At 35.7% G+C, this 233340-nt stretch overlaps 1 protein-coding gene across 10 annotated transcripts; it reads left to right on the forward strand.

The window, feature by feature from the left end:
- The first annotated feature begins 53120 nt into the window (after positions 1–53120).
- Positions 53121–197111, forward strand: PPP1R12A (protein phosphatase 1 regulatory subunit 12A). Of its 10 annotated transcripts, none has more exons than XM_032854695.1 (27): positions 53121–53602; positions 97271–97401; positions 117217–117335; positions 126413–126572; positions 130447–130591; positions 136996–137070; positions 137745–137833; positions 137994–138151; positions 143394–143509; positions 151119–151334; positions 153598–153692; positions 154121–154225; positions 155141–155308; positions 155704–155880; positions 162931–163021; positions 164162–164362; positions 164603–164771; positions 167626–167747; positions 174101–174148; positions 177067–177132; positions 181968–181984; positions 183142–183277; positions 185165–185269; positions 189612–189659; positions 192342–192392; positions 193271–193440; positions 194910–195017. In XM_032854695.1, the coding sequence occupies exons 1-26, from the start codon at positions 53366–53368 to the stop codon at positions 193403–193405; spliced, it is 3180 nt and encodes a 1059-aa protein (XP_032710586.1). In that variant the 5' UTR covers positions 53121–53365; the 3' UTR covers positions 193406–193440; positions 194910–195017. The 10 variants fall into 10 exon arrangements, with proteins under 10 accessions (XP_032710586.1, XP_032710592.1, XP_032710595.1 ...); XM_032854699.1 differs by lacking the exon at positions 193271–193440 and adding an exon at positions 191555–191585 and having other exon boundaries at positions 53366–53602; XM_032854700.1 differs by lacking the exon at positions 194910–195017 and adding an exon at positions 191555–191585 and having other exon boundaries at positions 53366–53602; positions 193271–193374.
- The last annotated feature ends 36229 nt before the right edge of the window (positions 197112–233340 follow it).

Here is a 233340-nt window from a genome sequence, read left to right on the forward strand (position 1 = left end):
TTCGGGCATCAATTTGAAAACTCTACTATAATAGTCTAACCTGATCTAATAATCAATCTAAAACTCCAAGTAGACACAGGGACTAAAAAAAAATTCTTAGCATGAACAGACAATGAAATTTCTTCTGAATTTATCAATTAATAGACTGAACTATATGTAATCATTTTGGCTCACCAACTTAAATGATGCTTTGATTATGTAAGACAGTGAAATTTTTAATCATGTTTCTAGGTTACCACATGTGTTTATCTTTGTTTTGATTGTGATATGTGACCTGCTTTAACTATTCAGACAAGAAATTACATAATATGTTTATAGGTATATGCTTTATAGTAAAATTGCTTAGATGAAATCTATGATTAGCTTTGATTCTAGTAATAAGAATTTTTGTAAATGCCTTCTTCTTTTCCCTGTAAGAAAGATTATTTGGAAATTTAAAAGTTTTATTATCTTTTTAAAGATTTTATGTATTTATTTATTTATTTGAGAGAGAAAGAGAGCATTAGCAGGGGGAAGGACAGAGGCAGAGGGAGAAGCAGGGTTCCCACTGAGCAGGGAGCCTGATGCAGGACTCAATCCCAGGACCCTGGATCATGACCTGAGATGAAGGCAGATGGTTAACCAACTGAGCTGCACAGATGTCCCAAAATTTTATCCTTTTTAAGGATTAAGGGTACTTATTGATATTTATACATAATATATTATAAATATATTTATACATATTTATACATGGTATCATTCTTAGATGCCATGACCAAGTTTCCTTCTTTTATAAAAGTGTCATATTAGAAAACATTTATCTTATAACTCCAAAGAATAACCTAGAAGTAATAGTAATTAATTTGCTCAAGACACAGCCTCAGTGCTGTTTGATGAAAAGGCTATTGGTGACAAATGCTTGCAGAAACAAGTGATCAAAAGTTTAACCGGAGTCAAAGGCAACAAAAAAATAAAAAGGCATAAATTAGAGATACTGTTATTTTCAAATGTAACTAAATATGCAAAATGCATTGTCAAGTCATTCCAAAAGATTTAAAGCTTGGGTCTTTGAAAATAAGACACAGCCTTGTGTTTATTTATTAAACACCCATTGGGTTATTTAATGATTTATTATTTAAAATAAGTAAAATGCTTACTTTAAAAACGTACAACCTATAACATATTTAATAAGCACCAGAGATGATAATTCTAAACTATACATACTCGATAATGAGAAAACTCACTATTCTTCATCTTCACCTCAACATGCATCTTTTTAATTTATAAAAAGAGCTCACTCATTCATGCCAAGGACTGCCTGCTTCTGTTAATGGTCTATACTGTGCTAGCATGTTAGAAATTAAATGAAAATAAGAATTGTTGAGGCAAGATCACTTCCAAATGTCCTTTAATAATTTCTGGAAGTTCTTATCATTTAATAATTACACATGGGTTATATTAGATGTATTAGGGTTTTATTTGTAGACATATGGACCCTGACCTTTCAGATTTATAATTACATGGTGACATCTACCAATGCATATTCTGTTTCACAGTGCCTGTGTGTGTGTGTGTGTCTGTGTGTGTGTGTGTGTGATGAGAGAGAACAAGAGGCCAGCTTTCTTTTCTTCAGTGAGTCAGTGGTTTTAGGTCAGTAAAATTAACATTCCTAACTCACCCATTAAGTGGAAACAAGTTCACATATCAGTGGGTATGTGTGTTGATTTTGGTGAAGCCTTTGCCCAAAATATATATACTAGTTTTCCTAATAAGTATCCAAAAAATAAACAATTGTGAGTTTTTCCTTATTTTTTTATAATATGTTTTTATGTGCATCTGGCCATTCAATGTATCTCATGGCAGAGAAAGACAAAAATACCTCAGTTTGGGGTTAAAATGAAGGGTCATGGGGCACCTGGGTGGCTCAGTGGGTTAAAACTTCTGCCTTTGGCTCAGTCATGAACTCAGGATCCTGGGATGCAGCCCCGCATCAGGCTCTCTGCTCAGCAGGGAGCCTACTTCCCCCTCTCTGTCTGCCTGCCTCTCTGCCTACTCATGATCTCTCTCTATCTCTATCAAATAAATAAATAAAATATTTAAGAGAAATGAAGGGTCATAAATTGCTAGATCACAAGACAAATTTACCCAGCAGGTATATTTTATTTGACAAACACAATGTTTCTAAAAATTATTTAACTCTCAGCATTAAGTGATTGGGAAACTTTGTAAAAATCTACACTGGAGTTTCTCTTGAAAATCAAAAGACCTAGAAATTTTGGGATTCTTATTAGTATGTGAACTGAATGGAGTACTGCTACTTCGTTTAGACTGGGTGTGAATCTTCAGCTTAAGAATTTTCTCCATGCTATACAGTCTATTTCATCATCCATATTATCTACCTGGCTCCTGCAAACATTTGAGGTTGCAATTCCTGGTCTCCATAGAGAGGATTATTTTTATTATCTAGTAAATAGGTTAATTAAAAATTTATTTTCCCTGATTCCTTCCCACCCTATAGTGAAGGATACGGACACCTTAACTAAAGCATTCTGTTTATTAGCTTCAAAATGATTCTTTGTAAGTGCTTTATGATCCTTTAAACAAAATGAAAGAAAACAAAATCCTTGTCATTGGTTGTTCCAAAATCAGAAAGTCAAGTCTTTCTACTCAATAGATTGTTTATATAAAAATGTATTTTTGTAAGTTCATATTTCTGTACAATTATTTACCCCTTTATAAGAAAATCAGTCTTAATGGTAGTTGGCAAGCAACATTATCTTCTTATACAAAGCATGACATATGTCCATGGAGGTAGCCCAAGATCAAGACACCTAGCTGTCAGCTTGTGGATTTATTTACTGATTTATATTTCTTTAAAAATGTTATTTTTAAGACTGACAATTCACAGACCTGTAATCCTGGGGCAAATAATACATTATATGTTAATAAAAATAATAAATTTTTTTAAATATTATTTTAGGGGCAACTGGGTGGCTCAGGGGGTTAAGGCCTCTCTGCCTTCAGCTCAGGTCATGATCCCAGGGTCCTGGGATCGAGCCCCACATAGGTCTCTCTGCTCAGCAGTGAGCCTGCCTCCCCCCATCTCTCACCTGTCTCTCTGTCTATTGTGAACTCCCTGTCAAATAAATAAATAAAATATTTTAAAAATAAAAATAATAAAAATAAAAATTGTTATTTTTAGAAAAAGGTTTTTTCTTAAAGCATGTAGTTTCTTGGTATTAAATGATGATGGGAATTTATTTTAAAAAATTATTTTTTCCCAGTGACATTCATCATTATTATGATTATGTTCACTATAAATTTTTCCTATTTGTACAAATATGAAACACAGGGAAAAACTGAGCATATGAATATTCCAATACATTGCCCATACTGATAGTAATTTTAAACTCAGAAACTTTATGAAAAGTTCTGCTGAAAGATACATTTTTCAAGTTTTACCTTGAGGCATTTTCCTAGGGCTGAATTAGGAACAGAGTTTTGCATGGAATGAAACATTGAGGCATCTTCGCTGATGTTGGTGGATGCAGCCAGTTATATTTAAAAGTGAGGCATTTAACTTTTGTCTCCTTATATGGATGCAAGAGATTAACCTCTAAATTTTTTAATATCTTCAAGACCTATTTAAGGTACACAAAAAGAGAGCTACATGTTTATGTGCTGATATAAATATTTAAATGAGCTAATTTTACCAAAGGAAGCATTTTATTTTATTTTTTTAAAGATTTTATTTATTTATTTGACAAAAAGAGAGATCACAAGTAGGCAGAGAGGCAGGCAGAGAGAGAGGGGGAAGCAGGCTCCTTGCTGAGCAAAGAGCCCGATGTGGGCCTCGATCCCAGGACACTGAGATCATGACCTGAGCCAAAGACAGAGGCTTAACCCACTGAGCCACCCAGGCGCCCAAAGGAAGCATTTCAGAAGTTATACAACATAAAAATTATAAGAGCATTAAGTTAAACTTTACTAATTTTCCTTGAGAAAAAAAAATTTTTTTTAGCTTTTAAAAGCCTTTAATTATAGAAATCTCCCAACCATAGACAAAAGTAGAGAACATAGCACTAGGCTGAGTCATACGAAACTGGCAACATTCTACCATTTTTCACCAACAAAATGGGCAATTTTTCTCATGCCTCAGCTTGAAACCCCATGTATTCATCACTTAGTTTCAATTCTTATCAATTCAGAGTCTTGTTTCATAGGTACTCTACCTACTTTGACCTTTTTAAAAAATTTCTTTTCAGTGTTCCAGAATTTATTGTTTATGCACCACACCCAGTGCTCCATGCAATACGTGCCCTCCATAATACCCACCACCAGGTTCACCCAATCCTCTACCTCCTCCCCTCCAAAACCCTCAGTTTGTTTCTCAGAGCCCACAGTCTCTCATGGTTCATCTCCCCCTCTGACTTCCCCCAACTCACTTCTCCTCTCCATCTCCCCATGTCCTCCGTGCTATTCCTTATGCCCCACAAGTAAGTGAAACCATATGATAATTGACTCTCTCTGCTTGACTTACTTCACTCAGCATAATCTCCTCCTTCATCCTTTCTGAGGGAGGCATAATATTCCATGGTATATATGAACCATATCTTCTTTATCCATTTGTCTGTTGAAGGGCATCTTGGTTCTTTCCACAGTTTGGCTACTGTGACCATTGCTGCTATGAACATTGGGGTACAGATGGCCCTTCTTTTCACTACATCTGTATCTTTGGGGTAAATACCCAATAGTGCATTTGAAGGGTCATAGGAAAGCTCTATTTTTAATTTCTTAAGGAATCTCCTCACTGCTTTCCAAAGTGGCTGTAGCAACTTGCATTCCCACCAACAGTGTAAGAGGGTTCTCCTTTCTCCACATCCTCTCCAACACACGTTGTTTCCTGTATTTTTCTTCATAAAGGTAAATTTGCCTGAAGAAAACCCTCACAAAACAACAGCTCTCTGTACTAATTAAAGCTTTGGGGAAATTTTTGAGAAATTTATCATCTATTGTCTACCACCTCCTACAAAGATGGTACTACCACTCACTTTCATTGGCCTTCAGTTATTCACCCAGAAATAGAGATGAATGTGTAATGATCTACCATCCTTCCCCAGTGCCCCATTCCACCTTGATGTTTTGTATTGTAAGTGGGATGTAGACTATGGCCAAGAAAAAGAATAATTTATCCCATCTCAATAGAGAATTGAATCTGTGACAGAACTCCAAACAGCGAAGTCAACAGGGTAAGGACAGATAATGCTGTTTGCACACACGGTGCATAATTTAAATTTTCCCCTCAAACTGGATCATCCGAGTTCTCCTACCATCTCTCCCACCATTTCTCAATGTTCTTTAGTAGATTTTACTTTCTCATTATAAAATAGAATGAGGTCTTCTTTTAATATTCTCAGAGTCCTTAATACACTATCTATCTATTTATTTATTTATTTATTTATTTTAAGATTTCATTTATTTATTTGACGGACAGAGATCACAAGTAGGCAGAGAAGCAGGCAGAGATAGAGGAGGAAGCAGGCTCCCCGCTGAGCAGAGAGCCTGATGCGGGGCTGAATCCCAGGACCCTGAGACCATGACCTGAGCCGAAGGCAGAGGCTTTAACCCACTGAGCCACCCAGACGCCCATTTAATACACTATTTATTTTATTTAGTTTTAGTGTTTTCAAGTTTTGGGTTTTTTTTTTTATTCCAGTTAGGTAACATATAGTGTTATATTAGTTTCAGGTGTACAATATATAGTGATTTAACAATTACATACATCATCTGCTGCTCATCATCACAAGTGCCCTCCTTAATCCCCACCACCTATTTCACACATTCCCCCACAAATCTTGTCTCTGGTAACCACCAGCTTATTCTCTATAATGAAGAGACTGTTTCTTGATTTCTTTCTCTCTCTCTTTTTTCACCCTTTGCTCATGTGTTTCATTTCTTAAATTCCACATATAAATGACATTATATGGTATTTGTCTTTCACTGCCTTATTTTGCTTAACACTATACCCTCTAGGTCCATCAGTGTAATTGCAAATGGCAAGATTTCACTTTTTATGGCTGAATAGTATTCCACTGTATGTGTGTATACATATATATGTGTATATATATGTACCACTTCTTTACACATTCATCAATCAATGGACACTTGGGCTGCTTCCATAATTTGGCTATTGTAAATAATGCTGCTCTAAACATAGGGGTACATATATTCCTTTGAATTCGTGTTTTTGTATTCTTTGAGAAATACCCAGTAGCATGATTGCTGGATCATAGAGTAGTTCTATTTTTAACTTTTTGAAGAACCTCCACAGTACATGATTGTTGCTTTTTCTCCAATTCCTCACCAACACTTCTTGTTTTTTTTTGTTCTTGATTTAGCCATTCTGATGAATGTGAGGTAAGACCTCATTGTAGTTTTGATTTGCATTTCCCCAATAATGAGTGATGATGAGCACCTTTTCATGTGTCTGTTGGCCATCTGTATAACTTCTTTGGAGAAATGTCTATTCATGTCTTCTGGCCATTTTTAATTGCATTATTTGTTTGTTGGGTGCCAAGTTTTATAAGTCTTTTGTAGTTTTTTAAATATTTTGTTTTATAAATTCTTTATATATTTTGGATACTAAGACTTTATCAAATATGTCATTTGCAAATATTATCTTCCATCCCATAGGTTGTCTTTTAGTTTTGTTGCTTGCTTCCATTGCTTTTCAGAAGCTTTTTATTTTGATGTAGCCCCAACAGTTATTAATTGCTTTTGTTTCCCTTGTCTCAGGAGGCATATCCAGAAAGAAGCTGCTATGCCTGATGTCAAAGAAGTTACTCCCTGTGTTATCTTCTAGGATTTTTATGGTTTCAGGCCTCACATTTACGTCTTTAATCCATTTTGCACTTATGTTTGTGTATGATATAAGAAACTGGTCTGGTTTCATCCTTTAGCATGTGGCTGCCCAGTTTTTCCAACACCATTTTTTGAAGACACTGTCTTTTTCCCATTGAGTATCCTTTCATACTTTTCAAAGATTACTTGACTGTATAATTGTGGGTTTATTTCTAGGTTTTCTATTCCGTTCCATTGATCTATGTATCTGTTTTTGTGCTTGTACCACTATACTGTTTTGATTACTACAGTTCTGTAACATAACTTGAAGTCTGGAATTGTGACGCCTCTGGCTTTCCTTGTCTTTTTCAAAATTGCTTTGGCTATTTGTGGTCTTTTGTGGTTCCACATGAATTTAAGAATTGTTTGTTCTAGTTCTATGAAAAATGCTGGTAGTTATTTTGATGGGATTGCATTAAATCTGTAGATTGCTTTGTGTAGAATAGACATTTTAACAATATTTATTTTTTCAATCCATGAGCAGAGAATGTCTTTCCAGTTCTTAGATGTCTTCTTTATTTCATCAGTGTTTTATATTTTTCAGGCTTTTCACCTCTTTGGTTAGGTTTATTATTAGGTATCTTTTTATTTTATTTTATTTATTCATTTGTCAGAGACACAGTGAGAGAGGGAACACAAGCAGAGAGAGAGGGAGAAGCAGGCTTCCCACTAAGCAGAGAGCCTGATGCAGGGTTCAATCCCAGGACCCTGGGATCATGACCTGAACTGAAGGCAGACGCTTAATGACTAAGGAGCCCAGGCACCCCATATTTTTAGGTATCTTATTATTTTTGGTACAACTGTGAATGAGATTGTTTTCTTAATTTCTCTTTCTGCTTCATTATTAGTGTATAGCAATGCAACAGATTTCTGTGACTTTACTGAATTTGTTTATCAGTTCCAGCAGGGTTTTTTAGTGGAGTCTTTTGGGTTTTCTATATATAGTATCATGTCATCTGCAAACAGTGAAAATTTTACTTCTTTCTTACTGATTTGGATACATTTTATGTCTTTTTATTGTCTGACTGCTGGGGGTAAGACTTCCAGTACCATATTGAATACAAGTGCTGAGAGTGGACATCCTTGTATTGTTCCTGAACTTAGAGGAAAAGCTCTCAGTTTTTTACCAATAAGGATAATGTTAGCTGTGGGATTTTCATATATGACCTTGACTATGTTGAGGTTTGCTCCCTCTAAAACCACTTTGTTGAGGATTTTATCATGATTGATGTTGTACTTTCTCAAATCCTTTGTCTGTGTCTATCACAATGATCATATCCTTTCTCTTATTGATGTGCTATATCACATTGATTGATTGATTGATTGATTTATAAATATTGAACCACCTTGCACCCAGGAATAAATCCTACTTGATCATGGTGTATGATTTTTTAATGTATTATTGAATTGGATTTGCTCGTATTTTGTTGAGAACTTTTGCACCTGTGCTCATCAGGGATATTGGTCTATAATTTTCTTTTCTAGTGTTGTCTTTATCTGGTTTTTGTATCAGAGTAATGCTGGCCTCCTAAAATGAATTTGGAAGTTTTCCTTTTTTTTCTAGTTTAAGGAATAGTTTGAGAAGAACAGGTACAATTTTTTTTTTAAATATTTGGTAGAATTCACCTATAAAGCCATCCAGTCCTGGACTTTTGTTTGTTGGGAGGATTTTTTTTATTATTAACTTTGAAAAGATGCATGGGATAACTTCTATCTTCTAGAATTTGCTGAGGTTTGTTTTGTGGATTAATATGTGATCTATTCTGGAAAATGTTCCATGTGCCATTGAAAAGAATGATATTCTGCTGTTTTAGGATGGAATGTTCTGAATATATCTGTTAAATCAATCTGTTCCAGTGTGTCATTCAAAGGCATTGTTTCCTTGTTGAATTTTCTGCGTAGATGATCAGTCCATTGCTGTAAGTGGGGTGTTAAAGTCCCCAATAATATTACTATTATTGTATTATGATCAATTATTTCCTTTATGTTAGTTATTAACTGATTTAGGTATTTGTGTGCTCTTGTATTGGGTGCATAAGTATTTGCAATTGTTATATCTTCTCATTGAGTTGTCCCTTTTATGATTATATATTGTCCTTCTTTGTCTCTTATTATAGCCTTTGTTTTAAAGTCTACTTTTTCTGGGACACCTGGGTGGCTCAGTTGGTTAAGCAGCTGCCTGCCTTCAGCTCAGGACACGATCCCAGCATCCTGGGATAGAGTCCCACATCGGATTCCTTGCTCGGCGGGGAGCCTGCTTCTCCCTCTGCCTGTGCTTGATCTCTCTCTCTCTCTATCTCTGACAAATAAATAAAATCTTTAAAAAAATAAAATTAAAAAAAAGTCTACTTTTTCTGATATTGTACTCCAGTTTTCTTTTGACATCCATGTGTATGATAGATGTTTCTCCATCCCCTTACTTTCAGTCTGCAGGTCTAAACTGAATTTCTTTTAGGAAGCATATAGATGGGTTACCCAATGTCTTTTGATTGGAGTGTTTAGTCCATTTAAATTCAAAGTAATCATTGTTATATACATATCTATTGTCATTTTATTATTTGTTTTTTCAGTTGTCTCTGAAGATTTTCTCTGATCCTTTCTTGTCTTTCTCTCTTTCATGGTTTATTGATTTTTTTTTTTAGTGACACATTTGGATTTCTTTCTTAATTCTTTGCATATTCATTAGTGGTTTTTAATATATAGTTACCATTAGGTCATTCATTAGTGGTTTTTAATTCATAGTTACCATTAGGTTTGTACATAACATCACCAGCATATAGTGGTCTATATTAAGTTGATGGTTGTTTAAATTCAAACACATTCTTTACTACTTTCCTCCTTATATTTTAGGTATATATTGATATATTTACATCCTTTTATTTTATGAATTTCTTTGATTGTTTTGTTTATTATTAGGTATCTTTTAGAAATATCCATTTTTATAACTTTTGTGTTTCCTACCTTTATATTGTCCCTTTTTTTTCTCTCCAAAGTCCCTTTTAATATTTCTTGCAGGGCTAATTCAGTGGTCATAACTACTTTAGTTTTTGTTTGTTTGTTTGGGAAACTCTCCTTCTATTCTCTCCTTCTATTCTAAATGATAGCCTTGCTGGATAGAGTATTCTTAGCTGAAGATTGTCCCTGTTTAGTGCTTTGAATATATCATACCACTCTTTTCTGGCTTGGAAAGTTTCTGCTGAAAAATCCCCTGATATCCTTATGGGTTTTCCCTTGTAAGTTACTACCTTCTTTTGTTTTGTTGCTTTAAAAAATTTTTTCTTTATCTCTATATTTTGCCAATTTAATTACAATATGTCTTGGTGTGTCTCTGCTTTTGTTGATTTCGATGAAGTTCTCTGTGCATCCTGGATCTGGATATCTGTTTCCTTCCCTAGATTAGAGAAGTTTTCATCTATTTTCTCTTGTTCTGCTCCCTTTACCCTCTCTTCTTCTGGGACTCCTATAATACGAATATTATTACATTTGAAGGAGTCACCAAGTTCCCTAAGTCTAGTCTCATTTTGCATAATTATTTTTTCTCTCTTTTGTTCAGTCTGATTACTTTCCATTATTTTGTCTTCTAGGTCATTAATTCATTCTTCTGCTTCTTCCAGCCTACAGTTCATTCCATCAGATGTGTTTTGCATTTGGTTTATTGAGCCCTTTTTATTTCTGTTGTTATTCATTATGTTTGTGTTAAGGGTCTCACTCTTGTTTTCCACTCTTTTCTCTATTCTGGTGAGTATCCTTATGATCATTACTTTCAATTCTCTATCAGGCCTGTTACTTATATCTGTTTTCCTTCGATCTCTGGCTGTGGCCTTGTCCTATTTGCTCATTTGGGATAAATTTCTCTGTCTTCTCAGTTTCTCCAAGTCTTTGCCTATTTCTGTGTGTTAGGAAAGTCGACTACATTTCTATTCTTGAGGATAATGGCTTTATAACAAAGAGGTCCTCTAGTGCCCTGCTGTGTAGTGTCTCCTATTCCCCAGGGCCTGGCCTGTCCAGGAATGGCTCCAATGTTTGCCATGTAAGCTGTGCTATTTTATCCTGGTTGATTTATCCTTTAGGCCACTTGTCTGCAGAGGCTCTCTTTGCCTGTTGTGGTCAGTGTTTGGTCCCTGGCCTAAACGTGGTGCGTTTTAATTAGGTGTGCTCTGGTCTGCTTGTGAAATAAGACCTATTGCCACTGCCATCAGAACCAAGTCTCCACAAAACTCCTGCACCAGGAGACATGGTGTGAGCAGAGGGTTGAGCTGATCTTCTTGTGGGGACAGGAGGGACTTACCACTTTGGGATTGAGGTAAATATGACTGGGAAGGATGGTTCCACTAGAGCACTGGGGATGAGGCTTTATATAAGCAAGTTAGGTAGTAAGTGTCACTGCTATACTGGTTCCCATAGGTTACTCTGTGCTTATGCTGGGAAGCAGGGGAGAGAAATGGCTAATGCCAGTTCCTTTGTTTCTGGAGGGGTTTCTCTGTGAACACTATCTCTCTGGGACACACTTAAAAATGAGCTAATAACCTCCCTACTGTGTACCTCAGGTGCTCTTCGGATTGTTTTTTCTGTGTTGTATGTCTGCAGGTTGTTTGCCTTCTTTCTCTCCAAGAGCAGTGCAATTCCCCCAGGGCCATATCCCAGCCAAGCCCACTGACCTTTAACACTTCAGTCTTTAAGTCTTACTCTTGGTAATCACATCAGGAGCTATTCTTTTCTATAAATACATATGTCAGTTTAGCCTCTTTGCCATTGGCTAACATGGTTCACCCACTTATACCTATAGACTCTAGCCTGGGAACACCCAGTAGTTGGAAAGACAGATTATAATAAGTGCCTGTTATAGCTTTATGTGTAAACTTTATACTTCTTATGTACCATATTACCACCCTCAGGACAGAATTATGATATTACTTTTTTATGGACAATAGTACACAAAAGATGCTTAAACATGTTGACTGACCAATAAAGGAACATAAGGAAACTCATGGCTTAGACTGGTTCCCAACTTTTAGTATGCATAAGAAATCATCTAAATGCTTTATTAAAACATAGATTTCTGTGCTTTACCCTGAGTTTCTGATTCAATAAGTCTGTGTCTGGACCCCAATTTTTGCAATTTTAACCAGTTTCCAGGTGCTGTTGATGCTGCAAGTCTAGACATTACACATTAAGAACTATTAGCTTAGACTGTAAGCTATTGTAAGACTATAAACTGATCTATCCACAAATGCAATAAAGAAACCATTTTTCTACCATTAGCCTAGTTCTTGTACTCATATATACAAGATAGAAGAGCTACCTAAAGTTTAACACTAATGTAGCAAGACTATAAAATAACTTGATGTCTCTAAACTATACAAGAATATGGATTTGATTATTATTTAACAGTAATGATGTGTGCTAACCAGTAGGAGAATAAAATAGCATAGTTCAAAGAGGGGAAACTAAAGGGTGTTTCTAGGAGCAGCATGGGTGAGGTGCCCGTGGCAAAAATAGGGTAGTTCTGCTCAGAAGCTATGCTGTCTGGCATTTCCAAAAGGGTGAGCCTGAACTTTCTCCTCTCTCAAAACCAGGATGTAATCCTCTAATATCTCTGAATTTTCTCTCCTCCGAATCAAGAAGAGCCCATAGTCTAAGCTCTTTACATTCTGTAGGGAAGGAAATGAATCATGTGCTTCTCTGGTATTTCACCTAAGCTTAAGTATAACCTGAGAAAGGTGATTTTCAATGCCATTCACTAAGTCCAAAATGTCATAGCGGTGTAACGGCATCAACAAGAAATGATCCAGTTAAAAGTCTAAAGAACATTTTAAAAATCAATGTTAGAGATTAATCTGCTTTCATTGCAAAGAAGACAAGTGCACATTGAATGAGAACTTAATGTAGCAAGCGGCAAAAAGGATCAGTGGAACCGAGCAATCAAAATGCCCTTATTTAGACAAGAACTGTTTCTTCTTTAATTTAGAAAAAAGTCTCTGATTCTCAAAAAAGCTTAATGTTTCTTAAATTTGCATTGCTTCTTCATGTTGAAATTAGAGTTATTCTGCTATATAGCATAAAATTATTCCTTTATATTTGAATAAAATGCTCAGACCAACAGCAGCAACATGTTATCCTTATGAACAAATAGGCTTTCAATGAAAGCTGCAGAAGCAACCTCTGCTTATCTACCTTCAAAACCAAAAGGTTTTTCAGACTTCTCTGACCAAATCACACTGCCTTTTAGTGATTTGACCAGTCTTCTGGTGTCGCTAAACTTGTTCTTTTTTCTTTCTTTTTTTCTTTCTCTTTCCCTTTCTCTTTCCTATAAACTGGGATTAGATTAGGTTTAGTTTAAACTTGATTAGATTTAGTCTAAACATTTGTGCGTACTGACACTATAATTCTGTGACCACACCCAGAATGACATACTTCAGCTTGTCTGTTGTAATCCTAGGTTTGATAGCTATGCTAATTGATCAGGTAACTCCATTGTAAAAGTAAGGGGTTTTTTCCCCTTTACAAATAAGACCTAATTTGTGGACACACACCACAAATATATTTTTTCTCTGACTCTCCCTCTGCCTCTGCCCCTCCCCCAACTTTCCTCTCCCTTTCTTTCTCTCTCTCTCTCAAAAAATAAAAACATAATTTAAAAAAGAAAAAAGGAAAAGTGGGAGGTTTTTACACATTAACTGGTTTCAACACTTCTTTCAAAAAAGACATTATAATTTCTTAACCTATCTCCAGAGTAAGTTGTTGATATGTCAAATCTACTAGTAGCACATGAGCCTTTCTCTCTCTCATAGCATATTATTAATATCTGCTGCTACCTATTGTTAAAGTGAAGTTTCTACTTGCTTATCATCCATTATATATGTTTTTTCTACCCAGCTATTTCCTCACAGTCACATTTGCTCAATGGTCATATCCTGCTTTCTCTTCACACATTATTTCTGGACCACCTGTACCAGAGGCCTGAAACCATCTTCACTTGAGCTCTGAGAATATTAAGAAATCAATTTATTGAACTCTACATAGCCAGCACCTACAATTCCATCAGGGTTAGGAGACACTAAACAAATGTTTAAATTGAATTGAATTCATTTAAAAGAAATGTGGCCTCATCAGCTGGAAATGTGGTAACAAATTCCTTCCAGCCTCAACTTCCAAAAACCACAGAACTTCTGATAATCTTTGTGTCCCTATAAGAAATTAAGTCATTATGTTATGTTAGCTGAGTTGACAGATTTAGCAAGTAAAAATACAGGACACCCAGTTAAATTAGAATTTCAGAAAAATAAAAATGTTTACTATAAGTATTTCCTGTGAAATACAAGGCACGTACTTATCCTAAAAATTATTTATTTTTATCGAAATTCAAATTCAATGGGGTATCTTATGTTTTACCTGGTCACCCTACATGATAGGCACTTTATCTTTGCTTACACTTAATGTTTACTGATTTATGTCACATGTTCACTACTGCTTCAAGTATCTATCACAGTAAGTGTTTTTTTTATAGTGATAATCACCAGGCTTACCTCTTTGACTTACATACTATCTAAGCAAAGCTAACTGTGCTTACAAAAGGGTGATAAACACTATTGGTGTCTTTTTCTGTGTTTATGGAGATTTATGTGCAAATTTAGTAATTATTTTTATCTTCGCATTTCTGGTAAAGATTGTTGGTTGGCTATGAAGTTTATTCTTCTCAAAAAAATTCCCTGTACTTCACTCAAAAACAGAAAAACAAGAGGGAGGCAAGATGCAGGAGGAGTAGCAGATTGAAACAACATCAGATCCCAGAAGTTCAGCTAGATATGTATCAAACCATTCCAGACATCTACAAACTCAACAAGAGATAGAAGAGAAGAAGAGCAGCAATTCTAGGAACAGAAAATTGACTACTTTCTGAAAGGTAGGACGAATGCAGATAGGTAGGATGAATCCAAAGTGATGGGAAGATAGACTGCGGGAGGAGGGGCTGACTCCTGCGAAATGGTAGGGCAGTGAAGCACAAAATCAAAACTTTTCAAAGTTTGCTCTACTGAGGGATATCACTCCAGCGCTCAGCGGGGATGGACCCCTCATGGGAACAGTGTGGTCTCAGGTCAGTGGGGTCACAGAAAGATCAGGGGTGTCTGAATGTGGCAGAGTTGTCACATATCAGATCAGGGAAGCCAGCTGCAGAGACAGAGCCAAAGAGTGAGCTTTCATATCGGAGTTACCTTAAACCATGATCCAAGGCACAGTCGGGCCACTGTTCTTCAAGGAGGGACCCCACAAGTGGCAGAAATGGGGAGACTTCAGCACAGCAGGAATCTGCTGGGTTTGGAGATTCCAAATGGGGCCATGTGCCAGAGATAGAAACACTCAGTCACAGGCTGGGTAAGCACTGAGTGTGGCCGGAGGCCAGGGAAACAGGAGTGATTGACTGCTTTTCTCTGAAGGCGCCCTGAGGAGTGGGGCCCCAAGTTCTCCGTTCCTCTGGGCCAGATATTGGGAGGCCACCATTTTCATTCCCATCCTCCAAAGTTCTATGGACAGCGTTCAGGGTACAAAAGCTCTAAAAGCTCTGAGAGCAAACCCAAGCAGATTACTTAGCCTGGTCCCTGGCAAGGGCAGTGCAATTCCACCTTGGGAAAAGACATTTGAGAATCACTACAACAGGCCCCTCCCCAAGAAGATCAGGAAGAACATGCAACCAAGACCAAGCTCACAGATCAATAAGAAAGCAGAACTCCAGAAATACATAGAAATCATGGCATCTTCCCCATGATCCTTTAAACTTCCAAAGTTAAATTTTTTTTAATTTTTTTCCTTATTCTATTTTTTAAACTTTTCTTTTCTCTTTAAGCATTTTTAACTAGTTTATCTTAACAATACTTTTCTTAAAAAAATAACTTTTTAAGCATTCATTTTAATGGACATAATTTATCCCTTCATTGTATACATGTAGGTTTTCTTTTTTCTAAAAAATTTAAGGTACAATCTCTTCTAATAGATTGAAATATACCCTAGTCTAGTACATGGTTTTTTTCTAGTCTCCAGGCTAAGCACATTTTCTCCTTTTTTTTTTCTTTTTCAAACCAACTTATCAATTCCCTTTTTAGAATTTTTTAAAATTTTCTTCTTTACAGTCATATTCCACCCCTTCATTGTGTTTACCCTTATTTTTGTATATATAAGTTTTTCTTTCTTTAAAATTTGGGAGGTAATTTCTTCTAAGAGACCAAAACACACCCAAAATCAATCAAGTAGGTGGCTCTGTTCTATTCGTGAATCTAACATATATATATATATATATATATATATATATATATCATCTTTTTTTTTTATCTTTTTATTTTTCTCCCCTTTCTTCTCCATCCCCCCCCCGCCCCCAAGTCTTGGATCTCTTCTGAATTGGTTACTGTACATTTTTCTGGGGTCTTAGCCACACTTTTAGTATTTTATTCTCTTGTTCATATATTCTTATCTGGATAAAAATGACAAGGAAGAAAAACTCACCACAAAAAAAAAGAACAAGACACAGTACTAATGGCTAGGGACCTAATCAATACGGACATTGGTAATATGTCAGAACAAGAGTTCAAAATGATGATTCTCAAGGTGCTAGCTAGGCTCGAAAAAGGCATGGAAGATGTTAGAGAAACCTTTTCAGGAGAAGTAAAATCCCTTTCTGGAGAAATAAAAGAACTAAAATCTAACAAAGTTGAAATCAAAAAAGGTACTAATGAGGTGTAATAAAAATGGAGGCTCTTACTGCTAAGATAAATGAACAGAAGAGAGAATTAGTGATATAGAAGGCCAAATGACAGAGAAAAAAGAAGCTGAGCAAAGGAGAGACAAACAACTACTGGACCACAAGTGGAGAATTTGAGAGATAACTGATACCATAAGATAAAACAATATTAGAATAATTGGGATGCCAGAAGAAGAAGAAAGAGAGAGAGGGGCAGAAGGTATATTGGAACGAATTATAGTAGAGAATTTCCCTAATATGGCAAAGGGAATAAGCCTCAAAATCCAGGAGGCACAGAGAATCCCCCCTCAAAATCAATAAAATAGGTCCATACCCCATCATCTAATAGTAAAATCTACAAGTCTTAGTGACAAAGAGAAAATCCTGAAAGCAGCCACAGACAAGAAGTCTGTAACATACAATGGTAAAAATATGAGATTGGCAGCAGACTTATCCACAGAGAACTGGCAGGCCAGAAAGAACGGGCATGATACATTCAGAGCACTAAATGAGAAAAACATGCAGCCAAGAATCCTATATCCAGCTAGGCTATCACTGAGAATAAAAGGAGGGATAAAACACTTCCAGAACAAACAAAAATTAAAAGAATTTGCAAACACCAAACGAGCCCTACAGGAAATATTGAAAGGGCTCCTCTAAGCAAAGAGAGAGCCTAAAAGTAGTAGAACAGAAGGGAACAGAGAAAATATACAGTAACAGTCACCTTACAGGTAATATAATGGCACTAAATTCATATCTTTCAATAGTTATCCTGAATGTAATACAGCTAAATTCACCCCAAAAAGACAGAGGGTATCATAATGGATAAAAAAAAAAAAAACTCATCAATATGCTGTCTACAAGAAACACATTTTAGACACTAACATACCTCCAGATTTAAAGTGAGGGGGTGGAAAACAATTTACCATGCTAATGGACATCCAAGGAAAGCTGAATGGCAATCCTTATATCAGATAAATTAGATTTTAAGTCAAAGAGATTATAATAAGAGATGAGGAAGGACACTATATCATAGTCAAAGGCTCTGTCCAACAAGAAGATCTAACAATTTTAAATATCTATGCCCCTAACATGGGAGCAGCCAACTATATAAACCAATTCATAACAAAATCAAAGAAATACGTCAGCAATAATGCAATGATAGTAGGGGACTTTAACAAGGAAATAAAGGCCTTAAATGACACACTGGACCAGGTAGACATCACAGATATATTCAGAACATTCCATCCCAAAGCAACATTCTTCCCTACTGCACATGGACCATTCTCCAGAATAGATCCCATCCAGGGTAACAAATCAACTCTCAGCCAGTACCAAAAGATTCGGATCATTCCCTGCATATTTTCAGACCACAATACTTGAAGCTAGAACTCAATCACAAGAAGAAAGTTGGAGAGAGCTCAAATACATGGAAGCTAAAGAACACCCTACTTAAGAATGAATGGGTCAACCAGGAAATTACAGAAGAATTGAAAAAATTCATAGAAACAAATGAAAATGAAAACACAACTGTTCAAAATCTGTGCGACACAGCAAAGGCAGTCCTCAGAGGAAAGTATATAGCAATACAAGCCTTTTTCAAGAAACAAGAAAGGTCTGAAGAACACAACGTAACCCTACACCTAAGGGAGCTAGAGAAAGAACAGCAAAGAAAGCCTAAACCCAGCAGGAGAAGAGAAATCATAAAATTCAGAGCAGAAATCAATGAAATAGAAAACAAAAAAGCAGTAGAACAAATCAATGAAACTAGGAGCTGGTTCTTTGAAAGAATTAAAAAGATTGATAAAACCCTGCCCAGACTTATCAAAAAGAAAAGAGAAAGGATCCAAATAAATAAAATCATGGGTGAAAGAGGAGAGATCACAATCTGCACTGAAGAAATACAAGCAATTAAAAGAACATATTTTGAGCAAGTATGCACAGGCAAATTTGACAATCTGGAAGAAATGGATGCATTCCTAGAGTTGTATAAACTACCAAAACTGAACCAGGAAGAAATAGAAAACCTGAGCAGACCCATAACCCAGTAAGGAGATTGAAGCAGTCATCAAAAGTCTCCCAAAAAAGAAGAGCCCAGGGCCAGACAGCTTCTTAGGGGAATTCTACCCAACATTTAAAGAAGAATTAACACCTATTCTCCTGAGACTATTCCAAAAATAGAAATGGAAGGTAAACCTCCAAACTCATTTTATGAGGCCATCATTACCTTGATCCCAAAACCAGACAAAGACCCAATCAAAAAGGAGAATTACAGACCAATATCCTTGATGAACACAGATGCTAAATTTCTCACAAAAATACTAGCCAGTAGGATCCAACAGTACATTAAAAGGATTATTCACCATGACCAAGTATTTATTCCAGGGCTTCAAGGTTGGTTCAACATCCACAAATCAAAAATGTGATACAATACATTAATAAAAGAAAGAACAAGAACCATATGTTACTCTTAGTAGATGCTAAAAAAGCATTTAACAAAGTACAGCATCCTTTCTTGATCAAAACTCTTCAAAATGTAGGGATAGAGGGTACATACCTCAATATCATCAAAGCCATCTATGAAAAACCCACAGCAAATGTCATTCTCAATGGGCAAAAACTGAGAGCTTTTACCTTAAAGTCAGGAACATGGCAGAGATGTCCACTATCACCAATGCTATTCAACATAGTACTAGAAGTCCTAGCCTCAGCAATTAGAAATTAAAGACATCTGAATCAGCAAAGAAGAAGCCAAACTCTCACTCTTTACAGATGATATGATACTTTATGTGGAAACCCAAAGACTCTACTCCAAATCTGCTAGAACTTGTACAGGAATTCAGTAAAGTATCAGGCTATAAAATCAATGCACAGAAATCAGTTTCATTTCTATACACCAACAACAAGACAGAAGAAAGAGAAATTAAGGAGTTGATCCCATTTATAATTGCACCCAAAACCATAAGATACCTATGAGTAAACCTAACCAAAGAGGCAAAGAATCTGTATTCAGAATACTATAAACGTACTCATGAAAGAAATTAGGAAGACACAAAGAAATGGGAAAATGTTCCATGTTCATGGACTGGAAGAACAAATATTATGAAATTGTCTATGGTACCTACAGCAATCTACATATTTAATACAAGCCCTATAAAAATACCATCCATTTTTTTCAAAGAAATGGAACAAATAATCCTAAAATTTATATGGAACCAGAAAAGACTCAAATAGCCAGAGGAATGTTGAAAAAGAAAGCAAAAGTTGGTGGCATCACAATTCCAGACTTCAAGCTCTATTACAAAGCTGTCATCATCAAGATAGTATGCTACTGGCTCAAAAACAGACACATAGATCAATGGGACAGAAGAGAGAGCCCAGAAATAGACCCTCAACTTTATGGTCAACTAATCTTCGACAAAGAAGGAAAGAATTTTCAATGGACAAAACACGATCTTTCAACAAATGGTGCTGGGAAAATTGCACAGCCACATGCAGAAAAATGAAACTGGACATCCTTACATCACACATGAAAATAGACTCAAAATGAATGAAAGACCTCAATGAGAGACAGGAATCCATCAAAATCCTTGAAGAGAACACAGGCAGCAAACTCTTCGACCTCAGCCACAGCAATTTCTTCCTAAAAACATCTCCAAAGTCAAGGGAAGAAAGGGCAAAAATGAACTATTGGGACTTCATCAAGATCAAAAGCTTTTGCACAGCAAAGGAAACAGTCAACAAAACGAAAAGACAACTGACAGAACAGGAGAAGATATTCACAGATGACATACCAGGTAAAGGGCTAGTATCTAAAAATCTATAAAGAAGTTATCAAACTCAATACCCAAAGAACAAATAATCCAATCAAGAAGTGGCCAGAGGACTTGAACAGATATTTCTGCAAAGAAGGCATCCAGATGGCCAACAGACACATGAAAAAGTGCTCCACATCACTTGGCATCAGGGAAATACTAATCAAGACCACAGTAAGACACCATCTCACACCACTCAGAATGGCTAAAATTAACAAGTCAGGAAACCAGTCAGATGTTGGAGAGGATACGGAAAAGGGGGAACCCTCCTACACTGTTGGTGGGAATGCAAGCTGGTATAGCCACTCTGGAAAAGAGCATGGAGGTTCCTCAAAAAGTTGAAAATAGAGCTACCCTACAACCCAGCTATCGTACTAGTGGGTATTTACCCTAAAGATACAAATGTAGTGATCCGAAGGGGTATGTGCCCCCGAATGTTTATAGCAGGAATGTCCACAATAGCCAAACTACGGAAAGAACTTAGATGTCCATCAACAGATAATGGATAAAGAAGATGTTGTGTAAACACACACACACACACACACACACACACACACTATGGAATTCTATGCAGCAATCAAAAAATGAAATCTTGCTATTTGCAACAACATGAATGGAACTAAAAGGTATTATGCTGAGCGAAATAATTCTATCAGAGAAAGATAACTATCACATGATCTCCCTGATATGAGGAATTTTTGAGAGGCAGAGTGGGGGTTTTGGTGGTAGGTAAGGCAAAAATGAAACAAAATGGGATTGGGAGGGAGACAAACCATAAAAGACTCTTAATCTTACAAAACAGACAGGGTTGCTAGGGGGAGCTGGGGTGTGCAGAGGGTGGTTGTGTTATAAATATTGGGGAGGGTATGTGATATGGTGAGTGCTGTGAAGTATGTAAGCCTGATGATTCACAGACCTGTATCCCTGGGGTAAATAATACATTATATATTAATAAAAATAATTAAACAAACAAAAGAAAACATGTATCATTTGAAATAGCAGGGGTGGCAGAAATGGAGAAGTGCAGATACTGAGGGAATTCATGCAAGAGAAACTATCTGCTCTGTGAATAAGACAAACTGGTGGTTTGCCAGAAGGAAGAGGGCAAGAAGCAAAGGAAGATGAAACATAAAAAAAGGGTTGAGTCACATAAGGGGTTGTGAAAGTCAGAATAGTTAGAAAGGAAATAGAAGAAGCAGGTGGATGTGAGGGTAAACCGAATGTCAAGGAGCCCTGGAAGGGAGCTGGCACTGGTTCCATATTGTAGTGGCAACAATCCCAGTGATTGCTTTTCTACAGCACTGATCTCCCTTTCACCCAAGGAGTATGTCTCCATGTTCTTCCTTCCTTTAGCAGTGTTCCCACTACTCCTATAGCATTTGTCAACATTTTATTATAGTTGGCTAATCTATCTACACTCACATACTGTGAGTATATTTTGTAGTCATTTTTGTATTTCCAGCACCTGGTAAAAGTTCTGCCACATAGTATGCTTGTAGTCAGTGCGTGTTCAACTAAATTGAAGACCTAAATTGAATAAGTAGGGTTGCCTGGGTGGCTCAGTGGGTTAAAACCTCTGCCTTCAGCTCAGGTCGTGATCCCAGGGTCCTGGGATCAAGCACCATATTGGGCTCTCTGCTCAGCGGGGAGCCTGCTTCCCTTCCTCTCTCTCTGCCTGCCTCTCTTGTCTACTTGTAATCTCTGTCAAATAAATAAATAAAATCTTTTAAAAAATAAATTGAATAAGTAACTCTCCTGCAGGTTGTAATCTGAAAAATAAAAAACTAATTAAATGCTTGTTTTAATGGGAGTATAAAAATGTGTTTTGAGGGGAAGCATTGATGTCTGACACGGAAAAGTTTATGAGTCCAGCATCATTCAAAAGTGACAAATGTGAAAAAGCAAACACCTAGTATTACAGAGCTCTTAGATCAAGCTTATGAAAAGACAGAATTAAAGGCAGAGCTTTCTGGACCAAAGTTGCCAGGTTGTCACTTTTTGTTGTCCACAGCTGCACTTCCTCATGAGATAATCATCAGCTTCTGTCAAGAGTGTCTGTTTCTTGTGTAATGCCAAGATTTCAAAAATAAAAATGGGCTCACAGAATTACAGAGCTGTAATCATTCAAAATGTTTGTCACTTCTCGTGACCTATCTAAAAATATTTTAAACTCTACATGCTTGAGTAGCTCCTCTGTTGAAACTCGCAACTCTTCCCTTGACTTAGGAGAGCAAACTAAGACTGAACATCTTAGTTATCCATGTGGTCATAAATGTAATGGGTGATGTGGTGCAATGAAAAGGATTGATCCAAATCTACCAACATTAAATAAAAGATCTTATAAATAAAATTTAAGTGGAGTTTTTAAGGAAGTTATCAGCCAGAATAAAAGGGAAAGAACACTGTAGGAAGGAAATAATGCTTTATGCAAAGATACCAAACTGCCCAGGAAGAGAGGAAAGGGTCATCAGCTTGAAAGTCATTGATTAGGCCATATTTGATAGTAGGTGGGACGCTAAGAGTGAAATATCGGGTGTAGGGGTTCTGTCTGATTTGCTTTCTTCCAGGTATCAGAGCATAAAGACTGGGGCTGGTCCAGAATGTCAGAGGCCTAATCAGCTAGCTTACCTTCAATCTCACACTTACTTTTGTTCCATGTGACCAGAATATGATCTAAAATGTGAGTTTGAGGGATATCTGGGTGGCTCAGTTGGTTAAATATCTGCCTTTGGGTTAGATTATGATCTCTGGATCCTGCGATCGAGTCCCACATTGGACTCCTTGCTCAGCAGGGAGCCTGCTTCTCCCTCTGCCTGCTGCTCCTCATTTGTGATCTCTCTCTCCCTCTCTCTCTTTCTCTCTGACAAATAAATAAATAAAATCTTTAAAATGTGGAGTTTGAGTGTTAAAGGTACTTTGGACTAAGATAATTTAAATCCAATTAGATTAGAAAATGGTCACTTCCCTCAAACTATTATTCAGTTTATCATGTCCTCTGCAACGAGTTTTGAGTTTCAGAGCCAAGGTTTTAAGTTTGCTTCCCTTTGTCATAGTTTCTTTTGCATATTCCTGCCACAGAAACTTCATAGAGGGTTAATTGAAGTAGGAGTTAGGTATTTGTGTCTGGTGAAAACACCCTAAAAGTATAACAAAATTTTAACAACTAATGATTTTTTAAAAATTGAAATGCATTTTCATGGGCACTGGTTTAGGCTGTGCAATGTTACTGAAATTAATCTGTTTCCTCCATTAGACTGTTAGTTTCTTCTGAACAAAGCTGTTGAGTCTACTTTACATTCCTAGAGGATAACACAGAGCCAGGCACATGGGAAGCATTTAAATTTGTCGAGAGGGACCATTTGTCCCGTGCCAGTTGTATAACTAGAATTTCTTTCTTTCTTACAGAGTTAGGAACAAAACAGCAGTGGCCTGCTGCTATTTTGAGATGCTGACTATCATGGAAATTTTCCCAACCTGCTTTGTTGGGAGAGCCCAGCCACAAGAGCTCTCCTCAATGTAAAAACTGTACCAAGGATATTTGTAAAACCTTGGAGCAGTTAGTGTGAGGCTATGCAAGGAATACTAAATTGGAAGTGTTCTCCTCTTGGCTCAGTTACTTCATCTACTAACTATGGGAAAGCCACTTCATCTCTCAGGGGCCTTAATTTCCTCTTCTGTCCATTAAGAGGATTCTGTTAAATTACCTCTGAATTCCCTCCCAGCATTAACATCTGTCTAAAATTCATCTTTGTATTCCTAACACAATGCTGAACCCATAATATGAGCTTAATATTCATTAGTCGAATTAGGTTGAAGTGTTAGGGTCTCTAATACTTTATAATGTTTTAGTTTAAAGCTAACATTGCTTTCAATGTACGTTTAGCATTAACATTGAAATGGTCTCAAAGAAGGGGTCATCTTCCTCTGATTTTTCCTTTATCTAGCTTATATAAAAAACACCCAGTGAAAAAGTCAGTTAAGTCAACCTGCAGTTTTTAAAATCCTAAGTAGACAAATGTTGCCTTTCTGAGCACAACAGCCTCCAAGAGAATGGAGATTTTAAGGGGAAAATGTTTTAAATTACTTGTGCAGATTGTGCATTTACCTCAAGAAGTTTTATTAGCACACAATAACTTACTAGTAATCAGTTAAGTGAAAAAGTTCTAGTTTTACTTCAGTAACATAATGTATTCCCTTAAATAACTTATTGAAAACCTTTAGTTTACTTGTGGTAATTAAATGAATTTCAAAGTAATATAGCTATCTTTACTTTTTAAAAAAATCTGTAATTCACATCTTTTACTAATTTAGGCTTTTTTTCTAACATCAATAAAATTAGCGTGATTGTACATATTTATACACCACAAATTATTTTGAACTCTATACAAATGTAGAATTAATTTTAATGGTCATTGTTAATTGGTTGAGGTTAAATGCTCATCTCTCAACAGTAGTAGTAATAGTTACCTCCTAGAGGTAGAGTATCATTATGATTAAAAGGAGGAAGGATTGAAAGCTTTTTGACTGCTTACCATATAACAGGCACTTTGCCTTATCTCATTTGGCTTTCTAAATAATTTTAAAATTATTATCACTTTCATTTTTAAAATGAGAAAACTAATGCTTAAAGAAGTTTTACTTGCTCCAGAGAAAACAGTAGTATTCCACCATAAATTATCAAATATCAAAATCTATGCATATGCTCCTGAACACAGTGCTGTGCTAACTTTGTTCTGTTAACTGCCTCACATAATTCTTTCAAGAATTCATGAATTTGTCTGACTAAAATTTCATCAGAAACTTTCTTTAAAACTCAACTCACTAGTCACTTGAGTGTAAAAGGTCAATATCTCCCCAAGATCCTTGAGTTAACAAAAAAAAATTTAATTTCTGGTATGAATTTACCACTTCCTCTGATACATGGTAACTACAGTTATAAAGAATCTCCCTATTGTTAGCAGGTAACATTATTAATGTTTAACCTCACTGTGAATATCAACCACAAAAACAATTGTGATTTAGTATTTCCCTGTGGGAGATAGTGGCATCAAGACTTTGGTAGTTAAGTGTGTATTGAGTTTACCCAAAACTTTAGACCAAAAAAGTTCTCGAAAATTTCCTTACTAAAAAGACATTTCAAAGTACTTCTCAGTGGAGTTATTTATTTATTTAGAATTACCTCAAAAATATACTTTTATAAAACACCATCCTCTGCCTAACCATTCCAAATTAGCTAAACAATAGTTGGGTCCCTATAATCAGTCATGTAGTCTGGTGATCCATCAGTAAGTATTTACTAATCTCATGCTTGGAGCTCAAACTTCTGTTATGCAACTACATATTAAGGAATTTTTCCTTAAGAAGGATGAGTCAAAGCTATGTAGTTATGCATTTTTTTATAATAGGAAATTGTAAAGTACCTGAAAAGTCATCAAAAGAAGATTGATTAAATAAAATACAATGCATTTATATATAGTAGGCCTGTACACATTGACATGGGAAGATGTTCACGATGTATAGTTAAATGAGAAAGTTGATTATTAAATTCTGTATAAAGTGACCTCATGGTTTGTTTGTTTGTTTGTTTTAATAAACCTGCTCTAAACCAGAATGAGGTATCGTCTCATACCTGTTAGGATGGCTATATCAGAAAATCAAGCAATAACATGAGTTAGTGAGGATGTGGAGAAAAGGCAACATTTGTGCACTGTTGGTGGGACTATAAACTGGTGTGGCCACTGTGGAAAACAGTATGGAGGTGACTCACAAAGCTAAAAATAGAACTACCACATGAACCAGCAATTCCACTTCTGACTATTCATCCAAAGAAAACAAAACCACTAACTCAAAAAGATATATGCACCACCATGTTTATTGCAGAATTGTTCACAAGAGCCAAGATACAGAAACAACCTAGTGTCCATGATGGATGAATGGAAAAAGAAGATGTGGCATACACATGCACACACACATACACACACACACACACACACACACACACACACATATTCCATTTTAATATGTAATATAATAGTTCCATTTTATATATAGATAGTATATATAAAATGGAATTTAATTCAGCCACAATAAAGAAGGAAATCTCGCCATTTGTGGTAGCATGAATGGATCTTGAGGGTTTCATGCTTAGTAAAATAAGTCAGACAAGAAAAGACAAATACCATGCAATTTCACTAATACATGGAATTAAAAAAAAAAAACAGCTCATAGATACAGAGAACAGTTGGTGGTTGCCAGACAAAAATGGGGGTTGGGGCTGAGAAATATGAATGAAAGGGTCAAAAGGTACAAATTTCAGGGGCACCTCGGTGGCACAGTTAAGCATCTAACTCTAGGCTGTGGCTGAGGTCATGATCTCCTGGGTCATGAGATCAAGACTCAAGTCAGAGTCCGTGTTCAGTGGGGATTCTACTTGAAGATTCTCTCCCTCTCCCTCTCTCCTGCACTATTTCTCTTCCTTTCTCCCTCTCTCAAATAAATAAATAAAATCCTTTTTTTAAAAGGTACAAATTTCCAGTTATAAAATAAAGAAGAGGGGCACCTGGGTGGCTCAGTCAGTTAAGCATCTGCCTTCAGTTCAAGTCATGATCTCAGGGTCCTGGAATCCAGCCCTGCCACGTGCTCTCTGCTCAGCAGGGAGCCTGCTTCTCCTCCTCTCTCTCTGCCTGCCTCTCTGCCTACTTGTGATCTGTGTCAAATAAATAAATAAAATCTTTAAAAAAAAATTCTGGAAGATATTCTATGCACCAAATGTTAGCAGATTTCTGAGTAATGGAATTACAAATGACATTATTTTCTTCTTTACATGTTTTATTGTTTCCTGATAATTTTGCAATGAGAATAAATAAGCTTTATAAGCAGAAAACAAAAACTACACAAAATAAGTCTGATGAACACTTAGGGGGAAGTTTAATCTATGGTCTCTGAGAAATTATTACAATGTCCATGTATGCAGCACATTTGAAAAGAAACTATTATGTTTGCCAACAGCCCCTGTTGCAAACTCGAGTATCGCTCAATTAATCAATCATAAGCATTTGTCAAGCATGCATAACATAAGGGACATGATACTTCACAGTGTAAGAAAACAGAAGAAACTGAAGGTGCCTTAAAAGATCTTAGAACTAGCTGGAGAATGAAAACATATCTACAGGATTCATTTTTACTATTAACTAGTAAGGGTGTAAAAACCTGCTAACTTGTATTCATGGGGTGAAGGAAGTTTATCTTTTAACCACCTGTTGAACCAGTTTAATGCTTGCACTTAAGCTGAGGTTGATGGAGACCTGTAATACTTTTTATATCATTTTAAATTTCTAATTTTAAGGGCATTAGTGTCTTAAGGTCTGTTGGATTCTACTGTACCAAAGGCTGAATTTATGAATTTTTCTCCTACAACAATGAAAAAAAAAACCCTAAAAAAAAAACCCTAAAAAAAAACCCCTAAGAGTTGGGTTTTATTTAAAATGATTAACTTTTTATTAAAATCATCTGGAAATGTGATAATCCTCATATCTAAATTTTCTTCATGTCCAGAGCTTACATTTTAAGGGTCACACTTTTTAATGTTTTACCCAACAAAGTACATTCTTGCCATCTTAAATAGCTAAATAAAATGTGATACTTTCTCTTTAATGTATTATAATGAAATCCTCTACTGGATAAATTTGTTCCAGACTACTGAAGAGTATAAGACTGTTTGCATGGTTATTGATTGGGTCCACGCTGTTATGTTTTCTGTTTTCTCAGGTCTTGAGTCTGCTTCTTGTTGTTATGGTCGTTAAACAATATAATCTTTCACTCTTCAACTGTCCCCTGTCACTTGATGCCAAGAATTTGACTTTAGCAGTGTTCCTCCTTTTTTTTTCCCCCTTCTAATTTATTGCAGGCTAAGAATAAGACCTGAAGAGGTAAAGGTAGGTGCTCCCATATGTAAAGTAACTGGGTTCATGGACTTTGAGACATTTACATTAGCTGCTCTGAGGCCTTTCTTGTCTTCCTGTTTCTAAATACTGCCATTGATTGCTAAGGATCTTGTAACCCAGATTTCTGAGATGTTTTGTATTTCAGAAAACTTTGATGGGATCTTTTAAATTGGCTTTAGTCATTAAACTGATCTTAGAATCTTCATAATATTTTAAGTTTGAAGGCAGACATCCTTCAGAAGAAAAGGACAAAAAAGATAGAGTAAGTAATGAGAGATGATGCAAAATAAAAAAGAGAGAGAGAGGGATACATAAGGAAGAGGAAGGGAGAAAAAGGGAAGGAAGAGGGGAAGGCGAGGAGGATGGAAGGAGAGATGAGGGTATGATGGACAAAGACAGAGAGAGAGGGAAGGAATAATGGAGAGATTTAGAAGGGGGGAGAAGGGATGCCGAGAAAGGGACAAGAAAAGAGGAGAAAAAATTAAATCAGCAGTGGGGAAAGGAGAAACTGGGGAGTAGAAAGAGAGAGACAGAGAGATATGGGGATAAGGGGATGGAGAAATAGAGGCATAGAGGCAGAGCATCAGAGAGATAAAAAGAGAGATAAGAAGGAGAGCACCTGGGCGCCTGGGTGGCTCAGTGGGTTAGGCCGCTGCCTTCGGCTCAGGTCATGATCTCAGGTTCCTGGGATCGAGTCCCGCATCGGGCTCTCTGCTCAGCAGGGAGCCTGCTTCCCTCTCTCTCTCTCTCTCTGCCTGCCTCTCCATCTACTTGTGATCTCTCTCTGTCAAATAAATAAATAAAATCTTAAAAAAAAAAAATAAAAAAGAAGGAGAGCACCTGACACCACCAGAAAGTGAGACTCACTGGGGGCCATCTTGGAGGCAGACTCCTTACTACACTTATTTAACCAGTTTGATATTATTAATTGAAGTTCAAATTTAAACTTCTGAAAAACAAATGACATAGAATGTAAGATGGCTTTTGAGAACTGAACTATTTTCTTCCAAAGTTTTAAAGAGAGTAATAACTAAGCTATACTGAAGATTGTGTTCATAATATTTACTATCATAACAGGAAAATTATCATTGTGTTATAAATGTGACTTTATGAACATAGCATATTTTTTTCTGGTTGCAACATTGACAGTCTTAGAAATTAGATGGTTTCTCTCTCTTTTTTAAATGAGGTATAATTTGGCTATAGTAAGTTTCATTCTTTTTCATGTACAGTTCTGTGACCTTTGTCAAATGTATACCATTATGTAACCATAACCATAATCAAGATAGAGAACAGCTCTATCACTTCAAAATATTAGTACTCTCATTTTCTATATTCTTCCTTTTCTTCCCTTACTCAGGCCAGAGGAAACATTTGTGTCCAGAATTAAGTCCATAACATACTTATAATATCTTATAATAGCGAAAACAATGCTATGCCAAATTTCATCTCTAGAAATGAGGTAAACAGGGTTGAAGTGTGATAGAAGTAATGGATATGAAGGAAGCCCAAGAGGGTGCCAGTGTAAGTACACAAGAATACTACAAAAGTACCAGACCAAGGTTTTAGGGACAGGCTTTCAAGCTTTCATTCCATGCTGAACCAATCTGATGCCACACCAATATTTCCTGTACCTGAAGAAGTAGAACATTGAAATGGTCTTTATGAAAACGTGCAGAGGAATTGACTTCTCATCTATTCTAAGGTTTGCTTTTAACCTATGCTAAAAGAAAAGTGAAAATTAGTGCCTTCCCAGGTAAAAATATTTTAGCTTATTGCCTACTTAGCTGTAAATTCATTAAGAATGGAGCACTGGGTGTAGTGCATAAACAATGAATTCTGGAACACTGAAAAGAAATTTTAAAAATAAATAAAATTTTTTTAAAAAATAAACAATAAAGACATTCTCAGAGCACCTGTGTGGCTCAGTCAACTAAGATCTGACTCTTGGTTTTGGCTCAGGTCATGATCTCCTGGGTCATGGGACTGAGCCCCCAAGTCAGGCTCCCTGCTCAGCAGAGAGACTGCTTAAGATTCTCTCCCTCTGCCCCTCCTCCCCACTCACACACACTCTTTCAAATGAATAAATGAATCTTAATAAAAAAGAATAAAGACATTCTCATGATGAGCAACAGGTGATGGAGAATTGTTGAATCATCATATTGTACACCTGAAACTAATATAATACTGTATGTTAACTACCTGGAATTTAAATAACAACTTAAAAAAATAGAAGTAAATGAAAGTAAGTATAAAGACATTTTCATTCATAATTTCAATATGTTTGTGTTTTACATACCTATACATATATCGCTAATATAATTTTATCCCTCTCAACACACCTTTCATATTTTCTTTTACAATCCTAAATGTGAAGGGAGCATATACAATCTTTTTTATGCCTAGCTACTCAGATAACTATGTTACAGGTGCTAAGAAGGTATAAAAGAATGTCAGTGATAGAATTTTATCTATAAAAATAAAAAATAAGATACGAAAAAGATAAAACTCACAAAGATGTATCTGAAATAGGAGTAAAGTGAAATGAATTCAGATAACTTGAGAAATAAATATCAAAGGAGTGGCACCTCCGTGGTTCAGTCAGTTAAGTGTCTGACTCTTGGTTTTGTCTCAAGTAGTGATCTCATGCGTTGTGGGATCAAGCCCAAAGTCAGGCTCCACATTCAGCAGGGAGATGGCTTGAAGGATTCTCTTCCTCTGCCCCTCCCCCGCAAAATAAATAAATCTTTTAAAAAATTCAAAGGATTTATGTATAATTTACATATAATATGTTAATTGGCATGTGTGTATATCAACAGTGAGAAGGATGATGAGTCAGAGGTAAAGACAGGTACAATAGGTGTACTGATATTGGAGACTTAAAATTCATATAGTCTAGGGGAACTAGAAGCATCTAAAGCCCAATAGATATATATAATAAGATATATCCACTCTTGGTGAATGAAAGGAAAATGGAGGGGTTAAAAAGTGGAAAAAGAGATTAGGTTATGTAGAGGATACTTAAGAAAAATGGAAAGCTGATAGAGTTGGAGAAATTTTTCAGACTAAGAAATCGAGTGTCTGTCATGTAGTTGTGAAGTCAAACCTCTTAGAGAAACTATAAATTGCAGCTACCCTCTCAGATTCTACATCATTCTGACTTAGCCTCATGTTTTTAACAAAATAAACAAATAAGCAGGCAAATAATAAATCAGTGAGATTAGATTAACATGGCATATTTTCCAAGAACCTTTAGTTGTGCCTGGCAATCACCAATCTTTTCTCAACGTTTTTCTTAAATTGAGGTATAATTGACATATAACATTATATTAGCTTCAGGAGTACAATATGAGGATTTCATACTTGTGCATACTGAAAGTGATCACAATAAGTCTAGTTGCCATCTGTCACCATTCAAAATTACAATTTTTTTCTTGCGATGAGAACTTTTATGATTTATGCTCTTAGTAACTTTCAAATGTGCAATGCATTGCATTCCTTTTATGTTTAATTGTCTTTCCTAAAGTTTTACCCATGAACAATGTATGATTTATTGATGTATAGTTACTAGGGTGATGTGAAAATATATCCAGTGTACTGATCACTGTGAAAAGCCAATCTATTCAATTAATGCAAAAGAACTTACCTATTAGTTGGCAGTGTGATCAATGAGGATTTTTAGCAATATTAGACCCTGTCATTCATCATCCTTTCAGAAACTATCCTGAATTCCTTCCATTTTTGACACCCCATATACAACCAATCATTAAGCTTTATTGATTTCCAGCCCCTCCTTTCCATCCGTACTATCACTGCCCTTGCTGAGGCTTTTTCCAACTGTCTTTCTGGTTCTGCAAAGGTCTTGCCTCCTCTGAGATATCCAGTGGTTTAGGATGATAAATGGTGTGCAGGGACGGGGGGGGGGAGGGGGGGAGCAAAGTGATGAGTTTACTCTCCTTCCTGATCCACATCCCACTGTTGCTCTAGAATTTACAGATTCATTTCTTATGGCACCCTCTTCTATTCCCCAGAATCCAACCTCTTTTTTTCCCAGAATTCAAGTCTTTCTAACCCAAATAACTGATGATACTACTCTCCTGCTAACAGTTCTTCAGTGACCCCCATCATCTGAAACAAAAGTAGTAATTACCAATGGGCATAAGGGCTATGCAGGTGGTATGAGTGACAGTTGAATAAAGCAGATCAGTTAGGAACTATTGCAGAGTGGTGACAGCAGTCTGCCAAATTTGCAAAAATGTGACCAGAATTTCCAATTCTTCAAGAGAGGCTAGAAGTACAGATTTGCACATGAAATTTCCAAATTTTTAAATGTAACAATTCAATACTTTTTAAACACTACATGAGTCAAACAAACCACTTCTCTAGTCTGTGGGCAATCTATTTGTCACCTCTGATTAGATAAAATCCAAACTTCTAGCATGGCATATAGGGCTCTTCATGATCTATTTCTACCTCCTTGAAAATCTCCATCTTCTGTGACACCATTTTCTTCTGACTTTCCTCCTAATTCTTAAACTACTACTTTTTTTTTTGAAGATTTTTATCTTTCCAATGCTATCTCTTGGCCAGTTCTTTCTATTAAAAAAAAAAAGCACAAGTGCTTCATCAATTGCAAGTTACCATCATTTCCAAGAGAAGTGCAATTTTCTTGCCTTTGTGTTTCTTCCTCTGTTGCTCTGATAGAGCCTTCTCCCCAACTCAAACATCTCCCTCCCAAACACCTCATCCAATTCTTCTTTGATTAATTATCCTGCTTAAGTGTCATCTCCTCCCAGAAGCCATCTCTCTCCCTACTCCTCCCCTCCCTTGGCCATCTAGGATAGGTATCTTTACAGTGGGTTCAAAAAGCATTGAGTAAATTCCAGTCGTTATCTACAATACTCTAAGGGAAGAAACAAGTATATGTAGGAAGCTAAGATCCATTTCGTGTTTATAAGGCTTGGATATTTCATGTCACTATGCAAGGGTATAGATAGGTAGGGAACTTAGATGCAATGTCTGGCCTTGAGATGGAGATCTAAGAAAAACTTTATAAAGGGAAAATAAAAGAGAATTATTGATGAAGTCCTGTGAAATTAGGCGTGGGACAGAGAAAAAAATGTATATGAGAGGAGTCTTAAAAGTAGTAGCTTGAGGAGTGCCTGGGTGGCTCAGTGAGTTAAGCTTTTGCCTTCAGCTCAGGTCATGATCCCAGGGTACTGGGATCGAGCCCCTCATCAGGCTCTCTGCTCAGTGGGGAGCCTGTTTCCCCCTCTCTTTCTGCCTGCCTCTCTGCCTACTTGTGATATCTCTCTGTCAAATAAATAAAATCTTTAAAAAAAAAAGTAGTAGTTTGAGAGGTGCCTAGTTGACTCAGTCAGTAGAGCATGCAATTCTTGAGCTTAGCGTTGTAAGTTGGAGCCCCCCATTAGATGTAGAGATTACTTAAAAATAAAAATCTTAAAAAAAAATAGTAGTAGTTTGAGAATTAGGAGGAAAACCAGAAGGTGGTGTCACAAAAGATGGAGATTTTCAAGGAGGAGAGACTATATAAATCATGGTTAAATATTGAACAGTGTCTATTGGATTTAGCAATAACATGGATAGTCATCTCAATAAGAACAGTTTTTAAGGAATGGTGGTTATAGGGACACCTGTGTGGCTTAGTTGGTTAAGCAGCTATCTTCGTCTCAGGTCATGATCCCAGGTCCTGGAATTGAGCCCCACGTGAGGCTTCTTGCTGAGTGGGGAGCCTGTTTCTCCCCTGCCTGTTATTCCCCCTGCTTATGCTTGGTCTCTCCCTCTCTCTCTGTCAAATAAATAAATAAAAATCTTAAAAAAAAAAAAAAAAGGAACGATGGTTATAAAAGCAAACTAGAGTGAATTAAGGAATGAATAAAAAAATGACAAAGTAGAAACCATGAATAAAGATTATCTATCAGGATTATTTTTTGTGGATTAAAGAAGAAACATTAAAATTGTATACTGGAAGAGGAGAAATTTTTTTGGAAGAGTTGTTTATTTGTTTATTTTAGTATTTCTCAGCAGGCAAGGTCTTGCATTTGAGAAGGGTAATTAGATATTATGGGACTTCCCTCAAAATGTAAGTTACTTAGGATTGCTGCTGCCTCTCTCCCCATTACATCACACTAGTGCTCACCAGTTATTTTGATAACCAAAATATCTCCATCCACATTTCCAAATGCCTCTGGGGCAATGGTACTGGTCCTATTAGAGAGCACAGCATAGCTTCCCCCCAATCGGTGTTTTTTTCTCTCTCAACATTTTATTATGGCAAATTTCAAACAGGAAAGCTGAAAGAATAGTACAATAAACATTTGAATACCCACTAGCTAGATTCAGATTTTATTTTTTTGTTTTTTTCTATACACAACTTTTTAAATTAAGTTCAATTAACCAATATATAGTACATCATTAGTTTTTGATGTAGTGTCCAATGATTCATTAGTTGTGTTATAACACTCAGTGCTCATCAGATCACGTGCCCTCCTTAATGCCCATCACCTATCATTTGCATTGACATGGATGGAACTGGAAGGTATTACACCAAGCGAAATAAGTCAAGGAAAGAAAGGCAATTATCATATAGTTTCACTAATGTGTGGAATATAAGGGGTAACACAGAGGACCATAGGGGAAGGGAGAGAAAACTAAATGAGAAGAAGTCAGAGAGGGAGACAAATCACGAGAGACTTTGGACTCTGGGAAACAATTGAGGGTTGCAGAAGGGAGTGGGTAGGAGAATGGGTAAGTGGGTGATAGATTCAGATTTTATTGACATCTTGTCATATTTGTTTTATCTTCTTATGTATGTGTGTTTGTATTTATTTTTTTATTTTGCTGAACCATTTGAAATGAAGTTGTCAACATATGACACTTTATATAAACATGCATCTCCTTAAATTAAGGACTAGTTCTAAAATCACAACGTTATTACCACATCTTAGAACACAAAAAACAAAAAAATTCTTTAACATCAATCTAAAACCCAATTTACATTCAAATTTTTTCAATAATCTGTTATAACTTTTTTTCCCATCCAGAACCTAATTAAAATTTACATGTTTAGTTGGTTGTTATGCTTTTCAGTTTCTTTCAATCTAAAACATCCTCTGTTTTATATTTTTTACAACATTAACATTTTCAAGAGACCAGGTCAATTATCCTGTAAACTACCCTACATTTGGGTTTTCTTATTAAATCCTTGTATCTAATATGTTCTTTAGTCCCTTCATAACATTTGATCTAAAAGACTTGAGTTTGACTCAAGCTATTAATTTTTGGCAAAAATATAGCACAGATAATGCTAGGGCCCATAATGGAGGCTCTTCTACTGTTCATGGTACTATGTTTGATCATAGAATTGCATTATTGCCCACTATAAGCTGTTAATTTTAGGGAATATGTGTGTACATTGTTATAACTTTAGCACTACATGGAATTTGATACATGGCAATTGCTCATAAATATTTGCTGAATGAACCAAATAAATGAATGATATAAACTGAGTTTAAGGAATAGCTAGCAAAATAGAGGGAGTAGGGCTCTGACACACAAGTTCTAGAATAGATGCTATTATAAATCTAACTATAGAAAGAAATTATTGAGCATTTACTCTGTATAGTTTAAACCTTATGTTTTATAACATGTAATTTTCTGTTCATGTTTATTATTATGCAAGTGTTCAGAAACACATCCTGATGTTATTCGCTGGTGAAAAGTGCAGTAGTTATGAGATATTGCCTCTGGGGAAAAGTTCTCACTTTGTGTAATAAATTGTCTTGGAGAAATAAAATATTATTAACAAACTTGAAATTTTTTTCTGATGATCTTTGTCACTTACTATCAATAATATCGTTTCCAGGTAGGGGTCTTTGTTGCCAGCACAGAAATTGACTCTAGCTTTAAAAAAAATTAATTGATTAATTAATTGAGAGGATATGGGTAGTTCCCAAAATTGAAAGAAAAAAAAAGCTAAAAAACCAAGGAAAGCATGAATACCCAACTTTTGTATCAACATGGACGGGACTGGGAGAGATTATGCTGAGTGAAATAAATCAAGCAGAAAGAGTCAGTTATCATCTTCATTTACTTGTGGAGCATAAGGAATAATACGGAAGACATTGGGAGATGCAAAGAAGAAGTGAGTTGGGGGGGAATTAAAGGGGGAGACAAACCATGAGAGACTGTGGACTCTGAGAAACAAACTTGAGGGTTTTGGAGGGGAGATGGCTAAGGGGTTGGGTGAGCCTGATGCTGGGCATTATGGAGGGCACATATTGCATGGAGCACTGGGAGTGGTGCATAAACAATGAATTTTGGAACACTGAAAAAAATTAAATTTAATTTAAAAAAAAGAAAACAATGTAAGTGATGACAAGAATACTAGATAGTCTTTAGGGTACCATCATCTGGACATATAAATTTTGTCTGCTAAATGATAAGGAGACCTAATCTGATTGGTTTATACTGAGCTATGTCATTTTTCTGTTTGTTATTTGTTAGCTGGCATCTGAACACTTTTTTTTTTTTTTTTTTTGCATCTGAACACTTTTTAACTGGGGACAATTCCTGAATCTTGTTGGGAGAAAAGACCATGCCACCCACTACAGAAGTTACATGAGGCTAGACATTCTCTTTTCTGATCCTTTGGCAGTTAAGTTTTGACCACTGAGACTAGGCTTAACCAATGGGGCATTCATCCAAAGGGCTTTTAATGTAAAGAAAATTTTGGAAAGCTGAAGGAAAAGTTCATGATATTTCTCAGCAGTGGTGGGGGAAGGGCAAGGAAACATTATCTGTGAAGGGCAAGATGATTAGTTTAGAAATTACATGAACATATGATCTCTTTCCCATATTCATCTTTATTTGCTTAAAATCCTCTAAAGATGTAAAAAACCATGCTTAGCTTGCTGGCAAGAATGCTGTAGTTATTTATCTGAAGGCCTGAATGGGGTTGGAAGATCTGCTTTCAAGATGGTTCATTCATCTGGTTGGAGGCTTCAGCTCCTCACTATGTGGGCCTCTTCATAAAGTTGCCTGTGTCTTCACACATGGCAACCTGAGTCTCATGGGTAAATGATCCTAAAGAGTGAGAGAGCAACCAGACCTGAAGCCACAGTGTCTTCTATCACATAATCTTGGAAGTGACAGGTCATCACTTCCGCTGTATGATATTGGTCACACAGAACAACACAGGGACAATGTGGAAGCATTACACAGAGCATGGATACCATGAGGTGGAGATCACTGGGGTCCCTCTTGGAGGCTGATTATTACAATTGTTATAATACTTAATGTCTGGTGGTGGGGTTACCAACAATACCATTCTATTAGAGTTTTCTTATAGTACAATCTTAAACTATATTTGTTACAGCCTGCCTTAAATTTGTCCTTGCTCATTTTTGGGTTTCATTCTCCAGGCTTCCCACTAATTCTGGAAGCATTCAATATCTTTTCCATAAATATATTTTCTGCTTATGGAAGTATGGTGGGGAGACTTCTAAGATGGCACCCAGGATTCTTGTCTTTAGTGTACACACCACGTGTAACCCATTCACCTTGAGTGTCAGGAGAAACTGAATATGATGGATTTCTCTCTTATGATTAGGTTATATTATGTAATGAAAGTGAAGGATGTAAATAATATCCCAAACCAGCTGATTTTGAGTTAATCAAAAGATTTTCTTGCTGGTGGAAATGTAGAATTGTACAGATGCTATGGAAAGCAGTATGATTGTTCCTCAAAAAATTAAATATAGAATTACCATATGACCCAGCAATTCCACTTCTGAGTTAATATTCAAAGAATTTAAAGCATAGGCATGAAAATATATTTGTACACTTATATTTATAGCAGTATTATTCACAGCAGTTAAAAGGTCAAAATATCCCAAGTGTCCACTGAAAGGTGAATAAATAAAATATGACATACAGGTATCACACACACACACACACACACACACACACAGGAATATTATTCAGACTTAAAAAAGAAAAATTAGACACATGCTACAACATAGATTAACTTTAAGAACATCATGCTAAGTGAAATAAACCAGTCACAGAAGGACGAATACTGTATGATTCTTCTCATATGAAGTACGTAAAGTAGTCAAATTCATAGAGAGTGTGAGCAGAATGATGATTTCCCAAGGCTGAAGGGTGGAAAAATGAAGTTATTCTTTAGTGGGTACAGAGTTTCAGTTTTTCAAGATGAAAAAATTTCTAGAGGTTGGACGGTTATGATCATTGCATGTGATGTGAATGTATTTAATGCCACTTTACACTTAAAATAGTAAAAGCTAGTTTATGTATAACTTAACACAATTCACAACTTTTAACTTTAAGTTTAGAGTGTAAAAAAAATTTAAAGATTATCTTGAGTGGGCCTAAATTAATAGAGAAAGCTCTTAACAGAGGGACTGAGCCTTTCCTGGAGAGAGAGTCTCCTACTGGCTTGAACACCATGTTGTAAGCTGCCTATGGAAGAGGCCACATGGCAAGGACCAGAGAGAAGCCTCTAGAAGCTGACAGCAGTCTCTGGCTAATAGTCAGAAAAAAATGTGAGAGGCAGAGTGGGGGGTTTGGGAGGTAGGGAAGGAAAAAAATGAAACAAGATGGGATCAGGAGGGAGAAAAACCATAAGAGACTCTTAATCTCACAAAACAGAGGGTTGCTGGGGGGAGGGGCTTGGAGAGGGTGGTTGGGTTATGGACATTGGGGAGGGTATGTGATATGGTAAGTGCTATGAAGTATGTAAGCCTGATGATTCACAGACCTATACCGCTGGGACAAATAACATATTATATGTTAATAAAAATAATTAATAAAAAAAAAAAAAAGAAAATGGGGACCTCAGATCTACAACTACAAGGAATCGAATGCTGTCAACTACCATAGACCCTGGAAAAGGATCCTTAGTGGAGGATGTAGCTGACCATAAATTTATTATAGCCTTTTGAAAAACCCTGAGCAGATGACCCAGCTAAAATGTGTCAGACTCCTGACCAACAGAAATTATGACTTAAAAATTTGTGTTTTTGGTAAATATTCAGGGGTGAGAGGTAACACAGCAGAGGAGTAGCAGACTGAAATGACATCAGATCCCAGGAGTTCAGCTAGAGAGGTATCAAACCATTCTGAACACCTACAAACTCAGGAGGAGATAGATAAGAAGAAGAGCAGCAATTCTAGGAACAGAAAATCGACCACTTTCTGAAAGGTAGGATTTGCGGAGAAGTGAATCCGAAGCAACGGGATGATAGACTGCGGGGGAGGAACTGGCTCCTGGCAAGCAGCGGAGCAACGGAGCACAAAATCGGAACATTTAGAATTCGGCTCCACTGAAGAACATCGCTCCAGAGGCTAAGCAGGGGTGGAGCCCTTAAAGGGACAGTGTGGTCTCAGGACCAGCGGGTCACTGAAAGATCAGGGGTGTCTAAGTGTAGCAGAGCTGCCAGGTATCCGAGTAGGGATGCTGGCTGCAGAGACGCAGCCAAAGAATGAGCTCTCAGCTCAGGGTTCCTTAAACAATGATCCAAGGCGCAGTCAGGCCTCTGCAGGGACCCCACAAGTGGCAGATCCGGGAAGACTTACCTTGCTGCTCTGGGAGAAGCAGTGCAGCAGGAACCTGCTGGGATTGGAGACTCCAAACAGGGCTGTGCCCAGAGATTAAAATGCTCGGTCACAGTCCGGGTGAGCACAGAAGGCAGGCCGGAGACAAGGGAGACAGGAGAGATGATGGCTTTGCTCTGAAGGCGCACTGAGAATGGGGCCTCCAGCTCTCGGTGCCTCTGGGCCGGATATTGAGTGGCCGCCATTTTCATTCCCATCCTCCAAAGCTCTACGGAAAGCTTTCAGGGAACAAAAACTCCGGAAGCGAATGCCAGCAGATTACTCGGCCTGGTCCCTGGCAGGGTAGGCAATTCCACCAAAGGCATTACCTTGATCCCAAACCCAAACAAAGACCCCACCAAAAAGGAGAATACCCTTGATGAACACAGATGTGAAAATTCTCACCAAAATACTAGCCAATAGGATCCAACAGTACATTAAAAGGATTATTCACCATGACCAAATGGGATTTATTCCTGGGCTTCAAGGTTGGTTCAACATCCACAAATCAATCAATGTGATACAATACATTAATAAAAGAAAGGACAAGAACCATATGATACTCTCAATAGATGCTGAAAAAAGCATTTAACAAAGTACAGCATCCTTTCTTGATCAAAACTCTTCCAAGTGTAGGGATAGAGGGCACATACCTCAATATCATCAACGCCATCTATAAAAACCTCACAGTGAACGTCATTCTCAATGGATAAAAACTGAAGGCTTTTACCTTAATGTCAGGAACATAGCAGGGATGTCCACTATCACCACTGCTATTCAACATAGTACTAGAAGTCCCAGCCTCAACGATCAGACAACAAAAAGAAATAACAGGCATCTGAATCAGCAAAGAAGAAGTCAAACGCTCCCTATGATACTTTATCTGGAAAACCCAAAAGACTCCACTCCAAAACTGCTGGAACTCATACAGGAATTCAGTAAAGTGTCAGGATATAAAATCAGTGCACAGAAATCAGTTGCATTTCTATACACCAACAATCAAGACAGAAGAAAGAGAAATTAAGGAGTCGATCCCATTTACAATTGCACCCAAAAACATAAGATACCTAGGAAAAAAACTAGCCAAAGGGGCAAAGAATCAGTATTCAGAAAACTACAAAGTACTCATTAAAGAGATTGAGGAAGACACAAGGAAATAAAAAAATGTCCCATGCTCATGGATTGGAAGAACAAATATTGTTAAAATGTCTATGCTACCTGAAGCAATCTACATATTTAATACAATCCCTACCAAAATACCACCAGGTTTTTTTTTTTCAGTGAAATGGAACAAATAATCCTAAAATTTATATGGAACAAGAAAAGACCCTGAATATCCAGGAAAATGTTGAAAAAAAAAAAAAAAAACAAAGTTGGTGGCATCACAATTCCAAACTTCAAGCTCTATTACAAAGCTGTCATCATCAAGACAGTATGGTACTGGCACAAAAACAGACACATAGATCAATGGAACAGAATAGAGAGCCCAGAAATAGATTCTCAACTCTATGGTCAATTAATCTTTGACAAAGAAGGAAAGAATGTCCAATGGAAAAAACACAGTCTCTTCAATAAATGGTGTTGGAAAATTGGACAGCCACATGCAGAAAAATGAAACTGGACCATTTCCTTACACCACAGACAAAAATAGACTCAAAATGGATGAAAGACCTCAATGAGAGAAAGGAATCCATCAAAATCCTTGAGGAGAATGCAGACAGCAACCTCTTTGACCTCAGCCACAGCAACTTCTTCCTAGACACATTGCCCTATGCAAGGGAAGCAAGGGCAAAAATGAACTATTGGGACTTCATCAAGATCAAAAGCTTTTGCACAGCAAAGGAAACAGTCAACAAAACGAAAAGACAACTGACAGAATGGGAGAAGGTATTTGCAAATGACATATCAGATAAAGGGATAGTACCCAAAATCTATAAGGAACTTATCAAACTCAACACCCAAAGAACAAAGAATCCAATCAGGAAATGGGCAGAGGACATGAACAGACATTTCTGCAAAGAAGGCATCCAGATGGCCAACAGACACATGAAAAAGTGTTCCACATCACTCAGCATCAGGGAAATACAAATCGAAACCACAATGAGATGTCACCTCACAGCACTCTGAATGGCTAAAATTAACAAGTCAGGAAACAAGTCAGATGTTGGAGAGGATGCGGAGAAAGGGGAACCCTCCTATACTGTTGGTGGGAATGCAAACTGGTGCAGCCACTCTGGAAAAGAGCATGGAGGTTCCTCAAAAAGTTGAAAATAGAGCTACCCTATGACCCAGCATTCGCAGTACTGGGTATTTACCCTAAAGATACGAATGTAGTGATCTGAAGAGGCACGTGCACCAGAATGTTTATAGCAGGAATGTCCACAATAGCCAAACTATGGAAAGAACCTAGATGTTCATCAATAGATGAATGGATAAAGAAGATGTGGTATATATACATATAATGGAATACTATCTAGCCATCAAAAGAAATGACATCTTACCATTTGCAATGATGTGGATGGGACTATAGGGTATTATGTTGAGCAAAATAAGTCAATAAGAGAAAGACAATTATCATATGATCTCCCTGATATGAGGATTTTGTGAGGCAGAGTGGGGTATTTGAAGGGTAGGGAAGGAAAAAATGAAAGAAGATACCATTGGGAGGGAGACAAATCTAAGAGAGTCTTAATCTCACAAAACAAACTGAGGGTTGCTGTGGGGAGGGGGGATATGGAGAGGGTGGTTGGGTTATGGACACTGGGGAGGGTATGTGCTATGGTGAGTGCTGTGAATGTGTAAGTCTGACAATTCACAGACCTGTACCCCTGGTGCAAAAATACATTACATGTTAATAAAAATAATTAATGCAAATAAATAAAAATTTGGGTTTTTTTACATCATTAATTTGTTGGATTTTTTTATTTGTTTGTTTATTTGGTAACATGGTGCATAACAATAGAAAACGAATAGAAATAGGCAGTATCAGCCTGTTACTTACAATCAAGAGTGCTGTTTCATGTATCCACTCTTGGCCAGGGGACCTTGATGGATAATTCCAGGACTCTGTGCCATGAAATAAGCAATACTTCTTTCTTTCCAGGAAAAGCTATGCATTACTATTAACAAAAGGGGGAAGGCAGGCCAGAATGGTGAAATTTTAAAAATTAAAAAAAAAAAAGATGTTCACCACACCATGTATGTGTGTATGTATATTTGTATATATACTTAATTTAGAAGAAGTCAACTGATTTTCTACATATTATTTTATATCTAATTGTCCTCCAGTTTTTTAGTATTAATTTTTAACTATAAGACTCCACTGTCTTAAGAGCAGTGTTCCAAGTCTTCATTGATTTATCTTAAGTTATGATGGTGGGGTAGAAATAGATTTTTTTCTGTAAGTTCCAAGGTCATTTAGTCTAGCCAGACCACTCAACTAAAGCATAATTGGGGACAAGCCAGTATGACATGCCTAATGTTCAAAGATGCAATCAGAATGGACAAAGGGACAAAGGAAGAAAGTAGCAAGACACACAGTTCTCACCATTCCATTAACTTCCCTCTACAACTCCATTCAAATTCACCTCCCCAATAGAAAAAAAAAGGCATTGTCCATTCTGATCTAAATATATGAGTGTTTGGGTGTCTTATCATTGCACTGATGATTTTTCATTCTTTGAGAATTTTCTTTTAAAATGAGACAGGTCATATTTTAAGCCTTAATTAGCCAAGATCTTAATTCTCAGCTTGTGCCAAGTATTGATTAAATCTGCTAATAGCAAGAATGAGTCACAGGATAAATACTTGAGGAGGAGAGAAATGTTTCACAGATAAATTAAGCCTTCTTCACATTTTATCTAGGGCTATCTGAGCTACTCTGAATAATTCTGTGTGACCCTTTTACAAATCCTTCCATCATTCCCACCATTTTTATGGTAAATATGTCCTCTTTTCATATATAAGACCTTCTGTGATAAGGCTACTATTTTCCCAGCTTTGTATCTTGTTATGACTTTCTTGATGTTTCGTGTTCTGGTACCATTAATCTGTCCCTCTTTCTGCCTTTATGCATGTAAAATTCCCAATCCTTACCCCACATCCCCCACCTCCTTCTCACACACATACATCATGTTTGTGCCTAGCCAATTTCTATTCTTCTTTGAGGATGAATTACCTTCTCAAAGATTTCCCTGATAGGCTATGCCTATCTGCCCCACCCCTCAGCCCACTAAAGTACACACTTCAATGCTTCCAGAGTACATACTGCTTTATCTCTATCCCTTCCCTTACTCTATAGGATGATATATACACATAGTGCTTATAACAGGACAATAGAAACTTAGTAAATTCTGTGTAAATATTAGCTCTCATCATCATATTAAAATTACCTATTTCAATATTAGTTTCTTCCACTAATGTGTAAACCCCTTAATCTAAAAAAGACAATATCTTATTCATTTCCTTTAAATTAGTTCTTAGATTATTGGAAGTGATCAAGGAATGCTCACTGAAATGTAATATGGTAAGGAACTATTATTTATTGAGCCCTATGTCAAGTAAGATTTCTAAAATAGTACCAAAGAGATGACCCTGCTTTAATTCCTTGGAACCTATAAATATGATGGGATATCATCCCTGTGATTAGGCTTTGTTATACGGTCAGTTTACCTTAAAATAAGGAAATTGGCTCATTTCAGCAGCTTTTAAAAGCAGACACCTCTCTCAGGTTGGTGGCAGAAGGGGAAGTCAGAGACAGAGGAAGCAAAGCATGAGAGCCAGCACTGTGGCTGGTTTTGAAGATGGAAGGGACCAGGCCTAAGAAACAGAAAAGCCTCTAGGAGCTGAGAATGATTCCCTAACTACTGCCAGCAGAGAAATGGGACCTCAGTCCTGCAACTGCAACTTGTATGGGCTCCCAACAGCCTCCAGATAAAAGCCCAGCTCAGCTGACACCTTGTTTTCAGCCTTGTAATACCCTGAGCATAGAACCCAGCTGAATCCACTTGGACTTCTGATGTGCAGAACTACGAGATAATAAATGGGTATTGTTATAAGTTGTTACATGTGTCATAATTTCTTACAGCACCAATAGAAAATGAGGTCCATGTGAACTATATGCAGAACTCCTTACACAAGTATTGGGACTGATTCTCACTTAAAGATTCCTCCTTTTTTCTAATTTTCTATAAAGAACTTAATTTCAACCTTAATACCTGGGAACTCTATATTGGTCTTTCTTGGTGGTCTTTCACCTCTATGAGGCTGTCAGATTTCTGAGATGACAGTATACAGTGCTACTGTGGTCATCAGTCATGTTTGCACACTACTTAATACTGGCCCGCACAATCTCTTCAGGGAGCTTCCTGACATTCAGGTCCCAGCTAGCGGTAGGTTTACTGTCAAACTTCAGGACCTCTCACTTGAATGCGTCCCTTCTAAGGCCCTATACTTAATTATTTGAAATTGTCCATTTTTTTTCTTAAAAAGGAATCACCAAATTGTATAATGTGAAGCACCACAAAACCGGGATAGTCCCTCAGCTTGGAACTTTCCTGATTAACTAATTAAAGTAATCCCTTCTTCCCTACCCCACAAATTCCCCCCAACTGCCAATAACTTCAGACATTGTCTTTGAGTTTCTCTCTCATCTGCATTTTTTTCCTTTACTACACTCAACAATGTGTGAATTTATTTATTTATGTAAAATGTGTTCATTTTCTGTCCCTACCCAGTAGAAAGTAAACTTATTGAAGACAGGCATCTGATTTATTTATTCCTGTATCCCCAGAACCTAGAATAATGATTGACTGATCAACTTCAGGTCTACCAAACTGCTACTGCCTTAGTCTATTCGGGTTGCTATAACAATATACCATAAACTGGGCTGCTGAGAATCAATGAACATTTATTTCTCACAGTTCTGGAGGCTGTACCTTAAGATTGTATCTTAAGGTTGAAGTCCAAGAGGATTCAGTGTCTGGTGAGAGCTCCCCTCCTGGTTCATATATGGTCATCTTTTCACTGTGCCCTCACTTGGAGGAAGGGATAAGGGAGCTTTCTGGGACCTCAGAGAGCACAAATGGGCACAAGTGACCTAACCAGTTCCCGAAGGCCTTACCTCCTAATACCAGGACCTTGGAGGGTAAGATTTCAACAGATAATGGGTGGGGGGAGGACAGATATTCAGACCATAACACTTGCCACGTTTGGGCATAGCTATGTTTGGCTAGGGAGATTCCCAGGCATAGGTTCTGGCCTCTCTGGTGTAGCCATTCAGCCTGGTGCAGCCATCTCAGATCCTGTCACACTCCAGGGACATTTCCAGGGATCAGGTAGCAGATCCTCACTGCTCTAGAGACCCACCAACATCTTTCTCATCCTATTAGCCTAGGCATCACTTTTTAATTCTCAGTGAGGTCCTTTTTTCCCATGACAGTACCCATGTGTAGATTGGGAAGACTGCTCTGCTTGGTTCCCCTTTCTCCACCCCAAATGAAACTAATAATTCATGATACTATGAATTAACAGTGTTCTAGTGAAGATAAAATTCAGAAAAAAATGTTTCTGTTCATATTGATCTACAATACTATGTAAATGTGGCTTCCATAAATCTCATAGCTACCTGGCACACTACTTCCAACCAGATTACTAGTCTTAAAGTCTTTTAAATAGTAATCTGGGGGTGGCCGTTTCAAGCTAGGAAGGAAAGTGTTTTGAAAGCAACTTCTGCTTTTTTCCCTGACACAAACAACCCCTGAGGCAAGGAAGAAGAGTGCTATCAGCTTAAATGAGGGAAGGAAAAGAGGCAAATACAAGAAAAGAAACAAAATATCAATTTTTTCTTGCAAACATTATTCATTTAATCTGAAAACCACCACATCAAGTTGATATATTATTCCCACCCACCCCCCAAATGAGCATAGTCATTATCAGTGATGCTGTGTCTGTTGTCACTGCATGTCCATTCTCACTAGTATTCTGCTATGAATGTTTTTTTTTAAGATTTTATTTATTTATTTGACAGAGAGAGATCACAAGTAGGCAGAGAGGCAGGCAGAGAGAGAGGGGGAAGCAGGCTCCCCGCTGAGCAGAGAGCCCGATGCGGGGCTCGATCCCAGGACCCTGAGATCATGACCTGAGCAAAGGCAGAGGCTTAACCCACTGAGCCATCCAGGCACCCCTGAATGTTTTTTTTGAACTCTGGTTTCTGGAGGAATTTAGAAGCTTTTGCTATGATGTGAGTTGAAGCACATTTGAATAAATCCCTCAGATAAAAGCCAGTGCTCCAAGATGGAGCTCATGAACATAAACTCTCCTTTCAGATGTTGGAGCAGAATTTAGTGGCTCTTGTAATTTCATTGCTACGGAGGTGACCCTTAGCTGTGAAGTTCCTGTCATGTTTTCTCCTGGAGCTCACAGATACTCTCATATAAATTAGCCTTCCAATGGCCTGCCTTGACACCTGGAGGTGGGTGTGTCATGAAGGCCCTTCTTGTAATCCTCACAAAATTAATTATAATTATTATTATACATGGTAATTAAAGTCAGCCACTGTTCCCCAAAGTGTGAGACATGTAGACTGGTAGTACACGAAGTAATTTTAGATAGATGGGATGTTCAAATGCCAGTGAAGCACTTAGCAAAAAGGCTATTCTCTTTTCAATACACTTTAATCTTTACAATTATATTATGTAGAAATATAACAGGTTGATGCTAATATGCCCAACACTTACCAATCTTCCTGTTTTAACAAATTGAGAGGAGGCCATGGGCTGGGAACCTAGGCAGGTAACCTAACTAGTATAACATTTTGTTTTTATTGCATTTGCTTTTAAGGTCTTCTTTTATTTATGTCAGTTGGAAATGTTTTTCACTTATAAAAGTGACACAATGTTTCCTTTAAAGTAAATCTATTTCCAAAAATAAAACTGTTTTTTAATTTATTTTATTTATTTTATTTTTTTAGATTTTTAAAAATTTATTTATTTGACAGAGAGGGATCACAAGTAGCCAGAGAGGCAGGCAGAGAGAGAGAGAGAGAGAGAGGGGAGGAAGCAGGCTCCCCGCTGAGCAGAAAGCCCAATGCGGGGCTCGATCCCAGGACCCCAGGATCATGACCTGAGCCAAAGGCAGAGGCTTAAACCCACTGAGCCACCCAGGCTCCCCAAAACTAAGTTTCTTTAAAAGGTTAAAGGAAACATTTTAATAGTATTTGTGGTTTCTGGATCAGGCAAAAATCATGACAAAGTTTGGGGAACACTAAATTGAGAAATTCATATGAATGGCCATGTGATGTTCTGACACTGACCATGATACAGGTTGTAAGTCATGTGCATTAGAGGCAAGTCATCATTTTTTAAGCTCTATTTCTGTACTTAAATTTGTTGCCAGACATTCATCTGATTGCCTATTTATGGGCACCAGAGCAGCTTCATGAGAATATCAGCCACAAGTAAATGTCTGAGGTTATGTCCTTGGGATGAAGCCAGATGTGACAGAGCATTTACCCTGAAGAGTTAAAAGCAAGATGACTTTCAGAGTAGTGAGCCATAGGGTCTGGGGAGTGAGGCTAACTTTTTAACCCAGAGTCAAGGCAAGGGATTAGATGCTATGACCTAGAAATCATGGTTGATCTAAAAGTAGAGTCTGAAGCAACTTAGGGTGATTCGGGGTTGGTCCCAGTCAACAATCTGGGTGGGACTGAATATCTTACGATGCTAGCAGATTGTAAACTTTCCTTTAGGTTCCTAAAAACAACATTTGGAAGGATTGTTACATAGTAGAAGAGAGTCTCGACCATGTGTAGAGTATAGGCGATGAGACCACACTGCCTTGTTGACTATTCTATTCTCAACTGTATAAAAGTAAATTAGATTTTCAGATTTGAATTAGGGATGAGAACTTAAATGTATGACTTTACTTATCAATATCTTAAATACACTTTGTACCAAAATATATTTCCAGTTGTATAATAAAAGTTAATATGGAAAAAGATTCACTGAACAGAAAGTTGGTTTATAGAAAATTTTAGCATCCTAGATTATATTAGTAATAAATACCTTCAGTATTATGAAGATTGTGAAGGCTCACAAAGCAATGAGCTATAAGCAAAGAAACAATGTGGATCTCAAGAGTTATTAACTATTTTCTTTTTTTTTTAAAAATTTATTTATCTATTTTGAGAGAGAGAGAGAAAGAGAGAGAGAGAGCGTGCAGCAGGAGCTGAAGGAGAATCTTCAAGCAGACTTCCTGCTGAGTGCAAAGCCCTAAGTGGGGCTTCATCTCAGGACCCATAAGATCATGACCTTAGCTGAAACCAAGAGTCAGATGCTTAACTGAGCCACCCTTAATTATTTTCTTTAATAATTAGAGATTAACTTCTTTTGACATGTAAAAAAGCTTTTTACTATCTGGCAATTCACCAATCTTTTACTGAACAAAAGGCTAATTCTGAAATTTTTATTTTTTGCTTGCGTTGACTTTAAAATTTTCCTTTTCTTGTTCTATGTTCACATATTACAATATAATTGAATAATTTTCAAGTTTAGATTCATTCATAAGTAAAAAAATAAATCTCCACATTGTATAGGTTGGTACTAAGTTAAGGCCATACACACACAAGCTTTTTGCCTTTGTTACTATATTCTCTAGTTGTTTTTCTTTTTATTTGTCAAAGTGAGGGGTGGGGGAGAATGAGAGCACAAATTAGGGAGAGCAGCAGGCAGAGGGAAAAGCAGACTCCTGACTGAGCAAGGAGCCCAACACAGAACTCAATCCCAGGACCCTGGGGTCATGACCTGAGCAGAAGGCAGATGCCCAAACGACAGAGCAACCCAAGCGTCCCTCTCTAGTTGTTTTTCTAATAATAAACTTGACTATAAGTGTAGTATCATATTATTGCTGGACTCTTTAGGTAATGGTACATCAGAGAGAGAGAACAGAAAAATATCTAAGCTTCATGTGAGTAAGCATTTAAAATAAATTAATCAGGGGTGCCTGGGTGGCTCAGTGGGTTAAGCCGCTGCCTTCGGCTCAGGTCATGATCTCAGGGTCCTGGGATCGAGTCCCACATCGGGCTCTCTGCTCAGCAGGGAGCCTGCTTCCCTCTCTCTCTCTCTCTGCCTGCCTCTCCATCTACTTGTGATCTCTCTCTGTCAAATAAATAAATAAAATCTTTAAAAAAAAGATTAAAAAAATAATAATAAAATAAAATAAATTAATCATTTAATTAAAAATTCTTCAAGTTGATCATAATTAACAAATAAGTAAATAGTTAGTAGGTATATCTGTGGTGTAATTAGGCTTTTAAAAACATACAGGGGTCCCTGGGGGGCTCAGTCATTAAGTAACTGCCTTCAGCCCAGGTCATGATCCCAGGGTCCTGGGATAGAGCCCCACATCCGGCTCCCTGCTCAGCGGGAAGCCTGCTTCTTCCTCTCCCACTCCCCCTGCTTGTATTCCCTCTCTCGCTGTCTCCCTGTCAAATAAATAAATAAAATCTTAAAAAAAAAAATCAACCATATTCTTGGGGGCACCTACCTAGCTCAGAGGGCTGAACATGTGACTCTTGGTCTTGGTGTTGTTGAGTTCAAGCCCATGCTGGGTATAGAGATTACTTAAAAATAAAAACAAAATCTTAAAAAAATATATTCCCTCTTGACAACTTCCTGCATGTAATTAAGACCCCAACATGACTAATGATTTGTTGTAGCAAAGGAAACCAGTAACAAATTAATATAGTTTAATATTTATTTTGTATTTTCCTTTCTTCTGCTTAAAGTTTGAAGTTCACTCAGCTACTAAGGTATTGTGAAATGATTAGCTTTCTGTTGTTTTTTAAATAAGTTTTGCCTCTTCTGGAATTAGCCACAGGTCTTCAGTATTAATTGAATAATACCTTTAAAAAAAAAATCCTCCTTATAGGCAAAGCAGGGGGCAGTTTAAGACTGCTTCCAATGAGATTAACACGGAACTTGCTGTCCATTAGAGTTGGGGAAGGAAAGCTAAACTCAAAGAAATTTGCATACAGTAGCCCAGGTGGGGTTTTTTTTTTTTTTTTTGACTGGTAGACTTTGGTAACTGATACTTAGCTATTTATGGTTTATTAATAAACTATATTTTATTAATTCTACATTTTGAAATACTTGAATCAGAAATAGCATACTTCCCATCAAACTCTTGTCCACATGAAAACTTGAGATACCAATCTGTATTTCAGAGCACTTTTAAGGGCTACCAAATAGACCATAACATTCTTGGGAAATAGTAAGGATAAGTTTGTCAGTTTTTCTAGGTAGACAGAAGGGCTGGCAAGGCAGTTCTCAGATTCCACTCCTTTATTATAAGAACTGATTCTGGAGCTCTTAAAGTGAATAGATATTTTATATTTTAGCCCTAACAGTTCTTCAGCTCCTATTCAAAGGTCTGATACTAATAATAAAATATAAAATAATAAAGTATTTTATATTTTAGCCCTAACAGTTCTTCAGACCTATTCAAAGGTCTGATATTACCATTGGTGCATTTTATGCATATTACACTCATTTCCTATTTCTACAATATTTCCAGAGAAAATATTTTTATCCTAATTTGGGTTCTATTATTATCCTAGTTTTTGTATTTCAGAAAATTCAGTCTTACAGGCAGGTGGGTTCCTACTTGCATTTTACTCAAATATTCTATTTCTCAGTATGATAAGCTGCAGTGTAGTCTACTAGAGGATAAGAAAAGCTTAGTTATTTACTGCTGCATCCCCAACATCTAGAACAAGGCCTGCCTGACCCAGTACAGGTGCATAACATTTGCTGAAGGAATCCTAATTCTGCTGCTGAGTAAAATTAGCTAACTAGATCTTTGGGGAATCAGTCTAGATGATTCTAAAGTCCATTTAATAGTAAAGAGTAATGACCTGTCTTACTTTGGCTCCAAATATTCTAAAAACATGTAGTGGATTAAAACAATGGAGTGTTTAAAAAATATATCAGTTGGTGGAGACTGCCAATAGATGGCTTGAAAGACTTCAGCTATTGTTACAAGTCGTGTGTGTGGTGTCAAGACAAAAAAGATTTTTTAAAACCCTTTTAAAATGATTATAATGATTTACAAAGTCTTGTGGGGTTTTTTGTTTTGTTTTGTTTTGGTTTTTTTGCTTTTTTTTTTTTTTTTTAGTCACGTAACTTCAAAAGGTGATTTAAATATCTCATTACGGCCAATGGATCGCCAGTGCCTAGAACAACGACCGGCTCATAGTAAATATTCAATAAATATCAACTGAATTAATTGCGTAATATTAACATTTCTTTGAACCCTAGAAGCAGCTGGGTCTTTACCCATCCTTAGAAAGCGATGGGGCAGGAACCAGAAATCCCTTAAAAGGTTACGACCAGTAACGAGGCTGAGCTAAGCTCACTGGTAATACAAGGCAGGCTTAGAGCACTGAAGAAAGGGTGAGAGGACCCGAAATACAGAGAAACAACAACAAAACAAAGTAACAAAAAACAAGCGTAAGAGGAAAGATGTTTCTACAGTGAAGGTTGGCAGGAAGCCGCCGCAATCAACCGCAGGTCAACCCTTGTTATGAGGCGGTCACCTATGACTGAGATCTGGGTAAACGCCACCAGAACCCTCGGCTACAGAGGCCCCACTTTTGAGAGCTTCTTATCAATACTGACAAGCCCAAGTTTATCCGAGTTCCTCAGAAAATCGCAAGTGCCTAATTTCACGTCCTATCCTCCATTCCATTCCATCCATATAACGCAGCCAATAGGAAAATCCTCCGCCCTGAGCGAACTACTCTGCAGAGCTCAGACAGCCCTGGAGGCGGGTCGGCCCGGTAGAGTCGCGGTGCCGCCCGACTGTTGGCCTCCGGAACCCCAGGAGCCCTCAGCCAAGCGGCGCAACCTCCCTTCCCTGTCTCCGCCCTTCCAGGTAGGTCCCAACCCCCAGCAGCCCGGGCGGCCTGGACCACACCCGCTTCCCTCCGGTGGCCCGACCGCCCCCGCCGCAGTTCGCGGGAGCGCTCTTCCTGGGGCGGGCACAGGACTAGGACGCATGCGCACTGGCCGAAGGGCGCCTCCCTGTCCGGATCTCGCGAAGTTACGTTAGATTGGCCGCCGGTGACGGGTGGCTGGGCCGGGGGCGGGAGGGCTTCTGGGGTAGGAAGGGAGGTCCGCTTGGCCGGGCGCGCCGCCCCAGTGCTCTGTGGGATACTGGAAGTCTCGAGCGTCTCCTCTCGGTTCCCAGCCCTCCTCTGGCCCGCACTCATAGAAACAGTCACACACCCCCTGCCTCCCCTCTCTTCCCTCTCCGCCTCCCCCTTCCCCCCCTCGCGATAAGAAGACCCGGCGGCAGGAGAGGGGATGAAGATGGCGGACGCGAAGCAGAAGCGGAACGAGCAGCTGAAGCGCTGGATCGGCTCCGAGACGGACCTCGAGCCTCCCGTGGTGAAGCGCCAGAAGACCAAGGTGAAGTTCGACGATGGCGCCGTCTTCCTGGCTGCTTGCTCCAGCGGCGACACAGACGAGGTCCTCAAGCTGCTGCACCGCGGCGCCGACATCAATTACGCCAATGTGGACGGACTCACTGCCCTGCACCAGGTCTGTGCACCCTACCGCCGGGTCTCCTGACCCTGCGGGTTCTCGTCGGCCTCCCGCTGGGGCCTTCTCTCCACCCTCGGCCTCTGGAGGCTGGGGGCGGCGGGAGACTCCCTGCTGCGGGGTGAGGGGGCGGCTTCCCGCGAGGGAGGGGGAAGAGAACTGGTGGAGGGAGGGCTTCTGGCTTGAGGCCCCCTTCAGACTAGTTGATGTTGGTGTTAGGAACCGGGTGATTTCCGGGGCACAGGAAAAGGGGACTGTGATCGGCTTGGGGCCCCAGAGCCATTTGTGGACGTGTGTCTGGGATTCGGGGTCGAGACGGAGTGGGGTGTATTGGGGTGGTACCTGGGCCCGATGTCAATGATATACTTGGACGACGAGGGATGCTAAAGAAAACGACCAACAAGGGGCATTAGGGACACTTGAGCTGATGGACGTCTTTGGCTTGTAGGTGGGCATTGAATTTACTGTAGTTTTTAGGGCTTGATTACAAATGATGATGATAATAATAGTAATCAAGAGCCCTAAGCCGAGTGTCTGAGCGGATGATTTCCTGTTTTCTCCTTTATTACTCTTGGTCATTGGGGAGGGGGAAATGGGGTGTAATTAGCTGATCTGCTCCGGATGAAAGGGAGGGGATGGAGGTGGGTAAGGTAAGGAAGTGTTCAAAAGGGCTTAGCCACCGCCGGACCCGAATGTGCTGAAGTGTCTTTGGGAGAAGAGTTTGCGGCAGTGTCAGAGATCCTCGAGCCCCACGTCTTGGGGTGTGCACTGGGGTTAGAAAGAGAAGAATAAACACTGGGCACGGTTTTCAGAGCCGATTACCAAGCTCTGATTTTCCTTTTGGGGGTGATAAAAAAGAAAGCTGTTCACAAACTTTTCTCAAAATGGATGCTTTGTGCATGTTAAAGTTTTATAGTAGCCTGATTGGGATCTCTCACTGTTAGCCAAATAAGGAGAAACTATTGGCAATCCAGAGATAATGTTGCTTTGCCTTTAACAGGCCAAAAGCAACACAACCACGTAGAGTTCTGCATAAAAAGCAATCTTTGAGTGATGGTAATAGGTGACAAGACATAGACTCTTTTCCATTTTTTTACTGGGCAATTTGGAATTACTTAGAATCTCACTTCATAGCAATAGCTTCCCCTTACAATGAAAAGATTTGTAAACTATCTCAACGTTACCTTGGTTGTATGTGGAAGATCATAGCTGTATTTTATTTAAGACTGTAACAAAAACTTGTTGGAGAGGTTGAAACTTGAGGCTCTGTATTTTATGAATATTGCCTTGCTGCCTTTTTAAAAGGTGTGAGGTGGCATTTTCCTTTTACTGCTTCCTGTTTGGTGAATGATGACCGTTTTAAGTTTTATTTAATTGAATTCTCATATCAAACTTGGCTTATAGCCTTTGTTTACAAAGTTGACTGGATGGATTGAAATGACTGACAAATTGCTTGACAGATCTGGAATTCAGAATGTGGCACCCAGTAAAGATATAGCGCGGTCTGTAGTTCTTTTTCTGTTCCATGAATTTGGAGTCTTTAATATATAGCATACTTTTTATTTGGCTGAGGTTTATTTTAAAGCAGGGCAAAATCTAGATTCTAAAAACATGGTATGGAGAATGAAAGAAACTTTTGGCACTAAAAATGGTAATGTAGTTATGTAAGATGAAGGATCTTTCAAGTGCAATTTGCACGATTTAGTATGGAATTAATTTTGAAAGACACAGTTATTGTATGCTAAGGTCAAGGTACAATTGGATAATGGTTTACATCAATATGTTTTATTAAAATTGTCAGATAGAAATTTAAAGTTATCACACTTGTGGAGGAACCCAATTGTATTGGCTTGGGGAAAGAAGAAATTTTCTAATGCTTATATTAATATAATACTGGCCTTGGTGGGAAGAGAAAATACATATAACAGACTTTTAAAGGTTTTTTTTTTTTACCCCCTCTCAGTTTGGACATGCTGCAAGAATTAGTTTACTTATCAATGTTTTCCTGATTAACTGAATTCAGTAGTTTGACAACATACAGGTATAGCCTTTACTGGGTATTTTGTTTTACCTGACAAGCTTTTAAGCAAAAGTTTAAAAGTTTATGCATAATCATTTGCATAATATTTTTTTGTAATTTATCTGCACATTCCTTAAGTCCCTGAAGCTACAGTCTTTAAAATACCAAGTACTAAAATTTTTATCATGTTTTCTCCACTCTCATTTCTTTTTTATCAACTCGTACTTTCCCCCCCGTTGGGACTTTGCGAACAAGGAGTTCGTTTTGGGCAAATTCAGGATGACAGATAGTGAAAGGTGGTAAATAAAACTTTTTAAAAAAGAATCTCAAGAAAATTTTAACCTTTTAAGAAATCTCTTGAATGCTGCTTGTTTTAAGTACTGAAATTATAAAACCTAAAATTGACCCACTGATTTAATAGCCTTGAATAGTGTTTTTTTAGTTTAACTTCTCAAAAAGGCATATAATACCTAAAATGTTTTTGCTAGATTATTGACTAGTCTTTGGGAATATTCACTTATCTTTTTGGTTTTAATCAAGTGTCTTAAATTTCACTGTCAGGAGAAAAGTTTTAGAAACTTTACAAGCCATAAATACACTTAATCTCATATTGTACTTCCATTTTTAATGTAAGCAGCTTATATTTAAAAGTTTATTGGTTGATTGTGCCCTCTCATTAGAAATTACAAAAGCTACTTAATTTTTAGCTGTTCTTTTTGTATAGAAATATGTCATCCATATTGGAGAAAAAGCAGCGTTCTTGTCAAATTTCCTGTCTTGGTCTATGGAGTAGCCTCCCTCTCCTCCTGACTCCCATAGCTAGAAAACAATGCTGAACAGTATTGAAGCTGAAATAAACTTCATTTTCTGGAACTGAGGTCTAGAGTAGAGTTTCACTTTAATTGGTGGGCATTAATCACTTCGGATTTTATAAGTACCTGGTTGAGTTTTCTGCCTTGTGATCTATATCTGTATTTCAGTATACATTATAAAGATTTTAGAAGAGTAATAGAGGTTTCTGTAGAATGCTTTGTTGCTGATTACTGCTGATACTGGTGTGCATAATGCAGGACTGAGATTTCTTCCAACAATGTTGAGTTTAACCTTCGATTTTACCTTAAAATCTTACCTCCTTACTCTGTGCCATTAACTATCAAGTTGACTTCCAGTTCTCACATTTCTGCAGAGCTCCAGTCCCTCATTTCCATTTTTCTAGTGATGATGTATTGATGTAGAATGAAATATTATTCACTGTGTTGTGATTTTATATTTAAAAATGTGTATTTAAGTAGTAATATAGTAAATAGAGGTTCACCGCCTCTGCCATAGAGTAGCAATTACTGCATTTACATTTAGCTTTGTGATTTCTTCAAAGGATTCTTACTCAAAAATGGATTTTCATAGTTAGCATTCAGTTTTATACTCTTTTATCAGGTAACATTAGTTTAGATACATATGTATATATATTTTTATTTCCTTAGACTTCACTTGTATCCTTTTTTCAGTCTGAGTATTTTAAGTTGTTAGTTTTACATCAATGTCAGGAATTTCTTTGAATTCAACCTGAAATAAAACTTAAATCTTTCTTCACCAAGCCTACTCTTCTCATTGATAGCTCTGAATCTTTTAATGATGTCATTAATCTCTGGATCAAGTTTTAAACATCTCAGTTATTGTTTAGTCCTCCCCTTGTCTACATATAGCCAGTCAATCTTCACAATTGCCTTTTCATCAGTTCTTTTCCTGGCTACTCTCATTATCAACCTAGTTTATACCTTTATTACTTTATCCCTGGAGTACAGTAATATGTTAACTGCTTTCTCTGCCTCTGTTCTGTTTCTGGTCCAATCCAGCATTCATATTGCTATAAAAATAATTTTTTTAACAATATCACTTTCATTGTGTCACTCCTTTCCTTAAATTTAAAGTGTTTCATCATTTAGCTTATAACTTATATCTCCATTGCGTTCTGTTTTTTACTCTTTACCTTTCTATTTTCATGCCATTGGTTATGCTTTTTCTGCCACTAGACTATCCTGCCTCCTTTCTTTGCCAGTCAAATCTTAGTTATTCTTCAGAGTTCAGTGGAATTGCCAGCCAGTAGGGATCTTTCTGTTCTTTGAATTCGAATAAGAATATGGCACTGGAGAAGGACTCTCTTCTCTGGGGTGCTCACTGTATCTTATATTTTGCCTCTCTGCTGCTATTGAAATGCTTCTATTGAATACTGTTTGTTTTTAAGTTTGTCTTTCCTGATAGAGTATAAGGACCCAATTTCCCACATCTCTGTATTTCCAAAGCCGGGCACGTATTAGGTGCTCACTAAAGATTTATTGACGTGTATCTTTTACCTATTATTACAAGTACAAAGCTTTATACTTATTTGTATATTGTGAGATAAATTTTAAAGCCTTCATATCCAGTAGTTATTGTTCTTACACATAGTAGAACTTAGGTGTTCATAAAACAAATGAAAATCTTTGTTGTGGATCTTCTGTGTAGATTTGTTTAAATATCTTGAGCTTTTAAAAAGTTCTTAATCTCCTTCCTTTTAAAAAACCCTAAACCAGTTTAAATCCTGGTAATGTGTTTAAAAAATATTTATTTGAGACATTAATTAATTTGTCACCTTCTTTATAAGAGTCTGAACTAGGTCCTATACAGGAATACCAAGGTAGAATTAGATCCATGTTCTATGCTATCATAATTGTAAAATAAAGTTTCCTTTTACTTTTCAATAGAGACAGACTTTCAGATAAGTTTAGTATTCAATCCTTTTGCTCTTAAAATACAACTTTTATCAACTTTAAGGGTGCCATTTGAAGCTTCTTTGTAAAAATATGTGGCTCCCTTCTTGACAGTAAAAGGAATACTTTTGTGCAGTCTTTTCTGAAGGGCTTAATCTTCTCAGCCAAGCTGTTTTCACTGAATCGTAATCTGAAATGTAACTCTCTTTTAAAAGTATTCTAATAAGGCTACTTAAAGTGTTTTCCAACCAAAAGGAAGAGAGATTGGAGCGGTTGATATTGAGTCTCTTGTTAGAAAACAATGTAATTGCTATATATGAGAAATCTGTTTAAAAGTGAATATAGAGTTTATTATTTATTTTTTAGGGGGTGAGGGATGTTAAGATCTTAGAAGAATCTATTGAATCACTTATAAATAATAACAGCAATAGCTGTTTAAAAGAGCGTGTGGTATAAATTACTCTCTATACGTGATTTTTTTAATTAGAAAGACTATAACACATTTATGCTGATGGCTCTTAAAACTCTTTATTGAAACCATCCTAAATCTATTAAAAGGAAAACAAAAATCCACCTAAACAAACAAAACTTCTAACCCCTCTAAACTGGCCCCTCACTTCCTGCAAATAAATGGACAACCCTATCCATATATGGGGTGTGCTGGTTTAGGGCACCAGTGCCCACAGTGCTGCTGTTACAATGTCTTCTCTGCAGTTGCTGCCTTTGTGCTTCCTGGCAACAGTTTTGTGGTCTGACTTTGAAGTGTCATAACCAAGACCATCTTTCATTGCAAGCTGTGACTGAGCATATTCTAGTATAATCAGGTAGAAGCACTAGATGGAATAGAAGAAATTTGTTACCACATTTTACAAGTACTGTTCACATAAGAAAATAACTTCTGCTTTTAAAAAAAAAAAAAGAAAGAAAGAAAGAAAGAAAAAAAACGTCTAGGAGTGCCTGGCTAGCTCAGTTGGTGGACCATGCAATTTGATCTCAGGATTGTAAATTCAAGCCCTTGTTGGGTGTAGAGATTACTTAAAAATAAAATATATTTTTTTAAAAAAAGTCTTGTTAGGTGATTTTTTTTTTAAAGATGACTAGAGGGGCGCCTGGGTGGCTCAGTGGGTTAGAGCCTCTGCCTTCGGCTCAGGTCATGTCTCTGCTCAGCAGGGAGCCTGCTTTCTCCTCTCTCTCCCTCTGCCTGCCTCTCTGCCTGCTTGTGGTCTCTGTCTGTCGAATAAATAAATAAAAAATCTTTAAAAAAAAAAAGATGACTAGAAAGATTACTTTTATGGGGGATGGAAAGTATAGAAAATGATTTTGTTACTGCTTTAACATTACTTCTTGAGGGTTCCTGATTCCCTTTCTGCCTGAAAAATATTTCCATTTTCACCCCCACTTTTCTTATGAAAGTTTATGGGGTTCCATAGTCAAGTTGGAAAGATGGAGTACTGGCATTTTGGTATACATCTTTGAAAGATGGAAGACCTCCAAAAGTTCTTTTGAGTCTATTCTGAGTTGGAGTTGGGTATTAGCCATGACTTATCAGTGTTTTATTGAGAAGTGGAATTGGCTGATGAACATTTGCTGGGGACTTGGTATATGTGGAACACTGTGGTACATGCTTTTACAACCAGTATCTCATTTAATTCTCACAACATCCCTTCTTTCTTGCTCAAGATTGCCAAGTTAATAAACAACAGAGCTGGGTTCTAACATGCAGGTTTTTCTGATTCCAAAGCCCAAACTTAAAACCATGCTAGATTTCTTCTTTTAAGTCTGAAGAAGTATTCTTAAATCTTCTAGTCATTATGATTGATTATTAGTAGTTAGAGATTTCTCAGTTAATCAGCTGAATTAAATGAATCAAATGAATTAACTGGAATCAAATGAGTCACACACTACACACACACATACAAACACACACAATATCACACAATTTTTTCTTCATCTACTTTTGTTTTAGCTAGCTAACCCCCTTATGAACTTTCTTTGTTCATATTAGTAGTACTATATCTAAATTAACCTTAGAATCTATCCTAAAGTTTAGGAACTGCCAAGATTGTTTTTGACTGGTCATTTTGTGCAGAATATTTGATCAAGTGCTTTGGGAAGTTGCAAGGAAGTTAAAAAAGCAACAAAAACTCCTTTTTTGGGGACATAGAGTTTAGTCTTTAAATGTCTCTATTTTCCTTTATCCTAAAAATAATTTATATTTTTGCTTTAGGCATTTTTATATATGCATTTACTGTACATGCTTTGTTTAATGAAAAGTCACTTTTAATGAAAAGAGATAAGTTATAGGAAAACTCATATCTGGACAAAATAAAAGAACAACCTTGAGTTTGTCACTATCATTTAATCTGCACTTTACTTCCTGAATGGTGATTATTGGTGTTTATAATTTGGACTTGAGATAATACATGAAAAGCTAATATAATTAACTGAATTAATTTATGAATTAGTAAACCATACTTATTAATGTTAATCATATTTGATTTTAATTGGAAGCCTTTTGTTAGTAGGAATATCCAAGTTAAAAAAATAATTTTAAATCATTTTGCAAAATTATGTTTTAGATCTTAACTTGGAAATGGCAACAGAATTTTTTTTTCCTTAGTGGTGGTAAGTGAGAGCAACATTTGGAGTGTAATTTACATGTTGTCCATTTAAATCACTGATTCCCATAATTTTACATTTCATAGACCTGTAAAATGTTTGCTTAAATTTGACTAAAAGAGGATAGCCTAATTTTTATTTGCCAGTGCAACCACTTTATGCTATCATCACCATTTTCATAAAGAAAAAGAATATTTTAATAACAAAAGGCTATTGTATCCAAATAAATAAAAGAAAGTGGGGAGTCATGTCAGTTTATAAAATTATTGCTGTATTAACCAGAAATTTTCTTGATAATCTTTCATGCAAATAGAGTGAGTAATTGGGGATGAACAGATTTCATGACTCGATTACCTGTGTCCTCCTTTTGGCAGGATATGATGGCACTCAGATGGTGGCAGGCCAGATCATTAGGGTACAAGTGCCTGGCCCCTGATTACCCAAGATGGAGCAAAAAGGAACTTAACTAGAGATTCACAAAACCAGTGAAAGTTATCCACCAGTTCATATTTTAGGAACCACCAGTTTCATATTTATATTTCCATAAGCCTTTGCACATGTAGTCTTCCTCTGGAATGTATTTCCTAGCTTATTTCTATTAAAGCATAGCTCAAATCACAAAGTGGAGACTTGCATGACCTGGGCACAGTCACTAAAAATTGTAATACGAGTGTTTATACCAGTAACTTATTTTTATAATGCTTAAAATGCAAAGGTAGCCATTGTTACAGTCAAAATTTAGCAGGATCTCAGATTTATTTTTGAAGTGGAATATATTCCTGATTACCAATATAAGCAGAATTTTGCTTCATTTATGCAACATAATTTAAAAATGAATTTTTTCAAACAAATTGTTGGTTGTTGGTTTAGAAAAGGAGTCCTTAGGATACTGGCATTAGAAGCTAATTGATATTTTCAAATGATTTTAATCACAGTTTTGTATATTTTTTTCTAAATAACACTTTCACTGCGGATCGCTGTATGCCAGGATTTTCTGACCTTATTAGTATTTTGGTTGTTTATCTTTTCATTGTTATGCTGGCTAACCATAAAAAGACAAACTTGAGCTCTGTGTTACTGCCCTAAGTGTGCTTGCTCGACTAGAATGCTCTTTCATGGGTGGAGACATTCCACGTTGTCATGTGTTGTATAGGCATTTCTGAAATGACATTCGGTAGAAACCATGGAAAGAAATGAAGGCATTCCTCAGCTGTCACCTTTTTAGTAATCTGTTTAAATGCCTTATGTGCGTTGAGTGAGATACTCTGCAGGGAGAGCTTCACTTAAAAAGTTATTTTAGTTTGATTATTAAGTCATATTTGAGCTGAAGTTACATTTTTTTTGTAGTTTAACATGTTCTATAACAAAAAGATAAGGTTATAGAAAGTTTGTGCCAGTTTCTTAAATACTTGCATAGTGCCAAAGAGAAATTTTGTGAGAATGTGAATCGATACCCTCTTAAGAAGTTAACCATGTGGAAGAGTCTATTTTCCTGGATTAACTTTCAAAAAACACACATACCAATTACCTTTATAGGAAACATATTAAAGTATGTACATTTTATTTAATCTTATTTTAGTTGATTATAAACGTGTTCCAGTATTCATACTTTTGTTTGGAACATTTCTGGAACTCTTCAGCTCCACAGTGATCTTTTGAATATTTTCAGTGTTAAAGTGATTTTTGTTGTTTCTTTTTCCTTTCTCTCAGGAGAGTTTAATTTTGAAACTGATAGTCATTTGGTGACCAAGAGCATATGTCTGGTGAACATGGGTAATCATAGTTAATACTGTCAGTGATTAGATGATATTTTAAAAAATGCTTATTTTTAATTGGAATATAATCATAAGGAGGCCATATTGGATTTTATTTAACTCTTTTGATATTGGACTTATGTATGCTTCAGAATTTCTTCATGTTAACCGGGCGTACTCTTTGTGTTCTAGACTTCACATGAAATAAGTCAGTGTTTTAACTTATGATTTGAACATGGTGTTTCTTTGTAGATGTTTGTTTTCCAGAAAAGATTTTGATGCTGCTGTTGCCAGCTCATGACACTGCATTTCATTAAGAGTTACTGTATTTCTCAAAAGTATGTTAATTTGTACAGTTTTTCTTGAAGGATTAGGACAGATGACATGTTCAGCAGTCTATCCTTTCTGAGTACATGGAACAAGCTGCATAAAAACTGTCTCATAGGGCGCCTGGGTGGCTCAGTGGGTTAAAGCCTCTGCCTTCGGCTCCTGGGATCGAGCCCCATATCGGGCTCTCTGCTCAGCTGCGAGCCTGCTTCCTCCTCTCTCTCTGCCTGCCTCTTTGTCTACTTATGATCTCTATCTGTCAAATAAATAAATAAAATCTTTAAAAAAAAAAAACTGTCTCATATTCAAGTTTTTTTCATTACAAAATGTCTGTTGCTGCTTAACTCTTTCAACCATCTTTTTTTTTTTAACAATAAAATGTCTAAATTTCTGATCATCCCAACATTTTTACTTATCCCATGATATACATGAAAAAGCCTGAAGTAATTTTTAAGTCTTCAGTGACTTCTGCTCTTGCTTTTTCGTCTTCCCCATCTCCTTTCTGCTTTGGAACATGGCTTACTTTCAGGTTTGTTTATTGCTCTTTATGTATTTTATCCCAGATAAACACTTAAGAATAATTATTTAAGTAGTTAAGGTATCATAGAAGAACATAAAAAAAAAAAGAAAGAAAGAAAGAAAGAAAGAAAGAAAGAATGGGATGCCTGGCTGGTTCAGTGAGTACAGCATGTGACTTTTGATCTCAGGGTCGTGAGTTCAAGCTCCATGTTGGATATGGAGCCTATTTAAAAAAAAAAAAAAAAAAAAGACTATTCAGATTTTCAGGCCTGAGGTAGGCCCATGTGGAACCTTAGTAAACTTTCCTTTGTCCATCTTTGTTCAGTATATAATTTTCTATAAATGGTGTTGTATTTAATTTTCTGGTTTGTAAACTTCTTTTTAAATTAAACTTTTTTTTAGAAAGAGAGAGAGCATGCACATGCACACACATGAGTGGGGTAGAGGGAGGTGGAGCGGAGAGGAGAGGGAGAATCTCAAGAGGTTCCGTGCTCAGCATGGAGCCCTATGCAGGGCTGGATCTCATGACCATAAGGTCATGACCTGAGCTCAAACAAAGAGTTGGCCACCTAACCAGTTGAGCCACCCAGGTGCCCCTAAATTAAACATTTTAAAAAAAAAACTTCTAGGTTAATGAATATTGATTCTCATTTTCCTTTTTAATGGTTACATAGTATTCGTGTGTGTGTGTGAGTGTGTACATCCCAAAATTTATTTTCCCACTTGTCTGTGATGAATATTATATTTCCAACTTTTCATGATATAGTGGGTATTGTATCCTTGCTCACTCATGGCATTGTTTTGTTAGGATTGCTTTTTAGAACTTTCACCTATAATTTTACATGTTTTGCTCAAAATAACATGCTTTTTTAATGTTTCTTTATACAAAGGACATTTTCAGTAAAGTCTCTAGTGTATCTAAGATAGAAGACTAACCTTGAAAATACTCCTGCTGACATACATCTGTTTTATTACTCCATGTGTGTTAATAAATTTTGTGTATAAGTTATTTAAAATGTTAAACAGTATTTGTATTTTACAAATATATGATGTTACTCATTTAAATTAGTGATTAATTCACATAACAAATATATAAATCATTATCTACTATATGCCTGGCTTTTGTACAAATCTCTAAAAACAATGTTCCCTGCCTGAATGTAGCATATTATCTAGTGGGGTGGTAGTGTGAACAAATGATGAAAATTTTAGTAAGAGTTAGAATTGGAAATACAGGGTGAGATGAAAGTTTTTATTAGGAGGACTTAACCTAGAATATCAGGAAGAACATCCCTGTGAAAGTTATGTTTAAGTTATAGGTAACGAGTGTCTACAGCCTTTTATGATCCTGTTCCCTTCTTGCTTGTTTTCTGAATGCCCCTGTTCAGAATATATCACTTTGGCTGCAATGTGGAAAATGCACTAAAAAGAGAAGACTGAAGGCCAGGGTGACTAGGTTAGGAAATTGAGTAGTCTGAGAAGTGAACTAACTTAATGCCCCTTTCTCTTTCTTTCTTCCTTTCTTCCTTTCTCTCTTTCTTTCTCTTCTGAAGATTTTATTTATTTGAGAGAAAGAACAGGAGAGAGCCTGAGCTAGGGGAGAGGGAGAAGCAGACTCCCTTCTGAGCAGGGAGCCCAAAGTAGGGCTTGATCCCAGGACCCAGGAATAATGACCTTAGCCAGAAGCAGGCGCTTCACTGACTAAGCCACCCAGGCACCCCTAATTTCTTTCTTTCTTAAAGAAGAATGTTCCAAGGTTCTCCTATGTCTGTTTTTTCTTTCCCATATCATTCGTTCCTATAGTTTCAATTTTTCTCTTTATATGATTTGTTCTCCTTTTTAATGTAATCCACATCTTATTTTTGATATCATCAGTTTTCCATTTATTAAACTAAAATCTCAGCACCATCTTCTGTTTTTTTCACTTCTTACATGTAGTTAATAGCTCCCATTACATGCTGACCTGAAAGAGAAATCAGAGGCCTCTTCTGTATCACAGCTATTGAATGCTGGGGGAATTTTATTTATATATTTATTTTTAAAGATTTTATTTATTTATTTGACACAGAGAGAGAGAGAGAGAGATCGCAAGTAGGCAGAGAGGCAGGCAGAGTGCAAGGGGGAAGCAGACTCCCTGCTGAGCAGAGAGCCCGATGTGGGGCTCGATCCCAGGACCCTGAGACCATGGCCCGAGCGGAAGGCAGAGGCTTAACCCACTGAGCCACCCAGGCGCCCCTGGGGGAATTTTATTTTTAAGCAAAACAGATAACAATACTACCCTTATAGAGTTTACAGAATGAAATTACTTAGCCATCAGGGAAATGCAAATCAAAACCATACTTTATACCCACTAGAATGGCTCTAATAAAAATAACAGATCATTAACAAGTATTAACTAGGGTTTGGAGAAATTAGAACCCTCTACACTGCTGGTGGTAAATATGAAATGATGTAGCCACTTCCAAAACAGTCTGGCAGTTCCTTAAAAGGTTAGACATAGAGTTACCTTATAAACAAACAGTTATACTCCTTAGTATATATCCAAGAGAATTGAAAACAGATATCCCCACAAAATTTGTATATTAATGTTTATAGCAGCATTATTCATAAAAGCCAAAAAGAGGGAGCAACACAAATATCTGTCAGTTGAGTGGATAAGTAAAATGTCCTCTATTATGTTATTGGAATTGGTGGAGTATTATTTGACAATAAAAAGAAACAAAGTACTGTATTTGAAACAGTATAGATGAATCTTGACGCATTATGCTTAAGTAAAGGTAGCAGTCACAAAAGACCATATATTGGATGATTCCATTTATATGAAATGTTCAGAATAGGCAATATATAGAGATAGAAGAGAGATTAATGGTTGCTAAAGTCTAGAGGTATTGAGGTGAAATGGGGAGTAACTGCTAATGGGTATACTATTTCTTTTTAGTATGATAAAAAATGTTCTAAAAATTATTGTGGTGATGGTTACACAACTCTGAATATACTCAAACTCTTTTAATTCTATACTTGAAATGGGTTATTGCATGATGTGTGAATTGTATCTCAATAAGCTATTAATAGCTTTTTAAAAATAAAATGCTCTGTGTTCACCACTAAGAATTGAGGCACTGGCAGAGGTTATAATTATCTTCTAGTCCCCCCAACTCCAGCCTAAGCTTAGTGTTCATCACTGTAATTGTTATGGCAAGAGGATGGCCAGACATTGTCCCTACCCTAACACAGCTTGCAGTGTACTGAGTTATGTAGATAGTATATACAGGTAATTATACATTTACGTCAGTTTTGTGTAACAATATGTAATGGTGGTAGTACAGAGTGGTGTGGAAGTTTGTGAGGGCACATCTCACCTAAATTTGGGGAGGAGGAGACAGGTGATGTTTGAGCTGCTGAGTGATGAGTAAAAGCCAGGGTTGTGAGGGACAGAAGAATGTAGAAAATTATTTCAGAGAGAGGGAATAGTGTGTTCAAAGAGCTGGAGGTCAACAGAAGTGTTGAAGGATTTTAATCAGGTTAAATGAGATAACCAAATTTTCTCCTTAAGAAAATCACTTTGGGGGCGCCTGCATGGCTCAGTGGGTTAAGCCTCTGCCTTCAGCTCAGGTCGTGATCTCAGGTTCCTGGGATGGAGCCCTGCATCAGGCTCTCTGCTTGGCAGGGAGCCTGCTTCTCTCTCTCTCTCTCTCTCTCTCTCTCTGCCTGCCTCTCTGCCTCTCTGTCAAAAAAATAAATAAAATCCTTGAACAATGAAAAAAAAAATCACTTTGGCTGCAATGTGGAAAATGCACTAAAAAGAGAAGACTGAAGGCCAGGGTGACTAGGTTAGGAAATTGAGTAGTCTGAGAAGTGAACTAACTTAATGCCAGTGGAGTTGGGAAGTAGTAGATGGACTCAAGACACATTTAGGAAATAGAATTAGTATGAATTGGAAGTAGATTAACTTCAGGGAATAGGAGTCAAAGATGTGCACGCACTTAGCTTCTGGTTTGGAGTAGAGTGAAGGTGCTTTTCACAGCATATATTCATTCAGTAAACTTACTGTGTGTTTACTGTTTAGGTCAGAAGCAGAGTATATTTGAATGATGTTAGGGGAGACTGGCAATAAACAAGAAATTATAACAAAGTGCAAAATGTATGCTGAAGGATATACCAGTTTTTGAGCCAGCCTGGAGGAAGAAGGGTGGCCTAACTATAATAAATCAAAATCTTGTTTATAGTTTTTTCTTTCTTTTTCTGTTTAAGTCTTGGACTTAGCCTTTTTTCTTAGATCTCCGTGGTTTTCTGGAAGTGTGAATACCAAATGGAAAATGATTTATGAGGCTATAGAAAAACCAGAGGATAAGGATTCATGGTTAGACTTTTTTTTTTTTTTTAAGATTTTGGTGAACCATCTAAAAATACATGTAAAATTTTGTGTTTGTTTTTCTGTGCCTTTCAAGTTCAGAAGAGTTCATTAAGAACTTAGAAATAAAGCCAGATTTACTTTTACAATATTGTGGGGGGAGAACAGAGTGTGTGTTTTTAGAGGCTTCAGGGGGTAGAGCATAAAGTTGTTAGGAATAAAGTTTGGTAGTAGTAACAATCTAAAAGTCTTTTATTGCCTAAAATAATGCACTGTGAATATAAGGTCATAGATTAAAATGAGAGAGGAGAGTATATTTTTTCAAAGCATGTTGGATTTTTGCTCAAAGTGGTACAGTTAAAGCATTTAGTCAACAATCTGTAATATTTTCTCAGTTTCTAAATTTACTGTCATGTTTTTAGGAAAAGTAAAGAAAATATTTGTTATAAATAAAAAACTTATGACCTGATACATTTTTTGTCTAATACATTTTTTATTCAATTATAATTAACATACAGTGATAAATTAGTTTCAGGTATACAATATAATGATTCAGCAATTGTGTACATTTCTCAGTGCTCATCAAGATAAATACACTCTTAATTCCTTTTATCTATTTCACGATTCTCCCCACCCACATCCCCTCTGGCAACCACCAATTTAGTCTCCCTTTAAAAGTCTGATTTTTTTAATCTTTTCTTTTGTTCATTTGTTTCTTAAATTCCATGTGTGAGGAAATCATGTGGTATTTGTCTTTGTCTGACTGACCTATTTCACTTAGCATTATACCCTTTAGGTCCACCCATGTTGCTACAAATGTCAAGATACTCTTTTTAATGGATGGTAATATTCCAGTGTGTGTGTGCGTATATACCACATCTTCCTAATCCATTCACCTATCAGTGGGCACTTGGGTTGCATCCATTATCTTATTTATAATAAATAATGCTGCAGTATACATAGGGGTGCATATATCTTACTAAATTTGTATTTTTGTTTTCTTGGTAAATACCCAGTAGTGGAATTTACTGGATCATGTGGTAATTCTATTTTTAATTTTTTGAGGGACCTCCATACTGTTTGCAGTCCACAGTGGCTGCACCAATATGTGTTCCCACCAATAGTGCATGAGGGGTCCTTTTTCTCCATATCCTTGCCAACATTTGTTATTTCTTGTCTTTTTGATTTTAGCCATTCTGGTAAGTGTAAGGTTATATCTCATTGTGGTTTTAATTTGCATCTCCCTGATGATTCCCTGATTCTTTCACCTAATACAGTTTAAAGAGTTGTTTTTGTTTTTGTTTTTTTCAAAGTTTTATTAGAGTTGCTTTGAGTATTTGTGACCTTTTTGCATTTTAATATTTTTTTAAGTTGCACATTTAATGAGAAAAATAGCAGTTGTACAAAAATGTGTGGGTTATTTTGACCTTGAGGAAGTATCTTTGGACTTGTCTCAGCTTAGACAAAATGGGAAATGGTTATTATATTTTAAACTTTAATACAAAATTAACATGCTATCTTTTCCCTTTTCAACCCACCCATGACATTTAAAACTAATCTGGGATAGGGGATGGTGGGGCAAGATACGTGTTATGTGCAAAATGGAATGATAGTACATAAATTGTTCTCTTTCAAAAAGTATTTAAGTATCAAAAAGTTAGTTTCTAGACTATATGGTATGATTCCATTTTGGGGGAAAAAGTTGTTTGCATAGTAACAAATCTGGGGAAATTACTCTACAGCGGTTATCTCTTAGAGGGAAATAGAACAGATTTCTAATTAAAAACAATGAAGATGAATCTGACTTGGAGAAGAATGCTAAAATGTCTAGTTCCAGTATTGTATTAAGGATTAAGTATAGAGATACTGATATAATTTATGGGTATTTGTTTGCTACTCTTTGGCCACTCAGGGAAGCTGGTGTTGATAGTTAAGTATTTATTTCTGCACTAATGCCTGCCTTTTTTCTTATTAACCTTTTTATTTAAAAAGGAAAGACTCATTGGCAATGTGATGGATACCTTGGGAGAGTTGTAAAAACAAGTAAGAAAATTAATCAAGGGGTTAATTGAATATGTTTTGAAGCTTTTGTCAGGTGGACTACGAAAATTCAGAGAAAAGATAAGCATAATTCCCAGAAAGGCAGCTAGTCTTTGAGGAATAAAGGGATTTTAAAAGATAAAATTTGGATTTCAGAATTTTAAGTAATTATAATAGGAGAAATATGAGAAAAGATCTAGAAAAGCAGTTTGTATACAGGAAACTCCTCTGTCTTGTTCTATATGAAGAGTAAGCATTTAATGATAAATATGTTTTAAAAATGAATTGGAAAATGGCCCCAAATCTCTAAGAGTAGAATCAAGAATGTTGAATTACAGAGTTACATGAATTTTGTGAAAATATTTTTCAAGACAGTGAAAAGAGGCCTTAAAATTTTTTTGTTGTTACTGAAGTGTAGTTGACATAATGTTATATTGGTTTCAGCTGTACAGCATAGTGATTTGACAGTTGTAATGTATACATTGCAATTGTAATGTATACATAATTGTATACAATGCAGTTATCATGTCATTATACATTATTATATCACTGACTACATTCCCTTCTGCTGTACAGAAAAAGGGCTTTTAAGAGGTGTAAACTGGAACAAAAATAGGAGAAAGTAACTGATAGCATGGTGTTTAAGTTACATGTTTTTACATGTTTAAAATCATCTTCTACTGTGGCAAGATTCTGATATCCATTATTAAACATTGTTTTATAAGAAATTGTGTTGATCACTAGATGCCAGATTGAGTTTTCTGAAAACTAAGTTATGTTGATCTATCTTTAACTTCCTTTTCTGACAAGGTAGGTAAATTTAAGTGAGGGAGATGTTGCAAACCAAGTATAGCTTGATTTTTTAGTAAACCACTTGGACAGGCTCTTGGTAGATCTTTGTGGTTAATGTGACAAAAATGTGGCATGAGTATTAGCAGGATTAGACAGATTAACCGCTGGATGAACCATCATATTCATGTCAGCCTAGTGATTGAATCAGTCACTCAGTGGCAACCAAGAGGGAAGACTAAAATAGTGGTCCTTGTGTTCTTAATTTTGACCCTATCCTGTTTAACATTTTAGGATGTTTAGGATCCTATTTAACATGTAGGAGCTGAGAACTTTAAAAAAAAAAAAAAGGCATAAAATAGTTGGTTTTAAACAATAAGATGAAAAGGTGCTGGTTATTAATGTAAAATACCTGTATTAATATAGTGATGCATATAGATTGGTAAAGATCATCTTTGACAAATGTGGAAGAAAAGCTACTAAAAGCTTAACAGCAAGCCTTGTATCTGACAAGTATAATAATTTAAAACATACTAAATCATTGTAAAGCTAAATTAGTGTTTAGCTTAGATTTATTTTTTAATTTTTTAAAAAGATTTTATTTATTTATTTGACACAGAGAGACAGCAAGAGAGGGAATACAAACAAGAAGAGTGTGAGAGGGAGAAACAGGCTTCCCACTGAGCTAGGAGCCTGACACGTGACTTGATCCCAGGGTGCTTAAAGGCTGAGGCACCCAGGCTCCCCTAGCCTAGATTTAAAAAAAAAAAAAAAAATTAGAAAATTAAAAACAACAACAACAAAAAACTCTTCCTCTGTACTGTGAGATCACTTCTGTAGAATGGTATCTGGTTCTACAGTTTGAGGTTTGTCTGCTGTTCAGCCTGTATTACCAGCTACAGCCTTCTTTTGATTACCCACCCCCAGGAGCGTGGCTTTGTATAACAAAATTCTGCAGAGAAAAACAAACTTATATTCCAATCCATTTTCTAGAATTGTTAGCAAATTTGTACATAATTACACACGCATACTTGCAGTTCTTCATATGCCCTAACACATCTGCCCCCTAAACCATCAGCTCAGCTGTTTTCTTTTGAATCCCTTGACAAAAGAAGGGAGCTAAGTAGGAAAGTGGTAGAAGGACCTTTTACACATACTAGTTAGGATTCTTTAAGTAAGAAAACTCATCAGAACTAGCCTAAATAAAGTATAGTAATTCACTGTAAGATTATGGAGATACCTTATAGAATCTCAGCTTCTGGAATGAATTCGAACCAGCAACTCTATGCAACCCAGGAAGTATCTTAACAAAATTTTTCATCATTGTTTCTGACAAATCCACTTTATTCTTTTGCAAGCAAACTAGATTTCTTATTTTCCTTGTTCAAAAGGCAAAATATAAGGAAACCAATAATTTCAGAGTTTATATTCTGGTCTAGAGATCTAGAGAGGGAACTTTATCTAGATCTTGATGTCTTGATCTTCTGAGTTCTAATTCCAAATTCCTCGGAAAGGGACAAATTGATCTACCTTAGATTTATTCATGTGTCATCTTAGGTTATCAGCAGTGGCTTGGTGGGTCTGGGTCCCCCTGAACAAGTATACCTGCTCTTAATTATAATTCTAATTATAATATATTTTGAGGAGATAGAGACCTTAAACAAGAATTAATAATAAATGCATTAATTCTAATTTTTTTAGAAGTGAAATTCTTTGTAGAATAATTTTTTTTTAAGATTTTATTTATTTATGTGACAGAGATCACAAGTAGGCAGAGAGGGAGGCAGAGAGAGAGAGAGGGGGAAGCAGGCTCCCCGCTGAGCAGAGAGACTGATGTGGGGCTTGATCCCAGGACCCTGAGATCATGACCCGAGCCTAAGGCAGAGGCTTTAACCCACTGAGCCACCCAGGAGCCCCTTAAGGTTTCATTTTAATTAGATGTCATAGTTACACCATCCCATTCTGTTCAGGTTGGGCCTTTTAGACTAACTTACAAAAACCCTTTTCTTCCCAATAAACTCTTCTCTTCTTTACTCACCCCCCAGATGATTAATACTTGTTGGCAGTTACAAAGTAGTTCTCCCCGCCCTTTTTTTTTAAAGATTTTATGTATTTATTTGACAGAGAAATCATAAGTAGACAGAAAGGCAGGCAGAGAGAGAGAGAGGGGGAAGCAGGCTCCCCGCAGAGCAGAGAGCCTGATGTGGGGCTTTATCCCAGGACCCTGAGATGTTGACCTGAGCCGAAGGCAGAGGCTTAACCTGCTGAGCCACCCAGGTGCCCCACTTCTTCCCCCTTTTTATTGTGAAAACAATGTGACATAAAGAGATGCATTAGTTAGGACAGATTTTTATAACAGATTCTTATAACAGGTATGAAATTTAATACCTCCGCATCATCAGAAGGACCTGTTTCATTGGAATAATAAACAGTAAATTAACACTTACATAATAGTGTTTAACTATATAACAGACACTGTTTTAGGCACTTGTATTTTCCTTTTTTTTTTTTTTTAAGATTTTATTTATTTATTTATTTGACAGAGAGAGAGAGAGAGAGAGAGAGAGAGAGATACAAGCAGGCACAGAGGCAGGCAGAGAGAGAGAGGGGGAAGCAGGCTCCCTGCTGAGAAAGCCCGATGCGGGGCTCAATCCCAGGATCCCGAGGTCATGGCCCGAGCCGAAGGCAGAGGCTTAACCCAATGAGCCACCCAGGCTCCCCGGCACTTGTATTTTCTCAAAAGAATCATAAGAGGTAAATATTTTTAGTCTTAATATTCCATTATACCAGGGAAGAAAACAAGGTAACAGTTTGGGGGATAGGTGTGGAGGTATGTCTGTGTCTGTCTGTGTGTGTGTGTTTTGGGGTTTTTTGTTTGTTTTGTTTTGTTTTGTTTTGTTTTACAAGGTAACAGTTTTAACTGCAATGTCCCAACATAAATTTCAGAGCTGGGAGTTGAACCTGGGCAGTTTGACTCAACACTATTAAATACTGTGTTACATTGCCTCTGTACTACTTGAATCTACAGATTCCATCTATATGATATTCTCAAGAATCCCTGAACTAAGCGTAGAGCAATAGATAGGCCAGAACAGATCCAGTAGTTCAGTTAATTCCTGAAGCTGTATCATGGTGTGTTCCAAGAAACTTTCTAGAGACAGCCAGAGAAATCAGGGTTTGACTTTTGCCAGCTAACATGATCTATCATCCCAAGGCTCATTGTTTATGATTGTAAGTGATATTGGAAAAGGAATTTAGGATCCAAAATTTGGGGTATGATTAATTTCTGTATTATCAGCCCTTGTCTAAATACCGTTATTTGAAAAATGTTAACATATAATGCCTAACATACAATACAGAATTAGCAGGTTACAGGTCTTATGTTCGTATTTTATGTTTTCATTAAGTTCTTTGAAATGTTCTTTTTGTTGGAAGATACTGTGAAAAAGCTAATTACGTGCTTGTTTCATTTTTAATTTACATATATGGGATCATATACCTGCTTTTCTGCTAGCTTCTACTCTTGTATTAAGTCATTTTTTCCATTACTAAAAGCTTGTTTGTTTTTATTGGCTAATCTGATTCCAAGTTTAGAATTTCTGTGCTTTACAGGACTGTGGATGATGGATAAAAAACAAAAAGGCTACGAGAAAAGCAGTTCCTAGTTTCCGCAAAAAAATCAAAGGCGTCTTCTTTTTTTGTTGTTTTTTTCTATTGATTGCTCTCTTCCTATTTTGGAATAAAAGTAAAACTGGAGCCTAGTTTGGATATGGTAATTATCAGTATCCTCTCTGAAGATTTGAATAATTAAATATAATACTTTGGATCATCACCTTGTTTCAAAAAGAAGTGACTTTTCAGGAAAGATTCCACTCTTTAATTATTCTGTAAGGTACTATAAAATTTAACATTGATTAAAGAAAACTTCATATAGAAGAAATGAATGATGAGTTAGTATCCTAACTAAACATTTCCAGTCCCAGAGATCCATTTATATGAAGAAATTTTCTGTTCTTTCAGAAATTTACTGTGGCAAGCAATCTGATTGCCCCTTAGGCTAATAAGAGTGGAGATCACTCCATTTAAAATATTATGTTTGTTGTTTGCTTATACTCCATAAGTATAACAGTCTTCCGGTTTTTTTAAAAGATTATTTATTTATTTATTTATTTATTTATTTATTTTAGAGAGTGTGCGCAGGCGCACAAGCCGGGGAAAGGGCAGAGAGAAAGGAGAGAATCTCAAGCAGACTGTGCAGAGCTAGAGCCTATTGTGGGGCTCCACCTCACGACTCTGAGATCAAGACCTGTTTGAAATCAGGAGTCAGATGCTTAACCAACTGAGCCAACGAGGTGCCCCAGCAGTCTTCCAATTTTTAAAAAAAATGTATTTTTATATATTTAGTTAAAGCCCAGCATTGAGTGAAAATAGGCAGGAGTAGAACGAACTTTCATCTTCCTTTGAAGGCACTTGATCTGCTTATCAGCTTCTTGTTTTCACCTTCTACATACCTTCTACATACTTCTAAATACTCTACACTTTACATTTTTTGCTTTATTTTTTTTCAACTTTTTTTTTTCTTTTTACCTTGATGCTGGGAAATCAAGGAAGATTTAGAATACACAAGTACTGTATGCCTCTCCTTCAGAAAAAAAAAATAATAAAGAGAAAGAAAAAAGATGCTACGATAAAATATTTGAGAAACTTTTATGTAGCTCTGGTTCTCAATTATCAATGTTGTGTTGCTAAGCTCTAGTGGTGCTGTCTTTAAATTAGTGGGCTTTTCAATTTTATTTTGTTAGAATGTTTATCCAGAATTTTGCTTAACAGCCTATAAAAAGTTGTTGGAAGACTTTTTACGTATACTAAGCAGGAAAATAATAGCTATGGTAAAACATGAATAGAATTAGTAAAGAGAGATTATTTTAGGAGCATGGCAGCTGGAAGAAAGATTAGCCAAGCTGTCTGTGAATTGAATTACAGTATAACGTGTTAAAGTGGATTTTCAAACATGAGTTTGGCTATTTTAGGTTTTTAGAAATATTTTTGTATTTGTATTTGAATTTTTGTGTGATCTTGGTATTCACTTCAGGCAAAGTGAAGATGCTTCAAAGTGTCTTGAAGAATCAAACAATAGTTCTCTCACCTTGCTTTTTGCTTTACTTCTATACCACATAACTTTTGCTTGGCCCTCTAAGTATCGAAAGCTGTTGCCTTTCAAAAAGTTGAATATAGAGCAGGTGATACCTTCAGATTTTCAAGTTTATTAAACAGCCAGTTGCTTAATAAAATGTTATAGGGTGTAGGTGTTTAAGAAATAGTAAAATGTAGAGGGAAGAACTTCTATCCCTGGAATGAGCTAATCTGTCTAAGGCCTCTCCCCTTCAGAGTCTGTTAAGGAAGGGTAGTATTCTGCAGCAGGGTTTCTGAATTGGTATATGTGAAAGTACCTACCCCAGCCTTTCTAACCAAAAGGAAAAGAGAGCTAATTATTCGGAACTACTCAGTTTCAGACCTTGTGTTGTGGAGCACAAATGAGGTGTATCTGCCTTTGAGTTTTTATTCTATTTGGGGGTACAGGGTGAATGTATCTGAATGACCTTAGTCATTCAGGAGCATTCTTTCTATTTAATCACTACATAGAATGGTATTTTATTGTTGTCCAGGAGAAATGGGAAGAAACAGGAAGAACTTTTACGTAAAAGTAATTACTTTCTTGTTTGTAGACAAGCAGATTTTTAGAAGAAAAAATCTAATGTTGCATGGGAGGAGAGGCAGAGTTATTGAGTAGAGGGGGAAAATGACTTAGTAATAATTGTAGTTTGGTTTTACATTCACTCTTTTGAAGAGCTGTGAATTGATTATTATATTTATATTTACCTTAATTTTCTCAAAAAATTAATTATAATGAGCAAAACAGATAAAAGATAGTATATATACATGATATTTGGGCTTAATTTATCATGATCCAGATAGTGGCATTTAGAATAATACAAAAATTTAAGGTCTACATGATTGGTATTTTTGGTAGAATCAGTTTTAAATGATTTTATAAGTTAAACAGCATAGAAACAAGACTCTCAAAAACAGTTACTTTTAAAATTCAACATTTTTTTATGTCTTTGTAAACACATCTTTCGAGTGTCTGGTAAATAAATGCTTGCTGAATTGAATTTTGTAATTTTGAAATAAGAATTATGCTTATTTTTTTCAGTTTGAGAATCAGAGATTTCAAAAATCTAGTATTTGCTTTACAAAGTGGACCAATTTATTGTATTAAAGGAAATACCAAATGTATAAAAATGATATATAAAATGCAAATAATAAAAGAGCTTAAGATGAAATTGCCCTAAGAGGAAATGTCAGATTTTCACCTTAAATGTTGGTGCTGAAATTATCAGTAACAGTTGAAGTCAGAGGAAATGATGTTCTTTGTTAGAGAACACTTAACAGATTTGAGATTGATCTGCTTTGAATTTCTGTATCTCTCTTAATTTTCAGGAATTGTCAGATATATAAAGTAGTTGATCCAAGCTGAACAAACTTGGTAGGGAAAATCCCAAGATCTCTCAAGATCTGTTGACTTTTGTAGTCTCTTCTCCTTGTATATCTGTATTCTAGCTACACTTCCTTCAGACCCTCAAATACACACACTAAACTTTCATGCCTCCATCCCATTAATGTTTTCCCTTCATCTATAACAGTCTTTCCACTTCTTGGCTAACTCCTATTAAGCTTTGTAACTTCCTGATGGAAACTTTGCTGACTTTCTTATTCTCCTCAAACCTATCTTTCCCTATTAGCTCCTTGTTCTTTCATACTTCTTCTCTTAAGGTGTGATTAGGCATTTTTGTTCTTTCATACATCTTCTCTTAGAGTGTGATTGTGCATTTGTTTGTTTGTCTGCCATTGAAGCCCAAACATTTATCATCACGTATCACAGGGCCTGGTTCATAGTGAATTCTCAGTAAATAATTGTTGAATGATTCAATTTAAAAATTGAGTATCTTCTCTTTAGATCTTAATCTAATTTTTATCTTGCTCCTTTTCCTTGATCCCTTTTTTTGGCAGATTCAGATAGTAGATAGCTCTTATTATCGCTACATGGTGATAGTTACCTTTAAGAAAGCTATGTAGTTGATTGCAAGCAGTGAGGAGCAAATTAAAGTAAGCTTACATTTTTGTTTCTTCAAGAGAAGTGAAAACATATGGTTTCATGAAAACCTGTATACAGATTTTTATAGAGGCTTTATTTACAATCACCAAGAACTGAAAACAAATGAAATGCCTTTCAACTGTTTTATCAAGAACCTGGATGTCCTTCAGTTGTCCCTCAGTAACTATAGGAACCTGCCTGAAGAGGATCAGTTGCCCTAGGGGAAACTGGCTCTTGAGCAGGACTACTACTCAGTTTTTCTTTCAGGGATGACCCCTATTTTTCTAGCTCATGAGATTAAGTATTTCAAGCAGTCACTTCTGCCAAGAAGCTTATCCTGACTTTTTCCTGATACAGAGCAATCTTGAGTATTGTCCTTGAAATCTTGCTTTTTTCTGTAGTGGTTCTGTAACTGTTCATTTACTTCACTGTCTCTTCCACTAAAATATAAGACCCTTAATTTTGTCTTTGTAACCCTAGCACCTAGCACACACTATGGGATACTGATTGCTTGAAATGTAGGAAATGTTTAATGGTCTGAAGAATTCTTTTCACAATGACCCATTTCAGAGACCTCATCTTAAGTGTTGAATAGAAGTGAACATTTGGAAATCTCTCTCCCTAATTTATTTGGTGTATAGATACACAGGTGAGTGGTTATATTAAGATTTTTAATAGGTGGGCAATCCTTCTATATTGTGGTACAGGACATCTCAGTTGCCAGCTTGATTTGGTACATCTGTAGTGACTCTTGAGGAGCCACCTTCTTCTCTTAAAATTCAATGTGTATGCTTCCTGGAGTCATATACTTAAGTTAAAGAAAATAACCACTTCAGATTATATGAAGATAAACTTTGGAAAATATTTTAAAATGCCAGATAGAAACCTAAATCTATATCTGGATGGATATGTTCACGGGTATTATGGTTAAAGCTTTTAAAGCTATAGCTGTAAGTAGTTCTGTTCATTATGTAAGTTCACTGCTATTAATTTAAAAGGCACATTTATGGAAATGTGTATGTTGTGTATGTTCAACATAAATATTTTCTTTAAATATTTGTGTTCCTGTTATGCAGTAGTCATAGGCACTATTCTAGGCACTAGGACACATCAATGAGCAAAGCAGACAAAAATCTTCACTTGTGGAGTTCATATAGAGTTTGCATTCTATTTGTGCATGTTTCTATATGTTTGTGCCTAGATGTGACACTCTTGTAGGATAAACAGCATAATAAATGGTTTTAAGATTGCTTCATAGTTTAACAGAGGACTAGGATAAAATTGGAGGGTACCAACCCTTGATTTTCTGTAGCCTCATTTCACAGATATGCCTTTGGGGTTTTGTTTTTGGTTTTGGTTTTGGTTTTTTGTATTTTGTTTTTTCCCATGGCTTATCCAGAACAGGAAGGACAAAGAAATTTTATTAAGCAGTTCAATTAAACTGATACTTGTTCCAGCATGTGCAGAGCACTCTGCTATAAACATTGTAGGGGAGAAAGGTGGCTAACACAATTTGTAACTCCAGGAAGTTTATAGTCTAATAGAGGCAAGGGAAATACATACTTAAGTAATATTATATAGAATAAGATGCCAATGATATTAAACAAGGTGTTACACCCATGAGTGGCTAAATGAATAAAAACTCACATCATCAAATGTTGGTGAGGTTGTGGAGCAATTGGAATTCTTGTTGTTGGTGAAGATGTACATTGGTATAACTACTTTGGGAAAATGTTTATCAAATTCTTACACAGTAAACACACATCTGCCCAGAAATTCCGTTCCTAATGTTTACCCAAGAGGGTTAAAAACATATGTTCTTAAAAAACTTGTATATAATGTTCAGCTTTATTCCTAATAGTTGAAAACTGGAAACAGTCCAGGTAGTCATCAGTAAAGGAATGGATCACCTATGATATAGCCATACAAGGGAATACTTACTTGGCAGTAAAAAGGGCAAACTACTAATACCCACAGCTACATGAATGAATTTCATAAACATTTTGCTTAAAGAAACCTTTCACAAAATAAGGATCTACTCTAGGACTCCACTTACAGGACATTTTAGGAGGGCAATAGCTTGTTTATGTTGGGAGAAAAGCCAGAATAATGGTTTCCTCGGGGTTGAAGGAGCAGTTTGACTAGAAAAGGACATAAAAGAAGTTTCTGTAGTGATGTGTTCTAAATCTTGATAGGAGTTTGGATTTCACAGGTTTATGCATTGGTTAAAACACAGTAAGTGTGCATTTAAGATCCCTGCATTTCACAGTATGTAAATTTTATATCAAAAGAAAACTAAACAAATACTGAATTCTACTTAATGATATACATGCTAAACTATTTAGGAGGTAATTTAGTAATTATACTAATTTCTACAGGTTTACTTTTTTGCTACATTTCAAAGTAGCTGGATTAATAGATGGGTTCAGGAATTACTAGGTAAATAGTTACGTGCCAATAGCAGTTAGTAGTGTATTAATAGTAGAATTTAGATGGTGAGTGCATAGGTATTCACTGTAAAGTTCTTTCAACTTTGCTGTATGTTTGAACATTTTCATATAAAATGTAGAAGAAAAGAGGAAGAATGTTTTAGGTGGAAGGTAGTATCCAGAAATATTTTTAGGCTTTATGTAGCTTTTAGAATGTAGAGGAATAGAAAGATTGGGGGAGGCGTCTAGGCAGAGATGTAGGGAAAGCATTATAGGAGAAAGATGCAGCATTAGAAGAAATAACCAGCATAAGAATTGGACTAGTAAGTAGTTAACTTCAGTTGAAACATAAAGTAAAATATTGAAAAAAAACATGAACATAGAAATGTGAGGAGTGTAAGAAGTCATTGGGAATTTTGTTTAGGAATAGTAAGACATTTCTTCCTCCAAACCAAAGTAAAGAAAGAAGGGTGTGAAGACGCAGGAACTTCTAATGTGAAAAGAGTACTATCCTTAGAAAATTGCCATTGACCATTTCAGTTTCCCCAATAATATAAGTGCGTCATGGAGCAGTAATATTTAATATCAGTGGGATATTAAGGAGACTGGAGATTTAGAGTGGTAAATATAGCGTGACAGGAATTCAGGCAAATGACTGATCTGTTAGTGGAACATTACAATGAGGTTAGGGTGACGTTATAGTGGACTATATTGCATTGCTGTGCAGTTAGATCAGTGTGTCTGCATTACAGCACAGAAAGCAAGTGGGTGGTATTGTTCAGCCCTCTTGGGTGGTGAATGGATAGTTGAAATAAAAAAGAAGCAAGTAAAGCCTGTAAAGGTGGACTGGAAAGAAATAGAATGGTCAAGAATCAGGAATTCACAATGAGGACCAAAAAAAAAAAAAAAGAAAAAGAAAAAGAGAGAGATTCAGTCAAAAGAGGGAGAAAGTGACAGTGTGCTCTTCTCTGGGAATTTCATCATTCTGAGATCTTAGAGGTGACATTTGGAAGTGGCAGCATCATTCTCCACCTCATCCTATCAGCCAGAAATTTAGAAAGCATTCTTAAAACTCTTTATCTCAATCTCTATCTCAACAAGAATGTTTTAATTCTTGCGTTTTCATTGTGAAGACAGTCTATACTGCATGAGCATGAGTAGCGAGGTAGATGGGTAAACAACTGTCTTGCAGCTGGATACTGCTTCTTCATTTTAGTTGCATACATTTGCATTTTGTTGGATTTTGTGCCAAATACAACAGATTTAACAATCATAGACAAATGAGGAAAGACCTGGATGTATTTAATGAAAATGTCACGTTTGTAACAGTAACGGTAAATTCCCGACCAAATGACATCACAGCCTTCTTCATAAACTGAAGAAAAAAGTGGTGAGGAAATTTATAAATTTGTTTTGGCTTATGTATGTACTACAGCATGTGTAAAGGCCTAGGTTTATGTTTATAGCTATTTAAATAGCATAATAAAGATAATGTCAGTTTTAGGGAAGTCTGTAGGAATTTTTTTTTCCTTTTAGTGGGATCCCCTTATGTTACTCATTCTTGACAATTACTGTTGTGCAGAGTAAATTTAGTCTTCTTAGCCTGGTGTGTGAGGCTAGCTATAGTCTCCCCCTCTCATTTCTACTTAGTCCTCCCAAATCACCTACCATCCTTTCTTGTACTTTGTGCTCCTTCAACAGTACCAAATGCTCTTCATCCAATAGGCTGCTTCCCCCTTTTAGGAAAATTTTCAACCTTCCCCATTTCTTTATCCTTAAAGACATAGATGAGGTTTCTCCTAGAAGCCCTGACTCCTCTCTAGGCTCTTCCTATTTTCTGATATCCTAGAAAATATCACACTTGTCATATTAAATAAAGATCATCTTATTTCCTGTTTGGATCCCTTAAAGTCTTCTATTTCATAACCATCTATATTAAATGATCTCCCTTTGTATGCCAGGCATATTGTACCTAATGACGTTCAGTAGTTTTGGAAAAGACCTGAATAGCGTAGCAGTGCTGGTGATGGGTATTAAAGTCTGCAAACTAGTTTTGGTCTCCTGAAAGATGTTTTCTGGGAGAGGAAGTTTATTGTGGTGACAAAATGATGTCTTATTAATATAGTCTGTTCTCTTATTAATATGAAATAACTGTATCAGAAAATACTTACATTTGTATCAGACATGAGTGTTCCACTGAGGTTTACATATTGCTATTTCTGTAAAATGAACTACGTCTGCTTTTCCTTTTTTGTTGTTGTTCTTGAATTCTTGAAAATTAAATCTCAGAGTAAGTCATTGTACATTTTACTATTTTAAAGACATGAGCATGCAAAGTTGTAAATAAAACATAAGTAATAGAAAAGTAAACTTTTATCTCAGGGTCTTTGCTCATTTTCTTGGGGTCACTATTTTTTTTTCCCAGGAGCTCTGAAATGATCAGCACTTGTGTCACCTGATTATTCTTTTTAATCACATCCGTGCAGAGAAAACATTGCCAATAACATTTATCAGTTTTAGTTTTTATCAGCAGTTGTCAGTTTTGGTGTCACTTGGTCAGCCTTCTGCATTTTATAGGTAGGTCATAGTCTCTTCAGTACATTTTTTTCATATTGGGAACTTTATGACATAAAGACACTGGAAAATAAACATTACTCATAAAACTGAAACACATTGCAGAGTCCACACACTTAAGCACGAATATTTTTATTTTACTAAGCAGAAGTCCTCACACAGTTTCTGTGTGCTCTTATTTAGCTCTATTTTTTTTTTCCCAGTGTTTGGCAAATTAAGAGCTACAAATTAAAATGAAGATAGGAAATTATCAAGATAGTTTTAGAAGGTGATAGGTAAAAGCAAGATAGAAGGCAGAAAACCTATTAAAAGCAAAAATGATTGCCATAAAGCATTTTAGGTATCATTATAGCTGCATAAACTATTAGCTAGAAGGACATTGGTGTGTAACATCAGATTTTAAGAGTTGATATCATGTTGGGTTTATAGAGAAAAGTAAAATTACATTTTTTGGTACTTGTTTAAAATGATAAAGGAATATGAAACAGCCTTTATGGGGCGAGATCCATAAAAAGTATTTTTTAAGGAAATTTCAATAATTTATATATACTTCTTAGATATTTTAACTTTGTGAATTTGATCATAATGTTTTGCAGGAACACTTTCAGGATTATCTACAAGAATGTAAGTCAAACTAGAAAAAAGTAAGAACCTCTCGTGGTAGCTTAGTACCTATGTTTCATGTATTTTAGGGTTATTTGATTTGACTGTTGCTTAGGCATTTCTATCCATGGGAATCCCACAGCCTTATATGGTCAAGACTTAGCTTTTAGACTTTCAGAGAAATGCAAGGCACCACTCCAAAAAAGAAAGGAAAAAAAAAAAAAAAACTAGCTGGCTTTCACTTTGTCTTCAGTACTGTCTTCTTGGCTGCTTTTATTACCACAGTAGCTAAATTACTAAGAACCTTATGTGCATTGGGAGTCTGTCTTACTGGTGGAAGGAATTCCTTTTGTGGCAGTAGTTTTATGCTAGAATGCTAACGTTATTTTAACAAAACATTGTATGCTATTGGTTATATAATTTTTGCTTTTTTTCTTTGCTTTTGTGGGGGTTTTTTGTGTTTTGGTTTTTTTTTTTTTTAGGGAAACTTAAAAGTGGTTTTGATTTATTTTATCTCACTACATGGGAGGGGAGGGGATCATATCTGCATGGGGTGCACTTGGAAAGTGGACCATTAATGGCAGGTATTAGGGAAGTGAAAATGAAGTTATTTGCTTGGAGTCTTCTTGTAATTCGTGCTATCTGATTAGGGGACACAGTTGAAAAAGGTGTGAACCTTCAAGAGCAGCAGTGATAGGTATCGAAAGGGCTGCTAAAACAGTACCTTATTTCTACCCCCGTATGATCTTACTTAGCTCTAGTTGTCTTTTTTGCTTTGAAGAATGTGATGTTTCTGAGTGATCATGACTATCACTTATACATACATTTAACTCCAAGATAGTTTAATACTTTATAGATATTAGAATGGTTGGTATACACACCTTTCATGTATAAGAAGGGAAGTTATTATTTCCCTAACAAAAAGATTTCAAAATGTTTTGCAACCCCTCTGTCTTCATGTAGTAAGTCAGATATGACATGGAAAAATTAATTTCTCTGATACAGTGAACTACGGGTAACAAAAACTCTGCAACCTATTTTTGAGTCCTACCAGTGAAGCTAAATTGTACTTGTAGGCTCCTCCAATTGACATTTGATTACTGTCTGATGTATTCTGAATACATCAGAATGATGTATTATGTTATGAGTACTTAATGGGATCCTTGACTTTGAGACCTAATAGTATAGTGAAGACATGAGAGGAAAGTGAATGTAGAGATAGTACGTATGGGAAAATAATTATAACAGTATTTTAAGTATGTTAGGACAAATAGTTTATATGTTATAGAAAATGGAAGGAGAGAGTGATTTAACTCTAGTTACATTACCATAAGGTGGGGAAAGCTTAAGAAATAAAAACTTAAGATGGTTAAAAGAAGACTAAATTGAAGAGCAATCTGTAGGATCCAGCAGTTCCTCAGCCATTGCTCCAGGGGTACCCTTTATCTTCCAGAGAAGTTACGAAGTCCCAAGCTGCTTTAGTTAAGTCTTATGATCAAAAAGAAATGAAATTTCATCATCAGGTTACTTTTTCTTCGCACCTGGACTCAACCCCCTCCTCCTATCAACCAGCTTTTTTTGTGGTGGAACCTAAGGATATGCTTCTTCGTTAGTACTGGGTTTTATCTAAAAGACTCTTTATTGTCATGTTTGCCTCAGCAAAATTTTGTAGCCTTTCTCTTTCTGTCAAAAATACCCATGTGTCACAGTCTTCTAGATAACTGGAGAATCATCCCCAAAGGTGAAAATCTCATTTGTAATGTATTGAGTGAGCCATGTTAATCATTGGTCTAGTATAGGTAAATAATAAAAGATATTTCAGAAGTTTCTTGGCTCCATGTAGTTATTGGTGCATAAAATCTGCATACAGAGTTTTCCTCCTAAAGATGCAAAATAGTATAAAATTATGAAAGTATTAATTCACTATTGATTAATTATATCTGGGAGAGACTTGGAGTTTACAGTGCAGTGAAATTTACACTCATTTATTGTATTTCACATGGATTGTGTGGGACCATAGCCCTAGACTGAGTGCCTCAGCTTGGACATAAAAATAGATTTTGGTGATAAAAATGGATTTTATTGGGAAAAGGGACTTGTTGACAAGTTCTAGTAAAGAAATGTTTAATCCAGTATTTCCTAAATTTTTAGAAGTTTTTAAGAATTTTTGTCAGAAACCACTTATTAACATTTTTAGTTTAGTAGTTTCATGGAAACAATTTGGGAAATACAACGGTAAATTTTTGTGATAAATTGCTTTCAGAAGGGCTCCATACTGACAGTTGTTTCAGGAGGCAATTTGAAAAATTGGGTGTTCTTATTTCTGCCTTATTATTTTCTCTTGATTAGAGATCTGCATTTGGAGGAATATAAAAACTTTCTTTTATGTAAATGTAAAAGTACTACCATCTTTTTATAACATTTTGGGGGGAGATATTAAATGAATATATTATACAATAGAAAATCATACATTTCCCGTTCCCTCAATGTAAAGGAATATATAAAAGCTTACTTTTTATCTTCTTGCTATTCATATGCCCTCCCTCCTCAAAAGTAAATATTGAAGGAATAATAGTTTTTTTTAAATTTATTTATTAGGATAGCTCTGTTTAGAAGGTTATTCTTTTGTTCCTTTTCCCTCATCAAACATGTACGCACTGGCACATTACCAGGTGATTGTTATTTACTTACTCTGAAGTTGTAATTTCAGATTGTTCTGTCATAGTCAAGAAATGGAGGTGGTCCACTGTGATTAGAGTTTTGAATTTATGGAAATGGAGAGATAGGTCTAGATAATTTAGATAACTCTTTGTGTAAAGGACCACTTGATAGCATTTAAAAGGAGTTGATATATAGGACAAATGACAAATTAGAGATTAAGTAGAGAAGGGAGCGTGATGTTTGGGTGCCAAATCTAGCAAAGTAGCCACTATTTATTGCTACATAACAAATTACCTCTACACTGAAAATAATAAACATTTATTATTTCATATTTTCTATGGTTCAGGAATTTGAATGGGGCTTATCTAGATGCTTCTGCCTTAATATCTCATATGAGGTTGCCCTCAAGCCATTGGCTGGGATTGCAGTCTTATCTGAAGGTTTAACTGGGCTGGGGGGTGAGTAAATAGGGATCCACTTCAAAGCTAACTCATGTGATTATTGACAGACTTTGCCTGCTTTCCACATGGGGTTCTTAACAGGGCTGCCTCTTGACGTGGCACGTGAGTGCTCCCACGTTGTGAGTGATCCAGGAGAGGGCAAGAGAGAGTACATATGACATCGCATCACTTCTGCCCTGCTCAGTTTGTTGGAAGCAAGTCAAGCCTAGACTCTAGGGGAGGAATTTACACAAGGGTATTGACTACCTGAGGCAGAGATCTTGCCATCTTAGAGCCTACTTACCATAGCAGTAAACTAAAATAAGTAACTTTTGTGGCATTTTATATCCCTCAGTTTATTATTAGTAAATACCAATTGCATCCTCTTGGTACTATGCTTACTAGTAACTGTTTCTCTCTTACTTTTCAACAAAGTATTTGAAAATCAATTTCATCTTTGCTCATTTGTTTTTGTTAGGGTTAGAGGGATAAACCCTTTGCTCTCCATTTGAATATTTAGTGACCCTCTTATTTTGTGACTTGGAAATATTAACTCCTGCTCCTGTAACTTCTCCATCAGTGGTCCCAGAAATACAGAATAACTTGGTAGTCTAAAATGGAAAATATTATTTGATTAAAATAGCCAAATAGATTTTTTAAAATTTTTCTCTCCTGGGACTCAGAATTATATATTGTTAACTTCATCTTTGATATTTTTTGCCATAGCATATCCAAGTATAGCAGAAAAGTACCAGGTTCTCAGCATGTCAGATATATTTTTGCTCTTTGCTTTCTGAAAAGGATGCAGGGATATAGTTTCAAGACCTAGCCTATTCCCTGCAATCTGCCCCCTCCCCCAATCTATGTCATGGACATGACCAAAAAATCTGTTTCTCTTCCCAAATGTCTCTCCTTTTCTTCAATTTGAATTTATTTATATACATATACATAGTTTTTAAAATTTAACATTTTTGTTAAAACATTTCATAAAAGGTATACTAAAGTAATCCGTGCATATTAAAATACAGAGGAGAATTTGAGATTAAAAAAGTTATATCATTTTGTGATTTTATCTGTTTTTTTTTGTTTATTTCTGATTAGACTGTGAGTTGCTGGCAGGATTTGGCTCTTTCATTTTGAGCTAGGCACTGTGCTATATGCTTAAAAAAAAAAAGTAGTAATAATGGCCCAGTGGATGTTAATTATCCATAACTAACCATCATTTAGGGAATATTATTTTAGGATCTCTCTGTGCAGACCTTTTGACATGCTTTTATTAAAAAGGACACATATTATAAATACTATTTTAATTAAAAAGTGTTAAATTTGGGGCTCCTGGGTGGCTCAGTTGGTTAAACGTCTGCCATTGGCTCAGGTCATAATCCTGGGGTCCTGGGACCAAGCCCCACATCAGGTTCCCTGCTCAGTGGGGAGTCTGCTTCTCCTGCTCCCACCCCCTCTGCTTGTGTTCCCGCTCTTCCTGTCTCTCTCTCTGTCAAATAAATAAATAAAATCTTTTTTTTAAAAAGTGTTAAATTTAGTTTTGCTTTTGTTTGCCAAAGAAAACTACTGAAGACTGAAGTAATGGTTAAATTTTAGAATAAATTTTCTTTACAACTAGAGGGAGTATCTCCTTAAATGTTCCTTGAAGATCAAGAAAATAGTCTATGAATGCAGTGACATAGGACTTTTTTTAAGACCACATTCCAATTTTAGAAAGATTTTACTATCTTATAAGATTAGCATATCAGCACTCATCCATTTTTGTCTTCTATCCCCTCATTTCATTTTTTGTTAGCTGTATTAATATTTCTACTTTCTTAGAATTTATAATATTTGGATTCTTTTTTATTTACTTATGAGTCCTTTGATCATCCTGTCTTGATTCCTGAATATATTTTGTTTAATTGGATAGATTTTATTGTTAAATAGTGCTAATCATCTTACCTTTGATCTCGTGTTTTATTTAGTATGTTATTAAGGAGCACCAAAATGTGGGGCATTTGGCTTGCCTAGTTGTGTTTTCTTCCATACTGCCTTCTCCTTCTGGATTTTTGCCTTCTAACATTTGTTTTTCTTCCCTTATATTTTGTCTCCCCTTTCTTAAATACTGATGGTCCTCTCGTTTTGACGTAGGTTTTTCCGATCCCATTGTACAAATGCTTCTTGTGCATTGTTTTATTTCTCTAGCTTCAGTTACCATGGATATCAGAGTTTTTCAATCTAGTCTGTTTTACAGATTATATGGGGAATTTCTTTAAAGTGGAAATTCCTGGGTACCACCCTCAGAAGTTCTGATTTCTCCTCTTTCTCCCAAATTCAGGTTAAGTACTCTAGTTATGTGTATACTGTTCATTATACTCTTTCTGTCTTGCCTGCTGGTCTCTAACCTCTTTGAATACAGAAATCTGGTCTATATTCTTCGCCAATATATTTCTAGCAACTAGCATAGTGGCTGAAGTGGACACTCAGTAAATACTTTCTGAGTTAATAAAGAATCTCCTACTCTTTATTGGCCACATATTTCGCTGGACACTGAAGAAACTCATCGGGAAACATAACGAGTATGTGAACTTTTTGTTTTGTTTTGGAAAGCCATAAGAATTTTATGTCCTCACTATAGAGACATTTTTGGAAAATAATGACTTTGACTTCTGTTAATTAACATTTTGGCACATATTCTTCTGGACTCTTAATTAAGTATATCAGTGGCAAGAATGGTACCATGTTATACATATTTTTGTAAACTTTTAAAAAATTTAATAGAAATATTAAGTAGAAGCTTTTATTTCCTCTCCTGAAACTAAATTATTTTCTTCTTAGTATATACACTGATTAAACCCCTCCAGGTCAGTTTGTGACCACTTCTAATAAAAGACTACAACAAGGAACAGCAAACTGTAACTGCAACTGCTTTCCTATGTAGAGCTCCTCAGACATTAATGAAACATGGCCAAAGATTTATTTTCTCCAAAAAGTTTAACTCATCTCTACTCTCATACTGACTTTTTCTTGATTAATGCTGTATTTCTTTTAAATTGCTTATTATTTTTCTGTTTTATCTGCTTATCTTATTTTCCTAATTATAGATTATGTATTCTGTTTTTAGCTCATTAACAAAAATTTACTGGGTGGCTCTGTTAGGTATTATGGGGTATAGAAGGCACTTTCAATTCTTAAGGAACTGTCTTCTAGTTGGGAGAAAAAACTGGAACACATGAAACAATAAAAGCAGCAAGTCTCACACAGTACTTAGCACAGTTTTGTGTACACATACACACACTAAGTAATAAATGCCTACTTGTTAAGAAGTTAACATTTTGTTTTGATTCATTTTATATGTGTTTATTACATAGTTCCTATATGCCAGACAGTGTGCCTAAAGGAAACAGAGACTATATTCTTTAGTGTTCTTCCTTGTATTCACCAGAATGCATTTTATATATAGTAGACAGTCAATAAAAATGACTAGCAAGAGAATGATCCTTGAAGTTCAATTCTCTTTAGATCCCAAAGGATTTTAAACTCTAGAAGAAAAGTTTTTCCCTTTCTAAGTTCCCAAATGGAAGTGTTGGCCTCTAATGATCTAGGTTTAACTTACTACTTTATAGATCTCTATCAGTAAAGGAAATAACAGAGCTCCGTCATGAGAGGATAAGGATATATTTAAATCTTTGAATATTTATGGTTTCCAGTTTTTAGTATGGTCTTTCAAATATGTAGTACTTGTTGGGTGAGGCATGCAAGCAATACTTAGATTATTTTTCTCCTAAAGCTTTTTTTTTTTTGGTTTCAAAAAAGTTTTTCAGATGTTTTATAGTCTTTGCCATGTCTAGTTTATTCAATCCACAAATATATATTGGATCTTCTCTTTGTCAGGAATGTGTCTCCTTTATTCTCTCTAGGATACCAGATGTACATAACCATGAACTTTTTTTAATCCAAATGAAGAATTTCCCATGTTCCAGCATTGTATATAATCTGTGTTGTAAATTTATTGTCCCAATCATTTTGTCATTTGAATATATGATTTATTATGAGGACAAGTTTTTTTATTTTTACCTGTAGATTTCCTACCTGCTTATATGATAAGAGTAGAAAGGCAAAAATATAAATAAAATATAAAAAAATAAAATTAATTCAGTGCTGGAGGGCCTACGTGGCTCAGTCAGTTGAGTGTCTGCTTTTGGCTCAGGTCATCGTCCCTGGGTTCTGGGATTGAGCCCTATTAGGGGACTCCTTACTCGACAGGGATTCTGCTTTTCCCCCTCCCTCTGCCTACAACTCACCCTGCTTGTGCTTTCCTTCTCTCTCTCTGTTAAATAAATAAATAAGATCTTTAAACAAAAAATAAAGTTATTGCGGTGCTGAACTTTTTACTTGTTTTCATAACTAATATAGTAGATGACTGTTAAGATTGTACATGTTCATTATTTGCCCATCTTAATGCAAGACCAAGGTATTTATTTTTTTATTATTCAGTATGAGAGTACTGCTTAGGGTTCTTCATTGTTTCTGTTGTGTAAACCACATCCATAATTCCTCCTTTGATAGTCCAAATTCAGTTTTCTTTAAAATAGAAAAATACTTGCTTGGATATCTTCAGTTCAGTTCCTCTTTAAGCCTGCTCACTGACGTGTGTCAATCTGAATGTTTAGCGCATGGACTATTTTCTAGTATATCTACAAATTTCTCTTCCTAGCTGTTGAGCAGAACCAAGTTTTCCTTAGTAAGAGTCGTAAAGACTTGTTTCAAGGAAGTAGAAATTGATTTAGATTACTTCCATATTCAAATTAATTTGTTAATTAACTGTATTACTAACATTTAGGCACAGGATGTAAACATTTCAATTAACTGGCTACAATTTTATTTAAATTTAGGTTCTCTAATGACATTTATACAACTAAATCTTTTTCTCTTTTCTCTTCTGAGTTGTATATAATTTGTATGAATGAGTTTATATAAAACTTTTAAATATTAATATTTGTTTGAAAGAAGTTTGAAATCCCGAAGATTTCCTTAGTACATCTTTCAAAATTTAATCCTCCTTTTAGAAATAATTGCGGGTGGGACTTTAACCAAAATGGTACTGTATAAGTCTTCAGCATGTAACCTTGTTTTATAATTTGTAGAGGGATGAAAAAGTAAGTTTTAGTTAAGAATATAAAAAAGAAAATTTTAATGAGGTGAGTTAGCATGTTGATTATGTATTAACACAAACAAAAGCATTTAATATTTGACAGGTACTACTTAAGTGCTTTCTATATTAATTCATATACTTCTCATAGTAAACTTTTGAGGTGGGTACTGTTATTACCCCCATTTTCCAACAAAACCTGGCTAGTAAGTGGCAGAACTGGATTAATCCCAGACAGTGTGGCTCTAGCGTATGTACTTTACACAAAACCACTTTAATGAAAAGGAATATTACAGTGTTAAAATTTATTTCAGATGCTACTAATTTTGTTATTGTGATTTTACTCAGTTGAATTATGTAGTCGCTTAATGCATTTGTTTTTATCTCTCTAGGAATGGAATTTAAAACTATACATCCCCCACCCAGAAGTTATTGGGCCTTCGATTTTGTCTGCTTTCAGCCAATGTTGAATATAGTCCCTTTATTCAGCTCTGTTGTTAGGTTGCAGTTTTTTTCTTTAAAAGTGTGGGAAACGAAGCTTGTCCTTGAGCTAACTTGCTGAGAAAAATAACTAGGTCTCCTTTTTGATAAAAACAGATGTTTTATTTACTTGAACTAGTTTTTTGAATTAGTTTACAGCTTAAGTTGACAAAGCTGCCTGTACCTGGAATTAAGTGACAAATGGGTCTTCACACAGCCCTTTATTATTGGCAATTGCTCTGAATATGTATTCATGAAACACTTAAGATATATCTCCAAAATTTTATCTAACATAGTTTGAGTCATTCTGTTTCTTTCCATATATGGCTTAATAAACTGACCATATTTAGTCAAATATTGAAAGTTAGCAAGTCATGGGTCTCTTAATGTGCTGCATATGTTAGCCTTTGATTCTCTTAGCAACAATATTTTTATGGACATGCCTTGCTAGTTTCTTGTGTATGCTTTATACATGTTCAGGAGGATACTTTGAACAACTTGCCCCACAGACTTGAGATTCATATGTAATACATATTTTGTGACAACGTATTTAGCATTGATTTTAAAACATTGATTTTAATTGATTTTAAAACATTTCAAAAATTTACTACATCTATAATCAAAGGAACGAGCAGATTTAGTATTAACTGCTTTAGGTATTTTTATTGGTGTTTCTTACATTGTGCTGACTTAAAAACAAATATTTTAAATCAGAATCAGCAACATTTCATTTATTGGGAATTAGCAATACCCAGAGGTTAAGTTTTTTCAAAGAGCCGGGAGGATTGCCTTCCTAAACTTTAAAAGTTAACCATTCGTCTTGAAAATCTTTTTTCATCAATGTCAAAGATATACCCATAAGATGGCAAATAAACTCTATTCTAGAATCTGCATACATTTATCCTCACTATATGTGACTTTGCATATTCATACACCAGGAAATGTTTGTCACTTGTACATATGTTAAGCTCTGGTGTAGAGCCTTCTCCAGGAAATAGTCCCAGACTATCACCCACCATTCTTCCTTAGTTTTCCTTTTCTGAGCTCCCACAATAAGTAGTGTACAGCCGTATAACTATATCATATTCCTTTTAATACAATCATCTGTTTCTGTGTTTATCTTCTATACTAGGTGGTAAACTTCTTGGGAACTTACTGGATGGTAAGCTTCTTGAGAACTTTCTCTTTGACTAAATACCACAAATAAAATACCACAAATGTCTTTGTTTTCCAAATAGAATATACAGATCATAATTTAATCTTAACACTTCTCTTACTGTTTTCAGAATCACTTCTGTACACCCTCTCCCCAAGTGATTTCAAGCCCCACTATATTATTACCTTAATGCAGATAATTCCCAAATCGATGTTTTCATTTCACATTTATTTTCAAAGCTCTAGGTCTGCATATCCAGTTGACCACTGGATATACATGGTTAGATAGTTGTACAGACACCTATAAATTCAGCATATCCAAAGCTATGAAATAAATAATCTTTCTTTCCCCAACCTCTTCTTGAACCTGTAGCACTTATTTTCATGAATGGCTTTTCCCTGTCCCTCACCTTAAGTTTTCCAGTATATATCAGTCTGAAAAACTGCTAAGGCTCAGTTCAGGCTCTTCTCTTTTCATATCGCCTCCAGTAATCTTTCTGAAATACTGATCTGATCATCTCACCCCTCTGCTTAAAAACCCTGAAGAGCTCTTTTTAAACATTATCTTCTTAAAATTACAAAATGTTTTCTCTTACTTCTCTCTACTGCTAAATTCAGCCAGTATTACTGATGGGAGTATTGTAGTCAGTTCCTATTATACTTTTGTAGATACTGTCAGATGGTTTTCTGAAGGGGTTCAGAAACAGTTTCACTAAAATTTGGTTGTTTCTCCATATTAAAATAGGTTTAATATTTCTCCTTTAAGAATCAAATCTTGGGGGGCACCATTCTGGCTCAGTTGGTAAAGCAGACAACTCTTGATCTCTGGGTTGTGAGTTTGAGCCCCATGGATGTAGAAATCACTTTAAAAATAATATCTTTAGGGTGCCTGGGTAGCTCAGTTGGTTAAGCAACTGCCTTCAGCTCAGGTCATGATCCTGGAGTCCCAGGATGGAGTCCCACATTGGGCTCCCTGCTCAACAGGGAGTCTGCTTCTCCCTCTGGCATTTCCGTTTTTATGCGCTCTCTCTCCCTCATTTAAAAAAATAATAATAATACCTTTAAAAAAAAGAATCAAGTCTTAAATTTTCTTATATAAACTGCCTATTTATTGTAAACATTTTGGAAATAAAAATTTAAAAAGAAGAAAATAAAAATTTGTATTGGTCTCACAACCACTGATAATGACTATTAAACTTCAATATGTATTCTAGTCTTTTTGTGTACATATTTTTTTGGTAAAATTGGAATCATATTAGGAAAACTGTTCTTATATCCTTTTTTAAAAATTTAATAAATTGTGAGCATTTCCCATATCCTTTTATAAAAGAATCATTTATTTGGTTGACATTATCTTTCATTTTTAAAAACAATCAGATTCATATTAGATTTATCAAATAGAATTTTATATTTTTATATCAGTGACAAAAGTCAGAATACTGTTACAGAACCTGTACAAATTAAAGCAGATTGAGTGAAAAGGGTAATAGAATTAAATCAGTCTTAAAAAAAAAAACTTTTCTCAAGGAAAATTAATGATTAAGCCTATAAGTAGGTCTAATATTAATTGATACCTTTGTGGGTCATTAGCAATCTCAAATAACATTTTATAGACTATTTGCTACTATAACAGTATTTTGACATTTCTTCCTTTTTTGTTATTAGATAGCTAATGGTTCTTAGATTTCTCCAACCCTTTCTTTAACCACTGCTTTTTGAAAATGATTCTTTTTCCAAACAGTATATACTTAAAGTCCATATGAAAGTTACTTATGTATATTCATTTACCATCTGCCACATGTAAGGTATTGTTCTGGGCACTATGGGACCTTGTCATCAGGTTGCTTATAACTTGTTCCAAGGAAAAGAATCATAGACACATAAGAATCTTAAACACGTTAGGGAATTTGAGAGATATATAACCCACCAGCTTCTTTCCTCCACTTGAAAAATAAAGACATTAAGCCTCAAAAGATTGAATTCCTGTCCATTACTACAAAATTTGTGGCAGAGCCAAAACTAGAGCCTAGAATTAAAAGCTCTGATTTCCTGTATTTTTCCATTTTGTACTTTAACCATAATGCTTTTTTTTGATCCCCTTTTTTTCTCCTCTAAGAAAATGCTACTGAAAGTATTTTCTTTTGCTTCTGTGATAGGTAAAGAAAAATTGGTTTCATTCTTACAACACTTTGTAAGTACCTAACACTTATGATATCCTGTTGCAGAGACTACAAATACGTGAGAAATACATTGATAAACTAGGAATATCTGTGGAAAGCAGTGTTATGTGTGGAAAAGAGCTTATACTTTTGGAATCTAAACATGTTAGTGCCAGCTCTATCATCTCTCACCTGTCTGACTTATTCAAGCTACTTAATTTCTTTGAATCTTAGCTTTCTCATTCTTTCATCCACTTATTAAGCCCCTACCACATGCCAAGAACTGTGTAAGATGCTGCAGATACAGCAGAATTTCTGCTCTCATGAAGGTTTATGGGAGGGTAGTGTATATAAATCAGTAAAGTACCAGTCATACTACCTGCACAAAGTAGACATTTATCAAAGTCCCTTCTTCTAGTTACTATAGGCTGCAGTTCTCAAATTTTTTTTGTCTCAGGACTGCTTTATACTCTTAAAAATTATTGAAAGACCCCAAAGAACTTTTGTCTCAGTGGTGTGTATATATTAATATTTGATGATAATAGAGGTTAAAATTGAGGGTTTTAAGTATTTATTAATTCATTTTAAAACAGCTGTATTGTACCCATGTTACATAAATAGCACTTTAAAATAATTCATTCAGGGCTCCTGGGTGGCTCAGTGGGTTAAAGCCTCTGCCTCGGCTCAGGTCATGATCCCAGGATCCTGGGATCGAGCCCCACATCGGGCTCTCTGCTCAGGAGGGAGCCTGCTTTCCCTTCTCTCTGCCTGCCTCTCTGCCTACTTGTGATCTGTCAAATAAATAAATAAATAAAATCTTTAAAATCATTCATTCATTTGCTCTTAAAGTGTGAATGCATCATCAACAGCAAATAATGAGGTTTTTTTTTTTTAAATTAGTCTGTTCATTTTTAAGAAAATCTATGCCAAAAACCCAAGTTAGACTAAGTATAGTTTCTCATTTAAGTAAACATTGTATTCCATGGGAAAAGTGGCTAGTTCAGCTTGCATCTTAGTTGCACAAGTGCTTTTCCTTAGAGCAGTCATTGTACTTGGAAGAAGTTTTTTATCCATACTTCTGTCTCATTCCAGAGAATATTAAAAACATGATGTGTATTCAGGGGTCCAAACTTAATAAGATTTATAGGTTTTACTACTTTGCCAAGGACATTCATAAATAAAAATAGCTTTTAAAAAAAACTATGAGTGCATAGTGGGAGATAGAGTGACTGTTAGTAGAATTTTTTTGGCCACTGCCTTGATTTGTGCTAACGCACAAGCAGATTTTGCTGGTGGTGCTTTCTGTACTCTTAAGTACACCTGTCAACACAGTGAAAAGGGGAACTACCATCTTAGTATTATTTTGAGAATAGTTTTGACCTTGTAAATTCCTTGAAGGGATCCCTCCCCCCTCAACAGACCACATTTTGGGAACCATTGCTATAGAGGATATTATTGGTACTTATATAATGTTTTGATTGTTATTATAGTATCTACTATTTTTATCATGAGATTGGCATATTCTAGTCACATATGTGCCTCAAAGCAGGGACTCTTACACTTTAGTTGGTACCATTAGCCTGTTTGATGGAAGTACAGTTGAGATAGCAGCAGACTAAAAGAGAATATTTATGTTATAAAAGCTGCAGAGTTTATTCGGAGCATTGATTCACATTTTTCCTAATTGTGCTTTCTGTTTTGTTTTTAGGCTTGCATTGATGACAATGTTGATATGGTGAAGTTTCTGGTTGAAAATGGAGCAAATATTAATCAACCTGATAATGAAGGCTGGATACCACTACATGCAGCTGCTTCCTGTGGCTATCTTGACATTGCAGAGTAAGTCAGTTCTATGTTTACTTTTATCCAAATATCCAAACACTATTTTAGATACCTGAGATTTTATAGAAATTGTTACAGATAAATGAACTTATATTACCTTAATTCATGAAAACTATTCTTCCCAGGAAAAAGAATAAGCAGTTCTTGGGAATCCATATATCCAGTCTCTCTTTGGGAGGTCATCTTCCGTCTCCCCACCTTTTTGGGCTTTTGGTACTTTGTATTAGTATGAGTAATTGTACACTTCTCCATTCCCATCTCCTTTTCTTTTGAGTGCATGGAGAGCATTGTCAAATGATTCAAGATTAATACTTAGCAGTCTAGTCTATCCTTACATAATTGTGCGTTGTTAGGGGAAACTAATATTCAAAGTAACTCAGGTTACTTTGCTATAGGGAGAATTTGATACATAGTTCTCTAATTAGTCAAAACATTTATGCTTGTTACTAAAATTGTTTTCTAAAAATATGGTTTTTAGAAAATTCAATGAGAAATGATCATTCTTACCTACCTTTAATGGTACTTTCCAAGAAAATCTGATTCTTCAAACATTTAACAAAAAAGTATAGTTATCCTGACAAAATAATTTTTTCACTAACTTATTTCACTTTTTTGTTACTATGTGTCCAATACCCTAAACAGGTTTTATTGTCTCTCTGCTTACATCGGAGCTTATCCACTGGTAAATACTGAATATAGGAGTTCTGCTCTGTGAATCTCTCTTATAAGCCTTAAGTATTGTTATTTCTTTGTGTATTTCATTTCTCCCCCCCACCATGTGTATTGGAACTATGATACATCATTTTTTTTTGAAGATTTCATTTATTTGAGAGAAGAGCGAGAGATTGTGTGCACGAGCAGGGGCTGGGGCAGAGGGAGTGGGAGAAGCAGACTCCCCATGGAGCAGGGAGTCCAACCTGGGGCTCAATCCCAGGACTCTGAGATCATGACCTGAGCCAAAGGCAGATGCTTAATCTACTGAGGCACCCAGGTGCCCCAATACACCATTTTAAATGGGAGGCAGTGTTTGGTAAAAAGAAAAGTACTCTGGCCTAGGAATAGAATGTCTGAGTCACTTGAGTTTTATTACTACCTGTAATACTAATTACATTTCATCTTTTCCTTTCTGGGCCTTGATTTCTTATTCTTTTTCTTTTTTTTTTTAAGATTTATTTATTTGAGAGAGAGTGTGATCATGAGCATGAGGGCAGAGGAGGGGCAGCGGAAGAGGGAGAGAGAGAGAATCCTCAAGCAGACTCCCCACTGAGCATGGAGCCCAATGCAGGGCTTGATCCCAGAATCCTAAGATCATGACCTGAGCCAAAATCAGGAGTTGGACACTTAACTGAGACACCTAGGCACCCCGGAGCCTTGATTTCTTTATGTATAAAATGAGGTAGTCTTTTGTCATGCAAAACAGTAGTGGTGGTTCATTACAATCATGGTTCTCAACTTCCTTACTCCTTTATAATATTTATAAACCAGGAACAACCTAGGAAAATTGGGTTACTCTACTAAGTGAAGTATTTGGAGTTAAATTTGTTATAAATCCTGCTTCTGCCATTCACTAATTTTATGCCCTTGGCCAAGCTACTTCACCTCAGTGATCAGTGTTATTATATAGTAGGAATGATCTGGCTTCTTCCTGCCTCTTATTTCTCTTAGAGCTTTCCATATTTTTCACTCTCTCAATGCTGGACTACTTTTGATTCCCCAGATTTTCACTGCTGGCTCATATTAATGAGTCTTTGCTTACATTGGTTCATTTGCCTTGTTTCTTTACTTGACCAGTTCCTACCAAACTCTCAAATGTAGTTACATAAAGGTCACTTCTTCCAGAAACATTTCTGATGTCTCTGGCTAATTCATCATCATCACCATCATCATCTCTACAACATATCAGATGTTTACATGCTTTGATAGGAACCGCATTATACACAAAATAGTTCTTGTTCATCCCTATTGAAATGAGAGATGAAATAAACAATGAACCACACAGTTTACTCTAAAGTTTCGGGAATTATTTGGATACAGTGACTTCTAAATTTTTGACCCCTAAGCGCACCTGGCTGGCTCAGTCAGTAGAACAAGCAACTCTTGACCTCAGGGTTGTGAGTTTGAGGCCCAAGGAGATTACCTTAAAAAGAAAGTCTTACCAAAAAATAAATGAATAAAATTTGATCTGTTGGACATAGAACAGAGAGCATGAGATTACAGTTTAGTTTCTAGACATTTAACAGTTTCACATCTGGTTTGCAGCCTGGCAGAAGCTAAGTGAAAAATGGATGATGGCTCTTCATATTCTGACTCAATTATCTCACCTTTTCACCAAATAATTATTCTCAACTTCCCTGCTTTGAATAAGGTAGAAGTCTTAGGAAGAACTAAAAATAAAGATTGTTTAATAATTCCCCTTCTTCAGAGTGGATTAGAGGAACAATAAAGGAAGCTTAAATTTGGGGACTGTGATGTTAATTCAGCATATGCATTGTTTTACTAAATACTGATGGGTCAGGTATTGATGTGTATACACTAATGTCATTCTCTTCCTTCAGTATGCTGAATTGTGTCTGTACATAATTCATATGTTGAAGCTCTGACCCCCCCAAAACCTTGGATTGTGACTGTATAGATGCAGCCATTAAAGAGATAATTAAGTTAAAAAAGAGGCTCTTAGGATAGGTCCTAATTCAGTCTTACTGGTTTCTTTGTAAGAAAAGGAAATTTGGTTGCAAAAAGAGACACCTAGTTCATCCACACAGAAAAGACCACTGGAAATTACACTGTGAAAAAGGTAGCCATCTCTGAGCCAAGGAGAGAACCCTCAGAAGAAACCCTTTTAAACCTGCCAACACCTTGATCTTAGACTTCAGACCTCTAAAACTATAAGTAAACAAACTTATGTTGTTTAAGACACTTAGTCTGTGGTATTTTTTTTTTAAGACTTTATTTATTTACTAGAGAGAGAGAGATCACAAGTAGGCAGAGAGGCAGGCAGAGGAGGAAGGGGAAGCAGGCTCCCCACTGAGCAGAGAGCCTGATGCGGGACTCCGTCCCGGGACCCTGAGCCGAAGGCAGAGGCTTAACCCACCGAGCCACCCAGGCTCCCCAGTGTGGTATTTTTTTTTTTTAATGCTCTTTTGTTACGGTTGCGCTGGTACACTAATATAGGCAGTATTAAAGTCTTACTGTCGCTTCAAGGTATTCGTCCCTAAAAATTATACTGTTGTCGTTGGGTTGTGCTTTAAAGGTAAAATTGAATAGAATGGCTTTGGACATATTAGAAAAGGCAAACAATTACAGAACCCAAAAAGTATTTAATTTAACTCTCCAATACGTAAGTTTAGTTAGTCTTAACTCTCTAACCATAAGGTATAAATTATATATTCAAATTATTATGTACAGGGGTGCCTGGGTGGCTCAGTCGCTTAAGCAGCCAATCTTGATTTCGGCCCAGGTCATGATCTCGGGGTCATGAGATTGAGGCCCATGTCAGGCTCCACACTCAGCGTGGAGTCCTCTTGAGATTCTCTCTCCCTGTCTGCCCCTCCCCATGCTTGCACGCTCTCTGTAAAATAAATAAATAGGGGCGCCTGAGTGGCTCAGTGGGTTAAAGCGTCTGCCTTCAGCTCCGGTCATGATCTCAGGTCCTGGGATCGAGCCCCGAATAGGGCTCTCTGCTCAGCAGGGGGCCTGCTTCCCCCTCTCTCTCTGCCTGCCTCTCTGCCTACTTGTGATCTCTGTCAAATAAATAAATAAAATCTTTAAAAAAAACTGAATTATCATGCACAAAGCAATGAAAGCCAAGTCCTCTAACTAAAGAAATAATTAAATGAAAACAATAGGAGCTATACAGTGGCAGCATTTTAATTTTGTCGTTCTTTTTCATTTAACTGGAATGTTTTTGTAAAAGAAACTTACTCGTGTTTATATAGTCAACCCAATACAAGTTTTGTAGGAAAGAGAGGCCGTAGTCTTTATTCTTTTCCTCTATATACAGATTCTTAAAATAATAAGTTGGTTCACTAGTTACCTTCAAAAAGGACTAATTGGTTTTTTGAGGGATCAGCAATTTCAGGAGCTCTTGCATTTAAATATACTTAATGTGCTTTATATGTTACTGTTACTATCTTTATTGATTAGTAAATTATACATCTTTGGTTATCAAGAATCTCTTCATGTTAGCTTCTGAGACCTTGGGATATGAACAAATGAAATGATCTTTAAACCTTCCTTGCTAGCTAGCATTACAAGATGTCCCTCTTTTTTTTTTTTCCTCCCCTGCCCCGGGTTTGGAATTGCTGTTTCTCTCTTGAGCCCTGTTTCTAGTAATGGATGTTAGAAGTATTCATTGCTACTGAGTTGGTCATTGCTTCAAATTCATACTTGGCACCAAGATGTTTTCCTTTACCTTTTTTATCTTGTATTAATATGTCCTTTCTCCCTTTATTTCATTGCCAGGAATTGTAGTATTAAAATAACACATGATTACTAATTTGCTTCATTATATATTACACATATGTTAGGCTCTTTATAATAATACCACTATACAATACCACTAACAACAACTGAAAGCAGTTTGAAGTTTTGTGTGGGGGCATTTCTTTTGGTCCTTAAGGTATCCCACTTCACATATACCATCATAAAGTATTGAAAGCACTTGAAATAGCTCTTTTCTGTGTGGTTATGCCACCAATTAGATATACTATTAGGTTCATTGTTCAATTTTATTTATTTTTTAGAGTTTGCTTTTTTTAATTTAATTTTGTTTTATAATTTACATAAAATAATGAGTTCTAATGGCAATTCTATCTATCCTGTTTCCTTCCACACTATTTTGCAAATTTTGTATTTTACCCCAGTTTGTTTGTTTGTTTAATATTTTATTTATTTATTTATCAGAAAGAGAGAGCGCACGTGCGAGTGCACAAGCAGGCAGAATAGCAGGCAGAGGTGGAGAGAGAAGCACGCTCTCTGCCGAGCAAGGGAGCCCATTGTGGGACTTGATTCCAGGACCCTGGAATCATGACCCAAGCCAAAGGCAGCAGCTGAACCTACTTAGCCACCCAGGCATCTCCCTAGTTTGTTTTTTAATACAAGTATCGTTGAAAATATTATTTCCCCTTGTAGGTAAATGATAGAATACCATATACATATTTCTTCTTTGCTTTTTTCACTTAACAGTCTATTCTGGAGATCACTATATGGTGGGGTGTATAGACCTATTTCTCATTATTCTCACTGTTTAGGTTTTATTACTCCATGTATGTATGTCATTGTAGTTTATACAGCCTGTTCTTCTTAGTTGGCCAAAGAATGCTATTTATTTGAATGACTTTAGTAAACAGTTTCTTTTATTAATGTTTTGGTTATTGATATGATTATTCTGATATCTTTTTATATTTGAATTTCATCACTTTTCTTTTTTTAGGCTTCTACCACAGATGTTTAGGAGTGCTTGCTTTTTTCTTTTTCTTTCTTTTTTTTTTTTTTTTAAATTTAATTCATTCATTTGAGAGAAAGAAAGAGAAGCTTCATGCAAGAGCAGGGGAAAGGGCACAGAGGGGAGGGAGAAGAAGAAGGAAAGAGTCCCAAGCAGACTCATTACTGAGCAGGGTCCAATGCAGGTCTTGATCCTATGACCCTAAGGTTATGACCTGAGCCAAAATTAAGAGTTGGAAGATCAATCAGCTGAGCCACCGAGGCACCCCTAGGAGGGCTTTTATCTTGAGTAGCTTTGGTGTTTGCCATAAAAATTTTCAATAGTAGAGAAAACTAGACCTGTATAAAGCTTGCATTATTTAGTGTATATAGAATGGAATAGTGCATAATTAGTATGTTTAATACAGTTTTCTTTGTGTTCGGAGTAGTTTCAAAGCCACTACTACTGAAGATTTTATATCATTATAAAATGCTAGTAGGGGGTGCCTGGGTGGCTCAGTCAGTTAAGCATCTGCCTTCAGCTTAAGGTCCTGGGATTGAGCCCCACAATAGGGCTGAGAGTCTGCTTCTCCCTCTCCCTTGGCCCCTATCTCCCTCCTGGTTTGTATTTGCTCTCTCTCGCGTGCGCTCGCTCTCTCTCTCTTTATCTCTCAAATAAATGAAATCTTTAAAAAAAAAAAAAAAGCTAGTAGGATTACATTCAGTGACATTTTCATGGTCCTATTTACAGCATGGAAAAAGTTTCATGAGCTTTGTCACTTGATCATTAAAGTATCAGCTATTTAAGGGTATGATAACTTTTAAATATTTGTGATGGCTTATTTATGGCTTGGCTTTTCTTCATTATAGCTTTATTCCATAAACATCCAATATAATCCTCAAGATTTCTCTTAGGCTTACCCTTCAAAATATATCCAGTATGTGACTATTTTCATCAGCTCTTTAATTTCTTCCTGATCCTGGACACTGTTGTTTTTCACTGGAATTATGACAGTTGCGACAATTTTAATTTTAACCATCCTCTTGCCACGCCCCCCATCTGTTTTCCACACGGCAACCAGGATGATCCATTTAAAATACTACAAGTGGGATAACATCACATTTTTATTCAAATTCTTCCAGTGGATTCATAATGCATTCAGAGTAGAAGCCAGAATTGCTCTTAACTTCAGGCAGATTCGCAGCTTTTCTGAGCCTCTGTTTCCTTATCTATAAAATAAAAATACTTACCCTATTCTATAAGACTATTGTAAAGATTAGATAATGTGTATAAGACACTTGGTACAATATACAGCATATTTAGTATTCAGTAAATGTTAGCTAAATTGATATTATTCAAAATACTGTATTTAGTCATGGCTTTTAGTGAAAAATAGCTGAGCTCTTGGTTCTCCTGATTATAAAAAAACTGTCATGTCATCTGGTATGGAAGTAAATGTAACTAGATGAGAAGAACAAGAGGATAGTAAAGTAGTAGTCATGTCACACTTACTTTGATATGTGGATATTTGAGCTTCAAGAAGAGTTGTCAAATCCATGAATTTTGGCTTTATTTACATATTTCTTGTCAAGAATGATACTTTGTCTAAAGCAGACGTGTATTTTGATTAGGAGTCTCAGAAGGTGAAACTAAGTCTAGGATCCTACAAAAATATTAAAATTTTATATAAGAGATACTTATATCTTACTGTAATATAATGAGGTGTGTTTGCTTAAAACTGTAAAAATCATTTTCTCATATACATTCTTACTTTTTTAAAGAACAGTATGGGACTGTTCACTGTTACTTCTGTTTTACAATCAGAACTGAAACTTCATTCTCAGGACTCAAATTCTGATGTTCTGATGTTCTTTTCATTGTATTACAACCATCTCGTAGGTTAGGCATGGTGAGAGATAAAAATGGCTACAACTCCATTCCTAATCTCAAACCTTACAGATACATGTGAAGTTAATTAACTAATACTACATAGAATAAAGTGACCAGCAAATGTACAAGGAACACTGAAGAAGTGATTTTTTTTTAAGTTACAATGATTTATACAGGTTATGCTCCCTCCACTTTACACATGTTACAGTTCAGCCAGCTCCCATTTTAAAAAGCAAAACACATCCTTTAATGACCATTCTCACCTCCCAGTTCATCCCCCTTACATAACTGAAATAATCCCAGTCTTTTTTTTTTTTTTTAAGATTTTATTTATTTATTTGACAGAGATCGCAAGTAGGCAGAGAGGCAAGCAGAGAGAGAAAGGAGGAAGCAGGCTCCCTGCTGAGCAGAGAGCCCGATGCGGGGCTCGATCCCAGCACCCAGGGATCATGACCCAAGCTGAAAGCAGAGGCTTTAACCCGCTGAGCCACCCACGTGCCCCTAATCCCAGTCTTTTAAGCAGCACGGAATTAAAGCTGCAAGCACAAGCTTTGCTCCTACTGTGAAGGAAACACATCCAATCATTCTTCTTGTGGGCAGCTCATATCCCATGCTATTTTTTTTTCATTCCATATCACTTTATTTTTATCATGTTCAGTTAGCCACTGTATAGTACATAATTAGTCCTTGATGCAGTGTTCAGTGACTTATTAGTTAAATATAACACCTAGTGCTCATCACAGCACGTGCCTTCCACAATACCCATCATCCTGTTACCCACCACCCCCTTCCCTCCTCGCCTCTGAAACCCCCAGATTGTGTCTCGGGGTCAGAAGTTTCTCATGGTTTATCACCCTCTCTGATTTCTCCCCCTTTGGATTCTCTCCCTTCCCCTCTGGTCCTCCATGCTATTGCTTATGTCCCACATGTGAGTGAAACCCTATGATAGTTGTCTTTCTATGTTTGACTTACTTCACTTGACATAATCCCCTCCAGTTCTATCCATGTGGATCCAAATGGTGGGTATTCATCATTTCTGATGGCTGAATAATATTCCATTGTGTATATGGACCACATTTCCTTTACCTATTTATCTGTTGAAGGGCATCTCGGCTCTTTCCACAGTTTGGCTGTTGTGGACATTGATGCTGTGAACATTGGGGTGCATGTGCCCCTTCATTTCACTATGTCTGTATCTTTGGGATAAATACCCAGTAGTGCAATTGCTGGGTCATAGGGTAGCTCTATTATTAACATCTTGAGGAACCTCCACCCTGTTTTCCAGAGTGGCTGTACCAACTTGCATTCCCAGCAGCAGTGTAAGAGGGGTCCCCTTTCTCCACATCCTTGCCAACATCTGTTGTTTCTGAAAGAAGTGATTGATTTTGATTAGGGCAGAGAATGATTCTAGAGGAGATGACGTTAATTGTTTGTTTAACAGTGAGCAGGGTTTTATGCCTCTGAGAGTTGGGAGCTCTCTGAACAAAGTCATGTTATTCATGAATGAGAAATAATATATGGGTAAAGTTCTTTTAACTGGCCTCCACTGTATTAACTAACATTTGCCACTTCTTTGTTAAAACATAATGACTGCATCCTGTAATGCTGTTAAAACTGAACATTGCAACAAATAGGCTACTTCTACTAAACTTGCTCACTCTGTTTCACCGATTGGATTACAAGCCTACCAAAAGTTAATTGGGTATGTTCTGAACTTGTTATTGATTTTTTTTAAAGATTTTATTTATTTATTAGACACAGAGAGAGATCACAAGTAGGCAGAGAGGTAGGCAGAGAGAGAGGGGGAAGCAGGCCCCCTGCTGAGCAGAGAGCCCGATTCGGGGCTCGATCCCAGGACCGGAGATCATGACCTGAGCTGAAGGCAGAGGCCCAACCCACTGAGCCACCCAGGTGCTTCTGAACTTGTTACTGATTATTTAATTAGATAGCCCAAAACTGATGAAATATGTACAAAAAAGAAAATTACTATTGTAACCAAGTTAAATACTTTGAAAGACTTGATAAAGGCAAAGCCTTAAAAATATAATTGCTGTTGGGTGCCTGGGTGGCTCAGCAGTTGTGTCCGACTCTTCATTTAGTTTCAGGTCCCATCTCGATGGGAGTCTCAACTCCATCGAGCCCTGCATGGGGCTCTGCTCTCAGCAGGGAGTCTGCTTGATAGTCTCTCTTCTCTCTCCCTCTGCATCTTCCCCTGCTTGCACTCACTCACTCTCTAAAATAAATAAATAAATATTTTATATATATAATTGCTATTTAAGTAGATGTGGTTGTGCTGAATGAAGGGTTGAAAGTAAAAGATCCTGAGGGAGTGTGTACTTTGCTCTCCTTGACTTCAAGTTTTTGCTTCATTTTAAAGACCCTTGGAGGTCTTAGAAAATGTATTATGAGTATTTGAGGTTTAGGCAAGAAAGGTAGCATAGGTTTAAGTCATTGGAGACATTCTCCAGTATCTTCTGTGTTGAAATAAATATCTTACTTACATTTAGTTATTTAATTAATTATTTTCACATATATATATTTCATATATATATTATATTTTATGATTCCCTGTTTTTTAATTGGCTTTTCTGGTTAACCAAGCAAATACTCGTTTTGATTCCATTGGATAAGAAGAGTTTTTTGGAGCCATAGTTTTTCAGGAAGAAGAGCATTAGTGGTATATAGAGAGTAGGAGATCCATTTGGCAAGATGAACTGAGTCTATAGCATAGAGGAATTTGTATGCCTTGCTAAGGTTGACCTTTAGTGCTGATGTATTTTTAGGGAATGATCCTCACTCTGTATTTTAGGAAAACTATTCTTCAGTATTCAGATTAGTATTATTGGCAGAAATTGGAAGTGGGGCAGATCTGAGAGAAATTGGGAAACAGAATTTATAAGGCTTGGTTATGATTCACTGGATATGTGTAGTGAGATAGGAGGAAAAATCAAAAGGTGGTGATAATGCCTGATAATAGCTAATGTTCATTGAGTGTTTGATATGTGCTAGTCACTGCTCTAAGTCCTTTAAGTATATAATTTCAGTTACCCTAAAAATCACATGAAAATATGTTGTTTCCACCACCCCACAGATCTATATGCACAATTACAAACCCCAAAAAGTTGGAAAAATGACAAACTAATTGTAAATTTGGGTATAGGCTCATTTGGCAGGAAACCATGACCTAAACTGATATAAGGCTATTTATAGTCTTTGTTTATCCCACTATTATATGTTTATTTTTTGTAAAAATATTAATGTGTTTGGTTATAAAGTGCTGCCTCAGATTCAGTGGGGCTTTTACATAATCTGCAATATTATCTTTCTAAAATATGAGAAGTTTTGAAGTTTGGGTTTGGATGAGTGATGGTTGACCTGTATGATAATTCTTCTTTTATAGATGACAAAACTTGAGTCAGAGTGATCACACAGAGTAAGTGGCAGAACTAGGATGTGAACCTAATCAGTCTAACTTTTCAAGTCTGTCCTTTAAGCCAGTACGCTATTTTGCCTCCTTGTTTATCCTTTGTAATTAGCAAATGATGCCTTTAAACTTACTAAGAGACCTAAAGAGCAAGACTGGGGGAAGCATAGAAGAGACTGTAGTGGAATGTGGTTTTAAATATGCCTCTTTGAGGGTGCCTGGGTGGCTCAGTTGGTTAAGTGTCTACTTTTGACTCAGGCCAAGAAACACCAGGGTCCTGGGATCGAGCCCTGCATTGGGCTTCCTGCTCAGGGGAAGCCTGCTTCCCCCTCTCCCTCTGCCACCTGCTTATGCTCTCTCTCATGCTCTCTCTCTATCTCAAATAAATAAATAAATAAATAAATAAATAAATAAAATTTTTTTAAAAAATGGGCCCTGTTTGAGATGCTAATGGAAATGGTGCTGTAGGAAGCCAGGAATATATTGGATGTGTTTATAATGCATGTACTGGATTTCATGAAGCCTATGATGCCATTGTTGTAACACAGTGTGATTATTTTATATATCAACTAAAAAAAGGTTACAAATGAAACTGTGATACTGTGTATGTTTTTCTGTGTGTGTTTAATCACCTAGATTTTGTTCACAATAGTATTATTTTCTATGGAATTTAGAGTGTAAATGATGCAGTGTTACTAAAGAATGTTCACTTACTGCCTTTGGGATTTTATTTTAAGCCATTGGTATGCATTCTTCAAGTTTCTGATTTCAGTGCTTTCTTGATTTTACCGGAAAGTATCAACAAAAAGTTTCAGATGACATCCAAGAAGACATTTTAAGTTCAACAAATAGGGTACCCGTTATGCACATAAGTATGAATAGCTGTGACCCAGGTTACATGGGGATAGATAATCACAACCATGTTGTTTCTGCCACCTGGTCAATAGCCATTGTAAGACATCATGGATTGTAAAATTGATTGTTCATAGAAGATTTCCATGATTTTAAAATGTGAAGGAAATGTACACTTCAGAATTGTTGCATAGTGAGTAGGATTTTTGCCTTTGGGGATTGAAAGTTGCAATAATAAAGTAAGACAGTAGTGCATATAATTGATTTTAATAAACAAATACGCCTTTTCAGGAGTCAGTGCATCATCAGAGAGGTGTAGAGTAATTGAGACAAACAGGAAATGAGAACCTTGAGGATTTCCTATATTTAAAGGTGGTTTTACAAAGAGAATAGAGGAATTTAAATACTTTGCCACATTCTGATTTTTTTTTTTTTTTAAACAAATGATAATCCAGGTTCCTAGACAACTGGAAAATAGACCCCAGTTTCACAAATAGGTTCATTTCTCTCACAGATATTATTAGCCTGGTCTTTGCTACTGGCATAATTAATTATGTCTATGACATAATATGTCGTGGAACCCTGATGTCAGGAATTAAGCAAAGTATTTGGCAAGGTATCAGGACTAACATTTGGCCTAACAAAATGATTTATATATGAAGATAATACTTTGCCTTTAGGGTTTTGACAAATTAAAAAAAATTAAGGTTAAAATTGCCAATGTTCTAAACATTAAAATATGACATTAAAAATGAGGAAGAATTTCTGCTTCTGGGAAGATAGAATAGACATGGTTTTCCCTATTCTTCCTGCTAAGAACTAATAAAAACCCTGAATATTGCATATAAAACATGATTCTGAGGGGTAGAAAAGGCATGATGGCTTGGCATCACAGGACCCACAGGAGAGCATTTCCTAGCTTTTCTTTTTCCTCATGTATCTTTGAACTGAAAACATGGATAATCCAGAAGCACAAATGGGCACACCAAAAAAGAAAAAGTCCCAACGAAAACCTAATCTCTTTAGCCAAGTACTGGGAGAGGGGTGCCCTCCCTAGTCTTTAAGCAAGGCAGAAAACTTAAAAATAATAATAACCACTCTATTTAATCAGGCAAAGTCCACAAGGAAAAAGAAGCTTAGTCTCACCTGTGCCTTCACCAGCGAAGACTATGTAGGGACTGTAGACCTCCACCCTTACCACGCTATATTGAGGTGTGCCAATAGACTTACTACACTGATGTCAGATTAGGCCAGAGCTAGCCAAGACTTTAATCCTGGTCAAATGGTTAATTAGCCCTACCCCTACCTATAGTAGATACCAACCAGCTACTACTACTCTTTCTTTGGGTGGAGAGTGAATACTTTCACCACCACCTACCAGTAAAGATGCCTACCTCCCTTCCCTTATTCTCAGTGGAGGCCACATGGGGAGTAATAATGAAGCACTCATACCCTTCTTATCCAGGGAGATACCAGTGAAGGCTCGTGATAAGCTAGAAGTAACAAGGAGCCACCACCCTGTCTCTGCTGTCAGTGGAGCTGAGTGGGAAACCTAGACTTCTACCCCCACCTTGTGGTAATGAAATGGCACCTCCACAGCTTCCTCTGCTATAGCACAGCCAAACAAAGCCAGATACCATAGAAGATTTAAGCAAGATCTAGAGTCATTTAACATAAAACTCAGAGTGTCTAGATTTCAATTGAAAATCAGTTGTCAAACCAAGGAAATTCCCAAATTGAATGAAAAAAGACAATCGGTAGAGACCAACATGAGACCAACATGGAACTGACAGAGATACTACTCTTAAAATTATCTGACAGATTATAGAGCAGCTATCATAAACACGTTTCAAAAGCAATTATAAGCATGCTTGAAACCAATGAAAAAATTGAAAGTCACAGCAAAAAGAAAGTGTGCAAGTAGCAAATACTAAGATGAATCAAATGGGAATGACCTGAAAAGTCTAATAACCAAAATAAGAATGGGTAGGCTCAAGAGTAGAATGGTGGGGATAGAAGAAAGAATTAGTGAACTGAAAAACAGATCAACGGAAATTACCATATCTTAGCAACAGAGAGGAAATAAACCAAAATAAAATGAATAGACCCTCGGAGACTTATGGGACTATAACAAGGAGCTGACATTTGTACCATTAGAGTCCCAGAAAAGAAGGAAGGCATGACTGGAAAAATATTTAATGAAATGATAAGTGATGGTTAAGAGACCAACCTACAGATTCAAAAAGCCTAGCAAATTCCAAACAGGAATAAAACAAAGCCCTCTACACCAAGACATCAGACAAACCTCTGAAAACTAAAGACAAAAGTCTTGAAGTAGGAAGAAAAACTATTTTAAGAAGGGAAATTCAAATGACACCAGATTTCTCATTAGAAACCACGGAGACCTGAAGAAAGTGGTATAACATTTATCAAGTGCTGAATGAAGAACTGCTGTTTTTAATAAAGCCGTTCAGAGGTTCCATGTCAGAGCTGTTTGGATTCTGACAGCTGTTTTTAGCTGTTTTTCATTGTGGTATAGAACTTCAGGAATGAAATAGCCAAGTGCATTCCCACTGAAGACGCATAAGGTTGTTTACACTTATTTTAAGATTTTTGTTGCTCAGAGACTACCAAAGGAAAATAGTATATATTTCTTAAGTTAATAGTGTAATGTTCTACTTACTCATCTTTGAAAAGTTCAGGTAGTTCATAGTTCTGTGTCATTAGATGGCTTTGAGGAACTCATTTTGATTTTCAAGAAATAGCTATTCCAGTGGTATTCTTCTGACTTTATAATTTAAAAAAAAACTATTGTAAAATGACATGATATTAAATTTACCATTTTAACGATTTTTAAGTATATAGTTCAGTGTCAAATATATTCACATTGTTGTGCAGCAGATCTCTAGAATTTTTTTATCTTGTAATACTGAAACCGTATGTGCTAAACACGAATTTCCCTTCTGTACCCTCAGCCATTGGTAACCAGCTTTCTATTTTATGTTTCTATGATTTTGATAACTGTAGATACTTCATGGAGTGGAATCATACAGTATTTGTCCTTTTGTAACAGTCCTGTATTGCTTAGCACATAATGACCTTGAGGTTCATCTGTGTGACATAATTTCCTTCCTTTTTAAGGCTATACTGACTTCCTGGTCTTTCAAGATTCATTTTTGAATACATGAAAAATTCATATATTGTTATAATGACTTCTTGTTACTAGCTTTCCTACAAAATACGTTAAATTTGGACACCACATATATGCAGCTCTTGCTGATGGAGTTTCTTCTTCCTTGTCTCTTTGATCACTGTGTGCTTGTTAGCTTCTACTTTAAAGACAATTTTTAAAAAGATCAAATTTTTTAAAAACTATTTCCCTTTCTCATAATCTCTTCTATGGATTGGTTTTTGACAAAACTCATAAAACAAGACAATTGTTAGAGACTGTCAAGATTTATCTTCCAAATTCAATTAATGTTGAATAATTCTAACCCAGATAGATTCCTGCAAATTTATGTAACATACCATATCCAAGTTGCAACTAACTTGGTTAAGAATTTTATACCTTTTGTCAGATTTTTAAATTAGGACATGTGCAAATAATTTTCTAAAGGTCCATTTGGATCATGTCTTGATTTTGAGGTCTGTTCAATTAATTTGTCCAAAATTATTTATTGACTCAAGGTGCTAGATTATTATAAATCTCAGTGAACCTGGCAGTTTAACATTTTTCATTTCTACAGTTTATGAAGAATTTCATCATTTATAGGTATCTTCTATGTTGGCCTCATTTGTACCACTTGAGGAAATCATTAACCATTGTTAAGGCAATAAAACCTGCTTTAAAAAAAAAAAAACACTCTAAAGCATAAAAAACAAACAAACAAACAAAACTACTCATCTGAGAAACAGCCCAATCTTCTGACTCTCAATTTGGGATATTCTATGTGAAATTTTTGCTTTTTTCTTTCCAAGTAATCTTAAATATGTTTCCTAATTAGCAGTCACATGAGCTGCTTATAATACCCTCATGCTTTTTTTGTTCTGAAGGAAATATAGCCATCTGTTTTCAATATCTGGAGGGCCCCTCAAAGTCAAATTCTGGTATTCCAGAAAATCTGTACTATTTTATTTCACCTTATCTTAAACATTGCTTTCTAACTGTGATGATTTTGCATGATGGGCTAAAAGATAAAATTTTATTTATAGACATTAACTTATTTAAACTTCACACAGTCCTGTAATTTGCCTATAGACTAGGCTTCCAATGTTCTAATGAATGTCACACAGCTGTCAAGAGGGTGAGTTGGGAGCCTGACTCAAAGTCTACAGAACCCAAATGTTTGTGCTGTTTTTCACACAGCCAGTCTCTTAATGGTTTTTTGAGGTTATTCATTGTAGCTAAGAATTAATGCCATGGGATTTTATTTCTTTATTTTTATATATCATTTGTTTATTTTTTTTTTAAGATTTTATGTATTTATTTGACACAGAGAGAGAGAGATCACAAGTAGGCAGAGAGGCAGGCCGGGGGGGTGGGGGTGAGCAGGCTTCTCCCTGAGCAGAGAGCCCGATGCGGGGCTTGATTCCAGAACCCTGAAATCATGACCTGAGCCGAAGGCAGAGGCTTAACCCACTGAGCCACCCAGGCTCCCCTTTATACAGCTTTTTTAAAAAAATTATATTTGCAAATGATAGTCCTGGAGTGCAGGTGATTTTGTGAATTATATGAGTACATATATATATACCTTAACTTTTGGCTCAGGAATTACTCCAGGCTCTGTTTCCTGCCAGTAGTTTTGGGACTTTATTCTTGTTAGTTTCTCTTAACATCTTTCCTGTTTATATAAATTTTGGATTGTCTGTATTTGGCTTCGACCTTGTATTTCCTTGAGACTCTGCTTCCCATGTAGCTCCCCCTGCTGCAAGCACTGAAGCTACTCTGAGGTACTCCTTTTATTCTCAGTCTTTATATCATATGAATGATTTCTACCTAAGCAAAATAGAAAAGTTTTTTTATAAGTGCAGTTACAATATGGTAGAAATATTTGTAGCATAGCTATTAGTCAGATGTAGGAAATAACTTCATTTTCTCTATGTCATTAATTAGTGCCACCATTCATCTATCACATCATACAAGTCAAGAACTTCGATTTATCCTAGATACCTTCCTCACCCTCACTTCTCATATCCAGCTGATTTCCCTGTATCTCCTTGGGTATCTCTGGAATTCATCCATTTCTTCCATAAAATTCAAGCTTCCAACATAATTTTTTTTTTACTACTGCAGTAGCTCCTTAACTGATCTGTCTTTCTTTGTACATTCTAATTTATTTTCCATACTGCACAAAGTGATCTTTTTGAAACATTCCTGATCATATGACATCTCAGAAAAGTAGGCACTGACTGTGTGTGGGGGGGGCGGGGTAAGAGAGACAGATATGCATAGAGATTTATCAGTTCTTTCAGGAAAATGAACCAGGCCCCTGTGGGCCATACATACTTTACTATCACCGGGTATACAGTACCTTTTGTTCTCTCTTACCTGGAACACACTTTCCTTCCATTGTCTTTGTTAGTACCTACATAGTCTTCAGAGAATCCTTTTCCTGATCTAACTGAATTAGATTATCCTATTATTTACTTGTAGAGACCCCAAAATTCTCTATCGTAAGACTTACAGAGTTTTACAATAATCTTAACTCTTTGAATAATCTCTTTTACTAGACTATAAACTCTCCGAGGGAAAGTTCTTTGTTTATTTTGCTTACAATTGTATTATTCCTGGCATGTAATATATTACTAGGTACATACTAGATACCTGTCTTAGCTTTGGCTGGGATAACAAAATGCCATAAACTGGGTGGCTTAAACAGTAGACATTTGTTTCTCATAGCTCTGGAGACTCAGGAATGAAAGGGCCGAGGTGCTGGCCAATTCCATATCTGGCAAGGGCCCTTTTCCTGGCTTGTAGATAGCTGCCATCTTGCTGTGTCTCCTATGGCAGAAAGACTGAGCTCTAGTGTCTTCCTCTTCTGTAAGAGCAGTAATCCCATCATGGGTGCATCACCCATGGGTGATGAGCACCATGGGTGTTCATGATTTCATCTAAGCCTAATTACTGACCAAAAGTCCCACCGCCTAATACCATCACATTGGAAGTTAGGATGTCAACATGAAATTTGGGGATACAAACATTCGGTCCATAAAAACATCCCATAAATATTTGTTAAATTAATGAACACATTTGAAGTACTAGCAAAAGATGTAAATAAATTCACAAGAGGTGAAAATACAAATGCCGGTACACATATCCAAATATTTTCAACCTCTTGTGTGATCAGGAAATAAAGTTTTATCCCCATCATGTTGGGAAAATATTTAAAGATTGATAATGTCAATTGTCCATTTAAGAATATGTCTACTAGGAGATGGTATGAAAGTATGATTCAGCCATACTATGGAATATTTTTCAACTATTATAATGCATTGCATTCCTGTACATTGAAAATAATTTCATTAATTTTTGTTTCAAAAAAGAACATCAAAAGTGACTGTACATATGTTTATATACATACATACAAATTCATAGCAAAGTTAAAAGAAAATATTGTTGGTATTTTTATCTCTGGTGAGGTAACATACTAGTACAAGGATAGATATAAAGGTATTCTTGTTTTTTTCTTTTTTTAAACTCTGGGCATTTTTACTATTTTTATAATAAGATATTTTTATGAAGTCTATAAAAATATATATATGAATAAGAGTTAAGTTGGTTAGGGACATAGAGGGTAAAAAGTCCATTCTTTACATATACAAAAGTAAAATCAGGGATGCCAAAGGAGCATGGGTTAGTCTGGCACTGTAAGCATAGTTCTCTATTGTTGGAGGCTAAAGTGTGGTACAAGACAGAAGAAAAATGAGGCTGAAAAAGAAGACAAAACCAGCTTATTGAGGGCCAGGTATGTTTTCTCTTAGTATAGTACAACCATGCAAAGATTTTTAAGTGGGAAATTAACTCCAGTCATTTTATTTATTTATTTATTGACTCCAGTCATTTTAAATAGGAGATTCTGGGAGATGTATAATTGATGCAGTGAAAAGAGATTCCCACCTTTTTGTATCTGGATCCCTTTGTCAAGTTTGGTGAAGCCTTTGGATACTTTTCTCAGGATTGTTATTTTGGATGTAGAAAATAAAATACAAAGTATTTAAAAAAAAAAAGTTCTATTGGGTTTAATTTTTCAAAATATTAGGAAAACACATTTATGGTATAGTTATATACATGCTTCTTTAGTAACACATTAAATAAAGAAACCTAATAGTTGATCGAACAGTTACTTTAATTTCAAAGTAGTGATGATCGTAAACAGTATTTTAAGATATCTGCATCATTTGAATGGCCTTCTGACTTTAGTCCATCAACCCCCGGTTAAGAACAGTTGCATATGGGGCACCTGGTGGCTCAGTTGTTTGAGCGTCTGACTTTTGACTTTGGCTCAGGTCATGATTTTGGGGTCCTGGGATTGAGCCCAAGCTCCCAAGCTCAGCGGCATGTTTGCTTGAGGATTCTCTCTCTCCCTCCTCCCTCTGTAGCCCCACTGCTCGGGTGCACATTCTCGCCTTCTCTCTCTCTCTCTCTCTCAAATAAATAAATAAATCTTTAAAAAAAAAAAAACTATTGCAGATGACATGAGACTGGGAGCATGGAGATCAGTTAGAAAACCAGTCAATATGAAGATAATGAAAAATATTGGTGGAGGCGATCTGAAATGATCCTATGAAAGACTTTCTAATTATCATTACATAACATTTTTGTATTAGTAAGGCAATGTTTGTACATTATAGAAAAATTAGGAAATACAAGAAAACATGCTCTACGTTTTAATTTTTATTTTTTTTTTTTTAAGATTTTATTTATTTGACAGAGATCACAAGTAGGCAGAGAGGCAGGCAGAGAGAGAGAGAGAAGGAAGCAGGCTCCCTGCAGAGCAGAGAGTGCGATGTGGGGCTCGATCCCAGGACCCTGGGATCATGACCTGAGCCGAAGGCAGAGGCTTTAACCCACTGAGCCACCCAGGCGCCCCTCTACTTTTTTAAAACTTAATGCATCTATCCTTGGTTTTTAGTGTTGCTCTTGCATAGGACTTTTTTTTATTTGCTATGCTTTTAGTCTTAATGATACTGTCATTGCTTAACTGTCCTCCTTTTCCTTTTACAGATTTTTAATTGGTCAGGGAGCACATGTAGGAGCTGTCAACAGTGAAGGAGACACACCATTAGATATTGCTGAGGAGGAAGCAATGGAAGAGCTACTTCAAAATGAAGTTAATCGGCAAGGTAATGTAAAAGCAACCTAAATGGAAGAAATGTTTAAAACTGTTTTAGAAAGAATATGATCCTTGACTTTTTCAATAAAATAATCATTGGTATTGAAGGGGAAAATCATAATTTGAGTGGAAAAAAAGCACCTTCCATAACAGTATGTGTGTATATGTCTGTTTGAAAAAAATACATGATTCTCAATTCTGCATCTTTTTAGTATTTTTAAAATAGAAAGAAGTATCATAAATTGTAGGATCAGACATAAAATTATGTGGTAATAAAAGCTTTGGAGAGAAAATAAGCAAAGAGGATAGGGAAGTGGACAGGATAAATGAAACACGTTGCAAATTTAAATAGAGCGGTAGTGAGTATTTAAGCTAAGATCTGAATGAGGTGAGAGGATTAATCATTCATCTGGGGAAAGAACATACCAGACAGGGAGCTACAAGTGCAAAGAGAGGAGCTTGCAGGGTTATTCGGAAAAGCAGCAAGTAGACTAGTGTTACTAAAGTATGTGGAACAAAGAAGAGGCTGGGGGAAGATGATGTCACAGAGGTAACAGTGAACCATACCAAATCAAGGCCTTGTTGGAATAACTTTGGTTTTCAGGCAGAGAGAAGTAGGGAGCCAGTGGAGTAATTGAGGTAGAGGAATAACACGATCTAACTTACTTTAGAAAGAATCTCTGTGGCTGTTGTGTTGAGAGTGGGTTGTAGGAAAGTAAGGGCAGAAGTAGGTGGTAGTGGACAAACTGATGAGAAAAGGTTGGATTTTAGATATATTTTGAAGGTTTGGTCAAGAGGATTATTGAGTGATTAAGTGTAGAGTATGTAGGAAAGAAGATGTAAATGAGCTATGAATATTTTGGGAAAAGTAGGCTTTGTGGGGAAAGTTCGGGGATTTATTTTAAGATATGTCAAGTTTGTTTTGCTGATTAGATATTTAAGCAGTTGAATCTGTGAGCCAAGAAAGGTATAGGCTGGAGATACAAATTTGAGAGATATCAGTGATTGTTTATGGGTAGAATTTTGTTTAGGAGCATTGAGTGTTCTAAACTGATTATGGTAATATTAGTTTCACAACTCTGCAAATAAATTAAAAACCACTGAACTGTATATTGTAAATGTATATGAATTATATCCTGAGACATATATAATACATAATATGTTTGTATTATATGTATATATATAATATATATAATAAAATCTAGCAGTTCTTTTTTGGGGGCACATACTCAAAAGGATTTAAAAAAAAATTTGTATACCCCTGTTTATAAGAGATTTATTCACATAAGCAAAAGATTGAGGTAAACCAAGTATCCGTCAGTGGATGAGTGAATAAACATATGTGGTATTTACATACAGTAGACAATATATTATTCAGCATTAAAATGGAAATTCTGACACATACTGTAGCATGGATGAACCTTGGGGACATTATGGTAAATAAAATAAGACAGTCACAAAAAGACAAATACTGTATGATTTAATTTACATGAAATACTTCAAGAATCAGATTAATAGAGAAAGTAAGTGGAATGATGGTTGTTCAGGAGGTGGGAATTGGGGTTTGTTTAATGGGTGTAGCATTTCAGTTTGCAAGATGAAAAGAGTTGTAGAGATGAGTTGCACAATAATGTAAATGTACTTAGCACTACTGAACTGCATACTTTAAAATGTTAAGATGGTAAATTTTATGTTATGTGTATTTTCCTACAATTAAAAATGAATAAAAATCAATATGTATAATAAAATTAATATGCATAAATAAAATTAGTCTGTGTGATTTCCACTATATTTCATTATGTTTAGACAGTGATTAAATGAGTATTATCAAAAGAGAACTGTTTGACTAAGGTGTTAAAAGACAAAGGAAAGGTATGAGAGATTGTTTTAGAAGGTAGGGACTTACTGAAGTATGGTTGATCATGAAATAGAAGCAAAAGAGTAGAAGCTAAGTTAGTCCCTTGAAAAGAGACTTTTATTCTGGGGTTAGGAAAATTCTTAATGACTAAGTGCTGAAAAAAAAAAAAAATCTAATAAGGAGTGCCTGGGTGGCTCATTTGGTTAAGTGTCTGACCCTTGATTTCGGCTCAGGTCGTGATCTCAGGGTTGTGAGATTGAGCCCCATTTTGGGGTTCCATGCTAAGCTTGGAGCCTGCTTAGGATTCTCTCTCTCCCCCTCCCCCTACCCATCCCCTCCCCAATATGTGCATGCTTGGTGTCTTTCTCTCACTCTCAAAGATATTAAAAAAATAAAATAATAATGATAATCTTAAGACACTGAAACTGAGAAGATATTTAAGTGTCTAAATTGAGTTGAGACATTGTTAACAGATAGTTGAAGGTCCCTGAAGCCCAGGAGAAACGGCATATGTTAGAAAAGTAGTTAAAAACTGGAGCTTGGATAAGTACACAGAAGAGCTTTTAACAGGAGTGTTCTGAGCAGGCATTTTGAAATAATGGGATATCAAGACCCGAGGAAGCTGGAAGAATAGATACAAAGCATCATAACCTAGAAAGAAGACTGCTTTATCTGCCTATATTTTGCTCTGATGAATGCCTAGATAGATACCTAACCATTTCCTGTTAAACACTAGTTAAATCTTCCTGTAGTCTAATATTAGCAATTATTATGTGCTAGGAAGGGCATGGAAATGTACTGAAAATTCTTGCCTTTGTTTTCCTTGTATATAAAGGAAGCTTTTTGCAAGACTGATCTTAACTGTATGATTGGTTTGGTATTAGTTAGTATCCCAGCAAATGCTCTGAGTACTGACTATTGAAAAGACAGAAAGGAAGAAAGAAGACAATCTTTATTCTTAAGGATTTCACAGTATAACAGAGGTAACAGATATATATAAATAAAGCTTCACAATGCAGTGTGCTATGTGCTAAAATATAGATAGGGACAGAATGCTGTGGGAGAACAGAAAAGGCTATGACTGCTTCCAATAGTAAAAGTTTCAGAACAATGACATTTGAGAATGAGTTTGCTTAGCAGAGAAAGGAGGTGGTGGACAAAAAAGGTGTGTCAGGCAGGGGTATCAGCATGTGCAAAGAAAAGGAATTGGAGACACAGCATATGTGGAGAAGTCCTTAGAACTGGAATCAAAATGCAAAGTCAGTATGGAATTAATAGGAAGGTGAGACCTGAAAAAATGAGGCTAGAGCCAGATGGTGAAGGACATCCATTTTGTAGGCATTAGATGTAGCAAAGATCTCCAAGCAGGAAATGAACTTGTTTGAATTTAGTTTTTAGTAATATAGCTCATGGCATTTTGGAGGTTGATTTAGAATGGGGAATACACAGTGGCATATCTTCCTTGAAGGAAGGCTCTTAAATTAGTCCAGCTGAAAGATAAGGACAAAACAATTACATTTAAGGTAGAAAAGAGCAGGGCTGTCATGAGGAAATATTAAGGTAAAATTAAACACTTTGATGAATAATTGATTGTGGAGATGAAGGAAGAATTGAGGCTGTTTGCCTCCTGAAGCTTCCAGTTTAAGAATTAATGATGGCTGGAGTGCCTGGGTGGCTCCATTGGTTAAGCATCCAACTTTGGCTTAGGTCATGATCTTAGGGTCCTGGGATGGAGCCCCGCATCCAGCCCTGCACCCCATATCGGGCTCCACATTCAGCAGGGAGCCTGCTTGTCCCTCTCCCACTGCCTTCCCCCCTTCCCACTCATGCTGTCTATCTCTCAAATAAATAAAATCTTAAAAATAAAAATAATTAATGATGGCTAAATTCATATGGGAAGATGTGGGATGAAGTAGGAACAGATTTAGGGAGTACATGAGTTTGGGGTATATTGAGTTTACAGCAGCTAAAGGAAATTCACATAATAATAATTTGGTGTGTTGTTGGAACTTAGGAGATGTCACAATGGAAAATGCACATCTGTGAAGAATAATAGATGAGGGGGAGTTCTGGGAAATAGATGAGATGACCCTGGAACTGAAAAGTGAAAAACTAATACCAATGACAGTAGCTAACTTTTATTAAATGCTGATATTGTATGCCAGGCATTGAGCCAGTGGGCTTTAAGTCCTCATTTCATTTTATCCTCACAAGTAATGCTAAGAGATTACTACTACTATTACCTCATTTTACAGATGGCAAATTGAGAATCAGTGATTTACCCAGGATCATACAGGTAGGATATAGTACTGTAGTTCAGTCCCAAATAGTGTGACAGATCTCTTGAGTCCACACACTTCATCACGGTACCATTTTTATTTTATTTTATTAAGACTGTATCCTACAAAATACTTCATGGTGTTCATTTTATTCATGTAATAGGAATACATGAACTTATAGAGCATAACTTTGTTCCAGAGAAACAAATTATAGGGCTGTTTCTAATAGATTTTAATAACTATAAAAAGAGTACCTTAAATATACCTCTTGTAGTGATAAGATTTCTAAAATTACTTATCCTGATATGAATGTTTTTATTTAATATTTTAAAATTCTTCAATTCTTTCAGCTCTAGTTTCTTATTTAATATATTTGGTCTATAACTATTTATGCTGAAATAAATAGCCTTTGAAACTAGTAATGATTTGTGGCACCCCATTGGCTCAGTTGATAGAGCATGCAACTTTTGATCTCAGGGTTGTGAGCTCAAGCCCCACATTGGGTGTAGAGTTCACTTAAAAATAAAATGTAGTAGTAATAATTGAGCAGTAGCTTCAAGTATTTCTGGCTTGTATTTTAATGCAGTTGCTTTTATTTAGCTTGGGACACAAGTCAATCTTTGTATCTCTTATCTGTGACCAAACTCCAGTTTATTCTTATTTTTTCTAACCAAGAGATGTGGCTACATTTCAATCTTATATTTACTGTTTTTCAATAGTAGTAACGGTTGTTAAATAATCTAATCCCTTTATTACACCCAATTTAATTTTGATATCTATTGTTTTCATTATTTAAAAATCTTACAATTATAGTAGGTGGGCTAAGGACCAGATAAATGCATTATAGAATTTTCTGTCTGTTAGACCATAAAAAAGAAAGGAGAAGCAGAATCATAGGCATTTAGAGCTGATAGTAATAGTTAATACCTTGGGGCTTACTCCTGATCTAAGTATTTCACATATCTCAATTAATTTAATCCTCACAACAACCTTAGGGCATAGGTGCTTTCAGTACCCTTTTTTTTTTTTTTGGCAAATAAATATTTTACAAATAAACTGAGTATTGGCAGAAATTAAGTGTCTTGCCCAAAATAATACAGCTAGTAAGTGGCAGATGAGGGATTCAAACCCAGCAGTCTAGGTTCAATTTCAGTGTTCTTAATCCATTATACTAATATTCAAAGACATTATGGCTTTCTCAAGGTCGCTAGCTGGTTAAAACAGTGGAACTAAAAGGAAAAAGGTATTGTCATATGTAGTACAATAAGGGTTTTTTCCCCCTTAGATTTTAATGACCTAAAACATGGTCTATTAACTAATCGGTAGTATTTTAATTTTTTTTTTTTAAATATGAGAGTAGAGTCTTTTTTCCTAACTGGATTTTCTTAAGCATAAGAAATTTCCCTTCACATACTTTAATTTTAAATATGAGCTCTTTGTTTTTTATATATAATTTATATGAGCATGATTTGGAGGCAAAAGAGGATAATTGCTTTGTAATTAGATAAAGCTAGAATGAAATTAGACAAGTCCAGAAGTGAGAACTATATATTTTTTAATTTCAGTCCAGAGGAAATTTAGAATAGTAAAAGATAATAAAAGTAAGAATATTCAAGATGGTAAAGACAAAAGGCATAATGATAATAAAGAGGTGGTCTGTATTTTAAAAGGCTGAGTAAAAGTATAAAGCGTAAGAAAATCAGTCTGAGAAAAATCATTTAGTAAAAAGATTATATTTAATGTATTATAACTTTATAATTTCTTTTAATGAATAACATTAAAAATATCTTAAATGATATGAGATGATTATCTTTTGGTAGGAAATTTTTGGTACATAAAATTGATCATTATGAAATGGTATTACTTTTTAAATAATGTTCATAATAGGTTTTCTTCGTTAATGTATATAGCATTTATAATGGGGTTTTACAAAGCCTTTTGAGAATCTTTTTTTAATTCATTTATTCACTTGAGAGAGAGAGCATGAGTGGGATGGGCAGAAGGAGAGAGAATCGCAAGTGGACTGTGAGCCAGATGTGAACCCCACTTGGGACTGAATCCCACGACCCTGAGATCAAGACCTCAGCTGAAACCAAGAGTTGGACCTCAACCAACTGCACCACCCAGGCGCCCTCTTTTATAGGAAGTCTTATTGCAAGTTCCTTTTTAAATGTGATATGATATAACAGTCCCTACTTTGAAGATGACTTTCCCTGTACTTAATGTAATGTGGGGATTTTTTAAATGTTTTCATTTTCATTGAGCTTCAGTTGAATGGTTTAGTTGTGCCTTGAATAATTGGTAATTTGCTTAGGCAAGGGAAGGATACAGTCCATGTAGAAAATAATAGCTTGCACAACAGCACACAAGCATGATGTACTTGGGGACCTTGGTGGAGATCTAGATTGTAAGAACACTGGGTAATGCTAAAAGAGAAAAAGTAGAAGTTAAAAGTGTATTGAGACCAACTCATAAGAAAGGCTATGTCTACTTCACAAAAGAGCTTGAGTTTTGTCTTATAGGAGGTAAGGAGCCATTGACGAATTTATGTAGAAAAATGAATGATTATATTTTGATATGGAAAAACTGGGCTGACAGTGGTGTGGGAAATGAATCAGAAGGTACTGAGATTGCGTGAGTTAAGGGTCAGTAGTAGGAGTTAAAGTGTGGGGTAAAGGACATGAACTAAAATGGTGATGAACTATGATACCATCAAGACAACAGTCTAGGAGATGGCAATTCGAAGTCTGTGAACTAATTGGATGAGGGCTGGGAATAAGGTAAAGGGAAGGAGTAAGGTTGCCTTCCAGGTTCCTGGGTAAGTGGTAGTACCTACTCTAACAAATACAAGACAGGCAGCAAGCTGACTGGCTAGGAAAATTGAATTAAGATTTTAGCATTAAGTTTCAGATGCCTGTGGCATATGATTTTATTATTTACCTAGTCTTGACTCTTTTCTGTTCTCCAAGCTCAGATATCCAGCTGACTACCTGATATCCAGTTAGGTAGATGTCTGTCAAGGCATCTCAAACTTCACATTTCTCTTACTGAAAATTTAATTTTTCCAATTGCTCTGGCTGAAAAGCTTTGATTCATATATGACCTCTTTTTCTCTTACATCCAAACTAACAACAGATTCTGTGGGTGTACCTTGAAGAATCCAGAATCTAATCTCTCTCTTTTTTTTTTTTTTTAAGATTTTATTTGTTTATTTGACAGACAGAGATTACAAGTAGGCAGAGAGGCAGGCAGATAGAGAGAGGGAGGGAAGCAGGCTCCCCGCTGAGCAGAGAGCCTGATGTGGGGCTCCATCCCAGGACCCTGGGAACATGACTTGAGCCGAAAGCAGAGGCTTTAACCATTGAGCCACCCAGGTGCCCAGAATCTAATCTCTTTACCACCTTAACTACTACCCTAGTTTAAGCTACTATCATCTCTTGTCTGAATTATTATAGTAGCCTCCAATTTGATACCTCAGTTTCTTCTCTTAACTTTAGTGATCCTCTTAAATTAAGTCAGATTGTGTCACTGTGTTCATTGTTCTCACTACTTTATAGATACCCTGACCTTCTAAACAGAACATTCCAAGCAGTCTTTTACCTCAGAGCCTGCTAGGACTTCCCTATGCCTGGAATGTCTCCCAGATTAGAATATGACTGTCACTCTCTCTTTTTTTTTTTTTTCCCCTCTAATGTCAGCTTACAAAGAGACTTGGCTTTACCAAACCATGTAAAACAACAGTTTTTATATTATCATTACTTCTGTCCCTTTACCTTGCTTTATTTTTCTTCACATATGTATTATTTTCTGCCATCTAATAAGTTCACTTCTACATCCATTACACCTTTATAAGAAGTACCTGACATCTTGTAGGCACTCAGTACATATTGAATGGGTGGGTGAATGGCTAAATGGGTGAATGAAAGAAAAAAATCCTGACCAGACAGTTGGGATACGTGGATATGAATTATAGGTGAGATCTTAGCTGAGAAGGGGTATGTGTGTGTATGTGTGTGTGTGTGTGTGTGTGTGTGTGTGTGTGTAATTGTTTTTACTTATTCATTCATCATGTAGTTAGTATATATTTACTGATCCCTTTTACTGTGTATTAAGTACTCATCTAGACAGCGAGGATACAGGATAAAAAAGCATTATCTTTACGTTTAATTAGTTCATGGGCTCTTGGAGTAAGACAGACTATACAGTTGCACTCTGGTTTATGCTGTTCATTAAATAACCAGCAGTTTGAGCCATGAGACCACATGAGACCATTCAGGAATTTCAAGGTTATCTTTTCTACTTTAATTTTTTTCCTCAAGATTTTGAGCTCTTTGAAGGTAAGAAAGAAGTTAAGTGTAGTGTTCCTTTTTAAATTCTTTCCGCTCTTACCATCTCAACCTCAGTGCTTAATAAATGCTTTTAAATGAATGAACATCTATATAATTTATTAAAATTATAATGCTGATACTTATAGTGAAGAATGTACTACGTTGGAAAAGGAAAGAGTTTGGTAGAGCATCTGTATGAAAATTGCTAAATTTTCTGAGTCGAAGTCTTCAATAAACATTTCTACCTAGTAGGCTAGAGTTCAGAGAATTGGTCAAAGCAGTTAGAAATTTAAGACTTAATTATATTTTGCTTTGTCTTGTTTTTAAACTAAAGGATGATATACCTAAGGAAATAATCAAATTTTTAAGAACAAAGGATGTATCAGAAAAGGTAAAAAGAAAGCCAAAATAATATTGTGGGGCAAAAACTAAATAATGAGTACAGAAGGCTAATAAAATAGCTATAGTATTCCTTATTGAACCAGCTTGTTGTTAGCCCATTTTTCAAAAATACAATTTCATTTTTAGTTTTTATTTAAACTTGACTTGTTTTGAATAATTTTATTTCCCGACGCAGAAAAAACATTTTCTATAAAGAAAAAAAAAATTTTCATTTTATCAGGGGTTGATATAGAAGCAGCTCGAAAAGAAGAAGAACGGATAATGCTTAGAGACGCAAGACAGTGGCTAAATAGTGGTCACATAAATGATGTCCGACATGCAAAATCTGGAGGGACAGCACTTCACGTTGCAGCCGCTAAAGGCTATACAGAAGTTTTAAAGTAAGTATTGTTTTTCACAGTCATTTTTCTAATTTTGTTTACTTCTTTATTTCATTGTTCCTTTTCTTTAGATAACTGCAGACATCGTTTTGAAAGGGTTTATAAAAGTGATTTGATGTCTATTTATAGGAAAAAGAGAAAACTACATTGAGTGTTATTGTTTTATATCTCAAGCCCTTTTTTTTTTTTTTGCTCTTGAGTTTTGATTATTCTGTTCTATTCTTTGGTTGTAGTTTTCCACTAAGTTAAAGTGTCAGACAATCATTAAATGTTACCTTCTGGGGTGGTAAATTACCACAAAGACATTTTGAGGTTCCCAGATTGACCAACTCTGGTTACTGAGATTAAAAACAGTATTCCATATAAACATAATCATCATAGTCAAAGAACTTGATTCTTAGTGGATCTTTATTTACATGTAATTTATCTAAAATGCAGTTTTCTTTTTACTACATAATTTTGGGACTCAGTGCTTTTAGCATAATATCAGGTTATAAGCAACTGAGACTTTTTAGGTCTATATATTGATCAGCAGATTTCCTTGAAACAAAGCTCTGTTACATCACAATAATTTTTTTTCTTTTACTTATGCAGTGCAAAGCTGTTGGCAGCCATATGAAAAAAATAATTCAGTGCATACCTTTTGTTATATGTATGTGAAAGGAAATAAGACTAGCACGCAGGAAAATCTTCTCCACCCTTTATATTGTTATGTTCCACCGGAGCTTCTAATATAAAACTGTTCTCCTTATTCCCTCTGCTCAGTAAAAACAGTGAGGTTTAAGTGGGTCACCTATTCCCAAGTTTTCTCCTTTTTTCAATCTTGGCTCACTTCGGTAACTGAGGCCTTCTAGAATAGTGAAGTTAACTTTTGATTACCTTTTCTTATCCTGTGTGTTTTTCTCTAATCCAAAACTTAGCAAACTTGTAGACCCCATTAGCAGGTCACAGATGAACTTAGTGACTTGACAACAGCATTTTTTAAAGAAAAAAATTGGAATATTAGAGTTGCATATGGTAAAGGCAGTGTATTTTGAGTACTGTAAAATAGTTTTCTAGACAGCTTCCAAGTGGTCTTTAATTAGGTTATCTAAGCTCTTAAAATTCTTTATTAAGATTTTCAATGGGGATTGGGATATATTTTAAACTCCTCAAATTAGTACTTAACACCGTAAGTCATCCTCTTAAGCTAAGCTGCTACCATTGCTCCTCAGGCATGCATTATTCCAACTATATATATCTACTTGAAGTTCTGTCATGATGTCTTAATGCCTGCTTTGTTTCTGTCTAGATACCTTCATTCACCATCTCTTCAACTTGGAGGCAAATTCCTTTCGATCCTTTGACTCAGTTCAAGGCTCTTAAGCCTATGAAATAACATGCTCAACCTTATTCATAATAAGTGCAGATAAAGCTACAATGAATTACCATTTTTCATCTGTCATATTGGCAAAGATTAAAATGTTTGGCACACTGTGTTGGCGAGGTTGGGAAAAGGCACTCTTTTATGTTACTGATGAAAGTATGACAATTGAACAGATTCTATCAAAGTAACAGTTATCCTTTGGCTTAGCAATTAGTTCTACCTCTAGGAATTTTTTTTAACAGATATTCTCACAGGAAATAAGGTATGTGCTAATAACAACAGCATTATTTGTAATAGGAGTAAGAGAAGGTTGAATAATTTTTGATACCCTCTTTCACTGAATACTCTGGTAGCGATTAAAACACTATATATAGATACAGAAAGAACACTAGGATATATTAACTGTAAAAAAAAATAAGGACAGAAGTATTCATCATTTGTGTTTATATTTGAAAATTTTAGCGGCATCCAACTGGCTCAGTTGGTAGAGCATGCAACTCTTGCCCTTGGGGTTGTGGTTTTGGGGCCCATGTTGGGTGTATAGATTACTTAAAGATAAAGTCTTTTAAAAAAATATATTCTTTTAATTTTTTTTTTCTGGTATATACATAAAATCTCTCTTAAGGATCCAATCAAAACTTGTAGTATGGTTATCTGAGGGAGGGGAAACTGTTTGGCTAAAGGTCAGCAGTGGGAGTGTGACTTCCCTATATAACCATTTATTCTTTTTTATTTTTGAACTTTGTAAGTATGTTACTTAAATAAAAATATGTATGAAATGAAAAACAGAAGATACCAGTTTCATATGTAACCTTCTTTCCACTTATTACCCCCGTCCCTTTCTCCACAAATACACAACCCCTTTCTATTGAATTTGATGCTTTTCAACTCTGTACTGCCATTGCATTACAGAAACTGTCTTTGAGGGTTGATTGTTTTACTTGACTTTTGTCCTCCATTTGAAGCTCCTTGAATATAATAAGCACTATCTTATTTTTTTGAGTATTGTGTGGCCTGTCATATAAAGAGAGCCTTATGATTATGGGGAAAAAATATATATATATATGTATATATATATATCTACCTTTCTTGTCTTGCCTCTCCAGATAGAATCCCAAGTACTTAAAATTTTTGTCACTCAGAATATTTAGTATGATTCCAGTTCATATTTTCTAATGGGGGATATATTTTTATATCTTCAGTATTATTCTGTCTGTTAATAAAAAGTTTCTGATAATACATGTTAATGGACTTATTTTTTGAACTTTAAGTTCTAGACTTATATCTGTTAGCCTGTTGTTTAGATTGGAGACTCTTAAATGTTGGTCTTCAGGCAGGTAACAGGGGACTACTAAAAATATAAATTGGCAAGGTGCATCTCCCAATATGCTGTTTATTTCCATAGGACTGTAGTGGAGCTGGGGAATTTTTTGTTGTTGTTTGTTAAATAAGCCTTAAAATGGCTTTGTTTTGGATCCAGAATAGGAAATGGCTGCTTTATATATTCTTAGGAAATAGGGGATCAATTCGTGAAATATAAATAAATGAAGGGTTATGTATTAGCTATCACTACCACCTCCTGTAGGTAAAAAGAAGCCCTTCTCGAGCTCAACTTCTTGGAAAGTAAGGTAAAAGTCAACCAGATTTCATGAGTTGTAAAGTATTTACTACTCGCCTGTGTGTGTGAGGCTGTGTGCTATGTGCAATTTATAGACCAATTCTTTGCTCTCTGAGCTTAATTTTCTAAATAAAGGTTAATGTCAATATAAAGTTAGGAAGGCATACTAACATAATTTATACAGTTCTTTGCACTGTATTAAAATGTATTCCTCTTTTCTAGCTTTGTTGATAATTAGTATATCTGCTTTCTACTGCTGCAGAAAAGTAGACTCGACCACTTGAATATTTGTTTTGCTTTGTTTTGTTCTTAACAGATTGTCATTTTCCTATGAAAATTACCCATGATAAATCATCAAGCTTTATGAAAGCTTTCACAAACTAGTTCCTCAACTGCAAGGCAACAGAAAAACTACAAAATAAATTTGTTTGATCCTAGTTTATTTTTAGAACACATTTAGCTTGAGATGATATATTAAATGGGTACCTGAAGACATTCCCTCAATAAATCAGTTTAACGTACAAATTGATCCAGGAGTTTTTGAGTTCACATTGAAAAATTTCTGACTTTCCTATGAAAATTTCAACTATAATTCATATTAACAAGAATAAATTAGTATTGCACCAAACCATAAGACCTGTTAGTCATTAGGAATTAATTAAAGCTGAATGCATTATTATGACAGTAATTCAAGATCCTCATTGCCAGTGTTTTCTGAGAATTATTTTCTTTTGTCCTAGTTAACTCATTGAAGGGAAGGGAGAAGATACGAACTAGGGAAAGAAATACATCACAAATTTTTGTTAACTTGCATGGTATAAAGCTAATGATAAAAGTTTGCTCATTTTTAGATTTCTTAATGATTATCTAATTCACTGTAATTTCTTTAGACTTTTAATACAGGCAGGCTATGATGTTAATATTAAAGATTATGATGGCTGGACACCTCTTCATGCTGCTGCTCACTGGGGTAAAGAAGAAGCATGTCGAATTTTAGTGGATAATCTGTGTGATATGGAGATGGTCAACAAAGTGGTAGGCCTTTTAAATGTATTTTAAATATTTAAATTTTTAGAAATATCCAATAGGTATTCTAAATATTTAACTTTTAGAAATAAATGTTTTAAAGTCTGAAAAATGTTGTAATATAAATTCTGTAATTGTATTAAGTTTTATGAACTGTACAAAAGAACATTTATCAACCACTTACTGATTTTCATTATCAATTATTTAAGTTTTTCTCAGTCTGTGAGGTGGTTTTGGCCTTGTTCCTCAGAGAAAGAAGTATTACTCTTTGAGTAATCATATTACCATACATAATCGATTTGGGTACTTGGGAACTCATAAATAAAGAAAATTTTGCATTTCTCTGTGAATGTTTTCTCCCATCATTTTGAGTTGGAACATATGCAGAAGTATATTTCTGTTTCTCTTTAGCTGATAGTCTTAATAGCTTGTTTATAGTAGCTTTTTAAGTGACATGGATAATGGGGTCTTACAGCATGTGAGACTAGTAAAAAGCACAAAGTTTTAGCCCAAATAAAATAATTGAGATACAACGTCTAGTCCTAGTTTTGCAGATGAGAAAACCATTTATGAGGTAAAAGATTTACTTAATATCTAATATCACCCAACTAGATAGAGGGAAAGGAGTGAATGTCATATATATATATTTTTTCTACAAAATCATGAACAGATTCAGGTTATCAGATTCCTTATTAGAGGAGATATTTTTTCCTTGACTCCCTTCTAAGCACCATCATTCAGTTACCAGTGTCACCAGTATTCCTGTTAGTTCCTCCTGTTCTGTGTTCATGATTCTTACTATCTACCAACAGTTGCAGAGCTTAAAACACATCTCCCCTAGGTGAGCTTGATTACCCTTAACTTCCATAGAATATCCCTTATGTATTCCCTTTTATAAGATAATGTAGTAGATTATTTAGCAGAGATTCCTAAAATTATCTCATCTTTATTCAACTGGCACCATCTGATCCTACCGTGTCCATTAATATAAGTACTGGTGCTGATTATGCTCTAATTAACTGCAGTTTCCAATTGGAGATCTGCAAAGGGAAGAGAACAAATATGATATACCATATGCCCAAGATTTTCCTGTGGGTGTTTGGAGGTTGTGCACATTGATGTCCTAGTTGCTGACATGAAGCAATAAAGAAGCCCTGTGAGCTCCTTTGCTCTTTCTGGAGCATTTCACGTATGTGTTTATGAATGTGTTTTAAGTAAGAAGTGTGCAGGCAAGTTAAAGTCTAAAAAGTAATGAAAATCTTCAGGAAAATCAAGATTAAAAAAATGCTTGAGGTTGATCCAAATGTTTGAGAGTATAAGTATAGGTTTGCTTTTATATAAGTATAAAAGTCTTTGATTTTGTAGTCACGACTTTTAGTAATTTGCTTTCTCTATTGTTTTTATTATAACAGTATTCTGTTTTGTAATCAGCATTAGAAGACAAATGTTGATACTGTTAGATTTTAAGTTAAAAAGCCAGGTAATTTTAGTTTGACAATTCATACTTCCTCTCCTTGGTGTAGAAATTCCCCCAGGTGCTGGGATTTTTTCTGAAGAAATTAGTAAATACCTCTTACGTTCTAATCTCTGTTTGCATGCCTCTCTCTCTCCCAAACAGCGTCCCCTGATGGCCACTTGTTCATTGACATGGACAGTACTGATAATTCGTTCATTCTTTGGTAGTGGCCTCCAGATAAGGACCAGAGAGAGCAGCTTATTAATGGAAATGCTTTTCCAAAAAGATTGTATCATTTTCCAGTTTAAACATGTTATGTTTTGGTAGTGATTCATAGACAATGCATAGTATGTATGAAAAATTATTTTATCTTATACCTGTTCTATAATTGTCCAATTCCTTTGCCATACAGTTCATCATAATTATTCTCTAGGAGAAAGACTGCATATAAATAGTTTTGCTTTATCTCCTTTTGTTTCTATCTTACTATAGTAGCAGTTTCTTGTGTCATCCTAAATTTTAATATCTTATCCCCTCATTTCATCATTTCAGTATTTCTTTATATGGTCTTAGAAGAATTTGCCTCATAGTTCCTTAGAATTTTATAGTTTTCAACTTGTTTTCACATATATTATCTAATGCTGTCCTTTTAACAATTCCTACAGAATTGTTATCTGAGTTACACAGATTTGAGAACACGATCAGAGAAGACAAGTGATTTTCTTAAAGCCCTAATAATTAAGTGTAATTAATTAAGAATAATTTATTCTGGGGGGTCCGGGGGCCCAGTTGGTTAAGTGTCCAGCTCTTGGTCCTGTCTCAGGTCATGATCTCATGGGTTGTGAGATTGAGCCCTGCATTGGGCTCTGTGCTTAGCTGGGAGTCTGCTTGAGAGTCTCTCCCTCTGCCCTTCCTCCCACTTGTGCACATGTGCTCTCGCTTGCTCTTTCTGAAATAAATAAATCTCTTTTTAAAAAAGAATAATTTATTCTGCTAAGTTCCTCTGCAGCTTTTTTGTAATTTTTGATTTCTCATGTTTTATTTTTCCAGATACTAACTCATATGTTCTAAAAATATGATTTTAAAATTTTTATCAGAATTGGATTTTTCTTTTAAAATACCAAGATTTTAAAGACATAGTTTAATGGCAAGAGGCAAATAATGTATATAGCATTTTAAAGGCCTTTATGTCAAAATTATACCAAAATGCAAGCATTTTTGTTGTTGTTGGGAGACTGTATTCTATAGTAATGGAAGATATTTTTACAAGACTTTGTATTTTTAAAATTTTAATTTTATAATTTTGCCTGTGCAAGTTAATCTCTGTTACCATTGCCTGCATTTTACAAAAATATGTCATACTATTCGATCAGAATTAGTCTTTATTGTATAAGTATGCTTAAATAAATTTATCTTGTCATTTGATACCTTTAGTAATTGTAGATTTAAATTTTTAATAAAGTTATTTTTAAAGTGGTATCAAAAAGTACTTACAGAACTTACAGGATTTAGATGAATTCTTTATTAATAGAAAGTATAATTTTGGTAAATGTATAATACAGAAAATGCAACAAATCATGTAGAAAATTTGAAAGTCTACATAAAAGTGGGAGAAGTGTTCTTAAAATAAGAGATTTTGGTCTTATTTCTTTAACATTGTAAGACATTTGCTGTCATTTTAACTCATTATAAATTATGTGATACAGACTTTAAATCCCAAGATTTTTATTTTGTTTGCTTAATTTATTAAAATAATTATCTTACTAGAATATAACCGAATATTGTTCCTTTTTAAATACGAAGATGTTTTTCTAATTGGAGTTTTCTTTGAATACAACAGTGATCGGTAGACAACTTTTTAGTTTGGTAACTATTATTACAAAGATTTAAGTGAATAAAAAAACTGCTGGGGCACCTGAGTTGCTCTGTCATTAAGCGTCTGCCTATGGCTCAGGTCATGATTCAAGGATCTCGTGATGGAGCCCCACATCAGGCTTCAGGCTCTCTGCTTGGTGGGAAGACTGCTTCTCCCTCTCCCATTCCCCCTGCTTGTGTTACATCTCTCGCTATCTCTTGCTCTCTGTCAAATAAATAAATAAAATCTTTAAAAAACAAAGAAACAAAACTGCTTCTCCTTAATGGGCACATGGGTTTTTCCCCCTGCTTTTATCTGAGCTTATTCTTATTTTCTATAAAGACAGTGGAGCGGTGGAGACCTAGCTTCTATTCTCACTTTCCCTTCATTGCCTGCATGACCTTAAGCAAATGCCATACATTCAGCCTAGGTTTCCTCATGTGTGCAGTGGGAACCATAATGCTTGTCCTGACTACTTCACTGGTTGTTCTTGAAACTGAAGAGAGATCACACCTGTAAAAGCAATTCGGTTAGAGTAAGTTAGGAAAGAATGAAGAGTCTATGAAGTTAGATTTAAACAGTAGCTCTAGTATGATTCTGGTAATTAACACATGTATTGTAAACTGATTTTTTAAGCAGTAATTTTTTTTAAGATTGTTTTCTTTATTGATAAGAGTTCTTATTTTCTTATTTCTTAGCATTGCACTCTCCTTGGTTATTTCTTGGTTACATTGAGTGATTCTGGTTATATGCCCTATTGTGTTAGCATCCCATTAAAGAAGCATAGTAGCCTTACAGTAATTAAGAACCAGGTGATGTTTATAAGACTTTGTAATTGGCTGCCTTCATGACTGTCCTATATATTGTTTAATGAGCATGGTTAAGTTGAGGGGTGTGCTTTTCTGAAATTAGAAACTTTACTCTCTTTATAGCCTGCATTTTACTCTAGTTTTTATTCTCTATCAGCTGCTGTTTGCAAAGTAGACTCATTTTTCAAGGGAGAAAGTGAAAAGAAAGGTTAGTAAGGTGATCCATTTCTTACTCTTCTAAAGGAAAATTCCTTGGTTACTAAAATAACCCCATTTACATTTAACTGCTGCTAAAATTTAATTACAATTTAAAAAATTTTTAAGGTGCAGTATTTCATTCATGAGAAGGGTTGATAAATGCTTAAAATAATACTTAAAACGAAGCCAGTTTATTTTCGCTTAACAAGATCTTGAAAACAATTTGCATAACATAGTATGTGTAACATTATAGAAATAATTATACAAACAGACTATGATATAGCAAAATGGATTACCATGTATTTATAATCTAAAGGGCACCTTCAAAATTTGAGCCAGTTACTTTGTTTCAGAGCTACATATTCTTAAGGAATTTAATTCTTAGTGTTTAATACTCCAGGTTGAAATGTGGGAAAAGGTTTATTAAAGCTAAAACATTTTCTCCTGGACTGAGTGGGAAAGGATAGGTTGGTTCTTAAATTCCTGCTGGGAAGATTTTCCAACAAGAAAATGTGGATACATCAGTGTTTTTGAATACATAAATTTTAAATACATACATTTGCCTATCTTGATAAAGTAAAATTTTGTGTACTTTTAGGATACATCTCATAGATCATATTTTTTATTTTATAAATAGACAATGGAAAAATCAGCTCAGATATTGGGTAGCTTATATTTCATTTTATAGCACTGGAAAATGTAACTCCTATCCAAGTAGATGGCAGCATCCTAATGATGGTGTAGAATTGAGGGTTTTAGATTTGTTTTTTAATGGAAGAGCTTATATAATTTTAGAAGGCATTATTATCTACTCATCTGGCTTTTTTGTAGCTGTGAGACTCCTTTTGTGAAAGAAATTTGAATTGCCTTTAAGATTGATACATTTTCTAGTTGGAAAAAAGTAGAATTTTTTTTCTGAGAATGGATTGTATACCAGCCAACATACTAAGTAGAATGTATTCTAATAATCAACTTTTTTGACATTCTGGAATCCTGTACCAATAGGGTTATTGCAGGCAATAGAAGAAAACCTTTCTATGTTTGGTCAGCGGCTCTTTGAAATTTTCTTTTCCACAGTGAATAAAAATAGATTGACAGATGTTCATCTGAACTAATTTTTGAAACTAAGGCATACCTGTGTCTGGCTGAACTTTGAGCAGTTTAGAAATATATATTTTTACTTTGTTACTCTGTTAAGACTTTCATGATTTTTAGGGAGGTATCAAAAAGAAAAAAGGCCTCCCCTGAAACAAATAATACATTATATGTTAATTTAAAAAAAAAAAAGGCCTCAAAAAGTTAAACATGGAGTTACCACATGACCTGGTAATTTTACCTAGAGCTGTATCCCTAAGAGAATGAAAACAGATGTTCACTCACAAACTTGTATATAGATGTTCGTAGCAGTATTATTTATTATATATAGACAAAAAGCAGAAAGCAAAAGCAAATATCCATCAACTGATGAATAGATTAACACATGTGGTATGTCAGGCAATGGAATATTATTCAACAATAAAAAGGATTTAAGTTAGTGCTTCCATGTGGCAACATGGATGAAGCTTGAAAACATTATACAAAGTGAAAGAAGCCAGTCATGAAGGACCACATATTTTATGATTCCATTTATATGAAATGTTCAGAACAGGCAAATCCAAATATGTAGTAATAGAATGTAGATTAGTGGTTGCCTTGGGCTGGAGGGTTGGGAAGGGAAATGAGAAAAGTGGGGGGGGTCATTTCTTTTTGGGGTAATGAAAATGTCCTATATTGATTATGGTGAAGGTTGTAATTCTCTATGAATATACTAAAAACAATTGAATTGTACACTTTAAATGGCTTTTTGTATGGTGAGTTTTATGTCAATAAGGCTGTTATCAAAGAAAGTAAGGAGAGGTGTATCCGCTGCTTCTCTCACATGAATTTCTGATACATCTCCTTTAAATCATACTGTTGTATTACTACATGCATAACAAACTACATACATAACAAAATGTTATCTAACTTCTTTCTGTATAATTATACACAATCACCAAAGGTGTTTTATAGTTTATTGACTTTTTACCATCACCAACGCCCTTTGTTTCCTACCCAGGGTCAGACAGCATTTGATGTAGCAGATGAAGATATTTTAGGATATTTAGAAGAGTTGCAAAAGAAACAAAATCTGGTATGTTTGATGACTGTCTAAAATTGTCTATATTAGTGAATTTTCCTAATGGCTTTAACTTTCAGACAGTTGAAAAAATATTTTTGTGATGTTTTATACTTTTTGGTTTTAAGTTATTCCTGACAGTCAAACCAAGTGACAGTGAAAGAGAATAAAGAATAGGGGTAGTGTTCAACCTTTTGTATTAGTTATCCGCATTTCTCTTAGGTCCTCTTCACAAAATGAATACTTCTATAATGTACCTACTCAAGAATAACATGTTTTTGTAATTTCATAATAAAGTTTGCTTAGAAGGTGGAGACTATAAAAATCTCAGATTTCTAAAATAGCGGGACCTAGTTAAGGAAAACGTTATGTAGGTAAGAAAGATTTTTAAGTATGAAATATCATCAGACATCCTAAGTGGCTAGTGGATCCTGATTTTTCAGTGATCTAAAGTTGGAGGGATGTAAAAAAATCCAACTTTGTCTTTCACCCAGCTTTAAACTATTTAGTCCTCTTTATTCTTTATCCAAGTGTGCCCCCCCCTTTTTTTCAGATAGAACTTAAGTCTTTCCTTTGTGTTGGTTTTGTTTCATGTTTGGAAAACTACTGTTATTATTACTTCAAATTCTGTATTTACTCATTAGTACTATTTTAATAGTCTTATTTTCCTTTGTATAACTTTTATAAAGCTGCATACTGAAAAACGGGAGAAGAAATCTCCACTAATTGAATCAACAGCCAATATGGACAATAATCAGTCACAGAAGACTTTTAAAAAGTAAGTAAAATATTAAAGTAAAATATTGTTTTGTTATTGTTATGAATGAATTGGCATGAGGGCCATACACATGATGATCAGATTTGGTGGATCTGAGAAAAATTAAAGTTTTTTGATCTTTTGTGTTTTTAATCGTTCGAAAACTGTTTTCCTTTCACAGCAAAGAGACACTGATTATTGAGCCGGAGAAAAATGCGTCCCGTATTGAATCTCTGGAACAAGAAAAAGTTGATGATGAAGAAGAAGGAAAGAAAGATGAATCTAGCTGCTCTAGTGAAGAAGATGAAGAAGATGACTCAGAATCAGAAGCTGAAACAGGTAAAATTTGAAGCATGATGGGATTTTCAGTGAATTGTGATGCAGTGTTAAGTAAGATAAGATTAGGCTTTAATTTTGAAACTTTCCTGATTTCCTGATTGTCCAGATACTTCCCAAGCTGGTAAATTATCTTTCACAGAGTATTGGAAACTTGAGTATAGTTGTGAGTTTATTGTTCTGTAATGACCTGGAGGGTCTTAGCTCTGCATTTCGCTGAATTGTACTTGTAGGTTTGAAGGAGGAGAAGATTCCTTTATGAAGATGGTACAGATAGGGTATAATTGGGGTCCCAGCAATTCAAGAATGCTTCTGATACTTTCTGAGGCCCGACAGTCCAGCAAGTTGATCCTAGTATCATCCCAAATATTCTCAAAGCATGAGTAAATTTTTAGAAAGTTGAGGTGAATCAAGATACTTTCCTGTGGGATGTGGAGAAATTTGCTTTGTTTCAAGAAATTTTGAAGATAGGGGAAAGTATAATACACCTTCGTATTCCAGCTACCAAGAATGAACAGCTGCTGATATTGAGCTGTATTTTCTTCAAACATTTATTTATTTTTATTTTTTTACTAACATATAATGTATTTGTTTCAGAGGTACAGGTCTATGATTCATCAGTCTTACACAATTCGCAGCACTCATCATAGCACATACTCTGATTTTTCTTTTAATAACATTTAAAAATTACAGTTGCCTTCTTTGACCATGAGCCCTAGTCTCCTTCCCTTTCCTTCCTTCCCAAGGTCAGTCACTGTCCTGAGTTTTTTCTTATATTTTCCAGTCCATTTTAATGCTACCTTATACATTCAGAAGTAATATATAGTAATTACAGGACAGTTTTGTGTTTTCATTTTTATACCTAGGAGTTGTTATTCAACTTGCTTTTTTTTTTTTTGCACTTAAAAGTTGTAATTTTTAGATTTGTTTACATCTGCCTATATCTTTACCTATATAACTTACCCCTCTAGTTGTTGTATAGTATTCATTAAGTACATCTGTTTCCCTTCTGATAAAAATTTATCTTACTCCCATTTTTCCATTGTTGGCAAATAATGCCATAGTGATCATTGGTGCAGTTGTCTCCTCATGTGTATAAGTAAGAGATACTGTACTAGGTATACTTAAAAATTGAGTTACTGTGTCATTTCACTTTTCATGGATGTTGCCAAATTTCTTTACAAAGTCACTATCACGGTTTACATTCTTGTCCTTTTTATTATCAAAGGTATGGTTTCTGTATTGCTTCAATGAATTATAATTTTCTATTAGAAAATTTATATTTATTGGTTATTTCTCCAATGTAAAATTCCAGTGTTACCATCTTTGAGTTGTATAAACTGATGTTTTAACATGTGAATTTATCAGAAAAAAATAGCCCATTTCCAAATTAAGATTTTTGATAAAAAAAAAAAATTATCAGGACCAATATGGTGGTCATCAGTAAATATAGATGAAGCCCTAGAATTTCTTGGTCTCCCTAAATTTCCTCTAGACACAACAACAGTTATGGATCATTTTATTTTTACTCACTCAGCAAAATATTTCCCCTAAGAAAATTCAGGAAACTAAAGTTTACTAAATAAACACACATGGAAGAAGATAGTGATTATCTGTTTCCCATTAAAAGTGAAATGTTAAACAGATAAAGGCTAGCTTTGTTGCCAGGTACTGTGTCTTAAATTTCTTTGTTTTTTTGAAGCTTACTAACCCTACAAGTAAATTATTTTTTGGTAAAACACAAAGAGTTTTTGAGATATGTAAATGACCATCTTCTAGTCACCAGCGATAAAATTTCTAATTTATTGCTGTCATACTGCTGGTCAGATGAGTCAGCACATCTTTCATCTTGGTGAGAGTATGGATAAAATTGGAAACTAAAGCAACCAGGTAGTCACTGAATATTATAGTTCGTTTTTATGACTTGCTAATTAAATATTTCTAATAATAAAAGTATGTTATATGAGAATGAGCATGCATACTGTTTAAGAACACAGACTGATTCACGAGTGTAATTGTATTTGTGGTTAATTTGTTTAATCTCATATTTCTCTAATCTCAGATTTCTCAGAAATTTCCTGCTTTAAATGGATACTATATGTAGCAATGCTTTGTAGTAAGTGCTAACGTAGAGTTGAATTTTATAAAATTCATATGCATGTAAAATATGTAAAATACACACATGTAAAATACACCACTACTACAAATCAGAGTATACTACATGTGCACAAGAAAGCCAGAACTAGCACCCAGATCTTTTAACTAATGTGTCAGGTCTTTTACTACTTACATAGCAGAATTCAAGAATCCAAGCATCTCACAGAAATTTCTGAGATGTTATCGAGTATTTTCTTAATTGGGCCCTTCTATAGAATTCACTGTTCCATGTCAGGCACTGGGGAACTATTTGAAATAAACAAGCCTTCAGATTAAGCCAGTCTTGCCATTAACAAACTAGTCTCCTAACTCTTTTGGTTGAAATTTCCTTAACTTGTAAAAATAACAATTGGACTAAACGATGTAAATAGTTCTTTAAACTATCTGGATAGTTCTTTAAACGTACTGTTCTTTTTTTTTTTTTTTTCCTTTTTCTTTCTTTCTTTCTTTTCTTTTTTTTTTTTTCTTGATAAACTGTACTGCTTTGTAACTACGAGTAGAACTAATTGCCATTAAATTACGTTGTATTCCTCCTCTGGAGTTTAGCCATACCAATCACTCTCTGCTGTTTCTTACTAACTTTAAATGTTTCTCTAAAGCATTGTACTATGATAATTTTGTTCTTCCTGTTGCTAGTGGTTGCTTGTGCCAGGAAAATTTGACTCTATCTCAAGAATTAGTCCATGTAAATGTGTCTAGTTCCCTCTGTCTCACTCTTCTAATATCATCTCACTCTTCTAATATCACCCAAGGTTTTATCATACTTTATTTGGCAAACTTGAGAAAGCAGTTGTTTCCCCGTAGAGCTACAGCTTGGTTTGACAATATCTAAATTATTTCTTTACCTACTTTTTTGGAAGATTATTTCTTTGGGACGTTATTTGATGTAAAATAATGATTTTGCTGAATTTTCTTTAATTATATATCAAACTGGTTTCTTATAAATGAGCTAAAAATAAGAACTCAAGCAAAAGTTTAATTTCCTCCCGAGTGATTTATAAATTTGAGAGGTAGTTGAATGAATGAGAAGGGAAGTGTATTTTTGTTTTGGGGGTTTTTTTAACTCTAGGACTTGAAATTTTCATTCTTCATTGAAATCAAATTAGTAGAAGGGCTTTAACAGTATTAATAATGCTAAGCTGGATGGTGGACACTTGACGTTTGTTTCATTATTATTCATAAAACAAGCCTGAATGTTTATACATTCATGCGTATACATTCTTTGATATGTGGATTTCACTAATATAAAACAAATATTTAAACCAAGAGAAAAAGGAGAATATAAAAGGGGGAAAAAATCTGTTGAATTTTATCTTTTTGTTAGTTATTTTTCCTACTACACTGTAAGCTCTGTGCAGTTAAAAGATGTTTTGTTTTTTCATCAACTGGTATATTATACCCCAGTACCTACCCAGGACAATGGACTCAGTACCTAGTACTTGAAATATGGAGGCATTTAATAAACATTTATTGACTTATCTCCATTTAGGTAGACTGTTTTCCAAGATGATGGTCTAATAGATGATGCATGATTTGTACTTAACTGTACTGAATAGGCTTAAGGTCTATTGAATTAAAAGAGGTATTGTGTAACAATGAGAATAAAGCTCATTAGACTGTGGTTAGCTCATTCAGTTTATTCAAAAAGCTAAGAGCATAGTGATTTTTAAGTGTGGCACTTTGGCTTTGTCCTTTGGTATAGTTTGGGATCCTATGCTTTTCACCCTATTAACATCTTGTGGATATTTTCTTAGTCGTAAATATAATCGAATGAGTCAATACAAATTCAGAACTATTTGGTATTTATACATGTATACAACTACATACTTGCCCTAAAGATAATTATGTTTTAATATTTTCTACTTATAAAGTATAATGGCATACAGTAATGATAAGGTGGAAAGTTATTTTGAAAAATTGACTAAAGGGAAGGAGAGGGGTATAATGAATATGAGTATCATGAAAGAATATCTCATAGAATTTTAAAGTACTGTACTTCTTCCCCAAAGTATAGAAGAATACCTGTCCTCCCTCATTTGAAACCAAAGGACTACTTTAAAACTAGGTAAATGTTTACTTTAAAACTAGGTAAACTAGGTAAAACTAGGTAAATGTAAAACTAGGTAAATGATCCTTGACCGTTTGAGAAGTAAGCCTTTCTGGCCCATTTATAAATTACAGCTAATTTATAGATTTAAATTTATAGGTAACTGTTTTTGCTAAAAGCCTGATTTGTATGATCAAATATAGGGGCACCTGGGTCGCGGATTTGGTTAAGCAGCTGACTCTTGTTTCAGCTCAGGTGGTCATACCAGGATCTTGAGATCAAGCCCCATGTCAGAGTGCGCTCAGCACAGAGTCTGAATCTCTCTCTCTCTCTACCTCTCCCACTCACGTGTGCATGTGCGCACACTCTCTCTCGAATAAGTAAATCTTAAAAATGTGTACATATGTTCAAATACAGTCTGAATGTTTTTGGCATCGATATTTTCAAAAACGTTTTTCTCAGTGCTTCATTGTTAGTTGGAAATTGTCTTAATACATTGTGAAAAGAGATTAATTCAGCTTAATTCAGCTGATATTCTCATTTAAGTTTAGATTTTTTAGGGGTGAGAAAGTATGCTCTTTGTTTCACAGGAATATAAACTGATTATTAACAAAAAGCACTTTTTAGATTTCCTGGAATAAAAAGGAGCTATGAGTTTTAAATAAACAATGTAAATTGTAGATCTATTAGAAAAAATTGTGTAGCTCTTGTAGTCTTTTTGGTTACACTGTATTCAGGCATTCAACTTCTAAATATCAATTGTTTTATATTTCTATAGTGTTAAAAGTATGGAAATCAGATTCTGTTTTTTGTTTTTTATTCTTAGACGCTTTGTTATGTCATCATGTTCTATTATTTCAGCATACATACTGAGACATTTCTGGAAACTTCTTGAAAAATTCCCTTGTTAAAAAAGAAAAAAAGAAAAGACTTGAACAACAAAACCTTTCAAAAAAATGAATATAAAATACTGTTTTTCTAGACATTGAAACAATCCATACTGAATCTTGACTCTTAACGTTTTTCATGTTTGTGTAATAGATAAGACAAAGCCCATGGCTTCTGTAACTAATGCCAGTACTTCTAGTACACAAGCAGCTCCTGTTACAACACCTGTGTCATCTGGTCAGGCAACACCTACATCACCTATGAAAAAGGTAAGCCAAAATTGTGTTTGCTAAAGATACTTACATTCTGTTTAAGTACTAAAGCATTAAGACAGTTCCTTAAATTTTTACGGTTTATTCCAAAAAAATATTTAAGGTTTAGAATAAGAATATATTTTTCTTTTTTAATTTGACTGAGATTTCCTTTGAACCATATTCATTTAAAAAAAAATACTTTTTAAAGTACTAGTTTGCATATGAAAACTAATGGTAATGGTCATGGTAGTTTTTAATTTCTGTTGAACTTCTGAGAAACATGGGTTTTGTATCCTTTATCCCTGGTAAGTAAAGGCGCATCTTGATAAAAATTTCACGGTTAAGCACAAAAAGTACTATCACAAGTTAGAGAGCTAGAACCTAGATTGTCTAACTCTATACAAAGCACGAGGCATGCAAGGGTGATATGCCAGTAAGAGCATGATCTCTGATTTTGGACAAACCAGAGATCACTCCTGACCCCACCTCTTATTAATTGTAAGGACGTTTGAGCAAGCTGCTGTCTCCCTTATCTGTCAGGGAAAAGGCAAAACAAAAATAATAACCTAAAAGAGAAAGTAAATTAGCATTATAAACCTTGGTTGAGAGAGAGAGAGAGAGAGCTTAAGCTAGTGACTAAGTGCTCTCAAAATACCAGTTTCTTTTTGTTTTCCCCTTATTTTGTTCCCCATTTGTTCTCTGTCGTTTTGCTTCCTTTTCTCCACCAAACAGTGCTTCCCAAGTAGTGTATTGATCTTTTTAAAGATACTTCTTTTCCCTACTACTCTAGAACCTGTACTTCTTTTACCCCAAATTAAACATTACATGTTTTTTGTTTTGTTTTGTATACCACTGTTTTTTTTTTTTTAAGGCTTCTCCCCACCACCCTTACTTATCTTTAATGAGCGTACTCATTTCCCTCTCTGTGAACACACACACGTACTTTTTTTGTGGAAACATTTAAGAATTGGGTGCTATCAGTATAACATTTTACCCCTAAATACTTGAGTATATATCTTCTAAATACGAAAGCATTATCCTTCATTCCCATAATAAAATGATCCTATTTAGAATATTTAGATTTGGTATAATACTTTTATCTATGCTCATTACATACAAACCATAGTCAAGGTTTTTTCAGTTGTCTTACTAATGTTTTTCTGTTTGTTTTTTCAAATCAAGGGTCCACTGAGGGATTGCACATTGTGCTTAACTGTCATGTCTCTGCCTTTGGACTTCTTATTTTGTTGCTTATCTGACATTATTTGGTTTGCATGGGTTTGAGGACTGATTTTAAATCCCTGCAGTGTTTCTGTGATGTTGTCAGTATTGTTCATCTTTGGATTTGGCTCCAGAGTGGTCAAAATGTGGATCTTTCAGAATAATAAACTAGAGAAGTTTTTCACAATCCATACTGCTAGTAATAATCTTCCTCTAAAACTATTGCTAAGGAAAGTGATAATATGGGTTCTTAGTGGTAGAAATGTATGGATTTCACTGGTTACAGTTTGAATATCAGGGAAATGTATGAATGATTTATCTTGCTTTCTGTATTCCAGAATTGAGGGCTTCCTGAATTCAGCTAGAACCTATGTTCATATGATAGTAATTTATATTATATATGCTTAAAAATGAAACTCTCCAGGGGTAATCTGTCTGCAGAATGTTAACGATGATTATCATGCTATAACTGGAGTCATCATAGGCTGTTTTAAACTTTAATTCTAGAGTCCTTGTATACTTCTTCAATGAGTACCAAACTTTAGCTCTTTTGATTTACTATCTGTTAAAATTAATGGGATTATCAGAAGTTCCCCAAAAGCTCCATCCCCCTGAAATATCTGGCCACAAATAACTGGCTGTCATTTTTGAGTATTTAGCTAAGCAGTCTCTTTACTGCTATTGTCAAGTAATTGCAGTTACTTTGATCCTTTTGATCAATTACATTTTTCTCAAACATAGCCCCAATTTAATAACTTAATTGCTCTTAATAACTCTTAATAATTGTTAATGTAATAATAACTTACAGTTATGGTAATCATAACATAATAACTGTTAGAGTTAGGCCGGTAACCTCTTTGCTATAAAAATCCTTACTCAGAGCTACTTGTGATTCTGTTATTAAATTGATCCAATAATAGCTATCTTCCTCTATGCTTTGCATGTTTAGAAACTCCATTTTATTCTCAATTTCAGGTATCATAACTTACGTTGAAGATTATATTTTTTTAGTCTTTGTTCTTAAGGTTTTGTAACCAAATTTTATTTTAATAAAGTGGCATACAGATAATTTGAAGTATTATTTTAATGGATAGAGTAATCTTACTTATTTTGTATGACTTTTAAAACCTGTTATGTTCAGTGATACTTTTTATGTTAATATAGCATTTTAATGTTTTCTAAGTTAGTTTCAATTAGGGATAATGTGAATTTTCCTTTAACTTAGGGACTTCACAGATGAATTTCCTTAGCTGAATCTTTCAATGCATGTTATAAGATTTCATAGTTAAGAGTTCTGTTTTTAGGGGCGCCTGGGTGGCTCAGGGGGTTAAGCCTCTGCCTTCGGCTCAGGTCATGATCTCAGAGTCATGGGATCGAGCCCCGCATCAGGCCGCCTGCCGAGCAGGGAGCCTGCTTCCCCCCCCCCCCCCCCCCCTCCCCCCCTTTCTGCCTACTTGTGATTTCTGTCAAAAAAATAAATAAAATCTAAAAAAAAAAAAAAGAGAGAGAGAGAGAGTTCTGTTTTTAGGTTCCACTCACTACTCGGTTTTGATATGTAGACAAAGGTATCTTAAGTTCTCTTGCTTCTACCACCAGTGCGTAAACTAATAGAAATACACACACGGGGGCGTCTGCGTGGCTCAGTCATTTAAACTGATTTTAGCTCAGGTCATGATCTCAGGGTCCTGGGATTGAGTCCCACGTTGGGCTCCTTGCCGAGTGGGTGGCCTGCTTCTCCCTCTTCCTCTGCCTGCCACTCACCCTGCTTGTGCTCTGTCTGTCAAATAAATAAACAAAATATTTTTTAAAAATTAAAAAGGAAAAAAAAACACACGTGCACACAAAGCAAGAAATAGATCACAAAACAGGTAGATCTAAAACAGTATTAAATACCATTTATATTCTCTAATAATTCAGGGTAGCTACAGAAAAACATAGATATCTTCCCTTTAAATGATATTATATTAAGTTCTTAACTCTTCAGCTAAAATTAAAGAGAGACCAGGCCTGTGATTTGTGGAGATGTTTCCTATAAAACTATCAGTTTGGTTTTATGATTTAAAATTTTAGGGGTGCCTTGGTGGCTCGGTTGTTAAGTGTCTGCCTTCAGCTCAGGTCATGATCCCAGGGTCCTGGGATAGAGCCCCGTATCCAGCTTTCCTTCTCCCCCTCCTTGTGTTCCCTCTCTTGCTGTCTTTCTCTTTGTCAGATAAATAAAATCTTTAAAAATAAATAAATAAGATTAATAAAGTAAAATAAAATAAAAATTTAACAGTAGGGGTACCTGGCTGGCTCAGTCAGGAGAGCATGCAACTCTTGATCTCGGGGTCATGAGTTTAAACCCTGCAATTGGTGTAAAGATTATTAAAAAATAATAATAAGTTAACTTTAAAGTTTTAACAGTGAGTTTATATACCTTTCTTTAATCAAAATAAATATTGTTGAAATCTCTGAAAAAGATTACCTATTTTGCTGTATGCACATAAATTCTGGTAAGTGTAAGCTGTATTTATTAGATGGTAGAAGTTCATCATTTTCTTAGAATTAAGTGTTTTAGTTAATTAGATCCAATTATTAAATGTAATAATAATTTAATAATGGCCATATGATGTATGCCAATAAAAGTGTACAAATATAGAATGATTGTTTAAAAATGGAAGAGGGGGTGCCTGGGTGGTGCAGTCAGTTGAGTGTGACTTTTGGTTTCAGCTCAGGTCATGGTCTAAGGGTTGTGAGATGAAGTCCCACATTGGGATTTGTGCTCAGTGCAGTCTGCTTGGACTCCTCCTTTCCCTCGGCCCCTTCCCCTGCCATGCACTCTCTCTCTCTCTCACATAAATAAATAAATCTTGAAAAAGAAATGGAAGAGATCATGTTTTTTGAGGTAATAAAATTAGAACATTTGAGATAAATCTTAAATGCATAGGTAGTATTTCAACTAACAGAGAAGGAGAGTTTGTACAGTTTACTGAAAGGAAGAGAAGAGAAACAATGTAAACAAAGTAGGGATACTTTGAAATATTTTCAGGGAAAATAAGTTGTGTAGTTTGATTGATTTATAGGGTACATATACAAAGTGAAACAGGAAAAGTAAAGACAAATTATGGAATGTCTTCATTTCTGTGGTAACATTTTTATAATTTGATGAACAGTAGAGAACTAGAAAATGTTTGAACAAGGCTACAAGAGAATTATTCTTTATAGAATATTATTTTGGCAGCAACGAACAGGTATATTTGAAGGGAGGCTAATTGAGAGAAGATTGACTAGAAAGTTACTGAAGTTGCCTAAGATGATAGACTAGAGAAGTGGCAGTGGTCTTACAAAGGACAGGAGATTCAAGACTTGGCACCTAATTTATAAATGGGGGGAGATGAATAAGAAGTTTCAAATATGGGGAAGAGAAGAAATTTATTGGTGCTACTAACAAATAGGGAACTGAGGGAGAGCTGGTTTGGAAATAAAGGTGTTTGATTTTAAATATGTTGAGTTTAAGGTTCTAATTACAGTTCTAGATAGTTCATTCTCTAGGTAAATAGAAATTCAGGACTGGGGGGGCGCCTGGGTGGCTCAGTGGATTAAGCTGCTGCCTTCGGTTCAGGTCATGATCTCAGAGTCCTGGGATCGAGCCCCACATCGGGCTCTCTGCTCAGCAGGGAGTCTGCTTCCTCCTCTCTCTCTCTGCCTTGCCTCTCTGCCTACTTGTGATCTCTCTCTCTGTCAAATAAATAAATAAAATCTTTAAAAAAAAAAAAATTCAGGACTGGGAATTTAGGAGTCAGACTAAATTAGAGATAACAAATTTGAAGAATAAGTGAGCGCTGTTAATATTTAACGTTAGGAAGTATAGAAGACCCTATATCCAGCCCTCAGAGGAAGAAAGGAGATCTGAGAACAGAGTCTTGAGATGCTTATGTTTCAGGACTGTGCTAACAACATCAAGAAGACTAAGACGGAGGGGAGTAAGAAAGAACAGACTAAACAGTCAAAACTGTTTACAGACATCAAAAGAAGAGTTTCAGGGAGTGGGTATAGTTGAGTATTTCAGATATGTTCATTTATAGGCCAAGTAAAATTGAAAGGAGCTTTGAAACACATAAACCAATAAATCCAAATTCACATTAGGCAGAATGGAGAGAGATCAGTAATTACAATGCAACAAATGTCCACTTCAAAATTGTTAATACTCCCTCATTTTTCTCAACTTTAAAATAGCAGTAATAATAGCATTTCACTGGGTGGTTGAAAGAATCGAATGAGATAACGCACGTGAAGGACTTTTAAGCGTAGGGACTTGACAGGAGCAAATATCTGTTAAATGTTAGCTTCTCTTGTACCATTCAGTAAATGTTAGGTTACCTATTTTATCATGGAGAAGTAACTTTATTTCCAGTTTTGGGGAGGTTGTAGGTTAGGGATTAGCAAACCATGGTCTGTGGACCGAAGCTGGCCTACTACCTGTTTTTGTACAGCCCACATGTTAGAATGGTTTTAATATTTTTAAATGGTTGGGAAAATCAAAAGAATATTTTGTGACACAAATAAAATTTCAATGTACCTAAATAAAGTTCTTTAGAACAGCCACATTCCTTCACTTATGTATTACCTGTGGCAACTGTGGTCCAACAGTATAGATGAATAGTTAGAACAGAGACTGTGGTTTGCAAAGCCTAAAATTCACAATCTGGTCCTTTACAGAAAAGTTTGCTAACCTCTGGTCTTGGATGCTACAACTTGAGACTCAGAAATCAATAACTGATCATCAAGTACCTGTCTTGTTGTATAAAATGTTACAGAAGTCCCTGGATGAAATTTCTCAGTCAGTGGAACGCTTAACGTTTTATTAATTTTTTTCACAGTGCCTCTTGGCCAAAAGAAGGACCTCTTTGTTTCCTTTATTAAGTAGTTAAGTGCAAGTAAGTTAACAATGGCAGTTTGTGTGGTGTCCAACAGGTGTCACTGCTTTCTCTTAAAACTTTAAAATATCCCACAGTGCCCTTGTGATTTTATTCTGGCACCCTAGGGCTCCAGCACACATTTTGGGTACTGGGGAATGTTGTATATCATGAGTCTGTATTTTGACCCTAATGATAGGAATTACTTACTGGAGGTACCAGAGGTTTCTCACACGAGTTTCGTCTCTGAAGTAGCCCTCTGACATCCTCGGTACTTTAACAAGCTCTCTTAAACTGCTAAACTGCTAATTGTAGCAAACTTTGGCAATAAATATGGGGGAAAGTGGTTTTTGTTTTTTTAATTACCCATATCCTGTACTTAAAGGAACTAGTTAGTTGCTCTGTTCACCCATCTATTCTTAATTGTGGTTAAATATTTAAACTTTGTGAGTTGGAATGAACAGTTAAATATAACAAATGTTTCATTTTTACCGCTTTTGGAAAGCCTTGCAAATGAAATAAGTATTTGTATAAAAAATTAATTTTGAGTTGAAATGTATAAAATAATATTTTGTGGTAAAATCAAATAGTTGAAGGCTATGATATTAAGAATATTACTGAAATAAATGTCGTAAGTGGAAGGTATGTCAGCTATTACTTTTTATTGATTATGCTGGATTTAAAAATTTTTGACCTAAGTATATAAATGAATAAAAACAAAATTCAGGTGCAATAAGTTTGTTCATTCATATACTGTAACATGACCTGCTCCATGTGCCTTTAACTATTTTGGAAATTTCTTTATTAGATTCCTTCAGAATCTCTCTCATGCTAAAACTAGAATTTGTTCCCAGTGACTTTTAAGATTGGATCATTACCCAGTTACTGGGCTTTAATTTGTTATAAAAATCTTCTTTTTAAGTGTGTTTTGTTCATAACTTCCTTTTCTGTTCTTATGCTTTCAATCTTTATCTCTTTACCTGTCTTATTTTAATTGGCTTTAGTATGATTTCATTGCTCCTATCATGCCTGTGGTGGAATCAGTAGATCCTGCATCATGGAGGCAGGGCTTGCGCAAAACTGGCATTGTTCTTGTGCCCAATAAGGGTGAAAAATCCATGGTGAGGCATTTCTATGTGCAAGGATTTATATTAGGTTACAACATAACAAGCTTAATATGAGTATTGGTTCCAAAGATGCATGGTTTTAAAGTCCTTATGGTGTGCTCATTTTTGTTCTCTGTATTTGCATCATAATTTTTCTGTGTGATATAAAGTGTGGAGTGTGTTTTATTAAATCTAACTTTTGGAAAGGTAGTTCTTTTTTTTTTTTTTTCCAGTTTTAGATCTTTAAATTTTTTACTAAGACATTAACCTACTTAGTAAGTGTTTCTCCTGAAACTTTAACTATAATTTGAGACGTATTACCTGTAAACTTGTCATTTCCAGCTTAAGGATTGATCAGTCTTAATATTTTTTTTTCTTTTCTTTAAAAATAAAATAAAACAGTTTCCAACCTCAGCCACAAAAGTTTCTCCCAAAGAAGAAGAGAGAAAGGATGAGTCTCCTGCATCCTGGAGGTTAGGACTTAGAAAGACTGGCAGTTATGGCGCACTTGCAGAAATCACAGCATCTAAAGAGGCTCAGAAAGACAAAGACATTGCAGGTGTGATGCGTTCAGCTTCAAGTCCTAGGCTCTCCTCCTCTTTGGATAATAAAGAAAAGGTACTCTATTTCCTAATCTGGTTTCTAATAAAACTGTAATAATTTTTTTTCTAGGAACATCAAATCTGATGGATTTTCTACTGTGTATCATTATTAGATCTGTGTATCAACTTAATTCACCTGACTTAATGAATTACATGATAATATAAATATAAGTACCTTAAACAGGTACCAGTATGGAATTACAGGCATGTGTCAGAGATATTGTGGGTTTAACTCCAGACCACTGTAATAAAGCAAGTCAAATGATTTTTTTTGTTTCCTACTGTATATAAAAGGTATACTTATACTGTAGTCTCTTAAGTGTGCAGTAGCATTATATCTAAAGAAAATATACATACCTTAATTAAAAAATACTTTATTGCTAAAAAATATTAAACCTAATCTGAGCTTTCAGCAGCTCATAATCACTGAACACAGATCACCATACCACGTGTAATAATAATGAAAAAGCTTGAGGCCATCTGAGCATCTCATTCGGTTAAGTGTCTCGACTCTTGGTGTTGGCTCAGTTATGATCTCAGGGTCGTGAGATAAAGCCCCTCATTGGGCTCTTTGCTCAGTGCAGAGTCTGCTTGAGATTCTCTCTCTCCTGCCCCTCCCTCTGCTTGCGTGTGCTCTCTCTCACTTTCAAATGAAAAAAATAAATCTTTAAAAAAAAATATTGAAGAGGCGCCTGGGTGGCTTAATGGGTTAAAGCCTCTGTCTTCGGCTCAGGTCATGATCCCAGGATCCTGGGATCGAGCCCCACATAGGGTCTCTGCTCAGCAGGGAGCCTGCTTCCCCCCACCCCCCTGCCGCAGCCTCTCTGTCTACTTGTGATCTCTCTATCAAATAAATAAATAAAATCTTTTTTTTTTTAAGATTTTATTTATTTGACAGAGAGATCGCAAGTAGGCAGAGAGGCAGGCAGAGAGAGAGGGGGAAGCAGGATCCCTCCCTAGCAGAGAGCCCGATGAGGGGCTCGATCCCAGGACCCTGGGATAATGACCTGAGCCGAAGGCAGAGGCTCAACCCACTGAGCCACCCAGGCACCCCTAAATAAAATCTTTTAAAAAATATGTAATATTTTGGAAATATTGTTGGAATCACTGAAATGTGACATAGAGACATAAAGGGAGCAAATGCTTTTGGAAAATGGCTAGGATATACTTGTTTGATGCAGGGTTTTAACAAATTTCAATTTGTAAAAACCACAATATCTGTTAGTGAATAAAATGAAGTGTGCCTCTGTAAGTATTGGGAAAATCAGATGTGTTTGCCAAAAAAATCAATTATGAGATTATACTCTAATGCTTTATCCTACTTGAGAGCTTACAATAAAATGTATTAAGGGCATTCATTCTAGAATTTAGTTATTCCAGAAGGTAATTATACTCCTAGGTTGCTTTTATCCAGTATCTGCAGTTTTTTTATCTGCTTTTTCATATCAAAAGAAGTCTCCTTCTGATGAGTAGTTTTAATAACTATATTTGGAAAGGTAATACTAAGTTATAAATAACATCAAATAGAATGTACCACAGTTCATTCAGTGATATTTTATATAGCTGGATTATCTATTCTCTATTGCATTTTTAGTGCTTGGACTTTTTTCCATATAGTTTCCTTCCCCGATTTAAAAGTATTTCTTTTGTATCAGAAATTCAGAAATGGAACTTCTCATCAAGTAATTTTAATGTTTTTTATTTTGTATGAATTGACTGGCCTGTTCTTTTCCAAGTACTTGCTGCCATTATAGTGGGAACATATCAGATGCCCTTGCTACTACAGTCTCACCCAGATTTGGATAAATACAATTTTAAGTAATTTTTGTTCTGAATATTTTAATATTACATCAAAGTAGTAAATAACTTACATAAGAAATAACTGGGACTTACCAGTCAACCATTTTTGAGACCTTATTTCTTTAGAAAAATAAGAATATTTTACTTTATCATACTCCGTTACCTTATATAACCTGCTATAGAAGTTTTAGAAAAAGTCATTAAAATGTGGAGGGATTTTTTTCCATGTGTTAAAATATTGTCTAATTTTAGATTAAAGGAGAAAGAAAATTATTTTAAACAGGCTGTCCTTTAGTGTTTATAGTATTGTTAATAGACATTAATTTTAGAATATAGCTAGGAACTTTGGAAGAATACTATAAAGTAAACTGTGATGGCTATATTATGTACATTGTTGAATACTCTTTCCTTAATACTTTTAGCAGCTCTTATAATCATCACACAGATTTATTTTTACTCATTTTTTTCCTTTTGTGTAGGAGAAAGATAGTAAAGGAACTAGACTTGCATATGTTGCACCTACAATACCAAGACGACTAGCCAGTACATCTGATATTGAAGAGAAGGAAAACAGGTGAGTTTATTATGATTTGCTGTATGTTTTTAGTGTGAAATCTTTATTGGGATGCCTGGGTGACTCAGTCAGTTAAGCATCCAGCTCTTGATTTCAGCTCAGGTCATGATCTCAGGGTTGTGAGATTGAGCCCCATGTCAGGCTCCGTGCTAGACATCCCCTGCCTGGGATTCTCTCTCCTCCCCACACCCTCCCCATATTTTGTGATCATAAGTAAACCTTTTGTAAACATCTTAATTTCCCCCCCTGTAATTAGGATTATACCCGAGGAATAGAATCTTAGAACCAGAATTACTTTCAGTAATACGCCAAAGTGCTTTCCCAAGGGATTTTATTGGTTTCTGCTTCTACTAATGTTTATTAATACACAGCTTTTTTAACCTATTTTAAAATTATATACCAGAACTTAAAGGATGTTCTTTTCACAGAGATTCTTCAAGTTTGCGTACAAGTAGTTCATATACAAGAAGAAAATGGGAAGATGATCTCAAAAAGAATAGTTCAGTTAATGAAGGATCAACTTATCATAAAAGGTAACATAATTCTTGAATAACATTCTTGACTTTTATAGAAATATGAGGCAGTTTTTGGGGGGCCCTCAATTTAGTATCATTACAAAAATATGTGCTTTTATAAATACATCTTTTGTTTAAATAAAACATCATTTAAAGACCCAGAATATATATTTAAAGATGGGTGAAAATTTGCTTCTACTTATGCCATATATATATATATTTCATTAGATTTGCTATATTAGTAAGTACCTTTAGATTGTAGCATGTTTAGAAGGAGTTCCTTCTAATTAACTAACTAACTTCCTTCTAATTAACTACAGCAGTTGAATAGATTAGTGTCTTCATTGACCTGGTCATTATTTAGTGACCTGGAAGTTTCTACTTTTCTTAGAACTCAGAGATACGGAAATGTCTTGAATCAAAATGTTGGTAATAAAATCACATGGGGTGGGGGGGAGACTTTAAATGTTTTCTCTGCTAAAAACAACCAAAAAGAAGAAGAAAAGATGAACAAGTATAATACAGTCATGGGTCACTACTTAAGGATGTGACTTATTGCTGAAACACTTTTCTTCAAAAAGGTCTATCTTCACTTTCCCTGAATAAAACCAAACCTAAGTGTTTTTCTCAGACCCAGCCTGGCATGACCATATGGTGTGTAATAGTCCAGGAATGGAAAATACCAGATCAGATCATCTTTGAGTCCTGTTGAGGGAGGGGGGAGGCAGTAAAATGATACACTACCAAATTAGTGAAAACATCCAGACTCCTAGCAAGTTGTAGATGCAACTCTTGGTGCTGGAGCCGGTGGTGTATTTAGGAACACAGTATTTTAGATTTTTTTCTAGCCTTGTGAATCTGTATAATATATAGACATTAACTATAGAATACACATACAAACACATCCTATATAGATATGACTCTTTCCTTTAGTTGCTCCTTTGGTAGAAGACCAGATGATTTGATTAGTTCTAGTGTTCCAAGCACCACATCAACACCAACAGTTACCTCTGCAGCTGGGCTTCAGAAAAGCCTGCTTTCCAGCACAAGCACTACTACAAAGATTACAACGGGTTCTTCCTCAGCAGGCACACAAAGCAGGTGAGTCACAGATACATTTTGTGTTCAGGCCTACTGTGTGCTTATGTATGTGCATGCATTTTTGTTTAGAAGATTGTGGGGCTCTGGATTTTTTCATTTACCTCATTAAAATTATTTACAATCAAAATTGGTTCCAAAAAGAGGCAATTACGCATGTCTGGGGAAAAAAATTAAGTTCTGAATTATTAACTTTCTTTGAATCAGGCTGCTTAAAATTAAGTAAATTTCTCCTTTGACAGCTCTGGGTGAGCTTTTTGGTTCATAGCTGAAAGATGTCTTGCCTTGTGTTTTAAAAAATCCATCCCTATAGTCACCTGTTTGAGCTGCTAGAAAGTGCTTTCATTGTTTAGCTGTTTTCCTTTTCTCTTTTTGTGTTGCTGCTTATGATGCGATAGTACCTCAAATCGTTTGTGGGCTGAGGATAGTACTGAAAAAGAAAAGGACAGTGTTCCTACGGCATTGACCATCCCTGTTGCTCCAACTGTTGTAAATGCTGCAGCCTCAACCACAACCCTGACTACAACTACTGCTGGCACTGTCTCCTCCACATCAGAGGTCAGGGAGAGACGCAGGTGTGTAAAGGTCCTCACAGGACTGCTGATCTATCTTGCCCAGTGATGAAAGTTGTTTGTTTTGCTTTTTAATCTTGGCAGGCTGGTGACCATCTCTTGAGTAGATTAATAAATAAAATAACCTATATCATCTCAGAACTGTGTAGATTGATGTAATGGGCAGTTATTAGCATTTAGGCTTGGTGACTCCCTCTGACAGAATTGATGTTTTCATTTCAAGCCAGTGAGCCAGACACTGGTCTTCTTAGCCGTCTTCATTTTTTTTAATGGTTGTTTTCATTCAAGATGTTTTTGTGATGAAGATCTAAGCATACCCAGTCAGATTCATGGAAGACTAGATCTGACAAAAACAGATTTTTCATTCTTCTCTGTTTCTCCCATTATTAAAAATTTTGATGGATGTTAACTATTCTTGTTATTTTTGAGATTTTTATTTTAAGATTCTCTTGAAGAAAGATTTCTTAGGCATACATGTAAGCCAGATAAGTTTTAATACATTGAGTACATTCTGGCACATAAAAGGCACTCATGGATTAAATTTCTTCAACAGTTTATGAATTTATGTGCTTATATGTTAAGAGCATTGCTTTACTTTTTCCTGCTGCTGCTAATTGGTGTGGAATCACAAATGTGGAAAGGAACTTACATGTGATAGCCTTGCTTTACAGAAGGAAACTAAAACCCAGAGATATTAAGGGACTTTTCCACTTTTATATAATTAGTGTGAGAACTAAAGTGAAGCCCAAGGTTACAGGATAATCAGTCAGCTATTTTTTTCTGCTATCATGCATAGTTCCTAGCTTTGAATTTTGTTTTTCCTCTTTCGAAAACAAAAGTCTTTAGAAATGAAATGCACCTTTTCTACATTTTATTCTTGTGAAATTAAATTAGCTACATAACTGGTATTTTTCTTTTTTTAACAAAAATACCAACCAGATTAATTTTGTCTTATTTCTGGCATGTAGTATTCGTATGCAGTCTTTATCTCTGGTGCCTAGCAAAGTGCATGGCCTGTAGTAAGTATTAATATCCTTGCAGTAATATTTGTGGTGAATATATGAAAAGTAACAAGACATTAAATTTTTAACGTTAAAATATTTTCCTTTCTATCATTGCATCTTTATTTTCTACCAATATGTTTATGTCTTATTTCTATTTTTATGATGAAACCATTATAAGAAGTTAACATTTTATGATTTGAATACCAGTATAGGTCGTACCATGATTTAATTCTTCATTTTTCTAAATTTAAGTGTTTTAGGCTTTTGAGGTATTTTCAGGTAAGACCATTTAGCAAACATAAAGTAGAGGATCAGAGGCATCCATCATTCCTTTCTAGTGAAAATAAATTTGAGGCCTTTGCTTTTATGGTATACAGGGAGTGAAGAAAAAAGGTCAAGAATCCCTAGTTTTTTCTGCTCTAATCTTAAGGTTAGGGTGCTCAAGGTCAGAATTTCTTCTTCTGTAAAATGAGGTATTTGATTTATATAATTTTTAACTTCTAGAATACTTTCTGTTTCTAGGACTCCATGCTTTTAAAAATGTTTCCAGTGACTATTAAAGCCTAATGAGTATCTTCCTGGAATCATCAGTTGTTTCAGAAGAAACAAATTGTTCCTAACCTCATATTTCTTTATTACAAAGTTGTTGGACCAATTTTTTGGAATTAATCCTAAAAGACATTAAAGGTTGAGAATTAAATATTTGGAGATATTAATAGGACAGAACAGATTTTAATAGCAAGAAACAAAATGTGTATGAAATTTTTCCTGGTGTATATTACGGAAATTTTGTTTGTCTTACTCTGTTTCAGTGATGTTTGCAGTAATATTAATGTTTGTATTTTGTTTCATGTCAAGTAATTGTGTGCAATTTTGAATACATTGTTGGCCTCTTCTGTTTGTCTTTCAGTTAAATTTCACTAATGGTCTTGAAATGTATATGGTTGAATATTTGTCCTCAAAATGTATATGTTAGCATTTAAATATATATTGTGGATAAAAAAAGATAAGTTAATACATTTATGGCATTTTAGGTATCCTTACATATGTACTTTCAGATACTATGTAAAGTTACCTTACTCACTATTAAATTCCACCATATTCATGAGTTTTGTTACTTTGATTGATCAGGATTGGATGAGGATTTTTTGTTTTTATTAGCTAAGATTTCCAATGGATTAATGGTGGTGGTGGGGTGGGGAGTAGAGAAGAGAAGAGAGTTTTAAATAGCAAATTCTTTCATTTCTTAAATATTTCTAGTTCTCCAGTCTTTAAGTCTTTAAGATACTTACTAATAAGTTCATATTTGTAGCATGAATTCACATGGAACTATTGCTTTGTATAATTATTTTCTTCCACCTTTTTCCCTTGGCTCAGTCAGCTTGCATTTGCTCACTTTTCTTCTTACAAGGAAAAAGCTGAATGAAAAACAAGGGTTGGTTTTCCGTTTTTTAAAAATGTAATTTGTTGACTACCCAAAATAGAAATATTATAAATAAATATGAATATTTCAGCAATAAATATTATAAATAAATATGAATATTTCAGCAATAAATGTCAGTGAAGTTGGGGTGCCTGAATGGTTCAGTCAATTGAGTGTCCTGCTCTTGATTTTGGCTCAGGTCATGATCTTAAGTGTCATGAAATGGAGCACCAATTTGGGCCCACTCAGCAGGAGAGTCTGCTTGGAATTCTTTTTCTACTTCTCCCTCTGCCCCTCCCCTCCTGCACTCTCTCTCTCTAAATAAATAAATTTTTTTTAAAGAAAGTGAAATTAAAAATATATAGAATAATTGGAATTATTGGAAAATTATTAATTTAAAAAAAAACAACCTTTCAGTTGCCCAGAAAATAGTAAGCAGTCTGAGATTACTAAGGAGTTAAATTATGTACCCTGTGTAGTTTTAAGAAAGAGATCCAGTATGACAGTGTGATATAATAGTGATTAAGGCACCAGTGGATTTTGACTGATATATTCTGCCATCTGATGGTCAGCTCTTTTTTGACTGATATATTCTGATTTTTGATAGTCAACTCTTTTTTTTGTTTTAAGATTTTTATTTTTGTGAGATAGAGAGCGCAAGCATAAGCAGAGGGAGAAGCAGACTCCCTCCCAAGCAGGGAGCCCAATGTGGAACTTGATCCCAGGACCCTGGGATCATGACCTGAGCCTGAGGCAGATGCCCACCTGACTGAACCACCCACGTGCCCTGGTCAGCTCTTTTCAATTAAAAACACATAAAATATATGACTTAATTTTCTTCTCTACATTTTATTCATAGAGGTCTTCTCTGTACAGGAACCCCAAGAGAGGAGAAAGGAACTGAATACCAGATGGGAACTCTTAAAATAATAGGAAATGTATATTGCAAATTGATAGGCTAGATTTTTATGCTCATTTGAAACAAATGTTAGGAAAATTTAAATGAACAGAAATTGTAAGTCTTCCATTTAGTAATTTTTATCCCCTTAACCTATCTATGTATGTTAAAACAGGTATGATCAATACATTTAACTTTTATGGCAACTTGAAACCGTTGAAAAAGAGTGTGATGGTTGATTAGTTTCATTTGCCGTGGAGATCAGAATGGCAAGTGGCATTGCAGATTTCCCTGTTCTAAACTAAATATGGGAATTTTGACCATTACATAGGGGAGTCAGATTCAGAAGTCCTTGTTCATGCCTAACTTTCAGAGCAGCTCATGAAATACTGAAATGTTACCAGCAGCCATCTAAGCTGCTATCAAGTTTTTCTTTTGAACCAGATTCGCCATTACATTGAGGTTTCATCTCAATGTAATTATTATCTTCCCCTCATCTGGTAGAAGTCCAGAAAGCAATAAATTGCATAGGGGCAGTAGATGCATAAATAAGTACTAAATGCTTTAAAAAATAACCATTGGGACATTTTTTTTTTAAGATTTTATTTATTTATTTGACAGATCACAAGTAGGCGGAGAGGCAGGCAGAGAGAGGAGGAAGCAGGCTCCCCCCTGAGCAGAGAGCCTGATGTGGGGCTCAATCCCAGCACCCCGGGATCATGACCTGAGCCAAAGGCAGAGGCTTAACCCACTGTGCCACCCAGGCACCCTGGGACATATTTTTCAAGCTAATGTTTCACAGAGCACTTTGCACACGTAGCAGGTGTACCACAAAAGAAAAGTATTTTCTACTTAAATGATCTTGGGAAATGCATAATTAAACAAGGTTAAAGAGGTTTCTTCCTTCGGTTCTTCTCAGAACCTTTAACATGTTGTGGTTTTCCTAGAGAAGATTAGAATGTATAGCATTTTCCAAATACATATAACCAACTTCTGCCACAAAGAAGCTCCTCACTATATTCCAAAATTAATTTTCTTAAGCTGAAACTGTAATAACAAGTTTATTGTTATTCTTTTTCACCTTTTAAATTACTTGTCCTAAAAAAAAAAAAATCACTGGAGTTGTTATAAAAATAGGAAGTGTCTATTATATCTGTTTTTTTTTAATATCTGTTATATCTAAATAAAAAGCTTAAAACTCAGAAGAGGTGATATGTAGACAAAATGAAAATTATGAAACAGTGGGAGAAAGAGAAGTATCAAGCTTAATGCAGCTTGAGCATCATGGACCTACCAATTCTGCTCATCTCTTTGGGTCTGTGCATTGGTACAGATGAAGCCATGTGTTGCAGAATCTCTAAAAGAAAGTGAAACTAAAGAAATGTTGGTAACTAAAGTGTTTTGTTTAGTGAGCTTTTTTTTTTTTTTTTTTGCCCTATACTTTTAGGAGGACAAATTAATAGTAACAGAAAACAGGGGCTCCTGGGTGGCTCAGTCAGTTAAGTATCTGCTTTAGGTTCAGCTTATGATCCCAGAGTCCTGGGATCAAGCCCCACATCAGGCTCCCTGCTCAGTGGGGATCCTGCTTCTCCCTCTGCCTACTGTTCCCCCATTTGTGCTCACATACTCTCTCTCTCTCTCTCTCTCTCTCTCTGTGTCAAATAAAAACCTAAAAAAAATAAAAGTAACAGACAACAAATAATTAGACATTTAATTTTTGAATTAAAACTTCAGGTTATAAACTTAAACCTGTACTAGTGTTTTAGTAGAAACCTAACTTAGTAAGGTAGAGCTCTTCTAATACTTCATGAGGTGTGCCTGATTTACGAGATAAATATAGTGCTACTGTAATAGCAAAAAGACATACTCTTTCAGGATATTCTAGAAACATAGAGGTGAAAACATAACATATGGACAAAGAGAAAAAAAATCAATTATATCATTATGAAGTAGTGCCATAAGTTATTCAGCCAAGGAGAGAGATCAGGTGACATTTTCTCAAACCAGATGATAAAAACAACCTAAGTCAAAAAAAGTAGGGAGAGGATTTTCATCTTTCTCTAAATTTGTTGGATGTCTCGATCAAAAACACCCTCTAGAGAAGTTCTTGACTTACCTTGCTTCAGTTTTATCTGTAATTAGAGTAGAAGCAACACAGTCTTCTAGAACTAACTGTAACAAATAAGTAAGAGTTAATTGATGTAATTGAAGTGACCAGTTTTTGGATGACAAGGGGGACTTTGTTATGTTAGGGTTAATTATTCAAGGAGGTGACTCCTAGGAATAATGAATCATATATTCTAGTTTTAGACAAATTTCTAAAAACTAAAGAGCATGAAGGAAGAGAAAGATAAAAGGAATGAGGCTCTCCAAAAGAATTCTAAAAAAACTGTAAATTGTTCTAAGGAGTTTGAGATGTGTTATACTCTCTGAACTTAGAGCTTTAAAGGAAGCATAGAAAAAATAAAAGATGAGGCATAAACCCAAAAATAAATACCAAAGTTTGCTATGGATATATGAATAGTTTTAGGGAGTTTAAAGAGCAGAATGAATTACCAATTGGAAAGCATACTAAAGCTAAAAAGCCTTTTTAAAAAGTAACATTTAGAGGGGAGGGGCAGGATGGTATAAACTAGATAAATTTAATAAACAACATAGAAAATAGAAGTACTCTTTTTTTTAAAAGATTTTATTTATTTATTTGACAGAAAGAGAGAATCACAAGTAGGCAGAGAGGCAGGCAAAAGCAGGCTCCCTGCTGAGCAGAGAGCCCAAAGTGGGGCTTGATTCCAGGACCCTGGGATCACGACCTGAGCCGGAGGCAGAGGCTTTAACCCACTGAGCCACCCACGTGCCCCGAAATACTCTACTTCTAAGCATTCTCTGAGAAATGTGATTTAGATGGTAATATAACTACAGAAAATATTAATGAGTGAACTTCCCAACTAATGTTGATCATTGGAGGGAAGTTTTTTTGTTGTGTTGCAGGGCTCTGTCTTATCTTTGCTAATTCAACCTTTTAATTAATGAAATATTAATCTCGACATAGATTGCAAGCTTTTTGAAATGGTGCATATTCTGTGACAGGACGGAACATAGGCTTAGATGTGTAAGATGAAGTGTAGTGAAGCTAACTAAGTATTAACTCCTCTTTATATCAGAAAATCAGTAACCAGGAATAAGATGCTGATTTTAAAGCAGTTTTTGTATAAAAGCACTTGACGTTTTAGAGAACTCAAAGTGTGAACAAAAGTAATGATATCTGCCAAAAACATTAATAAATGCACAATGGCAGGAATTCAGGGAGTGTTGCTTGCTCACTAGTCGTTCCATATGTTGAATGTCGCCTTCATTCCTAACCATTCTACCATAAAAAGACATTGACAGTCTAGAGTTTAGCCAAATATCTTCACATATCATCTAGCATGGTATTGCAGGGACTCAAAAGAGGGGCTAAGAGGACTGATGTCCCATGGCTTTAAAAAACAAAAAAAACCAAAAAACTATAGTTAGGAAGAACCTGAAAAATATAAGTTAACATGATTTTAGATTTCCAATCTAAAAATTTATCAGATTATATTGTTGAATTTTCAGGGTGAATATAACCATTTTTGAAGACTTTTTAAAACCCATTAAAATGCTTAACTTTGTATTCATTCACACATTCCTATATAATTATATCCACAGATATTATATCTCCAACTAACAATTTTTACTTATCACTGTAGATCATACCTCACTCCTGTTAGAGATGAAGAGTCCGAATCCCAAAGAAAAGCAAGATCTAGACAAGCAAGACAGTCTAGAAGATCAACACAGGTATATTTAATGTATATGATATATAAAACTACAAAATAAATTATCTTTCTCTTTTTCTCTTCTCTGTGAAAGTATTGATATCATTGGGGCGCCTAGCTGGCTCATTCAGAGGATCTGGAGCTGTGAGTTCGAGCCCATGTTGGTTAGAGATATTATTTAAATAAATTTTTAAAAACTTTAAAAAAAAAAAAGGAAATACCAATGTCAGTATATAATGTGAGTAAATCTTAAAAATAAAGATTGCTTTAGTAATCCTGCGCTGTTCTTTTGTATATAGCCACATTGTTAATATTATATTTAATCCAATTAGCATATGCCTTTGTGTGTCTTTGAATATTTATTTGTCTTTTGTTACTAAGATGGTATCTGGCACAGAGTATTCAATAAGTGTTAATATTTAAGTCTGATAATTATTAATTCTATGCATGTTTGGAGTTGTGGGGAATAGGTCTATTATGTTAGATGTTTCAAACAACTAATGTGCAAGTATGAGGAAAATGTCACCCAATCTAGTTATCATCTCCTTAACTTCCTTGCCATTCTATGCTTTTATCCTATGTCTGTCCTTTCCCTACAGTTGAGGATCTCCAAATCCAGATTTAACTCCTTGATCCTTACTCTTACTCACATTTCAAGCTGAACTGTTTGCTAAGATCTTAATATGTTTTTCCTGTCTTTGTACCTTTACTTACTGAAATCTAACCTGTTCTTCAAGGCTTATCCTTCAAATATTATTTCTTTACCAAAATATTCTCTGCAAATGTATACATAAAAACATAAATAGATATAAAGTCAGCATATAAACAATGTATTTATCAGTTTTTCCTTCTTTCTCTGAACTTCTTAGAAATGTGTATGATTTTTCTGTCATCTCTCCTTTGTTTTTGTTAATTTCTTGAATATAGAGACTATTTTTTACATTTTATATCTTTCCTGAAAACTATTTTTGTGGTTGCTCATGATGAGTCTTAATAGGATGAATGTGACTTGCCAAGTAGAAATTCTGTTTTGGTTTCCAAACCAATTCCAGACATGTGTATTTGACTTTTAATACATTCATATTAAATTCTGCTTATAAGATATTCCTTTGAGACAAGCTATAATGCCTCTCATTATTAAATTTACCCTTTTTGCATACAGGGAGTAACGTTGACTGATCTTCAGGAAGCTGAAAAAACAATAGGAAGAAGTCGTTCTACCCGAACCAGAGAACAAGAAAATGAAGAAAAAGAAAAAGAGGAAAAAGAAAAACAGGATAAAGAGAAACAAGAAGAAAAGAAGGAATCGGAAACATCAAGAGAAGATGAATATAAACAGAAGTACTCTAGAACATATGATGAGGTAATAGTAAACCAGTAATACAGCTAGGTCAAATGGTATAAATAGTTCTTGTGACTCTCAAAATATAAAAGATTTATGTACCAATAGACCATATACAAAATACTAAAAAGGATTTTAACTAGAAATCTGAATTATTTTGAGATGATTAGAACATTATTTTTCCTTTAAAATGAATTTAAGTGTTTATGTGTTTTCAGCTGTTTACTATTTTAAATGGGTATTAATTTTAATATTGCACAGACTTACCAACGTTACAGACCAGTATCGACTGCAAGTTCAACCACTCCATCCTCTTCAGTTTCTACCATAAGCAGTTCACTTTATGCTTCAAGTCAACTAAACAGGCCAAATAGTCTTGTAGGTATAACTTCTGCTTACTCCAGAGGACTAACAAAAGAAAATGAAAGAGGTAAGAAGACCAAATCTTGGAAACACTTTATTTCCTATAAATAATCCTTTGAATCGTTTGTTGTTGTTGTTGTTGTTTTATTTTATAGTTCGATAGAAAATAAAACAGCATTCCAAACTGGGAATCACTCTGCCATTCTTCCAGAAAGAAAATGACAGATGAGAATGAGACGAGTAGAAAATAAAAATAGAAAATTATGTAGCCTGGCATTGATACATATTGTCTTTATAATTCAAGACTTCACAAAAATTTTTATGTCCAACAACATAGAAAAAGGTCAATATAGAAGAACTGTTAGGAGATTGTTTCTAGCAGCAGTTAATAGTGCCTTAAGTTATTTCTTGCTTATTGAATGAATCATAGTTCTTAAATTCTTTGTGTTTGAAATTGTTTTAAACTAAAATCACCTACACAAGTAATATCCTTGCTAAAATGAAACTGTTTTTATGCTTATTCTTGAGAAATAGATTTCTTTTTCAGCTGTGTGCTAGCATATTGATGATCACTATTAACATTTCATGTAAACTTACTATTTAAATTTTAATAATTCCTACTTTAAGTCAGAGGTGGGCACTACATACAGTCAATTCTAATTGCAGGCATTTTATATTTTAAAAGAAAATCTCATATGATTAGTCATGACAATATCAATCCTATAGGATAAACTTGAGAAAATTAAGTTTTTCTTAATTTTCAGCTGACTTTTTTTGGTCAGAAATATTTCAGTTCTTTTTAAGATTTCTTATTTATTTGAGAAAGAGAGAGTGCGTGCATGCATATGTAAGTTGTGGGAGAAGCAGAGAGAGGGGGAAAGAGAGAATCTCAAGCAGCAGAATCTCAGCTGAGCACAGAGCCTGTTGCAGGGCTCATTCCCACAACTCTGAGATCATGACCTGAGTCAAAACCAAGAATCGGAAGCTTAACTGACTGAGCCCCCCCGAGGCACCCCTTCAGTTCTTTAAGCCACAGAGTGTGAGGCTCACATAATGTTTGTAGAAAGTTTGAGCCAATAAAAGTTTAGATTATCATCTTCTACTGAATAACTGGAAGATTTAGCAACAGGAGGTCTAAAAATTCTCACATATCAACAACTGGCTAGAGCCAAATAGTTATCAGCCCTGCACTACTTGGAATAGTGCCCTTCTGACCCATTTTATTCATTTATATTATCAGGATGGCCACTGTAGGTGTTGGGAGTTTGAGATTGTTGCTATAAACCAATTCCAAAAACAACTCTGAAAAACCCTCTTAATACTATAATTTTGGAATTTCTTTTGCTATGACTCCTTGCTAATGACACAAGGAGACTTTTATATATTTTTTTAAGATTTTATTTATTTATTTGACAGATCACAGGTGGGCAGAGGGGCAGGCAGAGAGAGAGGAAGAAGCAGGCTCCCTGCTGAGCAGAGAGCCCAATGCGGAGCTCGATCCCAGGAACCTGAGATCATGATCTGAGCCGAAGGCAGAGGCTTTAACCCACTGAGCCACCCAGGCGCCCCTTAAAAAATAATTAAAAAAAAAAATGTATTTATTCATTTGACAGAGAGATCACAAGTAGACAGAGCAGCAGGCAGAGAGAGAGGGAGGAGGCAGGCTCCCTGCCCTATCAGAGAGCCCAATGCGGGGCTCGATCCCAGGGCCCTGAGATCATGACCTGAGCTGAAGGCAGAGGCTTAACCCACTGAGCCACTCAGGCGCCCCTAAAAAATAATTTTTAACGTTACTTTGTTCCCCATAGATGTCTGGTTTTTAAAACAGATTTAAAGGCCCTAATATCTTTTTGGTGTATAAGTCTAAAGCTATTTTAACTGTCCTAGGAAGGAAACAAATTTTGAGACTATATTTTTTTATGTTGATTTGTTTTTAATATAAATATTTTTTCCAGAAAAAAAGGGTTTGTTCTTAAATATATCTAATAGAAATTGAACAAATACTGTATTTATTCTACTACTGAATGAGGACTGGGAATAGTAGAAACAGAAACTGATAAACTTGGTGGATGCCTGCTTGTTCTTCCATCATTAAGAACTGGTTTCCTTGGGGTGCCTGGGTGGCTCAGTGGGTTAAGCCTCTGTCTTCGTCTCAGGTCATGATTTCAGGGTCCTGGGATGGAGGCCTGCGTCAGGCTCTCTGCCCAGCAGGGGAACCTGCTTCCCCCTCCCCCTCTGCCTGCCCCGCCCCCTGTGTGTCAAATAAATAAATAAATAAATCTTTTTTTTTCCTTTTCTTTCTTTTATTTTTATTTATTTATTTTTTTAAAAGAACTGGTTTCCTTGAAGTGTTAACTCTAACTATCTCCCATTCAGACCTTAATAACTCAAGCCCTGTTCTCTTCAAGGGATTCAATTATTTTCTGTCCAGCATATATTATGTTATTAAGTGTGTCTTTTGGCAGAAGTTTTATAATAGGCAATAGGAAAATGAAATCATTAAAATTCTTCTTTTTTTTTTTTTTTAAAGAGTTTATTTATTTGAAAAACCGAGATCACAAGTAGGCAGAGAAGCAGTTAGAGAGAGAGGGTGGGGAAGCTGAGCAGAGATCCCGATGTGAGGCTCAGTCCAGGACCCTGGGATCATGACCTGAGCCGAAGGCAGAGGTTTAACCCACTGAGCCACCCAGGCGCCCCTAAAAGTCTTCTCTTGATCAAGAACCGATCCAGTGGGAGATACAAAGACATGTTTAAACCAAATTTAAACCATAGGAGCACTGAGAGGGACAAAAAAATAATTCTGATTGGAGAATTTCAGAAGGCTTCATGAAGGAGGTTGACTTTGAATTGTTATTATATTTTTCTTACAAAATACTGTCAAGATATATTGCTACCATGTGGTTCACTATAATCTTTAACAGAAGGAGAAAAGAAAGAAGAGGAAAAAGAAGGAGAAGATAAATCACAACCTAAATCAATCCGAGAACGACGGAGACCGAGAGAGAAAAGGAGATCTACAGGAGTTTCATTTTGGACACAAGATGTGAGAACCTGTTAACATATAACTACTTGATAGTATACTTAATCTTTCCAGAAGTACATACTAATAATTTTTTATATACCTCAGATTACATATTCTTTAAGTCATCATTATGTGTTTTGAGTCAAGTTATTAAATCAGAAAGGTTCTTCTTTATAAGGATAGTTAATGAGTACTTAGATTTTTGGTATTACTGAAAATCAAGAGTTCTGTCCCAATTATGGAATAAAAATAATAGCTAATAGGTACAGCTCAGGAAATATATGTAACTGTATAGTGGATAAACAGGCTTTACTTTAAACATTCTTTGAAAGAAAGGTGTTTATACTATTTGTTTATACTATTTTTTATACATGTTTATACTATTATTGTATATTAGTTTCAAGTATGCAACATAGTGATTCAGCAATTACATACAAAATGCCCACTACAATAAGTATCTCTCTCATTATACAGTTATGACAGTATTAGTGACTATATTCCCTATGCTGTACTTTTCATCACCTTGACTTAATTTATAAATGGAAGTTTAAACTAATCCCCTTCATCTTTTTAACCTATCTCGCCATCCCCTCTTGAAGCAATCAGTTCGTTCTCTGTATTTATGATTCTATTTCTGTTTGTTTGTTAATTTTTTGCACTTTTAGAGTCCACATAAAAGTAAAGTCATGTGGTATTTGTTTTTCTCTGTTTGACTTATTTCTGTTAGCATAATACTCTCTAGGTCTATCCATGTTGTGAAAGGCAAGATTTCACATTTTTATGGCTGAGTAATACTCCGTTGTATATATTTTCACATCTTCTTTATTTAATCTCTTGATGGATACTTTGGTTGCTTCTTTGTCTTGGCTATTGTAAATAATGCTGCAGTGAACATGGGGAAAAATCTGTCTTTAAGGATTAGTGTTTTAGTTTCCTTCGGGTTAATTACCCAGTACAGGAATTACTGGATAATATGATATTTCTTTTTAATTTTTTGAGGAAGCTCCATATTGTTTTCCACAGTGGCTGCACCAATTTGCATTCCCACCAACAGTACACAAAGGTTCCTTTTTCTCCATATTCACGCCAACACTTGTTATTTATCTTTTTGATGCTAACCATTCTGACAGGTGCAAGATAATGTCTCGTTGTGGGATCGGGTTTTTTTTTGCATTTTCCTAATGATTAGTGATGTCGAGCACCTTTCCCTATATTTGGTTAACCATCTGTGTCTTTTTTGGAAAAATGTCTTTTTAAATTCTCTATTTTTTAATCTGCTTTTTTGTTGGTGGTGATGGTGGTGGTGTTGAGTTGTGTGAGGTTTTTATATTTTTTTAATATTAACTCCTTACCAGATAATATTATTTTCAAGTATCTTCTCTCATTCAGTGGGTTAGACTTTTCATTCTAATGATGGTTTCCTTCATTGTACAAAATCTTTTTAGTTTGATAAGTCCCAGTTGTTTATTTTTGCTGTTCCTTTCCCTTGCTTGAGGGGACAGATCCAAAAATATACTGCTTAAGCCTGATAGCCAAGAATTTACTGCCTGTGTTTCTTTTAGTCTTTAATCCATTTTGAGTTTATTTTTGTGAATGGTATTAAAATGGTCCAGTTTCATTCTTTTTCATGTAGCTGTCTGGTTTTCGAGCACCATTTTTTGAAGAGAACATCTTTCCTTATATATATTCTTTTGCTTTGTCGAAGATTAACCATATAAGCATGGGGTTATTTTAAGGCTGTCTTTTCTGCTCTCTTGATCTGTGTCTCTTTGTGACAGTACCATAGTATTTTGATTACTATCACTTTGTGTAGTATACTTTGAAATCTTGGATTGTGATACCTCTGGATTTGTTAAGATTCTTTCTCAAGATTGCCTTGGCTTTTCAGGGTCATTTGTGGTTCCATATTAATTTTAGGATTATTTGTTCTTATTCTGTGAAAAATACTATTGCTTTTTGATAGGGATTACATGAATTTGTAGATTACCTTTAGTGTGGACATTTTGACAGTATTTTTCTAGTCCATGAGCATTGTTTATCTTTTTATTTATTTGTATCATCTTCAGTTTCTTTGACCCCAATATCTTATCATTTCAGAGTACAGTCTTGTCACCTCTTGGGTTAAATTTATTCCTAGGTATTTTATTCTTTTTGATGCAGTTGTAAATGGGATTTTTTTTTTCTATTTCTCTTTCAGTTTGTTATTAATATGTAGAAATGCAACATATATTTTTGTGTATTGATTTTGTATCCTGCAACTTACTGAATTCATTTATTCTAATAGTTTTCAGTGGAATCTTTAGGGTTTTCCCTATATATGTCAATTGTAAATAGTGACAGTTTTACTTATTCCTTACCAGTTTGGATTACTTTTATTTCTTTTTCTTGTCTGATTACATTGGGTGGGACTTCCAGTACTATGTTGAATGAAAGTGTTAAGAGTGAGTATCCTTGTCCTTTTTCTGATCTCAGAGAAAAAGCTTTCAGCTTTTCTCAGTGGGGTATGTTAACTATAGGTTCATCATCTATGGCATTCTTTATATTGAGGTATGTTTCCTTTAAATCCACTTTGTTGAAAATTTTTATCATGAAAGGATATTGAATTTTGTCAAATACTTTTTCTTTATTGAGACAATCATATTTTTATCCTTCATTTTGTTAATGTGTTACATCGTATTGATTGATTTATAGACATTGTACCTTTAGATCCATGAGATTAGTCCCATGGGATCCTGGTAAATAATCCTTTTAATGTATTGTTGTATTTGTTTTGTTAATATTTGTGAGGATTTTGCATGTATGTTGATCAGTGATATTGATCTGTAATTTTCTTTTTTTGTGTCTGTCTGATTTTGGTGTCAGGGTAATACTGGCCTTACAGAATTAATTTGGAAGCATTCCTTCCTCTTCTGTTTGTTGTTTTTTTTGGGTTTGTTTTTTTGTTGTTTTTTGTTGTTGTTGTTTTTTGGAAAAGTTTGAGAAAGATAGGTATTAACTTCTTTAAATGTTTGGTAGAACTCATCTGTAAAGCCATCTGATTCTGGACTTCACTCTCTGCTGGGCATTTTTTAAGTACTGATTCAATTTCATTAACTGGTGATCGGTCTGTTCAGATTTTTTATTTCTCCCTGATTTAAACTTAGAAGATTATATGTTTCTAGAAATTTATCCATTTCTTCTAGTTCATTGGCATGTCATTGTTTTTAATAGATTCTTCTAATTCTTTGTACTCCTATGGTGTCCATTGTAACTTCTCTTTCATTTTTTATTTATTTCAGTTCTCTTTTTTTCTTGAGGAAGCTGGCTATAAAGTTTTGTCAGTTTTGTTTACCTTTTCAAGAACCAGCTCTTAGTTTCATCTTTCTTTTGTTTTTTTGTTTTTTAGTCTATATTCCATTTATTTCTGCTCTGATCTTTATTACTTCCTTTTTTCTGCTAACTTTGGGCTTTGCTATTTTTCTAATTCCTTGAGGTTTAAGGTTAGATTGCTTGAGATTTTTCTTGTTTCTTGAGATAGGCCTGTATCATTGTAAACTTTCCTTTTAGAAGCATTTTTTGTTGCATCCCAAAGATTTTGAGCCATTGTTTCCCTTTTCATTTATGTCCAGGTATTTTTTTTATTTCCTCTTTGATTTCTTCGTTGACCCATTGTTTATTTAGTAGCATGTTGTTTACCGCCACATGTTCATGTTTTTTCTAGTTTTCTTCTAATTGATTTTTAGTTTCATATACCATTTTGGTCAGAAAAGATACTTGATATGATTTCAGTCTTAAATATTTTGAGGTTTATTCTGTGGCCTAACATGATCTGTCCTTGAGAATGTCCCATGCGCACTTGAAAAGAATGTATTTTGTTTTTAGATAGAGTGTTCTATACATACCTGTTAAGTCTATCTGGTCTAATGTGACTTTCAAAGTCACTGTTTTCTTATTGATTTTTCAATCTGGATAATCTCTCCATTGATGTAAGTTAAGGTATTAAAAGTTCTCTACTATTATTGTATGATTTCAGTTTTGTCCTTTATGTTTGTTAATACTTGCTTTTTATTTTTAGGTGCTCCTATGTTGGGTATATTGATATTTAAATTCTTATATTCTCTTGTTGGGTTGATCTCCTTAACATTATGTAATGCCCTCTTTGTCTCTTTTTAGTCTTTGTTTTAAAGTCTGTTTTGTCTAATACAAGTATTGCTACCCAACCTTTTTTTTTCTTCCATTCGAATTTTTTTTTCCATCCCTTTACTTTTAGTCTGTATGTGTCTTTAGATCTGAAATAATTTCTCGTGGGCAGCGTATGGTTGGGTCTTCTTTTTTTTAGCCATGTAGTCATCCTGTATCCTTTGATTGGAGCATTTATTTACATTTACAGGAATTACTGATAGGTATGTACTTCAGTTTTGTTCATTGTTTTCTGGCTGTTGTCGTAGTTCTTCTCTGTTCCTTTCTTCTCTTTCTTCCCTTGTCATTTGATGACTTTAGTAGTATGCTTGGATTCCTTTCTTTTTATTTTTCGTGTGTCCATTTTAGGTTTTGGTGTGTGGTTACCATGAGGTTTGTATATAACATCCTATGTATACAGCGGTCTTTCTTAATAGTCATCGCTTAAGTTCGAACACATTCTAAAAATACTTCATTTTTACTCCCTCCTCTACATTTTATGTATGTGACATATTTCACTACTTTTATTTTGTGTATCCTTTAATTTCTGTAGGTATAATTGATTTTGGTTTTTTTGTTGTTGTTGTTTTTTAAGCTTCATATACTAGCCAGTGAAATTTTTTCCTTTTATAATTTTCTTATTTCTAGCTCTGACCTTGCCTTTTCCACTTACGGAAGTCTCTTTAACATTTCTTATAAGGCTGGTTTAGTGGTGATGAAGTCCTTTAACTTTTTGTCTGGGAAACTCTTTATCCTTCTTCACTTCTTAATGATAACCTTTCTAGGTAATCTTGGTTGTAGGTTTTTTTTCAGAAGGTTGTAGGTTTTTTCCATGACAGTCTTATGTCATGCCATTCCCTTCTGGCCTGCAAAGTTTCTGTTGAAAAATAACCTAACAGCTTTATAGGGTTTCCCTTGTACATAAGTAGTTGGTTTTAAGATTCTCTTTATCTTTAATTTTTTATGTTTTGATTAATAAATATCTTGGTGTGGACCTCTTGGATTCCTATTGTTTGGTGATCTGTGTACTTCCTGGATCTGGGTATCTGTTCCCTTTCCCAGGTTAGGCAAGTTTTCAGTTATTATTTCTTAAAATAAGTTTTCTGCCTCTTTCTCTCTTCTTCTAAGACGTCTATAATGTTAATGTTAATATCCTTGGTATTGTCATAAATTCCCTTAACCTATCCTCATTTTTTAGTTCTTTTTTTCTCTTGTTCAGCTTGGATGCTTTCTACTACCCTGTCTTCCAGATTGTAGATTCATTCTTTTGTATTCTGTAATCTGCTGCTGACTCTAGTATATATTTTTCATTTCTGTTACTGTATTCTTCGGCTCTGATTGGTTCTTTTTTATATTTTCTTTTTCTTTGTTGAAATACACCCTTAGTTCATCCATTCTTCTCTCGAGTCTGGTGAACATCTTTATGACCATGACTTAGAACCTATACCAGGTATATTGGTTATTTCCATTTTGTTTTGTTCTTTTTCAGAGTTTTTGTCTTATTCTTTCATTTGGAACATAGTTGTCTGTTTCCTCGTTTTGTGTTTGTTTCTCTGTATCATGTGGGTCAGCCATGTCTCCTGGTTTTGAAAGTAGTGGCCTTGTGGTTTTGTGGTGCCCTGTAACACAACCCTTCCCCCCACCCTATTAACAGAACCAGGTGCTCCAGCATGGGGGATGGGATCCCCTGTGTAAGCTGTGTGTACCTTCCTCTTGTAACTAGGCCTTGATCTGGGGGCACTAGTGGGTGGGCTGGCCCTAAACCCAGCTGGCTACAGTGATCAGCTGTGCCTGCTACAGTTGCACTGCTGGGCAGTGCTGGTCCCCAGTGCAGCTGACTGAGAAGCCTGACTGTAGCTGCCGTGGGTAGGCTGGTGGGTGGGACGGGCTCTCCCCGTCCCCAGGACAGGAGTAGTTTTGAAAGTGTTCCAGGACCCCCACCCCAGGGCTGCCCGCTAGGTGTGATGGGGCAATAATCATTTTCTGGGGACACAAGTTTTGACCAAGGTTGCCCATCAGGTGTTGCAGAGCAGGAGCCACTTTGAAGGGGGTCCTGCCAGTGTGAGTGGATTGAGCAGGGAGCATCCACGGGGAAAGCTGGGGTGGGGTAAGCAGTGCTAGCAAGGTAGATAGAGGGTGTCAGAACTGGCCCTTGTGTCTGGCCAACTAGGCAGAAGGGGGTTGGTAATGGTGCTAACTAGTACCTTCTTCCCTAGAGAGAGCCCCTGCAGATCCCAGACCCTCAAGCACATGCCCTCAAATTAGTAAGTGAAAATCTTCATGTATAACCCAGGTGCTTTTCACACTGCTGCTTCAGCACAGGGTCTCTATCCAAATGACATAGTACTGTGGCTCTTTGAAAGTGGAATATCCCGTTTCCTGTAGTCTTCTGACTCTTTCAGAGTTAAGCCCCATTCATTTTCAAAGTTACTGGAGTTAATCCCTTCTTATTTTCAAAGCCAGGTGTTAGAGGGATTCATCTTCCCCATGCAGGTCCCCAGAGTAGGGGTTGCCCAGGGTGAGGCATGATGCGCCTTGCTCCTCGAGGAGGAGTTCTTGTACCTATGATAATCCTCTCATTTGTGGGTTGCCATATGAGAGCTTTGGTACTCAACTGCTTCTCTGCCCCGCCTGCCCTTCTCCATGGGGCTTCTGTATGTTTTTTTAGCAATGGAAGATCTGTTCTGCTAATTTTCAGCTTGTTTTCAGAGTGAGTTTTTACATTATATGTAGCTGTTGCCTCAGTGTGTCCATGGAGGGAGGTAAGCTCAGGATCCTCTTACCTCACCAAGTACCTAGAACTCCTTAAGATGCTTTACATTCCATTTTCATGAATATGATTATATAATATACATAACAATTAGTTACATCTCAAGTGATGTTTGCTTGAAGTAGTGCTTTGGCTTATCAAATTGTAACACTCATACAAAATTTTATTTTTTTTCCTTATCCCTGATTGTATATATGCCTAACATTGCTATTCATACACAGGAGAAAGAAAAACTATAGTGTAGCACAGTTAACACGAAATTTATGCTGTTTCAATAGAACATATTACTATGGAAGGACAAACATAATCTGTTTGGGTTTTTCCAGCCTCTTGGGTTTGTTTTTTTCCGTTTTTCTTTTAATTTTTAATATAGAAAATTCAAATGTACAAAAGTAACAGAGACGTATAATGACCCCACCCCAGATATCCCTACACTTCCCCAATCCCATATTATTTAAAGAAAATCTATAGAATATCATTTCATTTTAATATGTTCATTCAAATTTTAATATGTACTTTTAAGAGGAAAGGATTTCTTTTTAAAAATTACCAGAATTAATATTTTTAATAAAAGTAATACAGTATGTATACCATACAGCAAATGATCACAATACTGTGATCACATTGTTAAGTAAGTTAACTGTAAATCCTTAATATTTAATATCCAGTTTTCATATCCTTTCGACTTATCTATGCCATAAGTGGTTTGTTGTAGTTTTATACTTTGCTGGTTTGATTGGAATATAGTAGGGGTTATGCATTATGAATAGTACATCTTTAATGCCTCTTTTAATCAGTTTCTCCTTCCATCTCATTTTTTTCCTTACAGTTATTTTTGAATGAACTTGGGTTATCATATCCCAGAAATATTGTTTAACACATTAATGTGGTTTTTTATATTTCCTATAAATTGGTAACTGCCATTTTACCAACTGGTAACTACCAGGTAGAGAACTGATCCCATTGTGGTTCAAAAATTCTTTTGGCAAGGTATCTTTATTCATCAAGAAGTGTATGATATCTGGTTTATTTTAATTGACTGCTCATTACCATTTTAGTAACAGAAACAAAACCTTACAGTCTTAATTAGCACCCTAACGTAGTTACTCTTATTACTTAAAATTATCTTTTTAATAAGTCGTTGTATTAGGAAATTCATAGTCAAAGCTGTGTTTGTTAAACAGTATTTTTCCCCAGTTTTATTCAGACCAGCTCTCCCTTCAGAACTTCACTTTCTGGAATACCCTTAACTTGGCATTGTAAATCCTGGGATTCAAATTGGCAGTACTGATCTTTATAATTTGAGCCTGCATCAAATTGTGTTCTAATTAGCCATCAGAGGACAGGTCTTCTTTCCCCATCTTAGCCACATTTGAAGCTGTATCAGCTTCAAATATATACAAAAAGAACCAAGAGCTCTGTCAAAGAAAGGGTATTTTGTAGTTAGGCAGCTTTTTAATCTCTTGTATTAGTAGGCTCCCCCCCCTTTTTTTTTATTACTATTTTTAGGGCCTGTGAACCTCCCCACTTTTTAAATTTCCAGTTTCTATGTTTTCCCATGAAACTGCAGTTTTTAAAAACAATCATTTCATGACATGGAATTCATATTTTTATATTAACATTTATATTAATAAAACTAACAACAGCACCACTGATTTTGCCTGATTTCTATTTAGTGTGCTGTAAACTCCCAAGAAATTTCCAGATGTTGATAAACTACCTAAATATAATAGGACTTCTGCATAAATCTTGACAAGCTTATGGAATCCCAACTTTTCTTAATATAATGAATTTCCTATTTTTGCTGCCCCATTATAGTGGAGTATCTAAATAGTACATTTTAACTATTAAAGCATATGCAGTATCATTACAGTATAAAATGTAATACCTTCTGCTAAGGCTCCAGTTTCTTCACCCCCACTGTGAATGTGTTTCCTAAATCATGTTTTTAGGTAGATGATCTTTTTTCACCATGCATGTTAACCTGCTTAGATTGTGTCATGCAGACAAAATAAGGCTTCTTCAAAATAGGATAGAAAAATTCCCACTTAAAGATTAGTTTTCCTTTTGATTTGTTTCTTGGTAGATTTTTCTCAAGGGTTGTTTCAAATTAGAAAAGCCCTGGGTCATCTGGGTGGCTCAGTTGGTTAAGCAACTGACTCTTGATTTCCACAGAGACCTGATCTCAGGGTCATGAGATTGAACCCCACATCAGGCTTCCAGCTCAGCAGGGAGTCTGCTTGAGCTTCTCTCTGCCTCTCCCATCCCCACCACATACCCCCCACCTCTTGCTTGCATGCTCTCTCTCAAATAAATCTTTTTTAAAAAATTAGAGAAGCCTTAAAAAATTTAAGTATCAAGTGTTTGATATTTATTTTTACTTTTCTAAAGTAAATTGACAATGTATTTTAGAGCGATGAAAATGAACAAGAGCAACAATCAGATACAGAAGAAGGATCCAATAAGAAAGAAACTCAGGTAAAAAGCATTTGTGTTTAGAAGTATTCATATTTTTTAAGGATTGCTATTTGCTTGTGTTTGTATTTATTCATGCAAGACAGTTACTGCACACTGTACCTCCATGCTGGGGTTAGACAGTGCTTCTCTGGGGTCAGGGGTAAATGGACTGGAAGGGACACAAAGAATATTTTAGAGACAATGGAAATATTCTGGATCTTGATTATAATGGTGATTTTCTGGATATATACAGCTGTCAAACTTATCAAACTGCATACCCTAAGTGAATAGTTTATTATATATAAATTAATCTTCAAAGTTGAAAAGAAAGTTTCCTATTTGGTCCTGAAAGGTACTTTTATTTTATAATTGGTACCCAGACAGATAATGAAGAATTAATTACTTCCAAGGGTAAATTATTTGCAGGGTAAAGTTTTATCACCTTTAAACCCTTTGCCTCTCAGTTGTTAGCATCCCGCAGTTCCCCCTCTGTCTTGTGTTTATTATATTCTGTAAACCTGACCGTTGTCTTCCTTTCCCAGTGGTATCCTGTGAATTCCCATCTTTCAAGGGAAAAATAATAGGTAAACAAGAGGGAATGGGTTAGTAAACCATTCCTAGTTGGCACTTCTCACTGCCTTATTACACAGACCTCACATCCCACCAGGCTGGGATAGAAGGGAAAAGGTTTTCTGACTTCCGAGTTGTGATTTTGAAGCATATTGCTTCCTGTGTTTAAATTTTCCTGTTAAAGTTATACATGAGATACATTAAGACTGAGTAGAAAATTGTTTCTAGGGAGAAACATTTTCTTAGTTCCAAACAGTTTAAATAGGTTTGTTCATCTTAAATAGGGGATTATTTAGCTCTTGTTTTTATGCTAGCATTCAGTGACAAGTAACAGAAAACCCAACTGAAACCAAATTGAACAAAAAATTTGTTATGCTCCAGTTGTATTACACAACCCTCTATGTCAGCTTCATCCTCAAGGAGGTATACCTCACCGGGCTGGGATTTATAATAATTGGCTTGGACTAGGCAAGGTCCACAACTAGGATAGTGCAGCCATTTTACTACTAATGTGGGCTGTATACCATCTCACTTAAACCAGTTGACTGGTACACTGTGAGGAAAAGGAAGAATGGAAGTTAACAAGTCTTTACAGTAAACTAGAAAAGTGCTTCTGGCCATTAGATATGCCACTCTCTTTTAAAAGCTTGTGGTATCGGGGATGCTTGGGTGGCTCAGTCAGTTAAGCATCTGTCTCCAGCTCAGGTCATGATCCCAGGGTGTTGGGATTGAGTCCCTCACAGGGCTTATGGCTCAGTGAGGAGCCTGCTTCTCTCTCTCTCTTCTGGTCCCGCTGCTTGTGTGCCTGCTCACTCACCCTCTCTCTCTCTGATGAATAAATAAATAAAATCTTTAAAGGGGGGCAGGGCGCCTGGGTGGCTCAATTGATAAGCATCTGCCTTCAGCTGGTCCTGGGATTGAGCCCCACATTGGGCTCCCTGCTCAGCAGGAAGCCCATTTCTCCCTCTCCTACTCCGCCTGCTTGTGTTCCCTCTCTCTCTGTGTCTCTCCTTATCAAATAAATAAATAACATCTTAAAAAAAAAAAAAAAAAACTTGTAACATCAGCCCCTGCTTTTCCTTGTAAAAGTATTAGCAAAATTCTTCTGTGCATTTTCTGAAGTAAATAATGTCATCACCTCAGAAGTATGTTTGATAATAGAACTTCCATTCAGGTTATAGAATCCAAGTTAACCACATTAAAAAATGGCATTGGGTCATGTACTTTTTTGCTTCAAAGATAAGCAAATTGTAAATTTCAAAAAGTTCCTCCAAATTCAGAATTGCATGTGAAACTCAGGCTGTCTACCTTCAGAATATAAATTAAAAGAAATTAAGATTAAACTTTATCACAGAAAATTGCATGACTTTATCATAACATTCGTTGTTATTAGAATTATGTGTTACATTATTTCTAAAAATAAGACTTCTGTTGCTTTGGCTCTTGTGATTTGCTTTCATTAAGTTATTGTATAATAAAACTTTTACGATGCAAAGGATATTAGTAATCAAGAATTTAAGGGGTGCCTGGGTGGTGCAGTAGCTTAAGCCTCTGCCATCTGCTCAGGTCATGATCTCAGTATCCTGGGATAGAGCCCTGTATGGGGCTCTCTGCTCAGCAGGGAGCCTGCTTCCCCCTCTCTCTCTGCCTGCCTCTCTGCCTACTTGTGATCTCTGTCAAATAAATAAATAAAATCTTTAAAAGAAAAAAAAAAGGATTTAAGTATGACACCAAGGCAAGAAAAAGGAAAGATTAACAGATTTAATTATTTAAACATATAAAACTAGAATATGACAGAAATGGTACCTTTTTTAAAGTGAGACACATTTGCTCAGTTAAAAGTGAATAATCTTGGCATGTATCATACTTAAAAGTTTAGTATTTGTACTATGAAAAAACTCTAGGAAAAGAGAGACAGAATACATGGAACTTAAAATTTTACAAAAGAAGAAATATAAGTGGCCAGTAAGCTTGAAAATGCATTTAATCTTACTAATAACCGAAGACATGACAATTAATATAAAAAAGTAAAATTGGCAAAGGCTAGTAATGCTCAGATTTGGTATGATCACTATTGAAACAGTATTTTTATATAAGGTTTTGGAACTGTAACAAATTCATCCTTTACAGAGATTAGTTTAACAGTACAAATCAGAAATTCATACATGGATATGAATACAAAAAAGGTAACAGTAGTTATCTAGAGGGTTGGAGGCAGGGTAGTTATAGAGGAAATTTTTAGGCTTTGCTACTTTTAGATAAGCTTATGGTTCTGTAATTAAGTATATTTTTACTTTGAAAAAATAATTTTGAAATACAGGGAGCAAGAACATTGCTATATGAAATAAGGACATATGCTAAATGAAATAAGCTAGTCATGAAATAGACATAATGTATGATCCCACTTACATGAGGTATCTATTCAAACTCTTAGAAAGTAGAATTGTTTCTAGGGGTGGGGGTAGAAGAATATGGGGCGTTGTTCAATGTGTATAGAGTTTGTTTTGCAAGATAAAAATATTCTAGAGCTGTGTTGCACAACAATGTGAATATGTTAATGCTATTGAGCTGTACTTCTAAAAGTAGTTTAGATGGTAACTTTTATGTCATGTGTTTTTATTACAGTCTCAAAAATGTAACAAATAACAATGATAGCACCATGATTTTTAAAGACAAGGAAATGGAATTTGAGTGATTTCTGTGACTGCTTGGAGTTGTTTGTTTGTTTGTTTGTTTTAATTTAAATCAGTGAACCAGAGTGCAAGTTGTGAGATGAATGGCGATGTTTCCATTTGATATGTACACATTTTACTTCATACATGGATATTTTTCTAAATTTGAGTAATATCTCTTGGTTTTTTTGGTTCTGTTTTTTTTTTTAATTGAGATATAATTGATATACATTATTGTATTAGTTTTAGGTGTTCAACGTAGTGATTCATTATTTGTATATATTGGAAAATTATCACCACAATAAGTCTAGTTAATATCCATTCCCACACATAGTTATATTTTTCCTCCTGTGATAAGAACTTTCAAAGTCTATTCTCTTAGCAGTATTTGCATTTGAATCTCTTGAAAGCTGAAATTTAACTCAAAATTGTTATTGTCATAAAACTAATGAACAAATCAATGAAATAAAGCATTACATCAAAAACTAGGAAGTAAGTACAAAATTAAAATTGGTTTTGCAAAGGAAATTTAAATAGACTAGTAAGTAAGTAACTAGTAAGGCATTTTTAGTCCAAATTAGATTTTAAACAATTCCAAAGGAACCCAATAATTTTACAGTGCATTCAAAGATAAATGTAATGGAAAAATACAAATACCTAATTCAGAAATTTAACGAACCATTTTTGAATAGTTGCCTTATAGAAAAGTGTAGTTTGAGCAAGAGCTTTTTTTTTTTTTTTTTAAGATTTTATTTATTTGACACAGAGAGAGAGAGATCAGAAGCAGGCAGAGGGGGAGGGGGAAGCAGACCCCCCTCCAGGACCCTGGGATCATGACCTGAGCTGAAAGCAGAGGCTTAATTCACTGAGCCACCCAGGTGCCCCAAGCAAGAGCTTTAACAGAAAGGGAGAGAGCTTAACATGACCACACCCCACACACACCCCCCCAAAAAAAACCACACCTCCTTTGTCCTGAGCTAAGAATCTTTTACTCTAATAATTTCACCATTTGGATAAGAAGAGTTATGAAGCAGTGATAAAATATACCATTTGCTTGAGAAAATTATGTCCTAATTTCCTGTCTCCAATTGCTAAACTTTGACAGAATTTATAGCTGGATTTCTAGAAAGTAAATTTTAAATGTAATTATGTGTATAGTATTGTACATAAAATACCTTAGGTATTCAGTTGTTTGCCTCTCATGTTATTGCCTCAAAAACAAAAATAGTTGCTTTGTGATATCACATAGTAAACTTGACATTTCTAAATATAAATAAACATATTACTTTCTCCTGGGTAGGTAGAAGTAAGAGATATATGTCTTAGCCTTTTTTTTTCCCTTCCCATTAAAAATATTGTATGGTGGCATTTATAGGAATTTGTAAACGATCATAAATAGTGAAATGTATTTATATGGTTATTGTGCATGAAAAATATATAGTGACTCTGTTCTAGAACTTCTGAAAAATCACATTAAAGTTAAAACATATATAATAAATAGATAAGTTAGTTTAATAGTGTGAAAATAGTATAAATGTTAAATTTACTTCATCAGTTAAGTTACTTTAATAAGAGTATAAAAACTTAATATACCTCTGTCTTTTTCTTTTCTAGACGGATTCCATTTCTAGGTATGTTTTACATTTTTACTGACTTTTTTCTTATTTTTATTCTGTGTTGCTTAAGTATTTACAGATTTTGTGAGTTAGAATTACTTAAATAATAAAAATCTATAGATGTTTAGATGACCTAATAACTGTTACCAGCTTTCTTTGTCAAAGCCTTTACTTCTAGTTCAGTAGTCATAGTAAGTCACTAAAAAAAATTTTTTTTCTTAAATCCTTAAAACAATGATAACTTTTTAATTTTAAGCTTCCTAAATTATGTTAGTATTAACTATGTCATTATTAACAGTGGAGGCTGATGAAACTCACCAGAAATTTATTTGATTAGGTATTTCTGCATCTTCTCTCTGATCCCTGCTTTAGATAAAAGAACAAAGAAGACACTAGAAATTGTCATCTAGCTCAAAATTATTCACCTTTTAAAGAACCTTAAGTCTAATCTCCATTCCATTTCTCTTGCTCATAATAGTTAACCAAAACCTTATAAAACCAAGAACAGATTTTTATATATTAATGATTCTATTGAATTGAAATGTAGAGGCGATAGCATTTATCAGGAAAAGGTAACCTGAATTCATAACAAGATAATAAAATTCACATGTGCAAATGAGATATGTTCTTTCTGTTCAGGGCAGACCTATTATCTATCACTTTGGATAGAGGAGTTTCTCAAATCTCAGCTGTTACTAATATTTAAACAATTACATGCCACTTAAAGGAAAAGTGCTACCAGTTAAACTATGCTACACCATCAGTTTATAAGCCATGTTCTGATTTCAAAGATTTTAAAATGTAGAAAACGTGTGCAGTTTAAAATTGTTGAAATAATTTATCGTGTGAAACCAGTTCTGACTTTTTACATATAGATGTATTGACTTTCTTCCTCAAATAATAGAAATTAATAGTATTATAAATAGTATTATATTTACATATAATATATATAATATATAAACATGTTATATATAAATATAAATATTATATAAATATAAATAAATAGTATTATAAATAACTTGCCACTTATTATCACAGATACAGATGATAATAGATGAAAGAGAATGTTATCTACTATTTTGGAATATCAAGTTAAAAAATACTAAGTTGCATGTTAATGGGAGCTACAAAAGCCTATAATAAAGATTTTGACTTTAACTCATCTTTTAAAGATATGAAAGCAGTTCCACATCAGCTGGTGATCGGTATGATTCCTTGCTGGGTCGCTGTGGATCATACAGTTACTTAGAAGAAAGAAAACCTTACAGTAGCAGGCTAGAAAAGGATGACTCCACTGACTTTAAAAAGGTACTTGGATTACTTAATTATTTAACTGTGTAATTAAAAATAATCTTTTGTGTTAGTATATTTATGTTTGGATATTATTCCTGGAAACTCATAATGAAATCAGTGTCTTTAATTTTCAGTTTGGGACACTAAATGGTAGAATATGAATAGCTGTTTGTTTTTTTTTAAAGGAAGAGACTTTGTATCACACTTAAGTGTCTCAGGACAATACTGTGATACTGTGAGCTGAAAAGAGGCATGGGCACAGGGTGGGCAGGGGTTGTGTGTGCATGCACACTCACACAAGCATGCACACACACTTTTCTTCACCTGTTTGTCAATAAAAGGCAGCCAAACAAAGGACAAAGCTTTTCCTAGGAGCATACAGTTTTTCCCTACATAACTAAAAAACTTGTGGTACTGTAAGTACTATTATATTTTAACGATGAAAGTAACAATGAAAGAGGTAAGTCCTGGAAATTCAACAGTCTAGTATTCTGACTCTCATAATTCCTAATACTATGAGCTTAGAGTAAACCTGATGAAGTTTGTTGGGGAGAAAGAAGGCTTGGGATGCGTGTACATGTCCCCGCAGTACTTGGCGGCTACTTGAATGGGTTTCTTAGAAGCCAAGTCAGCAGAAGAAGGAAAGTAGGGATCAGTTCACATGACATATAAGGTTGTCATTTTTTCAGTAAAGAACTAAACACTGAACTGTCCTAAGTAGTGAGCTTCTCCTCATGAGTAGTAGAGTTGGAGATACTGTCCCGCTGTTACGGACATTTTCCATGTAATGGGAGAGACCAACATGATCATACAGTCATATTAACAAATGCATAACTTAAAAATTGAAACAGTTAGCTGAAGTAAAGAATCTATTTCATAAGAGTGTATAACAAAGGAAAGTGGCAGGGCCTAAAGATAGAATTCCTAAAGAAATGAAGCTTCAGAAGCAAATCATAAAAGGACAATTAGTTAACTAGCAAAATGGGAGAAAACCTGTTCTAGATGGAGTGAAATAGGAAGACATAGACCTGGTGGTGAAAGGCACAAGATGCATTGAAGTAATTAAATTTTCAGTGTGGCCAGTAGAGCAGAAGGGATGGTAGTAGGAGGATGCACTCAGATATAAAGCCCAGGACTAAACCATACAGTGCTTTACAGGCTATTTTAAGGATATCTTTATACTGAGAACACTGGGAAGCTATTCAGGGGTTTCTAACATCAGGGTTAATGGAATGGTTGGCATATGAAGTTGAGATTGTTTTAAAAAGTTAACTCTTAACTTACTACATATAGGACAAATTAGAGGGACGTCAGGAAAATAATTCTAGTATCAAGATAAGAGATGATTTTAACCATCTATACTAGTAGTAGTAGAGATGGGGGAAAAAGAAGTAGTAGATTCAAATGTTAAGAAAGTATTCAAGAAGTATTTCACTTTCCTTCAAATATTAGTAAAAGCAGTACAGTTACAACGATCAGTACAACTGATGTTTCATGTCAGGGTCAGGAATTCAAGAGAGAATGATAGGCAGAAAAGTTCATGGACCCCAGATGAAGATCACAGTGTCTCCTCAGCTCTAGCTAAAGTTGCTCTGCAGTATGTGGTCCCTCTTTATCATATACCTGAATTTTGTTTAATGGAAAGAGAAAAGTTAGATTTGTCAGTGAAGTCTTAAATTTCAAATACTGGAACTAGTGTGTTAATGAGTTTGCACAAGGCAGATATATACATAACCAAAATTTTTTGCCTTGCAACCATAAAGCATTAAAATATTTTGAATGTGTCCTTTAATGGCTCATGTGTTACATTCTTTGTTTTAATACTGTAAAGTAATCAGTGGGAAATCTTAAAATATTAAGAGAACAGAAAAATAATTTGTTGTTCTGCCCTAATCTTTGTAGCTTTATGAACAAATTCTAGCTGAAAATGAAAAGCTGAAAGCACAGCTACATGATACAAATATGGAACTGACCGATCTTAAATTACAATTGGAAAAGGCTACCCAGGTTTGTACCTTTTTCTTTATGTTACCCTGAAGAAAATGGTTTTGATTTATTCTGTCTAAAAAATTAGATTGAAATATTCTCAAGTGTTTCTTCAAAACATGAGTTTGGTTACTGGTAATACCTTATTAATAAGAAGGAATCAAAATAATACAGATTACTGATAACTTCACTTCTTCCTAGAATAAATTAAAAATACAGAAATAAAACCTTGTAATGGAAAGTTAAAATATTTTTAAGCCAAAAATACCTATGTTGTGATACATAAAGGGCTTAAATGCTTATTTCTAGCATACCAAATGTAGCGAGGTATTAAAAGTATCTATGCAGAATCTTCTTAAAGCCATTAAAAAATTTTATAATCATTTTTATTCATTATAAATATTTCCTGTTTGTTCCCAAAATTAATTTGTTATACTAATGCTGGAAGAAAATAGTTTGTCATTAATTCTTTTTACTTACCTTCTTTGCAGCAGCCTACAGGAGACCATTTTAGACAAGAAAATTGGGATAGCCAAACAAAATTCACAACCATACACATATGATCTAGGCTATGTATGATGTAGGAATTTTTTCCCAAGCTTTTTCCATGGAATGTGGGAGACAGTAATTGTGGGAGATAGTAGTAGGCACATTCCTTCCTCATTCTCCACCTGTCCCCCTTCAAAGAAGTAGTTTTGTGACCCAACTATTTCATGGGAAATACTATACTACATCTTAGAGATTTTAGAGGTTGCTCTTCATGAGTTAAAAGGCATGAAGCAGTCCTGTAATTTTTAAGAAAACAAACTTGTTTAATTTTAACATGAGACTTTGTAGTATAAACATATTTCTGCAGTTCAGCTTTTGGAATCCAGTTTTAAATCACTCATCTAGAAATGACATCTTTGGTTCTATAAATGAGACTGTATACAGTCTTCGGGCATTCTTTGACATTCATCTTTTTTATAATTTTTTAAGTTAACTCTCTATGTTCAACTTACACTGGTTACCAGGTCCCCTTTTTATTGTTGTTAGCCACTATTGCATTGTAAAACAGTTGTTTATGCACAATGGAGCCTTTGTGGAATTCCAGGAGTTAAGCTAACCTTATGAGGTTAAGAAGGCTCTACAGATTCCATCAGTTGATGCGAGTTTACTATAAAGATAAGCAGAGAATTAAGTCAGAACAAGAACATGTTTCATGGTGAGGTGTCATAAAAACTTGGAATGTCATTCAGGTTACAACTTGCTGGGGTAACTTAGACTTCCTGGTAAACTGGAAAATCATCATTCTTTGTGTTGCATTAGTAGTTTCGTGAGCCTCCTCACACAAAAATATCATAACTAGTTTTCTGAAAATAGTTCTAGCTCCAGAGATCTGATCATAATGTTTTTTAAATAAAAATGTCCACTGCTTTAAAAAAAAATGTCCACTGCTTCATACTGCTGTGTCCTGTCAATACGGTGAGTCAGCTAATCCGTGTTTTTACTGCTTACTACCTTCTCCATTTCTCTGCTCTTCTCCCTACCCTGTTGTCATTTAATTCTTCCTAGTTGTCTCTCATTCAAAGTCTACAACGGAGGGAATCTGAAAGAATTAGCCAGTTATTATCAGCATGGAGCAGTCCTATTAGTGACCATTTAATAGGACACTGGACAACCTAGAGCAAGTTGCCTTTGGGTCACGTACCAATTTCTGATCCTATGGATTGTGGCCAGGAAACAAATTACTAATTAATGGACTTAGCAAACATTCTGAGTACCATGCCCAGTTTACTGAATGAATGATGGGAGGGGTAATTCAGAGTATAAAATATCGGTAAATATTCAGAGTTAATATCTTAGTTGGAAAAACTATGTAAAATTTTAAAACTGTGTTTTTAAAATTTAAGGGTACATGTAAAAGCAAAACTAATAAACATTAAACTTTTTGTTCAGTTTTCGAGTATTTATCCTGAGCATCTAAGTCTACTATAAATCATGCCACCTGATTTTTATTTTCTTTTTGGGGCATTACTTCCATAACTATTCATGGTTATACATGATGGTAGCAGTTTGACAGTTGCATGGAGTTTTTCCCAAGGGAATTATCATCTTATTAATAGTGTGTTTGGTAATACTTGGCCAAGGGACTCTAAAATCCTTGAATCCTCCTTCATCCAGCCACCCTCCTTCCTGTAGTCTCCAGCGGAGGGAAATAGACTGTTTACTAGGAACCAGTTTGATGAATAATACTTTGTCAAATGTCAATTCACTAGATTCACTAATTATTATAACAGCTTTAACTAGAATTATTAACCAGAAATACTAACTAAAGTTGATTTTTTTAACCTAAGAAATTATCAGGTGAATCATAAAATAGCTAAAATGTTCCTATATGAAGAAAAAAATCCTCAAAAAATGCTAATTTTCCATCTAAAATTTTATTGACTTACATGTAATGGCAGTGTTTGAGCTATTTTTGAATTCTTCTGGGTGCTTTTGAATGTCATTTTTAAATTATTCAGTCTTTTTTTTTTTTCCCCAAGTAATTTCTGCACCTAGCATGGGGCTCAAACTCACAATCCTGAGATCAAGAGGCCCATGCTGTTGTGATGGAGCTATCCAGACAACCCTGCATTTTTCAGTCTTTAAAGCATTTTTAGGATTCATTTGCAGAACCTCAAGGGGCATATTAGCCTTTGTTTTGTATTTTTGGCAGTTAAATATAAATATAAATTTGAAAACATCGAAAAGAAATCAGAATTAGCTGAAAAGTCTCATCATACTTGAAATTCTGAATTTGATTTCTAACAAGTAATTAAAATACATCGATTTTTATTTTTCCAGAAAGAGTAAGCACAAAAGCATAAAACAATTTAAAACAACAGAGAAAAGGAAGGACCCCTGGCCATGATTAGATCTTTAAAATTTTATATATCATAACCATAAAAAAGAAGTTATGAAAAGATTAAAAAGTAACTTGGTAAAAAAAAAAAAAGTAACTTGGTAACTGGCCTTGGTCAGACTAAAGTATGAATGCTGAGATGGTTGACAGAATAGAAAATTACATAAACATTTAGGACACCTGACTGGCTCAGTCAGTAGAGCACAACTGTTGTTCTTGGGGTTGTAGGTTCGAGCCCCAGGTTGGGTGTAGAGATTACTTTAAAATAAAATTTAAAAAGAAAAAATCTATATTTAATTTTAATGATGAAATATATTTTTAAGTAGGTTTTGTGGTTAATAGTCACAAAAAAGCCTTTTTGTTAAAGTTGTCAATTGGTAAAATTGATTATTCAGCAAATTCACTTCTGGTAAATGAGTCGTTTGATGGTTTTTATAGGAAACTGACCAGGCATCCCAAGGGGGATTTATGTACAGAAGTCGGTGTAAGAACTAGGATACCACTTGTTTTTTGTTTTTGTTCTTAAGATTTTATTTATTTATTTGAGAGCGAGAAAGAGAGAGAGTATAAGTGGGAGGAAGAGCAGGGAGAAAAGCAGACTCCTGCTGAGCAAGGAGCCCAGTATGGGGCTTGATCCCAGAACCCTGAGATCAGGAACTGAGCCGAAGTCAGACATTTTACCCACCCGAGCCACCCAGATGCCCGTAGGATACCACTTCTTTTTAACTGGCCCTTCACTCAGAATCCACATGCAGAGCCTTCAGGTAGTGCTTTAACATGGGGTTTAAAATTCCAAGAGTCCTTTTCTATCTCCCAAATCTCAGGATTTTGTCAACTTTGAGTTGATAGCATAGTACAGGAAGCAGGAAAAAGGAGAGCCCTAAACTCACCAGAAGAAGAAAAGCTTTATAGCTAGGATTTCTTATAAGTGACAGGGGGTGTAAACTTTCTTACCAATTTTGGAGGATGGATGATTGGAAAAGAAAACTCTAGACAGAGAGGGAGGAATATGAAGCTGTGAGAGACAACAGAATTTAGGCCAGTTTACTGGCTTGGCTCCATGGATGCTCACTTACCCCAGTCCCAGCTACCTTTCAGTCAGGGTCCTAGAATCTGACCATTCAGATTAGCCGCCACTCCTAGTGATGTGCAAGAGAGACCTTGAGCATCGGAGAGGAAACTCTAGGATGTTTTTGATTTTGTTCCACAGTACTCATCCATATCCTTAGCCCCTACTATACTGTGCACAGACCTGAGGAAAAGTCACGGGTAGACCATGAGAGCTGTGGAGACCATTCTATTTCTAAGCATTCCTTTAACTCTTTCTTGTTTCAACACAAAATTATTTTCTCTTTTCTTTACCTGAATGTTGTGATTTATTTGAATGCCACTAGAGACACTGTGGGCCTCCTTCACCTTCACCCACCCTTCCTTTATTGCACTTATATCCCTTTTATATTTCTTACTTTGTTACAGAGACAAGAAAGGTTTGCTGATAGGTCACTATTAGAAATGGAAAAAAGGGTAAGTATCCATTTTATTGGATGGTCATTTTACCCCTTTATTGTTTTACATAAGCAATAGTAGGGCTTTTTGTTTTCTTTTAGTTTTATTTTTGTGAATGGTAGTTTTTGTTAGTGTAGATTAATACTAATTTAATTGGGAATGTTTTCTGGCTTATCTTCTTTATACAGTTCTGTGGGATCTCTCTAGGTGTGAAATTACCTTATCTCTCTAAGTATTAAGACTTAATTTACCATGTTATTCTTTTAACAGATTAAAAAAATGATCTTTGCCTTGATTCTGGAAGTGTAGACATTGTGATAGTGAATCTGATGTTTTTGAAATGCCATTTATCTCTCTTTGTTTTTCTGTGGTGGTATACTTAAAAACATTTTGATCATGCATACATTTAGTTTAATTCTTTGGAAAATTTAAATCCATTCTTAAAGTTTGTAAAGATTCTAAGGACATCAAATTCTCAAATTTCTTTTAAGGTTAATGTACTTTATTTAATTTTGAATTTAAATATTTAACTTAAATAGCATATTTTAAACAAAAAAATTAATTACTAGAAAAGCCTTTTGCCCTTTTTTATGTCTTTCTGTAATTTTTTATTTGACAATGATAAATTTACCTGTATTTCTCAATTTATTAAAATTACTACTCAGAGGTCTGGCAGTGGCCATAGGAAGAACTCTACCAGTTTAGTCTGAGCAGTTGATAATGTATAAATGATCAAAAGTTAAAGGAAAAAAAAAAGTTAAAGGAAAAGAGTATCTGTTAGTCCAAGTGACTAGGGCTTAGACCTACAGGGTTTCAGCTGGACAGGAAAGTACATCCTGGGTAGCTAGGACAAAGAATAAATAATCAGGAGCAGTTGATAAAACATCTTCCTCCATTCTGTTATAAAAACAGCCAATTTACCTTTTGAGCAAAAAATAAAGAGAGAAATGATGTCTGTCCTTTTTTTTTTTTTAATTTGACTGAGAAAGATCACAAGTAGGCAGAGAGAGAGGGAGGAAATAAACTCCCTGCTGAGCAGGGAGCCCAAAGCGGGGCTCAATCCCAGGACCCTGGGATCCTGACCTGAGCTGAAGCCAGAGCCTTTAACCCACTGAGCCACCCAGGTGCCCCATCTGTCCTTTTTTATCTAGGCTTGTGCACACATGGTACACATGTTCATACTCCGACGGTCTCACCTGACCTTTGTCTGCCTGTCAAATGCAAATAAATTCCAAAGTAGCTAGTTTACTTTCAACTTAAGAGACGTTAGTAATCCTAGTATTCATAATAACTGCTAATCACATTTATTCAGCACCCTAATGTTCCAGGCAAGTACCGGGCTAAGCACTTCACATGTATTTTCTCTTAACCATATTTTTTTATGTTAGTAAGTTTGTCAAAACAGAAGAAATTGCCTACAATGTTACAGCTCCCGATTTGGCAGCAAGACTGTTTGGTATAGTGTTCTGGTCTTGCTTTACCAGAATAGTTAAAATCTTGAAGGTGCCTAATAAAATCGAGGATGATGAGACAGAAGGAAATACACTATTTATAAGATTTCACCAAGTTATGAGGATCAAACATGATGGTGTATATCCTACTGTTTTGGGAAGTGCAGTGGTTTTCATGAATAGTCATGGCTATATTATTAACTAGGAGAAAGTTCTTTTTTCGTAGAAGATAACATTTTTCTCTATATAATAGTGTTTAAACCAGCTATTACTAGAATAACATGTACTTAAAAGACTATGAGTAGGATTCCATCTACTTTTTACATCACATAATCTAAAAACATTAACATTTACAGTAAATGTACTGCTTTACTAAATATCAACATTAATTATTAATCTGGGAAAGAATGTCTTGGAAATTCATAGTGATTAAACTAAATTTAAATGGTTTGTATCTGAAAGGTGACCGGCAAGAGTCAGTATCTTCTGGGCGGTATGACCTAACAACCAAAGTTTTGTAGCACATTAATTACCGCTGCTTGCTTTTTGCATAACACCCTAGAATGCTTATTATTTAGGGGAGAGTAAAACCATACACTGCAATAATGTATGTTGCCTTTGCCTGTCACTCTTTGAAAGGAGGTACTTTACAATAAGTGCTGCAGGTGCTTCTTCATCAGATTCACTGCGTTAATGCTGCACACAGTATCGACCCAGATATGGAGCTATAAAGTCAATTGGATAAATAATGGCTAGGAAACATTGTAGGTGGAGGAGATGAACCTTCTCTTAGATCCTTTTGAAATTTTAAACTACACATATTTTAGGCATGTTTGCTGCTTGCGTTTCTGCTTCTGTCACTGTAGAATAATTGCATCTATGTGTGGTTTTTTTTCTGTTCTATGTGATCTTGAATCTTGAATATTGAATTCAATATTCTTGAATATTGGTTTATTCCTAAGTTTTAATGTAAACTAAAAAAAAAAATATTTTGAACATGTTATGTACCATCTTACTAGAAGTCAAAGCTTTGAAGAAAGAGCTTATAGAAGTTAATAAAAATAATAATCTTCGTATTTACTTCTCTCAAAATTTGGAAAGCTCTTTACACATCACTGGCATCACATCTTTTTCCACACTGCTCCTGATTTGATTTTTGACTCTATACAGTGCCACTCTTTCACAATTTAGAAGAAAATTAAGAATATAATAATTACATGATTAATATTGGTACCTTAAATTGATCTAGGAACGAAGAGCTCTAGAAAGAAGAATATCTGAAATGGAAGAAGAGCTCAAAGTAAGTAAATGGTGCTACTACTTACAAGAGATAGTGCTGTTTATCAACTTAGGTGTTACAGTAGGCTTATAGATATTATGTTTCCGTTAATTGTTCTCAGTACTGATTCTGTAATTTGTGAATTATTGGTATCTTGTGCTTCTCTTCCTAAATCCAGGTTTTATGTGAGCTAGGAGAACATTTATAATTCAGATCATTTTGCTAATCAGTTTTATGGTTCTTTTGATGTTTAGGTATAGAAGAAGTTAGACAGTAATGACTATAAGATTTGGGATTTATTATTAATTCTTCACATTTCACATACTCTGTTTCTTGGAGAGCAAATGGTGGAGAGGTTATCAATCAAAAATATCTTTCTTTGAAAATAAAGGACATTACAGTAGTGGATGAGCAGAGCTATGTTTTACTGAACTGTGAATTACCTGTGGAAGTAGCTGTTTGTTTTGAATGTTGGAAGGAACCCTCTTTTCAGGGGGGAAAAATAACATAGTTAACTGATTACCTTTTACTGTATTATCTTGCATAACATATTTTTATCACATTATGAATTAATAAACTGATACATAGGAAAATGTGACCATAGAATTAGAATTTAAAGATTTAATTATTGTATTACTGAATTTGGTTCCTTATTAAAACATTATCATTGAATGGTTTTGGAGACAAAGTTTTTGGAAATTTTTATGTATTTTGTTTGCTGTGGAATTTTAGGACTACACTATTTACCTTTGCAAATCTCATGGAATGAATATCCTTACAGTCAAGACTCTTAATTTTTTTCCTTATGTTCAGTATCTGTGATTCTTTGTGTTTTTATTGTACTCTTTTCCATTTTCTTATCTTTTTATTTTCTATTTCTTATGTTCTAATTCCTGCAGAACCTGCATCAAATAAAGCAAATTCAAACTCTGAGAGAGTTAAATGAGCGACTGCTGACTGAGAATAGGGCCTTGACAAGAGTGGTAGCCAAGCGCTCAGGGTTCTGTAGGCATCTGCAGTCTGTGAACCTATAATTTGTAGTTTCATCATTTCTTCTTGGTAGAGCCAGGCAGGTGTTTTTGTATTAGTAAGCGTGTCTTAAGCTCACTTTTACAAATTAATGCCATTGTGTCTGAAGCTTATCATATAACTGTTAATTATGCATGGCTTCTCAGAATGTTAGAAAGTGTCACTAATGATATATTCCAACTGATAAACTGCATAAATTTAGGAAATGATTTAGGGATTTAAAGACTTGTCTGCACTTTTGCAAGGCTTGTGCACTTTTTTGGCTCTATAGATATTTTAGGGATTAAATATTTAAATATAATTTTAAAATTCTTTATTAGAAAATGGAACATAAGCAGTATAACATTTGACATATAATTAATACATTGAAGCTGAAGATTAAGCATGCTTTACCTATTTTTCAAAATAATACCATTTTCAATCAGAACCACTTTAGTTAATATTTACTCAGTTCTTTATTACAGAGGTATCCTAATACATAAACTTACTGTATTTTATACCCATATATTGTGAACACAAGAATTGATTGGTTCCACATAAAGTTAAACTCTTCATAAAGATTTTGCTTAACGTAATTTTGCCAAGTAGAAGTTATACTTTTATCTAATTTTACAACCAAGTACATTTTGATAACTGAGGAGAGATATTGGAAAGGTATTTTAAGTACCTTGGAAAGTGTGTTTTAATGCCCAAAATATAAGCTGTTCCACTTCCTAGCAAATCTGACAGATCACATATGATTTAATTCATTCTTAGTGGAAAATCCAGTTTACTGATAACATTTCTACCCCCTCCTTCAGTTTGACTGTAAAACAGAAAATAGATTTGCTTTGAGGATGTGAAGATGTGTTTTTTTGTTCCATATACTGGTGGTTTTTTCAGTGCTTAGATATTTTCATAAATACAGACTGACTACTTTGGCTTATACTCTCCTAATAATAGTAATAATTATTATAATTTAATGAGCATCTGTCTTGGATCACACATTGTACTACCTACTTAAACTTGGTATTACAGGTGAATCCTTTTAAGGAATTTTAATAATTTACAACAAGTCTAACTTCCTCAGAACTTTGCTAAATAGGCTGGTTTCCTTATGGAATAGTAGTAAGTACTATGGATTGAGATGTAAATAAAGTAAAAGGCCTTGGTTTAGGTGCTGTCAGGAAGTCTTGGAGGAACTCCCTTTGAGAGCCCATCCTAACAAAAACAGGCTTCATTTTCTTGGCTGCTCTAATATGGTGTGCTTGTGAGTCATAATAGCAAGTGATTTAGTACATTCCAGTTGTTAACTTTGGGAGAATAAACTCTTAATTCCATCATTTATTAAACTAATTAGCTTCACAAATCAAGTTTTTTCTTTCTTTCATATACGTTCTAGCCACTAGAAATTTATATAACTGACAAAGCTTGTTCATGTGTCTTGTGGTGAAAACATAAAATTTATTAAGAATAACATTGTATCTTCTTATTGAAGTAAAACTTTTCCTTTTATTTTTCTTCTCACAGATGTTACCAGACCTAAAAGCAGACAACCAGAGGCTAAAGGATGAAAATGGGGCCTTGATTAGAGTTATAAGCAAACTTTCCAAATAAAAAGCAGCAAATAATGGAATTGCACATATTAGCAACCCAGTGGACCATAACTGACAGTCACTGGAAGCCTGGGAAGAATCCTTGGAGACTGTCATTTTTGGATATCCTGCCAAATGCCCTCTTATCTAGGAATTTTGTTTAATTTTCTGTTTTGTTTTGTTTTTTTTTTTCTTGTGTCAAGACCATTGTTTCATGTTAATGCAGCTGCTGAGAAGATTTTTTTTTTAATGACTGAGAAAACTTGTTTACAGCTCCAGCATATAAGGAAAGTGTTCAAGGCCAGATATGCCTCAGATATTTAACCAGTAAGCCTTAGTTGTACATAAATACTTTTGTGTCAACAAAAACTTTCAGCTCTCACAGAAGACAGTTATCCAACATTTTTTGATGTGCCACAGTTTCCAGTTTTTCGATATTTAATTTTTTGCTTTACATCTAAGTTTGGGTTTGTATTTTTTTCCTTCTAACTCTTCATGTGGCAGACTCTTCTATGTTTTCACAGCTTTCTCATTTACAGAAAAGAACACTCATTCTTCGGATACCATTGTTATGTATTAGGATCATGCTGTTTTGTCTTCCACCTGAAACTGAACTGCTTGGTGGAACATTTGCTTTCACTGTTTGTGCAATAAATGCATTTATTTCTTATATGAATGCTTTAAAGTCAATTGAGATTAGATTCTTTTAAGTCCTGTTTTCTGCCTTCATTGGTCACTTCTTTGTTTCTGTTTTTTATTATTGTAGTATAAGATGTTAGATTCTGTAATCTTCACATTCATTTTAGCAGGTACTGAGTAATGCTGTATATATAAATAAGTGTATTGTTTTGATTTTTAGACCACCACATGGCATGCTTGAGATTTTCCTTATTTCAAATGTCTGTTAATGCAAAGTAGGCTACTCCATAATAGTGTTAAAACAAAATTTGCTAACAATGTGATATAAAGACTTTAAAAGTAGCACATTATATGGAGCCCTATCTTTACAAAAGTTTTCTACTGTAAAGTGCTTTTACTTTTATTTCCAGTTTTCATTTGATAGTATTCAACCACAATTCAAGTTGCATAAGATAATTGCTTCACATTTCACTTACCTATATTTATCTGAGTGCTGTCTAAAACTGTTGTGCTAGCCAAAGTAATGCTATGAAATCATTTGCAGACTTAACCCATGAGTTAATGTTAAATGCACTGTTTTTGCCATGTGAAGAGGCATTGACTTTGATACCACCATCATGTTCAGACCATTTTATACATTTCAGTGGCCTTTTTAAAAAAAAAGAAAGAAAGAAAAAGAAAAAAAAAAAAACAGAACCAAGTACATAGTGAAGATGGCTTTTATTTGGACAAATAGCTTTTATATTTTCATCAAACCATGCAAAAAACTATTACATCTTTCTGGCACATAACTGTCTCCTTAACCACTGAACAGTTCAGCCATTTGAATAAATTGTACATCATAAAGCTTATAGTAGCTAATTGTATTATGGATTGTATTGTATACTATATTAAATGTGAATTTGTACCCCTTCATTTTAAAAGGTCATTGTGTTCTACTGCCTATTTTAGATTACTTTGGGGCTGGGATAGGGTGTTTTGGTAAGCAGGATTTTAAGTCCTCTTTCTCTTGATTGGTTTTATGAAGATATAAGGTTATGCTCTTACTACCAAGCTCAGGATTCTTGATTTTTAAAGGTACAAGGATAGTTATGGGAATTTTATTTTTGGTTATATTTGAACTGTATGAATGGTGGGTCTGAATATAGAGAATTTCCATGGTCTTATGTGGACGTAAAATATACAGATAATTGATCAGTTTGAGTGACTGCAACATGTTCTGGTTGCACAACAGTTAGGCATGCTAAGGATTTTATTTGTGAAGTTTGGATGCCTGTGAAGAATGATTAAATACATGTTTCTAATATTTTAGTGTTTTGTATTTAGGTTATTTATTCTTTGTATCTAAAACTGAACAGCTACTGTGCTTTATTGATTTTATTGGTAGTATTGAGCAGACCTTGTTTCTGCATGAAACTAGTTGCAAAACCCACTATTTTGGAAATAAAAATGTATTTTGACATATACAAATAAAATGAATAAAACTATTTTAAATGTGTGACCTTTTACTGAAGACATTTAAATTTGTTCTGAGATATTTAAATTCTGCATGGGTATTTTTTCACTAATTGCTTTACTTGGATTCCAATTTGAATAATTTCTGAATTGTAATATTGTGATAATTTGCACAGCATTGTACATGCACATCTGTAAATGCAGTCTTAATTGCCATATTTATGCAATCTGTGTACCAATTTGGACAAATGTTTATATATTTTACATAAAGCTGTCTGTATGCAGAATCTGAGAACTAGTTTTTTTATAATAAGTGGGTAAAAAATAACAGTAAGTCTGAAGATAGTAGATTTGTAGCACAAGATTTCATTTACATAAACATTTTGTGGTTTCTAAATTAAACATGTGCTTTTTCTTAGCTGCATACATGGGCTTGGGAATACATATAAAGATAATATAATATAAACTATTAGTTCATTCTTCAGCCTCAGTTTGTCCAAATTTCAATCCCCCATCTACTGACACATCCATAACTATGTAACTATCATAGACGGCACTTTCAGTTTGGTAACTTTGGTAGAGGATGTGTAGTAAGCCTATGTTTAACTAAATTCAACAAGAACTGAATTCTGTTAACTTTCTGTTTCCAGTACTTTACCCTATGCGTGTTCACAGAACGAAAGATACTGCTGCTGTTTGTCCTTCATAAAAGAATTTCACATGCCAGTAATTCAAAGCCAAATGAAAAGCAGCTATCGAACTGTGTTGGAGAGTATTCATATAAAAAGTAGATACTCACCAATCCATTAAGCTACTTTACTCTTTTGCTTAAAGGTTTATTATCACCTAGTCTTTCCTGGCTAATCTGAAACAGTCATGACTGTAAATGTCCACATTCACTGAGTCTGAGTCTGAGTCTGCTGTCGTAAGAAGCAAATAATCCAGAAGGCCAAATTCTCTCTAGCCTAGGACCATATATTTCCCACAGGACATAATAGCCCTGTGGTTTGTCCTTCACTTTGTTATGCTAAGCAGAATACAGAGCAGACCCCATTAACAATTATTAACTATCCATTAGTGAAAACCTTTGGCGGTGAAGATGAAGGCTGACTAATAAGCAATCTTCTCTGGTGTCCACATTGTACACGGTATGTGGGCTCTGTGAGTGTGCATGTACGACAGGTCTAATGTGCAGTCCAAAAAGGATTTGTTGGTAAAGAATAAAATTGTTTTTCCTATTTATCTCATAACTAACTAAATAAAATTCTTGACTTTGATTTTGGAAAGGTTCTTTGGGGTTAAGTGCTGTGTAAACAACAGATTGATTGCTCTTTCTCTGAGGTAAGTGACACAGAGTATCATATTTCTGTTCCTTGCCTTCAGAATGACCAGATGACAAAGTAATAAATTTAAAAACATAGGAGTCAGAAGTTTAAGATTCTACAATGTAACATTAATAATTCTCTAATTACCGTAATTTTATTACAAGTGTTTTAAAGTTTATTTTAAGTAAGCTTTTTTGAGCCAGCCTGTCACCACTTGTCATACTTGAATCCCAATAAATATACAGGTTACAAAAATTAACTAGATTTTCATTTTAAAAGGCTAATGAAAAAGAAGGGGGAAATGTTTAAGAATCATAAATATTAGTAGATTTTGTCCAGAATAATATACAGTTAATAGGGCCTGTACTTTGTGCTTTTCTGTCTGGGAGACTGGTAGCAGAGAAAAGAAGAAATTACCTTTTCCCCTTCCTCACATTCTGTTTTTCTTACAGGTCTGATTTGATACAAATCCATTTCAGTTGGGATATCTCATTTGATCTGTACAACAGGCTGCGTAAATAAAGTCTGTCTCCATTTTATAGGTGAGAAACCTGAGATGTACAGATTATTAACTGATTTAACATTCCAAACCTAATACAAAGCAGAGCTCTTACCCAAACTTGATTGTAGTTATCATCGTTTTTCCCATCTTTTAATCCAGGACTTTTTCTGCTATTATCAGTTAGTTTAGTTTGATTTTTTATTTGCATGAAATTGTAGAAGTTACCTGCGAGCCTATTTCATATGTCTCAGCTTAAAATAAGGACAGCATTTCTTGATTTTTTTTTTGCATTTTTTAATTCTACAGCCTCATCCCACACTCACTAAATTTCTCATCTCCTTAGAACCTGTTATTACTAAACCATTCTGCCCTATAATGGGATTTTTTTTTTTTAGATGAATGCTTTAATGTTCAAGCAGCTAGTTGATGCCCTGATGCAAATTCTAACTGTATCTGGTAGACCATCAAGTTTTTAAAGATATTTTCACATACCCACATGCGAAAGATCTCCATTCTTAAAAAATAGACATTTTTAGTTGGTGATTGGAGCTTAATTCCCAACTTTTTTATTCCCAAGTAAGATAGGCAATATTAATAGTGCTATGGTTTTAGCAGCATATTTTGTTCCCCAGTGAAAATCTGTGGGATGTCAATATATAACATGAAAATTGTATTTACATTAACCCAAATATGACCTCACCCAAAGGAAAGTACTCAAAATAAGCCTAAGACAGTAGCATGACAACAGCATGATTTTCTTAACTTGTTAATTATTCTATGTTTTTAAACACTTGACAAGAAAAGAGTTTTGAATTCATTCAGATCTCCATGTAAACCTTCGTTTCACCACTTTATGACTGTGTGGCACTGGTCAAATTAACCATCCGGGGTCAATTTCTTCAGGTTAATGATGTATCTGTATAAAGTGTGTTGAATACTTGTAGAGTTCAGTAGATAGATGCTCAAAATTGCAATTATTATTATTTTGAAGAAATTACAATTTGTGACTTTCTGAAAGTACTAATTTACTTGGGAATGTAATTTATTTTTGTTAAGATTGTGTTATAATGTCAGCATATTTCCAGAAAAGCTTGTAACATTTTTTTTAAGATTCATCCATTTATTTTAGAGAGAGTGGGGGGAGGGGCAGAGAGAGGGAGAGAACCTCAAGCCAACTCCCTGCTGAGCCCAGAGCCCCACATGGGACTCAATTTCAGGACCCTGAGATTATGGCCCAGAGAAAATTGTAGTATTTAAAATTTTAATTGTTTCTTCTTAGAATATATTAAAATAAAATTTTAGAACAATTTACCCAGTTACCATAAACAGCTGATTTTTTACTCTAGGGTCAATAAGAAAGATATGTAAGAGGTGGATTTCAGAGGACTTCTTTCGACCATTGCAAAGAAGGAAAAGGTACACCTCTCTAACCATGCCACATATGTGCCAACAGATTCCATGGACACTGGCTCTAGTGGTGTAAATCTAATCCATTATGGATCGCAGTTGCTGTTAGCAAAGCAGGAGGTATGGGGGAAAGTGACAGAATTTATATATATGACATGAAAATTTATTTGCCATAGAAGAGGCAGGTGGTAAGTATGGGCTAATAAATGTTTTATTACTTGTAATAATTGCTAACAACATAAAAAAATAATTTTAAAAAAACTACTCAATATTGTTTTCCTTAAGATTTATAGTTGTTGGAATGTCAGGATCATCGCTAATTTTGGATTCTTTTAAAGTTTGCATTGTGCTTCTCATAAGATATCCTGTGGTCACCTCGGTTGTTTATTAACCTTCAGATCAGACTAACCTTGTTACATAATGATGTTCTGCATAAGAGCTGTATTACTTTATCTATCCTTTGTCTGAAATTTATAGTCCTGTCTCTTATTCTTACTCAATACCAGACTATACATCTGTCTAGTACTTGCTTTACTGTAACCAGCAGTAGAAAAACCAGAGGGAAGGCAGGTAAATTTTACTGTTTTCTGTGTACCACACACTGTACTTATCTTGGTTTTGTGGTTCAAAAAAAAATTTAAGCTGTTTTTTTTATTTTGCTCTAATGTGAACCCTTTGAAAGAACAGGGTCTTTTTCATTTTTGTCTCGGCACTTAGCCTAGTGCCTTGCACATAGTGTTTGCTGAATGTTTTAAAAAAAGAATGAGTAGGGCGCCTGGGTGGCTCCGTGGTTAAGCCTCTGCGTTCGGCTCAGGTCATGATCTCAGGGTCCTGGGATCGAGGCCCGCATCGGGCGCTCTGCTCAGTGGGGAGCCTGCTTCCCCCTCTCTCTCTGCCTGCCTCGCTGCCTACCTGTGACCTCTCTCTCTCTCAAAATAAATAAATAAAATACTTTTTTAAAAAAATAGGAACGAGTAAATCCAAATAATTAAATTCTGATACACACATTTTGTGGAAGAAGAAATCTCAGCTGACTTCTAGATTTAAGTTTTTTTAAGCTACTAAATATCAACATTCTGATTCCTGCAGACTTTCAGTCATTCAACAAGTTCTTGTTAGCACTTACATGCCAGCCATTGCCCTATGTGGTAGGCACCCACTTAGAAGCAAAGCAGGCAACAACAAATCCTTGCCTTTGGAGGTTACATTCAAATAGTGGGAAGATTGAAAATAGGCAAACGCACTGTGACAGAAGATAGGAGCTATGGAAAAACAAAACAAAACAAAACAGGATAAGAGTTAATGGGGATGAAGGAGCAGAGAGCTGCTTAGAGAAGGCTTCACTGAGATATTTGAGGGGCACCTGGCTGGCTCAGTCGGTAGAATATATGATTCTTGGTCTCAGGGTTGTAAGTTCCAGTCCCACCTTGGGTATATTTTTTAAAAAATAAAATCTTACACAAAAATAGGATAGCATTTGAGCCAAAACTGGAAGAAGGAGAGGAGGAAAATAACCACCGGTATCTGGGAGAAGAGTGTTTTCACAGGGAGCAAGGAAAGCAAAGACCCTGAGATGCAGATGTTCTCGAATGTCTGACTTACAGGCTAGTGTTCCAGCCAGGTGAGCAAGAGGAGGAGGAGAGATCAGAGAGGCAACCAAGAGCTAGATTAGGGACTTCATTTAGAGATGTACTGGCTCTGTACTGTACACTAGCCTTGCTCCTGAGTGATAGACTTGCTTCAACAAACTTACTACTTTATTTATGCTCTTTTCCTAACAATAACTTGTCATTCTTTATAATACAAGCCTGTATACTATTTTTTATTTTAAAAATTAGATAATAAATTTTGAATTAGAATAATTATACTAGAAAACTTAGACTTAGGTCTCCTAAGGGGAAACTTAAGTAAATGTAAAATATTTGCTAAGACTCCTGGCAGCGAAGTTGGAAATGGAAAAACATTATTATAAATGTCAATACTATATAAAAGAAGCACATCAGTTCTTTGGGCAAAATTAATATTTTAGGTCAGTTCTCAAAAGAATTTTTCTCATCGGTTTTACCATTGGTCTGTATACGTATTGCATTGTCATCATTTGTGGGGTTTGTTCATTTGTTTTTTGGTGGTAGTATTTCTTTCTGTTCAGGTGGTCAGTTCTCATTTCTGCTTTCGATACCAAAATCTGGATTGTAAGATGTGATTCTATAATTGCTAAAATGTTCCCAAAAGGATCAGATTACTTTAATCCCAGTGTGTAGTATCCACCATCTTTCTTGTCCTAGGACTATCCCAGGAATGGTTAGCTTAATCATTCTTCTACAACAGTGTTTCTTAATCATTCTTCTACAATAAGAGTCACTTGGTGAGCTTGTTCAGACCCAGCTTGAGCCCCATTCCTGCTTCTGATTCAGTATTCAGAGTCTTGAGCGGGACCAGTGAATTTGCATTTCTATCAAGTTAACCAGATAATGCTGATAGTGCTGGTTGAGGGACTGTATTTGGAGATGATGGCATTACATACATGGACAGTATCATTTGTCCATCTCCTGAATGAAAGTAGACAATTCGAACTTAAAGTCCCTTGTGAGAAACCAAAATGTAGGTATACTATATTAATAGTTAAAAAGAGATTATAGAGATACTAAACCTTGAGTAACACCAGTGGTAGTTTAAGAGATCATATGTCCAATCATAACACATACCTGGGCTGAGGAAAAGGACACATGCAAACAAATGACATACAGTTTGCCAAGAAATCAAAACGGGCGCCTGGGTGGCTCAGTGGGTTAAAGGCTCTGGCTTCAGCTCAGGTCATGATCCCAGGGTCCTGGGATTGAGCCCCGTATTGGGCCCTCTGCTCAGCGGGGAGCCGGCTTCCCCCTCTCTCTGCCTGCCTCTCTGCCTATTTGTGATCTCTCTCTGTCAAATAAAATCTTAAAAAAAAATCAAAACAGAAAAGGATTTTTTTTTTTTTCCATGAGAAAAGCAACTTGACAACAGTCCCATACATTTGGTCAGGAAAAGGGTAACCAATGCCCTTACATTTTCTCCACTTGCTAGAGAGATAAAAAGCCTAAAACTCCAGGTTGGGGTAGGGGGGTGGCAAATGTCTTAAAAATCTAGCTTTCTCACAAGCTTAAATCAGGAAAGCTAACATAACTACCTCCTTACCTTAAAAGCCCAAGCTAGGGATGCCTGGGTGGCTCAGTTGATAAGCATCTGTCTTCTGCTCAGGTCACGATCCCAGGGATCGAGCCCTCTCCTCAGCAGGAAGCCTGCTTCTTCCTCTCTGCTCCCCCTGCTTGTGTTCCCTCTTTTGCTGTGTCTCTCTCTGTCAAATAAATAAAATCTTTAAAAAATAAAAAAATAAAACCCAAGCTACCTGCGTTACATAAAGTACCTCATTAGCACTGCTCAGCATGCTGTAGGACCCTACTATGTCTAAACATGCATCCACTTTTTCCTGCATGGCCTAAGTGGCTAGCTTTATAGGAATAGATGTGCAAATCTCTATCAGAGTTTAAATTGTCATCCTGAGACCCAACAGTGTCAGCATCAACTGGGAAGTTATGAGACATGCAAATTCTTGGGCCCCACCCCAGACCCAATGAATCAGAACCTGAAGATGAGACCCAACAGTTTTCAACAAACCCTCCAAGAGATTATGATGCAGCATGCTCCCAGCGCAGTTTAAAAACTTCAGACCAGTAGTTCCCAGAATGTGAGAACTACTGGTCTGAAGTTTTTAAATCCAGATAACCTGGACTGAAATTGAGTTAAATTTTTTTTTTTTAAATTTCTCTTTAGACTTCATTAGTGAAAATTTAAAAGAATGATCATGAGGGAATAAGGATTCTCTAGCTGTGCTGAGAGCATGCTGCAGGTTTCACTCCCTCAATCTGAAAATACTGGGAAACATTTTACTCTTGAAACTGGATTGGAAAGGGTCATAATCAGATGAATTAATCTGAAGTGGAGCAGATCCACCTCAAAGGAAGAAAGCATCCCCTGTAGTGGACGCCTTCAAAAGGAACCCAACAAGAAATTTTTGTTTGGGGAACTAAATGGCTATACTGTAAAATGAGTTTATTCAGTGCTTACAAAGTTACAAGTACAGCCCCAGTCTACCTCAAGGTGAGGTACAGAATCACTAAGATAAACCACACCCCTGAAATCAGATATCCAAAGTCTAAGGTTGAAGCTGAAACCCTCCTCTGGCCCCCTTTCCATTCTCCCCAGCCTCCTGGCAACCACCAAATAAGTACCAAGTAACAAGGAACAAGTCTACTGTTGGGGAAGAGACAAGAACATGGAGAGACCCTCTATGAAGCACAAACTCAAAGAGAAGACTTAAAGGAGAAGCAGAACAATGAGAAAACCAATTCCCACCCGAATCACAAGGAAAATCCAGTACAATTTAAAACATGGGACATGGAAAGTAAACATAGCAGTAACAAAAGACAAACCCAGCTCAGTTCCAGTGGCATTGACTCAGCCCTCCATAGGCCTGGCAAAAGAAAGAGTGTCACTTCCAATAAATACTATTTGCCTCAGTATCTGCTGTTCTATACATTATGTGCAGCAAGCAAGTACAAAAAATGAAATATAAACTTTTTAAAACCCCATCATCAAGAGACAAAGCAATCAGGAGAGCCACACTTAGCTATGACATGGATGGGATGACCAGATAGGAAATCTAGAATAATTATGATTAATATGTTAACCTAAAGCAGAAAAGGTAGGGAACATGAATAAACAGAGAAGGAAATTCAGCAGAGATATAGAAGCTATAGAAGAGTCAAATGGGAAAGGGCAGTCCATGGTGATGAGGTCCTGAACTCACTTCCTCCCAGAATGTAGCAAATCGATAGCTACATCCGGAACAATTCCCTCTGAAAAGGGCCTGAAAAGTAGCACTCCAGAACAAAAGATTAAAGGGCCACATTGAGACTGGTAGGAGAGGCAAAGACATGGTCTCACCAAAAAGCCCATCCCAGTACAGCGACCCAAAATCAGGAGGGGTTTGATGAAGGCTGAGCTTCTCCCTGAGGACTGAGGATTCATGCCCCACAGCAAGCACCCCAACCTTTAGGACCTTCATTATAAAGTTGAGCACCCCACACAGAGGGATACTTGGGGTCTTTTTGGTTCCATTAGCCAAACCAGTGTTGAGAAAGAAAGACAAAGCTGGAGGCATCGTACAGTCTGGTTTCAAATTATATCACAAAGTGTAGTAATCAAAACAATATGGCACTGGCATAAAGCCAGACACATAGATCAAAAGAAGAGAATGGAAACCCCAGAAATAAGCCCATACACATAGTCAATTAATTTATGAAAAAGAAGGATATATAATACAAGAAGAACAGTCTCTTCAAATTACGTGGGAAAACTGAACAGCCATATGCAAATGAATGAAACTGGACCACTATCTTACACCATATACAAAAAATTAACTCAATATGTATTAAAGAGTTGAGTGCAAGACCTGAAACTGTAAAATTCCTAGAAGAAAACATAGGCAATAAGCTCCTTTGCATCAATCTCAGCAATGATTTTTTTTGGATCTGATCCAAAAACAGGCAACAAAAGCCAAAATAAAGTAATGGGACTATATCAAGCTAAAAAGCTTCTGCATAGCAAAGGAAACCATCAACAAAATTAAAAGACAATGTACTGAATGTGAGAAAATATTTGCAAATTATATATCCAACAAGGGGTTAATATCCAAAATATATAAATGCTAATATATAACTCAACACCAAAAAAATCCCCAAACTCCAATTTAAATATGAGCAAGCTGGGGCACCTGGGTGGCTCAGTTAAGCATCTGACACTTGATCTCAGCTCAGGTCTTGATCTCAGGGTTGTGAACTCAATCTCCATGTTGGGTGTAACGCCTACTTTAAAAAAAAGAAAAAACGAGCAGAGGACCTGAATAGACTTTCCTTCCCTCCCTCCCTCCCTCCCCCACTTCCTCCCTCCCTTTCTCCTTCCTTTTTCTTTTTCTTTTTTCCTTTCCTTTTCTCTTCTCCTCTTCTCTCTTCTCTTTTTTCTTCCCTTTTCTTTTCTTCCCTTCCCTTTTCTTTTCTCTTTTTTTCTTTTCTCTTTCCTTTTTTTTTTTTTCCTTTTCTTTTCTTTCTTCAAGTGCTACACCAACATGGGGCTTAGACTCAGGACCCTGAGGTCAAGAGTTGCATGCTCTACCAATTGAGCCAACCAGGTGCTCCTGAATAGACATTTTTCTACAGAAGACATACAGATGGCCAAGAGATGCATGAAAAGATGCTCAACATCACCAATTATCAAGGAAATGCAAATCAAAGTCACAATGAGATACCATCTCACACATGTTAGAATGGCTAGTATTAAAAAAAAAAAAACAGTAATAAGGATGTGGAGAAAAGGGGACCTTTGTGCACAGTTGGTGAGAATATAAGTGGTACAGCCAGTATGGAAAACAGCATGAAGTTTCCTCCAAAATTTTTAAATATAACTATCATATAATTCAGCAATTCCACTACTAGGTAATTTATCCAAAGAAAACAAAAACACTGATTCAAAAAGATATATGTGCCCCTATGTTTATTGCAGCATCATTTAGAACAGCCAAGATATGGAAACAACCTAAGTTTCCATTGATGAATAAGTGGATAAAGATGTCATTCATATATATAATATATACAATGGAATACTGCTGGGCCATGAAGAAGAATAAAAGCTTGCCATTTACAACATGGATGGACCTTGAGGGAATTATGCTAAGTGATAAGTCAGAAAAATACAAATACCACTTATATGTGGAATCTAAAAAATAAAACTCAAAGATACAGAGAATAGAACTGTGGCTGCTAGAGGGGAGGGGGATTCGGGAGGGAGGCAAAATGGGAGAAGAGGGTCAAGAGATACAAACTTTCAATTATAAAATAAGGAGGATATAATGCACAGCCTGCTGACTATGGTCAATAATATTGTAGGGCATACTTGAAAGTTGCCAAGTGAGTAAATCCTAAAATTATCCTACGTGGAAAAAATACTTAATAACTGTATGGTGATGAATGATAAATTTACTGTAATGATCATTTCAACAGAGTATACAAATATCAAATCATTATGTTGTATACCAGAAATAATATAATGTTATATGTCAAGTATACTTCAATTAAAAAAAATTTAAAGAAAGAACATTGAGGTGCCTGGCTGGCTCAGTTGTTAGAGAATGTGACTCTTGATCTTGGGGTCATGATTTCAAGCCCCGCATTGGCCATAGAGTATAATTTTTAAAAATAATAAAAACCGGCAAAAAAAAAAAGAAAAGAAAAAAAAAAGCTCACATGGAAATGATGGAATGAAAAACTACAGTAACAGGAAGACTGCCTAGTGACTTATGTGAAGACACATCAGTAATTTGACACAGCCAAAGAAAGATTGAATTGAAGATAGGTCGAAAGAAGTTATCCAAACTGAAGCTCAAAAAGAAAAAAAGAGAGAAAAAAAAAGCTGTCCCACCAAAGCTATGGGACAATATCGTATAGTCTACTGTATGTGTCATTTGAATCCCAGGAGGAAAAGAGAGGTGAATGGGACAGAAGAAATGTTTGAAGAGATAATGGTCAAGAAATCTTCAAAATTAGTGAAACATACCAAAACATAGTTGCAAAAAGCTCAGAGAATGGTAAGGAATTTTTTTTCTAACCTAGATACACTACATTCAAACTGCTAAAAACCAAAGGCAAAGAGAAAATCTCATAAGCAAACCATGGGGAAAAATAAGATGTCTGTATATAGAACAAAGATGAGACGAACGCAGTTTTCTTCCATTTTATATAAAGTGCAATAATACTAACTTGTAGCAGACTGTCATAAATCAGGGATGGATATTGCAGTTCCTGGAGTAGAGTTTCTCAAATGGGGCTCATCTCTGCAAGATGTTACTAAGTGTTTTGTTAGAGATCATGGTTTAATGAACTGCCTGAAACAAGCAAAGGCCAAGAGTGTTCAATGTTGGTCTCAGCATTGGCATGCCCAACAACAGTGGAGTGACATCTTTAAAGTGCTAAAATTAGAGAGAATTGATGGATCTAAATTCTGTGCACAATAACAAAACCATGTTTGAAAAATAAAGAGGGGCTCCTGGGTGACTTAAGTCAGTTAATTGTCTGCCTTCGGCTCAGGTCATGGTCTCAGGGTCCTGGGATCGAGCCCTGCATCAGGCTCTCTGTTCAGCAGGGACCCTGCTTCTCCTTTTCCCTCTTGCTCCCATTCTCTCTCTCTCTTAAATAAGTAAAATCTTTAAAAAAAAAAAAAAAAAAAGGAAAGAAAGAAAGAAAAAAACTGCTTTTTCAGAAAAAAAATTGGAAAAATTCAATAAATCTACACTACCAAAAAAAAAAAAAAAAAAGTTGAAGTTCTTGAGGCAGAAAGAATAGGATATCAGAGAGTAGTTTGATCTCCACAAATAAATGAAGAGTGAACGAAGCCCTTAAAATGTACATCAATATAAAGAACACCGTACTTCTATTTGCTCTTAAAATAATTGATGGCCTAACCAAAAATAAGAACAATATATTGAGGGTTTTTAACATATGTAAAATAACACACCCATAACAATAGTACGAAAGACGGAAGCCTATCAATGTAAGATTCTCAGAGCATACGTATTAGATATTATGTGTTTTTAATATGTCCTCAGTTCTGGGTTTAACTTAAGTTGAAAAAATTTAGTTAAGTTGAAAACTGTAATAAATTGTTCTTTGTTTTCCTATGAATGACAGAATCTTCTTTTTTACAGAAATCCAAAACTTGTCTAGGGGCAGATAAGTAAATCTCATCTTTGTGTACAACCTTGTGTACATGACCTGCCACTCACAAATCCTCAAGCTGAGCAGAAGATAGAGCAAAGGACCTTCCTTGAGTCACACTTGCCTGGAAGGGGGGGCAAATACTCTTCACTTTTGTTCTGCAGTTCTTCCACGTGGCTTCACAAAACCGGACACTGGGTGATAGCCCTCCTCTCTCTCAAACCCAAGCAGCAGAGGAAACATTTCAAAATTCCCCTTTGCAATATTTCCCCCAAAATTCCATTTCCTTCAAAATCCAAGCAGCTTGTCAATTGAAATCAAAACCTGTCCTATGATTCTTGCAGAGATTTTTTTTCAACAGGTTCATAGGATTAGAAAAAAAAAATTGTTTGCTAAGGGGGCTCATTTCCATAACTGCTTCATTTCAAAGTCCTGAGCAAACTCTAGTCCTCTCTTTTCCTGAAAGTACTTGCAAGTCTCTTTTAACCTCAAATACCCTATTGAGAACTCTTCCTCTGCTAAGCCCCTAGGTTTCTGTATGAAGCATGGGATGTATGCGCTCTTTTTTTCCACGTTTTGAAACAGTTTCAAAAAAACATTCTTAAGTAAATTAGTCTTTATTTAATAAAGGTAAACCATTTTTTGTAGCAACTTTCCAAATTTCAACTCTTAAGAGTTTTTAACACAAACATCTCTACGTAAAGAAAACAGTAGGGGTGCCTGGGTGGCTCAGTGGGTTAAGCCTCTGCCTTTGGCTCAGGGTCCTGGGATCTCAGGGTCCTGGGATCTCAGGGTCCTGGGATCAAGCCCCGCATCCGGCTCTCTGCTTGGCGGGGAGCCTGCTTTCCCCGCCTCTCTCTCTGCCTGCCTCTCTGCCTACTTGTGATCTCTCTTTCTCTGTGTCAAAGAAATAAAATCTTAAAAAAACAAAAACAAAAACAAACAAACAAAAAAACACCATACACTATATTGTGACATTAATACCCAGAGTCTTTTTTCTTAACAGGAGGCTGCAGCCAACCATTGATAAGCCATCATCAGTTCAGATGCCAACACGAGTTCCTTTAAAATAGACCTTTTGTTTCCAGATATGAAGACAAACATTTAATACAACTTGGCCTCTGCTTGTTTCAGGCAGTTCATCAAACCATGATCTCTAACAAAACACTTAGCAACATTTTATAGGAAACTAGCTTCCACAGATCCCCAGTTGAGAAACTCCCCTCCAGGAATTGCAATATCCATCCTTAATTTATGATAGACTCCTACAAGTTAATATTATTTTTTAAAATATTTTATTTACTTATTTGACAGAGAGAGGGATCACAAGTAGGCAGAGAGGCAGGCGGAGGTGGGGGAGGGGAGCAGGCTCCCTCCTGAGCAGAGAGCTAGATGCGATGCATGCGGGGCTGGATCCCAGGAGCCTGGGATCATGACCTGAGCCAGAGGCAGAGGCTTTAACCCACTGAGCCACCCAGGTGCCCCTACAAGTTGATTTTATAACACTTCATATAAAATGGAAGAAACTCTCATTTGCCACCTTCTAGTCCTTGTGCTATCTACATTTGATATCTACTTATTTATAAATACAATACTATGTTGTAATTTTTACAATAATAATCAATTGTCCTGTATAAAAATTAAGAGGGGGAAAAAGTTGGTGTGGTCAGCAGAATGATGGCTCCCCCAAATATGTCATGTCCTAATGCCCAGAAGTTGTGATTAAGTTAGGTTACATGTCAAAGGGGAATTATGGTAGCAGATTAAATTATCGATGCTAAACAATTGACTTTAAGATAGGGGCATTATCTTGAATTATCCAACTAGGCCCAAAACAATTTGAAGGGTCCCTAAAATGGAGAAAGAAAAGGCAGAAGAAAACCAATAGAAATAGCAGCATGAAAAGGACTCAGAGTGGCATCGCTGGCTTTGAAGATGGGGCCACAAGTCCAGGAGGACAGCGGGCCTCTAGAAACTGGAAAAACAAGGAAATGGATTCTGCTCTGTAAGGCTCCAGAAGGAGCATAGCTAACCCCTTAATTTTAGCTCAGTGCAGCCCATTTCAGACTTCTGACCTTCCAAGTCGAAGACCGGAAATGTGTTTTATTTTTAGCCACATGTGGCAATTGGTTACAGTAGCAATCTAGAAGTGTTTTACACTTTTAAAGAAACCAATCTAGATAGTGTTTTGTATTTACTTTTTCAGGTGCTCTTAAATTCTTCCTGTAGATAGAAGTTGTCCTATCATGTCATTTACTTTTAACTTAAGGAACATCTTTTATGTATTCCTTGTAATAGAGGCCTACTGGTGATGATTCTCTCAACTCTCTTTTATTTTTATGTTTTTATTGTCTTTAGTTACCTTTCATTATGGAGATGATTTTCTCTGGATATGGAATTCTAGTATGACTTATTTTTTCTTCCATTCAGCTCTTTGAAGTTGTCATACAATTGTCTTCTGGTCCCCATTATTTCTCATAAGAGAAATATTTTTTCGTTTTCCCTTTATATGTATTTTTTTTCCTTTGGTTGTTTTAAGATTTTTCTCTTTATTTTTGGTTTTCAACAGTTTGGTAGTGTGTAAGTGTGATTTTCTTTGTGCTTTTGCTGCTAGGACTTCACTGAAATTTTCAGAACTATAAGTTGATATTTCCACCAAATTTGGGAAATTTTCAGCTACTATTGTTTGCATAATTTCTCTCTTCCCCCTTTGGTTTCCAACTGATACATGTTAGGCTGCTTGATATTGTCTAACAACTTACTAAGCTTTGTTCTATTTTCTTCATCTTTTTTCTCTTTATTCTTCAGATTGCATATTATTATTGATCTTCTTCAAAGTTGCTTATACTTTTGCCATCTCCCTTCTGATATTAGACCCATCCAGAGAACATTTCATTTCAGATATTATACTTTCCAGTGCTAGAATTTCATTTTAGTTTTTTTAAAATAGTTTTCATTTTCTCCTAAAATTCCTCCATTTGGCTCACTCACTATGGTTATCTTTTCATAGAAGTCCTTGAAAATATTTATAATAACTGTTTTAAATTCCTTTAAAGTCGTGGGTCACCTCAGGGTCTGTTTCTTTTGATACTTTTTTTCTCTTATCTCGGGTCATATTTTCTCATGTCTTTACATGTTTCATTAAAGAAATTTTTAAAAAATCTTTTAGTAAGCTCTGCATCCAAACATGGGGTTGCGCTCACAACTCAAAGATCCCGAGTTGCGTGCCCCACCAGCTGAGCCAGCCAGGCCTCCCACGTGTTTAATATTTTTTATCCTAAACATTGTAGACAATACATGAATTTATCTTCCTCTGAAGGATTCTGATTTCCATTCTAGTGGGCAGCTAAGTTACTGATACCTTTCTTGGCTGATGACTTTGAACTTGTCTAAGCTTACTTTTTCTGTTTTTAGGATGGATCTGTGTCAATTTTATTCTTAGTTCTAGAGCAAATCTTTAGTCCCAGGAAATAGTCTTTATGCCAGAGGTGTAGCTTCTTTTGAGTTTTGAGTAAGAGCTTGAGATGTTTACCAAACCCCTCTGACTTGGTAGGACTATGCTCTGAATGTCTGTGTCCCCCCCAAATTCACATGTAATCCTAACACCAAGTGTTATGGTATTAGGAGGTGAGGTCTTTTGGAAGTGATTAGGTCATGAGGATCGAACAGTCATGAGTAGGATTAGTGCTTTTGTAAGAGAGACCCCACAGAGCTCCTTAGTCTCTTCCATCAGGGTGGATATGAGAAGCCTGGAAGAGGGCCCTCACCCCACCATGCTGACACTTCGATCTTGGACTTTCATCTTCGGAATGGTGACAAATAATTTCTCTTGTTTATAAACTACTCAGCCTGTGATATTTTTGTTACAGTAGACCGAACGGGCTAACAGGGTTATTCCAAGTCCCGACTCTGTCTCTTCTATCTTGGCAACAACGGAAATCTCTGCTCTGTATTTTCTAGCTATTCTTTTCCTGGGTGTTTTTGAGACCAGGTATAATCAACTCATCCAAAGGTTTAAAGGAAATTTGTACATAGATTTTGGGACTCCCATTTCGGTGAGTCTCATTTCCAGAATTTTCCGCCTCAATTTCCAGTTGTTCTGGCAGCCCCGAACTCTGTTCTCTGATACCTTCAGTTTAGTTCTAGCCACCCTCTAATGCACTCGATGGGGAAGGCCCTCAGAGGTAAATCTGCTTAAATATGCGTCTCACCGAGTGTGGTTTCCTTTTTCCAGGGTTGAGTCCTCTGTAGTGTAGGCCTGCCAACCTTTGTTTGCTTTCCAGCGATTTTTCATATTTTGTCCAGACTCCATGTCGTTACCTGTGGGAGGCTTAGTCCAACATAAGCTACTCTGCCATTACTGGAAGCAAAATCTCTGTATCATTTTAATAATTTAAAAACTAGCTTTTAGAATGGCTAGAACAGGGGCACCTCACTGGCTCAGTAAGTAGAGCATGTGACTCTTGATATCAGGATTGTAAATTCAAGCCCCATGTTGGGTGTAGAGATTACTGAAAAAAAAAAAAAAGATTTTGCCTCATTCTCTCCAATCCAGACACATGCACCTGCTGACCCCTGGTGGGTCACACACTCACATGCACACTCTCATACCCACACACACGCAGGAGCACATGAACAGATCATCCCACACCAAAGGCATTGGCGGAGGGAGCAGGAACATGCTCGGTTGGCATTGCAACCCCCCAACACTGCAATTCATTTATAGTCTGACCCCTAAACCGACACCTCTCAGTGCCCCCCCAAAAAAGTGCCTCCTCTCAAGGCACACACACACATAAAAATTAATTAGAAAACTAAATAGGCTAGAACAAGTGGACCAAACCATAGCATATTTCCTAGAGAATAGTTTTATAGGTAATATCCCCTATTCTCTGAATTTTCTGTAATGCAGTTTCTTATAGTTAAGCATTTTTTAATGAATAGAATTTGTATGGAGAGGGCGAGGCATTCCAAATAGTAGGAAGGATATAAATTAAAGTAAAAGGTGTGTTTATATGGAGAACATGAGTCATCTTAGGGTCAGCTGTTAGGTGAGAGCAGGATGGTTTTGTAAAGGTGGAAGAGTATAAAGAAATAAGGAAACTTTGCCACGTACAAAGGCAATTAGCCTCAATTCATTTCCAAATAGCTTGAGTTATAAACCTTCTGGATTCTTTTATGCAGTGGAAGAATAACTGAATCTGCCATAGAAAAACTTTTATTAAAAATTATTAAAAATTTTATTAAAATTTTTTTTTAAATTCCCAACTTAATATTACATAAAATAATATACATATACTATATGTACTAATGTACATATACAACCAATATGTATGCATCTTGATATAGATCAGAAAGGGATATGGAAAAAGGAAAACAAACTTGTAGAGTGATGAAATTTGAGAATGATTTTTAAGGCAGTAAATCATAATATTTTCTCTCTGGGATGCACATAATGGATGATTTTTACATTCCCATGGAATTCCTAGACAGCCTCTGTCTAGGAACAACTGATGACACACTTGATTTTGGGGAGATTATGGGGAAATATTCTTTTTCAAACAATTTATTTGACAGAGAGAAAGAGAGTACAAGGGGGGTAGTGGCAGGCAGAGGAAGAGGGAGAAGTAGGCTCCCATTGAGCAGGGAGCCTGATGCAGGGCTCTATCCCAGGGCTCTATCCCAGGACCCTGGGATCTGACCTGGGCCAAAGGCAGACACTTAACCTACTGAGCCACCCAGGTGTCCCTCATGCATTCTTATTAACTGTTTCAAATGTCCATCATCTCTTTACCTGACATAAGTAGCTGGAAGACTGAGAACTTAAGGCCTCAGGCATCAATTTCTCTGATTTCTTCATACCACCTTCTGCACATCCTGAGATAGCCTTCATCTTTCCCCTTTTACTTGGCTAATTCACCGTCAGGTCTCAGCTTGAACATTCTTCCAATAAGCTTTCATCAACTAGTCAAGACTACCTAGGCTTTTCCCTTTTATAAAACACTCATCACACTTCACTATATGTCTTCCTACTTACCTCTTAGCTCAGTGAGACTACACCTGACTTGTTCATTACTTTTTTTTTTTAATATTTTATTTATTTGACAGAGAGAGATCACAAGTAAGCAGAGAGACAGGCAGAGAGAGGGGAAGGGGGAAGCAGGCTCCACGCCGAGCAGAGAGCCTAATGTGGGGCTCAATCTCAGGAGCCCGAGATCATGACCTGAGCCAAAGGTAGAGGCTTAACCCAATGAGTCACCCAGGTGCCCCATTGTTTGCTACTTTTTACCAGCACTTAGCCCAGTACCTGGCAATAAGTGCCCAGCAAATATTGGTTGACTTAGACAATTGTCCATGGGTTTCTTTCCTTCTCATGCATAATAATATATTAAGTACATACTCAGCACTTAATATATCCCTATTTAATAAAGGAAAGAACAAGAATTTATTCATCAGAGATAAATAAATGTGACTGGTGGGAGTTTGTGTGCTGAGTAACTGGGCATGGTATTCAAACCTTCTGCCGATTGGCTCCTTATTCTCTCCTTTCCTTCCCCAAATAATTTATTGAGACCTACTATGTAGAGGCACTGGAGACATGAGGGTCAACAAAATGAAGTCCCTATCCTCAGTGACTTAGTTTATAGCCCAGTAGGGACGATAGAATATTAACAAGTAAACAAAGGATGTAATTCTGGGCAGCAGTAAGCACTGCACAGAAAACCCAAAATAGAGGAAGTGGGTCATAACTGGGTATGGGGTGACTATTCCAGATGAGGTGGACAAGGAAGGCATCTCTGAGGAAGGACCAGAGAAAAGTGACAGCTGAGCTGTACGCATATGTGTAAGGAGAGTGGGATTCACAGGGGGGACTGCAAGGGGCAGTCCTGAGACAGGAACAGACTTCGCATATTTGAGGAATAGAAAGGAGATAGTGAGTTAGAGCAAAACTAACCAGGGTAAAGAGTGGTAATAAACAGAGGGGGAGAGTTAAGGAGGCGGGAATTGTAGGGCCTCAAGAACCAGAGGAAGGTCCCGGGATTGTATCCCATGTATACGGGGAAGATTCGGAGCATGAGAGGGACATAATCCATCTTGGTCTCTTTCAGCGTTGACTGAGCTCCTGCTCTAGGCCAAGTGCTGGGCCAGGCCTGCTTCTCTGATCCCGCAGGGACTGGCCCCCCTCCATGCTGCAGCCGCACTAGCAGGCTTGCACCCTTAGACCAGGCCTCAGAACTCCTGCACCGCCACCCAGGACCTGCAGCGGTTCCTACAGAGCTGTGGAGACTCGGCGGTGGCCGCATCCCTCTGGCGAAGCCTGATTTTCTCTGGGCTCCCACGGCTCTTTCAGCCTCTGCCACGGGAGTTATAATTGGCTGTGAGTACATCAATTCCTCCCACCAGACCGTAAGTCAGCAGCACATCTTATTTTTGTCAAAGGCCCTGAAATGAGTCATTTCTTCCCTTTACACTTGTATAAATTGAGTCCATTTTAGAGGCTATTTTAAGCTTAAAAGAACAATATGTATGATATGCTAGGAGGTAAAAACGAGCTCAGTGACATGGGTTGGGGCGGATATATTCATTGAAGCTAATGAAAAAATATAGCAATATATATGTTTAATGAAGCATTTTATCATTCATAAAATTTAATAAAAAGATTTAAGGAACGTCACAGAATCTCAGAATTAGAATGGATCTCATGTCCTTTTAAAAGGTCAGCTTCTCCTTATGAGGCCAGAGGAATCCCTGGGCAAACAGGCTAGGGGGTCACAGAACATAAAGGAGGAATGACAAGCCAGGGTGGAGGAGAGGGGGTGCTAGTTACCGCCACTGTGGAAAAACACTCCACATTCACGCACCACAGGCCTCTCCCTGCAGGGACTTGTGGTCCCAGCCGTGGAGCTCGCACATGCACATCCCCTACATGTGCTCTCTTTCCTCTACCCCTGCAGCTGGGGGACGAGAGCCTTTGGAAGCTCCTAAACCCGCTTCCATACTCTTTGCAGTGACCGTGGAGCATACATCTAAAGAAACGCACTTCTGAGTGTTTCCCCTGCCGCCTTGGTACACGCAATACATGCATTAGGAACACCGGCGAACCCACAGCTACTGGGAGACACACCCAAAACCACGTGAATGAATGAATGGTTAAGTAGCTAAAGGGCATAGTATATCTATACTATAGAATAATAGTAGATATAAATAGACAATAATGTAAATTTGAAAAAGGAAAGAAAAATGTTGAGGTGCTTTAAGTTTTTAAATTATCCAATTGGAAAAGATAAGGAGACAAAATATATTGAGTGACTTATTTTTTTAAGATTAGTTTTTTTTTTTTTTTTTTATTTTAGAGAATGAGAGAGAGAGAGAGAGAGAAAATGAGATGGGGAGGGGCTGAGGGAGAGGGAGAGAGAGAATTCCAACCAGATGCTGCACTTGAGTGTGGAGCCTGACTGGGGACTCGATTTCATAACCCTGGCATCACGACCAGAACTGAAATCAAGGGATGCTTAACCTACTGAGCCACTCTGGTGCCCCCATTCAGTAGCTTAGTAATGTTAAGTTATATTTCAAATGGCAAAGCTATATAAATAGGTATACTTAAGAATTATTTCTTACATATAGTCATCAAAGTTTTAAAAGCCTGTTTTAAATTCTCATTATAATTTCACTTTAAATATTGCCAGATTTTCTTAAAAGGGCTGAATTTGCCCTTTACCAATATGCCAACATTTTTTTTGCTAGTCCATCAATACACCACTGAGTTAACAATGTATTTATCTATAAGCACAACTTATTGATGCAAGAACATGTTGGTATTAAACAGTTTTTAGGGGTCCCAGAGGTAGACACTACATCTCAGAAGTGACATTTTAGCATATTTAGATTCCAGATATTGGACAGTAAAAATGTCAGAAGGGATAGTCAGTCTTGAAGAGCACCTTGAAATTATAATCTGTGTTCATTTATACATCTTTGTAAATGTTAATAGAAAGAGGAGTATTGGGGTGCCTGGGGAACTCAGTCAGTTAAGCATCTATCTCTTGGTTTTGGCTCAGGTGGTAGACTCAGGGTGGTGGGATCAAGCCCTAAGTCGGGCTCCACGCTCAGCACCAAGTCTGCCTAAGATTCTCTCTCTGTTTGCCCCTCCTCCTGCTTTCTAAATAAATAAATAAGCAAATAAATAAAATATTTTAAAAAAAGAAAGAAACAAATGAGTATTTTCTCAAATCTTGGTACAAAAATCTCTTTCGACACCACCACTATTTTCTTAAGATTTTATTTATTTTTCAGAGAGAGAGAGAACACAAGCAGGGAGAGCAGCAGGCAGAGGGAGAAGCAGGCTTCCTACTGAGCAGGGAGCCCAATACAGGACGTGATCGCAGGACTCAGGGTGATTGAGCCACCCAGGAGCCCCCACCACAATCACTTCACATTTGGTTGATACCGATCCTAAAAATAGAACTGCTCTTTTTGTAGCCTACATACTTATTATTCCCTTAATTCTTTAAAAAGCTATGTGTTGGCTCTTAACTAAGAAATTTGTAACCGCAAGTTAAAATGGAACAAGTGAGTTTCACTCTCTTGTAATTATTAGAAGATTTAAAAATATGTATCCCCAGGCACAAAACCCACTTGTTATAATTATGTATAATAATAGATTCTTATTGCATTAAGAATTTTATGTGAATCTTATTAAAAACAGCTCATGACTTCGTTGCTAATGCAAGTCTGTGCTGCCAGTAAAAGCAAAGACCATGGGAAAAAACTTTGAATTCTTTGCTGATTGCTTTACTAAATATTATCTAGGAGTCTCAAAGAAAAAAGAAATGAACATTTCTTAATCACCTACTGTGTGCCACATGTTCACAAGCACCTTATGCACAGTGTGTATGTGTGTATCATGTATATATATATATGATTTAATCCACATAAAATATATATGTATATACATACATATAATTTAACCAACATAACATATATATGTATATACATACATATAATTTAATCCACATAACATATATGTGTGTGTGTGTGTGTGTGTGTATATATATATATATATGATTTAATCCACATAACAAGTGTGTGAGAGGCAGTATCATTCCAGTTTACAAGAAGAAACTGAAGTCATAAACGAACTCAGGGCATAAGCCAAAAAGCCAGGATCTGACTCAGCACCCATTCCACTTCATGCACTTTCAAGAAGTCAACATAAAAGGGCTTGGGGGCACCTGTCTGGCCCAGTCAGAAAAGCATATGATTCTTGACTTGGGGGCTGTGAGTTTGAGCCCCATGTTGGATGTAGACATTACTTTAAAACAAAATCTTAAAAAAATTTTTTTTTTAATTTTAAAAAGCCTCATGGACTTTCTTCAAAATCTATTTTGTTCTCACCTATCTTCAACAATCGATATGATCTGTTTTAATTGCAATGATCCTAAGGTATTCCAATAGTGTTCAGATTTTTTTTTTTAAGTTTATTTGTTTATTTGACAGATACAGTGAGAGAGGGAACACAAGCAGGGGGAGTGGAAGAGGGAGAAACAGACTCGCTGATGAGCAAGGAGCCCGATGCCAGGGCCCATCCCAGGACCCGGGACTGTTACCTGAGCCAAAGGCAGATGCCTAACGACTGAGCCACTCAGGCACCCCTAGATTTTTTTTTTTTAAGGAGGAAGTAGCTTTAATTTGGCAGTGGGTAACTTACATGAAGAGCTTAGCATCACTTGAAATAACTAATGAGAGATACCCATAAAGTCTGTCTCTGATCCTAACCCTTGGAAATGGGCCACACTTGTATCATGTGTTCTTAAATAAATCTTTTTTGTGTTGGCAGTGTGAAAATATACCTCAAGTCAATGGTTTAAAAATATTCAGCTATTAAAATAAATCTGGAACAACTGAAAGCATAATTTGTACAGGTTGAAATTTTACATGGGACTTAAGCTTGTTTTTCAAATTTATCCTGTTAACTTTTGCAGCCCCTTCAAGCATTATCTGAGACCTTCACAGCTTTTGCCCTCATGGTACCTCACCTCTGTTCCTAAAACTTTCTTTTCTTATCTTTCTGTCACTGGTTCCATTCTCCTGATGGCTGCTTTGTATCCTGCTATTCTTGGTTCCAGATTCCCTCCCTCCACAAACTTATCAACAACTTCCCTTATCCTTGTCTACCAAATGTCTTTCATGTACTTGGGTTTAGTCATTATTGTTCTAAAAATAACTTTGATAAGTGGACCAGCCCAGAAGACCAGCAATTTCTTAAGTTAATAACACCTTGAGCAAACAAATGATTTTATGATTCACTCCTTTCATGACCTATTGTAAAAGAAAAAAAATTGTTATATGGTGAGAATATAGAAGCAAGTAAGCATTTTAAGCATTCAATAGTTTTTGATATGGGGTTTGGTCTGCTCAAATAATTACTTTAGTGTTCGGAGGAAGATTAAGTGCAAGTTTTCACTGAAAAAAAAATGTATGTTCATTAGAAAACTTCAAAGAGTTGAATCCCATCTAATGGTTAAATTGTGTACTTATTATTTCCAACTATAGCCCTTATGGTATTAGTATTTAACATGGTCACAGATTTTTTTTTTTTTACACGAAGTAATACCCCACTAAGTGAAAAGTCTGAATTGTAGATTTTTTAAAAAGAAGATGTTAGTACTTTTCAATTCCTACTGCAACCTGACCATTAATTTTACAGGAGTTCTTAGGATCTGTACTAAGTAAGAATTCACTATTCTGATTTGAAAGTTGGTTGCAATTAACAAGTAATTTGGGCTTGAAAATAATTCATCTTGAGACACCTGGCTGGTTCAGTTGGTAGAGTATGCAATTTTTTTTTTTTAAGATTTTATTTATTTATTTGACAGAGATCACAAGTAGGCAGAGAGAGGGAGAAGCAGGCTCCCTGCTGAGCAGAAAGCCTGATGCTGGGCTCAATCCCAGGACCCTGGGATCATGACCTGGGCTGAAGGCAGAAGGCAGAGGCTTTAACCCACTGAGCCACCCAGGCACCCTAGGAGCATGCAATTCTTGATCTTGAGGTCATGAGTTTAAGCCTCATGTTGGATGTAGAGATTACATAAAAATAAAATCTTAAAAAAAATTCATCTAAGTAATTTTCTCTAAGAAGAAATTTTTCAACTGGCAGACATAAATTGGAGAGCTAAGCCAAAAATGAGCCTCTTCCTATATATTCTGAAATGCATTTTCAGTGAAACATCAAAGAAATAAGGTGGCTGAGGTCCTTGGCAATGAGTTTTAGTATATTAATTGAAACCACATTTAACAAAAGGGAAATCTAAAATGTCTTCTGAATTTCTGCCGCAGTATAATAGCTACCACTTGAGCCACTAGGTGGCACCAACAAGCTTTTTCCAAATATGTACACTAAAGGATGTATGTTTAAGAGGCTCCTTGAATTCCATCCACTTATGAACAATATCTGATATGATCACTACCGGCATGTCTACACATTCAATCCATGTGTTTAAGGAAGACCATATAAAGTCATGGCTCAAGACAATCTTAAATGTTATTACTTTAGGATTTCCTAGCTGCTTAAGAAACCACTTTTGGCAAAAATGTTGAGCAATCTATCCAAATACAAAGCACCGTGATTTAGTGAAACAATGCTGGGCTGAAAGTCGATAGCCCTGGTTCTGTTCTCATCTCCACCACCAGCCATCTTAGTGTACTCTCTAAGTCACTAAGCCTCTCTGGTTACCAGTCTTCTAGTTGGTAAAATGAAAGACTAGGAAAAAGAGAAGAGTTGATACCAAAATGCATTAAGTAAAAAACACTTTTACAAATCTCCCAGAATTGTATGGAAAACCAGTGAAAGCGAGGCTGGGAGGGGAGGGGAACTGATGAAGTGTTGGAAGGAGAAGGATATATGGGAAGCACTTCCTGATCTTCCTCTCATCCCTCTGTACAACATCCAACCAAGGTCCGTAGGTCCAGAAAAAAATGATTTGGAGACCAATGGGGTAGGAAATTACTAAGGTCCCTTCCGTTCCAGAAGTCTGATCCAAGTATGTAGCATGTGCAATTTCTTAAACTTTTTTTTTTTTTTTGAACTTTACTTGCCCAGCTCCAGGATATGGTACAAATACTACTTCCTCCATTTTATGAATGAGTAAACTGAGTAATGTGTTTCTAAAAAATCACCTAGACATAGGATCGGAATCTAGGATTTATAGTTTTTATTTTAATTCAAATATTTATATATTTATATTATATGTTCAATTAGCCAGCTATTTATTTTGATAAAAGTATAGATTCACATGCAGTTATAAAAAAAATAGCACAGAGTGGGGCATCTGGCTGGATCAGTTGGTAGCGCTTTTCCATGCTTATCTCAGGGTCATGAGTTCAATCCCCATGTTGGGTAGAGAGATTACTGAAAAATAAAATCTTTTAAAAAAATAAATAAAAGGGAAATCACATGTACTATTTACTCAGTTTTTCCTAATGGTAACATTTTGCAAAATTGAAGTACTATAGAACCAGGATATGGACACTTAACACAGTCAAAATACAGAACAATTAGGGGCACCTGGGTAACTCAGTCAGTAGGGCGCCAACTCTTGATCTCTGCTTGGGTCTCGATATCAGGGTCATGAGTTCAGGCCCTATGATGGGCTCTACACAGGGTGTAAGGCCTACTTAAAACAAAAAAATAAAGAAAAGAAGAAAGATACAGAACAATTACACCACCACAGAAATTCCTGTGTTGTACATTTATAGTTACACACAGTTCCCGCCATAGTCCCCTGGGACCACTAATTTGTTCTCCATTTCTTTGATTTTGTCATCTCAAGAATGTTATATAAGTGAAATCATATATTGGGGTGCCTGGGCTAAGCTGGTTAACTCTTGATTTCGGCTCAGGTCATGATCCCAGGGTCAAGAGATAGAGCCCCAAGTCTAAGTGTGAAGCCTGCTTAAGATTCTCTCTTGTCTTCTCCTCCCCCTCTCTACTCCTCTCCCATGTGTATGTGCTTGCTCTCTGCTCTCTCTGAAAAACAAAACAAAACAAAACAAAAAGAAATCACAGTATATAACCTTTTAAGGTTTAGTTTTTCACTCATCATAATTCCTTAGATTTATTCAGACTGTGGCATGTATCAAGTATTCATTCCTTTTTATTGCTGAACAATATTCCATGATATGGATGTGCCACAGATTTTTAACCATTCACCCACTGAAGGATATGTGGGTTGTTTTCAGGTTTGGGCTCTTAGGAGTAAAGATGCTATGAGCATTTGTGTATAGATTCTTGTATGAACGTTAAGTTTTCATTTCTATGGGATAAATAGCTAAGAGTGCAATTGTTGAGTCACTATGTAGTTGCATGTTTAATTTTTTAAAGAAATTGCTAAACTGTTTTCCAAACAGATATACCATTGTCCATTCTCACTAGCGATGTATGCGTGATCCAGTGTCTCCCCATCCTCACCAGAATTTGATGTTTGCATTACTTTTCAAAAAATGTTAACCATTCTGATAGGTGTTTAGTGATATGTCATTGTGGGTTTTTTTTTTTTTTAATGTTTTATTTATTTGAGAGAGAGAGCAGAGTGAGCGAGAGAGAGAGCACAAGTTGGGGTTGAGGGGCAGAGGGGGAAGGAGAAGCAGGCTCCCCCAGGAGCAGGAATCCCGGAGTGGGGCTCGATCCCAGGACCCTGAGATCACGACCTGAGCCGAAGGCAGAAACCTCAACCCACTGAGCCACCCAGGCGCCCCTAAATGGTATTGTATTTTTAATGTTGGGTATCCACATGTTAATTGCTAGTATATAGAAACACAATTTATTTTAATGTGCTTAGTGAGTATCCTGTGACCTTGAGAAATTCAATTATTAGTTGTAGAAGTCTTTTTTGTACATTCCTTAGGATTTTCTATGCAGATAATTATGTCATCCATAAATAGGGACAGTTTTATATCTTCCTTCTTGATTTGTATGCATTTTCTTTTCTTTTCTTGCTTTATTTCACTGGCCAGAATTTCTAGCACTATGCTGAATGAAAGTGGTAGGAGTAGGTGTTTTTCCTTGTTTCCAGTCTTAGGGGGAAAGCATTATCATTCACTATTAAGTATGATGTTATCTGTAGGTTTTTTGTAGATGTTGATCAAATTAAGGAAGTTCCCTTCTGTTCCTGTTTTTCTGAGTATTTTTATCATATATGTGTACTGAGTTTTCTCAAGTGATTTTTCTGCATCAGCTGATGCTATCATGCATTTTGTTCATTCTTACTCCATTAGTATGACAATTACACTGATTGATTTTCAAGTATTAAAGCAACCATGCATCCTTGGAATAATCCTCGCTGGTAAGATATGCAATTCTGTATGAGTTTTGTTGTTGTTGTTGTTTTTTCTTTTTACTTTTCCTGGTGTGTGTAGGGGTGGAGAGAGCTTTTCTGTGGTACTGGCTGGGACAAAGTAGTTGTATCAAAGTTTTCTGTCTTACTAGGCTACTGCTTTCTTGGTTCTTTGGTTAGAGAGAACAGATGTTTTTGCCATCTGTTTGTGCCTATTGATATGTCTAGTTTGGGGGCTTCTCTAGCATCTATTCCAGGATAAATGAGACAAAAAGGAAACCTAGGGGATTCACCATCATGTCATTCCTTGGGTTCAAAACTCCCTAGCTGGTCTGCCTCCTCCTCTCCACCTTTCAGAATCATTTATGTCTGTGCAGACTTTCAAGTTGTACTTAATGGCAGAAGTAGGGAAAAGTATACTTACTGCCTCTTCCCAGAAGTAGAAGTCTTATTTCTAGCCTTTTTATCTCATCTGTAGAGGCAATAATCTCTACCTTACTGTAGAATGTAATAATAAAAGTATCTCAAAGTGTGCAATTAGTGTCAAATACAGAAGAGATTGTTACAGCTTCAGGATACTTCGTGAAGCAAAAATGACTCCAGTTCCCATCTGAATAAGTAAATGCCATCACGTAAGTCCTATAATTCTCCAAACATTATCTAATAAAGAGCTCAAAAATAATTATCATGCCTTTACCTTTTACCATGTGCCAGACACTAGGTTGGTTGTCTTATATGCAATTAATCCTCTCAACAGCCAAATGCTGTAAGCATGATTACAGCCATCAGTTTTCCCATTGAGGAAAAGTGAGGCTTAGAGACTTGAAGTAAATATGCCAGGTCTTGCATTTGAGCTAAGTCTATCTGAAACCAAATACCGAACTTTAACCACTCTGCCGTGCAGATTCATTATTTTCAAAATTTAAAAAAATGCATGCAGAAGGGATCTCTGGGTGCTATCTGCCTAGTTCGAACCAAAACTAAACTATTATAGACTATTGAAATATTGAAAAAAATATGGGAGCACACAGTGACATTGGAATCAGACATTTAAAGTGAGGTGTGGAGATACCAAACAAGAAATGAACAAAATATTGAATATAAAGGTGAAGATTGTACCCCTGACAGTGTCACTTGCTTTAATGTTCCTCAGTTTTTCTGTGGGAAGATAATGTGAGGAAGAGTGCACTGTTGTTTAACTGAGTGTGATGTGAAATGTGCCAGCATTCTGAATCACAAGACAAATGAAATATTTTATGTGGCTTTAAAGCTCTTGAGCCTCAGGGGAAAATACATTCCTAGTCAATTAAGTATGATGAGGTTGTGTATCAGTTCTACCTTTTCAAGTTATATAAAAGTACTTCTCCTTTAACAATGTTGTCCTTTCCATTAATCAAATTCATCCCAATGATATCATCTTTGAACTCATTCTTTTTCTCTTGGAACATATGGATCCCTGGAATGTCTTTCTAAACAAACACCTCCCATAATTATTTGAAGACTCAATCCCAGCTGATCGTCTCATTGTTCTTGTTCATATTCTATCTGCTTATCTCCTAAATTTTCTGAGTCAACTTCAGCAACTGATCTTGGTCTTTCTTCCTTGCCTTTTAACGATATCACTTATAAGAGCATCTGGTTGGAAGACTATTTCCCTAGAGTTGAAGCCTATGACAATACCACAATGTCAGAGCTGTATAGGAATTTAACAAAGGAAGATAGAACATGAGCTATCTCTTATGATATATGGCACCCCTTACTACTCTGACAACCCTTTTCTTGCCTTCATTTCATTGTAGTGATCAATATAATAGGTCTTTGTTTGCCAGAACACCAAACAGCATTTCCTTTCATTCTATTTATTTTTACATTTTTGTATCAAAGAACTTTACAACTACGACTTTATGCTACATGAAGTAATATTTCTGATGATTTTTTAAGGTACTCATTTTGTAATTACAACATGGTTCATACATTTGAATTATATCAAACTGAGTATGTCTATGGAATTCATACATTTTTAAAAATTCTAATTCATGTCTTAAAAAATTAACTAGGGGCCTGCGGGAGACTCAGTTGGGTAAGCATCCGGCTCTTGGTTTTGGCTCGGTCACAATCTCAGGGCTGTGGGATTAAGCCCTGCTGCTTGAGATTCTCTTTCTTTCTCTCTCTCTCAAATAAGTAAATAAATAAAGCCTTAAAAAATTTTCTAAACAATGACTATTACAGAATATTTAAGGAAAAGTTTCTGAAATAAACATTTTAACCTCCTTTTTGAATTGGTTAATTTTAGGAAAATGAAAGAAGATATATTTGTAATATTCAAGTCAGTGTAGCTAATTATTTTTTAATAGTAATAGCCGCAACTTGTTAGGCACTTAGTGACATCCCTGTTGAGGATTTTATATAAAAAATTCCATTTACTTTTCACAACAACCATATGAATTAAGTATAATCTTTTGCCCATTTTACAGATAAAAAGATGATACTTAGAAAAGGTAAGCAAATTTCCCCAAAGACAAACCCAGATCTGTTTGACCCCAAAGCCTGATATCCTCTGATAAATATCTAATAAAAATAGAGGGGTGCCTGGGTAGCTCAGTTCATTAAACATCAGACTCTTGATTCTGCTCAGGTCATGATCTCAGGGTTGTGAGATGGAGCCCTACATTGGGCTCCACCCTGGGCTTGGAGCCTGCTTAGGATTCTCTTTTTCCCTCTCCCTCTGCCCCTCCCCCCCATTCTCTCTCTCTCTCTCTCAAATAAATAAATAAATCTTAAAAAATAACCAAGAACTTTGAATCTTATTTATTTTCACATATATGCCTGCTAACTTCAATGTTTTCCTTCTGACTGAAGAAGACTGATAGAAATAATATTTATTTGGCTGAAACTTGGTTTGCATTAAGGCACAGTTTCACCCCCGCATTTATTCTATTCAATCTACTCTAAAACCAAATGAAGTAAGAGTTACTATTTTTCCCTTTTACAGGTGGAGGAACTGAGGCAGAAGAAATTAAGTAACTTGACCAGGATCATACAACACAGTAAGTGGTATAAGCAGGATTCAATGAAAGGAAGTCTGATTTCCTATCTTAACCAGTATGCTATATTACCCCTGGCTGGTTCTGATACTGAAAGGCCATCTTCGTTTTTGTTTGAGTTCTTCAAAATAATAACATGTCATCAACAATGGAGGGAATACTTCCCCTCCATTTTCCCTTTGTTTTTGCTATTTGGTAGAGCCATATCAAATCTGATAGCCAACCATTCACAATAATGGCAATGTCATACATATATATTTATAATATACTTCTCTTTCTCAAGATAGCTCTTTTCTTTCATCTTTTTTGACTTCTTGAATACCTATATACTCTCTCCTAATGCTCAATCCTTTTACAAGTCTGAAAATAATAGAATAAGACATTTGAGCCTCACCTTTCTTATGATACAGGCCTATTGCCTTTTGACCTCCTACCTTTGAACATCATTTTGTACATTTGTTATAATATTTATATTGAATAAAATAGGACAATAGGGATACTAGTCATGATTTTAGTGGTTTAAACTAGCGAATATGTTTTCCCTGTTATTAATCCAGGATTGAAAGAAACAAGCCAAACCAAAAAAAGCTGTAAAGTTTTTTCAAAGCCAGTTCCTCTTTTCAGCATTTTTCAATCAACATGTATCAAGTACCTACAAGGTACTGGCACTCTATATGACGGTAAGGTGTAGAAAGATATAAAATGAAAAAAAAAGAAAAACATCATATTGGTTGTGGAAGAACTTAAAGGAGAGCTTATATACTTAACTATTAAGCTTTTCTTGGAATTTTCTGGTTTGTGAGCATATGTCCTTGAGGGAGAGTTATAGAGAAAAATCTGCTGGGAGCTATTGCTTTTTCACCTTATTGCTGAACAACTGCAAATTATTAATTATGATTTTTTTAATGGTGGTTGATAGTTCTGTAAAATAATTTCTTCTTTCAAAAAGATTGATTTATTATTTACTTATTTACCTATTATTTGAGAGAGAAAGTGAGTGAGCATGTGAGTAGGGGGAGGGGCCGAGGGAGAGAGAGAGACTCTCCAGCAGACTCCCTACTGAGCACAGAGCCAGACATGGGGCTTGATCTCACGACCCTGAGATCATGACTGAGCTGAAATCAAGAATTGGATGCTTAACAAACCGAGCCACCCAGGCACCCCTCTGCAAAATAATTTTTAATGATAAGCCAAATGGATGAACTGATCATCAGTGTAGATTCCTTTTCTTAAATATGGAGATGGCCAAAAGGCACTCTAAGTTCTGTGATCACCTGTGTTGTATGGCCTCACAAATGTGGGTTCGGGGAAACCGAAGACACAAAGGGTCCCAAGATTGGGGTTCCATCATGCTCTTGGACCCCATGCAACACCAGTGGACTTTACATTAGGGGCTAAGGAGGGCAAGAGAGCCAAGCCTGTTCTTTGGCCTGACTCCCTCTTCAAAGCTGGAGTGATATATATTTCATAACTTTGGGATCTCATATTATTTAGCAAGGGTGGTTCTTTTTTGGGTTTACATCGTTTGCTTATTCATTTGGCAAACATTTGCTAAGTGCCTGCTTGTGTGCCAGGATTAATGCTAAAGGATAGAAAATGGATAAAATATGGTGGTTACCCTTGAGGGGCTCATAATCCAGAAGTACAAACAATTATAAAATATGAAAATGCCTAAAGTAGGGACCTGTGAGTCAACTACTACAGAGGAGTACGTACTTAGCTCCTTCAAGAATGAGCACAGAGGGAACCTGAGGGAGTTCACTGAGGGGGTGACATTTCACCTGATTCATGAAGAATGAGTAGGTGTTTTCAAGTCAGAAAGGGAGCAAAGGAAGCTACTACAGAAGGAGAAAATAAAATTTGTATATCCTAGTTTGTTTGTATGTAACTGAACCTACCTGAAAAAGAGAGACATGATTACAAAATATGTTTAGGTTATGCTAAGATTAGACTTTACCCTGAAACACACTAGAGAAAAATGAAGGATTTTAATCTAATAATGTAATCATGGGATTTATATTTTAAAATGCCATTCTGCTTTTATTGTGGAGAATGACTGAGTGGTTAAGTAAGTCATCCAGGTTAGAACAGATAAGAGTTTCCAAAATGGGAGCTGGGGCAGAATTGTATGAGATTTGGGAAGTAGAAACTCCAGGGAGTTGTTACTGATAGAGTGTGGGAGTTGAAAGAGGTTACCTCCAGGCTTCTGACTCAATAGATTATAATAATATGTATTTCATTAATCCTATAAAACACACTTTTCTTTTCACATATAACATCCCTGAGATTGAAACCCATCTTACATTCCACGGTATTTCTACTTAATGTTTTCAGTACTTTTGTTCTTACTCCATGATAACAATAAATAATGGTGCATTAGCCTCACGATAACATCTCAGACTGAGTATAATATGGGAAATAAGATCAGGAATACAGCAGAGAGATCAGCTTTGGGCATGAGGGCTAGGAGGGAAAAAGTCATCACCTATGAGAGATGAGGGTGGTGGTACTTTTAACCATATTGCAGTACTTTATTACTTAAAACAAAAACCACATTCCTGTTCTGCTGCACATGGAATTCTTGGTGATTCTAGGCAGGTGAAATTTCCACTCTGGAAGCTGGATATTGAGAGATGGAGGTCAGGTGATGATGTGCAGGTTTGGAGCTCACCTAAAAAGTTCCGTTTACAAGAAGGATGAGGCCAAAAAATTATATATTTTTTAACTTATTTATCCTTTGTTGAATTTGGCATCCAGCATTATTAGATATCAATTAACAACAAAAGTTCATAATACAAGTGCATATCTCTGTATTTCAATCGTGTATCATTTTGGTATTCAAAATACCTGAATTTATCTCCTATTCTAAAAAATAAATGGGCGCAGTCCTATCAGTGGAAATAGCAAGTCACTGCTCTGACATCCTGGCCAGTCTCCATATTTTATCTCGTCCATTGGTAGTGGGTCACCACATATCTACCAGGGTGGTTATTTACAACTGAAATTTCATGTCATTTCCTAGCTCAAAACTCTCCAATGTTTCCCATCACCCTTAGGATGAAATCCCAATTTACCTCAACCTATCACATGCTATATCATCAGGGTTCCTTGCCTCGCTGACTCCATCCTTGACTCTCCTTTCCTACTCCCCTCTGGTAAGGGCGTGCCTTATTGCCTTCCCACCAGTCCCTGAGACACTACCAATTTCTTCCCCTCTCAGAACCTGTGTCCTCGTCTGTCGTGACTCAACCATCCTTCCTCTAGTTCTTCCCCTGGCCATCTCCCTTCCTTCAGTCTCTGTCAAGTGTCACTGACCCATGTAGGCATTGTCTATACCCCCAATCTAAAACAGTCGGTGCCCCCACACTGCCATTATCTTTTCTTCAGCTGGCTTCATTTCTCTTCCTTGCACTTACCACAATTTGTAATTACACATTAAACATGAAATACAAAAAGAAGGACTTTAGCTTGTCTGAGAATTGGGCCTGGCCCACAGTAAGTATAAAATAAATCAGTGTTCAGGAGACACATGCTATGTACCTCAATGTTGGAACGGAATGTCACTAACAAGAGTCTATGCTGCTCTCCATGCCCATCACGGCCAATTAAACCAGAGATGGGGGTGGGCAGACAAATATCTATAGGCTTACTTCTCCAAAGTGTGGCAGACCAGCAGCAGCAGCACCTGTGAATTTCTTGAAAGTGCTCGTTCTTAGAGCCTATTGAATCAGAATCTGCATTTTTAACAAGATCTCTAGGTGATTTGGTGAGCATCGAGATTCGAGAAGCACTGATTTATAGCATTGTTTTTCAAACTGCAGAGTTATGAAATCAATTTGGCAAGTCACGACAAGCAAATTTTTTAATGAATAGAGCAGAATGGGATAGGATAGGCTAGGTTCAGAACAGAGAAGATCAGACTATAAAACATGCAGATGGCTTAAGTGTTGTCTTAAGAAACTCTATGGGTATATGCACAATATGCATCAGACTTCAATGTAACACACTTATTACTGTAGATTGTGGTCACAGTGCTTGGAAGCTGCTGACCCACAGGATGGCCAGGAGCTTGAGGTAAGAACCCATGGAGGAAAGTGATACTGTATTGTGACAACCAAACCAAACAGATGTTATCTTCCAAATAACATCTACAGACTTAAAACAAAGAGGCTGTTTTGAGAAACCTTTTTTTTCCAGACTGCTAAAATTTTCCTAGTTTTTCAGCTTACCACATATAGAGTAATATATAAGTTACTCAACTCTCACTCCTACGTTGCAACTTGAAAAAAAAAAAATCAGGGTCTAAAAGCTCTAAAAAGACAGCAATTAGGAGTTTTGGAAATGTCCTTATCTTAACATGCGTGCTATTAATGAATATCTGATTTACAGAGTTACACTGGCTTTTTGTGGTGTTTTAAAGAAAAACATAAAATAACAAAAGATAGAGTAAATTTTAACCATAATGATTGATAAAGTTTCAGTACAAATCCAATTGTTAGCAATCCATCAATATATTTTTATAGCAATATGACATTTTCAAACTACCTACCTTCACCATCTTCTAAAAAGCTGTTGCCTATGTCAGACTAACTGAAGTCTTTCCTTGTTTAACAGACATTGAGACAGATCACTAGTTTAAAACCATACAGGATATGCTAATTACCTAACATTCACTCATTCAACTTATCTTTTATTTTATTTTATTTATTTATTTGTCAGAGAGAGAACACAAGCACAGGGAAAGGCAAGCAGAGAGGGAAGCAGACTCCCCCACTGAGCCGGGAACCCGATGCAGATTCCATCCCAGGACCCTGGGATTATGACCGAAGCTGAAGGCAGATGCTTAACAGACTGAGCCACCCAGGCATCCCTCAACTGATCTTTTTAAACATCTCTTATATTTAAGGCATTGTGGAGGTAAACGAAAGCCTTTGAACAATATCAAGGCAATTTTTTGAAACAGGAAAACTTGAGTATTGATAGATTAGACAAGCAGGAGCCAATTTTTTTTTTTTTTTTACATTTGAGAGAAAAAAGGTCTAAATTAAGGCCAAGTTTTGGCTAATTAGAGGTTGATGAGTTAGCATGTTATTGGGTTATTTGGATCTCATACCCCCTTCCTACTCTTTTTGTTTGGCAATTTTATTCTCCTCTGGTACATCCATTAAAGAACGAACAATTTCAGGGGTGCCTGGATCAGGTCGATAAGTACCCAACTCTTGATTTTTGGCTCAGGTCATGATCTGAAGATCATGAGATCAAGCCCTACATTGATCTCCTCACTCCACAGGGAGTCTGCTTAAGATTCCCTCTCTCCCTTTCCCCCTTCCCCTTTGCGCACATGTGCATGGGCGGTCACACACTTTCCCTCTCTCTCAAATAAATAAATAAGTTTTAAAAAAATAAAAGAATGAGCAATTTCAGAGCAAGACATGGAAACTTCTATCATTTAACTTTCCTTTTCAGGCATTTTGCTTCTGCATATTGCCTGTAACCCTTGAGGAGATTAATTTCAAACAACCTCATATGTGTAAAAATGGTAGCATAGTGTTAGGTTAGCAAGAAAAGAATGAAACAATAAGTAATTAGCAACCACGTTGCCATGGTTTCCTCTATCCTTTGTTTTCCCAAATATCTTTATAATAAATCTCTATCACTAGAAAGAACCTATACATGAGCCTCTTCGTTTTCCAAAAGTTTGATCTCTGGTGAACACCCCAAATTCTGATGATTAAAAACTTCTGAGTGGAACCTTCTGCTTCTAGCTTTGACAAAGAAGCTTCTGTTGGGGTAGCATTCCCATTCATATCAGGAATAAGTTAAGGGTCTTCTTTATCACTGCTACTATTTAGCCA

Source organism: Lontra canadensis, unplaced genomic scaffold (genome assembly GCF_010015895.1).
Source record: "Lontra canadensis isolate GAN:19392208 unplaced genomic scaffold, GSC_riverotter_1.0 scaffold9, whole genome shotgun sequence".
Lineage (NCBI taxonomy): Eukaryota > Metazoa > Chordata > Mammalia > Carnivora > Mustelidae > Lontra > Lontra canadensis.

Coding starts and splice junctions, on each gene's coding strand:
- PPP1R12A (XM_032854695.1), top strand. CDS start 53,366: ATGAAGATGGCGGACGCGAAGCAGAAGCGGAACGAGCAGCTGAAGCGC. Junction 130,592..136,995: donor TGGAGATGGTCAACAAAGTG/GTAGGCCTTTTA, acceptor TTTCCTACCCAG/GGTCAGACAGCATTTGATGT. Junction 164,363..164,602: donor ACTCTAGAACATATGATGAG/GTAATAGTAAAC, acceptor AATATTGCACAG/ACTTACCAACGTTACAGACC.